The sequence below is a fragment of the Trichosurus vulpecula genome, chromosome 8 (assembly GCF_011100635.1).
Source record: "Trichosurus vulpecula isolate mTriVul1 chromosome 8, mTriVul1.pri, whole genome shotgun sequence".
In the NCBI taxonomy this organism is placed as follows: domain Eukaryota; kingdom Metazoa; phylum Chordata; class Mammalia; order Diprotodontia; family Phalangeridae; genus Trichosurus; species Trichosurus vulpecula.
In genome coordinates this window covers 215015888-215266005 of record NC_050580.1, presented here as the reverse complement: position 1 = coordinate 215266005, position 250118 = coordinate 215015888, and the positions used below count along the sequence as shown (strand labels likewise).

At 37.6% G+C, this 250118-nt stretch overlaps 2 protein-coding genes across 2 annotated transcripts in view; one reads left to right on the top strand and one right to left on the bottom strand.

Moving 5' to 3' along the window:
* Positions 1-43462: 43462 nt before the first annotated feature.
* LRRC9 (leucine rich repeat containing 9) lies at positions 43463-232256 on the bottom strand. The gene is made up of 33 exons (XM_036735971.1): positions 232217-232256; positions 231318-231398; positions 230782-231000; positions 221085-221225; positions 217398-217461; positions 216851-216921; positions 204875-205057; positions 195064-195219; positions 187104-187297; positions 185983-186114; positions 170994-171170; positions 170691-170808; positions 162308-162440; positions 160588-160710; positions 159832-159947; positions 158976-159188; positions 128755-128874; positions 122916-123107; positions 116547-116672; positions 115095-115229; positions 111613-111790; positions 107131-107351; positions 100432-100554; positions 92187-92317; positions 89364-89472; positions 87171-87310; positions 83075-83211; positions 71682-71899; positions 70538-70606; positions 62686-62826; positions 57573-57744; positions 44439-44607; positions 43463-43502 (listed from the first exon to the last, which is right to left on the bottom strand). Exons 2-33 carry the CDS (start codon positions 231363-231365, stop codon positions 43463-43465), a joined length of 4509 nt encoding a protein of 1502 aa, XP_036591866.1. The 5' UTR covers positions 231366-231398; positions 232217-232256.
* Positions 232257-248744: 16488 nt separating this feature from the next.
* The window catches only part of RTN1 (reticulon 1), a 358434-nt gene continuing 357060 nt past the window's right edge, over positions 248745-250118 (top strand). The window contains exon 1 of the mRNA XM_036736244.1: positions 248745-249258. Within this exon, the coding sequence (XP_036592139.1) occupies positions 248973-249258 (286 nt within the window). The 5' untranslated portion in view covers positions 248745-248972. The remainder of the gene's footprint in view (positions 249259-250118) is intronic.

Here is a 250118-nt window from a genome sequence, read left to right as displayed (position 1 = left end):
ACCTGGCACATAAGAGCTTGTTGAACTCAATTGAATGTGTGATTTTTGGGAGAGTCAGTATCCTCCTCTGTAAAATGAGAGGAAGGAACCATACCATTTCTAGGGTATCTTCCAGCTCTAACTCAGGAAAGAGGACAGACATAATAGAGTCTTTATGGTTCTAGTATGTTTTATAGAAAATAGATTGGGGAAAATAATTGATTCTTATTAAGAAAGAAATCATTAAAATATTATTGTTTTAAGAGGTTATAAAAATACAGTGTTTAATAGTCAGATGAGTAGGAGAATGGTTACAACCATCTAAGAATTAGTAGAGGAGCTAAGAATTAAAAATAGTAGTATGGCAGACTAGTGTGTTTGGAGAGAAAAAAATGCTCAAATACTGAATAATCAAATTCTATATTAGAACATCAGTACGAGCCCTCTGAAAGCCTGGAAATCATTCTTTTATAGAATATAATAACCTTTGCTAAATCATCTATGACAAATTCTGCAGAGAATTAGGGAATGAAATTTATAAGGAAATGTTTTTATTATATTATTTTAGATGTACTGACACACACACACATATAAATTATAATAAAAACTGCCAGATTCACTTTTTTTTTGTATTTTTTTTTAACTCCCTCTATCACAGAGAGAGGCATCTTTTTTTTTTTTTTGGCTTTTTTTGGCAGGGCAATTGGGATTAAGTGACTTGCCCAAGGTCACACAGCTAGTACATGTGTCAAGTGTCTGAAGCCGGATTTGAACTCAGGTCCTCCTGACTCCGGGGCTGGTGCTCTACTCACTGTGCCACCTAGCTGCCCCAAGATTCACTTTTTTAAGATTTATAAAATCAAAAACTGTTTGTGTTCTTATTAACAATGAATATTTTAAAAAAATTGTAATTGGAGAGATGTGATTTTTCCTTTAGCAATGTGTCTTTGGTAATATGTTACCATACGCATTTTAATATTACGTCCACACATTTTGATTTTTAGGACAATTGCATTTTACATTATTAATTCACCTGGAAAAATAGCATAGCAAAAATGGACTTTTGTGGCACAGCACATAGGGGAGGACTATATTTGCATGCATATGCATGCTGCATCATATTTTGAGAATATTTATGTTCCTTTATGTTTTTTTTTGGAAGGGGCAGGGCAATTGGGGTTAAGTGATCTGCCCAAGGTCACACAGCTAGGAAGTGTGTCAAGTGTCTGAGGTCGCATTTGAACTTGGGGCCTCCTGACTCTAGGGCTGGTCACTGCACCACCTAGCTGCCCCACCTTTATGTTTTTGAGAACAACCTGGCCTATGAAATTTTCCTCTTGTTATTATTTATCACTCTCAGGTTAGTCAGGAGGACAAGATTTACAAACAAGCTTGGTCTCAAAGCTGGGGGCATAATTTTCTTTTATCATTCGTTTAATGAAACTCTTTGAATGCTGAGGCTCACCTCTTCAAAAGCCAAACGAAAGTATTTGTATTAAGAATTATCCATGTTGGTTTAGAGATACAGACACCTTAATCTATTAGGACTCCCCAAACTTTTTTGTACAACATCAAGGTGTCTAAATGTCTTAGGGCTTTGCTAAGGAGACTCAAGGACTATACGTATTTTTCAAATGTTTTATGGAAACAAAGGTTTCTTTTAATTCTGCTTATTGTTATTTTCCTCCATGTCCTTTTCCCTATTACATTTAATGTACAGCATATTTTTAAAACTATTAACTTGTAATTTTTCTTCCACTCCCTGGCTCAAATACAGAAAAAACAAGTGTTGACTCAAGAAAATAAATGCTCTTAAAAACCCACAGAGAAGACTGCCCCTTAAAACCACAGATTTCTTCCTTCATTTGATTCTAGGCAATTCCACATCAGCATCCTACAACTCCTCTTCCCCACCCCCCAGCAAAAACATTCCACTTGTTTCAGATAGCAAAGCCATCTTTCTTTAAAAAACAAATCACTTCTAGTCTGAGATAGTTGGTCCTTTTTACATTATTTTCATTTATTATACCAGCTTTTTCCTCATGCCTTACCAGTGGGTAGTGGTCTCACTCCCCGGTACTCTTTATGAGGAAACACAATAATACTGGGTTTTTTTACCCAGTAGTATGGGCAGAGAATGAGACCCTACTCCAAATTTAAATAATGAAAGGTTAAGAAAACAGTGCTGTTAGTGTAAAAGAAGTTGATTTGTATGATATATAGTACAAAGTACAATGGGATAGAAGTCAGAATACCTAGATTACAGTTCTAGATCTCTTATTTACTCACCATTTCACCTCTGTAAACTATACTTACCTTACCTGTAAAATTAGAGAATTAGACAAAATGATCTCTAAATCTCTAAAATGCTATTATTTTTAGATTTTACGTCTTGCTCTGCATCCTAAGGGTTTAATAAAGGACATCTTATGGAACAGGATGAAGCTATTTTAAAAAGGATTATGCCTAATAATGCTAATAATTGTTGACATTTATATAAATGCTCTAAGTTTTACAAAGTACTTTAGAAATAGTATTTCATTTCATCCTTTCATAAGCTGGTGGTCACATTTTACAGAGAAAGAAAAGAAGTCTCAGAGAGATGTTTAATAGCTTGTCCAGGTTTATACAGCTAGTAAACAACAAAACTGGGAGTCCCAGCCTTGATCTTCTGACTCCAAGTTCAATGCATTTTCCATTACTTCACACACACATATAACCATAGATGTATTTTAGGTCTAATTATACTAACGATTCACATTTATATGGTACTTTTAGATTTACAAAGTACTTTGCTCAGAACAATCCTATGAGGTAGGTATTATTTTTTAGCCTTTTACAATTGAGAAAATCCAGGCTCATAAAGGATAAAAGCCTTGCCTAGGGTCACAGTGCATGGAAGGAGATGCTCGGCTGCGTAGAGTGTAGCATTTTATTTCCTCTATCCTAAGATAGCATTTTTTTAAGCACAAAAAATTGTATTTCCCTTCTTAAAAGAGCAAATCTAAAAATAAAGATAATTAATTGATCATAACTACCATAGCAGTTCTCCAAAAGTGAACATCTTTTCAATGACAATCATTCCTAACAAGGAATTAGCACACAATATTAACAATAGGTTAGTATGTCACCTTAGTCACTTTCATACTCTGAGGGGTCTTTTTTTAAGGTCAATTAAATAAACAACATTTTCAGACCTTGAAATGTGAAGACCCCTGCTGTTGTAAGTTACTGTTTTAGCCCATTTTGATTAAAAACAGAGCAAGAAAAAGTACTGGAACCCTCAAAGATGATTTTGAAGAAGTGCCCAGGCTACACAAACAGCAATCAGAGACCATTAAGAAAACTGTGACAAGTGCTTGCTTCATTCTTTCTTTCTTCAGACTGCAGGGTAAATGGCATTTTACATTTCAGTCTTGTTGCATTTAAAGTAAGGCCCCCAGCTAAGTCATTTTCAAGACCAACTCCAATCAAAAGATATTTCTTAAAATTTCCCTATTACTGCAGATGTGAAAGGAATGATTGTCTATGCTGATGAACCAAGAAGATTGCCTTGAAAAGAATTTGATAGTTTTATCTAGCATTCCCATTATAATGTGATTACAATCTGTGAAGTGGCTTAAAAAGAGAAAAAGATTGACTCATACTGAATATCAAGATGGTTTAAGACAGCTGTCTTTGATTGCCAATTTCACAGCATTGGTTATTTTGTTTTGCACAGAAGGGGAACTCAAAGCCTGGGATTGGTGTTTCTATATATTATTTATCTTTATCATAATTATTTTATTTATTGATTTATTTATAGTTTATTATGAAATTCACATACATGAACAAAGATGGAACATTGCTATATACAAGGAAGAGAAAAGGAGGATTATATATGAAATTGTGAATCTTATGTACAATTTTTAAGTATTAAATTTTATACAGTAGTATAAACACTGCCCTTTTTGCTTATGCCATCTTTTGAATTTTTTCTGCTTTTATGTATTTTTAAGTATTTCATTGATTTTTTTGTTTCCTTTTTTTCTTTACTTTGTCCCACTGTAACCCATCCACACCCCTCACCTGATAAATCACCTACCTCCCAAATAAAAAGCCTCCCTTGTAGTAAGTATAGTCAAGAACATAAATGTATACTTTTTTGTATATCAGAATGTATGTCTTAATCTTCATCTATTCATTACCTCTCTGCCAAGTGGTGGGAAATATACTTCAGTACTGGAATTATAAGATCATTGATCTAGAATGGAAAGGGACCCATAGATCATTGGGTCCCACCCTCTCATGTTAGAGATGTGAAAACTAAGGTCTATAGAGGACAAGTGACTTGCCTAGCTCAGGGCTGGGGAACCTGCAGCCTCAAGGCCACATGTGGCCCTCTAGGTCCTCAAGTTCAGCCCTTTGAATCCAAACTTCACAATTCAGTCAAAGGACCACACTTGAGGACTTAGAGGGCCATATGTAGCCTTGAGACCACAGGTTCTCCACCCCTGGAGCTTCTTGAGGAAGGACTGCTTTTTACCTTTCTTTGTATCTCCAGTGCTTAGTATACTACCTGGCACATAATAGGTACTTAGTAAACACTTGTTGATTTGACACAGCTTGAAAGTATTTGAACCCAGGTTATCTAGAATAAGTCCAGCTTCCTATCTACTATACCACATTGTTACGAGCAGCCATTGCATTAAGCTGAGTTGTTAAGTCTTTCAGTTTTGTTTTCTTTACAATATTATAAACATTATGTATATTTTTCCTGGTTTTGCTCACTGTACTCTCCATCGGTTCTTACTAATCTTTCCAGGTTTCAGGATTTTCCCTTTCATTATTTCTTATGGCCCCAAAATATTCCATTACATTCATTGTAATGAGATTTTAATTTTCACATTAATCAACATGATATATAATGATTATACTAGAGCTATTTAGATTTGTTGGAGCTTCCCTACTTTCCAGAGGACCCCGACTTGGAAGCTGAGATTGCAGCTGACATACCACTGCCGAAAGTGATCAATTAGATCCCCTGATATGCTAACAATCCCTGTGCTTGTAACCGTCAAGTGAACCAAACCAGGTGCCTCTCTTCTGTTCCTGGCCATGCCAATCCTGGTTCTGTGCTCCGCTGAACAATCACAAGACTCAGTGACCCTAATGACTTGGAAACTGTTCACATAAAACCGAAGAATTCCTGGGTCTTAGCCCAGCCATTTGTGGTTTTTACAAACCCTACCCCTGGCATAAGCGGGTGAGCCTTCTTTCTTACGAAGGTGGAATTTGCTTGCAAGCTGTTCCCCTCACTTAGAAATTAAACTTCTGTTTGATTCCTGATTCTCCTGTCTCTAGCCTGCTCTGTTTGGCTCTGGCCATCCATAGTTAGAGGCCAGTTCGGTACGGTTGACATTGAAATTACCAGTTGACACAGTCATATTCCATAATTGGTTCAACCATTCTCTAATTGATGCTATCTACTTTCTTTTCAGTCATTTGGTACAACACCAAGAGCTGTTGTAAATATTTCTGTACATATCATTCCTTCCCTCTCTTGGATCTCTTTGAGAGTATATCCTTAGTGGTAGTGCCACTGGGTAAAAAGGTATTTATAGTTTAGTGACATCTTTGCTATCATTGCAAATGGCTTTCCAGAATGGTTGAACCACTTCATAGTTTCCAACAGTATTTAGTTTTCCTGACCTCCTGTGGTATGTCTAACAATGGCCTGTTTCCTTTTTTGGTCATTTTTTGCCCATCTCATGGGTAGGAACTAGAAACTCACAGTTCTTTTAATCTGCTTTTCACTTATTATTAGCAATTTGTAACATTTTAAAATACGGCTACTGATAGCTTGCCTTTCTTCTTTTGACAACTGCCTGTTTATATCCTTCAATAATTTATCTGTTGTGGAATGACTTTTATTCTGCTATATTTGTATCAATTCCCTATATGTTTTGGTATCAGATCTTTATTAGAGAAACATGTGAAGACTTTCCCCACTCCACCCCCCCCCCCACTTCCCCCATCTGCTCCCATCCCCATCCTTGATCAGAGCTTTGTTCACTAAAGTTCACACTGACTTCTACCCCTTCTGGTCATTTCCATCTCCAAGCATCCACAGGCTTCTGGTGGTCTGGACTGTATAGAAGAATGTAATGCTGTTTTAATTTGGTGTTCTTGATCATTATTCTATCTGATGCCCTTTTAGATATTTGTTGGGAATGTTTGTGAGAAAACTCAATGCCTCTAGGACCTTTCATTTTGCCACCTTTGCTGTAAGTCCTATCAAGATTCTTTTAAAGTATGATTATTAATTATATCAAATGGTTGTTTATAAGCCAAATAGTTGCTAGGGAAATAAATCAAATTATACTCAATGTAGAGAAAATGATAAAATTTAAAAAGAAATTATATCACTGATACGTCAAATCCATTTCAATTTAACAGTAAAGCATATCAGGTAAAATTTAACATGTGTTTATGTCATATTATAAAAGGTGCCATGCATATGTTAGGTGCTTAACAAATAATTACTAAGTGAATAAATTAAATATTAGGTATATCCTAATTTACATGTTGTATCTAGTTGAATGCTAAAAATCCAAGTAGGGATTCAACCGAGATTGTAGAATTATAGATGGAAAAGACTTTATAAATAACCTAGTCCAAAACCTGTCATTTTACATTTGAGGAAACTGAGGCCTGAGAGATGAATCGACTTGCCCAAAGTCACATAATAGTAAGTAGTGAAGTTAGGATTCAAAGCCAGGTCCTCTAATTCCAGATCAAGTAATCTTTCCCTTGAATAACTCAGTCTTTCATACATGTTTCTTAAATTGAATTGAACCATGACAAAAGAAAACAGCTATTTGTAGAGTGAGGTTTTTGTTGTTGTTATTAACAAATTCAAATCCTTTAGCAACTGAGTGAGACAAGTTCCAAAAATATTAGCAGACTTTAAAAATTAAATACAGTACCTGAAGCAATATTGCCCTAAAGCCTATGCTCTTGAATAAATACCTGGAGTTAGTGTTGCAATAAGTGGACTATAATTGAGAGGTGGTGTGGTCTAACAGACAGAAACCTGGGCTCAGAATCAAAAGACTTGGGTTCAAGTCTGGCTTCTGACAGAATCTGGGCAAGTCATTCAACCTCAGTGTCCTTGGCAACCCTCTACAACTATAAGTTACAGAGCAGATGCTGATTTGCCTTGGTTAAAAGGGAATTCCCTGTATTAATGCATTCATAGGACTGGTTATTTATATGTGTGTGTTATATACATACAAACACATATATACATATATGTATTTATTACATTCTAGTGAGAGGATATAATATGTATACTGGTAAGTAAATACAAAGTACACATGGTTATATGAAGTAATTTCAAGATGAAGCGAGTACTAGCAATTATATATATTTACACATATATGTATGTATATATGTGTGTACATGTGTATACATGTATATATTCATAATTCTTATTGCTTTATCTCTGGGAGCAGCATAGTCTATGGCGAAACAAAAAACCCCAAAAAACAACAAACAAAAAACCCAAAATTTTTCCTACTGAGATTATTATTAAATTAATTGTTGGTATGACTTATCTGTGGTTTCTGATGCTGAAATCATTGTTAACTATTTGGCATACCTAGTCGAAATTTTCCTCTGAATAGGAAGATCTAAATTCTAACATTAGCTCTATAATTGACTATGCTGGATGCCAATAATCATTTAATGCTTTTTTCATTTATTAAAAAAAGAAAATTCCCTCTTACCAGTTCTTAAGATAATAGATATTATTTCTTCAAGTCAAGTCAACAAGTATTAAAGGTCTACTCTTTGCCAGGCACTGTGCTAAGATTTATTAAGATATTATAATAATGGACAATGAACTGGGCCCAGAATTGAATAAGAGGAAAAAAGTGATCTGTATTGTATTTAGAAAATTACAGAACACTTTAAAATATCTTAAACAGCTTCTTGTTGCAAAGACACAATCTTGTCAACTTCATGATATCTGGAGAACGAAAATTGTAGATGGGCCGTAAAGCAATATAAATATGCATAGTCACTAACTGGGACATGTGGGCAAGTGGCTATAGGTAAAATTGTCAGTGTCAGAACAAACCGGAGCCAGAACCGAACCCAAACCCAAAATTAAGTAACCAAGGAGCGTTTATTGAGTTCACCTGCAAGGGAACACTACTACTGCAGGAGGAGACTGCTTGAAAGAACAAAAGTACAGAGTTTATATAGGTCTGAACTTAGGCAGGAGGTAAATTGGGTATGGAGTACCTTAGGATTGGACAGCTTGTTGCTGGGGACTTGCAGGGTCAGAATAAAGGATGTGGTATCCTTTGACTGAACAGACCTATTGCTGGGGCCAGTAATAGGAAAGGTTCTTCTTCAGGTTATTTATCTCTTGCAACCCTACCCTAATAGATAGGACCATCCTTACTGTTTCAATAGCAAGGAAGTTTGCAGGAGGAATGGAGGTAGGGCTACAATATAAAAAGGGTTAAAGGCAAGACAGAGGAACTACAGACAAAATGGAGGTGTTGTAGCCTTTTTCTGATACCCACAATTCCTCCCCCCACTTTAAGATTATAGTTTCAGAATATTTTTTAACAATTCCTAAATCAGTATTAGTCCAAGCAGAAAAGATACACAGCCTATGGAATAGGTAATAGGTCCATAACACACAGAGAACTGATAAAGCAAGCAAAATTATAATAAAGTGAATAAAGAAATCCAATGTAGCTGTGGCTTTAGGGGTTTCAAGATCTTTGGTGGTGTCCATGATCTTTAGGTACCTTTGGATGAATCAGGGAAGGTTTGTGGGGATATTTCCTTGACCATCTCCAGGTTCTAGGTCACTTGTGGAGATTCTCTAGGTAAAACTGCTAAAGTCTACTAATGATAAGACTATTACAATCTAGCAAAACCTGACAAAATATAATCAGATTGGCCTTCCAGTAGTTAGTTCATGTGGTAAAAACCAGTTCAGGCCATATTGAGCTGACCTTATGTATTAGGAGGGCAGAGTTTATAATCTCAAAGAGGATCATAAACATGTCTGAAACGTTCGGAACCGCCGGATATAAGAAACTCTCAAAGTAGAAGGCAGAAGAATCAAAACATTTATTTAGGCTCCACAGTAACCAACCCATGAACCAGCAACCCCATTTTGATATATTGATCAAAAGCTTCCAGGCCCAATAAGTACGCCTTGAAAGAGTAACCAGGAGGCTACAGAGAAGCATGATTGCGTAAAGCAAAATCATGTTTCCCCCTCTATGGTAATAAGATTACCCACTGGCCTGAAGTCTTTGTTCAGCTTTCTCCCGTAGGTCAGCTCTGCTACTGGCAGCTCCTGCTTCAGCTGTGGCTGTGGCTGTAACTGTCGCTGTAACTGTCGCTGTAACTGTCGCTGTAACTGTCTCTGGCTCCAACCGGAAAAGGAAAAAAGAGGATCTTCAAGCTGTCCTCTCCCCTCTTATAGAGTTTTTGACATCATCAAGCACTGCCTGAACGACCAGGGCCGATTGGTTCTTGACTTGGCCCCTCCCCCTAGCGTAGCCGTTAACACCTCCCCTCAGCCAGCCCCATGACTCATCACACAGGAAGTTGTCTGCTTCCTGGAATGCTCCTTGGGCCTCCTGCCCCGGAAGAGCAAGCCACAGTGTCCAGAGGCTCAATGAGGTAAGCTGAGTCATTCAAAGAAAACAAAGGCCATTCTGGCTACACTCCACCCCTTGTTATAGGATACATAATCTAATCAGCCATGTATCCTAGAACATACATTGTGATCCAATTACAAAGGAAACTAAAACATATCATTCATTATAAAGCAAAACATATCATTTGGTGACATTCCTAAATATTGGTTTACGATTCAAATGTGATCCACCCCTAGGTCCCAGCAAGATAATCTCTTCAATCAATCATCCCCAAAATAATTATTAATAATTCAAATGTCCACCCCTAAATCCTTGTATCCATTACATAGGATCAATAATATCATAACAATAAAACAACACAGCAAGGATAACACAAAATAAGTAAACAGAACACTATCATCATTTCCACCCCCCTTGAACGATTGGGGCTCAAAATCTTGGGGTGAGGGGTGAAGGTCTCATTTTCCATAGCTTCTTCATGCTGAAATTGGATGTAGAGATGGCCCTGCCCCCAAAAAGTCCCATTCCAGAGGTCATTTCTTTAACAAGCTGGCAGGAATTCCAAGAATGCTACATGCTTAGGCAGTCACCGGAAAGTGCAGGGTGCTTAAGCCTGAAGGAAACAAAACTAGCAACAAGGTTAGCCAAAACAAAGGACAAAAAGAATAGACAAGTATGGACTATAATTCTTCAAATAAAATCATCTCAAGTTTGGTTGAGATTTCAGTTATGCAAAGATCCAACATCAGAGCCAAACTCAGGTGGGAAATGTTTCTTTTCAAAAGGAACATAATGAGGAAGCCAAGAGGATCCCACCCTAGATAGAAACTAAGATTGTCCTCCCAGCCTTTCCCCAAATGTACAAGTTTTCATCCGTTAATCACACAAAGTTACCTTTCCTCTGAGTGGCTTATGGCATTTACCAGCATCAGCCATACCTGTGGAGTCTGTGACTCTATTATTATAACCTATTCACGGTAAAATATATGGTTCAGGGGTACGATTTGGTAATTATTTTCCCCTGAATAGACAACTGTTACAGTGTTGTCCTTCCCATGGGCTATAACTTCTGCAGCCTTTGGAATATCATCTGGCTTCCGTTTTACCCATACCTTAACTCCTGACTTTATTCTATCAATGGAGCAAGACCCTTTTGCCCCTCTAGTAGTTATTTTGGGAGGAGGGTCAGTTTTCACAAAGGGTATTTTTTCACAGGGGATAATAATGACTTGAACCATCCTATCATTTCTACAAAATTGTACAGGTTTTTTACCCATATTCTGGAGTGTCACAACAATTTCTTTTTGATAATTAGAATCTATCACTCCAGCCAATACATGTATTCCTTGAGCCGCTAATCCTGGTTTAGATAATATCCGTCCAAGATGATTCTTGGGGATTCTCATACATACTCCAGTAGGGGTTTTTCTTATCTCTTTCCTATTTAACCTAAAATTCTCTATACAATGTAAATCATATCCTGCTGAACCAGGTGTTCCTGGACTTGGTAGTGGGACATCTTCCCTCACAGTCCAAAATTCAATGTTTTGGATCTCACATGTTTGCTGTTCTCTGATCTGCAGATTTGGGGTCATCATTCTGGCTAGAGGTGTACTCCCCCCTAAGGGCCTATTATTCAAATTACGTAAGGCAATAGACAAATTATCCTTCCAATGTCGATATGAATTATTTGAGCTTAATTTTCTCAGCTGTTCTTTCAACAATCCATTCATTCTTTCAATTAGCCCAGATGCTTGTGGGTAATATGGAATATGATATATCCATTCTATATTATTCAACACACAATATCTTTTCACTTCTTTGCCCTTGAAATGTGACCCATTGTCACTTTGAATCTGCATTGGGGTTCCATAATATAAACTTACAATATCTAGAGTTTTACAGGTGTTTTTCTGAGTTGCGTCTTTATAAGGACAAGCCACTAGTACACCTGAATAGGTGTCAACACACGTACATACATATTTACATCCTTTATCCTGGGGTAGTGGGCCAATATAATCTATCTGCCAAATTTGGGCTGGAACTTTTCCCCTTGCTATTTCTCCAGTAACTATCCTAGGAAGAGTTCGTTCTTTTTCTAATTGGCATATACAACACTCCTCTGTTATTTGTTTTAACAACGCATGAGAAATACTGATACCTCGATCCTGTGCCCATCGATGGGTGGCCTGGACCCCTAAATGGCCAGCAGTCTGGTGGACCCATCTTGCTAAGGCTGGGTCATCAGTTGGAGTCGGAGTAGGGACAATACATTCAGTAGCAATCTTTGCTAGTCGATCCGCATGTGCATTGTACTCACGTTCTGGTGTGGTCAGGGTTGCATGAGCATCAACATGAAAAACTGACAGATCTGTAACCAAAGACATGTCCCATATATTTTCCCATAACTCTTTACCCCAAACTTGTTTGCCATGAATCTCCCAATTCTGATTCCTCCATATAGGCATCCACGTAGCTAATCCATTAGCTACCGCCCACGAGTCAGTAAATATATGACACTGTCCTCCTTTCTCTGCTCTGATGGCCTGATGCACTGCCATCAGTTCAGCATATTGGCTACTTCCACCTATCCCAGAACTTTCCAGAGTTCTCCTTGTACAGGGGTTATAGGCTACTGCTTTCCAATGTCTCTTCTGTCCTAAATATTTTGCTGTCCCATCAGTAAACCAAGCATGTTTCTTCTGTTCTTCATTTAGTCCGTCATATCCATTATTCCATTTCACTAAGGATGGTACCATCTGTTGCTTAGATTCAAGGGGCTTTTCATTGCTCTCAGTATCAATGTTCGCCACAGATTCATGTAGAGCAGAAACTCCATTTTTGCCTGCTCTGGACCTATTCTGAATATACCACTTCCATTTGATTATGCTTGCCTCTTGTGCATGTCCAATTCTGTGAGAAGCTGGGGTACTCATTACCCAAGTCATAATTGGAATTCCAGGCCTTAATACCACTTCATGACCCAGAGTTAGTTGCTCAGTTTCTACTAAAGCCCAATATGCAGCTAACAGCTGCTTCTCAAAAGGTGTATATTGCACTCCAGATGAGGGCAGTTTCCTTGACCAAAAGCCTAAAGGTACACTTCGGCTTTGTTGTTTTTGCCACAGACTCCAATTTGCATAGTCATCTTGTACAGTCACTTGTAACTCCACTGGCCCATTTTGCATAGGCCATAAGTCTAGAGCTAATTGAATAGCAGCCTTTGCTTCCTCAAAAGCTCTACTTTGTTCAAGTCCCCAGTCAAATTCATATTTCTTTCTGGTGACTTTATACAAGGGTTTTAAAATCTGTCCCAAATGTGGGATGTGGTGTCTCCAATAACCAAACAGCCCTATGAACTTTTGGGCCTCTTTCTTATTGGTAGGGGTGGGAAAATCCTGGATTTTTTGTCGAGCTTGTGGGAGAATTTCTCGCAGTCCTCTATTCCACTGTATCCCCAAGAATTTTACAGTTTGAGCTGGCCCTTGAACCTTTGCGGGGTTGATTTCCCATCCTTTGCTTTTCATATGGTCAATTAATAATACTAAACTCTCCTCCACCTCCTTTATATTCTTTCCCTGTATCATGATGTCATCTATGTAATGTGTAAGCTGTACACCAGGTAACTTTAATTCATCCAAATGTTCAGCTACAATCCTGTGGCAAATAGTTGGGCTATGAATATATCCTTGCGGCAGGCGTGTAAATGTATACTGTCGGCCTTGCCAAGTAAAAGCAAACTGATTCCATTGCTTGGGGTCTATTGGGATTGTAAAGAAGGCATTGGCCAAATCAATAACTGCATACCAAGTCCCTTCACGTTTTTGTATTCTCTCTATTAAAGTAACCGTGTCTGGGACAGCAGCATACAAGGGAGGAGTCACTTTGTTCAGCTGTCTATAATCTACTGTCATCCTCCATGTTCCATCTGACTTTCGGACTGGCCAGACAGGGTTGTTCCATTGAGTAGTTGTAGGGACTAACACTCCTGCCTCAACACATTCTCTTATAGTGTTGGCAATTTCATCTTGCCCACCTGGCACACGATATTGCCTCAAAGTAATTATTTTAGAAGGTTCGGGCAAAGTGATTGGATCCATCTTGATTTTCCCCACTAAGACTGCATTAATGCCCATTTTCCTCACAGCAAATTGGTATTTCCCTTCGGGTAAATTTAAGGTCATACCCTTCAATATGTCTATTCCAATGATGTATTCGGGAATAGGCACAATAACCACACTATATTCTTTCTTGGGCAACTGTCCAATTTTCATCATTAATTTAACTTGCCTGGCTGATATTTCAGTCCCTCCTAGTCCTGTAATGGTAATAGGAGTTCCATGGCTGAACTTGTCTGGATTTCCATAAATAAGGGTGGCCTCGGCCCCAGTATCTATTAATGCCTCAGTTACCGTACTTGACCCATTTTTCCAATATATGGTCAAGTTAATGTGAGGTCTGCAATCCAGCCTGTGTATTTCCTTAATTTGGACTGGGGCTCGGCCTGTTCCCTAGTATTCCCTTTCATGTGATTCACTTGGGTTTGAAGGTTCAACATTTGTAGTATTTGCAGGAGCAGTTCTTATTTCCCTATTTCGCCTGTTATCAAGGCCTTTATCTCTGTACATTCTATATAATTCATTGGTTGGAATTCCATCTATCATTTCAAAACCTACCCCTGCTCTCAATAAAGCAGTAAACATTTCTTTCCTTGTTACTCTCCTTTGGCGCCAAGTTTGCTGGTTATTCACCCTTCTCTCTCGAGGAGATCTATCCCTTCCCCAGTCACCTAAGTCATGTAACTGTAAAATCTTATTTATCACTGTTGTAAGACGGCTCCCTACTTCTCCAAGTAATAAATTCAAAATTAGTTGTTTATAAGCAGGGGGAGCTGTCCTAATTATTAAGTTCCTATGAGGCAGTTCCATTGGATCATTGTAATATTTGTCTGCAGTTCCTATCATAATGGCAGTCTTCATTACCTCCTCCTTTAGTCTCATGATACAATCTCTAAGTGAATACCAGGGTCTGTGCTCAGTGGGCCACATAGAATCAGTAGCATATCTCTTATTGCATCCCACAGCGGCTAATGCCAACAGAGTAGTCCTGCTATCACCATCTCCTTGCTGATGATGTTCCCTAAAAGCTTGTTGAACTAGAGGATCATGGCTGATACCTATGAATCTCATGCAGTCTGTCCTATCCACTGATATTCCACTGGCCCCTTGATCACTGAGTCTTACCATCCAAGATATCAATGGTTCTCCTATTCTTTGGCTGAATCTACTCAAAATATCTGTGACCTCTTGCGGTGAGAAATCTTCCTGAATTTCCCTTGTAACTGAATCTTCACCTCGGGTTTCTGTCTTCCTCCTTTGTATGGGTCGAGCCCTTGTTTGATCATTTAACCATCTCCTATGCTCTGTGTGAGGCACATCCTGAACCCCAGTAGTGTTTTGTGCCTCAGCCCCTAACATTGTCTCATTCTCTCCCCACTCACTTCCTCTGCCACCATGGCTAGGACGAAGCAGGCAGTCAGGCTCTTTCTGGGCTGGGTTGAAATGCACTCTGGGCTTTTTTGGTCTCCTGTTGCTCTTAGCCACATTAATAGAAAAGTTCTCATTTGAGTCAGTTTGGTCTCCTGCTATCTGAGATTCCCCTTCTTCCTGTGGGGTAGGAGTGCCCCCATGTCTTTCACTTAATCTCAATCTTTCGTATACTAGCCGGTAGGCTGATAACACTATCCAGCTTTGCCTAGATAGTGATGCCCCTGACTGAATCCCAACTTCTCGTAAACACTTTTCCAAATCCCTAGGATCTCCTCTCCGTAGCCTTGGTTCCCAGTTTTCACAGGGTCCAGCTTTTTTAGCCAATTCTTTTGCTAGGGAGGAATAAAATGGATCCTCCCATCCTGGGATATTCATCTCTTCCTCTGGAATTGTTCTGCTTCTAAATAGAGATCTTATACCTAGCGATCCCATCCTGGTCGCCAAATGTATTAGGAGGGCAGAGTTTATAATCTCAAAGAGGATCATAAACATGTCTGAAACGTTCGGAACCGCCGGATATAAGAAACTCTCAAAGTAGAAGGCAGAAGAATCAAAACATTTATTTAGGCTCCACAGTAACCAACCCATGAACCAGCAACCCCATTTTGATATATTGATCAAAAGCTTCCAGGCCCAATAAGTACGCCTTGAAAGAGTAACCAGGAGGCTACAGAGAAGCATGATTGCGTAAAGCAAAATCATGTTTCCCCCTCTATGGTAATAAGATTACCCACTGGCCTGAAGTCTTTGTTCAGCTTTCTCCCGTAGGTCAGCTCTGCTACTGGCAGCTCCTGCTTCAGCTGTGGCTGTGGCTGTAACTGTCGCTGTAACTGTCTCTGGCTCCAACCGGAAAAGGAAAAAAGAGGATCTTCAAGCTGTCCTCTCCCCTCTTATAGAGTTTTTGACATCATCAAGCACCGCCTGAACGACCAGGGCCGATTGGTTCTTGACTTGGCCCCTCCCCCTAGCGTAGCCGTTAACACCTCCCCTCAGCCAGCCCCATGACTCATCACACAGGAAGTTGTCTGCTTCCTGGAATGCTCCTTGGGCCTCCTGCCCCGGAAGAGCAAGCCACAGTGTCCAGAGGCTCAATGAGGTAAGCTGAGTCATTCAAAGAAAACAAAGGCCATTCTGGCTACACCTTACAAACAAAAGAGCTATAGGAAGAACACCAAAGTAGGCTACCCAATGAGGTACCTTCATACTTGCATCCAATTATCACAATTATGAGGTGCTGGAGCATTGCAACAACAAGAGTCATATTTAAAAATTACAGTTTTACCTGCCATGGTTATAGAGATTTGCTATGAAAGGAAGAATGGACATGATTGTACCTACATCAAGACTGATCCTCCAGGCCTAAGGTTAAGGGCACAGAGTGACAACATAGGTATGATAGGATAAAGCATCCTTAGTTCTATTTGATTTCAGGTAAGAGTCATAGTTAACTTTTTGGAATAGCCAGTCATATAGCAAAGTTCCATGTTGTTCATAGGGTATCATAGCCAGGTTTAGGCTTAACCAGGTAATATTTATTGTTCAAAAAAGAAAAACACAATGAGGAATCTGAGTTAAGAGGCTCCCACCTTCTCCTATGCAAGGTCAGCCTCTCAACTTTCCTAGACATAGACATCTACCCACAGCAGTTCTTGGATCACACTCCCTTTAAACAGCTCATGGCACTTCTCTTGAATGGTGGATTACTAACCTAGTGATAATTCATACAATTATACAAGAATTCAAATCTCAAAACAATATCAAATTACAATCCCAAGAGATTTTATCTTAAATAGCAAGTTTCACTAATCATAGCTTAGGGCTAGATACAATTGTTATTATTTCTCTCATGTTGTTGCAATAACAACTAGTAAACAAAAAAGTTTATCAAGCCTTTAAAAAAATCACTCAAGAACTTTTTCTTTTTCTTCTTCTTGAGTTTAAAGTCATCCAGATATAAAAATCAATAATTAGACATTAAGAAAATAATCACACTCTGGAACTCTACATGGATATGTGGATATTCATATTTGATAGTTTACTCAAAACCCAGAAAAAGACTGGCTAATTACTCTAAGTCTCTAAACTAACAAATAGCCATCTCTTGAAGTATTGTATATTAACTCCTAAAGTAAAATAAATCTTTAAGACCAGAGTCTATTGCAACTAAGTTAGTTCAAGATGTTAACTTCAATATATACTACTCTGGGTAATAATTTTCATAATCACAAATCATCACATAAATCACTTCTATAGTATATACAAACATAAATCCTCCCCAACCCCCTTTAACAAGGAATGTTTGTGAAAGGAGAGGGGATTCCATTTTGTTAGTAAACCAATTCATTATTTCAGAATTTCACAACATTTAGCAAGTTCTTTCACAGGGCTAAGAAGATTTTATGACCTTGCCCAAAAGGATGGTCCCAAGGAACCAGGCAAGTTTACAGATAAAGGGATCTTACAAGGTTTTCTTTTCTTTCCTTTGTGTATTTTTAGTCAGTAAAATCACCTTCCTTATTTTCATTAAAGCAATCAATCTGTCTCTATCCAGGGGAAGAGTGATAAAAGGTCTAAGGGCTGTTTCCACATAACTGTCACAAAGTTTATTCTTATTTTTCCTTAAAACAATTTCTATGGAGTGGTAACCCAAAAACTCAGCAAAACATTTCTGCACTTATAAAAACATTCAAATCAAAATTTGGAAATTCACAGTAGAGATATTACATTTCAGTCACAAATTTAGTCTCTAATTAGTTTAGAATGCTACAAAGTTCTGCATACTGGGAAAAAAGATTCCTTTCTCTCTTATATGTGTTATCTCTTGTTTGCCTCCCCAACTTAGCTATAATTAGAAATGCTGAGATAGAAACTTTCTTTTTAAAGTTTTTGAAAATTCTGCAGAAAAGTTTCCCTTGGCTAATTAGACCACAAGAAAAAGTCAGTTGGATTTGCCAAGATACAAAACACAGACAATGCCAACAACATACTTGACAGTTACACAAATAAACCAAAAGATACACAGAAGTACTTGCTGGCAAAGTCTTCCCAATAATCCAAAGAAAATTATTTCTAATCCAGAACCAGACCAAACCAAAGCATAGCAGACTAAACCATTGGATTGATGCGAGTAGGGGGGATGGCAATTTGTGGATCATTGTGACTAATCCTTGTATGTTGGAGTACAAATACTCACCAGGTTCTCAGCGCTAACCTGTAAGACTTATCCGAAGTGGAAGAGCCTATGGCATTCCTAAGTTATGACTCTTGGAATTCCACAGATCTGTCTGTCTGGGAATCTTACCACCACTACAATTCACTGTGAATAAAACTGTCAGTTCTGAAACAAATCAGAACCAGAATTCAAACTAAACCCAAACCCAAACTAAGAATTTGGTAACCATCGAAAGTGTATTGAGTTCATCTGCAAGAGGGCCTCTCCCACATAGGCAGAGACTCCCCACAAGAACAAAAGTACAAATAATAGGTTTCAATTAAGATAGGAGGTGAATTGGATATGGGGCTTGCAAGTAGGAATAGGGGATGTGGTATCCTTTGACTGGACAGGGCCTATTTCTGGAGCTACTAACAGGAAAGGCTCTTCTTGAGGTTATTTATCCCTTGTAACCCCATCCTAAGAGATACAACAGTCCTTACTGTTTCAGCATTAAGGAAGGTTGAACATGGGAGATGTGGTTGGGAGTGGGTTAGAGACAAGGTAGAGGAACTACAAAATGGACAAAATGGGGTTGCTTTAGTCTTTCTTTGCTGCCCACATGGCTTAAAAGGGATTTTCTACAAAAAGTATGACTGGAAAGGGAGGTAGATTAATCACAATAAGAGTAAGGGATAATTGATGAACATGTTGTCTGATTCCTGAACTAGTACCTATGGAATGTTAAAAGATGTAGATGAAAGCCTCCTGTATATTGGGTATTTGTAGAACCTCTATGGGAGGTCATAGACAAGAATAGCTCAGATCAGTATAGTGGAAGAAGTGCCAATACTGATGACATCACAGAATGATTAAAATATAAAAGGATTACAATGAAAATACCTTCATCAACTGAATTTTTCAGTCTTCATTTGTATGTTCAATTCCAGAAACACTTATTAGGTACCTAGTATGTGTGAAGTAATGTATCATGGGTTGGGGAACAAACATGAACAAGAATCCATGCCAGCAAAGAGATATCATTCTAATGTAAAGATACAACGTGTACACAGGCAAATCCATAGAAAGTATAGACAAACTTATATGAATACTTACAGTTAATGGGATCAGAAAAGGCCTGATGTAGGAGGTGGCACTTGAACTATGTTTTGAAGGAAGCTAGAGATTCTAAGGTGAGAAAGGAATACTTTCCATACATGGTGGATCACTTGTATAAGAGTGTGGAATTGGTAGATATAATATTGTATATGAGGAATAGCTAACAGTCAAATTTGACTAGAAAGGAAAAATGTGAAGGGAAAAATATTAAATAAGACTAAAAAATAAGTGGGAACAAATTACACAATATTTCAAAAACCCAAGCTTAAGATTCTATATTTAATCCTAGGGACAAAAGAAGCTACTTCATGGAGCCAACGAAAATTTTCAAGACAGAATGGGATATGGTCAGATCTGTGTTCAAATACAAATCTGTGCATTTTTACAAGTGTTTGTAGGATGGAGAAACTTGAGGAAGGGAGAACAATTAGGGGACTATTTCATTGGTCCAGGTGAGAGGTCCTGAAGGCATGGACTAGAAGAGAAGGGTATTGATTTGAGCTATGTCTTAGAGGTAGAACTGACAGATCTTGGCAACTAAATTGACACGAAAGGTGAGTCAAGGATAACTCTAAGGTTGAGAACCTATGTGACAGGAAGGATGGTGATGTCATTAACAGAAAAGGGGCAGTTTGGAGGAGAGACAGATAACATGAATTCCATTTTGGAATTGTTGAGTTTGAGATGGCTATGGTAAGTCCAAGTGGCGGTATCCAGCAGGCAGCTGATAGTGTAGTACTGGAGCTCAGGAGAGAGATGAGGACTGGATATATGGGTCTGTAAACATCTTCACAGAAATGATCATTGAACCCATGGAAGCTGATAAGATCAAAGAGATGGAGAGAAAAGAGAGCAACCTTGAAGAGAGATTATACAATGTCCACCATTGTATAGCCTGCCTTTGATATCCTTCTGTTAAAAAGATTACATTTTCATGGTTCTTTTATACTGATGCAGATTTCCTCCTTCCTTCCTTTCTTTCTTTTCTTTTTTCTTCCTTTCTTCCTTTTTTCTTTCTTTTTTTCTCTTCCTTTTCTTTCTTCCTTTCTTTTCTTTCTTCTTCCTTCCTTCCTTCTTTTCCCTGTCTTTTTTTAAATATCATAATCTATAATCTGAAGAGCACTAGTTCTATTTGGTTTGAATTAGGAAAAATTGTATATGAATCAGGATCTGAGACAGAGTTTAGGAAATAAAGTAAATAAGAATAAATTGAATAAAACAAATTATCTAAAGCAGTGGAAAAGTTTCATTAAAAGATAAATAGTACTAGATTCCTTATTTTTGTTCATTTGTGTGAATTTATTTCTCTTCTGTTTCTCCTTTCTTTTTGGCTTTTTTGAGCCAAACAGATTCTAGCAAAAAATAGAACCTTAGCATTGTAAAGGATGAACTAATCAAAAAATTTTAGAATTTGGGGCAGCTAGGTGGCACAGTGAATAGAGTACCAGCCCTGGAGTCAGGAGGACCTGAGTTCAAATCCGGCCTCAGACACTTGACAGTCACTTAACCCCAATTGCCCTGCCTTCCCCCCTGCAAAAAAAAAATTTAGTATTCAAAGGTGTAATGGAGATTATCTAGTCCAACCTCTTCATTTTACAGGATTACATAACTTACTAAAAATTTCAGAGCTAGTTGACTATAAAGAAGAGAACAAAAATAATCCAGGTTGCCTTACTCCTCATCCATTGTTATATAATCTGCTTTCCTTGAAGGCAAGTTTATACTTTGTATCTGATAGGTCACATTTTAGTCTATTTTAAAATATTTTTAGAATGAGAGAATTTATAATTTTTTTTAAGTAATATCCCTCAACAGGAAATTATTTTTATGCCAACAATAAATGTTCACCGTTGTACACAATCCTGCTTTGAGATGAGATAAAGATCTAGTCTGTTTCTAGACTAGCTAAATCTTAATTAATGTGCCCTGTTACACTTGTCTGCCAGCCAGGTCTTGATCAGTACAGACTCATTGGACTCTGCAGTGTAATGTAGGGGAAAGGGTGCTAGATTTGGAGACCTTTGTTTAAATCCTAGCTCTTCCAGTTACAACCTTGTGACCCTGGGCAAGTAACCCAACCTTTCTGGGCCTAAGTTTCCTCTCATTTGTGAAATGAGGGAATTAGATTGAATAACCTCTATGACCTTCCAGATCTAAAACTATGATCCTATGAGCCAAATGTCTCCTTCAGGTTAAGTAACCCTAGGTTCCATTTTTCACTACTTTTTTGAACCTTGCTTAATTTCTCTGAATTTGTTTTAAATTATGAAATCTAAACTGGAAATGGTATTGTAATGAAGGTCTGTTAACTCCTAGTTCTTAAATGTTAGTTCCCTAAGCTAAGCTGCTTTCCATTTTCTCTTTATGCAGATTATGTTCTTTCCTCAGGTATATTAAGCTTGTCTTCCTGTTCAACATCATTGTCTCTCTGATTTATCAACATTTGGAATTATAATTCTGTTCTTCATGGTATTAGGCACTTCTCTCCTCTCTATCAGTTGTCATCTCTATATTTGTTGGGCATATTTTTTCCCTATCATTTGGACCTCAGTGATGTCATGTTAAAAAACAAATCCTAGGATTAATTCTTCACTTTCCACCCTCTTGATAATGACATTAAACTATTTTAGACAACCTTCTAACATGACTCACTATTCTTAGACTTTGCTCTTTGCTTATCCACTTCAGAACCAGTTGTTCCTCTCAGCAAAACCCTTAGGGGCAATGAAAACCTACCTGAATTCATTTCTCAGTGATTAACAAACTCTCCTCCCCCCAATACCTTCCTGAATCTAGTGATTCTGAACCTTGGGCTATTGTCATTCAAACCCTAGTTTCCATCCCCCACTCCCACCATCTGCTGCCTTTGCTCCTACATATATGTTGCTGAATGAAGCTGGAGAATATCACCAAACTATGATGACTGGGTCCACTACAAATTTGTTATTTAATCTAGATTGGGCTCTTACTACTACAAGGCAATCTTTTTATGTCTTCCTAATTAATTCACTATCCCACTCACCACAGCAACTGTTCTCAACCTTTTCATCCCTTCTCTAGCATCTCATTGCTCCCCCTCCCTCCATCTTCTGAGCTGAGAAACCTGCTTCATATTTTACTGAACTTCCCACTTCTCCTCCCTACCTTCTTATCTCACATCCCCCTGAAGCTTTCTGCCACTATCTTTTCCTTCACCCCTGACTGATGTAATAAGGTGGCCCTTCTCCTTGCCAAGGCAAACCCTGATACATGCATAAGTGACCCCATTTCATCCTGTCTTATCCTGCAGCTTGTACCCTCTGTCATCTACACTCTCTCACTTCTTTTCTTTTTAATTTTTTTATTTATTTAATATATTTAGTTTTCAGTATTGATTTTCACAAGAGTTTGAATTATGAATTTTCTCCCCATTTCTGCCCTCCCATCCACTCCAAGGTGGCATATATTCTGGTTGCCCCATTCCCCAGTCAGCCCTCCCTTCTGTCACCCCACTCCCCTCTCATCCCCCTTTCCCTTCTTCTCTTGTAGGGCAAGACAGATTTCTACGCCCTATTGCCTATGTATCTTATTTCCTAGTTGCATGCAAAAACTATTTTTTTTGAATGTCTGTTTTTAAAACTTTGAGTTCCAAAGTCTCTCCCCTCTTCCCTCCCTGCCCACCCTCCCTAAGAAGGCAAGCAATTCAACATAGGCCACATGCGTATCATTATGTAAAACCCTTCCACAATACTCATGTTGTGAAAGATTAACTATGTTTTGCTCCTTCCTAAGCTATCCCCCTTTATTGAATTTTCTCCCTTGACCCTGTCCCTTTTTGAAAGTGTTTGTTTTTGATTACCTCCTCCCTGTCTGCTCCCCCTTCTATCGTCCCCCCTTTTTTATCTTCCTCCTTTTTCCTGTGGGGTAAGATACCCGATTGAGTGTGTATGGTATTCCCTCCTCAGGTCAAATCTGATGAGAGCAAGATTTACTCATTCCTCCTCACCTGCCCCCTCTTTCCCTCCTACAGAACCGCTTTTTCTTGCCACTTTTATGTGAGATAATTTACCCCATTCTATCTCTCCCTTTCTCCCTCTCTCAATATATTCCTCTCTTATCCCTTAATTTGATTTTATTTTTTTAGATATCATTCCTTCATATTCAACTCACCCTGTGCTCTCTGTCTGTATATATACATATATATAATATATCTATAACCTACATATATACATACATAGACACACACATATGTATATATATACATACACATATATGCATATTCCTTTCAGCTACTATGATACTGAGGTCTCACGAATCATACATATCATCTTTCCATGTAGGAATGTAAACAAAACAGTTCAACTTTAGTAAGTCCCTTGGGATTTCTCTTTCTTGTTTACCTTTTCATGCTTCTCTTGATTCTTGTGTTTGAAAGTCAAATTTTCTATTCAGCTCTGGTCTTTTCACTGTGAAAGCTTGAAAGTCCTCTATTTTATTGAAAATCCATATTTTGCCTTGGAGCATGATACTCAGTTTTGCTGGGTAGGTTATTCTTGGTTTTAATCCTTGCTCCATTGACCTCCAGAATATCATATTCCAAGCCCTTCGATCCCTTAATGTAGAAGCTGCTAGATCTTGTTTTATCCTGATTGTGTTTCCACAATACTCAAATTGTTTCTTTCTGGCTGCTTGCAGTATTTTCTCCTTGATCTGGGAGCTCTGGAATTTGGTGACAATATTCCTAGAAGTTTTCTTTTGGGGATCTTTTTCAGGAGGCAATCATTGGATTCTTTCAATTTCTATTTTACCCTCTGGCTCTGGAATATCAGGAAAGCTCTCCTTGATAATTTCTTGAAAGATGATATCTAGGCTATTTTTTTTGATCATGGCTTTCAGGTAGTCCAATAATTTTTAAATTCTCTCTCCTGGATCTATTTTCCAGGTCAGTGGTTTTTCCAATGAGATATTTCACATTGTTTTCCACTTTTCAATTTCTTTGGTTCTGTTTTATAATATCTTGATTTCTCATGAAGTCACTAGCTTCCACTTGCTCCAATCTAATTTTTAAGGTAGTGTTTTCTTCAGTGGTCTTTTGGACCTCCTTTTCCATTTGGCTAATTCTGCCTTTCAAGGCATTCTTCTCCTCATTGGCTTTTTGGAGCTCTATTGCCATTTGAGTTAGTCTATTTTTTATGGTGTTGTTTTCTTCAATATTTTTTTTAGTATTTTTTTGGGTCTCCTTTAGCAAGTCATTGACTTCTTTTTCAGGGTTTTCTCACATCCTTCTCATTTCTCTTCCCAATTTTTCCTCTACTTCTCTAACTTGTTTTTCCAAATCCTTTTTGAGCTCTTCCATGGCCTGAGACCAGTTCATGTTTTTCTTCGAGGCTTCTGATGTAGGCTCTTTGACTTTGTTGACTTTTTCTGGCTGTATGTTTTGGTCTTCTTTGTCACCAAAGAAAGATTCCAAAGTCTGAGTCTGAATCTGAGACCATTTTCGCTGCCTGGCTATGTTCCCAGCCAACTACTTGACCCTTGAGTCAGGGTATGACTGCTTGTAGAGCAAAGACTACTTTGTTCCAAGCTTGAGGGGCTGCACTGTTGTTTTCATAACTACTTCTATATAGCTAGCTCTGCCACACTAGCAATCCTCCTTCCCCAAGAACTGCCAACCTGGACCTGACACAAATCTTAAGCAGGCTGTGCAGTCCTGCTCTGATCTGCCACTTAACTCCTCCCACAAGATGGGCCTGGGGCCTGAAGCAACTGCAGTAGTAGTTCTGTAGCTGCACCACTGCGCTGTCCCCAGGGTGGTGTCCAAACTGCGAACTCCTTTCACTCTGTCCCCTGCAGCTTTTCCCACTAACCTTCTCTGTTGTCTTTGGTGTTTGTGGGTTGAGAAGTCTGGTAACTGCCACAGCTCACTGATTCAGGGTGCTAGGGCCTGTTCCACCCAGCTCCTGGTCTGGTTGGTCCACATGGGCCACACTGGGCTCCACTCCCCTCTTCTCCAAGCTCCATGCACAATAGACTTTACCCAGCGACCATCCAGGCTGTCCTGGGCTGGATCCCTGCTTCCCTCTGCTATTTCATGGGTAATTCAGTTCAAGAATTTGTTCAGAGTTATTTTTTCTAGATGTTTGGAGGGTCCTGGGGGGAGCCCTAGGCAAGTCCCTGCTTTCCAGCCGCCATTTTGGCTCCGCCCCTGCTATCTACTTCTTAGTCCCTAAATCTAATCCCCCTTTCTCAATCCTCATCGTGCTTGACCTTTCTGCAGTCTGACACTGTCAATCCTTCCTTTTCTCCTTGATATTCTTTTCTCTCTAGGTTTTCGTGATACGACTCTGTCTTTGCTCTCCTCCTATACATCTGACTGCTCTCTCTTATTCTCCTTTGCTGATTCTTTATCCAGGTCATGCCCCCTAACTGTGGGTGTCCCCCGGGGCCCTCTTTTTTCTTCCTTCTATTATTTTACTTAGTGATCTCATTGGCTTCCAAAAATTCAATGATCATCTCTATGCTGATGATTGTCAAATCTATTTCTCTAGCCCCAACCTCTCTGCTGACCTCTAGTCTCTCATCTCTAGCTGCTTTTTAGATATCTTAAATTGAATGTCTTGTATTCATCTTAAACTCAACTTGCTTAAAACTGAACTTATTTTGCTACCCAAACGTTCTCGGTTTCTTCACTTCTCTATTACTATTGACGATATCATCATCCTCTCAGTCATCGGTACTCAGAACCTAAGCACTCTCCTTGATTCTTCATTCTCCCTCCCACCCTATATCCAATCTTTTGCCAAAGGCTTACTGATTTTTACCTTCATAGTATCTCTGGCACACACCCCCTTCTTTTCTCTGATCCTGCCACCACCCTCATGTAGGCCCTTATTACCTCATGCTTTGATTACTACAGTAGCCTGCTGATTGGTTTTCCAACCAATGGGATTTTGGGTGTTGTGGGTTTTTTTTAACCACAAATCTCTCTTAATTACAGTCCCTTCTTCACTCACCTTGTCACCTCCCAAATAAAAAATTTCCAGTGGCTCCCTATTGTTTCCAGGATCGAATATAAAGTCTTCTGTTTTGCATATAGAGCCTTCTATAACCTTCCCCTCCCACACATTTCCAGTCTTCTTATACCTCATACCCTTTCTCCTCCCCTATATCTCCATCAAAACTGTACTTCGTAATCTGGTGACACTGGCCTCCTTGCTGCTCCTTACAAATTATTCCATTTCCCAACTCCCGGGGTTTTCATGGGCTGTCTTCTGGTCAGAATAATAATTCTCTCCCTCTGCATCTCTGCTTCCTGGCTTTACTAGCTTCCTGCAAATCCTAGCTAAAATTCCACCTTCTACATGGAGCTTTTTCTCATCTCCCTTAATACCAGTGTCTTTCTACTATTGATTATCTACAATTTATCCTATATTGCTTGTTTGCACATAGTTGTTTGTGTGTTGTTTTCCCTACTAGACTATGAGCTTCTTGAGAGCAGGGATTGTCTTTTATCTATTTTGTATCTCCAGTGCCTGACACATAGTAGGAGCTTAATAAAAGTTTATTGGCTGACATGTGACCAAAGCAACTCGCAGTTTTGCAGCTATATTTTGGATCTCTTGAACTGACCCTGCTTCACTGTTGGGTGTCTGCTGCTAGGTTGGGCTCTTCTTCTGGATTGGGTCACTTTGCTGCTGGGTTGGGCTGGGCTAGGGCCTCATAGGATACTACATTTCAGCTGAATGTATCACTCTGATAGATTTGCTCAGCTGGGCTTCCCTGCTTCTAGTATGGGATGTTCTGTTCAGCTAGGCTTATTCTTTGATGGAAGCTCTATTTTCTATACTTCCTACTTCAGACTCATCTGTAGCCCTCAGCTGGTGTAGTAGTGTTCTTTCAGAAAGGGTAGGAATCCTTAACTTAGGATCATTAGAATCCTTTCTAGTTCTGTTCCTTCATCTGGGCTCTGAGGGTTTTTTTTTTAACCTCTTAGGCAGCAGGTGACAATGTAGAAAGATATAGCCTCTCCATTCTTCCTCTGACCACTTTTCCTTCTGTGAGAGACCTTATTCTAATTTTGGTGACCACCCAGTGCATTTCCCAAATTTTTGCAGGTATGGCCATCTGCCAAATGACAGACAAACAGCTCCTGGCTTCAGGGTTCCTCAGTTTTTTAACTCTGCATTTCCCTTAGTGGTATCATGAAAAAGGTGCGGAGGCAGTCTTTGTCCTGGAGTCTAGTCCATTGTCCCTGCTATTTTCCTGGCTTTGTAAATCAGCTTCTTAAAGCTTCATATTGTAACTATCCTTGCCCTTATGACTTACAGATTTACCAAGTCTAAAAGGGGCATACAAATTTGAGGTACTATTTATTATTGAACACATTTTGCATAACATGGTATTATTATTAATCAATAAACTTTTGTGGAGTTTCCAACAAGTACAGATTGTGCCAGATCCTGTTAAAAATAGAAAAAACAAAAGTAATCTTATTTTCTAGTAGTTAGTCAATACTACAGAATATATGACTTTTACTACAGATTTGGGAAGCTGTGGGAAAATTTAGATTATTAAAAGCCCAGAAGACTCTACAAATGACTTGGGATTAGATGATTCATTTAAATAAGCACTGTCTAATAATAGAAAATATGTACATAAGTGTTTAATATTTATAAAGTACTTTTGTACATGTTTTCATTTGAGCTTTGCAACAACCCTGTGAGGTAGGTGCTATCATTATCATTTCCATTTTATACACAGGAAACTGTTTATAAACAAGTTGCCCAGGGTCACACAGCTAAGTAAGTGTCTAAAGCAGGATTCGACGCCAGATCTTCCTGACACCAGGCTGAATACTTTATCCACCATGCCACACTTCTCTTCAAATTTTCTAGGCATTGGATGTAAAAAGATGGAAAAATTACAAAATCCTTGCCCTTGTGGAATTTACAGTTCAACAGGGCATGCAAGACATACATACAAATAGGTATAATGTATGACAGGAACAATAAGTAGAAAGCACAGTCCAGAGTGCAGTGAATGATCACATCTGATCTTACTCCCATTGCTTCATCCATAGAGAATGGGTACATCGTGATTGGTACTGGGCATGGGACACAGATGAAAGGAGATAAGGCTCTGACTCAGGGTGGAGGTAATATGTATAGAGAAGACGGAACAGATTTAAGGAAGAGGTAGAAATGCCAGAATTTACTACATAATTAATTGTATATGGGGCATGAGGGAGAAAGGAGGGCCAAAGGTTATGACTTTAAGTTTATGAGCTTGGGTAACTGAGAGAATGGTGAGTCTATTAATAGAAATAGCGAAATTAGGAGGAAGGAAAGGCTTTTGATTTTTGTTTATGAGGAGGTGATGGGTTAAATTTTGGATATATCAAGTTTGAAGTGCCAGTATGATATACAGGTGTAGATGTCTAGCAGTCAACTGAAAAAGACAATGACAGAGAATGGGGCTGGATATATTAGATATATAGATTTGGGAATTATCTGCATAGGATTGATAACTGAAGTAGAGAGAGTGTAAAAGAGGCCAGGGATGGGGCAATGATCTATTCCCACAGGCTAGGCAATGAGGTGAAGAAAAGGAACCGTTAAAAGAGATAGAAAATGAGCCATTGGAGAAATGCCACTTTCATAAATGCCCTTATAGTTTCCTATTTTTTAAAAAGTTTGTTAATTTATCCTGTTGCTCATTTCTCCTTTATTTAACATTTTAGTACCTAGAGGATTCACTGTTTAATGTTCTGCTCTGGATTCTGGCTCCTGTGGCTAGCTATAAATACACGTATCATTTGGGACACAAAGTATTGCTCTTCATCCTATCACTTGAAAGACTAGAGCAATTCTCCAAATGACCCAATTTTTTGTTTCAATTTGCAAAAGTCTATTGGTAAGAAATTAACCAACTCTATTCAGGCATGTGGAAGGTGGAGCGGGAGTGCCGAAGGGACATTGAATTATAGAAGCTTTAGTAGTAACATGAATTTAGAAAGGGTGCCTCATTTCACTCCTTGTACAAGATTCTATGCCAACCCCTTTACAACACTGTTGTTGGCAACAGTAAGTCCATTTCAGCTGTTAAATGAAATCTATTTTCAGAGTAGAACTGTTCACCCTTTACGTGATCCCAAATTAGAGGAGGTTATAGCCTTGTACCCTCTGATCTGTCCAGCCACAGGATATGGAATTTATTTTGTCTTTAACAGAAGGACTAAAGAAAGCAGATGGGAAACTGCTTTCATTTTGCACATTTATTTTAAAAATTCTACTAAACAAAAGAAATCACATTACCTTCTTTCCATTTCATCATTTTATTCAAATCCCTACCCTTCCCACTACAAACAAACCAAAAGTTTTCTGGCTAAGCTATCCCCCTTTTTTTCTTTTTCTATTTTAGCCCGAACAGCTGTTTGGACTTTCCCAGTTGGGAAATAATGCTTTCAGCCAACACACTGAAGGGATGCTCCTACCTTGGCTGCTTTCAGGTTTTGGCAATACGTTAGATGACTGGATGCCAGCTAACTGCTTGGTTAGAACTTTGTCCTACAGATGAGGTGCCAAACAAGCACAGGCTTGGATTAACAACCTGAGTAAGTACAAATGTCATTTATGTTCCTCTATGTGACACTAAATAGCTTGCTGGATTGGCTGCTCTGGTAATTGTCTTTTTGAGTTATCTGTGGTTTTCCTTCTAAACACAAGAATGTCCATGAGCACACCATTTTACTGCTTCTACAACTGATAATTGATATGAGCATCTCAACTTATAGACATGCTGAAAAAGATTAAAATGAAAGTAATATGTATATATCTTATATTCAAAATGTGGAAGAATAATTGTATGTCTTTATATAAATAGAGGTAAAAGACAGCTCCCTCTCAAATATTAATCCTTCAATGCCTCATGATGACATGGAGGTGACCCCTGGGTTCTTGAAAGCTATGCTAAACTCTGGTGTGTCCTACCAAGCTTCAGAAACTTCAAGTAGTCTTGCATAGCTCATCCAAAGACCAGCCTAGCTAAAGGCCAGGTTGGCCACAAGGAGATGAATGATTTTGTCTCAGCAACTTTCAAAGATAATCTAATAAGTTATAGACAGTTTTCTTCCTTCTTTCCTTCCTGCTTGCCTTCCTTCCTTTTCTTCTGATCCACTTCTCTGTTATTTTAACTAGTTGTTGTTGAGTCATTCAGTCATGTCCAACTCTTTGTGACTCCATGGGCCATGGTATGCCAGGCCCTTCTGTCCTCCACTACCTCCCAAAATCTATCTAAGCTCATGTTTGTTGCTTCTATGACACCATCTGTCCATCTTATTCTCTGCCATCCCCTTCTTCTTTTGCCTTCAATCTTTCCTAGTATCAGCATCTTTTCCAATGAATCCCATCTCCTCATTACATAGCCAAAGTATTTAAGTTTCAGCTTCAGAAGTTATTCTTCCAATAAATAGAATTAATTTCTTTAATTATTGACTAATTTGATCTCCTTGCTGTCCAAGGGACTTTCAAAAGTCTTCTCCAGCACTACAATTCAGAAGTGTCAATTCTGAGGCACTGAGCTTTCCTTATCATCGAACTCTCACAGCCATACATACTACTAGAAAAAAAATTTTAACTAGTACCAAATATTTAACTAGCATCAAATAATTCAGATTATTGGTTTATGATGTAATTTGAATTTTAACAATGTTATTTCATTTCTATCTTCCCAATTATTTCGCAGAAACTTTAAACCTTTTGTTCCTTTGAATTAATATTGCTATTATTTTGGCTTGTTCTATAAAGTAACCCCTTAGTATGTGATTAATATAGAAACAGATCTGTAAATTAATTTAGGTAGTACAGTACTATTTGAATTATATTGGTGCAGTCCAACCATGGACAATGAATATCAAATAACTGAATAATTTCTGTTCCTTTATTTTCATAATTAATTTTATAGTTGTATTTTTCTAAGTCCTAAGTGTACCTTCTTGGCATATGTAATAGCAATTTAGATTTGAAGATCTTTCCCACCCATTAATAGGCTATGTGATCTGCTTATGTCACAGGAAGCCTAAGTCACATGTGGTAGGAGGAGCTTGCTGAGAGGAAAAGGAAATTGTGTAACAGGAAATGCTGAGAGAATAGTTATAGCAGCTAGAGCTGAGGGAAAGAGAGCAGACATGTGGTGGCTGTGAGTGATTGTTTTGTGGGAAGGCCCCAGCAGGGGGCAGAAGGTTGGGAATTGAGTGGTTCTCTGCTGTGATGTTGAGGACTTACTGGTTACAGGATCTGGTTATTTGGTGTCTGAATAAACTTCTTCTACCTTCTATGTGGAAAGTCTCATGTACTTTGAGATACGGAACCATACAGGCATTTTGACAATTATCATCTATATTGTGATTATTGCCTTGCTGATACAGCATATTAACATCCAGTTTTTGTAGTTATTTCTGTTTTTTAAGGTGCTATTTTCTTCAGTATTTTTTGTGTCTCCTTTACCAAGCTGTTGACTTATTTTTCATGATGTTCTTGTATCACTCTCATTTCTCTTCCCAATTTTTCCTCTACTTCTCTATTTGACTTTCAAATCTTTTTGGAGCTCTTCCATGGCCTGAGATCAATTCACATTTTTCTTGGAGGCTTTGGATGTAGGAGTTTTTAGTTTGTTGTCTTCTTCTGAGTGTGTGTTTTGATTTTCCTTGTCACCATAGTAACTTTCAATAGTCAAGTTTTTTCCCTGTTGTTTGCTCATTTTCCCAGCTTATTAGTTGACTTTTAAGTCTCTGTTAAAGGAGGGCTCTGCTTCCAGGGAGGAGGGCGCACTGTCTCAAGTTTCAGGGGGTTTGTGCAGCTATTTTCAGAGATACTTCTAGGGACCTATAAGTTTTCGGTTCTTCCAAAGTGTCATGATCTAAGGAGAGGTGTTTACTACTCTCCTGGCCTGTGCTCTGGTCTGTGAGCAACCATAAGCACTCTTTTCTACCCTGGAACTGTGGGTCCCCACTCCACTGTGGCTGCAAGCTCTACTATGCTAGTGTTCTTCCTCACTCTGGGACTGCCACCCAGGACCTGGATCCAAGTATGGGCAAAGCAACAGAGCCCTGCCTCAGTGCTAGCAAAGAGACTCCTATAATCTCCTTCTGACCAGTTGTTTGGCCCCCTTACCTCCTGTGGGCTGAGAGCTCCAGAAGCAGCTGCTGCTGATTCTGTCACTCCTAAAGCCTGCTCCTGGTTTGCTGGGGCCAAGGCTATGAAGGTACAGCCTACACTGGACTTCACTCCACTGTCAGGTGCAATGGACCTTTCCTGCTGATCTTCTAAATTGTCTTCAGCATCTGTGGACTGAGAGGTCTGGAAAATGCCACTGCTGCAAGTGATTCAGTCACCCCAGGCCTGCTCCAACTTTATTGGGGTCTGGTCTGCACTGGTGCAGCCTGTGCTGGACTGTGTTCCTCTCAGCATGATGCAACAGACCTTTCCTGCCAACCTTCCAAATTGTCTTGGGCTGGAAATTTGTTTCACTCTGTCTTTTTGTGAGTTCTGCTGCTCTAGAATTTGTTTAGAGTCATTTTTTAAAGGTATTTGGAGGGGCTCAGGGGAGAGCTCATGCAAATCCTTGCCTTTACTCTACCATCTCGTCTCTGTCTCCCTTTTGTAGTTATTTCAAATGGAGTCTCTGTTCCTTCTGGTTTTTCTTAATAATATGAATACATATTGATGATTTGGTGGAATTTGTGTCACACCATTTTATTCAAACAAATCACCTTGATTTTTTTCATGATTTTTTGGGGTTTTCTAGGTAAACCATCATGACAACTGAATGATAATTCTGTCTCCCATTTGTTAAGGTTCATAACTTTTATCTTTCTTTTTTATTGTCATAGCTTGCATTTCTAGAGTTATGAGATGCAGCATGACATAGTGGATAGAGAGTTGTCCTTGGAGTGAGAAAGACATGAGTTCAAGTGTTGTCTCTGACACATACTGTTTGTACGATCCTGGATAAGCCACTTAACCTCTTAGTGCCCTAGACTATGCTTTAGGATGGTAAGTTGCAGAGAAAGTGCTTGTATGCATTGCTGAAGTTTTTCACTAACTACTCTGATGAAATTACAGATCTGCTTTTAAAAAAAGCCAAATAATAGTGCAGAAAGATAACATCTTTACTTTATCTCTGATCTTATAGAGACAGCTTCCCATGTGTGTCCACTGCAAATGAAGCTAATTTTTGGTTTTAGATATATACCTTGGATCACTGGAGTGGTTTGCCATTTCCTTCTCTATCTTATTATACAGATGAGGAACTGAGGCAAGCAGGGTTAAGTGACTTGCCCAGAGTCACTTGCCCAGGTTAGCTTTATTGCTCCTAGGATTAAGTAAAAACTCCTCTGTTTAGCTTTTAAAGTCCTTCTTAACCTGGCTCCAATATATCTCTTCAATATTGTTATAAATGACACTCCTTCCCAGACTCTAATGTTCAGCAAAGGGATCTTTTTTCTCTTTCTCACACATGGCACTCCACTTCCCATTTCCATACCTTTGCACTTGGTTTGAAATATACTTCCTTCTCACCTCACTTCCTTCAAGAGGCATGCAGCTCAAGCACCACTTTCTGCATAAGGCCTTTCTTCATCTTGTAATTGCTGGTGCCCTCTTATGTTTAACTATCCTTACTTTTAGGTTTAGCTGTCTTATTCTTATTTTGTATTTACTCTGTTTATAATGACATATGTACGCTATATCTCCCTCCTCTTTAGAGTAGGGATTGCTTCATTTTGTGTATCCCCAACAAGTAGCACAGCGCCTGGCACATAACAGGTGCTTAATAAATGCTCACTGATTGATCCAATTCCATTTTTTCTATCTTCATCTTAGTCACCTGCCAATTCCTCATATTCCTCAGTGGTGCCTGCATTTGGCTTATAGTCTCTCTACACCAAGGGTTCTTTAACTTGGAGTCTAAGGTTCATAGACAGATTTTAGAGGGTCTGTGAACTTGGATAGGAAAAATTACAGCTTTAGTTTTTTCACTAACCCTTAACATTTAGCATTTCCTGAAGTCGTGAATATATAGGCAATATAAGAAGGGGTCTACAGGCTTCACTACACTTCCAAAGAAGTGCATTACAGAAAATGGTTAAGAACCCTGCTCTACGTCAACCCTGGTTGCCATTTATGGCTCTTTCCATACCCCTTCTGATGATTCTTATAAACTCTTCATCGTATACTTTTGACACTCTCAACTCAAGCGATCTGCTGTGATTTGATTACGTCCAGACTTTGGATGTTATCGTCACATGAAAATTTTCTTTCCTAATTTTGATTTTGAAATTCCTCATTCAGATCACAAACTTCACCCTGACTGAACATGCTCCCTTTCCTTATCATGATATCTACTCCTCCTTCAACCCCTGCCTATTTTCTCAGTCCATTATCTCTATTTTTGTACCTTCCTCAGGATGGATAGGACTGTGGTACAGAGCAATTTTTCAAGTTTTATTTTAAAGCTTCTATTTTCTTTGTCATAGAGAATTATCTTTGTATTTGATGGAACCAAACTGACTGATAAAAAATCGGTGCCCAAGATATATAGAAAATAATAAAAATGTATCTATCCACTCTTGATGAATTTAAGACCCAGATAAACTACAACTCATGGCACTGAAAAGAATAAACAGATATGAGTACTAAGCCATAGAGAGCAGAAGAGGTGCTATGGGACTGAAGAATGGTGAATGTTGCCTAAATTTTCAAAAGGAGAGAGAAGATCATGTGCAAAAAAGCCAAAGTGTTTAATTTCAATTCCTCACAAATATTTTAGCCTAAAGGATTGGTTAATGATCATCTAGAAAAGGAAGGAGTGATCACAAAGAGGTGATATGACACTTGGTTAATCATTTTTTGGTCAGGACAATATTGAAAATATAGTTTAATTCCTCTCCAGGAAATAATCAACTCTTCCACCATCCCCACATGAAGTATATGTCCCAAAAACATTTTGTCAGTTGAGAACAGAAAAGAAGGATAGTTTACCTAGATGTTAACCAAGCATTTGCCAATATTTCTTGAAATAGTTTTGTGGAAATGATGGGGATGTGTGCGCTAGACTTCAGTAGAGTTAGGTAGATTCAGAACTTGAATGACCAGACCCAAAGAGCAGTTATTTAAATCTGTATTGCAAGTTGGAGGAAGAAATGCTTAACTCTCTTTCCCCCACATTTTTATTAGTTACTTGTATAAAGTTTAACGTGGTGATTATCAAATCTGATAGGAGGTAAAGCTAACATCATATCATAGATTTAGAGCTGGAAGAAGTATCAGAAATCATCTAATTCCAGGGTTTTAACCTGGGGACTGTTAGCATGTTTTGTTTTTTAGTATTTCAAGAACTGTATTTTCATTGATTTCCTTTGTAATCCTAAATATTTTGTGACTTTCAAAACATTATTTTGATTGTCAATTGGTTCCATGACACAAAAAAGAGTAAGAATCTCTGATCTAGTCTAACCTCTTCATTTAATAAATTAACCCATGCTATGCAACTTCAGCTGACTAACTACTACCTACTGATTGGCAGTCTCTTTATTCATATTATTTGGTGTCTGAGTAAATGGTTTACTTCTTCTACCTTCTATGTGGAAAGTCTTGTATACTTTGAGATATGGAACCACATAAGCATTTTGACAATTATCATCTATATTGTGATTATTGCCTTGCTGATACAGCATGTCAACCTCCAGTTTTTGTAGTTATTTCTGTTTTTTAAGGTGTTACTTTCCTCAGTATTTTTTGTGTCTCCTTTACTAAGCTGTTGACTTATTTTTCATGATGTTTTTATGTTCTCGACTATTTTCTCTCAGTAGCCCAAACTTTTTTCATTTTCAAATCAAGCTTTCTGTCCCTTCCCCTCACCTAACCCTCAACAAATGACAAAACATTTTCCCTTAAAGTGAGGAATTAAAAGCCACATTTTTATAAGTTGTTTGAACTTCTTATCCACAAACCTGCATATCTTCACCTTCCCTCTCCATTACGTCTTGCACTGAGGACTTAGTGCTCTTCCTTAAGCTCTTGACCTCATTTCTTTTTGACTTCTCTCCATCAATCATTCCTTTTGTCTTGTGCTTCCATTTTCTCCCTCAGTACTGATTGTTCCTCACTTAATATGCTTGACCCTGCTATCTTCTCAAACTGCTGCTCCATCTCTCTCATTCCCTCAACCTATATTTCCAGATATAACTTCTCTTGTTGCTCTCCGTCCCATACTCCCACTTGGCTAGTGGTCGGTAGTTTGCTAGTACCTCAAATTCAATGTGTCCCTAAATGAACTCATCTTTCCACCTCCTGTTCATCCCAACTTGCAGCTCATTTCTTGACTTTTATAACTTTCTGCCTGCAAAATAAAATCTAGAATCAAAAACATCAAAGCTCCCTGCAGTATGGCCCCAAACAAATTTTCCAGGCTATCTACCAATAATGCTCCTTTACATATGTCCTTCAAGACAAATAGGATTGCTTACTACATATCCTGAATAGAGCCACATCTTCCTGTCTCTGCATTTTTGCTCATGCTGTCCCCTCTGCTTGGAATGACCTTCCTCTTCATCTCTGCCTATTAATAATCTTATACATCCTTTGAGGCCTAGCTCAAATGACACTTCTTGAATGAAATCTTTCCTGATCCTGCCAACCTCATGCGACCTTTCCCTCTTTGAACCTCCGTAGCACTTTGTATCTCCCTTACAATATTTTGCCTTGTAATTTTGTTTTTCCTATTCTTTCTACTAGACTCCAAATTCATTGCTGAGATCTTTGTATTCTTTATAGGACTTAGTACAATATCATATGTAATAGATATATGATACATTTTTAATAAATTATTGGGTAACATTTTGGGGAGCCTTGTCATGTCAAAAATTCTGGTTGAGATAATACAAATAACATAAATGTGCATTAAGATTTAATTAATATGATCTTGTGGTTTCAATTTTTTCCATAGTTTATTCTATAGATGGGTAAGTAGGCAGATAAAATAGCAATGACATAGCAAAGTATTTCATAATATCACAATGTTTTTGCTATAGGGTTCATATTTAACTTTTAAATCTTCAGGGATTTAACTCTCTCTTGGTAGCTAAATTATTCTAAAATCATTTCAATTATTGTCTCAAGGGCACAAAGAGAAAATATCTTTGAATATGACTTCTTCAGATGTTGATTTAAAAGTAAAATGATTTTCTTTACATATTGCTTTTCTTATTGGTTTTGATGGTATTCCTATGCTCACTGTAGTACTACTATTTAACTATATTTTTACAATGAAACCTCATTAAGCCAATGAAAAAATTTACTCAAATACAAGGAAGATAATAAAAATAACTATCTTGAACAAGCATAAGAATATGAACTGTGCCATATGACAAATGACAATTATTGCCAGTACACTTAATTGCTATGCTGTAATCATTTGTTTAAAATAAGTGATTAATCTGAGAAATCTGAGAATATGTTATGTTGTCTTTAGTTAATTTTGTGTATTTAATACTTCTACCATCAAAACAATTTGATATTTACATTTTGACAGAGGAACTGACATTTTGAAAGGCACATTCATATTTACAGAGAAATATTAAATGCATAATATCCATATGTAAAAATAACATAAGAAATTTACTTGAAGTTAAGAAGAAAAAAATAGGACATTTGAACTCTATAGGGTTATTTTAGAACCCAAGTGGAGATAGCCTAAAGTAAACTGTAGCATAAAGTTTATTTTGTAATAATGCTTTAATACCCCCAAACAGAATAGTTCTTCACAGGCAAAATTAACCAGAGAAGTATGCCAATTCTGACTTCATTTCCATCCCACTGAATCATTGCATTCATTCTCTTTAGCCTTAAAGCTCTTCGTTCTACTGTTTTTCAACACCCGTTATAGAATTCAAGCTTGCTTTTCACCTGTCTCCTAACAGTTTATAACATAGATGGCTGGATCCAGCCCATTGTTCCAATTGTATATAGCTTAAAAAGCTCTGCAGTATTTTACTCTTTCCATTGTATCTGGCTTCCTTGAGTGCTCTGCTCACTGCATTTTACTTGTGCTCTGTTTTCTAAACCCATTTATGCCTATTCTTTCTGCAGAGACTTGTTCATCAGGGAGCTCAAATTGACTTCTCTCCATTCTGTTTCCCTAACTAAAAATGCACCATTAAGGCTGATTGAACTCTTTTGAAGCACTTCATAAAACTGAAAGGCCATAAGAAATTAGGCTACCAGTGTTTGCAAATACCTGTTTTCGGCTAAATTGATAGGAAGGAATTAGAAATAATTGGAAACTTTAAAATGCTACTGATACATGTTTATAGGTTACTTTTTTTTTAAACTGTTAAAACACTTGCAAAATATTTTTGGGAACAAAAACCCAAGAACTCCTGCCTTCCTCCCAGTTTAGAAAGTAAAGAATAAAAAAGATCAGTGAAAATACAAAGATGATTTTTAGAAATTCTTGGAAAAATATCAAGCTAATATGCTTTTTAGTAAACAAGACAATTATGGTGCCATAGTTGAGAGCAATTGTGTTTGACTTACATGGTCTTCAATGTTTTTCTTTGCTTGAGGACCAATCAAATTATTTTTTCAAAGTTTTAAAGCAGTAATTCATTGCATTTTTTTGATTTGTTATGTATCATCTCTAAGAACAAAAGGTTGTCTATTTTAAGTATTTACTAGGTGTTTTATATGAAAACTACTAAAACAAGCATTTAGCTGAAATGTAGAACAGATCTTTTTAGGAAGAAGGTTTCACAGCAATTTTCATTTTTAAATCATATACTAATACACAATTAAGTAAATTAATTTTATGAAATTATTTGTCACCAGGTGCTCTGTGGTTTTTTAGTCAAAATTTAAGAAAGGCAAATAAGGTTAAATACAGAAATGTCTTTTTAATAAACACTTCAAAACCTAACACAATCATACTTAAAATTAGTATTCTCTTTACCACTAAGAACTATAGTAGTGAAGAGAATTTACTTCAGATCATAGTAAAAAGAGAATTTCTCCCTCCAAACTTGACCAGAGATAAACTAATTAAATCATTTCTGATATGTTTTCAACCTAAAAGGGACACATGAAAAAGATATAATTATAATATGTAAGTATATGTGCACATATATATTTGGTTGTTTTAGATAACTAGTAAATTCTTGTGAAAAGATGTATGAATGCTTTTGGAGCTAGTTTTTGGTGGTTTGGGGAACAAAATAATTTCGTAATTATTTGATACAAGTAGATATAACATTAAGAAACATTTACTCATAATTTGAAAAGAAAAGGTCATTTTTGCCACATAGAAATTTCTAAGCTCTGAATATGTGGAAGCTGATTCTTAAAAATGTCTTCGCATGATTTTGCAAAATCTGATTTAGCAAAATGGAAATAAATGAAAATTATTATCAATGAGACAATACTTTAAATTCATTGTACTTCTTCTAAAAGAGAAACTTGGAGTAGTACAATATTGGTAATTATCTATGCTATACTGCTGTATTGCCTTAAAGACTACCACTAGCTAAAAACTGCACTCCCAATGCATATTTTCCTCCACAAATACTCTCATTATTGGAAGAAAGGAGAAACATAATCAACAAGAAAAGTAGTTAAGTACCTGCAGAAGCTATGTGTTTTACAGAAGAGTTATAAGAAAAAGCTGTCAGTTTTCATCTTATTACGTGTTAGACTCACTGGGATGCCCAAGAGGCCTTGTAATGTGTGCTTACTCCTGTACTTACTGACTTGATGAATAATTTATTTTCCGTTACGAAAACAGCATTTCACAGAATCCAAGAGAGCCTGTAATACAACTAAGGATTAGTCTCTTAAAAAAATGCTTGGTAAAATGTGTGGCACTTTATAAATGGAGTGATATTAATGAAATGAAATTAAAATGACAATGAAAAATGACACAGTGCCATTACCATGTAAGCATTCTTTTTCTGTTTTGAATAAAACAAATCTTTATTAGAAATTTATTGCCAAGAAATTGCAAATCACAATAAATGAGAGTAAATAAGCAAATGAAATACCTTTTTGACTAAGACAAATTAGCACAGTCTTTGAAGATCCCCAGTCTCCCATACAAATAGCTCTTTTTCCTTTGTTTATTTAACATCTGGGGCTAACCAGCTTTTAATACTCTATTCTGACAGCCTTCAGGGCCAGAAATCTCAAAGTCAGGTTCACTCTATTATTTCTAGGCCTACTTAAAACTTAGTCTCATTCCTGATGAGATCTTAATATCTCAAGGGTGTCAGATCTTCCACTTCTTTATTTTTTAAATAATATTTTATTGATGGCTTTCATTTTTATATCACCTATATTTATTAAGGGGCTCCTCTCTCACAGAAAGCCATCCCTTATAACAATGAATAAAAAAGTGGGAAAATAACAGTTCAGCAAAACTAGCTAATACATCAAAAAAGCCTAACATTGTCAGTTGTGTTCTACTCTCAGAATCTTCCATCTTTGTAAAAAAAAAAAAGGAGGGAAATGAATAAGCATTATTCTAAAGCTAGCCTTCTGTGTGTGTATATAGATATGCATATTATATACACAAATATATACGCAAATGTGCTTGGGCACACCCACATACCTAAGTCTTATAACTGAAAATAATTTCTCCATCTTAACTTAAACCTGTCATTTTGTATCTGTAGTCATATCACTTGAGAGACACAGAGACATATTAGCAAAAACCTATCTTCTTTACAAGATAATTATTTTAACATAATATGATAATGATGATAAAAATATACATTTATTATATGGCACTTTAGGGATTACAGAGTACTTTCCTAATTACAACCATGTGAAGTAGGTCTTTGTAGGTAGGAAAAAGATGATTTAAAAGGGCATTTTCTCCAATGTTCCTTCCCACAAAAATCATTATGAACCTGATTAATCTGATTTCATATTTCATATTCTACTCCATTCTTTTCAGGGCCTGGAAATACTCTGCTTCTAATTGGGTTGTAATGCCTTTGGCATTCTTGTAATCTCAAACCTTCTCTAGGCCCTTGGATATAACTACATAAAAAAATCTCCCATTCTTGCACTTTACAAGTCCTTTTGCTGGCTAGTTCTACGTTTTAAAAGCTACAGATTATGTAGATGTTGAAGATTAGCACAAAGATTAAGAGCATACACACTTCAAAATTCCTAAACTAATAATTCACTAGTTCATCTATGACACTATTTTAAACTTAATATAAAACTGTCTTATTTAGTATCTGACAATATGGAAAAAGGCAGCTATTAGGCTCTTTGTTCAAACAATTTAGAGTTTCTCTAGTGACCCTACCTTATCTCAGGGACATGGCGGTTGAGGCCAAGAGAGATGAAGTGATTTTCCCCAAGGCCTAAGACTTAGAACATAGCAGTGCTGGGTTCTGAACTCAGATATTCAACCTTCAAATCTAATGCTCCTATCAATATACTACAACAAAATTATTATATACTTAAAAATATCATTCTTTTCCATAGTAGCTATAAATATGTAATTAAAAATTCAACATGGCCTAAGATGAGAGCATTTAATTCAACAGTGAATAGTAATTCAAATTATTTACCACCAATATATGTAAAAAGAGAATGTGACCACCTAGCAACAAGAGGGTAAATTTCTGTTGTTGCAATTCTAGTGAGCATTAAGTACAGGAGTTGGCTTTGGCTTTGGACAATCCAAAGAGCAACATCGACATCTTCTGGATATCACTGGAATTGCATGGGTTTTTTTTAAGTCTTACTCCCACGTAAATAGCATTGAGATTTAAAAACACACAGAATAAACACACATTAAACATTGAATAACTGATCTCTTCATTAGTCTTGATACGTTGATAGTTAGATGAATTATATTACTAATAGTCAGTCCTTAGAAATTACATTACTCACATGTAATTTGAATTATATAACTTCTAGAATAGCTTCAATACCATTTATTTTAAAAATAGTAATATTTTAAGTGGCAAGTATTTAGTAAAAATAGTTTAGTCTGTGTAAACAGAGAATATTGTGAAAATAACATCCAGTACTGAACCAGGCCATTAAGCTTCTGTATTTCAGAATACAAAATAGAAATACCATAACCCATTTTAAGAATCACATTAGGTTCAAAAACTGTAGCTTTAATTTACTGTACTAATTCTATGCTATGTAATATAATTTAAAAACCATTGCAAGTGGAATTTAATCATTTAAAAATAATATTTAAAAAAGTGAACACCCAGATTAAACATGTCCTCTTAGAATTTGAAATTATTTGTTGTTTGCCAATTAAGCATAAACCAATGACTGATTTTTTAGCAAAAAAATAGGTTCTTATTGGTGTACACAATTCTGCATCTGAAAACAACTGAGAGATCGTCTTGCTTTAAGTGGTAGTTGTGTTTGACAAGGAATGTTCTCTTGAACTTTATGAAGCCCTAAATGAGTGTGTGTATCTCTGTACACATACATATACATGCACATACAGATATGTGTACACACACACTACAAAGTCAGTTATTTCCCATAGTTATCTTTTAGTAAGATGTATCTGGCCAGAAAATTATTTCTTTGCCTTAAGTGGTGTGGAGCTAAAGGCTTGGCTCTGCTTTGTGATTTCTTTTCAAGCTTACCTTTTGAAAATGATTTGAGATGTAAAACACACTGTGATTTTTCTTTAAAGTTCAAGTATATAGAGAACAATTTTTGACAACTGCATTGGAAGTATGAGATGTTAACAAATAAAATCCGCTATGGGTGAGATTTAGATTATTCTTATATGGAACTAGAGGAGATGAAGCTATCCATACATATGTTAATTTAAGCTGACTTTTTCCATTAACACCAGTACCATGATTAGCTTATTCACATTTTCAATCACCCACCACTATCTTCTAGCTTTTATTTACACTGTTACTGAACAGAAATAGATTTCTTGGTTCATGTTCATTTTTCTTATGCAAATTACATTTGATTTTGTCTGGAAAAGTTGTTGCTAAGTATCCTGTAAGAAATAAAATACTTCTTAGTCATGCTACTTTTGACTTGACTTATTTAAGAACAACTTAATTTGCAGAATAATAATGTAATTAATTCATATGGCACAGTCCATTTGATGAGGCATGTAAACAAAGTTCGAAGAGGCATAAAAATCATAAAATCCAAGTGTGGAGAAAAAAATCATAGTTTCCATTTTTAGTTCCACTGTATACTAATTTGAATTTGAGGTTAGGTGGTGGTTGTTGCTGTTGCTTTTGTTCTGTTTTTGCTGTTTTTCTATTTACAAATAAGGATATCCAAACATGGCAAGATTACTTTATATAATAACTGATCTCCTACTTTTATATCTTTGTACCAATTATGTAAATTGCATGACCCAGAAAATCAGGTTTATAGGACTGAATGGAATAAAGTTGTTATCAACTAGGGCTGGTATAGATTTGCAAAGATTTGCCAGACATTTGCCCCACGTAATCTCAGACTTGAATTTATGTACTCTTTTGTAAATGTAAGACAGTGACTCATTTTCTATACTCAATGAATATGCCAGAATAATTAGCTAAGTTTAAAGGGAAAGCTGGAAAAGTATATTATATACAAGACATTTTTTCTCCAATGGTCCCCTCAGCTAAGAACTCTATTGTATTCTACCTTGACAGAATTTAAATTCTTTGTGAATTATGTGAATTAAGTATTCTATGAACTGCTGCCTAATTTTTATTTTTAAAAATTTGGTAATCTGAGGAATTCTATATTTCATAGCTCTTTGCTCTTAGATGAAGCAAAATTCAAATGGAAAGTTGGGGGCTGCTGTCAGAGAAGAGTAATGATGAATGAATTAGGGAAATCATATTATTTCAGGGAACGGAGCCACAGAATTTATAGATAGAAGGGGACCTGAGAAATCATCTAATTCAAACTCTTTAATTTACAGCTTTACCTTCCATCATCTCGGTTGCCTTGGTACAGCTGTATAGAACGAGAAGCGACATTATGCTGTGACGTAAAAGTTGGAGAGATGTTTACTCCTCTGAGTTGCTGAAAAGTTATTTCTGCATGGATGCTACGAGGATTATTTGCCATATTTCCTGAATTCTTCATTTTTTTGTCTGAAATACAGAATTCATGCTGCTGAAATAAAAACAACTTTATTGCTTTTACATGAGAAGCTCTATATAATATTTGGTTAGCATTCTTCTATAAATTAACTCTAGGTTACATATTCTCAATGCATATTTTAATATATTATTACCACTTGTGCTATAAGAAATGATAAAAAGGACAGAGTCAGATAAACCTGGGATGACTTGTATGAATGGATGCAGAATAAATAAAGCAGAATTAAGAGAATAATTTAAACATGACTATAATATTGTAAAGGAAAGACTTAAGAATTTTAATTAGAATTAGAATGAAAAAACATAATTCCAGAAGACATCCCACCTCTTGATAAAAAAGGTTATGTATCATTATAGGCTGGGAATGAGACAGACATTATCTAACACAGCCAATGGGGGAATCTGTTTTTCATGTCTATTCATAGTTGTTTATAAGAGAAGGTATTTAGTTTTTGTTTGTCTAGAGGTATAGAGAGTTGTGGAAGAGAGTAGTAAATAGCAATGCCCTGCTGAAGAAGAAAAGAGCATTAACTAAACATTTATAAAATACACAGAAGAAAGCAGAGGGAAATTTAGAAAGAGATACGACAGGTCGCTCAGTATTGAAATTACTGTGTTAAATTTAATATGTATTTTTAAAAAACCCTCAAGCTATACATAATTGAGATTTCAAGTTTCATATGCAATCCTTTTTTCTGTTCTTTATATATGTAAATGACTGTGTTTTTTTATGATAGCCAAGTTCAAAATTAATGCTGACAAAATTATTTTCCACCTCAGATGACCACCCTCAGGGACAGGTTATTTTTGTAAATTGGTTTTAGTAATGTCTTATTGCCTAAGGCAACAAGAGGGCAATGCTACAAAACAAAAAGGCTGTCAGCTGCAACTAATTTTAAGGGACCTGAAAGATGGGGTTACTTTCCCCTCTACATATATCCTTGATTTCATTCCCTCCTCTGTCCTCCAGCAGATGCCCCATGATCATCCTCTCTTCTCCAATCTTCAAACTCTCCCGATCCATTGGCTCTGTCCCTGCTGTCTACAAATAGGTCTGGGCCTTCCCGTCCATAAAAAAACCTCCACCTGACCCTACCATCCTTTCAAGCTCTTGTCCTATTTCTCTCCTTCCTTGCATAGCCAAACACCCAGAAAAAGTAGTTTACTCTCATTACCTACACTTCCTCTTCTCTCCCTCGCTTCTGAAACTTAAACTGGCAATACGGCTTATGATTGTTATCATGCAACTGAAACCATTCCCTCCGAAGTTACTTACTAGGGCTGATGGCTGGTTCTCAGTCCTCCTCTTTGACACCTCTACCACATTTCACACAACAACTCTGTCCCAGATATTCTCATCAATTTGATTCTCCTCCTAACTTCTGGACCACTCTTTGGTTTCCTTTGCTAGATCATCTTCCATACCCTGATCCTTAACTATAGGTGCGTCTAAAAACTCTGTCCTGTGCCCTCTCATCTTCTCTTTCTTTCTTTTATTTTTAAAAATTATTTATTTTTAGTTTTCAACATTCACTTCCACGAGATTTTGAGTTTTGCCTTTTCTCCCTTTCCATCCCCTCATCCCTCCCCAAGACAGCATGCAATCTGACATAAGGCTTTCACATTAGTCATGTTGTAATAAAGAATTAGAACCAATGGGAGCAATCATGAGAAAGGTGAAACAAAACAAAAACAAAGAAAAGAGAATAGTATACTTTGATCTGCATTCAAGATCCATAGTTCTTTTTCTGGATGTGGATAGCATTTTCCATCATGAGTCTTTTGGAATTGTTTTGGATCCTTGCATTGCTGAGAAGACCTAAGTCTATCAAAGTTAGTCATCCAACAATGTTACTGTTATTATATACAAAGTTATCCTGGTTCTGCTTACTTTACTCAGCATCAGTTCATGTAAGTCTTTCCAGGTTATTCTGAAATCTGCCTGTTCATTATTTCTTATAGCACAATAGTATTCCATTATATTCATGTACCACAATTTGTTCAGGCATTCGCCTCAACTTCCGATTCTTGGCTACCACAAAAGAGCTGCTATAAGTATTTTTGTACATGTGGGTCCTTTTCCCATTTGTATGATCTCTTTAGGATACAGACCTAGAAGTGATACTGTTGGGTCAAAGGGTATATACAGTTTTATAGCCCTTTTGGCATGGTTCCAAATTGCTCTACAGAATGGTTGGATCAGTTCACAATTCCACAGACAATGCATTAGTGTTCCAATTTTCCCACATCTTCTCCAACATTTATCATTTTCCTGTTTTGTCATGTTTGCCAATCTGATAGGTATGATGTGGTACCTTAGAGTTGTTTTGATTCGCATTTCTCTAATCAAGAGTGATTTGGAGCATTTTTATATGACTATAGATAGCTTTAATTTCTTCATCTGAAAACTGTCTGTTCATATCCTTTGACTATTTATCAATTGGGGAATGACTTGTACTCTTATAAATTTGACTCAGTTCTCTATATATTTTAGAAATGAGGCCTTTATCAGCAACACTGGCTGTAAAAATTGTTTCCCAGCTTTCTGTTTCCCTTCTAATCCTGGTTGCATTGGTTTTGTTTGTGCAAAAACTTTTCAATTTAAAGTAATCAAAATTATCCATTTTACATTTCATAATATTCTCCATCTTGTTTGGTCATAAGTTCTTCTGTTCTCCATAAATCTGACAGGTAAACTATTCCATGCTCTCCTAAATTGCTTAAAGTATCAGCCTTTATATCCAAATTGTGTATTCATTTTGACTTTATTTTGGTATATGGTGTAAGGTATTGGTCTATGCCCAATTTCTGCCATACTATTTTCTAGTTTTTCCAGCAGTTTTTTGTCAGAAAGTGAGTTCTTATCCCAGAAGCTGAGGTCTTTGGGTTTACCAAACAGTAGATTACTATAGCCATTGACTGGTGTGTCTTATATACCTAATCTATTCCACTGATCCACCGCTCTATTTCTTAGCCAGTACTAAGCAGTTTTGCTGATTGCTGCTTTATAATACAATTTAAGATCTGGTATGGCTAGGCCACCTTCCCTAGCATTTTTTTCATTAATTCTCTTAATATTCTGGACCTTTTGTTCTTCCAGATGAATTTTATCATTTTTTCTAGCTCTATAAAATCATTTTTTGGTAATTTGATTGATATGGCACTGCATAACTAAATTAATTAAGGTAGACTTGTCATTTTTATTATATTAGCTTGGCCTACCCATGAGCAACTGATGTTTTTCCAATTATTTAGATCTGCTTTTATTTGTGTAAAAAATGTTTTGTAATTGTGTTCATAGAGTTCCTGGGTTTGCTTTGGCAGGCAGACTCCCAAATATTTTATGTCTATAGTAACTTTACTCTTTCTATCTCTTGATGCTGGGCTTTGTTAGTAATATATAGAAATGCCGGTGGTTTATGGGGGTTTATTTTATATCCTGTAACTTTTGCTAGTTGTTTATTATTTCAAGAAGTTTTTTACTTGATTCTCTAAATATACCATCATATTATTTGCAAAGAGTGATAGATTAGTTTCTTCTTTGCTTATTCTAATTCCTTCAATTTCTTTTTCTTCTCTTATTGCTAAAGTTAACATTTCTAGTATCATATTGAACAGCAGTGGTGATAATGGACATCCTCATTTCACCTCTGATCTTACTGGAAATGCTTCTAGCTTATCTCCATTACTTATAATTCCTGCTGATGGTTTTAGGTAGAAGCTATTTATCATTTGAAGGAAGGCTCCATTTATTCCTATGCTCTCTAGTGTTTTTAATAGGAATGGGTGTTGCATTTTATCAAAAGTTTTTTCTATTATAATTATCTATTAAGATAATTTTGATTTCTGTGAGTTTTGTTGTTGATATAGTCAATTATGTTTTCCTAATATTGAACCAGCCCTGCATTCCTGGTATAAATCCTACATGGTCATAGTGTGTTATTCTTGTGATAAGTTACTGTATTCTTTTTGCTAATATTTTTATTTAAAATTTTTGCATCTCTATTCATTAGGGAAATTGGTCTATAATTTTCTTTCTCTGTTTTGAGTCTTCCAAGTTTAGGTATAAGTGCTATATTTGTATCATAAAAAGAATTTGGTGGGACTCCTTTGCCTCTTTTCCTAAATAGTTTATATAGTATTCATATTAATTGTTCATTAAATGTTTGATAGAGATTTTTTTCTTGGAGAGTTCACTGATGGCTTGTTCAATTTCTTTTGCTGAAATGGGGTTATTTATTTTATTTCCTCTTCTGTTAATCTGGGAAATTTGTATTTTTGTAAATATTTATCCATTTCACTAAGATTGTCAAAAATATTGGCAAACAGTTGGGCAAAATAGCTTCTAATTATTGTTTTGATTTCCTTTTCACTGGTGGTGAATTTACCCTTTTCATTTTTGATACCGGTAATTTGGTTTTCTTCTTTTTTTAAAATTAAATTAATCAAAGGTTTATCTATTTCATTGTTTTTTTTTCATAAAACCAGCTCTTAGTTTTATTTATTAGTTCAATAGTTTTCTTTATTTCAATTTTATTAATCTCTCCTTTTGTTTACAGAATTTCTAATTTGGGATTTAATTGGGGGTTTTTAATTTGTTTTATTTTTCTAGCTTTTTAAGTTGCGTGCTCAATTCACTGATCTCTTCTTTCTTGATTTTATTCATTTAAGCATTTAGAGATATACAACTTCCCCTAAGAACCACTTTCACTGCATTCCAGAAGTTTTGATATGTTGTTTCATTATTGTTATTCTCTTGGATGAAGTTATTGATTGCTGCTCTGATTTGTTGTTTGACCCACTCATTCTTTAGGATTAGATTATTTTAATTTCCAATTAATTTTTATTCTATCTTTCCATGGCCCTTTATTACATGTAATTTTTATTGCATCATGATCTGAAAAGGATGCATTTAATATTTCTGCCTTTCTGCATTGGATTGTGAGGTTTTTAATGCCCTAATACATGGTCAACTGCCAAGAAAACTGTATATTCCTTTTCTATTCTTTTTCAATTTCTCCAGACGTCTACCATATTTAAGTTTTCTAAAATTCTATTCACCTCCTTAACTTCTTTCTTATTTTTTGGTTAGATTTATCTAGTTCTGAGAGGGGGAGGTTGAAATTCCCCATTAGTACAGTTTTGTTGTCTATTTCTTCCTGTAACAAACTTAACTTTTCCTTCAGCTGAAGCATATTCTACTCCAGTCTTTTACCTTTACTCTGTGTGGATCCCTCTGCTTCAAATGTATTTCTTGGAAACAACATATTATAAGATTATGTTATTTAATCCATTCTGTTATCCGCTTCCATTTTATGGGAGAGTTCATCCCATTCACATTCACATTTGTGATTACTGTGTCTTTCTCTCTATCCTATTCCCCCCCCCCCACCACCCTGCTGTTTATGCTTTTCTCTCTCCTTTCTCCCTTTCTCTCTTAACTAGAATTTTGCTTTTGACCACCACCTCTCCCAATCTGCCCTCCCTTCTATCGGCCCCTCCTTTTTCTTTCCCCTTTCCCTTCCTGCTTCCTATAGCATAAATTAGATTTCCATACATAACTGAGCATGTTATTCCCTCTGTGAGCCAAATCTGATGAAAGTAAAGTTTAAACAGTGCTCATCTCCCTCCCTTTTTTCCCTCTAATGTAATAGATCTTTGTGCCTCTTCATGTGCCTCTTCTTTTCTGCCTCCTCCTTTCCTCTTCTCCCAGCACAATCCCTTTTCACCACTTAATTAGATTTTTAAGTCAACTTATACCTACACTCTCTGTTTTTGTATGCCCCTTCTAAATGTCATAATAAAGATACAGTTCTCAAGAGTTACAAGTATCACTTTCCCATGAAGGGATGTAAACAGTTCGCCCTTATTGAATAACATGTTTTTTTCTTTCCTGTTTACCTTTTTATGCCTCTCTTGAGTCTCATATTTGAAGATCAAATTTTCCATCTTTTCATCAGGAAGGTTTGGAAGTCCCCTATTTCATTGAATATCCATCTCCCCCCCTGAAAGATTATGCTCAATTTTGCTGGGTAGTTGATCCTTGGTTGTAATCCAAGTCTTTTTGCCTTATTGAATATCATATTCCAAGCTGCAAGGTCCTATATAATCCCAACTGTGGTTCCATGATATTTAAATTGTTTCTTTCTGGCTGCTTGCAGCATTTTCTCTTTGACCTGATAATTCTGGAATTTGGATACCATATTCCTTGGCATTTTCAATTTAGGATTTCTTTCAGGAGTAACTGGTGGATTCTTTCAATGACTATTTTACCCTCTGATCCCAGGACCTCAGGGCAGTTTTGCTAGATAATTTCTTGAAAGGCACTGTCCAGGTTCTTTTATTGGTCATGGCTTTCAGGAAGACAAATAATTTTTAAATTCTCTCTCCCAGATCTATTTTCCAGATCTATCATTTTTCTAATGAGGTGTTTTATGTTTTCTTCTATTTTTTTCATTCTTTTGATTTTGTTTGACTGATTCTTGATGTGTCATAGTCATTAGCTTCTACTTGTCCAATTTTAATTTTTAATGGATTGCTTTCTTCAGTTAGATTTTGTAGCTCCTTTTCCATTTGGCCCATTTTACTTTTTAAGGAGTTCTTCTCTTCAGTGAGTTTTTATACTTCCTTTCCCATTTGGCCAATTCTGCTTTTTAAGGAGTTGTTTTCTTCAGAGTACTTTTTTCCATTTGGCCAACTGTATTTTTTAAGGACTTGTTTTCTATAATCAATTTTTGCCCTTCCTTTTCCAAGCTATTAACTCTCTCTTGCATACCTGTAATTTTTTCCCCAATTTGTTTTCTAACTCTCTTATTTGTCTTTTAAAATCATTCTTGAGTTCTTCTAAGAAGGCTTTTTGGGCTTGAGACCAGTTCATATTCCCCTTTAAGGTTTTGAATGTGGGTATATTGACAATGTTGTTCTCTTCTGAATTTGTGCTTTGATCTTCCCTGTCCCTGTAGAAAGAATTGTCTCTATCTGCTTTTTGCTCATGATATTTGCCTATTTCCTGGCTTTTAAAGTTGAGCTCTCCTGCTGGATCACAGGGGGCACTGACCCAAGCTTCTTGTGCTGGGGGCCAGGGAACTAGTCACTGGCTTTGTGTGCTGGGGCCTCAGGTGCTGGCAGCCAGAGGCTGTACAGATCTGGCAGCTTACGTGGTGCTGAGCTGGGGTCAGCAACATGGAAGCTCTTGGGGTGGGGTTGGGGGGGTCTGGCTCCTGGAGAATGCCTGCTCACCCAGGTTTCTCTGAAGCACTGGAAGGTTTGGCTGCTGGAGGAAGCCTATCTGCTTGGAGTTGTGCCGAAGCAAGGGTAGAGCTGGCTGCTAGAGGACGCCTGCTCACTGTCATACGTGGTGGTTTTCTGAGCTGGAGTCTACCAGTTCCCATGCCTGTGCCAAGGCACCCAGAGAGTCCTGATATCAGTGCTTGCCTGCTCTACCCTGGGGCTCAGGATCTCCTGCTGGTTTGCTGAGGTGGGGTTTGTCACTGGCTTGCTGGGACACCTCCTGTCCTGTACTAAGGGACCTTTCCTGTTAATCCCCAAGCTTCCCAGGCTAAAAGGCTGCAGTACCCTGTCTTTCTGCTGGCTCAGTTACTCCAGGGTTTTCTTCTCGGCAGTATTTTCTAGGTTTTTAGAGGTCGACAAGGGAGAGTGAGAGCAACTTACTGTCTGTTCCACTGTTCAGCTCCCAGAACTCATCTCTTACAACATTTTTCTCTCTTCATGATCTCATTGCTTTCCATGGGATCAGTTATGTTTATGTAGATAAGTCATAGGTTTACACAGTGCTACTCTCTCTCCTCAACTCCAGTGCTGCATCATCAGCTGCTTATTAGATATTTTGAAGTAGACGGCCTATGGGCATCTCAGATTTAAAATAAAACATTATTTTTCACTTAATATCGGGCAGCCCCTCTTCTGAACTTGCCTGTTTCTATTAAGGGTGCCACTGCACCATCCATATCTGTAATGTGTCTTTATTGTCTCATTCTCCTTCTTCCTACATATCTAACCAATTGCTAAATCTGGTTAATTATTCCTCCAAGGCACCTTTCAAATCAACTTCCTTCCCTCCACTTACATGGCCACCACCCTGTGGTGCCAATCCCACTGGGCTGCTGGAGGGGCCAAGGAAGCCAGCACAATGGAGAGCCCTTTCTCTTTCCTACCCCAGATCCCTCTTGGGGCTCTCCTCTGCCCAAGCCTTCCTAATGCCCAGATCCCACTGTCAGAAGGCCCAGCAGAGGTGCTATGGGGAGCATTTCCCTTCCCCTTCTTCAGCCCAGTAGATCTCACAGACACTAGAAAGGCACAGGTTCCCCAAGGAGCCCTTCCCTTTAACTTTCCTGTCAACTCCCTCTTCTCCTTTCCCCTTCTGGTTGGATGCTAAATCCCATTATTACCACCCCCTTGGAGAGGGAACCTGGAGCCCCTTTTCTAGTCTGAGTCTTGGGCTCCTCCCAATTTCCCATTAGTTATGGGCTGAGTTCCTCCAACTTTCTAGTTCTGGGAAAGGTATATCCTGCCAGATGAATTATAAGAAAAGCAGCAACCACAAACCTTTCAGTAATATGGAAGACCATTGAGCTTTACCATCTGCCCTGAAACTACACCCTATGGGCCACTAGGCTTTATTACCTAGCATAGGGCTACAACCTGTGATCTCCCAGGCATTGCTAACCACTTTGTCTGCTATATCCTAAGACTCCTTGGGACTTCTCATCCCCCTTGCAGCTGAGCCCCTCCTATATTTGTTGTCTTCCACAATTAAAATGTGAGCTTCTTGATAGCAGAGACTATCTCCCTATTCTGTTTGTATTGTGAGTACTTAGCAAAGGGCTTGGCACAGAAGTGCATAGTAAAAGCTTTTTCATTCACTCATTCATTCATTTACTCACTCATTCACCTTAGTTCAAGTTCTCCTCATCTGTTGCCTGGATTATTGTAACAGCCTACTAATTGGTCTCCCTGCCTCAAATCTCTCCCTCATCCAGTCCAAAATTCACATAGCTTCCAAAGTGATATTTTTAAAGCACATGTCACTCTCCTGCTCAATAAACTTTGGTGACTTGTTACCTCTAGGATCATATACAAACTATTCTGTTTGGCATTTAAAGCCCTTCACAACCTGGCCTCAATTTAGTATAAATGTTACTATCCCCCATTCCCTTCCCTCCCTTTACTTTTCAGTCATTCTAATTTTCTTGTTCTTTACACAAAACTATTTCTTATCTCTATGACCTCTGAATAGGCCTCATGTCTGAAATGCATCCGCTCCTCACTTCTAACTTTTATAACCCCTAGTTTCTTTCAAAAATCAATCCAAGTGCCATTTCCAAACTGTTCATATCCCTCCCAAATTACTCTGTTTTTATTTTTGCATAAAATGATGATGCCAGTCCTTATGAGCATTCACACCATGCTCGGCTAATGTAATCCTTCCGTGGAATTTGAAGCATGCCCGGATATTCTGTAACTGGCTATGGTTTACTAATCATGTGGTGAATTCTGAGCCTTTCTGCCTATTTCTGTCAAGGGTGTCACTACGCCAACCATGTCTGTAATCCATCCTTATCTTCTCACTATGGAGCCAGGGCCAGGGTGAATTCAAACAGGAGTAGTCAGCCAGGGCCTTGCCCTTAGTTGGCTTTTTTCTTGCCTGGCTGTGTCACAGTCAGACAACGATGTAATGGGAAAGGTCTCAGATCCTGCCTCTGAAGCTGACATGAGGCCTGTGAATATAGGCTTCTGAGGTCTGTTTTTTTCCTTCCTTTTTTTGCATCTTTGTATTTATCCTTTTCTGTTTTAGGTGAAAGGAATCAGAGTTGGTTGTGACATTGTGAGCTTCAGAAAAAGGTCAGGAAAGTCCAGGAACTGGAGTCCGTGCTGAGACATGCTGGAAGCTCAACAGTGAGGAGTGAAATCCTAAGTGACTTACCCAGCTGTATCATCTACCCATTGGCCATGCTGAATTTGGATGGGGGTGATGTGATAGGGGTGAATGCAATGCTGAAACTACACTGTTAGAACTCATTGTCTCTAGTGACTAAGGTGGTATGGGGGAGAGTGTATCCCCAGGTATTGGCAGAAAAAGACAGAAAATGTCTATACTTCTATTCTCGTCATATCCTTTTATAAAAGCTAATTGACAATAATTGGCTTAAGGGCATTGGAGCAGTAACTACTAGCAGTTATCAGCGAGACAACACATTAGACTGGGGTCTTGAGCCAAAAGCAATATGTAAAGGTACCCCATGATTACTTGGGGGAAACTGAGCATCTCAGAGGGGGTGTTGTAGCCAGCCTTACTCTGGGAGAGTGAGTCCAGAGTCACTACTACACTTATATATAGCATCACAGATAGAGCTAGAACAGACATCTAGTCCAATCCCCTCATTCTCTGGCTGAGGAAACTGAGGCCCAGAGAGTCATGCTGTCTCAAGATGGAGTGTAAGAGCCTTAAGGCAGGGACTATTTTATTTTTATCTTTGTATCTCCAGCACTTAGCCTAATGGCTAGCACATACCAGGTCCTTGGGCAGTGTTTATTGATAGATTAATGTGAGCGATCATGGAACCTTTGTGTGAAAATTGAACTCTTATGAGGAATTCAAGACCCTTTATGTCTATCTGATATTTAACCCTGCAGCTTGACACCTAGACTGGGTATCTTTGTTCACTCCTCAGACATCGTTTGGTTCTGGTACCAACTTGTGTTCCTAATCTCAGAAAAAATAAGGAAGTAATAGAATCTTAAGAGTTGGAAAGGTCTTCAGAGGCCACCTAATCTAAAATGTACCTGAACTGGAATCTCCTCTACAATTCACAAAGCAAAGGTCCATCCAGCCTTTGCATGAAGATCTCCAGGGAGGAGTAACCTCCTTAGGCAGCTCATTCCATTTTAAGGAGTCTTTCCTTTTATTGACCTGAAATATGCCTGCCCATCTCTCTTAGTTCTGTCCTCTGGAGCCAAGCAGAATAAATCTAAATCTTTTTCCATGGGACAGTACTTCAAATACTTGTAGACAGCTTTCATGGCCTGACCTGTTCAAGTGATCCTCACCTGGTGTTTCCTGTAATGGTGGCTTTCTTCTAGATGCTCTCCAGCTTATCCATAGCCTTCTAAAACAGGAGTGACCAGAACTGAACACAGTATTTCAGCTGTAGTCTGAATAGAGTAGGGTTTGATAGGATTATCACCTGGATACTATGCTTCTTTCATTGTATCCTCAGGTTGTACTGACATTTTTTGGTCATCATGTCATATGTTGTTGATTCCTGCTGAGATTGCAGTCTACTCAAACTTAGATTTTTTTTTCAGACCAACTTCCATCTATCCATGAAGATCCCATCTTGTGCTTGTGAAATTGAGTTTTGTGAACCCAGATGTAAGCCTTTGTATTTATCTGTATTAAATTTAATTTCGATAGATTTGGTCTAGATAGTAACTATTGCTTTTGACCCACTAGCCAGGACATCTCTATATCACTAACTTCACTAACTTAGCTTTTCGCAATAAATCACAAGCTTCTGGCCTCTAATAGGAAGCATTCAGTTGTCACCCTTTTTAACCTTTTCTTCCCAGTGAAGGAATCTTCAGCTTATACCATGGAAGGCATTACTCCCTATCCAAAATTGGATAATACAAAGCCATGAATCATGAAATTATTGTAGATATACCATAAAACTCAAATTGTGAGCAAATGTGCTGCTCTCACTTTCAAATGTTAGATTAGAACTCCAAGTATTCAAGTGGATCAGCTAGAAGGAACTGCAGAAGTGAGTGAATTTGATTCTCTCATTTTATAGATGAAGAAAATGAGACCCAGAGAGATGAAGGAAGGGACTTGCCCAAGGTCACACTGGTAGGAAGAACCAGAGTCAGGATCTGAATGCAGGTCTGTCACCTCAGAGATGTGAATATTCTCCCCAATGATGCAGATCAGAACTTGTCTATACCTCTTTATCCCGTGTAACTTTCATCCATTCCTTTCCATAAGTTTGCCACAGGGGATCGCCCCTCCTTTCCTCTTCCTGACATCATGAAAACATCAGTGGGGTGCATGGGCTGTCCACTTGTCATCTTTCACTCTTGCCACGTGGTCAGCCAATATTTTCCTCCCAGTCATGTGCTTCTTTGATGAGAACCTTTTTCTGGTTTTTCACTATAATTTCTTATTTACTAAGTTCTGTAGCCTGCTCACACCTACCATGAGTCTTTCCATTGTCTGTTTAGTGATTCTGATTTTTAATTCTTTGGAGACTACAGTATTAGACGACTCACATCCATATAATATCATCAGCAGACTATGAGTATTAAAAAGATGGACCCTTGCTTCTGGTGAAAGTCAGGGGTCATTAAAGGAGCTATAAACAATTTCCAGAGGCAATCCAGCCTATTCTCTTCCCCCTGCTTAATTCGAGGACCAACTCATCCATGTGCAGTGTCTGCCCAAGGTACACTTTCATTCAAGTGCACATCATAGTCTGGACAATAGGCATTCCTAACACTTGATTTTTCTTGCGTAGTGAGGCCAAACTCTTTTGAATGGCTGTGAATCCCATCCAGGATGCTCTGCAATGTTCCAAAGCTTGATGCAATCAGCACAATCTTATCAATAAACTGGAGCCTCTGAGGACTTTGTTATCTACAGGGAATCCTTCTTCAACCTGGATTCTGAACTGGATTTCCCCCATAACCATGGTGAACACTCTCAGAAATGTTTTTGTCATGTCTGATATCAGCAATAAGATGGTTCTTGAGCAAGGTTATTTCTCTCATTTCCATCTTTCATGGTATCTTGCACAAATACAACAAATCTCAGAATCTTCCAATTCAGATTGCTCATACAAAACTCGATCAAATAGAAAATATTCAGTAGTGGAAAGTACTAAGTATCTTTAAGAAATGGAAGTGAGATTTTAAAAAATGAAGTGTTTCATTAGACTCACCCTTATTAAACTCACTGGGTAAAATACCTTCATTTACAGGAGTAAATGTGAAGTCAGATCCGATGTAATGGTTAATTCCTTCACGCAGAATTACATTTGTTATCTTTATGGGAGGAGCTTTCACTTGGCCATATTGTCCACAGTCCACTGGAGAGCTGGCAACAGGAACAAACTACATAATAAAATGAAACAATTAAAAATGCCTCATCTCCCAAACTGTGGGAGTATTAGTCCTCCCTACAAACCTATATAACTGGTATTTCTGACCCCAAAACCTTTAGAGAGGTAGGCCTTTTGTATCTAGGCAGGCCGAGCTTAAGTGATAATTTCCAACTTCTTTCATGTCTCAACAAACTTTATTACAGATTCTGCGTTCTAACCAGTCCTATAAAAACACACATTTTCTGAGACTGACCATCCCTACTCTCCCAGCCACCTCTGGATAGATGTTTCTCTTCCATTTCCATGGTAAAATGGAAAACTGAAATAATATATAGGCTGGGAAATTTTCTTCTGAAATATAAAAGCATAAAATATATTTATGTAAAAATGTTTTAATTTCTTCCTTTATCATATGGCTTTAAAAACTACAATAGACTACAAATGACAAACTTGAAAAAAATTTCTGTTTGTCCACATGAACAATCAAAATAGATAAAAGTTCAATTATGTTATAAGGAACAAGATAAAAACAATATTCATCTTCTTTGCTTATGTTTTAAAGCCCTTTACGAATTGGCTCCAAACCACTTTTCTGATTATTAATCTCCCTTTCTCACTCTATAGGCCAGTCATACTGGCAAATCTTGATGTTCCTCACATATGACACACCATATCTCATTTCCTGGCCTTTGTATTGGCTGTCTCCCATACTTGGAATGAAGTCCCACATCACCTCTGTCTCTTAAAATTTCTTGTTTTTTTGAAAACCACTCAAATGACACCTATCTTTTTTTCATTATCTACATGTGCCTCCTTCCTGGATTTACCCTAAGATTTTGTTCTGGGGCTTTAGTATCTACTTAATTGACTTCTAGCCCCATGGGTTTAATTATTTCTACACAGAAGATTGCCAAATCTACATATCCAGCCTTGGTCTTTCTTCTGAATTCTAGTTGCATATTACCAATTGTTTATTGGATATTTCAAACTGGATGTCCTACAGGTACCTCAAATCTAACAAATCTAAAACTTAACTCACAAGCTGTCCTCCTCCCCCTAAAATCCCCACCACTTTTCTTTTCCAAAGTTCTCTATTACTTTGGGAGATAATACTATCCTTCTAGTCACCCAGATTCACAACCTTAGTATTTTGTTTGACTCTTCATTCTCCCTCACCCCACATGTCTAGTGGTCAAATCTGATTTTTACCTTCACAATGTCTTTCATATACATTCCCTTCTCTTGACTCACATAGCCACTTTCCTAATTGGTTATCCCTGTCTTGTCTTGCCTCTCCAATCCCTTCCCCTCTCCAACAGCTACAAAAGTAAGTTGGTGCATCTGACCATATCACTTCCCAAACTCAATCAATTCCAGTGGTTCCCTATTACCCTGTAGGATCAGTTTTCTCTGTTAAGCTTTTAATGCCCCAACCTATTTGCCCAACTTTGTGATATATTACTCCTCTTTCTGAACTCTTTGGTGTGGTCAAACTGGCATTTTTGCTGCTCCTCACACACTATCCCTCCTCTTTGTGCCCCCACCTGGAATGCACTACCACCTCACCTTTACTTCTTGGAGTCCCTTGTTTCCTTCAAACTCTGCTCCAGTCATGAAGCCTTTCCTGAGCCTCCCTTCAGTTCATCTGGTATTTTACATACACTTGTTTATCTCTCCCATTAGGATGTAAGCTCCTTGAGGGCAAGGACTGATTATTTCATTTTTGTCTTTTTATCTCCAGCATCTAGTGCAGTGTTTGGAACACAGTAGCTGTTTAATAAATGCTTTCTTTTTTAAGTTTTAGTAGAACATAATAGTTTCCATTAAAGATAAAACTTTATCTTGCCTTCCTTACTTCATTAAACTAACAAAAGGGTTGGACAGGACTGTAACAAATGAACAAATGTGTTGCAGATGCAAAACAAAACAAATATCTAGAAGAGACAAAGTAGAAGGAAATTTTGAGTTTTAACCATATTTGTAATGGCAAAAAAAGCATCCATGTGGACAATTTTCTAGAGAATTTTTATATAATTGGCAAGTTACCATGATTGCCTGCTGCTAATTCCCTGGGGCCTAACTGGTGATGTTGGCTTTGGACAATGATCCTGGCTCCAGGTCTCTTTGACTGCTTTTTAGCTGTTCTGCTAATATTTCTCATTCTAACTTTGACTTTGGACTTTCAGAAGTTACTCCACAGGTTCATTTCCACTTTTGTAGACCTCCTGGTGTATCTGGAGGGGCAAGTTATCTATGGTGATACTGCTATCTTTATATATACCCTAAGGTTTACAACAAAATACCCTGAGAACTAAGGAGTTTAGGTATTATCTCATTATCTCTAGTATACAAATAAGGCATCTGAGGCAGAAAGAAGTTAAATGGCTTGCCTAACATCATGTAGCTAGTAAGTGGTAATGCTGAGGTCTGGATGAAGGCTTTTTGACTCCAAATCCAGTGCCAAGCACTCCTTGGTAGACTAAGAAGCCTTTCTGCCCCAACTTAGCTGCACTTCTCAGCAGCGTCAAGTCATGCTTTCCCACCTGTAGTACAACAGATGTGATCAGGAATTTCTAATTGATTCTTGTTGTCTGTAATTTCTAAATCTATTAATAGATCACAACAGATCTTGAAAAATCACAGTAGTTTCCCCATAAAGGCAATCATTTTTAGAAGTTTCATGCCATACATGGGGTCATGATAAAGGGGATTGGAATTCATAAGCTGAAGTGATATTCTTAGTAGAACTTTCTGTGAATGATTCATCACTACATGGATAACAAAGTGGGATTATTTTAAAAAAAGAGGAAATGACTTTTTCCAACAAAATCTGTCTTAATCCAGGATGCCCCCACTGCTCCTTTCCCCCCAAACTTCATTCATTCATTTTACCAGTCTTAAATAGAGTCCTTTCTTGAGTCAAGCAAGTATGCTTGCTGTCTCTGCTATGTGACCTGTTTGTTCTTTTCTCCTGCCCCCTTCATAGAAGCTATTCCATCAACAGAGAATGTTCCAAAACCTCTATTTCAGGAGGGAACTCAGTTCAGAACATCTCATTTCCCACCTGGCTACACTACCTTGGAACTTCCTTAATTTTTACATTGTGCTGGTGCCAGGCACCTTCTCTTCCCACCCCTCCTGATTTTCAGTTTTCTCTTGTGTGTTGTCTTCCCCCATTAGACTGTAAGCTCCTTGAAGGCAGGGATTGTCTTTCTTTTTTTGTGTTTGTATCCCTAGTGCTCATAAGAGTGTCTAATACTTAGTATGTACTTAAATGTTTACTGATTGACTCCTCTGCTCAGTCCTTTCCTCAGTATATATGCAGTGATTCTGCACTGTTAATTTGTACTTATTTGTATATTGTTTTGTAAATGAGCTAAAGTTTTTTCATGACTTTAAGTTGTGTTAAGCGCATTAAGACCAGGGACTATGTCTTCTTGTGCGTGTGTGGCCATTCAAGAAAGACTACTATATGACTAGAAAGTTTAGATCTATCTCAGCATGAAAGCTCTTCAATTACTATATACATAAGCACATATGAATTAGTAAATTTATAAATAACATGATATTGAGTATAAGTAGATTGCAGTGGTGATTCAGAGTATTTGTGAATATAGACACATGCATATACATGTACCTGTGGATATGATATTTGAAAATTTGTTCAATAATGCATCTTTTAGGGTAGGTCTGGACTTATGAAATCATTCATGTAGACAGCTCTTGGTGGGTAAACTCCCACTACCACTGCACACTGGCAACTGTTCTGCACCTTGTAGAATTAAGTGTCTCCTAGATTATGGAGAGGGATCCAAATGCTAGAAAACATTAGAAGTATGACTTTGAACCCAGCTATTCCTGACTATAAGAACAGTTCTCTATCAACCACAACACTATGTCTATCATATATGTATCATAATATAGATCTTATTTCTTTTAAAAATTTACCAGTATCAGTCTATCAATAAATATGTGAGATCAAGTCCAAGTCCTTGGCAATAAAGACCTAATCATTTTCAGTTTAAAGTAATTTAGAAATATGAAGAAGAGACTACAGGTAAAATAAGTCATTAAAATTTAACTTCTTTTGAATGGTAACTTAAAACAACAAGAGTAAATGATTAGACTCTAGCCTGCTAAGCAAAATTCTGTAAATAAGTTTCTGTCAATTCATTAGCTCCAGGAATTATCTTGTTCCCTGGGGACTCCCATCCTTCAGTGGCCCCTGAAGAAGAAGGTTGTTTGGATGGCAACCATATAAAATATATATAAATCATACTAAGTGTAACCAAGTGGAATAATTTTGTTTTTATGAAAAATAATAGTGTTGTTATATTTAGGTATCCTTTTAAAGGTAGAAGACACGAATTCGTTATTAGCCCATACCTCCGTAAGTCTCTTCTTTGTATCTTGAACAGTGCTGAAAGTGCATCCTCCTTGGTGTGAAGGAAATCTTAACCACTCCCTCCCCCAACACACATTTATCCACATTCCTGCGATCAGCTGGAGATGGGTGGGGAAAGGATTCCTAAGGATGAGCTCTATGGCTTTCTTCCTGCCTAGTGCATGTCCCCTTTATTAGCTAGAGGGACACACAGCAAGAAAATAAAATTGTCATAGTCCTTTCTCCTGCCACAGAGTGAGAAGAGACAAGTCATTTATTATCTCTTACAATCACCTTTCACATTGGGAAGGTACCACACAAAAGCAAATGACTTGGCTAAAATGAAACCACATGTCACCAGAAATGATGGAGCTATCTCTGATAGTCAATGACTAAACAAATGCTAATAAAGAAACTACCAAGCTCTTCTTAAGCATAAGTAGAACACTTGTATAGAAGGTGAGTGTTAGTATTATAGTATCTATTTGATGAGCATTTTCCAAACTTTCATTTTATAAAGATTTATACTTTCAAAATTAAAAATGTAAAAATAGTAATAATCATTACTGAATTTTTCCTTGATTGGGGTTCTATGAAGTGAAATTCAGCTCTTGTTCTGTCATCATAATTTACAGTCAATCCATCTAACATCTGTAAGTTCGGCAATCGATATATCAGCATATGGCGATGTATAGTTTTACGAGAAATCTGAGGAAAGGTAAAATGACAAAATATCATTTAAACTCACTTTCACTTGAAAATTAATTATGTTAAGAGAAGCAAATTTATCACAAGCATCACAAATGAAATCTAGTTAACACATCTTCCACTAGTTAATGTTAGAAACTTATTAAAGGTTTATTGACTGAACAGAGTTCAATTCTCAAAATTCATTTATGGTATGAAAAAATTAATTTCTGAAAATGTTATCAAGGTTGTCATTCAGAGTCCTGGGCTCTCTTGGAAACATCTGTTTTTAGTAATACATCAATTTGCTGTAACCTGCCCTCCGCTCTCACTTTGCTTGATCTTCCTTTTTACCCTGCTTGGGGAGTCTCACGGTGGTGATGAGAAGTGAAGGGGAAATGAAAGAATCAGCAGTATTGAGGAGAATGGGGTACTATGCTCAAAGGCAAAAGGACAAGAGGACAATGGTGGTCCCTCACTGCTCTTTCCAACACTAATTGTACTTTCGTTCCATATAACTGGAAGTTGGAATATCTGAAATTTCCCTTTGCCTTCCAATACCAAACACTGCTCTTTGTCCCCACCATGACCTCCATTCTGTCAGGCCATCACCCTTATGCCAGCCATACTCTCCTTTCCTCATCTTGACCGCTTAGTGAACCAATTCAATTCTACACTTTCCTCTTGAGTCCTTTGACCTCTTTTCATATTGCTGATTATGCCCTGTCAACACTCAGCCTTGGATCACTCCTAGCACTCCTATGCAAGTGCTACTGAATGAAGGTGGAAAAAAAATCATACAATTATTCTGGGTCCATTATTGTTACACAATCTAAACTGCCCCCCGCCACTGCTGAGAGGCAATGCTTCTATGCCTCCTTAATTATCTCAGTATCCCACTCAATGCAGCATCTCTTCCAAACCTTTCTATCCCTCCTCAAGTCTCCCATGGTACTCTATTCCCACCCCCTTCTCAGCTGAGAATCTTGCCTCATATTCTACTGAAAAAAAGAAGCCATTCAGTGAGAGCTCCTACTTCTGTCCTCCTTCTCATCTTATATTATCCAGATGTTTTCTGCCAGTATTCTCTTTCGTCATCTATCTCACATGGAAGAGGTAGCTTTGCTCTTTGTTAAGGCAAACCCCTCTACCTGCACATCTATTCCATCCTGTGTTCTCTGGCAGATTGTCCCCTCTGTCATCCCCATTCTTTCATTTATTTTCAATTTCTCCCTATTTACTTGGGGCTTCCCTACTGCCTATAAACATGTCCATGTCTCTCCTTTCCTCGAAAAGCCCTCAACTGATCCTTCCATCACCACTAATTATTGTCTCATTTTTTCTTGTCTTTTTGTGGCTGTCTATAATAGTTGCTTCTACTTCCTCTTCTCTTACTCTCTTTTTAACTCTCTACAATCTGGCTTCTGGCCTCCTCATTCAACTGAAACTGCTCTCTCCAAAGTTACCAATAATCTCTCAATTGCAAAATCTAACGGTCTTTTTTCAACCTTCATCTTTCTTGACCTATCTGTAGCCTCTGACACTGTTGATTACCCTCTTCTCCCTATTCTCTTCTATTTTTTGAGGACACTCCTCTCTCCTGGTTCTCCTTCTACCTAATTGAGTAAAACTGACTCTTCAGTCTCCTTCACTGAATTTTCATCCACATCACCCCTTCTAACCATGAGTGTCCCATAAGAGCCCCTCCTGGGCTCTCTTCTTTTATTCCTCTCTACTATTTCACTTGGTGTTCTCATTAGTCCCCAAGGATTCAATTAGTATCCCTATGCAGATGACTCACAATTCTACTTATCCAGCCTTAACCTTTCTGGTATCCAGTATCTCATATCTCCAACTGCCTATTAGACATCTCAAACGGGATGTCCTATAGACATTTTTAAGCTCAACATGCCCCAAACTGAATTGATTATCTTTCCCTCAAACAAACTCCTTTCTAACTTCCATATTACTATTGAGGTAATCTTTCCAGTCCCCCAGTCTTGCAACATAGGTGTCATCCTTGACCCTTAATAGCTCTCACTCCCCTTCCCCATATCCAATCTATTGCCACAGCCTACAGATTTCACCTCTGCAACATCTCTCAAATAAGCATCCTTCTCTCCTCTGACACTGCCATAGCTGTTGGGCAGGCCCTCATCTCCTCATGCCAGGACCACTATAGTAGCTTATTGGTTGGTTTCCCTGTTACAAGTCTCCTCACTCCAAGTTCATATTCCATTTGGCCAACACGATCTCCCTAAAGTACAGATATGACCATGGCACACACTCCTGCCCCTTCACACACTCAATAAATAAACTCCAGTGGTTCCCTATTGCCTCCAGGATCAAATATGAAATCATTTGTGTGGCAATAAAAGCCCTTCAAACCTACTAATCTTAACTTTCTAGTCTTCTTATACCTTACTTTCCCCCATGTCCTCTCTGATTTGGTGACATCAACCTCCTTTCTGTTCCTCACACAAGACACTTTCACTAGTTACTGGGATTGTTTTTTCCTCTTCATTACTCCTTGATTCCCTGGCTTCCTTCAAGTCCCAGCTAAAATCTCACCTTCTACAGGAGGCCTTCACCAATCCTTCTTAGTTCTAGTGCCTTCCCTCTGTTGGTTACTTCCTGTTTATCCTCTATGTGGCTTGATTATACACAGTTGTTTGCATACTGTCTCTCCCATTAGACTGTGAGCTCCTCAAGAGCAGAGGCTATCTTTTGCCTTTCTGTGTATCCCTAGCACTTAGTTAGCACAGTGCCAGTGCCTGGCACACAGGATGACACTTGGTAAGTGCTTATTGACTAGACTAATAAGACTTGGCTCCCACACTTTCCAGTACTTGCTGTACTTTCACCCATAAATGCAATGGTCATGGTAGGGGAGTCTGAATACCCTTATTCCCCACTGCCACCTCTAGACCTTCTAGACTATTACTCACTAACCCTGCTGATGTATGTGTGTGTGTGTGTGTGTGTGTAGGAACCTTCTACCTTCCTTAATGAATTTAAGTACTGGGCTCATAATTTTTCTCTCCACTTCAAATCCTGCCTTAATACTAGGGAACTTCAACATGTACTCCAAAGCTCCTTCAAACCCCCTAACTTCCTATTTCCTCATTTCCCATCACTTATTCCTCTGTTCCACCTCAGCCACACATAGAGATGGTCATGCCCATTATCTTGCCACTACCCACAAGTCTTATAGTTCCGTGTTCATGAACTTTGAAATTATTTTTTCTGATCATATATTATTCCATCTTTCCCTCTGCCTTACAATCAGTTCTTAGTTTTCACTATGACCTCTAATCCCTCAGTTGTTTCCCAGGCCATTGGTCTTGTTCTCCTCAATGCTTTATCCTGACTCTTCGGTGAACCAGTTTAACTTGATACTATCCTTCTCACTCAAGCTCTTTAACCTTTCATCCAACTGCTAATCAGGCCTTGCCAAGTTTTCAGCCTTGAATTATTCCTATCATGCTACAGCCTTCCTTCTGTGATTGACTCTAGTTTTCCCTGTTTACATCATCTTTATGTAGTTGTTTCCATGTTTCCTCCCTGTTGAGAATAAGAATTTCTTGAGGGATGGGATATTTTTGCATCCCCAGAGCTCAGCACAATTCTTGGCACATCATAAGCACTTAAATGGTTGTTGACTTGTCTTAATTTGGTGAATTCCATCTGCTGATGGTTAAGCTGAAAGAAGGTTGTGTTTCAAAAGTTCATTTGAAAATAGATTTTTCAGAACTCAAAGTGTTTTCCCAATGGTGACTAGATGCCTCGCATAGCCCACAAATGCCAATTTAATCCATAGTATTCTATGTTTTCCTAGCTATAGGCCATGTGGTGAAGGAAGGAAGATGAGAAAGGGAGATGAGATATCTTACTCTTTCTTGCATTTGTGGTTTATAAGCATAGGAAATTTGTTTGGCACTCAAATGCAGTCCTTTCTGCACCCCTCTCCCATGATCAGTGCTTTCACAATGTCCTAAGTACTCCCACTGCACACTCTACTCAGACCTGCTCTTTATCCCTACAAGGGATTTCCTGTTTCAAAATTCACCTATATCTCCAATCCAATGAAAAGTCCTTTTCCTTCAGTGAAAAGGATTTTAATTAGTTGTTAGAAGCAATGTTGCTGAACTAATTCAAGTAATGGACTTTTCAGAACTTCTCAGAAATACTTGAAATTTTTTTGGAGGCAATCGAGGTTAAGTGACTTGCCTAGGGTCATCCAGCAGCTAATAGTGTCTCAGGCTAGATTTGAACTTGGGTCTTGCTGACTCCAGGGCTGGTGCTCTATCTATTTGCTACCTAGCTGCCCTGAAATTATTTTTTAAAACATAAATCACTATAATGGGTAGAATTACAGATGGTGTTAAAGGTAAAGTGAAAAAAAATCCGGCATTGTCAGGGAAGATATTTTTGGACAGTTTTTTTTTTCACGTAGGCAAGACAGCTTTGGATCTCACAGCCACTTCCCCCGAGTTATTATTGCTTTTCTTCTGTTCTTCTGAAATCCATAGGTCTTCATAAAGTCTGTTTCCCACCCTGTTTCTCACTTTCTCCCAACCCCTCCACACACACACACACACACACACACACACACACACACACACACACAATCACACACACACACACACAGAGATGGATGTCTCCCATAACACTAGTAGCACAGGCGCCAGTAATGGTGATGGAAGTAGTGGGAGAACCATTTGTATATTTGGTCATTTTAAATAGGATATTTGACAAAGTAACTTTTTCCTGAGAGAAAAAAAATTCATGGGGAAACAAATTATTGTACATGATTTTGTGAGGGTTTTTTGGCCTCTTGTTTTCCATCTTTACTGGCAGAAAGCAGGGCAGAAGAAAATTTCCAGAGAGCTACTCTAGAATTAATGAAAAGATGTAAGAAGGCAAATCAAATCTTCCCTTGATAAAGATAAGCAAATAACAGATTGCGTTTGCAGGCAATTTATCACAGTGCTGCCCCAAACCCTGAAGCATTGTGGGATGAAGTGTCACCAAAAGAGCGTGGAGACTCAGAGGACAGTCATATAGAGATGATGGAATCAGGATGCAAACTGAAACATAGATTTTTGGACAATGACGGAATTTGTTTTGTCTGACTACACATATTTATTACAAGGATTTTGTTTTTATTTTATATTGGGGAAAGACGAAGAGAAGAAAACAAAAAATGCTTGTTAATTGAAAACTGAAATAAAATTTAAAAAAATGAGAGTCATGTAAGTTCTGCTTAGCCTTGAAAGGTAAAAGATTAAAACAGAGATGAATAACAACTGAAAGTCTATTAAGAATACTCATTTAAAATGTATAAATTACTCCATATGCATTATATAAACATTAGTAATTACTGAGCAATCAATATTTACACTGTTATTTTTAATGAGCCTTTTCCTATTAAAAATATAAATTTTTGTTTCCTCTCACTTTTCTATACTTAAAAAGAACATTATCACTGAAATTAGATAGTCAAAATCACAATACATACCATCATTTATCTGGTGGCAACTATTAGAATTACAAATACAGTGCTTAGGAGGAAATAATCAGTATGGAGTGTGTCACCTATTCAAACCTAATAAATGATAGCAAAATATATAGTTTCTTCCACATCATTGATAATTACAGGTCTTGTGGAGGTTAGCCATTTAAATCTAATATATAAGCACATACATATGTGTTTGTCTATATATGATAAATATGTCTATATATGATAAATATATACATACACATACATATATACATATATATGTGTGTATATGTATATATGTATATGTGTGTATACACACACACACACACACACACACACACACACACACACATATATATATATATATACACATATAGTATTCTTACAGCAAAACTTCAAGTAGCACTGTGAATATCAACCTACCCATGGTAGTAAAGTATACAGTAGAAATTTCCTGGAGACAAGGACAAAATTCTCAAGTGGAATCACACCTGTCACTGAGAAAATTCTATCTTTTTAAAAAACAAAGATTGACGTGGAAGTGTTCCAATTTGGTTCTATTAATGGCAAGAGTACTACCTTACAATATTTAGATTTAAGTATTTCATATGTTCTAAAATCATTTCAGCAAAAATACATTGCCCTTGAGAATGGGTAAGATTTACTGTTCAATTGGATCACCTTCTGGGAGGGAGAGTGACAGGTAGAAGATTCTAGTTCCAAATAATTTATCAAAGTAGTTGGAGGGGAAAATCTGCATTTTTGTATGGTTCATATCATAGATTTAGAGCTGGAAGGTACCATGGCTGGGGGTGGGGAGAGGGTGGGCTCTATAAAGTTTAACCTCCTCCTTTTATGGATAAGGAAACTGAGGCAGAAAGAGATTAATGGCCTGATCAGAATTACAAAGTTAGTAAGAGAATGAGGTAGGACTTTAACTCCGCTCCTCTTGACTCCAAGTATCGACTATGCCAGGGTATTTCTCAATAACAGCAGCTAGGTGGTGTAGTAGAGTGCACCATTTTACAGATGAGGACACTGAGGCTGAGAGAGGTTAAATGACTTGGTCATAGTCACACAGCTAGTAAAGTGTCTGAAGCAGGATTCAAACTCACTTCTTTATGACACCAAGCCCAGTATTCTATCTACTTCAACAAATTAGAAAGGGAATAAATTGCCTAATGAACTGAAATGTAAATCCAGATTATTCTTAACAATAGGTTTGATCATTGACAAAATTATCTTTGGTGTGTCAGCCTCACCTGTCTATACCCTTCCTAATCTCTACAGTATCCCTTTCTCCCTTGCTTGTGTAACAAGAGCAGAACACACCCGATGAAATGTGTGGATTAGCGATGAGCTGAGTTCTTCCTGGCCCTTTCTGGAGACATATGTGTAACTGGTAAGGGGATTAGGATGGCACAACAATCTCTTGCTCCCGATGATGGCAGCAGGGAAAGGGACTCTGTCAAAGAGAACTGGCCACTGAGCCAGGAAGAGCCACCCAGTCAGCCTCTAAAAGGAGAGATAACTTTCTCCTTTACTGTTTTCTCCTATCTCCTGAACATTTGGCTTGGGATTCTGATAGCTGAACTCCCTGGGGGTGGGGCAGGTGGGATTTCTTCTATTCTCCAGCAGCTGTAGAGGATGCTGGCACATGGCACAGAACACAGATGCTGCTGCATATAAAGCTTCTAGCTGCCTCTTCTGTTTTGTGTTTCTTTCCTTGAGCATAGATGACTGAACAGAAGTCCTGGGGATGGATATTTCCAGGCTTGAAGGTTCTTTCCTAGGACTAAACTTGATTTGCATGTGAGGGTAACCATAAGGGTCCCCTTAGTGGGGGAGAGTGTCCTAGCCCTCGAATCCCAGAAAAATCTGTTTTATATTTGTTTCAGGTAGTTAATGCCTTTATTTCTCCTTCCATTCCTCTACTCCCCTATATAATTTTTCTGTTAGTTATACCTTCTTATGAATTTAAGTCCAAGAGGTTTTTGCATTTAAAAGTTATCTCTAATTATGGAATGAAAAGTTCTGTTAAAGTTCTTTCTGGCATCCTCCAGAAAAAAAACCTCAGAAGATTTCATCTTATGACTTAAAAAATACCTAGGGAGGTATTTTTGGAAATTCAAAGAGGCCCTTCCTGCTGCTCCTGAAAACTGTAGACTTTTAAACATGCTCTGGACTGGATCTAATTAAAATGTCAAAAAAGAAAAAGAATATACTCACTGGATTGCCATACACTGTAAGTTCTCTGATGGAAGGAATAACCTCAAGCTTTTCCAGTTCTGCCATATCCTATTTAAACAACAACAACAAATGATGGTCTATTTCCAACATTTTTGAATATAAGACAATAAAAAGTAACTAATTTTAGCCTTAGTTTAGAAAACTTGAAACACAGACAGCATCTGAAGGAGACTGACTCAGTAGCAATTAGAATTTTTCGTCATAGAGCTAGGTAACGTGGTTTTAGCAGGGCAGGATATATCTAGAAGTGAATTTTGAAATCACCTATTCTTAGATTCTAATTTACGATAGGGAAATTGAGGCACAGAATGGTTATGTGCCTTGTTTAAGGTTACACAGCTAGTTAGTAGCAGATCTAGGACTAAAATCTAGCTTTCTTGGCTCCTAGTTAAGTGTTCTTTTTACTACACAGATGTGTTCTCTTATACCTTGTTATTTCACTTTATGTTCACGGACCAGTTTGGGAGAGAAGAAAGCTTCCCATGCATCCTCCTTTTTGTTTTTGGACTGGATTTGTGCATTATCCAAGAATAAAACTACCTAAACTAAAGAGTTTAGTTTGCCAATAAAATACTTCTATGTAAGCTAGTTGGGACATGGACAGAAGTAGTGAATGTAAGGGAAGGTAGATATCAGTGCAGCCCTGGGATAATTCTTGGAACTAAGAAAAATTTATTTTCCCCTACATTTCTTAATTTTATCCTACAATTTGACTGAGTTTATTGCCAGAAACATACGACCAGAAACCAAAAAAGGATGGGTGGGTCATGTAGCAATAGTCCACATGCTTCACAGGCATCCACGCAACATCAAGGGAGAAAGTATGGGCCTCCAGACGAAGGTTTAAAGGAGGACGATACAGGAAGGTATGGACAGATTTCAGTATGTATAACTGGATAGAGTATACCCATGTAGATGAGATCACAGATTCATTATAGTACTGAAGCATATGCATCAAAGAGTATCTATATGGAATAAAACATATACATTCTATAGCTAAAAAATGAAACATGGGTAAAATTTTTGTTACAAAGTTCCTGTAGAAGATTCCTAAAAGGAAAGTTCCTCTAGAATGGGAAGTTTATGTCATGAGGTTAAGACTTAAGAGAAAATATCTGCTTACCTGAATTTTGTTATATCCCAGGAATAGTTTTTCTAATTTTACCAAAGGCTGTAAATTGGTCAGTTCTCGTAGTCTGTTTTCTTCTAAATGAAGAGCCACAAGAGCACTAGGCTTAACGAAGGCACTGTCACTAATTGCTCTGATGCGGTTATGGTCTAATACCAATTCTTGAAGTGCTGCCAAATTGTCAAGTCCTTCAATTTGACTGATTTCATTGCCTGAAATAAGACCAAATAGGAATAAAGTACCCGTGGAATTTCTCAAATTGCTCTTCTTTATTTGTTTAGATATTTTACTGCAGAGACATGTTTTTGAGAAATCAAAATTAGAGCCTAAGCCAATGGAGAAAGCAAACATAAATCATAAAGTGAGGACTGTCCACAGATCGGAGGAAAATGATCTAGAGTATTTCCCAGCAGTCATTATCATCATAAAATTACTAGTTTTAAAAACTTTTTTGCCAATAGTCTTACAGAGCAAATCTGTCACATGGTCACAGAGAGACAGAATGGAAGGTAATTTAATCATTTACTAACGATGAATGCTATCTGTCCAATGACACTTCAATGTATAATGAAACGAAACATAAACAAAATCAATATTATAAGTATAAACACAACATAATCCAATTTAAAAAGCATTACGTGCCTACTTTGTGCAATGTACTAAGGATAAAGACAAAATTTAAAGCAGTATCTGCCCTTAAGGAGATTACATTCTACTGAAGAAAAAAACCTCAGAAGATTTTATCTTGGGACTTAAAAAATAACAAGAACAATTATTTCATCACACTCTCTGTCATCTGGACTTATGATACTTACAATGAGGGGTTCTTAACCTGGGGTCCAGGAGCCTGTTTTGTAAAAACATTTTGGTAGCTGTGTATCTCTAAACTTGGTTTCTTTTGTAATTCTATGTGTTTTATTTTATGCATTTAAAAACATTATTTTTTTTGTGGTTGCCAAGAACTGGAAATTGAGGGGATGCCCATTAATTGGGGAATGGCTGAACAAGTTGTGTTATGTGAATGTAATGGAATACTACTGGGCTATAAGAAATGATGAACAAGCAGACTTCAGAAAAATCTGGAAAGACTTCTGTGAACTCATGCTGAGTGAAGGGAGCAGAACCAGAATATTGTACACAGTAACAGCCACAGTGTGTGATGATTGACTTTGATAGACTTAGTTCTTCTCAGCAATGCAAGTACCTAAAACAATTACAAAAGACTCATGAAGGAAAATACCATCCACATTCAGAAAAAGAAATATGGAGTCTGAATGCAGATTGAAGCAGACTATTTTCTTTTTTTGTTTTATGTTTTTCTTTCTCATGGTTACTCTCATTTCTTCTAATTCTTCTATACAACATGACTAACATGAAAACATGTTTAATAGGAATGCATATGTAGAACCTATATCATATTGCATGCTGTCTTGAGGGGGGGAAGGGAGAGAGAGAATATTTAAAACTTAGGGAAGTGAATGTTGAAAACTAAAAATAAATAAACTTAATAAAAAAGAAAAAAAGGGCCCACATGTGCAAAAATATTTATAGCAGTTCTTTTTGTGGTGGCTAAGAATTGGAAATTGAGGAGATACCCACCAATAAGGGAATAGCTAAACAAGTTGTGGTATATGAATATAATGGAATACTATTGTTCCATAAGAAATGGTGAGCAGGTGAACTTCAGAAAAACCTGGAAAGACTTGCATGAACTGATGCTGAGTGAAGTGAGCAGAACCAGGACAACACTGTACACAGTAACACCAACATTGTATGATGACTGACTTTGTTAGATTTAGCTCTTCTGAGCAATGCAAAGACCTAAGATAATTCCAAAAGATTTATGATGGAAAATGCTATCCACATCTAAAGAAAGAACTATGGAGTCTTGAATGCAGATTGAAGCTATTTTCTATTTTTTGGTTGTTTTTTGTTTTTTCTTTCTTCTTTTCCCTTTTGTTCTGATTCTTCTTGCAGAACATGACTAATGTGGAAATATGTTTAACATGATCATACATGTATAGCTTATATCAGATTGCATGCCACCTTGGGGTAGGGGAAGGAAAAATTTAAAACTCAAAATCTTATAAAAGCGAATGTTGAAGCTAAAAATAAATAAATAAATACATTATTTTGAGAAAGCGTTCATAGAATACACAAGACAGTCAAAAGGGGTCCATGACACATATAACAACAACAACAAAAAGGCTAAGACGCTCTGGCTAACACCAAATGAATGCTAGGAAGAAAACTAAACTTTACTAAGCAACGTATATTAGGAAGGATGAAGTGGGGAATTTACATGAATGGCTGAACAAGTTGTAGTATGTGATTGTGATGGAATACTATTGTGTTATAAGAAATGATGAACAGGATGGTTTCAGAAAAGGCCGGGAAGATTTATATGAACTCATGTGAAGTGAAGTGGGCAGACCCAGGAGAGCATTGTACAGTAACACCCATAATGTAAGGAAGATCAATTGTGAAAGACTTAACTACTCTGATCAAGACAATGATCCAAGATGGTTCCAAAGGACCCATGATGAAAAATGCTATTTACCTCCAGAGAGAGAACTGATGAACTCTGAGTGCAGATCGAAGCATGCTTTTTTTTCTTTATCTGTATTATTTTGTTTGTATCTGCTTTTGCAACACGGCTAATATGGAAATATATTTTACATGACTTCACATGTATAATAAATATTAAATTGCATGACTTTTTTCTTGATTTTTTTTCCTGAGGGGGGAAGGCAGGGCAATTGGGATTAAGTGACTTGCCCAAGGTCACACAGCTAGTAAGTGTGTCAAGTGTCTGAGGTCACATTTGAACTCAGGTCCATCCTGACTCCAGGGCTGGTGCTCTACTTGCTGCGCCACCTAGCTGCCCCGAATTGCATGACTTTTCAATGAGGGGGGAGTGGTGGGGAGGAAAGAGAGAGTTTGGAACTCAAAATTTTAAAATATAATGGCTAAAATTTTTTACATGTAATTGGGAAATATCTGATGAAATAGATAAAAATATTTTTAAAAAGATGGACATTTGCTATTATGCAAAGTGTGGGGTCAGCAAAAATTATCTGCATTTCCTGAAAGCAAACCAGCCTCCTCTACTCCTCTTTTCAATTCTGGGTCCAGCTCACTGTCCATCTGTATTGTCTGTTTACATATCCATTCTGTTGGGACTCCATTAAGATGCACATTGAAATCTAGACAATAGACATTCTTTGTCAATTTGATCTTTCCTGTGTGGATGAAAAGGATAAGCTATTTTGAGTAAGTAGAAATTTCTCCTAGGAATTTTTCCTGTGAGTTGGAGCTTGATGCAATCAACACACATCTACAAATGGAATATCTGTAGGATCTCACTAGTTGTAAGTAATACGTTTTCAATCTGGACTTGGCTTTGGATCTTTTCTATCATAGTGGCAAATACTTTTGGCAAGCACATATTCTCTGTGTTTTTATATTTCCCTTGATATCTATTATCAGAAGGGGCTGTGAAGAAGGTTACTTCTGGTGTTGCATCTTCCAAGGAATCTTGATCTTCATATTTGGATGACAGGGACTTCATTGCAAAAGAATTTACAGGGTAGCATTTTGTTCTACTGAGATGAATGCTTTTTTATGATCAACAAACAGTAAGTACAATGGGATCTTGTGTTTTCTATACCTGTCAGTCAAATATGTGTTTCTATCAACTATCACCTACTTGTTCCCTTATAATATTCTCATAAGGAGTCTTCTCAGTTCATGAATAGATGAATCTCATCAAGATTTTGTATAGATGCTAAAGTAGGAATATAATTGGTAGATGCTGATCTTTTCTTGGTCATCCTTTATGGGAATAAATATGTCTGAGATGTTTTCTATGCCTTGGTATTTTCTCCTCCTTTAGATATACCTTGTAAATCAGTCCCCCATGCCCTCACAATTATAGTAATCAATCAATTAACAAGTATTTATTAAGAGTGGTAGACACTGTGCTAGGGAATAGGGATACAAACACACATCCCAGGAAAGAATTTTTCTTGTGGTTTTTGGGCACACAATAAAACTTACTCTGCCAACTCCTTTCTCTGACTCATCAAGATGTTCCTATGAACCATCCTTCCACTTAGCTTCAACTTTTCTTTCTTTTATTATTTTAAATTATTATTTTTTAATGGCAAGAATGTTATGATTCAGTGCCTCCAACAATATACTTATTGATTGCTGGATGAAGATTCTCACATCAAGTACCATGTGAAATTAAAATTTGTGATTTAAGTAATGCTCTAAAAACTGTGATTCAAGCAATTCTGATGAAAAGATTAGAGCTACTAAATCACTATTGATTAGAGAAATGCAAATCAAAATAACTCTTAGGTACCATATCACACCTATCAGATTGGCTAACATGACAAAAAAGGAAAATTATAAATGCTGGAGAAGATGTGGGAAAATTGGAACACTAACACATTGTTGGTGGAGTTGTGAACTGATCCAACCATTCTGGAGAGCAATTTGGAACTATGCCCAAAGGGCTATAAAAATGTGCATACAGTTGGACCCGGCAATACCACTTTTAGGGCTGCATCCCAAAGAGATCACAAAATGGAAAAAGGACCCACATGTACAAAAATATTTATAGTAGCTCTTTTTGTGGTGGCTAAGAACTGGAAATTGAGAGGACACCCTCAATTGGGGAGTGGCTGAACAAATTGTGGTATATGAATGTAATGTTGTTCTATAAGAAATGATGAGCAGGTGGACTTCAGAAAAACCTGGAAAGACTTATATGAACTGATGCCGAGTGAAGTGAGCAGAACCAGGAGAACGTTATACACAGTAACAGCTACATTGTGTGATGACTGACTTTGGTGGACTTAAGAATGCAAGGATCTAAGACAACTCCAAAAGACTCATAATGGAAAATGCCATCCATATGCAGAGAAAGGACTATGGAGTTTGAATGCAGATCGAATTACTCTATTTGTTTTGTTTTGTTTTTTCTTTCTTGTGGTTCCTCTCATTCGTTCTAATTTTTCCATACAACATAACTAATGTGAAAATATGTTTAATAAGAATGTACATGTAGAGCCTATATCAGGTCACACACTGTCTTGGGGAGGAGGTTGGGATGGGAGGTGAAGAAAATTTAAAACTCAAAGTTTATGGAAGTGAATGTTGAAAACTAAATAAAAATTAATTAAATTTTAAAAAAAGGTTAGAGCTGAATAGAAAAATCTGCCATTCAAACACAAGAACAAGACAGAGAAGCAGAAAAAGGTAAATACAAAAGAGTAATCATAAGGGTCTCAATAAAGTTAAATTGTTCACATTCCTTTATGGGAAGATGATATGTGTAACTCCTAAGCACATTATTATTATTATTAGGGCAGTTAAAGAAAGTTTACATAGACAGAAAGCATGGATGGGGATAACAATCAATAATTGAATCTCATTCTCATCAGAACTGGTTCAAAGAGGGAAGAAGATATATATATATATACACACATATATATATAGACTCAGTTGTACACAGAAATGTAACTTACCCAGTAGAAAATAGGAAAGGAAGGGGATAAGACAAAGGGGAGACATAATAAAAGGGAGGGCAGAGTAAAGGATGCAGTGGATAGAAGCAAAATAGACTTTTGAGAGGGCACAAGATGGAGAAGAAGAAACAGAAGAAAATGGAATGGAGGAAAAAACACAGTTATCATAACTATTAATGGGAATGGGATGAGCTAACCCATAAAATGGAAGGAGACAGCGGAATGGATTAGAAACCCAAAACCAACAATATATTATTTACAAGAGACACACTTGAAACAGAAAGATTCACACAGAATTAAAATAAAGGGCTGGAGCAGAATCTAATATGCTTCAGCTAAACTAAAAAAAGGCAGTGGTAGCAATCATGATCTCAGCAAAGCAAAAGCAAAAATAGACCTAATTAAAAGGGATAATCAAGGAAACTACATTTTGCTAAAAACTACCATAGACAATGAAATAATATCAAAAGTTTTTGTAGTGACTTTCTCTCATGTAGACTTCATTTCTCAAATATAAACTTAGTATAGAACTGAGTCAAACTTATAAAAATAAAAGCCATTTCCCAATTGATAAATGGTCAAGAATATAAACAGGTAATTTTTAGAAGAAGAAATCAAAGCTATCTATAGTAATATGAAAAAATGCCAAAATCACTACTGATTAGAAAAAGGCAAATGAAAACAACTCTGAAATACCACCTCACACCTATGAGAAATGACAAATGCTGGAAGGAATGAAGGAAAAAATAGGCATACTAATGAACTGCTGGCAGAGTAGTGAACTGGTCCAGCTATTCTTGAGAACAATTTGGAACTATGCCCAAAGGGCTATAAACCTGTGCATACACTGTGGCCCAGAAATACCACTACTAGTTCCATACTCCATAAAGATTTAAAAAAAAAGGGAAAGGGACCTATATGTATGAAAATACTTACGGCAGCTCTTTTTGTAGTGGCAAAGAACTGGAAATCAAGGGGATGGGCATCAATTGGGGAATGACTGAACAAGTTATGGCATATGATTGTGATGGAAAACTATTGAGCTTGAAGAAAGGGAGGTATTATTAGGCCCCAGTGAGGAGGGAGTGCATCACAGGCACATGGGACAGCCAGTGCGAAGACACAGCAATGAGAGATGGAAGGCTGCTTGTTAGGAATATAGAGGAGAGTCTGGCTAGATTACAAAGTGTAGGAGGGAGTGTAATACCCGATTAGGTTGGGACAAGGTTGTGAAGACATCTAAAAATTAAACAGAGGGGTTTATATATTATCCCAGAGATAATAAGAAGGGATCTGAGTTTGGACTAGGAGAGTTACATAATCAGATCCGTATTTATGGAAAACTACTTTGGCAGCTGTGTAGAGGGTGGACTGATGTGGAGAAAGACTTAAGGCAGGTAGACCAATGAATAGTTGGACGTTGTGATAATCTAGGAGAAATAATATGATACTTGTATTAATGGAGAGGAGTTGGGTACAAGAGACGTTTGAGGTAGAAATGGCAAGATTTGGCAACTGACTGGATATGTAGGGAGAGAAAAAGAGTAAGCAGTCAAGGATAATGCTGAGATTATCAAACTTGGAGATTATATTTTTTTTAGAGTACTGGACCTAGTGTCAGGAAGATCAGATTTCAAATCCCACCTCAGACACTTACAAGTATCTAATCTGATCCTTACAAGAAACCTTGGAGGTAAGTACTATTATTATCCTCATTTTATAGATGAAGGAACTGAGGCAGACAAAGCTTAAATGACTTGCTCTGGGTCACAGTTAACTGTCTGAGGCTAGATTTGAACTCAGGTCTTCCTGTCTCCAGGATCACCTCTTTATCCATAGTTTTCACAGAAAACTAAAGCATTGTAGTGATCTTTCTAAATCTACCATGTGAAATAAGAGGCAACAGCATCTGGGTAGATGAAGTGATACTGACAGAATTCAATTCATTCCTTGGGCAAAGATCATGCTATTCTTGCCTAAAAAGACGTTTTGACACATCACGGTCCACAGCTGTCCAAGGGCAACGATTTCTGAAAATCATGCGTATCTAAGGGTAGATTATCAAAATCAGACTGTATGCTCTCAGTAAGCAGTTATGCTTGACAGTGAGAGTGATCATCCCTCATGGAATAGGAAGCAACATAACTGGACTTCATGTTTTGGTACTACAAGAAGGCAGGATACTGAGGAACAAATCATCAATATCCATTGCCATCCTTCCCAATTTTTTGCTTCCTTCTTCCTCTGTTCCCCTCTCCTCTCACTATAAATGCTGTGGTGCACATGATGCCGATCATGTGAGCAAGCAAACTGGGTTGCACATGAAATGGACCAAAGACATTTTGAAACAGTACTATATCATAACAAAAATGCAAACATTTCCCCAGTTACAAGCTAGGGCTTCATATAACTTTTTATCAACAGTACCCTCCGTTCAGATATCATGGTATGGTGGAAAAAGCAAGTATTGACTTTAGAGTCAAAGAGGACTTGGGTTCCAATCCTACCTTTGAAACTTACTACTTTAGAGGCAGTTGGTGGCTCAGTGGATAGAGAGCTGGGCCTAAAGTTAGGAAGACCAAACTTCAAACCTGGCCTCAGATACTTACCGTAGGCAAGTCACTTAACCTGTCTGCCTTAATTCTTGGAAGAAAAAAATGGCAAACTACTCCAGTATCTTTGCCAAGAAAACCCCATGGGTAGTACTGATGTGCTATGGTCCATAGGGTCATGAAACATCAGATATTACTGAATGACTGAACAACAATAACCCTTTGGCTCCAAGTCACGCAGCAATGCAGGGCAATCATAACAAAAAATTCATTCCTTAAATTAGAGGAACTAAGTGACAAAAATGAGAAGCCATTGAAATCTGATGAGGACAAATTAAAGAACTCAAAGGTCCTGAAAGATTCACTTAATGAAAATTTCAGAAATTGGATCTAATAATGAAAGAGACAACAAAACGAACAATGATATCTCAAATGATTTTGAGATGGGAACACTTGAATTGGAATTCTAAAAAAAATTGAATTTATTAGCTAACTGGCAAACTGATTTTACAAAAACAGAGAATTATTTATAAAAGTTGCCATTTGTTACCAATAGGAGTAAGAAACACATTCCTCACAGTTTTTGTCAGAAAAATGTAAGAACATCTCAAAACTTACACATGACAACATATTTAACTGGCTATCACCATGGGAAAAACCTTAAGAAGAAAGGGGGAACTATCAAAGGATACCTTCTAAGGACAGTCATCAAATATCAGCATAGAAGAAACACTTGAGAGAGCCATTGAACAGACATAAGAAAGGCACTGGAAGATTACATCGATATTGAGCTAGCATGAACAGTGGAAAATCTTACCATATTGCCCAATTAAAGGCAACAGCAATAAAAACAAAACATATGAAATAGAATCCAAAAAGAAATCAGAAATTCTAGATTTTTTTAATCAATAATTGAAATCAAAAGTCAAAAGGTCAGGGCAATGACAAAAGAAATCAAAGCAGTGCAAAGAACAAGATAAATAATTCAGCATCAATCAAAAACTTTACTATAGAGGTTTGAGAATCAAAGAAATCAGAGGTGAAAGAGATCCCCCAAAGAATGAAGATATGGAAAATCTTATCTCACAAGTTGAACACAATGAAAATACTAGTTGGATCAAGTGAGAAAGCAACAAAAACTTTTTGCTAATATAATAAACAACAGGAGAGTTACACTTTAATTGAGGAGTCTGAAACACTAGCTTTTCAGCGAGGATGGAAAGTGATGGGTCCAGATAAAATCCATAATTATTGGCTCAAATGTGTCAGGGTGGTACATGAACTACTAACAAAGTACTTTCTCAGCTTCCTCAGATGAAAGCCTGATACCATCTTTCTTAACAAAAGCCATTGCATATTTAATAACGAAGATGAGAAAACCTGCAATCCTTCAAAATACAGGCCAGTTAGGTGTTTATGTACTTTATACAAAGTGCTCAGTCTGTATCACTAAAAACTATAGGTAAAACTTACGAGAAAACAAAATATTAGCTGAGGAGCAGAGAGTGTTCCAAGAAATATCAAAGGTACAAAGACAAATGAGTCTTGTTTGGTTACCATTAAGCAAGCCACACGAAAGTGCTATAAGATTTATGCCATTTACATTTATTGATTATTTCAGAGTCTTTGATTCAGGTTCCACATTTGGTCCTGAAGATATATAAAATAGTGCTACAACATTTCATGCCAAAACAGAAAACTGTTCCCCATTTAAAATATGCCATCAACACAATCTTAGGAACAATTGATGTAAAATGTGGCATCTTCCAAGGAGATAGATTAAACCTATTATGGTTCTGTGTGGTCTTAGATTCATTATCACCTTTCTTAAAGAGAACTAATTATGGCTTCCGAATTAAAAAGAGAATCAAGCCAGAACATCTTATTAATTACTTGATGTGCATGGATGACATAAAAACAAACAACGTACCCAACATAACTCACTAAATAGCTTCTTTGTCTTTTGAAATATTTCTCTAATAAAATAAAAATGTCATTTAGACTGAATAAATGCAAAACTCAATATATGCCAGAAAACAGAGACTGAAGAAAACAGACTGAAGGCTCTGAGCTTGAATCTGGATGTTAAATTAAACCAACAGTCATGACAATACTTATAAATACCTTAGTCTCAAGGTCGAACACAAAACTTACAGCTGTGATACCTATGGTTGAATATGTTGAGATATATGTTAAGAGTCAACCTGAAATCAAAGCTAAATGGGAAGAACCCATATAAAGCAATTAATGTCTTCAAAACATTAGTTTTAATGTACACTTTGGGAACTCTAAAATTAACCATAACAGATTAGGAAAGCATCCTAACAAAAACTTGTATAATATTAATGAAATGTTGGAGCTATCTTCCTAAGGCAGCTCTGGAAAGATTAATTCTAATAACTAATAATACCAATAACAATAATTACTAAAAGGGAGAAGGAATACTGACAGATATTCTTAGGGCGCATAATAAACATGTCAAGAATCCACAAAAATATTGTTGGGACAAGCAGACATCACTAACAGCAGGATGGTAATAGGTATACACTATGGGATTTGTCAAATGTAACAAAAAATGGTTTACCTTTAAATGGAGCCTATGAAACTATTAAGACCCAAGAATGGAATCAAGGAACCCTCCATGGGTAACATATGCATGAACTCAGCCAACAACATAGTAACAAGGAAGTGTCCCTCAAGTAACTGAGTCATTCAGACTTTCTGGTGAAAAGACAAAGGTTTGTGATGGTAATACAGAAGGAGGCTACTGAAATCACAGAATGGTTATCCTTGAGGAGCCTGGACTTAAGTGATAAATATAAATATGAAAGAAAATAGTAGAAACTCTACATCACATCACTGAAGCCTGTAAAAATTCAGCACCTACTGCATATTCAGCAAGTCATGACTACCAGAAACTTGCTATCTTTCATGGACTGACAGATGACAAAAAGAGGTCTCAAAATATCCTTGAGAATTCAACTAATAAACTATTACTGGGGTACTGTATCATCATCATAGACAAAACTGTTGCCCACAATCACCCAGACATAACACTGATCCACAAATTTCAAGAACATGGTTTTTAATAGCTGCTGAAATATCAGCTACTCATATAATCTTCAAGCAATGGGGACAATTTTTTTTCAAAATTATAGAGACCTAGAAAAAGATATCAAAATAACATAGGAATAGGATTAAGATATATATCGTCTCCATGTTAGGAATATCCACTAAGAATACCAAGTCAGATTAATTTGCTAATAAAATGTTTCATATTATCAGTGCTCTTACTTACCCTGAAGAAAGAGAAATTTTAAATTTCTTAGTCTGTTAAGCTGCAATTGGATTAAATTACAAATTCCATTGTAGCCCAAATGAAGAACTTCTAAACTCTGCATTATTGGAGGCAAATTCTCAGGAAGACTTGAATCCCTGAAAAGTATATGTAAGTATGAGCCCTGGGCCATGATTTCAGACGTAATGTCTTATAAACAGACCAACTTCTTACATATGTGTAATGTAAAATGATTTTTTTATTCACTGAATTTTCTGAAAATTCAGAACTTACTCTCTTTTTTAATATGTAGATATGTATAACAGCACACAAGCTCCCAAGTCAGGAAGATCTGTGTTTGGATCCCACCTTGAATGCTCACTAAGCTTTGTGACTGCTAAGCTGCTTCAACTCTCAGTGCCTACTGCAATTCTCTAAGACTTTCATTTGCAAAGCAATTGCCCTTATTCTTTGTTACAGGGAGTTTCCTCACTGGAAGTTCCCCAAACCAAAGAAGTTAAAGATGCAAACCAAGGAAGACTATGTGTATGTATCCAGTACCATCATAGGATCATTTCTAATAGACATTCTCCAATACTCCTCTCTCCACACCACAAACCTTACCTACCCAGAGACCACCACAGGGCCCTGGTACCAGAATCACAGAAGGACTCTTTCCTCCAATGGCCTCTGTTCACTCATATCCCACCCAGGATCTCTCCTTCCCAACAGTACATGCTAAAGACTCTAGGCTTTGACTAATCTCTGCTGCTGTGAGTTAAGGACCACTGTTTTGTTTTGTTTTGTTTTGTTACAATTGCCTGGCAGTCAAACTCTTCTATATGTGTTTTCTGCCCCAATCAATATGTGAACTCTTTTAGAGTAGGGGCTGTATACCTTTTCTATTTGTATTCTGGGAGCTAACTATAGGTGGTGCTTGACATATAAAAATAATTTAATAAATGATGTTCCATTCTACTCCACACACACATACATATATTCATATCCATATGTACAATTTTTACAAAAACTTATTATATGCAAAAGATTGTTATAACAAAGATTATGTTGGTATTTAATAATTTCAAATGACTGAAAGTAGAATTTTTACTTTAGCATCATGAATAAATTTATCATCTTAAGAACCATATATCAAATATATATATATACTTATAGTATAACATACAACTCTTAATCAAGTATAGTCAAGTGTAACTTTTGACAACCAACACTCAAATTAGAACTATGTTTAATATAACACACAGAAACACAAACCTCCCTCAAGGATTTTGAATTCTAAAAGAGCATTATACAGAATAGATTATAATTTAAATGCATATACACACGTAGAATAAATCTATTAATGGTGCCAGAGTAAAAAAAAATCTACTTGTAGCTGGGTATGGTGACACATGTCTGAAATCCCAGCTAACAGAGGAGACTGAGGCTAGAGTCTTGAGTTTGAGAGTTCTAAGCCTCAGTGGACTATGCCAACTGAGTGTCTGTATAAGTTGGTCATCAATAAGTTGAGCCAGAGGCCAGCAGGTTGCCTAAGGAGGTATGAACTGTCCCATGTTGGAAAAGAACAGGTCAAAGGTTCCATGTCAATCAATATTGAGACTGGACCAGTGAGTAGCCCCTGAACTTCCAGTCTAGGTGAAACAGACCCAATCTTTGGGGAGGAAAAAAGTTCTACTTGCAGTCTTTCAAATTTACTATGTACCAGTAAAATATATTCTGGATCTTAAACTTATAAAATTATATGACAGTACTCAATCAAATCCATACTGTTCTACAGAAATACCAAATACACAAGGCAATTTCCCCTCAGAAAGCCTGGGCCAACTGCATGGAAATTTGATGTTTCTTTCTCAACTGAGTCATTCTGAATGGGAAAGAGGAGGGAAGCTTGCATAAAGTATTGTGTTCCTCCTATCCTGACAGATTAATACAATAAAGAACCAAAACAGAAGAAATTTTATAAAATTTAGTGAACCCCAAAGAATAGTTGAAACCAATAATCCCTGTATACCCAAGATCAAGACATTTTATCATATATTAATTTACTCCTTAAATTTTATAAATTTATGCTATATTACCAAAATTAATGAGGAAGGCAGATTCCATATATATATCACACCAGCAGAGTGTCTCTCATACAATAAATACTCAATAAATATTAGCTGATAGACTATAATTCTTAAATTATTAGCATAAAAACCATTTTCAAACTCAATATGAACAGGATACTAAGAAGTATAATAGTTTTAAAACTGTATTTCCAAAGTAAATGAACTATTAAGAACTATTAAGGAGATCTATTAAGAACAGCAATAACTAAAAAAAAATACAGGTAGTTGCCAACTTACAAACAGATTATATACCAAAAGATTGAGTCAAATGTTCAGAATTCAACTATTTTCCCATGGAAATCATGGGTAAATTATCAGGTCAATTCATAAAAGCCCGTTTAATCAAGAATGTAGGCACAATGATATTGCTAACAACTTTGGGCCCTTTAGTCTTGAACTTCAGTCTTATTGAACTTAAGCTCCTGAGTCCTAAGGAAAAGGATGATATGTGTACATGCATGTGCATGCACGTGTGCATGCGTGTGTGTGTGTGTGTGTGTGTGTGTGTGTGTGTGTGTGTACTAGAAGCTGGGAGCGGGGGTTGAAGCAGAGACTTTAGTATTTGGATAGATCCCTAACAATGAGAACAAGAAGGGGAAATGAGTGGGGCCCCAGTGGCTCTGGCAAGAAGATTGGAGAACAGTTCTGTCTGAAAATTGAGACTATAGGAAAAGTTCCTTTGCATGAATCATCAAGTTACTGGGGATAACCTTTAATCCAAATTGGTAAAAGAGAATTTCTGAGTGATATTATGAAAGAAGAACTGATGAAGTATATCTCTATTAAATAGAGGTGTTATTAATCATTTGCAAAATAAATACATGTTAGGTAACAAAGTTAAAATCTCAAAGATCTGCAGCAATGGGTTGAATCTAATGAGTTGAAATTTAAATAACAAACATGTATGGTAAAGTCTTATACTTGGGTTAGAAACATCAGGAGGAGGGAATATGTGTTTAGCCAAAGGTTTATGTGAGAAGGACCTGAGGTTTTAGCAACTTATAAGCTCAATATGAGTTTAATGAGGCACCCAAAAAAAAAGTTAATGAATTTTTGGTCTGCACTAAAAGAGGCTGCCTAGAATGAGACAGTCAATTGCCTTGCTGTATTCTTCCCTGGTTAGACTATATCTAGAATGATCAGTTCATTTCTGGGTGGCACAATTTTAGGAAGGACTAAATATTCTGTAACATTTATAGAGGGGGTTACTAAGGACGATCAAGAAATTTAAAACTGTGACATGCAAAGATTGGTTAAAGTAATAGGGTTACTTTAACTCCATTTAATCTGGAGAGAGAAAAAAAAGGCCTAGAGGGCACATGATCCTTGGTTTCAAATAAATGAGCTATTTTAAAGACAAGGGTTAGAACTGCTTTGCTTGTTTCCAGAGTGCAGTGGGTAGAAGTCAGTAAACAATGACTAAAAGTTATAGGGAAGCAGATTCCAGATGATATGAGGGAAAACTTCTTAACAAACAGACCTGTCTAAAAGTGTGATGAGTTGCTTCAAGAGTTAGTGGTACAACACTGGACATCTTCAAGTGGAGGCTGCATAACCACTTGTCAAGGATGTTATATAGGGGATTGATTGAGGTATGGCCTGCACTGGATGCCCTCTGAGATCCCTCCAACTCTGAGATTCTATAATTCTGTAATTTAGGTCTCACTATTGATGGGCTCATTTCTGTAGTCTTGCTTAAGAAGAATGAAAAGTTATGAATGAATGAAATGGCATAGAAAGATGCGATTCTAGATTAACAGGAATCTGAACCGCCAATGGGTATTTTATTATACTTCTTTGAATCCTCTCTACACAGAGACCACTCAATGTACTTTTTGACTGATATTAATTTGAAGCAATGACATTCCTTTAAAAACTTATGAATTTTCAATAACAGTATTACGTGTTATTGCTATTTTACTTTTTTTCTAATAATTCCTTTATCTAATAAACATTAATATTAAAAAAACAGGCTCATACAGCACCTGCTTCCTTTTGGTACTCCTTGCTGTCCATAGCCACTTGAGGTTACCTTCTGATAGAGAAGTTGCCTATTGCTTAAGTGAGTCTGTGGCTTTATTCTGGGTATTATTGATTCTATGTGATTATAGTTGAGACACAATACCTACACAAAGCATAGCATATAAGTAAAATATTACAAACATAACCACATGCTTTTTTAAAATCTGAAAATAGTTTGCTTACCAGCAAATGTGAAAAGTGGCAAGGGTTACCATTCTGAAATGTGACAATATTTTAAAATATTAGTGCTTGAGTTAATGCTAATTTTTACATGTAGACACATCATGAATTCTAACATACCAGTCACTCCATTTAATTCTGAATCATAGCTATAAGGTATAGATTAAATATTTTAACCTTTCATCTCTATGAGCATTCTGCTAATCTTAAATCATCAACATAAGCTGAAAAAAATTTGGAAGGTACAGATAGTCAACTTCATGAATCAAAGGTAGTTTAAACTTGTTATAAGAACCTTCAGCTTCAAAAGAAAGGATTTTATTTATAAATTATAGAAACAAAATATAAATATAGAAGGTCCTTTATTATATTTTGTGGCTTGCTAATACCAAAACCATGATACTCTGACCATGTTTATAATGACAACTATATTGCCCATTATTCAGTCAAATTAAGAGGGTTGTCTTTTTTTTTCTGTTGCTTTTGGTACTGGATGATTCCATTTACTAAAATTCTATATTTGTACTGCAACTATATAATTTTTTGTTTCTCTTAAATAACTTCTATTAATCTAATTAACATATTTATCTCAATTTATCTCAATAAAGATGTTATCTCAAATAAAGGGTTGCAGTGGTATACCTTGGAGAGCTCTAAGCAGCCTTGTGAAGAGCTGGTTTTAGACCTCTTTCCTCGAAATTTAAAATTGCAGATGATTCCCAAATCCTACATACTGTGTTCTGAGTGTAATTTTGTACTTATATTTGATTATAAGTATATCTGATGTTATTAAAATTCACAATATTTCCAACAAAATAATGAAGTAAACAACTTGTAAGATGCTGGGAAGCTACCTAACCTCCCTATCCTGTCCCCCAACTTTTAATGCCAGGAATAGATAGAATCATTTCTCTGATTAATGCAGAGAAGACTAAACTCCTAATTTTCCAGGTTTAAAAGACCTTTGGTCATAGGTAGGCCAGGGAGGGAACAAAGAAGACAGCTCTATGTTCTTGGAATCTTGACTTCATCTAACTTCAATGAAAATAATAATAGAAACAGCAATAGCTCACATCAACATGTGCTTTACAATTTATAAAGTGCTTGCCTTACAAAAATTCTGTGATACTGGTAATATAAATATTCCTCTTTTACAGATAAAACCGAGACTCACAGAGTTTATCTTGACCATGTCAAATAACTAGTAAATAGAAAGACTGGGAATTGCACCAAGGTCTTTTGACTCCAAGCTCAGTGTTCTTTCAGCCAAATCATGCTCCACGTATTAATGAAAACTTGCATTTACATAATGCTTTACACTTTTACAGTCACAAAAATGCTTTACATACATCACGTCTTTTGATCTTTGAAACAACTGGGAAGCAGGCAGCATAAATTCCACTTTATAGATTGAGGCTCAAAGAGGTTAGGGGACTTGCTTAATAAATGTGGAGTCTCTTGCTGTTTGGCACACACAGAAGTGTTCAACAGAAGATGTGTGAGAACAAATTAATACTGTCCACTATTCCACTAGGTGGCTATTCTACTAGGTGGAGCAGCAGAAAGAGTTCTAGGTCTGGAGTCAGGAAGACTCATCTTTCTGAGTTCAAATCTAGCCTCTGACACTCATTAGCTATGTGACCCTGGGCAAGTCACTTTACCCTGTTTGCCTCAGTACCTCATCTGCAAAATGAGCTGGAGAAGGAAATGGTAAACCACTACAGTGTCTTTGTCTGGAAAACCAAAATGAGGTCACAAAGAATTGGACGCAACTGAAATGGCTGAACAACAACTATTCCACTGCTGAAGGTTTAAAGCTTTGAAACAGATCATGCACTTGAAGAAAGCTGTATTTATTCATCATTACTGAGTTATACAAATAATTCTATGTCAAAAAACAAAAGTTTAAAGTTTTATATCAAAAGTAACATACTGCAAAAGTTGCAACAAAAATTAAAATGTTTTTATGAGCTCACCTTCACATTGGGTAGATAGATTAAGCCACTGAATGAGGTTAGATTGTTGTTCTGCAAATTCACACTGCATATATTTCTAAATTGATCAACTGGAACTAGATCCACAGTTCTGTATTTTGAAAAAGAATGGCAGTTAGTGTTTTATCAAGGCTAAAAAATATAGGAGGATTCATTTTTTATTTAAGCCTACAAAATAATCTTTCTCTCATCAAAGTCCTCACATACAATAATTTCTCTAGCACATATGTAGAATTTATAAGTCCAATTATTCTTATAGCTGTTACATTTTTGACATGAATGTGTATAAATAAAAGATGGACATACAAAGTTATGCTAGATAATTAACACACACTGGGCATGTGTGAGGCTCCACAAGACTAATGGGAATTGTAGTCAGCTTGATTTCTGCTAGTGAGAACTCTGTTACACAGTACAGGTATGTATCAGTAAGGCAAGATTCATAATATCGATGGTGACCATAAATATGCCTGTAATAGTTCAGAATCACAAAGTACAAGAGACTCTCTGTATAGAATGCAGAAGAAGTAAAACATTTATTCAGACACCAGATCCCAAAACCAATAATCCAATTCTACATAGTAGTAACTGTATTCCAAAACCAGTAAGTCTACCTGAATGTAACAGCAAGGAGATTAAAACACAGTATCACAGCGAAGAGCCAAGCCATGCTGTAACCTTCCCTTTTGCTAGGGCCTTCCCGTAAACATCCACTCACGAATCCTAACTGTCTGCTTGCCTTCGTCCTTTCCTCCCGCAGTTCTGAAAGCTCTTGCAGTTCTCAGAGCCCTTCCAGTTCTCTATCTCTCCATCTCTGTGTCTCTTCCAGTTCTTTTGCAGCTCTCTCTCTACTCTGTGTCTTCTTCTCTAAGCTCTCTCATCCACTCTCTGAAGCTCTCTGGCTTAGCTTAATGGCTTCCCACAGAGTATATATATACCTTGTTTAGGGCCCTGGTGCTTAGTATCTACTTAGCAAAAGGGTGTGGTCCTGGGGCTTTGCCCCTACTTAGCAAATGGGCCTTCCTACAAACAGGCCTCTCCTAATCAAGCTTCCCTTAACTAGCTCCACCTGAGGCCTATTAAATGGGTGGGAAAGATCTTTGATCACATTAGCACCACAAGGTATCAAGCTAACTTCATACTGATTGTGCTGGGACTCACTCTCTTTTCACAGGTTGACAGACTAATGCAGAATACAGTACAGGTAGAAAGTGACCTCCAGGGCCATTGTTTCTAAAGCTACTTTAAGCTTAAACCTGGAACCACTTCCATGGGTTTAGGACTTAGGTTATATCAGTCATATGGCTTTTCCGGTTCCATTTGTTCCACTCCTACAACGGGGCACTTGGTTTTGTTCTTATGAATATGTAAGACTTGTTATCTAGAGAAATTATTTTGCCCATATTTTAAAATTTACTTAATGAATATCATCTTTCCTCAGAATTCTTTTGTTTCATTTTATATTCATAATCATAAGCTCAGAGATTTAGAGATAGAAGGGCTAAGGGACCTTAGGAGTCATTTACTCCAATTCCCTCATTTTACAGATGAAGAAACTGAGTTTCATAGAGGTTAAGTGACTGCCCCAAATGGCAGAACTGGCATTTCAACTTCAGGTGCATGACTCTAAATCCAATATTCATGGTATCAGATCATACTGCCTCCTTCAATTTAGGACCAACATAGGGCTTTTTGTATTTTCGAATCTATTTTTCTTTAAGGAACTTTAAGACGATCATTTTACAATCTTTTTTCTATTTTATTTATATTATTTTATTTTAAAATTTTTTTGAGGGGGGAAGGTAGAGCAATTGGGGTTAAGTGATTTGCCCAAGGTCATACAGCTAGTAAGTGTGTCAAGTATCTGAGGATATTTCAATCTTAAAATACAAATAAACATCTTAAAAACCACCTACACATAAAATAATAGCATTCTATTTTCCATTTAAAAAGTATTATAATATGAAAAAAACACCTTTCAGTATTAAGATTAAATAACACATTACAAATTTGGAAGAATTGCCCTCAAGGCCTTGGTGTCTGTGAGGCTCAGGAGGTCTTGTTCAATTTCAAATATAATGTAATTGCCCCCTAGAGGTGGCCATTTCTATTATAAGAAAAACAGATGACTCATAAAATGCACATATAAAGTAATTCTCATAAAAGTACAGAAATAAAAGCTAAATGGTTGGTTTATTATTTACAAGAATATATTCATCTATGAAGGCTGGATATAAAGCAAACTACTAATGTGGAATACTGGTTGGAGAGGGGGAAACTGAAGGGAAGATTAGTCCTGTGGCAAGTATAAAGTTTGGCATTGCACCTGGTGAGGGCACTTCAGTTTGTAATGACCCTCGAGTGCCTGATTATTAGTACACTGCTCTACCTTACTTTCCCTCTTAAAAACCCACTTAAGCCAATAAAGAAAGGAATTTCTGAAAAAGATGCCCCCCATAGAGCTCAATCTCTTTTCCTCTTCCCATTCTTTGGACAAAAGATAAACTTTAAAATTTGAATGGCATTCTGAAGGATGACAGTTGTCAATGAAAAGTAATTCATGTATTTGGAAGAAGAAAGTTAGCAATGTTGCTAACAATCTCAGGTGCATCCCACATCACAGACAATTAGATTTTGAAACAGTATTAGGGAAAGTGAGTTACTTTTCTCTTGGCTATATTTGAATCAGCATATAAGAGTGGCAAAATCTAACCAAAGCATACATTTTTAATGAACATTTCACCATAATACTTTGTAATTCAGGATGTATACTACATACAAAAGAATATTTTAAAATGACCAAACCTGATACTAGATGTGGTCCAATTTAATTCCTGCATTTGGATGAAGCTTGAATGTCCTTGCCTTTCTGCGATCATGTCAGAGGTAAGTCTGCCACCAAACAAGTCTTTTGCGTTCTCTATCTCTAGAGATTGCTAGATGAATATATTTTTAAAATGATATCTTTTCTTCATGATGGTAAATTCAGATGAATTAAAACAGAACTGTCATTTTTTTATGATTTTATCATAATCAGTGAAAAAATTCAAGTGACCTTCTAAGTCATTAACTATTCAATTCCAAATAACCAAATGGATTTGTAACCTCATCAATGTAGATATTCTTTCAAATTATTTTTCATGTCAAATTAAACTTCATTAATTAATTCATCACATATTTATTGAGCATCAACTATCAACCAATCAATTAAGAAGCATTTATTAATTCCAGTCACTAAGTCAGATAAGGAGAAATACAAAGGTAAAAATAAGATTCCCTATCCTCCACAAGTTTATTTTCTTTCTGGGGGAAATGGGATGTTGTAATGGTAATCAGGGCAGGACTTTTTGCTGTTCTTCTCTTAGGTGCCTTTAATGAGTCTGGCCTTTGTTTCAACAGGGAAGGTAAAGTGGGATCTTTTTGTCTTGGAATGCTTCTCAGCACTGGGGTGGTGGAGAGGCACTGATTTGTGTATGATGTGGTGCTTTCCCACACTCTGGTTTCACACACCCTAAATGGTGAGCCTTAAGCCCTCAGGGTCCCGAACAGGGTATGCATACTGGAAGATTAATGGTTCACTTTTGGGGGTACACTCGTTGAAAGAGTGACAAGACTCTGGGCAAGCCATTGAAACAGCACCCTGCCTCCCATGCCACCCCCAGCTTTGATAGATAACCCAGATGTTGGTGCTTCTCTGGTAACTAAGTATTGCTATGGATAGACTGGTTTGTATTATTTGCTCTGTTTATAATGTGTGTGATTTGTAATTTCTGTTTGTGTTTGCCCTGAAGTTCAGGAGGCTGATCTTTTCCCCTTGAACTAAGTGAATGATGTATGTATGTTTAATTAAACTGAGATTGTTAACCCCTTAAAGTTGCTCCAAGTTCACAGAGCTGCAGAAGAGAGTGCTGAGGGGAGAGTGGAAACCAAACAGCTTCGGATAGGAGGACTGAGAGGGGAGAGGACACAGGCAAGCAGATAGTTAGGATTCATGAGTGATTTTTCATGAGAAAGCCCTAGCAGGGGGGAAGGTTACAGGATGACTTGGCTCTTTGCTGTAATACTGTGTTTTAATCTCCTTGTTGCTACATTGAGGTGGACTTACTGGTTTTAGGATACAATTACTGCTATATTGAACTGGAATTACTGGTTCTAGGATTTGACTCTTTGGTGCCTAAATAAATGTTATACTTCCTCTGCCTTCTACCTAAAGAGTTTTTCATACTTTGCAATTCTGAACTATACAGGCATGTTCATGGTCATACCGGACGTCATGAATCTTGCCTTACTGATACAGATGTACACATACAAGTACATGTGAAATATACACAAAGTGAATACAAGATAATTGAGTAAGGAGAAGAATCAGGAGAGGCCTTTTGTAGGAGATGGTGTTGGAGCTAAGCTTTGAAAGAAGCTATCATTTCTAAGAAGTGGTGATGAGGAGGGCATGCATTCTACAAAGGCAAAAAGTAGAAAATGAGTCATGAGGAACAGCAGCAAATAGGCCACTTTGGTGGGCAAAGAAAGAAGCTTAAGAGAATAGGATGGAGGGGAGTACACAATTCATTATCACAACTATGAATGTGAACTTACCCATAAAACAGAAGAGGATGGAAGAATGGATTGGAAAGCAAAATCCAACAATATGTTGTTTTCAGTAAATACACGTGAAGCATAAAGATTCACACAAAGTTAAAGTAAGTTTACAGCAAAATATACTATGTATCAGCTGAACTAAAAAAAAGCAAGGGTAGTGACCATGATCTCAGACCAGACGATAACAAAAACTAGAAAACAGACAAAGAGAAAAAACTCAAACTATAAATATCAAAATAGCAATTAAAGACAAGAACTACGAATGGAATGACTTAACAACAACTCCTGAGGCCTGAAGAAGCCTGCTACCATCACCTTCTGACACAGAAGTGACAGACTTATAATGCAAAATTTGGCGTATATTTTTGGACATGCCCAATGTAGGAATTTGATTTAACTATGGGGAGATAAGGGGAGATAAAGTTCTTCCTGCAAAAAAGGAGAAGAGAATCTGAAGGAAGGCCAGAGAGAATTACAGATAAGTAGCTTTGAAAGTTACATGGTGAATTTATTATACATTTAAAAAGAAAAGCAAAATCTATGTAATGGAAAATCACAGTTTCATGTACAATCCTCTCCTGTTCCACAATGAATAATGAAATATTTATTTTATTCAATGCATGTTAAATTCAGAATAATAATAAAAACATACTTTAAAAAGCAAATAAATAAATAATGCCCAGATCTATTAGGACTAGAGGGCAAAGTAAAAATTGAAAAAAATCCTTAGTCACTTCCTGAAGAAATTCCAAAATAAAAAATCCAAGGAATGCAACAAACAAAATCCAGAGCTTCCAGTTCAAGGAAAAAATATTGTAAGCAAATAGAAATAAAGAGTTCAAATACTAAGGAGCTAAAGTTAGAATCACATAAGACCTGGCTGCTACTACTATGAAGAAGAAAAGAACCTGGAATATGAAATTCCAAAAGGCGAAAGATAAAGACTTACAACCAAGAATAACTTATCCAGGAAAGACTACTATAATCTTTGGGGGTGGGAGTAGGCAATGGACCATTCACCAAATAGAGGACTTCCAAGTGTGCTTGATAAAGAGACCAGAGCTAAGTATATTGGTTGAAATGTAAACACAGGAGTCGAGAAACATAGAAAGGAAAATACACTTGATTAATATGAAGGGACTATATGATGAAACATTTATATACTAATAAGAGAAAAAGAAGCAAGTATTCTCTCAAATGTCTTTGATAGTAAGTAACGTCTTTAAGGTCATAGAAAGAGTAAATAAAGGAGATGGCCTGGGTGCAATTTTGTTACATTTTTATAACATTAAGAGAAAAAAGAAAAGGAAGGAAAAATGAACACATAAGGGAAAAAAGTGGAGAAGGCGGTGGAACTTACGATATCACATAATTAGGGTGCACAAGAATAATTATAGCCATGGAAGAAGGGATGGTGGTGGTGGAGGGAAACAGACTACATATGAACCTTACTTCATCTGAACCTAAAGAGAAGTTTAATTCTTCCCTCCCATGACAGGCCACCAAATACTTGAAGACAGCTAACGTTGTCCCTGAATCTTCTCTTCTAAACATTCCCATTTACTCCGATGACAAAGACTCAGAGCTCTTCCCTAACATCCCCAGAGGGCCCTGCCCTCTTTTGTACATTCTCAAGCTTGTCACATCCTCCTTAAATGTTTCTTAACTGGACACAGTATTTCAGATGAGGCCTGATGAGAGCAGAGTATGATGTAACTATCAATTCCCCATATCTAGATACTATGTCTCTCTTAATGCAGGCTGAAATTACATTAGGTTTTTTGGCTTCTGCACCAAACTGGTCACTCATAAATATTTCACTTCTTTTTCAGAACAACTAGTATCTATTCATGTCTCCAATGAATAAATGAATGAATGAAAAAATGTTTTTTAGCACTTACTATATGCAAAGCATTGTGCACTAGGGATACAAACAGAAAGTCAGGACAGTCCCTACTCTCAATAGTAAGGGAAGACAACACATACTAGAGTTTTTAGCTAAAAGTGATATGGAAGGGCCTCATGGTCCTTAGGGTGGAGCAGCAAAGCAGATGGTAATATGTATTCTTTAATGTTATTTCCACTGAAGAAGGCACATCCATTTATAAAGTTGAAGCATTCAATGGTACCAAGAACTCCAGCTAAGAGAACTTTCTTTTCTGGGACTTAAGTAACTGTAGCTATTAAGAGGCAGGGAGGTTGCCCCTATCAGGTTGTATATTCACAAGGGATGATTTTCTGGATAATGCCTGTGGGGACTCAGCTTATACTACAGATTCCTGGCGTACCTCAGTGCAAACCTCCTGTCACAATGACAATGAATATTAAACAACTAACTACTCTGAGTCCACTAACAACTATTCTCTCTATCAGAGGAATAGGCTAGTACAGGGTAAAGTTCTGCTCTGGTATATATACATGCCAACCTAAGAATATCATTCAGGCCCATTTTTCAGCTCCCCTGTTTTCTTCAATGTGGTACTAGCAAGAAAGAGTGGCAATAACTGATAAAAGAAAGATCTGTAGGAAGTAGAAAGAAATAAGACTGAGGACAGAAGTGAAAAGGATAATTCTAAATAGAACAAGTAAATTACATTTTCCCATATGTACTCATTCATTCTATGCCTAGTGAGAAATATCATGTGCTTTGACACTGGAGAAGATACAAATTAAGAAAATCTCAGGCCCTGTCATCCAGGAGCTTATAATCTACTAGAAATATGTAGGACAAGGATAGGGAATAGATGTGTAATTTGATTGGTATACGGAGCTCCTTGCATGAGAAAACTTCCTCTATTAAGGTAGGTCAGCAATTTCTCTGTATCTTAAGAGTACTAAGTGACTAAGTGATATGTGGAGGGTCACCTAGCCAGCATTTGTCAGAGGGAGACATAATCTCAGATTTTCCTAGTTCTGAGGCTGGCTTTTTATTCACTCCATCATATTGCCTCCAGCTTCATTTAGTAAGCTTCTGTGTTACAGCAAAAAAGGTAGATGTTGGGAATAACTCAGAGCTGAGGTTTTGCAAGAGACAGGTGACATAGGACAAGGGGGCAAAAAGATTCACAATCAAAGGGCAGTGGAGAACTAAATTGGCTAACTATAGGGTCTATATTGTAAAAGGAAAAAAAGCGAAGTCAGAAAAAAGCCTGAGAAAGTATTGAAGTGAGGGGGGATTGGAAGTCTTGAGGAGACCTAAAAGTAGGTTTAGGAAAGATCATACATAGGGAGGGATAAAGTGGGAGATTATGGTCAGACAGAATGTCAGAGTTTGTAATTCAATTTTCAAGAGAAATACTTGTGAATAATGATAAGATCTGGTGTTTAACCAACCCATCCTTATGTGTGGCTAAGGTGCAGTGAAGGTATAGAACGGTGGATATAAGGTGGCTGAGGAATTGTGAGTTTGGAGAATTTGAGGGGACAGCTAAGTGGTGCCGTGGATAGAGTGCTGAGTCTGGAGTCAGGAAAACCTGAATTCAAATCTGATTTCAGAAACTTGCTAGTTGCGTGACCGCAGGCAAGTCACATAACTCTATCCATTTCACTTTCTTCATCTGTAAAATGAACTGAGGTAGGAAATGGCAAATTACTCCAGTATCTTTGCTAAGAAAACCCAAAATGGTGTCATGAAGGGCCAGACATGACTGAAACGACTGAACAAGAGCAATATGAATGCTGAAATAGTCTCCTACTAAAAAGGGCAGGAGTTGAAAAGGAGAGGAAGATAATGACCTTGAATTGAATTCCTTGGGGAAAAATTGGGAGGGAGACCAGTAGAAAAGCCACCATGATCTAAACTGGATAAGAAAAATGTGATTGGGGACAGAGCCAAGATGGCAGAGTAAAAGCAGGGACCTGAGTGAGCTCTTGCCTAAATCCCTCCAAACACCTGTAAAAAATGACTCTAAACAAATCCTAAAACTATAGAACCCATGAAATGACAGAATGAAACAAGTCTCCTCCCCAAGACGGCCTGGATGCTCACTGGGAAGGGTCTATCGCACTGTGCTGGGAGCAGAGTGTGGCCCAGCATAGGCTGAGCCAGCACAGACCAGGCCAGAGCAGACAGTAAGGAGCAGGCCTCAGGGCACTTAATCACTGAGCTGTGGCCATTTCCAGACTTCTCAATCCCACAAACGCTAAAGACAACTTAGCAGGTCACTGGGAAAACTGATGGCCCTGGGTGAGAAGGGTAAGGTGAGGCCCCAGTCCTTGGGCTGCAGAGGTGGCTGTAGCGGCAGCGGCAGCAGCAGCAGCAGCAGCAGCAGCTGCTGCTTCCAGAGCTCCAGGCCCAAAGATGCTGGGTGGAATCAAGAGGCTGATCACAGTGGGAGTGCAGGGATCTCTTTGCTGGTGCTGAGGCAGGATTCTCTTGCTTAGGCCTATGTGGATCTGGGTCACAGTCCTGCTTGGCAGTCCTGGGGTGAGGGTGTGGCACAGCTTCTGGTGGCTGTGGAGAAGGAGTCCTCCTAGCAGTTCCAAGGCAGAAAAGAGTGCCTGAGATCACTCACAGACTAGAGCACAGGCCAGGAGAGGAGGAAACACCTCTCACTGGATCATACCACCTCAGAAGAACTGAAAATTTACAGGTGCATACAAGTAGCTCAGAAAATAGCAGTGCAAAACCCCTGAAGTTTGGGACAGAGCACTCTCCACTACGTAAGCAGAGTCATACCTTGACAAAGAGCTCAAAAGTCAAGTAATTGGCTGGAAAAATGAGCAGACAGTGTAAAAAAAAAACTCGAGACAATGGAATCTTACTTTGGTGACAAAGAAGATCAAAACATACAGCCAGAAGATGACAACAAGTCAAAGATCCTACATCAAAAGTCTCCAAGAAAAATATGAATTGGTCCATGGCCTAAGGGCCATGGAAGAGCTCAAAAAGTATTTGGAAAATCAAGTAAGAGAAGTAGAGGAAAAATTGGGAAAAGAAATGAGAGGGATGCAAGAAAATCATGAAAAATGAGTCAACAGCTTGCTCCTTTAGGAGACCCAAAAAATACAGAAAAAATAACACCCTAAAAAATAGACTAATCCAAATGGCGAAAGAGGTCCAAAAAGCCAATGGCGAGAAGAATGCCTTAAAAAACAGGATTGGCCAAATGGAAAAAGAGGTCCAAAAGTTCACTGAAGAAAATAATTCCTTAAAAATTAGAATGGAGCAAATGGAAGGTAATGACTTTATGAAAAATCAAGAAATTATAAAACAGAAACAAAAGAATGAAAAAAACAGAAGACAAGGTGAAATACCTCACTGGAAAAACCACTGACCTGGAAAACAGATCCAGAAGAGATAATTAAGAAATTATTGGACTACCTGAAAGCCATGATAAAAAAAACCTAGACGACATCTTTCAAGAAATTATCAAGGAAAACTGCCCTGATATTCTAGAACCAGAGGGTAAAATAGAAATGGAAAGAATCCACCAATTGCCTCATGAAAAAGATCCCAAAATGAAAACTGCTAGGAATATTGTAGCCAAATTCTAGAGTTTCCAGGTCAAGGAGACAATATTACAAGCAGCTAGAAAGAAACAATTCAAGTATTGTGGAAACACAATCAGGATAACACAAGATCTAGTAGCTTCTAAATTAAAGGATCAAAGGGCTTGGAATATGGTATTCTGGAGGTCAAAAGAGCTAGGATTAAAACCAAGAATTACCTACCCAGCAAAACTGAGTATAATACTTCAGGGGAAAAAATGGATTTTCAATGAAATAGAGGACTTTCAAGCATTCTTGATGAGAAGACCAGAGCTGAATAGAAAATTTGACTTTCTCTGCTACTGACAAAGAATTCCAGTAACGCAGACAGAACTTCACTTTTGAAGCTAGGAAGTTTCTAGGGCTAGAATTGAACTCAGGAAGATGAATCTTTTTGACTCCAGGCCCAGTATCCCACTGTCCCACCGAAGTAAAGATTACCCTTTGTAAAAACTAATTGATGCCAAATGTTTAAATGGAGTTGCAGTGCTAGGAACTGGCACCTAATAAGGGAGGGAACATATCCAGTGGGGCTTAAGCAGAGAACAGTATAGAAAAGGGATTCACCAACCCCTCAAGGTTATGCACTGGAACAGATATAGCAGTCTGGCCTTGGGAAAGTCAGTAAGTATACTTGTTAAATAAATATATACATACATACTTATATACTACACAGATATATACATGTTGCAGTACCTGGCACATAGCAAAGTGCTTAATAAATGCTCTATTTCTCTATATTATTATGCATGTACTTTATTATCTATAATATATATATATATATATTCACATATAAACACAATTTTAAACTACTTCTAAAATTTGTTTTATAGGCTTGCATTTTTCTAAACTTCATAAGGTTGGGTGTCACAGCACAAAGGTAGTCAAGCTCAAAATGATTATAGCTAATTAATTTGAAAATACACAACTTGGGCTAAATACTGTAGTAAAAACAACTCACTACTGAGACTCCATCCAACGCTTTGAGATCTGGAAGGTGGAAGATTACAAACAACCGGTAGTTTTCTTGATTCCATACAATAAGATTTCCACACATGTCTAAAATGACCAGATTGTGTAAACCCTAGTAAAATAAAAACATTTTGAATTCACATAAAGTTTCTATGTATGCTTTTATTTAATCCCATGAAAAATTTCATTAACACTGATTTTAAATCACTAATTGACTCTATACTTGAGTAACAATGGGTACTGTCATATGCATTTGCTTCACCTTCTTGGGTGACTAGGGTCCCTTCCTTTAATACTTCAGAACTGGAAACACCAAGATGAGAAGGATATAGCAAAATCATCACTGACAAGGATTAGCTGAAGGCAGTAGTGGTGATGTTTAATTGCAGAAGAGGGAGATTTAGGGAAAACATGATAGCTGTCTTTAAGTATTTGAAGGTCTGTCATGTGAAAGAGGGATTCTACTTCTTTCGATTGAGTCCAGAAGGCAGAATTAGGAGAAATGAGTGGAATTTACAGAGAGGAATGTTTTAGCTTCATAGAAGAGTAATAGTAGGGGGAAAAGGCCCTATTAGTCTTGGACCAATGAATTTATAGATGAAAGAGCCAAGAATTCTGGCTGAGTGGGTAGTAGACAATTATCTTACCTTCTGGGCACTCAGCCTACTTGTTTACATGGGTAATCAGGAGAGACTGGTTTTCAAAAACGTAGGAGCCCCAAACTTCTAGCTGATTGGAAACTATTACGCAAATTATGATTAACAAGTTTATAGCCTAGGCTTCAGAGATGAAAATTTGGAGATTATGTTGGAAATTCACTATAAACTAGGGGGAGGTCTCTGATCACATGGAACAATATCTGTATCAGGAAAGTAGCAAAATGATCAAAACTAAGGGTCTTAGCTAGGTGGGACAATCTTCCTCTTTACTCTAAAGAACTGGGTATCTGGGGCTGAGAATGTACTGTTAGGTGGATGGGCAGTCTCTGAGCTCAGACTTGGAGTGAACAAAGGAGTGAGGTTTTTTTGCTTTTTAGGTGTGTGTGTGTGTGTGTGTGTGTGTGTGTGTGTGTGTGTGTGTTTTCTAAAAGACCTATCTAAAAAAAGCCAAACCAAATGTACAAAACATGGCCACATTTCTGGCTGACCCAGAAGATGGAAGGCAATAGGGAGTATATTTAAGCAACAATCATAGAAAATACTTGCCCTGAATCCTATGGAAGCTAAAAGACCAGTATTCAACAGATACTATGGGTCCAGCAGGGCAGTATCTGGTGGAGCCTACAAGACAAACTGAGAGTAGGCTTGACTGGTAGAGTCTACAAGGCCAGTGTTGACAGGTATTGGTAGGAGCAGCATGATGACATCACCGGAAAACATTTGTGATTCTGCAGCGTCAGGGGCATGAGTTGCCCTTCCACACATATTCCTTGGCCACATATATTCTTTGTGTATGTCACTACGTTTTTCTATATGTGTGCCCACTATTCAGCTGATGCTATATATATCTGTGGGAGACAGTGCCCAGGTTTATCAGGGAAATATTTTGTTGCTACTTTTTTTACAATGCCATTTCATTACATGCCTTTGCTTTGAAATAATTGTATCCCCTGACCAACTATTACTGGAAAATATATTGGTAGGGTCTCACGAGTTATAGTTTTAGGGGATGCAGAACCAGAGAACCTTGAATTTTTCTACTTTGGGATCTAACCTATGATTTCGGGATTGCTTTTAGGAGCCATATAATAAACCCTAGGTGCCACATAAGGAAAAACTTCCTGACAATTGAAGCTACATAAAAGTAGAATTGGATCTCCCAGGAAGTAGCAAGTTCCCCATTACTAGAAGTCTTCGAGAAAAATTGGATGACCATTTGTTGGGGAAGTCACAAAGAGGATTCCTGTTTGGTTTATATTGGACTAGGTAACCTCCAAAGTCACTTCCAACTTGGTGATTCTTTAAGAATGTAGTTACAGGGGGCAGAGCCAAGATGGCCGCTGGAAAGCAGGAACTTGCGTGAGCTCCCCGCCAAGTCCCTCCAAAAACCTATAAAAATGGCTCTGAACAAATTCTAGAACTGTAGAACCCACAAAATAGCAGAGGGAAGCAGGGCTCCAGGCCAGGACAGCCTGGATGGTCGCTGGGTAAGGTCTATCATGCACGGAGCTGGGAGCAGAGGGGAGTAGAGCCCAGCGTGGGCGGCAGCAGGACCAACCAGAAAGGGGGCCAGGCAGAACAGGCCCTAGAACCCTGAATCACTGAGCTGTGGCAGTTACCAGACTTCTCAACCCACAAACACCAAAGACAAAAGAGAAGGTTAGTGGGAAAAGCTGATGGGACAGAGTGAAAGGAATCCATGGTTCAGCCACTGCCCCAGGGGCAGCAGAGGTGGTGCAGCTACAGAACTACAGCTGCAGTTGCTTCAGGCCCCAGGCCCACATTGGGGGAGGAATTAAGTGGCAGATCAGAGCTGGAGTGTAGAGCCTGCTTAAGATCTCAGTCAGGTCCAGGTTGGCAGTTCTTGGGGAAGGAGGAGTGCTGGTGTGGCAGAGCTGGCTGTATAGGAATAGCTCTGAAAACAACAGAGCATCCCCTCAAGCTTGGAACAAAGTACTCTGTACAAGCAGTCACACCCTGACAAAAAACTCAAGGGTCAAGTAAGTTGGCTGGGAACATGGCCAGGCAGCAAAAACGCTCTCAGATTCAGACTCAGACTTTGGAATCTTTCTTTGGTGACAAAGAAGACCAAAACATGCAGCCAAAAGAAGTCAACAAAGTCTAAGAGCCTACATCAAAAGCCTCCAAGAAAAACATGAACTGGTCTCAGGCCATGGAAGAGCTCAAAAAGGATTTGGAAAAGCAAGTTAGAGAAGTAGAGGAAAAATTGGGACGAGAAATGAGAAGGATGCAAGAAAACCATAAAAGAGAAGGCAATGACGGGCTAAATGAGACCCCCCAAAATACAGAAAAAATACTGAAGAAAACACCTTAAAAATAGACTAACTCAAATGGCAAAAGAGCTCCAAAAAGCCAATGAGGAGAAGAATGCCTTGAAAGGCAGAATTACCCAAATGGAAGAGGAGGTCCAAAAGACCACTGAAGAAAATACTACTTTAAAAATTAGATTGGAGCAAGTGGAAGCTAGTGACTTTATGAGAAATCAAGATATTATAAAACAGAACCAAAGAAATTGAAAAGTGGAAGACAATGTGAAATATCTCATTGGAAAAACCACTGACCTGGAAAATAGATTCAGGAGAGATAATTTAAAAATTATTGAACTACCTGAAAGCCATAATAAAAAAAAGAGCCTAGATATCTTCTTTCAAGAAATTATCAAGGAGAACTGCCCTGATATTCTAGAGCCACAGGGCAAAATAGACATTGAAAGAATCCACTGATCGCCTCCTCAAATAGATCCCAAAAAGAAATCTCCTAGGAATATTGTCGCCAAATTCCAGAGCTCCCAGATCAAGGAGAAAATACTGCAAGCAGCCAGAAAGAAACAATTTGAGTATTGTGGAAACACAATCAGAATAATACAAGATCTAGCAGCTTCTACATTAAGGGATCAAAGGGCTTGGAATATGATATTCTGGAGGTCAATGGAGCTAGGATTAAAACCAAGAATCACCCACCCAGCAAAACTGAGTATTATGCTCCAAGGCAAAATATAGACTTTCAACAAAATAGAGGACTTTCAAGGTTTCTCAGTGAAAAGACCAGAGTTGAATAGAAAATATGACTTTCAAACACAAGAATCAAGAGAAGCATGAAAAGGTAAACAAGAAAAAGAAATCACAAGGGACTTACCAAAGTTGAATTGTTTTGTTTACATTCCTACATGGAAAGATGATGTGTATGATTCATGAGACCTCAATATTAGGGTAGCTGAAGGGAATATGCATATATATGTATGTATATATATGTGTGTGTATGTATATATGTATGTGTGTATATATATGTATATATATGCACATATATAGACAGAGGGCACAGGGTGAGTTGAATATGAAGGGATGATATCTAAAAAAATAAAATCAAATTAAGGGATGAGAGAGGAAAATATTGAGAGAGGGAGAAAGGGAGAGACAGAACAGGTAAATTATCTCACATAAAAGTGGCAAGAAAAACAGTTCTGTAGGAAGGGAAGAGGGGGCAGGTGATGAGATTTGAATGAATCTTGCTCTCATCGGATTTGACCTGAGGAGGGAATACCGTACACACTCAATTGGGTATCTTACCCCACAGGAAAAAAGGAGGAAGAAGACAAAAAAGGGGGGATGATAGAAGGGAGGGCAGATAGGGGGAGGAGGTAATCAAAAACAAACACTTTCGAAAAGGGACAGGGTCAAGGGAGAAAATTCAATAAAGGGGGATAGGTTAGGAAGGAGCAAAATATGTTAGTGTTTCACAACATGAGTATTGTGGAATGGTTTTACATAATGATACACATGTGGCCTATGCTGAATTGCTTGCCTTCTTAGGGAGGGTGGGTGGGAAGGGAAGAGGGGAGAGAATTTAGAACTCAAAGTTTTAAAAACAAATATTCAAAAACAAAAAAAAAGTTTTTGTATGCAACTAGGAAATAAGATACACAGAAAATGGGGCGTAGGAATTTATCTGGCCCTACAAGAAAGGAAGGGAAAAGGGGATGGGAGGGAAGTGGGGTGACAGAAGGGAGGGCTGAGTGGGGAATGGGGCAACCAGAATATACGTCATCTTGGAGTGGGTGGGAGGGTAGAAATGGGAAGAAAATTCGTAATTCAAACTCTTGTGAAAATCAATGCTGAAAACTAAAAATATTAAATAAAAAAGATAAAAAAGAGTGTGATTACAATGAATTCATGACACAAGAGATAGAGAGCATTACAAAATACAAAATGGATAATTTTGATTATGTTAAATTGAAAAGTTTTTGTATAAAAAAAGCCAATGCATCGAAGATTGGGAGGGAAGCAGAAAATTGGGAGAAAATCTTTACAACTAGTATCTCTGATAAAAGGTGTCATCTCTAAAATATACAGGGAACTATGCCAAATTTATAGGAATACAAGTCATCCCCCAATTGAGAAATGGTCAAAGGATATGAACAGGCAGTTTTCAGAGGAAGAAATTAAAGATATCTATAGGCATATGAAAAAATGCTCTAAATCACCACTGATTAGAGAAATACAAATCAAAGACAAACCTTAGGTACCACATTTCTCCTGTCAGATTGGCTAAAATGACAAAACAGGAAAATGATAAATGCTGGAGAATATGTGGGAAAATTGGAACACTGTTACATTGCTGGTTGAGTTGTGAACTGATCCAGCTATTCTGGAGAGCAATTTGGAATTATGCCCAAAGGGCTATAAAAATGTTCATATCCTTTCACCCAGCAATACCACTTCTAGGGTTGTATCCCAAAGAGAATACACAAGTTGGAAAAGGACCCATATGTACAAAAATATTTATAGTGGCTCTTTTTGTAGTAGAGAAGAATTGGAAATCAAGGGGATGCCCACCAATTGGGGAGTGGCTGAACAAATTGTGGTATATGAATGTAATGGAATACTATTGTGCTATAAGAAAAGGGGAAGATATGGACTGCATAATAACCTGGAAAAACCTACACTATATAATGCTGAGAGAGCGGAGCAGGACTAGGAGAACATTATACACAACCACAGATATATGGATTCTGTAATGACTAACCTTGAGAGACCTTGCACTTCTGAAAAATACAAGGTTCAAAGACAACTCCAAAGGACTCATGAGGGAGAGAGCTATCTACATCCAGAGAAAGAACTATAGAGACTGAGTGCAGATTGAGGCAAACTGTTTGCTCTCCTTTTTTTTCTCTTTTGTTTTTGGTTTGTTTTTTTTTTTTTGGTTTTGTTTCTTCTTTATTATGATTCATTCCATTGGTCATAATTCTTCTTTACAACTTGACTATTGTGTAAATAAGTTCAATGCAAAGTTATATGTAGAAGATATATTGGATTCCATGCCGTCTTGGGAAGGGAGGGAGGAGTGGGGGGAAGAAAATCTGAAACTCAAAATCATGCAGAACTGAGTGTTGTAAACTAAAAATAAAAAAATCTTAATTCAATAAAAGGAAAAAAAGAATGTGGTTCTGTGATTGAGCAATCCATGAAATCTGATATAGAGTTACTCTCTCCATCCATGCGGACTACAATTAATACCTTAGTAAATTATCTTTATGAGTTTCTGTGACCAAAAACCTTTATCGCCTGGTCTTTTGGTGATGAATCTCTTCAAATTTATCTAGGTTATTCTTCAAACAATACATAACAAAAAACAAAAGAAGATTGGCTAAGGTTTTCATGAGTGTCTAAGGGGCTCCACTGCTTTTTCCTTAGTACCACTGAACAGAATGAAATATCATTTCAAAGTCCTCTCTAAACTGTTGACATTTATAAGACAGGGTGCCTATAGCCCACATTTTTCTCTAATCCCAATAGGGATTCTCACCATGTTACACAGGTCCTAGTCCTGAACAAAAGTCCTACTCTGCTATCTCACTGAGGCATGAGTATGCATGTATACGTTTATGTACGTAAATATATAGATATACTTATGTTCATATTATGCCTGCACATAAAAACATAAAGGGCAAATATGCATTATTAAATCATCATCACTCTAAAACTCCTAAACTCTAAAACATTAAAATTTACCTTTAAATTGTAGATCTCCTGGTTGGTAGCAATAAAATTATTGTTTATATATAATTCAATTATGGTGTAAGCTTTTTGTAAACCAACCAATGAAGTGATCTTGTTATTTTCGAGAGAAAGGTAATGAAGATGAAGCATGTTTTCAAAGACGCGTTTTTCCAATCCAGTAAGGAGATTATTATTTATGCTGAAACGAGTTAGTTTGGTCAGTTTTGAAATGCCTAAGAAAATAATCAAATATAAGAGAAATTCAGAACAAAAGAAAAAAATTAGGCTTCAAAAGTGAAGTTCTGGCTGCATTACTGGAATTCTTTGGCAGTAGCAGAGAACTTGAAGGACCCTATCACTTCATTTTCTTCTATGGAAGAAGCAAAGATTATGATATATAACCTTTTAGACCAATCATGTTTTGGTTTTCTCAATTGAATCATTCTCCTTTAAGTGATTAGAAAAGGAAGTCTATCTAGGAAATGTCATTTTGCTTTCAGTTCATCATGAAATAAACCCTGACCAGTTTTTATCATGAATGCACAGAATTCATACTTATTAGTAAAGACCTAACTTACCTCCTGAAGATTTCCAAATAATTCAAAGAACTAGAAAATGGCAAAGGGTGAACTGGCACTATTAATACTTCATTAGTATTATTTAGTATCATTTGTAATAATTCCACCCTGTTTATGAGTAGCCTATTTGGAAGATTTGAAAGAATACCTTTCCTGTTTTGCATGCCTTGTAGAATGATTGTAGAGAAATGCAACATGGCTCTGAGTTGAATAGAGCCAAGAAAACAAAGAAGGCAGTAATCTAGAATAGAACTTCCAGTAGAAAAAAATTCCCTAGTGTGGATATTAGGTTCATGTATGCTCCTTTAGAAAAATGGGATATCTATGTCCAAATCCAGGTTAGCCGTGTAGCAAAAATACAGGCTGACTGGCAGCAGGCTAGTCTGTCTACCTTCTACTAGGATTAAGGACAAGAAGATGACTGTAGAGAAAGGAGGTATAATAGGGTCCTCTGTCCACTCTATGTTCAGAAAGATTCATGATTAGCACTATACTACTTAGGAGTGGAAGACTTTTACCCATTTAAAATTATAAGACTATAATAACTATTAACAACAAAAACAATCACAACTGATGTTTATAACTGAATCCGATGCCAGAATTTCCCAAAATATCTTCCATGGAACTTTAGTGTTCTGTATAAAGCACATAGGGATTCTGTGAGAACATGTCAATGCAAAGACTATTTTATCCTCTAAAATATTAAATATGAAATTATGTATGTATCAAAATATGTGTGCATGGTATATTATGGAAGTAAACTTAATTTTAAAATTATGCTTAAAATTCACCTGTTCCTTTTTTTATGATAGGTATGTGGGTATATGTGGAAGGGAGGCAGGTGCCACATACCACCACAGTCACTTAGATTAGCATTTAGATCCTCTCAACATATTATAAGCCACAAAGTATTATTTGATCAAATTGGTTCAGGTATTGTAATTTAAAATTCTAATACTCATTTCTTTTTTTTGTATAAATGTAATGCGGGGTGCAGGAGAACATCTGATCAACTGGATGAGATTAAAGGCTATGAACCTTTGTCAGAAGGGTCGTAGTTCTTAAAGGTAGACATGTGCCTTAGCCCCTTACTGGGCAGGCACAGCAAACATTTCTGATTGGTTCCTCATGACAGGTGCTGCCTCTAAGATAATTGCCAACTGAGAGTCAAGAGGGGAGAGGATTATTATTAAAGGAGCTACCCTAGGAATGTAATGGGAGGGATTGGGGAGCCCTTGCTCAGCACTGGCAAGACTCACTTCTTCAGTACTGAAGCAAATGAAGAGGAAGCCATCGGAAATGCATGAAGGGATGGCTCTGGTAGCTCTCTAGTGGCACAATCGCCTCTGAGAAGCAGCAAGGATGGATATTGGACATAGAATGGGCAAGACAATTTACTTACTTAGTAGCCTATAGTATGTTTGCTGGTATTAAGTCTCTTAACTGAAATCTTAAATTTCCAACTGCCAATAATCTTAAACTTGGATAAAGAGAAGAATCCAGGAAAAAGGGATGAGGATTATTTCAACTTTCTCCGGAGCTTGACATTTAGATTCAAGCTGAATATTTTGCATTGCCTCTCATTGTTACTGTGGTGCTAATCCTGATTAAGGATCTCCCCGCCCCTACATTTAATAGGCATCAGGTGGAGCTAGTTAAGGGAAGCTTGATTAGGGGGAGGCTTGTTTGTAGGCAGGCCCTTACCTTTTTGCTGATTAGGTGCTAAGCTCCAGGTCCACACCTTTTTTGCTAAGTAGGTACTGAGCCCCAGGTCCACACCCTTTCACTGATTAGGTGTGAAGACCTCAGGCCCTAAACAGGGTATATATACCATGAGGGTAGCTATTAAACTCAGAGTAGAGAGAGCTAGAAGAAGATAGTACTGAGAGAAGAAGAGATAGAGACGGAGAACTGGAAGAGACAGAGAGAACTGGAAGGGCTCTGAGAACTGCAAGGGCTTTCAGAACTTTGGGAGGAGAGGACACAGGCAAGCAGACAGTTAAGATTTGTGAGTGTTTAAGGGAAGGCCCTAGCAGAGTGTTTGAGGGAAGGTTACAGGATGGCTTGTCTCTTTGCTGTGACATTGTGTTTTAATTTTCTTGCTGTTACATTGAAGTAGACTTACTGGTTTTGGGATGCAATTGTTGCTATGTCGAACTGGAGTTATTGGTTTTGGGATTGATCCTCTGGGGTCTGAATAAATGTTTTACTTCTGCCTTCTATATAGAGAGTCTCATATTTTGCCATTCTGAACTATACAGGCATATTCATGGTCACCATTGGTACTGTGAATCTTGCCTTACCGATACAGTTACTGAGGCTTTAATTACTGTGACTGTATCTGATGTGATCCTTATGAAAAGTTTCATTTGATTTCAAAATCTGTTGAATAATTTTCACTTTTGTTCAAGTCTAAAAAATGTCAAAACACAACTTTAAAAATGCAAATTTAATTAAGAGTGTTATGACTTTTTTTCCTTTGGTTTCCTGTTTTCACTCTTGGAATGACAACAGAAATTCAAGTTAGGACAGAGAAGTACAGGAGGAGGCTGAAGGACGTAGAAGAGGCCACCTGAGCTTGTTCATTTGCTGCAGTAGAAAGAATATTGAATTCAGGGCCAGAGTACCTCGGTTCAAATTCTGGCTCTGCTATTATTACCAGTATCACCTAGGGCAAACCACTTTACCCACTCTGTGCCTCAGTTTCTTCAGCTGTAAAGTCAGAGTTTTGGACTTGACTTCCAAGGTCCTTTCTAGCCCTAAATTTATGATCTAATGTACTTGTGTAAATAAACTGCAGTTTGTTACTGACATCCCCCTAAGAGAGTTGGAATCTTGTGATAATGATGGGGTGCTTGGGTGCCTGTGTCTGAACCTCAATTCCAAAACCACGTACAGTTCTAAAATCACATCTCTCCCTAGCCTCAAAATACTGTCTCTGTAGCTCAAGGACAGCATGCCCCAGCAACTTATCTCTACTCCTTTCATGGTAGGCAGGCCTGTGTACTGATAATTGTCTGTGTACTGGGTCATGACCATACTCACTACTTACTGACCTTACTGATATATATCCTAGATATGGTCAAATGTATATTCTCGTACTTTTATGTTGTCTAACAAGACATTTGATGAAAGCCACCTAGATATTCATAGTCAGTCCTGACCGACAGTGACGTTTCACAGTCAAAACCACACCTCCAGGTCGCCATCCCCCTTGGGCTATTTCCCAGTGAACTCTGGGTAATATGCCTGCACAGTAGATACAAAAAGTGCGTGTTCTTTAAGAACTGACCACACCTTAAACACTCCCTAATCCCACCCCAAAACACCTAATTAACCTGTTTCACCCCTAAATCTCTTATAAAAGCTCTTCCTGCACCCCTCTAAGGTTGCAGGTTCCCTAAGAACTCCTGCTCATTGTAAAGCGTAATAAATCTTTGCCATCTTGACTTAAAGAATGCTTGAGATCGTGAATTCATTCCGGACAGCCCCAACCTTCTCCAATACTTGGGTCCTTGAAGCGGTACTCCCCCTCAACCAGAAACTCCATTCCTGGGAACTTTAGTTTTGGGATCCCTGAATCCCTGGGTTTCTTCCCCTCAACAATTCTAATGTCAAGGAACTCTTTATAACTTTCTTATGACTTCTTGAGGAAGCATTGGTGATAGGCTCTTAGCTTTAGAGCTGTAAGGGACCTTAGATATCATCTAGAATCAACTCACTCATTTTATGGATGAGAAAGCTGAAGTTCAGAACAGTAAGTCATTTTTCCCATAGGTTCACAAAAGAAGTTGAGTAGCAGAACCAGGATTTAAATCCAAGTTTTGAAAAACACTGTATGTACTTATGTACTATTTTTTACTTGATGTATTAAGCATTAATATTGCTAAGATTTCTCATTTCTGAAACCCATTACCTTCTAGTTTTGAGATGCAGTTTCCATCTAAAGTGAGCTCTTCCAAATTAACACAAGATTCCAAACCTTCAATTTTTGTGAGATTATTATTGCTAAATGATGCCCATCGCAAATTCACCAATTTTTCCAAATTAGTGATTTCAAAGAGATTTTGTCCATCCAAATTTAAGGCAGTTATCTGTTGAAAAATTTACTCAAAATTAATTTAGTAAATCTTTAAAAGATCAAAATATTTTAAACAAAATTTTAAGGCAGAGTAGTGATAATTAGTTTCCTGTTTTATACTACATACAGACATTAAAGGAATTTTACTGTAAACTGAAGAGTAAAACTCTTAAAGACATAATTCTTTTAAAAATAAGATGCAGCACCCCAAAGGAGTATTTGCTTAGCAACAGTTCTGTCAAACTGTCCAACAAAAGTCTTTTAAAGGTTTCCATAATTTTTTGGCCTATTGTCAAGTAACTTGCCTATTGTTATATGATTAGTAAGCATCAAAGGTAGGCCGTCCTGATCAGTGCACTAGACTAGAAATGAATGAATGGATCCATCAAAAAGCATTTATTAAATTTTACTATGTTCCTGGCTCTGTGCAAAGAGCTGAAGATGCAAATACAAGTAAACCCGACTGTCCCTGCCCTCAAGTCGCTTCTACATACAACTGAAAGAGACAATACCTAAAGGGAAAGTAGAGACTGTGTAGGGGTTATGCATGTGGCAGCATGATTTAGAAATGGCAATGTGTTCTGCTTCTGGGCAGGAGGAGGTGGGTTGTGAAGAATCACCCAAGTGCAGGGGCCATGCCCAGGAGACCCATGTGCTGGGTATGGCTCTGTCACATCCCTCAAGCCTTTATATTTGTTTGCCTCATTAGATCACTCTTCTCCCTGGACGCTGTGGCCAAATTCTACTCACCTTCTGGATACTGCTCACACAAGGCTCATCTCTCATGTCTGTACCTTTGTATTCACTATAATCCTCATTTCTACCTTCTAGCATACCTTCTACCTCACTTATTTCAAAATTCAACTCAAGCACTACCTTCTAAATGAAACCTTTCCTGATTCCCCTCAATTGCTAGTGGCACTGGAGGGGTGGTGATGATCAGCAGAACAGAGCTATCACAGCTTTCCCTCTTGCTCTCACACTCATCCTTGTGTGGGGTACAGCAACTCTTTCCTTTGGACTTGACTTTTCCTCTCATCCTGTCCTTAGGCCCCACCCTTGGAGAAGGGGTTCTATTTTCAAACTGCATTGGGAAGGGAAAAAATAACGAACCTCCGCCTGCCCCAAGCCCCACAACTCCAACCTAGCTAGTCACAAGAGAACAGAAGAGCTGGGTTTATAGATGCAATACTTTGCTAGCTATAATTATTAAAAAAAACCCAAATAAACAATTATCCTTTCCTTCTCCTCCAAGCTGTCAGCCAGAGAACTGCTCTGGCAAAATACTCCAGTCGTAAATCGATGTCTCTCATTCTCCTGGGCACTCACTCCCCAATGACCCTTTTCTGCCGCATTGGAGCAAAGATACACATAGACCAGTAATGCAATGGTAACCTATGCTTATCACATTTTAAAAATAAAATCGTGATAAAAGCCAGCAAACTCTTAAGAAACAGTTAAGTTTTGGGAAATAGTCACACACCTAATTGGGAAGAGGGAGGGAAAGGAAAGAATGAAGGAAATGGAGGAATCATGGCCTTGTGGGTCTGCCAGAGGAGACAGGAGTGGTAGTTTTTTGGCAATGCTTCACCCACCCTTAAGCACCTCATGCCCCATCTCATGCCCATGCAGTTCCAGGATCTCAAGGCTACTTTTCTCCACAGATCCATGGCTTATAGAGGCAGCTCTCTCTTGTTCTTACTTCTGCATACTGCTCTGATGCCAGGGTTTTCCCTCATTCTTAATATATTTATAGCTGCTCACAACTCCTTATGCTGGGAGGATTTATCTACGAGCCTCCTTCCATCAGTCCCCAGGTTAGGGCAAATTCTCCAGGGAATTAAGGACAGAAACACTGGTATGATTCCTGCCTGAACTAGCAGCCATTTCCAGTGTATTGATCTCCTTGGCAAAACCAAGATGGGGCTAGATATTTATTCTATATATACTGGCATATATGTATGTTTTCTTCCCTGGTAGAATGTATGGTCTTTGAGAGCACGGACTATTTAATTTTTGTATCCGTTAGTGGTACACAGTTGGTGCTTAATACATGCTTATTGGTTGATTCATTTCCTCCTTTATTCATGTTTTCTAAGTTTCTTTCCAGCTCTAACATTATAATATTTAACTTGACAACAGGTTACAAAATGGAGAAAGGGAAAAATGGTTTTAAGAGCTCATTAACGTGGATGAATTTTAAATTTTTAATAACGTTCTATGGATTGTCAAGATTAAAATTGAACATGCTAGTCCTTCTTATAACTCTCAGCAAACCAGATTTTACTTTTTAATATTTTACTTTCTAAACAGATAGTGTTTGGTAGCTTTCTGGTTGGGCAAGAGCAATCCCCTCTGAGAGGAAGCAAGGAAAGATGTGTGACACAGAACAGGCAAACTGTTAACCTAATATTCTATAATATGTTTGCTGGTCTCTTAAGTCTTTAACTGCCAACAATCTTAAACTTGAATAAAGAGAAGAATCCAGGAGGGGATGTGAGGATTATTTCAACTTTCTTACACTGCTGTGTAGACAATGTAATGTGTAGACAAAACTCGATATGTACTCTGTCTAGGCACCCTTTGGATAATGTTTAATTTCATTGCTCTATTCTAAGTTGTCACAGTAATAAAAGTTCCTAATGAGCCCCACTGCAACACAGATTTATGTAAACATTGCAACCAAGAAAAATATAAAATCAGAAATTATCAGGAATTCCCTTGATCTCTACCCCTTATTCTCTATTATAACTAGATGTCTTTACCTGCTTCTACCCACTAGTTCTAGTCTGCTCACATTCCTAGACAGTTCCTACCCTTGTAGGAAGTATATAGAAACATCCTGGTGTCTTTCATACTGTTGATAACTGTGGCTCTTGCCCACATTCCTGGCCTGAATTCTGACCCCATCATCTAGTCCTGGTCTTGGGTCCTAATCAACATTTCACCTATCTCCTCTGACATTGTGTTATTTGACTATTAACACCCCTGCTCTAATACCTGGCTCTGATCTACAGTATCTATCTATCTATCTATCTATCTATCTATCTATCTATCTATCTATCTATCTATATCTCCATTTGAGATTATACCCTAATCCCAGATTCCCAGCTCTGTTGTGACCACTGGTTTCTAGCACACTACTTTACTTATCCTCTATCTAGGCTTCCTTGTTTCCTGGTTTAGAACTATGTTTATGTTTCTTGGTCTAGAACATTGAACTGACGTTGATGTCCCCTTTTTATCACTCATGATGACAGAAATCAAGTACAAAAACCTGATGAGAAACAAATTACTATAATAGCATCAAACTTTACCTTAGAATACCAGTTTCCACTAAGATGTGAAAGTGGTTCTGCCTTAGTCATCTGTGTTAGAATTTTGGCAGAAGGCCATATGCTAAGTATTCGTGGTCGAACTTCATCAGTTCTGGAATGGTGTGAGAGGGTTGTCTAAAAGAAAATACTTGATGAATAAAGGAAATGGCATTCATAGGTCTACTATCTATCATGAGGAGTTTTGTCTCATAATCATTAATAAATAGCATTTACAGAGTGCTGTAAGGTTTACACAATACAAATATCATCGTTTTGTCATCACATAACTCTAGCAGTTAAATGAGGAAACTGAGTCAGAGTATGGTTATGTGACTTGCCCAGGGTCACACAGCTAGCAAATATCTGAGGCCAGTTTTGAACTCAGGTCTTTCCTGACTCCAGACCCAGTGCTCTATTATGCCACCAGCTTTTCAATAAAACAAAATAAGATTAAAATATAAACTATTTTTTGTTTTCATAGTGGTCTATGTGTTATACTTTTATACCTTTATTATTTAAGCATGATTTTAGATGTCTAGATTTGTTTTTCCAACTTATTTTTCTGTGTAATAAAAATTATTTCTTTCATGAATTTTGAACAGGTTTAAAATTATATATGGCTATATCTATACACCACTGCCAAAATTTCTTCTGTTAGCATCCAATATTCCAGACACATTTTGACAAAAGTGTGGCATGTAAAAAAGAAGAGTAAAGTTATTCTTGAACCTTATTTAAGGGAAATTAAGATACTTCTACAAGTAAACGACTTGTTTTGATTCTTCCTGGCCATGAAGTATAATTTAATATAATGATGGAGAGGCACTTCACTAAATACCACCCCAACAGTCAAAAGTCTTTAAATATATGCCTCTAAGCTAACCTTAACAAGGAAGTAGCTTATTTGTTCAGAAGTTCTAAGAAGGAGTTTAGTGAGTTGAAGTGAGTACATAAACAGGTAGATGAGATATATGGAGAATGGCGGGCTTTCAACCATGCAACAGATTTATTTCTACAGCTGAGAGTCAAATGAAGCAGTCTTAGTAAGAGAAAACAACATTCAAGTAGTGTAATATCTTGGAAATTAATTAACTATGTTTGTCACTCTGATGAGCATGGTGGGTCACGGGCATGAATTTGGTACTTAACAAGGGTTTAGAGTTACTTATGGAGCATGTAAACACATTAAACATAGGGCCTAGGGCACTTCTAACTGAAGCCCCAGTTTCTCCATATAGCCCCAACATAGTTATGATTTTGATAATGAAATGATTAGCTGATGAGATCAAATTAAGGAAAAGATCTATATCTAGATCTAATTAGGGAAGAAACAAAAGAAAATAAAAAAACCTGACCATCAAGATGGTGAAAATATACTGTGTGTTTGTTCAGGATAATAATCATATTATTCTCATGTGAATACTCAAGAAATATTAAACTGATGCATCCAACCTGAGTAATCCTTGTTCCAGCAATAAAATTTACAGCTGCATTTTTTTCTTCTTCAGTAACCGGGAGTCCATTTAAATGGGTAAGAGTCTTTAATCTGCCAATAACACTTAGTCTCAATGTGGCTGGCTTAGGAAAAACAGAACAATAATTTAATTTTTAAAAATATTATGGATGATATTACATGGGGGAGTATTTCATTCTTTTTTACATGATTAATATATTTGATATTACATACCACATTAAATTTGGCTAAATCTTAAATAAGTGGCCACCCACAAAGTCACCTGTTATGATAGAAGAATGTTATTTTATCACACCCAGTAATAAGAGAAGACCAGAATGTTGAATCCAGGAAGATGGAACTAGGTATATATAGTCTGATACACAGGTAGAGGAGAGAAAAAAAAACTGAGAGGTAAGAAATGCTTGTGAATTGCCCTCAGGACTATGGCAGGAATCAGACTGAAGGCAGTGATAGATCAGTCTTATATTATGATCATGAGAAAAGGCAAGAGAGACAAGTATCGATACAGACTGCTTTGACACCACTAGAAAGAACTGGCCTGGCAATTAACCACATAAATGTAAAACAACAGAACTGAGCATTTTGTTTCTGTAACTCAGTTTTCTAGCCAAACTTGGGGTATTTTGCATAAGGCTCTCCAATGTGATAGAGAGAATGCTGATATTATGCTTCTAAAGAAATATCCTTTTATTTCCCTGAGAGAGGACACATGTATCTAGATCTATGTCTGCAGCTAATCCTAGAGAAAGCCCGACTGAAACCAAGCCTGTTCTCCCTCTCACAGAATGCCGTCCTTTCTAAAGTTCTCCCTACCATGGCTGGCTCAGACTGGGCAGAGACTCCAGAACCTGATCAAGAGGTCTTTAAATTAAAAATGAAGGGAGAGGGAGAAAATTTTAGATATTTATATCTACATCTACCTCAATATCTACATCTATATTTGTTGTTCAGTTGTTCAGCTGTGTTTGAGTCCTTGTGCCCCCATGAACTATATAGCATGTCAGACCCTTTGATCCTCCACTATTTCCCGATGTCTGTCTAAGCTCATGTTTGTTGCTTCTGTGACACTCTCCATCTATCTCATTCTCTGCCATCTCCTTTTCCTTTTGCCTTCAATCTTTCCCACCATTAGGGTCTTTTCAAATGAATCCTGTTTTCTCATTTATTGGAAATATTTAAACTTCAAAATATTTAAACTTCAGCTTTAGTATTTGACTTTCCAGTGAATATAGTCTGAATTAATTTCTTTAGGTATTGACTGATTTGATCTCCTTGCTGTCCAAGAGACTCTCAAAAGTCTTCTCTGACACCATAATTCGAAAGTGTCAATTTTATGGCTCTAAGATTTCATTATAGTCCAACTCTCACAGCCATACACTGCTACTGGAAAAATCATAGCTTTTAATATATGGAACTTTGTCAGTAAGGTGATTGATATCTCTGTTTTTTTTTAGTATGCTGTCCAGATTTGCCACAGCTTTCCTTCGAAGGAGTGTCTTTTAATTTCAGGGCTGCAGTTGCCATCTGCCGTGATCTTTGAGCCCATGAATATGAAATCTGACACTGTTCCTATTTCTTCTCCCTCTGTTTGCCAGGAAGTGATGGAGCCCATTGTCAAGTTGTTAGTTTTTTTGATTTTAAGCTTCAAGCTAGCTTATACACTCTCCTTTTTCACTCTCATTAAGAGGCTTCTTAATTCCTCTTCACTTTCTGCCATGAGAGTACTATCATCTGCATATCTGAGATTGTTGATATTTCTCTCGGCAACCTTAATTCTGGATTTTGATTCATCCAGCCTGGCATTTCCTATGATGTACTTTTCATATAAGTTAAATAAATAGAGTAACAATATACAGTCTTGGCATACTCCTTTTCCAATATTAAACCAAGTCATTCCACGTTTGGTTCTAACTGTTGCTTCTTGACTCACATACAGGTTCCTCAGGAAATAGGTAAGATGACCTCTTACTCCCATTTCCTTTGAGGACTTGCCACATTTTGCTGTAATCCACACAGTCAAAGGCTTTAGTATAATGAATGAAGCAGAAATAGACCTCTTCTGGAACTCCCTTGCTTTCTCTACAATCCAGTGAATGTTGGATTACATCTATATTTCTGTATTTATATTATTTCTGTGTCTATATCTACATATATGTCTATATTTACCTCTTTATATGTACAGCTATGCCAATATCTACATCTATGCCTATATTTATATCTATATCTGTATCTATACTTATACCTACATCTATATCCATACCTACACATACATCTGTATCTATATCTACATCTATGCTTACACCTACACCTCCATTTATACCTGTATCTAAACCTATATCTACCTTTATCTGACAGGCCAAATGAAGCAAGTAAAACATAGGCAGATGAGTATAGAGTGAGTCAGTAATTCACAACAGACCCTATCCAAAAAAGAGGAATATCAACAAAACACATGGCTTCAGATGTTTATACACAAACGCACAAAGTACAGATAACAAACAAGGAAAGCTATAAATTTTAATGTAAGTAGGTAAATTCAACCTCAAAGTTGTCACTGAGACTTGGTGGAATGGTACTTATGATACTTATAACTGGAATGGAAAAGCATATATTAAATGCTTACTATGTGCCAAGCACTGTGCTAAGTACTCAGGATACAAATACAAAAGCAAAATGGTTCTTGCTGTCAAGAAACTCACATTCTATTATAGCAGACAATACAAATAGGAAGGTTCATTTTATAGTTAGATGTAAGGGCTGGAGAGATGACAAAGTCTGATAGACCTTGGGAGCCTAGCAGACCAAGAAGGTCTTTCAGGAACAGTGGGAGGGACAGATTAACAAGAAAAACAATAAATGATATTTATGCTATAATTCCTCATATTTATTGTAGTTTATTTTTTTTTGGCTATATAGTGTTGTTGCTCTAAATTAAAATTCATGCACTGAACCACAATGCCAAAGGATGGTAAAAATAATGATGCATTGTCTTATTAAAAAGTACACCAATGAACTGCCTTGATCAGGTAGACCCACTGTTGATATTACTGGCATTGATGATCAATCAGGAGTACTTACTGGAAAAAATGTGTCAAGTGCATGGGAATTAAAGTGGACATCATTTGTATTTTTAAATATTTTTACTGCTAAGACACTAATGCCATGTAATAATTTTTTAAAAGGTCATCAAACAACAGGTAGAGTGCCTGGCATATGGCAGTTGATCAATTGATGGATGAAGGTTAGGATATGTGTAGTTGGCAGGAGGGTGGAGTGAGGCTCAGGATTACCTCAGAGGGGTGAGGATAAGGATTTGGGAGTATATTATAAATCATATGGGAAGAGCAGCACCTCTCAGTATTGACTGTGTTTATAACCTGGGCTCTGCAGCCATCACTGTGGAGAAGAGGCCCATCTTCCTAACTACCACCAATATCAAGCATTAATGATCTGCCACAGTATGCCACTTTAGCTCAAAAGCTCTGGGAGTGGCAGCAACCTACTCCTTCTCCTCCTGATCACCAATCCTGCTTCCAGCTTAGTCCTAAAAACTATCACTCCAGGAAACAGCCCTGTGGAGATGCAGCCTGACAATGTTTCTGTTGGCACAGTAGTCATAGCTATTTAAGACTTAGAAAAGAAAATTCTTACCACCCAATTCCTTGACATTGTCATATGGCTCAACATTAGACATGGATAAGATTTTATCAATAAGAACAACATCAAAGAAGACACATTATCATTTGCCTTGCTGCTGCACTCTAAGGACCATAGGATGTTTACATCTAACTGACGGCAGATGTGATGACTTATGTGTTGTGCTTCCCCATTAGAATGTGAGCTTTGCACATAGTGATAATTTAATAAATAATTTTTCATTTATGAAATAATATGTTCATGAGAAGGATCACAAATCTGGCACAGAAGCATGATATAGTAATTATAAGGGACTTCAATTATCCAGATATCTTATGGAACTCTTGGACAAAAGCAAATAAACTCCTAACTTGCCTTAATAATAAATTAATTCTCCAAAAGGTAGATGAAGCAATAGAATGAACTGATATGCAGGATCTGATTCTGACTAGCAAAGATGAACTAGTTGTTGAACTAGAAATAATGGGAATGTGAGGAAAATGCTCTTTCACCTCCCATAGGTAAGAGCCACGCCTTTGTTTTGGGGATAGTAGATTTCAAAGAGTTTAGAAAAGTCACAGGATCCCAGGAACCAAAATTCTACAAGGGCAAGTCATCTTAGGAGAGATGGAAAGCTCCCCAAAATGAAATTCTGAAGGCACAAAGAGAAATAATTCCATTGAAAAGAAAAGAGAAGAGTTGTCTAAAGAAACGAGTGGTAGATGCAGAAGGAATTCACTAGTTTACTTAGATTAAGAAAAAAACATATACAGAAAATGGAAGCAAGAAAAGAAGTCAGCGCAGTCCTATAAAACTAGTGGCAGGGGGTGCTAAGGCACAGAATGAGCTAAGGCTCTCATGCAATGAATGCTAAGGATAACCAAAAAGACTTGATTAGTTATGCTGGGGTTAAAAGAAAGATCAAAGAAGGAATAGATAGGAGTATATGGAACGATGATAACAGAAGTTCAGAATGGAGGAAAATCAAAAATGATTGGTAGGGAGATGACACTCAAAGTAAGTAAGGAGATGGTAATAGAACACTTAGCTTCCGTTAATGAGTTCAAGTTGCCAAAACTACTTGCAAGGGTATTTAAAGAGATGGCAGATGAGACTGCTGAGCATCTCTCAGTTACATTTGAAAAATCATGGCAAAAATTATAAAACTGTAACTAGAGCAGGGCAAATGCACTGATTTTTACAATTGGAAAAAAGCACACTCTTCCAACTATGGGACTTTATTCTCAACTTTGATTCTAAAATGAATCTTAAAGAGATGGTTTATGAGCAATTAGAAAGGGAAGTAAATGGTGACCACTAATTGCTATCATGGCTTCATCAAAAATAAGTCACCCAGACTAACATTATGACGTTTAATGATAAGGCTTAGGACTTGTAGATCAGGGGAATACCACAGTCATGGTAGGCCTGCATTTTAGACCAACATTTGTCAAAGTCAAACAAGATAGAAATGTAGATTAGGTGAGAAGTACAGGGAGATGAGATGGGGAGGCAGGGCAATTGGGGTTAAGTGACTTGCCCAAGCACACAACTAGTAAGTGTCTGAGGCCAGATTTGAACTCAGGTCCTCCTGACTCCAAGGCCATTGCTCTACTCACTGTGCCACCTAGCTGCCCCCTAAGGGGAATTATCAATAGGAGTGCTTCAACTCTATCAGTCCTTAGCCTTGGGTTATCTAACACTTTCATTAATGGATGAAGGCATAGATGGCATATTTATTATATTTTCAGATGACGCAAAATTAGGATGGATCACTAACCCAGGCATATGACAGTAAGAATTCAAAAGATCTATTAGCTAAAACATTGGGTCAAATCTAGTAAGATGAAATTTTCAAGGGATAAATATAAAGTTCTATGTTTAGATTTTTAACAATCAGCTTTACAGGCCTAGAAACAATGTATGTGAAAATAATGAGGGTTTTAGCACACAATAAGCTCAATCAATATAAGGCTACAGTGTGATATGATGCCAAAAAAGCTATAATATGTCAAGCATTTTGTAAATCAATATAAATGTGCACTATATAAACATGCTATTATTATTAGGCTTCATTCAGAAGGAATAATGATCTGAACGAGGAAAGTTACTCTAGTCAGACCACTTCTAGATATTCTATGCTCAGTCCCAAAAACTATATTATAGGAGGGATTCTGAGAAACTGGTTCTTATTCCCAAATGCTTGTTTCTTTCCTTGCTAGAAGACGGAGACCAGGCAGGGTGGTAAGAGGAACTAAAGATCATGATGTACAAGGATTGTTGAGGGAACTGGGGAAGAGAAAATTTAGGGGGAAAACAGATACTGTCTTCAAGTAGGTGAAGTGTTATTATGTGGAAGAGGATTTAGAATTCAAAAGGCTGAATTAGATCCGTGGGTGGAAACTGCAGAGAAGCAGATTTGGGTTTGATAGAAGGAAGAATTTCCGAAAAATAAGAGTAGTCCAAAAGTAGAATCACTTCCTCAGGAAGTAAGTGTGTTCCCTAGCACCGGAAGTCTCCCGGCAAACATTAGATGAGCACTTTGTCAGGAGGTTGTAGAGGGCATTTGGAATTGTGAATGTGTAGGGATTAAAAGAGTATAATAACATTTTAACAACAATATTATATTGCGCTGAAACATAAATGAGAGTTATTTTGCTTATCACAAGGGAATAGAACATTTTAAAATAAATATATCTGATGCCTACCTTCTGCCATGGATTATGTCGAATATCAAGATTCAGAAGGTTTGAAGTATGTTTGCATAAAATATTAATTTCATCTCCAGTTTTTTTCAGCTGATTCCAGCTTAAGTCTAAGTATTTCAATTTCACTAGACCTCTAAATCCTTCAAGAGTTATCACGTGGTTATGGCTTGCATCCAAATATTCAAGATTATACTGAAAAAAGATGTACAATAATGATATTGCTACTACTGCTAAAACATAAGTATTTACATTAATATAGTTCTTTTTTCCACACACACAGAGTCTTGTAACTGTTTGAAGGCTAATCTTCATAATGGTACCAATAAATGAATTCTTCCAAAGAACTTTCTGCATTTCATTATAGACACTTTATTACTGGTTCTTATTCTACTCTTGTGAGATAAAGAAGAAGCAAGTTGTTTTAATTCACTTTTTTAAGATGAGTGAAGGCACACTTCAAATCTAATCCATTTTATATTATAATTTATATTTATATTCTTTTGTCCTTGCAAAACATATTCTATGTTTCACAGAGGCTGAAACAGAGCTAGACAAGTTACACTTTGGACTATAATTAACTTCTAAATAACTACCTCTGTGGCCTTGGGCAAACCACCTAATTTCTCTGGGCCTCAGTTTCCTCATCTGTAAAAAGGGAGGTAAAATAGATGACCCCTGAGGCTTTTTCCAGATTGAAATCCTTTGATCCTATGAATACATCAATTCAGACCAAACTAGGAAGAGACTCCAAATCATTCATGTTTCATTCATTCATGTTTCTGTTCAGCAGACTGAACTACTAGAAAAATATTTTATATCTTTTAAAAATAGAAATATTAAAGTACCCTCAGACAAGGCAGATATAATTTCCTACAACCTCAGAATCATCCACAGCTCCTCACTATCTCTCACTGCCCATATTCAAACTGTTGCCAGAGCCTCTTAATTTCCCCTTGACAACATCTCTCAAATATGCCCCTTCTCTCCTCTGACACTGCCACCACTCCAGTGCAAGCCCTCCTCACCTCATGCCTGGATTATTGTAATGATCTGCTGGTGGATCTGCCTGCTTAAAGTCTTTCCCCACTCCAATCCACCCTCCATTCTGCCATGTGATTTTCCTAAAGCACAAGTCCCATCATGTCATTCCGATACTCAATAAACTCCAGTGGTTCCCTATCACCTCCAGGATAAAATCTTCCGTTTGGTGTACAAAGCCCTTCACAAATTGGCCCATTTCTATCTTTCCAGTCTTCTTATACCTTACCCCACATACTCTGCAATTCAGTAACACTGGCCTCCTTCTGTTCCTTTCACACAACATCCCATCTCTGAGCCTCTTCCCTGGCTGTCCTCCAGACCACAAATTCTCTCTCTTCTCATCTTTACTTTCTGATTTCTCTGGCTTCCTTCCACTCACAGCTACATCCCAACTTCTACAAGGAGCCTTTCCTAATACTCCTTAGTGCTAATTTCTTCCATATGATGGTTGATCCAGTTTTTCTTGTATATATTTTGCCTAGATGTGGTTGTTGGGGGTTTTTCTATTGGAATGTGAGTTCCTCGATAGCAGGGGCTGTGTTTTGCTTTTCTTTGAATTCCCAGTGCTCAGCATAGTACATGGCACATAATAGGTGTTAATAAATGCTTGCTGGATACGAAAAGACAGATTCGGTACATTTTGCCTATTTTAGGATTTCAGATTCTAATCAACCAACAAGTATTTATTAAGCACTTACTATGTGCTTAAGTCACAGTGCTAGGTGTTGGGGAAAGAACTACTAAGAATGGAATAATTCCCATTCACAAGGAATTTCTATTCTTACAGGGGAGACAGCAAGAACATATATAAATACAGATAGCATAAAAATAAAGTGAATAAATAAAAATATATGCAAAGCAATAAAACAGAAGGTAGTGTTGGAGGGAGAGCACCAGTAGTGAGGGAATCAGGAAAGGCTTTATCAAGAAGGTGCTTTACCAGCACCTTCCCCCTCTCCCTTTTTTGCCATGTGGGCAGGAGCATACATAGGGCATGTACTTCATCTCCCTTCCTGGGAGCCTTCCAGTGGTGAGACTTCTATTATACAAAGGGCTCAAGCCTAGTTGGGCATGTAGGGAATTTCAGGTAGGCTCCCAGATTTGATTTTTTGGACTGTATTCCTCCCAAACAATCAGAGAGTGAACAGTACTGCATCTTTAGCCAGAATCCTGGGTTGTCACAGTCCCAAATTTCTCTTGGTCATCTATCTTTGCTGCTGGGGTCAAGGGCCTGGTGAACATAGTTTCTAGGAATCTTTGGAATAAGAATTAGTATACTTTGTAGACCTTCAGTGATAGGTAGAGTTAATGAAAAGGTTTATAAGAATGGGCCTGAATGAATGGCTTCCAAAAACAAGCCCTGAGGCCAGGCTCATCTCTGCCCATCTCCCCATGAAAAGGCTTCTTGGGCATCACATGGAAATCTGTCACACATGTATAGGTGGCTTTGGCAATGCCCACAGTATGACTGAATGACCTCTATTGCTTTCAGTTCCTCCAGATAACTTTGGGTATAGTGGTGTGTAAGAGTGGGGATAAGCATGAGGATTTATGAAAGTAGAATCTGTAATTTCAAAACAAGTATATACTGAGTGACTATGTGCATGAAATTGTTGAAGTAAAACTCATCAGGGCAGTAAAGCTATCCAATTGTCCTACTGGCACAGGGGTACTTAACTTGGAGTCTATGAACTTATTTTAAAAAAGTATTTTTATAACTGTATTTCAGTATTGTTTTTTCCTTTGTAACCCTATGCATTTTCTGTCAACTGTCCATGACACAAAAAACGCTAAGAACCTCTGGGCTAGAGGAAGACAACATCTGAATTACAGCTTTAAAATTCACTGAGGACATTCTGCCTACCTGCCAGGTGAGGTACTGTGGGGTCCGTAGGGAGAGACAAAATGGAAGGCAAATGAGCCTGCTGTCTGAAAGGATCTAGTTTAATGAGACTTCCTGGAAGAGGAGGTGGGGAGCCCCTAGAGTTGAGACAGGGGATGGATGGTGGGGGCCTCAAACAAAGGGGTAAGGGAGAAAGCCCCCCATCTTCATAAGTATTCACCATCACAATGCAGCCCTGATCAGAGGTTCAGGGAAGGCTGGCAACATGATTCAAGGAAATCACTGATCAGGGTCACTGAGGTGAAAAGAAAAGCTGAAGGGTGTTAGGCCTTTACAGATTAAGGTTTTAGTTGGGTGAAATTTTTACAGGTCCAGATATTGGATAACATTATGATGAACCCACAACCATAAGAACTATCAAGTTACCAGCTGCAGGACATTCTGTATTCCTCAGGGTTTTTCTATTGGCCTGTTGTGGCAGGAATGAATCATTTTCAATTACCCTTTTGGGAAAGAGGAAAGAGAAGGGGGTGCTACACATTACAGTACATATTTAACCATGAAAATTTCCCCACAAGGCATTAGCGGAGTTCCTTTGTGGAAGAGCTCTGTGGTCCTGGGCAAAACAGATAATTCTGTTGCCATGTCTGATGCTTGGCACTACTTTCCTTAAGATCTTTCCTCCTCTGAACTCTGCTAATTCTTGGAAGGGCATCACCATCCTTTCAGTCATTGGGTTTGTGACTCTCCTTACTCTCCCCATATAGTTGATCAGTTGTCCAGTCTTGTTAAGTCTGCCCAAGGGTCTGTCCTTAGCTCTCTTCACTTCTCTACTTTCACTTCTCTTTTATCAGGATTTAACTATCATCTCTATGCTGATGGCTCAAAGATCAGGCCCCAGACTCTTTCGTAAGCATTAGTCTTACGATACATTTCAAACTAAATGATCTGGAGACAACTCAAGCTCAAAATGTCCGAAACAGAACCCATCTTTATTTCCAGATCACCTCTGTTTCAAAGGCAGCACTACCCTTCCAGCACCTCAGTCTCACAATCTTAGCATTATCCACGACCCCACATTCTCTTACTGCGCATCAGTGTTGAGTCTTGACATTCCTACCTCCTTAACATCCCTCACTATCTGACCTACTCCACTTATACAATCATGACCTTAGTTCAGACCTTCATTTCCTCTCATCTAAACAATGACAATGGCTTGCTGTTTTCCCTGTCTCAAGTCTCTCCCCCTCCAGTCCACGTTCCACACAGCAGTGAAATTTTCCTCAAGTGTAGATCTAACCATGTCACTCTCCTATTCAATCGAGTCTAGTGGCACCATATTGTCTGTAGGATACAATATAAGCCCCGATTAGTTTTTAAAGCTCTTTTCAACCTGGTCCGATCTACCCTTCCAGCTGTATAAGGTGCTATCCCACTTCCTGTACCCTCAGCCAAACTAGCCTTCTTTCCATTCCTCATACCTGGCAGCCAATGCACCCCCCCATGTGCTGGACTGGACTCCTTTTCACCTCTGCCTCACAGATGCCCTTTCTTCCTTCAAGATGTAGTTCAAGAACCAAATTCTATAGGGAGACCTTCCTGATCCTCCAACTGCTAGTGTTCTGCCTCCCCAGGTACGACATATTTATTCTGAATTTAATCTGTATGTACTTACATATGTACATGTTGTCTCTCTTGTTTGAGTGTCAAGATCCTTGAAAGGAGGGATCTTTTCACTTTTTGTATTGGTATCTTCAGCATTCAGCATAGTGCTGGGAACATGGTAGGTGCATGTTAGTTCACTGACTGCTTGACAACCTCTCTTGCATTCATCATTTTTCCCCCTCCTACCACAACTAGCCTGGCTCAGTCCCTCATCATCTCTTGCCTGGATTACTGCAATAGCCTTTATTTGGGCTCCTTTCCTTCAGCCTCTCTCCTCTCCAATCCATCCTCCATACAGCCACCAAAATGACACTCTTAAAGGAACTATTTGAACGTGGCATCCCCCTACCTCCACTTTTTGATGAACTCCAGTGTCTCTTTTGTATGTCTAGGACGACACTCAACCTCCTCTTCCAGTCAAAATTACTCCCCAGTCACATAATCTATAGTTCAGCCAAACTGTACTTCTTGCTGCTCCTCATACAAAACATTTAATCTTCTGCCCCTGTCCTTTGGCACAAACTATCCTCCATCCCTGAATGCAGTGACTCTTCATTTCTACCTCTTCTTTGTATTTGAATCCCTAGTGCCTATCGCAGTGCCTGGAATAAAGTTAAATGATAATAAATATTTGTTGACCCAATTCCTACTTTGTTTTATAACTCTGCTTAAGCACCATTTATTACATGAAGTTTTTCACGATCTGCCCAGCTGCGAGTACCTTCCCTCAATTTTGAACCAAGCCTATGATAAGGAATGAAAAAATGAGAAACTAGAAGAAATATGGTTAAAGTAGAATAATACACCAATAAACACATATGTACAATCTCCATTCACTTGCTACTTCAGACCTTCATGTAGTCACTTGTAGATGATATCTCTGACAATATGAAGGAAAGTTAAGATGACCATGGGAAATCTAGATAGAAAAGACAAGACAGAAAAGAGGAAAGAATAGCAAAGAAACAAAAATAACATTAAAAGTCATAACAGAGATAATGGATGGGATATGACAAAGGGGGAAGAATGGAATGAGGAAATAGAAGGGACTTTGGAAGCCATGGACTCTAATTTCTTCATTTTGCAAAAGAGGATATAGAGATTAAGAAGTTAAGTGACTTACCTGAAGTAAAAAAGGCAGGATTTGACCTCAGGTATTCCCTACTCCAAGCTCAGCACTCTATTACTCTATTACAACTAGTTGCCAGAATCTTATTCATAATCTGGCTATTACGAAGGGATGAATTTATTTCATTTTAAGAAAGTAATATCAGAAAAATGATTTCTTACCAAATAGTACACATCATCTAAGCATGTAAATTCATTAAAGCTGATGATAAGTTTTTGGAGCCCTGTTAACTTGGAAAGATCCCTCAACTTATTCAAGCTGTTTCCATGTAGATTCAGACTCTAGAACAATAGTAAAAAGAAAAGTAAAATTAAATATATAATAAATTTATTATAGAAAGTTAAATATTATAAGAAATTTAGTTCTATTGAGAGAAATTTCTATGGAGATAATTTCTCCTATATTAATAACCAATTATCAAATTAAGATTGAGGTTTTTTTCTATTTTCTCATTCAGGGACCAGCCCTTGCAGGTCATTTAGTCAGTCTCTGAGGGATGCTATTGCTGGATGGAATTGCTGAAATCCTCTGGGTACATGCACTGAAATCTTGGGCAGGATCCCACCCAACTAGAAGACTTTACAGAGTCTAATCTAGGTGAATTCTTGCCCTTAGGAAGTTAGTCTATGCCCTTGCTGCCTCCCTATTGTAGTCTAGGGTAATCCAATTTATGAAGGAGAAAATCAACCAGAGTGATCTGGGTAGAGATGGATACCTTTGTCCAGATTGCTGGGGGCAGCTCAGTCACATGATCAAGCCATGTTCTGAGAAGGAGGAGCTAAAGACTTTTAGCCCACCTCCTCATTAATATAGCTACCCCCTCATTACTTGTTCACCAATCAGGGTTGATTTTCACCTGTCATGGTACCTCCTTTACCAAAGGTGTTTAAGCATGTGGTGATCTCCATCACTTTTGTCTTTGGTTATCAGGAGAGACCAATGATCATCAGTTTACTAATTATTAGCTAGCCTAATTAATAAATTATTAATTACCCAGAAACTTTCTCTCAAGACTTTCATTTGTCACACTTATACTACTTTAATCTTTTTTTAAATTAAAGACAACTTCTATAATATTAGAAAAATGGTAAAAAAAATTTGTATTGTAAAAATTAAGTATTGTTAAGTATTCAAAAATATTTATAGCAGCTATTTTTGTGGTGGCAAAGAACTGGAAATTGAAGTGATGCCCATCAATTGGGGAATGGATGAACAAGTTGTAGTATATGATTGTGATGGAATACTATTGTGCTGTAAGAAATGACAAGCAGGATAGTTTCAGAAAAGCCTGGGAAGACAAATAAACAGGTGCAAAGTGAAGTGAGAAGAACCAGGGGAACATTGTACACAGTAACAGCAATACTGTATGATGATCCACAGTGAATGACTTAGCTATTCTGATCCCAACAATGATCCAAGACAGTTCTGTAGGACTTATGATGAAAAATGCTATCCACCGCCACAGAAAGAACTGATGGAGTCTGAATGCAAATTGAAGCATAATTTTTTCATTTTTAAAATTTTTCTTGCCTTTTTTTGTAACATGGCTGATATGGCAATATATTTTGCATGATTTCATATGTATAACTGATATCCATATTTCTTGCCTTCACAATGGATGGGGGAAAGATAGGAGGGAGATAATTCAAAATTTGAAAAAATGTTGAATTGTTAAAAATAAACACATTTCTAAAAATATTAAATATTTTAATTATCAAACATTAAGTACTGTCAAAATTAAGAAGCTAATCATTTGAGATATATAATGGTATCTTACTTATAAATACTTAATACAATAATTTAAAATGTGAAAATAATTCAATAGGAAAACATGAAAGGACTGAATTCTCTTCCTGACCTATTCAATCTTCATTGAGTCTTTGATTCTTTTTTAAAAATTACTTTTTATTGTGAAGTTAACAAACATGTTAAGATAAGAATTAAGAATTAAATATTTCAGTATGAGGGAGTTAATCTTACAATGACCTACTCACAGAAACGGAGACAGGAAAGGAGATATTAATTAAGCTAACTGTAAAATGCTACAATGTCAGCAAGGTGATCCCTTTATGAAATGGGAATTAGTTTTCTGAATGAATCAAAAAGGGAAAAATAGGATTAAGCTTCAGGGTGAAATTTAGGAAGTAGTTCACTGAATCCAAAAGGAATATAGCTCCTGATAGGAGGGGCAGAAACAGCATGGATCTTGAGGAAGAGAAAATATAAGAAGTCACATGCATCTGAGAAAGCAAAAGTATAGGCAGAAACAATTATCATGATGAAAGGGGCTAGGATTGGGTCGTGGGCACCAATCTTGCATGAGGTATGCTAGGGAAGAAGCTGTGTCACTAAAACCATGGACTATAGACTCCAAGGTGATCATGCTCTATTACTTTCACCCTTGAAACTATTTATGGAAGCCAGAAGTTTATTTTTCTTTGAGCATGGGGAGAAATTTGTTTGCCTTTCTTTGTTTTAAATGTTTACTTTTTATTTATAAATAGTGGCAATTGCTAGCAATTACTATAGGGGTTTATACTTCTTAAGAATACAAGTGGGAAGAAGAAGCTAGGTGTAAAACATTCCCAGAGAAGAGAGAGATAGTTCTAAACATTGGGCTGTCTTGAGAGAAGCCCTGTCTTTAGCTTGGAGCTCAGAGCTAATAAAAAGATAAAAAGAATTATATAACTTTTGATTCTACTTCCTAGAGTAGAGGAGAGTTTTATGCTGGGAAAATGCAGATGGCAAAATAGTAGTAAGGTAAAGGGGTACTATCCCTTTTAACGCTGCTACACACAGAACAGAAAAGAGGATTTTTATATGAAATTGAACTTTAATTATGAAGTCAAACATTTAACGTGATAGATAAAAATTTGCTTTGCTTGAGCATGCCCCCTTCTGAACTTGCATCTACTCTCTTCCATGTATTTTAAAGAAAATACTCCATTCAGTTTTTTTTTTCTTTTCTTGCATCACTGCTCACTAACTCCACTCTCAATTTTTCCGCTCACTCTCAAATAGAAACCCTGTCTTATAACAATTATAGTGAGGCTAGCTACATTAACAGATTGGACATGTATTATTTCACAATGGACCTTTAGTCTCACATCTTAAACAAGATATGGTAATCATGCTTCAAAATCAGTCTTTTGTAATCATGATTGATCACTGATCTTCAGTCTTAAATTCAGTGTTCTAAGGCTTTCAAAATTTTTTCCCCGCTTTTACATTATTGTAGTTATTGCATAAATTGTTCTGCTCTGGTTTTCTTTACTTCATGCTGAATCAGTTCATATCAGTCTTCCCAGGTTTCTTTGGATCTATCCCTTTAATTCTTATGGTAGAATAATATTTCATTATATTCTTATATCAAAATTGTTCAGTCATTTCCCAATGGACAAGGATCCATTATGTTTCTAGGCCTTTCTTGGAAGCAAAAAGTCCTGTTCTGGATCATTTTGCACACATGGGTTCTTTCTGCTGACTTGGACCTCTTTGAGGTATACGCCTAGTAAGGGTGTGACTAGGCCAAAGATATGTGCAATTTAGTGAATCTTTCCGTATAGTTCCAAATTGATTTTAAAAATTGCTAGACCAATTCACAGCTTCACCAGCATGCATTAATATGCATCTACACTCATAGCCCCTCCAACAATTGCAATTTTCCTTTTCTGTGATCTTTGTTCATCTGATGAGCATGAGGTGGGTTCTCAAAGTTATTTTAGTTTTTATTTCCTTCATTATTAGTGTTTTGGTGCATTTTTATATAGCTGATAGCTTGTATATCTTCTTGCGAAAACTCCTTCATATTCATTATCATTTTCTACTGTTCAATGTCTCCTATTCTTATAAATTTGTATTTATCTATCACGTATATTGAATGTCAGATCTTAATCTGATTTAAAAAATTTTTAAATGTGTGTTGCATTTTGTCAAAAGCCCTTTCTAAATTTATTATTATGATCATGTAACTTTTAGTATTTTTGTCATTAGTATGGTTTTATGTTTATAACTTTCCTAATGTGGAACAATCTCTACATTTCTGGTATAAATCCATAGTGCATAATTTTTAAAAATATGTCACTGTAACCTCTTTGCTAATACCATGTTCAACATTTTTTGCATTAATATTCATTAAATAATAATCTAAAGTTTTCTTTCTCTGCTATAGCTTTCCCTGGTAGGAATCAGAACCATATTTGATGCGCTAAATTTAGTAGGAGTATGATGTGGTAAATGGAATATCTATATAATATTTTTGCTTTTCTGTATTTCTTTTGAGGTGTTTATGTACTAGAACATGGTTGATGCACAGCCAAGAAATATATATAACCCCTTTCAGTTTCTATTCATTACTTATCAGAAATATATCCTATGTAACTCCTTACAATTCTGTTTAGGTCCTTTACTTCTTTCTTGTTTATCTTTAGCTTTATCTGGGTCTGGAAGGGATATACTGAGGTATCCAACTACTTTAGTTATACTGTGTATTTCTCTCAAGAATTTGATTAGCCTTTTCTTTATTTAAATGTTTTAACCATTTGTTATACCTGACACCAATAAAGAATTAGATTTATCCTCTGATAACCCTTTGTAGCGCTCTATCTACTATGTCACTTAGCTGGGTCCAGGCCCATCTCTATCTCTGCTTTGTCTCCTGCTGTGACTCTCTAAATAGTACCTTTCTGGAGCCTTATTCTCCTTGCTTAGTTATCTGTTGGGAATTGGCTTTGTTCCTTGCTATAGCTCCAAGGGGCTAGATCTGAGATCCCACTAAATTCAGGCCCCATTTACTAGATTATGCTGGTTTCATGTCCCCTTGAAAACCTCTGATGACATCACCAGGTAGCTTTTGGCTGTGATTTTGTGAAGTCTTGGATTAGAAGGAGCTTACTAAAGGTTTAATTTTCATTTCACGAAATAATTGCTTCATTCATTTGGTGCTTTTTAAAAAATCTTTGCTGGTTAGTTTCTCAGGAAAGCTAGGCTGGGCTGAAAGCTTTTGTGTTGCCATTGTGCCAGAAGTGCTGAGGTATTAATTATTCTGTGCCTGCTAGCTGTAGTGATGGGACCTTTTGCTTACTGAGCTAAAAATTATATTTGGATAGGTGGGAAGGAAATGAGAATTGATATGTGTCAGGAAGAGTGCTAGTGATTTGCAAATATGATCTCATTTGATCCTCACAACAAGCCTGGGAAGTAAGAGCTGTGAATACTAATATTCATTTTACATTTGAGGAAACTGAGGCAGACTAAGGTTCCGTGACTTGCTCAGTGTTGTACAGTAAGTGTCTGAGACAGGATTTGAGCTCGGGTCCACCTGATTCCAGATCCCACAGTTTGGGCACTGCATACCACCTTAGGGAATTTTTTCCCATAGTTTTGAATCATTATTCCCTGTGGCTCACAATAACCACGTTTCTAAAGTTATAGTTTTCTAGTCTTAGGTCCTATTGGAGTCTGACAGGTGCTAAATAGTTAAATTATTTACCTTACATAAAATAATATACAACTATAATAATAGTTACATATTTTCAAAGAGGGAGAAACCTTATATATGTATGTATAGCACTTTATGAACTTTAAAGAGCTGAAAAATGAGAGCTCTGATAGAAGACTTCTGGGAGCCAAGATGGTGGAGTAAGCAGTAAATTGCTCTCATTCTCCCTTTTTGACCTCTAAAAAAACCCAGAAAATAGTGCCCCAGGAAAAATCCTGGAACAATGGAGACAATTCTTAGACGAAATTTTATATCTCTAAATGATTACATTAATAAAATAGAGAAAGGGGAGATCAATAAATTGGGCATGTAACTAAAAAAGCTAGAAAAAGAACAAAGTAAAAATCCCCAATTAAATACCAAATTAGAAATTCCAAAAATCAAAGGAAAGACTAATAAAACTGAAATTAAGAACACTATCGAACTAATAAACAAAACTAATAGCTGGTATTATGAAAAATCAATAAAATAGATAAACTTTTGGTTAGTTTGATTAAAAGAAAAGAAAAAAGAAAACCAAAGTATCAGTATCAAAAATGAAAAGGGTGAATTCAACACCAATGAAGAGTAAATTAAAACAATAATTAGGAATTATTTTGCCCAACTGTATGCCCATAAATTTGAGAATCTTAATGAAATAGATGAATATTTAAAAAAATATAAGTTGCCCAGATTAACAGAAGAAGTAAAATACTTAAATAATGCCATCTCAGAAAAAGAAACTGAACAAACTCCCTAGTAAAAAATCTCCAGGGCCAGAGGGATTCACAAGTGAATTCTATCAAACATTTAAAGAAAAATTAATTCCAATAGTATATAGACTATTTGGGAAAATAAGCAAAGAAGGAGTCCTACCAAATTCTTTTCATGATACAAAAATGGTACTTATACCTAAACCAGGAAGAGTCAAAACAGAGAAAGAAAATTATAGACCAATTTCCCTAATGAATATAGATGCAAAGATTTTAAATAAAATATTAGCAAAAAGATTATAGCAACTTATCATGAGAATAATAGCTTATGACCAGGTAGGATTAATTCCAAGAATGCAGGGCTGGTTCAATATTAGGCAAACTATCGGTAAAACTGATCATATCAACAACAAAACTAACAGAAACCATACGATTATCTCAATAGATGCAAATAAAAGCTTTTAGCAAAATACAACACCCATTCCTATTAAAAACACTAGAGGGCATAGGAATAAATGGAGTTTTCCTTAAAATTATAAACAGCATCTACCTAAAACCATCAGCAAGTATTATATGTAATGAGGATAAGTTAGAAGCATTTACAGCAAGACTGGGGGGTGAAACAAGGATGTCTATTATCACCACTGTTATTCAATATGGTACTAGAAATATTAGTTTTAGCAATGAGAAGAAATAAAATAATAAATAATAAAAATGACAATCCTACCTAAATTAATTTACTTATTCAATGCCATACCAATCAAACTACTAAAAATATTTTATCGAGCTAGAAAAAGTAATAACAAAATTCACCTGGAAAAATAAAAGGTCCAGAATATTAAGGGAATTAATGAAAAGAAATGCTAGGGAAGGTAGCCTAGCCATACCAAATCTTAAACTGTATTATAAAGCAGCAATCATCAAAACTACTTGGTACTGGCTAAGAAACAGAGTGGTGGATCAGTGGAATAGATTAGGTATATAAGACACAGCAGTCAATGACTACAGTAATCTACTCTTTGATAAACCTAAAGACTCCAGCTTCTGGGATAAGAACTCACTACTTGACAAAAATGCTGGGAAAACTGGAAAATAGTATTGAAGAAAATGGGCACAGACCAATATCTTATACCATATACCAAAATAAAGCCAAAACTGGTACACAATTTAGATACAAAGGCTGTTACTACAAGCAAACTGGGAGAGCAAGGAATAGTTTACCTGTGAGATTTATGGAGAATGGAAGAACTTATGACCAAACAAAAGATGGAGAGCATTATAAAATGCAAAATGGATAATTTTGATTACATTAAATTGAAAAGATTTTGTACAAACAAAGCCAATGCAACCAAGATTAGGAGGGAAGCAGAAAACTGGGAAAGAATTTTACAACCAGTGTCTCTGATAAAGGTCTCATTTCTAAAATATATAGAGAACTGAGTCAAGTTTATAAGAATAAAAGTCATTCCCCAATTAATAAATAGTCAAAGGATATGAATAGGCAGTTTTCAGAGGAAGAAATAAAAGCTATCGATGGTCTTATGAAAAAATGCTCTAAATCACTATTGATTAGAGAAACACAAATTAAAACAACTCTGAGGTACCACATGACACCTACCAGATTGGCTAACATGACAAAACAGGAAAATTATAAATACTGGAGATGTGGGAAAACTGGAACACTAATGCATTGTTGGTTGAGTTGTGAACTAATCCAATCATTTTGGAGAGCAATTTGGAACTATACCCAAAGGGTTATAAAAATTTGCATACCCTTGGACCCAGCAACACCACTTCCAGGTCTATATCCCAAAGAGATCATACAAATGGGAAATGGATCCACATGTACAAAAATATTTATAGCAGCTCTTTTTGTGGTGGCCAAGACCTAAAAATTGAGGGGATGCCCATCAATTGCGGAATGGCTGAACAAGTTGTGGTATATGAATGTAATATGCTAAAAGAAATGGTGAGCAGGTAGACTTCAGAAAAACCTGGAAAGACTTACATGAACTAATGCTGAGTGAGGGGAGCAGAACCAGGACAACACTGTATATAGTTATAGAAAGATTGCATGGTGACTAACTTTGATAGACTTGGCTCTTCTCAGCAATGCAAGTTTCTAAGACAACTCTGTAGCCAGAATGGACTTTGTTTTCTTTGAATGACTCAGCTCGCCTCGTTGAGCTTCCCTGGATGCTGGGGCTTGCTCTTCCGGGGCAGGACCAGAGCTTCCTGTGTGATGAGTCGTGGCGCTGGCTGAGGGGAGGTGTGTTAACGTGGTCTACGCTGGGGGAGGGGCCAAGTCAAGAACCAATCGGCCCTGGTCGTTCAGGCGGCGCTTGATGATGTCAAAAACTCTATAAGAGGGGAGAGGACAGCTTGAAGATCCTCCTTTCCTTTTCCGGTTGGAGCCAGAGACACCTACAGCCGAAGCTGAGCTGCCGGTAGCAGAGCTGACTAGAGGCTAGTGGGTAATCTTCTTACCGTAGAGGGGAAGCATGTATACGATTTTGCCTTATACCATCTCGCTTCTCTGTGGCCTCCTAGTTACTCTTATAAGGCGGACTTATTGGGCCTGGAAGCTTTTGATGAAAATATCAAAATGGGGACGCTGGTTTGTGGGCTTGTTATTGTGGAGTGTAAATACATGCTTTAGTTCTCCTGCCTTCTGCCTAGAGAATTCCTTATATCCTGCGGTTCCGGACCTTTTAGGCACATATGAGATTCTCTTTGAAATCATAAATTCTGCCTTCCTAATATAAACTCCAAAAGCCTCATGATGGAAAATGCTATCGACGTCCTGAGAAAGAATTATGTAGACTGAATGCAGATTGAAGCATACTATTTTCTCTCTCTCTTTTTTATTTTGTTTTGTTTCTTCTTTCTTGTGGTTCATTCCATTGGTTATAATTCTTCTTTACAACATGACTAATGTGAAAATTTTTAATATGAATGTATATGTAGAAACTATTTCAGATTGCTTGTTGTCTTGGTGAGGGGCTAAGGAAGGGAGGGGGAGAAAATTTAAAATTCAGAAGCTTATGAAACTGAATGTCGTAAACTAAAAATAAACAAAGAAAGAAAGAAAAGAAAGAAGAGAGGCAAATTATCAGTATCAAAAATAGAGAGGGTTAATTTACACCAATGAAGAGGAAATTAAAACAATAATTAGGAGCTAGTTTGACCAACTGGATGCCAATAAATATGACAATCTTAGTGAAATGGATGAATATTTACAAAAATATAAATAGTCTAGATTAACAGAAGAGGAAATGAAATACTTAACCCCATTTCAGAAAAAGAAATTGAACAAGCCATCAATGAACTCTCTAAAAATCTCTGGGGCCACATGGATTTACAAGTAAATTCTACTAAACATTTAATGAACAATTAATTCCAAAACCACATGAACTATTTGGAAAAATAGGTGAAGAAGAAGTCCTACCAAATTCTAGGAAAACTATCAGCATAATTGACTATATCAACAACAAAAACAGCAAAAATAATATGATTATATCAATAGATATAGAAAAAGCTTTTGACAAAACATAACACCCATTACTATTAAAAACGTTAGAGGGCATAGGAATAAATGGAGTTTTCCTTAAAATGATAAGTAGCATCTATCTAAAATCATCAACAACCATTATATGTAATGGGGATAAGGTAGAAGCATTTCCAATAAGATCAGAGGTGAAACAAGGATGTCCATTATCACCACTGTTATTCAATATGGTGATAGAAATGTTAGCTTTGGCAATAAGGGAAGAAAAAGAAATCAAAGGAATTAGAATAGGCAAAGAAGAAACAAAGGTATCACTCTTTGCAGATACTATGATGGCATACTTAGAGAATCCTAGAGAATCAAGTAAAAAACTACCTGAAATAATAAACAACTTTAGCAAAGTTGCAGGAATAAAATAAACCCACATAAATCATCAGCATTTCTATATATTACTAACAAAGCCCAGCAGCCAGAGACAGAAAGAGAAATTCCATTTAAAGTAACTGTAGACAATATAAAATATTGGGGAATCTACCTGCCAAGAGAAACTCAGGAACTATATGAACACAATTACAAAACACTTTTCACACAAGTAAAATCAGATCTAAATAACTAGAAAAACATCAGTTGCTTATGGGTAGGCTGAGCTGATAATAAAAACGACAATGCTACCTAAATTAATTTACTTATTTAATGCCATACGAATCAAATTACCAAAAATTATTTTGTAGAACTAGAAAAAATAATAATAAAATTCATCTGGAAGAGCCAAAGGTCCAGAATATCAAGGGAATTAATGAAAAGAAATAAAAGGGAAGGTGGTCTAGCTGTTCCAGATCTAAAATTGTATTATAAAGCAGCAATCATCAAAACTGCTTGGTACTGGCTAAGAAATAGAGTGGTGAATTAGTGGAATAGGTTAGGTATACAAGACACAGTAGCCAATGACTATAGTAATCTACTTTTTGATAAACCCAAAGACTCCAGCTTCTGGGATAAGAACTCACTATTTGACAAAAACTGCTGGGAAAACTAGGTACATGATTTAAACATAAAGGGTGATACCATAAAAAATTAGGAGAATGTGGAATAGTTTACCTGTCTGATTTATGGAGAAGGGAAAAATTCATTACCAAACAAGAGAGAGAACATTATGAAACGCAAAATGGATAATTTTGATTACATTAAATTGAAAAGATTTTGCACAAACGAAGCCAATGCAACCAAGATTAGAAAGGAAGCAGAAAGCTGGGAAATGATAAAGGCCTCATTTCAAACATACATAGAGAACTGAGTCTAATTTATAAGAATACTAGTCATTCCCCAATTGATAAATGGTCAAAGGATATGAACAGGCAGTTTTCAGATGAAGAAATTAAATCTATAGTCATGTGAAAAACACTCTAAATCACTATTGATTAGAGAAACACAAATTAAAACAACTCTGAGGTACCACATGACACCTATCAGATTGGCTAACATGAAAAAATGGGAAAATTATAAAATGTTGAAGAACATGTGGGATAATTGGAACACTAATGCATTGTTGGTAGAGTTACGAATTGATCCAACCATTCTGGATAGCAATTTGGAATTATGCCCAAAGGGCTACAAAACTGTGCATACCCTTTGATCCAGCAACACCACTTCTAGGTCTATATCCCAAAGAGATCATACAAATGGGAAAAGGACCCACATGTACAAAAATATTTATAGCAGCTCTTTTTGTGGTAGCCAAGAATTGGAAATTGAGGGGACGCCCATCAACTGGGGAACGGCTGAACAAGCTGTAGTATATGAATGTAATGGAATACTAGTGTTCCATAAGAAATGGTGAGCAGGTAGACTTCAGAAAAACCTGGAAAAACTTGCATGAACTGATGTTAAGTGAAGTGAGCATAACCAAGAAAACATTGTACTCAGTAACAGCAACATTGTGTGATGACCAAATGTTTATAGACTTAGCTCTTCTCAGCAATGCAATGGAACTAAGACAATTCCAAAAGACTCATGATGGAAAATGCTATCTACATCCAGAGAAAGAATTATAGAGTCTGAATGCAGATCAAAGCATACTATTTTCTTTCTTTTTTAAAATTTTGTTTTTTTCTTTCTCATGATTTTTCCCTTTGGTTCTAATTCTTCTTTACATGACTAATGTGGAAATATATTTAACATGATTGTATATGTATAGCCTATATCAGATTGCATGCCATCTTGGGGAGAGGGAAGGGAAAGAGGGGGAGAAAATGTAAAACTCAAAATCTTATAAAAGTGAATGCTGAAAACTAAGAATCAATAAATAAATATATATAAAAAAGAAGAGAGTAGAAAGGTAATGGTAGAAATGGTAAGTGCAAAAGGGAATCACAAAACAATAAAACTCCTCTTTTCTTCACACACAACCAAAGGAGTTCTGAGGGTATTAAGAATCATGTTTTTAGACTGTCTAGAAACATTAATGTTGATACCCTAAATTTGAGATCTTTGCCCATTGACCTATATAAGCAGACATAGTATTGGAGGAATAAAACTCATTATTAATCTTGACCTTATTATATCTGAAACCATAAAAAAAGAAAGTTGAAGCTACATGGAAGGACAGTTCACAGGTTCTTCTTGTAGAAGAAAATAAAGGATTTGGTGAAGCTGGCTTTACTGTTATGCCTAATAGTATTTAGAAAAATAAAATTATTCATTGGGATGCCTGGTCATGTTGTATAGCAGTGCTTGTGATGAGCATCTGTAAAAGGACAATTGTAAGACAACTGAGGCTTATATGTATATTTTGCAGGAGACAAAGAAGCAGAGAAATTTTGTGAAAGAGAGAATAATAGGATTTTAGGATTTCGAGCCAGAAGGCACCTCAGAGATTATCCATCTAATCTCTTATTTTATTAGTCACTGGATCACAGATTTAGAGCTGAAAGTGACCTTTGCAGTAATTTTATCCACCTCTCTTTTTACAGAAGATGAAACAGAGGGCTAGAGATTTAGGTAACTGTCTGCCAAGATCACATGAGTATTACCTTGGGAGTCAGCATTTGAAAAAAGTCCTCAGGCTCCCTCCCTGTCAGTTTCTCCTTTCACTGTCTCCCAGTGTGCTCCAAATGAAATCAGCACGTAGTCTACCCACTACTGACTTGAGTGTGAAAATGAGCAGGGAAAGACGGCAAAAAATAAGCAGGAAAACATAGCTCTGGAGTGAGAGTTTCTAAGAAGGAATTAAGGTTGTACATATTAATAATCAAGGATTCAAGAAAAATAATTCAGCTTGCAATTTTTTAAATCAACAGAAAAAGGTCACAGGCACAGTACAAACTTAGGTGTGGAAAAGGGAAGATTTTAAGACTCATCTATCCCAACTCTAACTTACCTCCTTGAAAAGTTGGGAACACATGAAGAAAGAAGGCAAGGGTAGGAGGATGGATATACAGGGTGAAGGCACTGATGCTGTCAGGGGTTCGGCCAATAGAGTAACCAAGATCAGAGGGGCCAGTGCTGGGAAGCCAAGCCAGACAATAAATGGTGAAGTAAGCATCTTTGTTTCTCATACATTCCCACACAAGGAAACTCTCTTAAGTTTTTGCTATGACACAAAGATCTGGCTACTAGTCACTGTATTCCTGCAGTTATAACATAGTTCCCTCCTTAAACAGTTGAATTGTTTTCCTTTAAGAATGCAATTAAACCAATAATTTCATTGAGTATCAGGGTGCCAACAGCAAAAACCCCTACAATGAGATGGATGGATGTAACAACAATGTTCCTTGCTGCTACTGTGGCTGTGTAAGACCAATAAAACTAGTACACAGAAGGACTGCTAGCACAGGTTCTTTATCTGCTTTTCTAAGGAAAACAACTTTAAGGAGTTTACAATCTCACTTTAATTAAACATACATATATCATTCACTTAGTTCAGGGGAAAAAGTCAGCACCCTGACTTTCAGAGCAAATACAAACAGAAATCACAAGCAAAAATTATAAACAGAGCAAAATAACACAAATCAACAGACAGGCTTCTATCTATCTGACCATAGCAATACATACGGTTACCTGAGGGAGAAGCACCGACATTTGCTTTTTCGAAAGGGGGCTCCTGAATGGCTACCCAGAGTCTCTACACCAATACTCTTCCAATGAGTGAGCCCCCAAACAAAATGCTAACCTCAGCGTATAAACAGACTTATTCAGGGTCAGAGTGCTTCACACCTCTCGAGGGTTTCACACTTCTTGTGACCTAATTAGCAAAAGGGTGTGGGCCTTCCTACAAACAAAGGCAAGAATCAAAGGCACCTGATTGCCTTAAAAAACACTAAAAAGTCCCCCTTTGCTTGCCCTTACAATGGGTGGGAGAACTCACCAAAGATGAAGAGGAAACAAAGGGAAATTAATAGAAACTATTTTGCCCAATTACAAGCTAACAAAACTACTAACTAAAATAAAATGGATGGTTATCTGCAAAAGCATAAAATGTAGGGGTGGAGCCAAGATGGCTGCTGGAAAGCAGGGACTAGCGTAAGCTCCCCACCAAGTCCCTCCAAAAACCTATAAAAAATGTCTCTGAACCAATTCTAGAACTGTAGAACCCATAAAATAGCAGAGGGAAGCAGGGCTCCAGCACAGGATAGCCCGGATGGTTGCTGGGTGAGGTCGTTCATGGACGGAGCTGGGAGCAGAGCAGAGTCCAGCGTGGGCCACGGGAACCAACCATACCAGGAGCCAGGTGGAGGGTGCCCTAGCGCCCTGAATCAGTGAGCTGAGGCAGTGCCAGACTTCTCAACCCACAAACACCAAAGACAACAGAGAAGAACTGCAGAACCCACAAAATAGCAGAGGGAAGCAGGGCTCTAGCCCAGGACAGCCTGGATGGTCTGTGGGTAAGGTCTATCCTGCAAGGAGCTGGGAGCAGAGCAGAGCCCAGCGTGGGCAGCGCAGACCAACCAGACCAGGAGTTGGACGGAGTGGGCCCTAGCGCCCTGAATCAGTGAGCTGTGGCAGTTACCAGACTTCTCAACCCACAAACACCAAAGACAACAGGGAAGGTTAGTGGGAAAAGCTGAGGGGAGTGGAAGGAGTTCACAGTTCAGCCACTGCCCCAGGGGCAGCGGAGGTGGGGCAGCTACAGAACTACAGCTGCAGTTGCTTCTGGCCCCAGGCCCACCTGGTGGGAGAAATTAAGTGGTGGATCAGAGCAGGAGTGCAGAGCCTGCTGAAGAGCTAAGTCCAGTCTGGGTTGGGGGTTCTTGGGGAAAGAGGAGTGCTGGTGTGGCACAGCTGGCTGTAATAGCTCTGAAATCAACAGCGCATGCCCCCAAGCTTGGAACATAGTACTCTTCACTCTACAAGCAGTCATACCCCGCTGAAAAACTCAAGGGTCAAGTTAGTTGGCTGGGAATATGGCCAGGCAACAAAAACACACCCAGATTCAGTCTCAGACTTTGGAATCTTTCTTTGGTGACAAAGAAGACCAAAACATACAGCCAGAAGAAGTCAACAAAGTCAAAGAGCCTACAACAAAAGCCTCCAAGAAAAACATGAACTGGTCTCAGGCCATGGAAGAGCTCAAAAAGGATTTGGAAAAGCAAGTTAGGGAAGTAGAGGAAAAATTGGGAAGAGAAATGAGAAGGATGTGAGAAAACCATGAAAAACAAGTCAATGACTTGCTAAAGGAGACCCCCAAAAATACTGAAAAATATGCTGAAGAAAACAACACCTTAAAAATAGACTAACTCAAATGGCAAAAGAGCTCCAAAAAGCCAATGAGGAGAAGAATGCCTTGAAAGGCAGAATTAGCCAAATGGAAAAGGAGGTCCAAAAGACCAATGAAGAAAATACTAACTTAAAAATTAAATTGGAGCAAGTGGAAGCTAGTGACTTTATGAGAAATCAAGATATTATAAAACAGAACCAAAGGAATGAAAAAGTGGAAGACAATGTGAAATATCTCACTGGAAAAACCACTGACCTGGAAAATAGATCCAGGAGAGATAATTTAAAAATTATTGGATTACCTTAAAGCCATGATCAAAAAAAGAGCCTAGATATCATCTTTCAAAAAATTATCAAGGAGAACTTCCCTGATATTCTAGAGCCAGAGGGTAAAATAGAAATTGAAAGAATCCACACATCGCCTCCTCAAATAGATCCCAAAAAGAAATCTCCTAGGAATATTGTCGCCAAATTCCTCTGGAAACACAATCAGAATAACCCAAGATCTAGCAGCTTCTACATTAAGAGATCGAAGGGCTTGGAATACGATATTCTGGAGGTCAATGGAGCTAGGATTAAAACCAAGAATCACCTACCCAGCAAAACTGAGCATCATGCTCCGAGGCAAAATATGGATTTTCAATAAAATAGAGGAATTTCAAGCTTTCTCAGTGAAAAGACCAGAGCTGAATAGAAAATTTGACTTTCAAACACAAGAATCAAGAGAAGCATGAAAAGGCAATCAAGAAAAAGAACAAGAAAAAGAAATCACAAGGGACTTACTAAAGTTGAACTGTTTTGTTTACATTCCTACATGGAACGATGATGTGTATGATTCATGAGACCTCAGTATTAGGGTAGCTGAAGGGAATATGCATATATATATATATATATATATGTATACACACACATGTGTGTGTATGTATATATATGTATATGTGTGTGCGTATGTATGTGTGTATATACATATAGAGAGAGAGGGCACAGGGTGAGTTGAAGATGAAGGGATGACATCTAAAAGAAATAAAATCAAATTAAGGGATGAGAGAGGAATATATTGAGAGAGGGAGAAAGGGTAGATAGAATGGGGTTAATTATCTTGCATAAAAGTGGCAAGAAAAAGCAGTTCTGTAGGAAGAAAAGAGAAGGCAGGTGAGGGGGAATGAGTGAATCTTGCTCTCATCAGATTTGACCTGAGGAGGGAATACCATACATACTCAATTGGGTATCTTACCCCACAGGAAAGAAGGAGGAAGAAGATAAAAAAGGGGGGATGCTAGAAGGGATGGCAGATGGGGGAGCAGGTAATCAAAAACAAACATTTTCGAAAAGGGACAGGGTCAAGGGAGAAAATTGGATAAAGGGGGGATAGGTTAGGAAGGAGCAAAATATAGTCTTTCACAACATGAGTATTGTGGAAGGGTTATACATAATGTGGCCTATGTTGAATTGCTTGCCTTCTTAGGGAGGGTGGGTGGGAAGGGAAGAGGGGAGAGAATTTGGAACTCAAAGTTTTAAAAACAGATGTTCAAAAACAAAAAAAAAGTTTTTGCATGAAACTAGAAAATAAGATACACAGGCAATGGGGCGTAGAAATTTATCTGGCCCTACAAGAAAAGAAGGGAAAAGGGAATGGGAGGGGAGTGGGGTGACAGAAGCGGGGCTGACTGGGGAACAGGGCAACCAGAATATACGCCATCTTGGAGTGGGGGAGGGTAGAAATGGGGAGGAAATTTGTAATTCAAACTCTTGTGAAAATCAATGCTGAAAACTAAATATATTAAATAAATTTAAAAAAAAAAATTTAAAAAAATAAAAAAAAGAGAAAGAAAAAAAGAAAAAAAACATAAAATATAAACAGAAAAACAAACAGAAGAATTTAAGTAACAATCTCATAAAAAGAAACTTAACAAGTGATAAATGAAATTGAAAAGTAAAAACAAACAAAAACAAAAAAAAAAACCCCAAACCCTCCAGGACCAGGATTTACAAGGGAATATTGTGAAAGTTTCCAACAACAAGTAATTCCAACATTACATAAATTTTTGCAAAAATAGGGAAAGGAGGCATTGTAGCAAACTCCACAAGTCAAATATGATCTTAATATCTAAACCAGGGTGAGATAAAGCAGAGAAAAGAAATCTATAGGCCAATTATCTCTAACAAATGTCAATGCAAAAGTAGTACAGATAGGGATGAGATTTCATTGGTATAAGGAACTCATGGGTGAGGAACCTCCCTCTACAAATACATGTTGGCACCTTCTTTGCAACTTATGGTCTTAAGAGAGTTACCTAAACCATTAGGAGGTTAAGTCAGTTAGTCAATAAGCATTATACTAGGTGTTAAGCACTGTGTTAAGCACTGAGGATACAAAGAAAAAAAAACAGTCCCTTGTCCTCAAGGACTCTTAAAATGGGGGAGACAATATGCAAACAACTATGTACAAACAATATGTACAGGGTGTTCCAAAAATCTTAGTGTAGTTTTAACCTTAATAACCTTGAGCTACACTGGGGACACACTATGCAGGCTAAATCAGAAGTAATTTCAGAAGGAATGCATTAGTATTAAAGAGGGATTGGCAAAGGCTTCTCGTAGAAGGTGGGATTTTAGCTGAGACTTAAAGGAAGCCAGGGGAGTCAGTAGGCAGGTGTGAGTACCGAAAACATTCCAGGGATGGGGGACAGTTAGGGGCATAGAAAGAGTATGGAGATGGAATGTCTTCTGTGACAAACAGCAAGAAGGCCAGTGTCTCTGGACTGTAGAGTATGTGAAAGTGTGTAGTGAAGTGAAGTGTGAGAAGAACAGAAATGTAGGAAGGGGTAATTATAAAGTGCTTTAAAAGCAAAACAGAGGATTTAATATTTAATCTTTTAAGTATTGAGAAGACATTAGTTTATTAAATAGAGGAGTAACATAGTCAGACTTATGCTTTAGGAAGATCACTTAGGTAGCTGAGTGGAGGATGGATTAGACTGGGGAAAGACTTGAGGCAAGGAGACCAACAAGGAAAATATTAAAATAATCTACATATAAGGCGATAAGGGTATCAGAGGAGAGAAAAGGGAAATACATGAGACATTATGAAAGTGGAATCAACAGGACAATTGCTAACAGATTGTAGGTAGGGAGTGAGAGGGAGTAGAGGATGACACCAATTGTGAGTCTGAGTGACTGGAAGGCTGGTGGTACCTGAGACAATAATAGGAAAATTAGGAAGAAGGGATGGTTTGGGGAAAAAGATAATGAGTTAAATTCTGGATGTGGTGAGTTAAAGATGTCTCTGGGATCTCTAGTTTGAAATGTCCAACAGTTGGACATGTGACACTGGTGGCCAGGACAGCAGTTAGGGCTAGATAAATAGATCTGAGTGACTTTTTTACGGTCCCACAGAGGTATGTGTCCTAGGCAAGGCTTCAGCACAGGCCTTCCTGTCTCTAAGCTGGCTTTCTATCTACTATGTCATATTGTTTCTTAGTGCAAAAATATTGAATGATACTAGCAAAAAGTTTAAAGCAAAATATTAAAGTATTATACGTTATTACCAGGTTATATTTGTACCAGAAATGCAGGGCTGGTTCAATATTAGCAAAAATATAAACATAACAGACCAAAATCACATGATTATCAATAGATACAGATGAAGCTTTTAACAAAATATACCACCCTATTATGATAAAACATTACAAAACATATAGGAATATTTGGATGATTCCTCAATATGCTAAAGAGTGTCTATCTAAAACCAAAAGCTAGCTTCACTATAATGGAAAAAGATCTTTTTAATAAAATCAAGGGTAAAGCAAGTATTGCTTCTCCAAGAATGAATGAGATAATTCCCCCCAAAGAAGGGACTTCATGATGCTCAGGATTTTGACTATGGAGGATTCGGGATGAGAGAATAGATTTTGCCATGTGAAATTTGGGGCCACTGAGAAATCGGTAGAGTAGAGAAGGCAGAGACTGTTCAAGGAAGATCAGATATCCAAATTAGGCAGGTGAGGCATCATCAACCTGAAATTGGCTCTGGAACAGGAGAGATTGATAATGGACTTTTCTCCCTTGGCTGCAAAGGCTGGTATCTAATCTTCTCCACTTTTCTCCCCACTGTTCATCTTCTTCCTTTGTCTCCCAGGATTTTCTATTTCCTTTACACATATCGTTTGCCTTACAATGGTATTGTTTTTTAAACTTGGTTCATTAAGATAAAAAGGTTCATTCTCTATTGTTTTGATGAGTATGACTATAAGTGCTATCCAAGTATATTGTACACCCCTACCTTCCTGTGTCTCTGAAGAGGTCAGTATATTTCACAGAATATATGCCCTAAGACTCCCTTAATGATTTAGTAGTCAAGGAGAAAACCTGGGGGCATATTTTATGAACTGTTTATTCTGTATATTTCATAGATACACTACTAAATGAAGGATTGGTTGGACCCTGGAGCTTTCTTTAGATCTGGTCTTCCAGACTACAATCCTGTTTGCATTTGTATTGTTTGTAATCAGCATATGTGGTGGGTGGAAGAGAAAAAGGTTAGAGAAGGGAGGGGGGCAGGGAGGGAGTAAGAGAGAGGGGAGGGGAGGGAGAGGGAGAGAGAGAGGGAGGGAGAGAGAAGAAGAGAACAGAAGAGAAGAGAAGAGAAAAGATATGAAGGAAACATTGACCAGAAAAGAGATATCAGGATACAAGGGAACAAAGTTGAAAGAATGAAAAAATAGAAGAAAATATAAAATGTAAACAATCTCATTAAAAAAAAAAACTGACCTGGAAAACAGATCAAGGAGAGATAATTTAAGAATTATTGGACTACCTGAAAGCCACGATCAAGGAAAGAACCTAAACATATTTCAAGAAATTATCAAGGAAAACTGCCCCAATATCTTTGATCCAGAGGATAAAAGAGAAATAGTCCACCAATCATCTCCTGAAAGAGATCCCAATATGAAAACTCTCAGGAACATTATAGCCATATTTCAGAGCTCCCAAGTCAAAAGAAAATGCTTCGAGTAGCCAGAAAGAAACAATTCAAATATTCTGAATCCACAGTCAAGATACACAAGATTTAGCAGCTTCAAAATTAAAGCAGAGGAGGGCTTGGAATATGATATTCTAGAAGCAAAAGAAGCTAGAATTACAATCAAGAATAACCTACTGAGCAAAAATGAGCATAATCTTTTAGGGAAAAAATGGATACTTAATTAAAGTCAAGCCTTCCTAATGAAAATACCAGAGCTGAATAAACAATCTAAAATTCAAACACAAGACTCAAGAGAAGCATAAAAAGGCACACATGAAATAGTAATCATAAGGGACTCAATAAATTTAAACTGTTTACATTTTTATATGAGAAGATGATATGTTTAACTCTTAAGAATTTTATCATTATTAGGGCAGTTGAAAGGAGTTTACATAGATAGAGAGCATGGATGTGAATCAAGTATGTTGCAATGCTCTCCAAAAAAAGGGGGGGGGTGAGAAAGAGGGATGCACTGGGAGAAGGGGAAAGGGAGAGGTAGAATGGGAAAAATTTTCTCATGTAAAAGAGGTACACAAGGAAAAACTTTTATAGAAGAGGGGAAAATGGAGGGTGGGATAGCTGGCAATGCTTGAGCCTCATTCTCATCAGAATTGGTTTAAAGAGGGAAGATTATATGTACGGACTTGGTTTTGTATAGAAATGTAACTTACCCAACAGGAAATAGGAGGGGAAGAGGATAAGAGAAAGGGGAGGGGATGGAAAATAAAAAGGAGGGCAGATTAAAGGAGGTAGTGGTTAGAAGCAAAAATAGACTTTTGAGAAGGGACAAAATAGAGAAGCAGAAAGAAGAAAATGGGACAGAGGAAAAAAACACAAGGAGATAGCAGAATGGATTAGAAACCAGAATCAAACAACGTGTTGTTAATAAAGGACACATTTGAAACAGAAAGACACACACAAAATTAAAATAAAGGGCTGGAGCTCAATCTACTATGCTTCAGCTGAACTAAAAAAAAGGCAATCATGATCTCAGACAGTGCAAAAATAGATCTAATTTAAAGGGATAATCAGGGAAGCTACATTTTGACAAAAACTACCATGGACAATGAAATAATATAAAATAAATTACAGCAAGTTTCTCTGATAAGTATAGAACTGAGTCAAATTTATAAGAATAAGAGCCATTTCCCAACTGATAAATGGTCAAAGGATATAAACAGACAGTTTTCAGAAGAAGAAATCAAATATAGCTATTGTCTTATGAAAAAAAAATGTCTAAATCACTATTTATTAGAGAAAGACAAATGAAAACAACTCTGAGGTACCACCTCATACCTATCAGAAATGACAATGAGAATGAAGGAAAAATAGGCATAATAACGAACTGCTGGTGGAGTAGTGAACTGGTCTAACCACTTGAGAGAACAATTTGGAAGTAGGCCCAAAGGGCTATAAACCTGTGCTGGGCTATAAACCCTTTGACCCAGCAGTATCACTATTAGGTCTGGATCCCACAAAGATCAAAGGAAAAGGAAAAGGACCTATATATACAAACATATTTATAGCAGCTCTTTCTGTGGTAGCAATGAGTTGGGAATTGAGGGGATGCTTATCAACTGGAGAATGGCTGAGTAAGTTGTGGCATATGATTGTGATGGAATACTATTGTGTTATAAGAAATGATAAAAGGGTGGGTTCAGAAAAACATGACAAGCCCTATATGAACTGATGCAAGGTGAAGTGAGAACTGCATAGTAACAGCAATGATGTAATGATAATCAACTGTGAAAGACTTAGCTACTCTGATCAATATCAGGAACTAAGAAAATTCCAAAAGACTCATAATGAAAAAAAATGCTATCCACCTCCAAAGAGAGAACTGATGAACTCTTGAGTGCAAAACGAAATACAATTTTCTCACTTTATTTTCTTTTGTTGAAATATGGCTAATATGGAAATATGTTTTGCATGATTTCACCTATATAATTGATATCATATTGCTCGTCTTCTCAGTGGATGGGTAGAAGGTGGGAAGGAGGGAGAGAATTTGGGAATCAGAATTAAAAAAGAAAAGAATGTTAAAAATAAATAATAAATCTTAAAAGAGATTAGAAAAAGAACTTAGTGGAAGCAATAATAACTTTAGCAAAGTAGCAGGATATAAAATCAATCATTTAGCAAACTTTCATTAAGCACCTTATATACACTAGGCAAAGTACAAAGGATGAAACAATCTGTTCTTGAGAAGAAGTTTATTCTAACAGGGGAGATTAATACATATAAACAGAAACAAACACAAAGTATTTAAATACCAGGCAGTTTGAGCAGGAGGATACTAGAAATTGGGGAAATCAGGAAACGCTTCATTCTGAAGGAAGAAAGGGATTCTATTAGACAGAGGTAAAGAGATAAAGGTACAATCAAGACATTTGGTAGAGCCTGTGAAGACACATGAAGGTGAGAGCTAAAGTGTCATGTGTGAGAACTGGAAAGAAGGTCAGCTTGAGTGGACAGGAAGTACAGGAAGAGGAATAGTGTCTGTTATATCTAGAAGTACAGGCTGAAACCAGGTTGTGAAGCCTTTTAGAAGCCCAAAAAAAGAGTTTATAATTTAACTTAAAGACAAGAGGGAGCTACTAGAATTGATTGAGCAGGAAAGTGACATAGTCAGATCTGAAGTTACGAAAAATCACTTTGGCATTAGCATAAAGGATGGATTGTTGTGGCGAGAGACGTGAGAGAAGGAGCCAATTAATAATGTGGGACAAAAGCTCAGGGGAGAGATTGGAGCTGGATATAAAGATATTTAAATCATCTGCATAGTGATTGTAGTTTAATCCATGGAAGCTAGTTTATGAGGTCACCACAGAGAGTATTGAAAGAGAAGAGAAATTCTAGGACAGAACCTTGAGGAACACCCTCATTTAGGAGCAGCAAAGGAGACAAAAGAGTACAGACAGGAGAAGAACCAGAAGAGGGTAATGTCATGAAAACTCAAAGATAAAAGAGTATTCAGGGTGATCAACAGCAAGTGTCAAATGCAATAGATAGGTCAAGAAGGATGAGGACTGAGAAAAGACCGTCATCTGGCCAAGAGATTGATGGTCACTTTGCTGTGAGCAGTTTCACTTAAGCGATAAGGTCTGAAGCCAGAGTGTCAAGGAATGATCCTGTAGAAAGAGAAATTACACTCAGAATAACTACAGAATGAATAAAATATCCAGGAGTCAACCTATCAAGAACCACTCAGGACTTTTAAGAATATAACCACAAAACATTCTTTACAGAAGTAAAGGCATACTTAAATAATGGGAGACCTATTAATTGCTCATGGTTAGATGGTGCTGGTAAAATAAAAAAAGGCAATATTACTTTCATTAATTTATGGATTCAGTCAGTCAATCAATTAGCATTAAGTGCTTATTATGTGACAGGAACTGTGCTAAGTGCTGGAGATACAAAGAATGGCAACATAACAACACAAACAAACGAAAAACAAATCAGAGATATGTGAATCCAACTTCAAAAGCTTACTTTATATTATTTGGCAAAATAATAATAACAATTCATCTAGATGAATAAAAGTTCAAGAATCTCAAGAGAAAAATTAAAAAAGAGATATGAGAAAGAATGGAACCTAGTATTGTTATATCTCAAATTATAATACAAAGCTATTATTATCCAAATTATTTCATATCAGCTAAAATTAGAAAAATTAATCAATAAAACAGATTAGGTACAGAAGATCCAGAGATAATCATAAACAGTGGCAAGTGTTCAATGAAACAAAGGATACAAAATACTTGGGTAAATATTTGCTATTTGAAAAAAACCTACTGGAAAGTAATCTAGAAGCAAATTAGGTTTAGACCAAAAATTACCATAGTCCCACAATAAGTTTCAAATGGGTATATGACTGAAAGAAAGGAGATACATTTTACAATTGTTATGGAAAGAGTTTTTAACCAAGCAAGAGATAGAGAAGATCACAGGTCATGAAATGGAGAATTTTTATTACATACAACTGAATTTTTTTTTTACAAAAACAAAATCAATATAGTTAGAATTAGGAGGCAAACAGTTAACTGAGGGGGAAAAACTTTGTAGGAAACCTCTTAAAGGTCTGATATTCAAGATATATAGGGAATGTATACAATTATATTAAAACAAAAAATCATTCTCCAATAGATAAATGATCAAAGGATATGAAAAGGAAGTTTTCAAAAGAAGAAATTCAAGCTTTTAACAACCATAGGAAAAAATTATCCATATCCCTAGCAATAATGGAAACATAAATAAACCAAATCTGGGATTCCAGATTACACTCATCATACTGGCAAAGAAGACAAGAGGAGGGACTATGGCACACTAATTGTTGAAGAAGTAGGCACATGTAATGCACTGTTTAAGGAGCTATGAAGTGGGCCAGCCATTCTGGAAAGCAATTTAAAACAATATACAAAGAGTCATGAAATTGTGTAAACTCTATGACAGAGAAATAACACTACTAGGTATATATCCAAAAGAAGTAAAAAACAGAAAGAAAGGACCCAAAAGTACAAAAATATTCATAATAGCATTTTTTAAGGTAACAAGGAAATGAAAACAAGGTGGGCAAGGTGGATGAACACATTATGGTATTTTCATGTACTGGAATATTACTGGGTCATATGAAAGGAAGGAATTCTAGGAAGACTTGTACGAATGGATTCAAAGTGAAGTGAACTGATGCAATACAATTAATGCAATGATGAAAAAATGTAGTAAGAAAAAACAACTTTGTTAGAATTAAACACACTAATCAACGTAATGACCAATCATGATTCCAGAAGGCTGATGATGAAGCATGTTCCCTATCTCTTGACAAAGAAGTGATGAACCTGAGGTACAGAATGTGGGGCATACATTTTCCCATGTGGCCAATATGTGAACTTTTTTTGATTAACTATTTGTTATAAGGGGTAGTTTTTATTTTGTTCAATAGTCATAGTAATTTGAAAAATAAAAAGAAACAGAAGAGCTTAAATGAAATATTTTTAAAAATACATAGAAGAGAGAAAAAAGTGCAGAAAGGGACACATAAATAAAGACAATTTTTATTACCTTGTTAAGACTATATATATATATATATACACACACATATATGTGTGTGTGTTTGTATGTATGTATGTATGTATCTACACTTTTAAAAACCAAAAAAGAGAAAATCACAGTTTCATATGCAATTCTCTTTTCTGTATACACTGAAAGGTCTATTATCTGTTGGTGTTTGTTAAGTTTACAAAGAAAAGAAAAAATGTTAAGATACACACACGCATAATTTTAAAAAGAGTAACTGGACTAAATTAAGTACACACAAAGGCAATCCTGGTAGGGGAAAAACAATTTTGGGGGGAATTAAGGGATCAATTCTCAAAATATATTATAGAGAGGAAGATATCAAACTCATGGAAAAATCATAGATGTTATTATAGAAATAGAGAAAATATAAATAATTACTAACATACGTCAATTTTCCTATTCCTGTAAAATTTTTATGAGAATCATTTACACACACATATCAAAGGACCTCCTTGATGAAGTTTTGAGGGGGGAATAGAAAGGATCTTATAAAAAATGTTTTGCAGCTGACAAGATATAATCACACAGTTCTCTAAATGGTTCGCCAGATATTAAGTTCCATTATATTGATTGTTTGTTGACTATTAAAAACCTGATTTGGCAAAGTGAATGATAGCTTAAAGGCTTTCTTCCAAGAAGATGTCTACCATGCATGTATCAAAATCATACAAAACTCTGAAAGATGTAACGATGGAGACAATTTTTTTCTAAAATGATTATAATATTTTGTGAGGCATAGAACACGGAAATGAATGCTCACCAAAGATGTTTTCCACAGTCAGAGGATGTATAACACAAAGTTCAAATGGGAGAAGAATTACCTGTAAACTGTGCAGTTTTTCAGATGCTCCTGTTCACAGACGTTATTGTGTTAATTGCCTTGTGGAGTCATAAGGCTATATGAAATACTGACAAATGAGATGCAGAATCATTCAAGAGTTAGGCCTTAGATCCATAAGGAGAATCAAGCTGATGAAGAATGCCTATTGTCCAGACTGTGACAGGCAGTCAGATGGATAAAGTCCTTCTGGTCCATTAGCGTATTATCTAATCTATGCATCTATCTATCTTTTTAATATTTTGTACAAAAATTGAAATTGGATGATGGAATAAACCCAGAACTGAACAGTTCCGGAAAGTACAGTATTTTAAAAGGCCTGCAGCTTCTTCCTCAAACAAAAGTCCATCTTTTTTACATAAATAGTCTTTGGATAATAATTTTTGGCTGCAAGAAATGTAATGCCACAATCACTGAAGAACATAAGGTTCTGATCACTAAAAAGGTCAGTGAAAATAGTTTTCAATATATTACCAATGAAGGGTTAAGCACAGAAAGCAATAAGAAAGATATAATCAGAGAAGTATGACTTGAAAAAGTGGTAGGTAGGTCACAAAATGAGATCGAGGAATAATCAATGAGCAGTGAGATCTAAAGGACCACTCCTGCTATATTCTGGATTAGAACTCTGTGGAAGACTTATGGGAAGAAGTAGATAAGACTCAGGTATGGACAAGATAAGAAAATGTATATAGTTTGTGATCTGTACTAGTGGAAAGAACATCCACATGAATGGAATCAGAGGTCCATTACAGAACTAAAGCCATCAACTATAGTGTGGTGTGCTTATAATCTCTGATTTGGTAGAGGCAAGTCCCATTGAAATGAAGTTATAGGTTATTATATGTATATACTGAAGTATCATTTTGTAAACTTATGAACAATACAAATTTACTTAAGCTATTCTTATTATTAATAAATTCTTATTCATATTAAAAAAAGTAATCCTGACATATGTGGTCCTTTTCATTTGTTTTGAATGTCTGTTTCTAAGATATCTTGAAAATCAACATAAGTGCCAACAAAACTGTCACCTCCAGCACTTTCCAACTTCATCTCCTAAAGTATCAAGTATCAACATTCATTAAGTGTAATTAATTATTATTAAGTACCATTGAAGAAAACATTGATATAAAGAATTCTTAAGTAAGGCTACTAAATAGTAACCTATAAGGCAGCAACTTTAGGGGCTCTCAGCACAGATTGTTTGGGGGGGGGTCAGAAGGAGATTACAGGGGACCACTTTCTGGCACTGGGTGCAGATCCCTGTTGCACTGCTGTAATGGTAATCAGGGCAGGATTTTTTGCTGTTCTTCTCTTTTGGAATGCTAAGGAAACCAAGTGACTTTAATGAGTCTGGCCTTTGAATGGGGCAGGTAGAATGGGATCTTTTATCTTAGAATGCTTCTCAGCACTGGAGCAGTTGAGAGTCATTGATTTGTATATGATGGGGTGCTGATGGTTGAGGAGCTTTCCTATACCATGGTTTCCCACACCCTGGATGGTGAGCCTTGAGCCCCCAGGGCCCTGAACAGCTGTATATGTATTGGAAGGTTAGCGTTTGATTTTTGGGGGTACACTCATTGAAAGAGTGTGGGTGACAAGACTCTGGGCAAGCTGTTGAAATGGCTCCCTGGGCTTTGATAACCCAGATGTTGATGCTTCTCTAGTAACTACGTATTGCTATGGATAGACTGGTTTGTGTCGTTTGCTCTGCTTATAATGTATGCTTGTAATTTCTGTTTGTATTTGCCCTTAAGTTCAGGGGGCTGATCTTTTCCTCCTGAACTAAGTGAATGATATATGTATGTTTAATTAAACTGAGATTGTTAATCCCTTAAAGTAGCTTTCCTTAGAAAATCAGATCAAAGAACCTGTGTTGGCAGCCCTTCTGTATGCTCATGTTATTGGTCCTACACAGCCACAGTAGCTGCTAGCAACATTGTTGTTACAATTGCCTACGTTCAGTTTCCAGTTGCAGTCCCAGGGTGAAAGCATACTAGTGCTTGCCACCCCAGGGGAGCAGGAGCCCTCACCATAGATCAGGGTGGAAAGGAGTGCTTGTGGCAGGTCACTGGAGAGTGGGGGCCCTTGTCTTAGGGACAAGGCAGAGAGGCTCTGTTGCTTGCCCAAGCTGCATTTGCAGGGCCAGAAGGAACAAAACAGACTTTTGAAGAGAGACAGAGTAAAAAGAGAAGGATACATGAGGGGAAAATAGAATGGAGAGAAATACTGTTAGTTATCATAACTGTGAATGTGGATGGGATGAACCCACTCATGAAACAGAAGTGGATAATAGAATAGATGAAAAAGCAGAACTCAACAACATGTTGTTTAAAAGAAACACATACATCCAAATTCTTAAAGGAATAGTTAAAAGAATTACAGAAGGAAATAGACAGTAAAACTATACTAGAGGGGTCCTCAACTTTCCCCTCTCAGAGTTAAATAAATCTAACCAAAAAATAACCAAGAAAGCAGTTAAGGAGAAGAACAGAAGGAGAAGATTCATCTTCCTGAGTTCAAATCTGGGCTCAGACACTTACTAGCTGTGTTACCCTGCACAGGTCACTTAACTGTTTGCCTCACTTTCCTAATCTGCAAAATGAGCTGGAGAAGGAAATGGCAAAGCTCTCCAGTATCTCTGCCAAGAAAACCCCAAATGGGGTCATGAAGAATTGGACATGACTGAAAAACACCTGAACAACTGAAAGAATTAAAGGTGCAGACACTACATTTTTATTAGCACAGATCAGTTTATCAGATTAGCACTAAGGGGAATAGATACAGTTTAGCAGAAGAGAAAATGATAAGGCTGTCCTTTGGGTAGCAAAAAGTAGCATTAAGGCATTGGATGAGAAAGAGGAACCTGGCCAATATGGTTATTAGCAGGGTGCCTGGGAGAGGGAAAAAGGGATGTCAAAGAGGGAGGGAGCCGCCTAAGACAAACTTGGTCTACATCAAAATTGGCCTGAAATTCCCCCTGAAATTTTTATTGTTTTCTAAGCAGTAAAGTATTTTATTTGTATGTCACATAAAAAATACACAACACACGAAAACTGAATAGATCAATTTGCCATACTCAAGCTATAATTTTTAGTTTTTAATTGTGTTTTGATAACATAAAATTAACTATTTTGACTGACCTATTTATTCCATCCCTCTCACTACATCTCATCTAAAACCAGAAGGCTAAACTGCTCTGGTTGAATTTACAGTAGTGAATATTCAATACTTGTTTGCAGAAGCTATGGTTTTGAAAAATTATTTCTGAAATTCTTGTGAAAAATTCTAAGTGTCATTATTTCTTAGGAGCATATATGCATTTAATTTTGAAAGAAACTTGGAGGGGTGTCCCCCTCCATCTTGAGTTGTTGTTTAGTTGTTTTTCAATTGTCACTTGTCACTAACACCTCTCTGGGCCTCAGTTTCCACATCTTTAAATGTAGGGAATGAATTAGATGACATCTATGGTCAATTCTAGCTTTGAATCGATGAACCTATGGTCTTTCCCTGAAGCCAAAACCATTAACTGAAGAACACAGTTGTCTTTCCTTTTACAGTTCTCTTTCATACGCATGCACGCACGCACGCGTGCGCACGCACACACACACATACACACACAGAGCTCTCTTCCAGAAAGAATTTAGAACAATTTTGTTCATAACAGAGTCAAAGTAAAACAGAATTGCCTGCTATTCAGATACTGATAGCTTGGTCTGTAAAGTTGAAACTTTTCCATAATATATTTATTAATTATTAAGAAGAGCATGTATCTTTTCTGGATCTATGTATTAATAAATTTAATTTACTTGGTAATTCAGGGATGGAATCCATTTTGTCCTCCAAAACCCTTCATCTCATCTAGAAGCCAGAAGGTTAAACTGCTCTGATATATATCAAATAAAACTTAGTTCCACCACTTCTGATTCAAGTATATTATGAACAACATCTAGATCTCAAATGTCAGATACTGATTCCAAGTTCTTGGTTCTGGACCTCACTAAAAGTTTTAAACAATACTCACCACTATTTGGCTGTACACATTGGTCTTGGTAAATGAAAGTATTGCTTTTTCATTCAAATTATTAAGTTTTGTTCTAGGCTTTACCCTGGGCTCCATTTCTATAACTTCCTCATCAATTTTCAAGTCATGAGACAATATTGATCCATCTAGATTTTTTTTTGCTCCTTCTGCAATAACATTGTTGAGTGTAGAAAATAAAGAATGAGTCTTGACCTAAGCAAAGAATATTTATGAAAATGTATTTAAACATTAATTTATGTGAAATAGTATGATTTTTGAATAGATGAAATAGAAATTTTGAAAGACAGTTAAATTTTTATTAGTGGCATAGTAGGTTAAGTCATTTAAAACAATGAGCTTTAGGTTTCTTCATCTATGAAATTAGGATAAAACTTGTAGTATACCTCACAGGGTTGTTCAGAGGTTTAAACAGTATAACAGATTAAAAGTGTTTTGTAAATCTTAAAATGCTACATACATTTTAGTTATTATTAACAACAGTAATATAAGAGAGGAGAATGTTTACTTCTGGGTAACAGTATTTCTGATTATGAGAATCATGGAAGTCATCAACAAAAATCAATGTCATCAAAAATCAAAATAAATTTTAAAAATCATAAAAAAATCAACAAATGATGCTGAATTTTAGTTATAAGTTCCCATATTTTCTACCCATTGCTTACTTATAAAAACTGCTAATTATTATGCTGAATCTGGTACAATAAACAGATAAAATCAGATCCTTGAAAAACAACTAGGTATGTTGTACTAACAGGTGAATAATTTAGTTAGCTCAGTCCTGTATCCCAAAGGAGTTCTACTGCATTTGAAAAAACAAAAACAAAAACACACATACCAATGTTACATACTCAAATTCAATGACGTACTCTGGCAAGACAAGGTCATGATCAAACACAAACCACTTGCTCTGCCGAAGGTTGCAGTTACAGTTTTTATGTGATATCAAGGAGCCTAAGGTAAAAAGATCACAGTTTCAAAACAGAATAGAACAGAATGCTCCATTTCTATTTCACAAATAGCAAAAAGTCTTAAATACAAACATATAGCCTCCTAAAATAATGTATTTTTCTTTTCTCTTCATCAACTCTCCCAGCACCCATAGATAGAACTTAATTTTGAACTGTTTTCTAATTCTCTACATCCCTAAAGTTGTCTTCCTCACCACCGTGATGAATGCTGTTTATTCACCAATTTTAAAAATTGTTTTACTTTTTTCTTCTATCTTTTTACTCTCCTATCCAATTCTTCACATCTTTTTGACAAATGTACAGCACTTTGTACAGCGCTACATCAAACCCTTTATAACAAACAAGTGTTTTTGCATTCCTTGATGATGTGATTACTTTCTCCTTAAAACTCGACACTCCTATGTTGGGTACATGTAATGTTGTATACATGTAATAATTAGGAAGAAGAGAGATAAGAAAAGAGGAGGGGAAAAGAACTGAAATTCATACACAGTCAGCCATTTTTTATGGAAAAATTTAAGTTCTGCAAAAAGTGGGAATTAAAGATTTTAAAACATCACACTAAACACAAATATTCAGCACTAATAAAGAAGAAATCACAATACCCATGATGGCAGACATACTTAGTAAACATTTCCGAGGCATGAATACTGAATTAAACATTGGATAGTTGACTTTACAGATGGAATCCTGCTCACGAGCCTGAATGCTATGTCCAAGAAAAACTTTTGCCATTATGAGTATGCCTAAATGTGGAAAAATATGAATACTTTTACTCAATATATAATAATAATTTCACCATATAGTTTTGTTGCTCATGCACATGGAATAACACTTTTTTTGCAAAATTTCCCATGACTGAGTAATTCCAAGGCTTTAAAAAATAGTCAACAAGAACAAAAAGATTTAGAAATACTTCATCTTAAAAAATGTAATCAAAATAAGTAAAACTTTTTGTTAACTGGATTAATTTTTCCTTCAAAAGAGGGTTACTTTGAGTCATTACACAAATTATGGATCCAGGCATATCTATCACTGTGCATATTACTTTCTGGGACCAAGTTGGGAGTTTGTATAATATAATATAATATAATATAATATAATATAATATAATATAATATAATAATATAATATAATATAATATATGATATGATATGATATGATATGATGTAATATAACATAACATAACATAACATAATATAATATAATATAATATATATAATATACATATACATAATATAATATAATATAACATAACAACATAGCATAACATAATATAATACAATATGTACTCCAGGTATCTGGATTAAGCACTATTGGTTCTTTCTTATTGTGAGATCAGTGGGGAAATATGGGAGAAAAGAAATAGCTGTTAATAATGTTATCTCAAGAGAAAATAATTCTATGAGTTCAAAAAAAGTATGGAACACTTGATTTTTGGCTATGCAGTGATAGGATAAAGAATGTAAAATACACGTGGTCCAGTTTAGTTCAGATCACCTGGGCAGAACAAAGAGAATAAATGAGTGAATGAAGAATAAAGAAGACTGTTTTTCCCACTCTTACAACACGAAGATAAAAAGAGCCAGAGTGAATAATCAGAACCTTATAGAATGTGAGATAGAACAAGATGGAATGATATGGGAAGAGCCTGCCCACCACATCTCTTAATTAGCCCCTAGACTCAGGCTGAGGTTATGGGTGTTAGAGAATGGTGGCCCCAAAGTGTCCTCTCAGACTCCTGAAGAATGGTTTATAGACTGCTCTTCTCAGATTCCAGGCTGTAAACAAAAGGCTAGTGAATTACCTCATGGTGTATGTAGCACGTCAAAAGGTCAGATATGTCAAAATATGCCAATTCATAAAACAACTGATCTTACTTCAAGTTTGTCAATGGCTATATCTGGGACTATGAGGAAAGAAACAGAACTTTTATAAACTATTTTCCAGATGATTTCTACATAAATCATCAAAATTTAGGTCATTTGGCCATCTAAGCATAATCTTTTACTGTGTACTTTGTTAGACCACCATAACATAGTCTAAGGTACCCGTTTTTCCTAAAAATTTGACATGTGTTCATTTTGTTCTTCTGTTGTCCATTTATATTTTATTTTAAAAATGAATTAAAGTAAAATATTGAATTTCATTTAAATTAGATGAAATATTGAAATGAAGCTCATTCCATTTAAATCATACACTGAAACAGAAAAGAAGTTGAATAGGTGAAAAGATATAAGAACAAAATATAATGGCTTTTAAGATTTTTTTTGGAATTTATAAATAAGCGTAACTCAAAATGTTAACATCATAAGGTTCTAAAATACTGTTCATTTACATTACCGTGCCTGTACATTTCCGGATCAAGAGAGTTTTTCTTTTCATCTTTGATTTGTTTCTGTATAAATTCGATTCTGGGACATTCACATAGACTGAAACTGTTAGCAAGGATTACAGCTTCTTTTTTGTGAGATGACTGTAAAGATTAAAACAAGGTCTGAGTATGTTCATTTTACTGACATTTCTTCAATTTCAGTATCTTCTAGATAATAATGCTTCTTACTTCATGTGAATGGTATCTATGATGAGAAGCACATTTGTAGTACAGACTTATTTGAATGGGATGGAAATCATACAAATGCAATTTTATTCTGCAAATATATAATATACAGTGCAAATCATGTGAAATGTTCTAATTGAATATAAAAATATGTTTCTTAAAAATTAGCTAAAGCAGATAGATTCCTAGAAAAATAGCCAAAACAAAGACTGATATTACTCTATATAACAGGTACAATAGCAATATAATTTTTCAAAAATCATTCCAATAAGCCCGCACATGATATTATTTTTTTAAGAATGTAGGTGTTATGAGGATATATTATTGGATTGATATGCCAATGAAATCTCTTACTTATGTAACTATATGCAGTGTATACTTCAAATTTATATATACTATTCCCCAAGCCCATAAAATTTACTATATTAACAACATCTTATTCTACTAGACTGTAATACTTTTGAGGAAATGGTATTGCTTTTCATCTTTATATATCTAGCATCTAGCATAATGTCTTATAAATAGCAGATACTTAGTAAATACACAATTAAATGCATTAAATTTCCACAATTTGAAAAGCATTTTAAAAAATGTACATTCCATAAAATTCAGTTGAACAGTTATTAAATACTATACAAAGCAAGACAATTAACTAGGTCCTAGGGAGACAAAGATTAAATAATACGTTTGAGGAGCTTATGGTCTTTTCATGTTTTTTTTAAAAGGAAATGAAAAAAGTATACTTCAATCTGCACTTAGAGTTCATCAGTTTTCTCTCTACAGATGGATAGAATTTTTCATCATGGGGCTCTCTGGAATTGTCTTAGTTCATTGTCTTGATCAGAGTAGCTACGTTTTTCAGAGTTGATCATAGTTACGATATTGCTGTCACTATACTGAATGTTCTCCTGGGTCTGCTCACTTCAATTTGTATCAGTTAATATAAGACTTCCTAGGTTTTTCTGAAATCCACCTGCTCATCATTTCTTATAGCACAATAGTATTCCATTATATTCATATACCACAACTTATTCAGCCATTCCCCAATTGATGGGCATCCCCTTAATTTCCAATTCTTTGCCACCACAAAACAAGCTGCTACAAATTTCTTATGCAGTTAGGTCCTTTCCCCTTTGATCTCTTTGGGATACAGATCTAGTAGTGGTATTGCTGAGTCAAATGGTATACATGGTTTTATAGCCCTTTGGGCACAGTTCCAAATTGTTCTCCAGCAATGGTTGGACCATCTCAATAAATATCATCTTCATTTGTTGAGGAGACAAAGTCTGCTTAATACCTTTTTGAGACACTTCCTGGGTTGTTTCTAAGTGAACATTTTTAAAAAGTGCGATAACATGTTCTTTGACAAGGTTATTCTGTTTATGTAGAATAGAGAAAATCTATACTGACCTTTTTATTCATGTTTGTGTGTTCAAAATTACTTGTCTTTCTCTCCCTTGCACACAAATGTCTCGAGTTGTAGTTGGCTCCTTTTGTAAGTACTCTGGGAAATAGCCCCTGGGCAATCTGAATTACCCTGTCCAGTGGTTCAAGATGCAGGCAGAATATGAAATGAAGAGAATTTTGGGTGCCTAGCCTCAGTAAAAGTTCTGACATGAAAAGGAGATACTAAAAGTGGAAAGAACACAGTCTCTGGAGTCAGAAGAATTGGGTTTAAAACTTACCTTTGTGATGTTTGGAAAAATCACTTAACCTATTTGAGCCTTGGTTTCCTCATCTTTCAAATAAGGGGTTTGGACTAGGTGGCCTTTGACGTCCCTTCCAGCTATAGATTCCTGATCCTACCTTGGCACTGCGAATAAGATTCCAATCAAATCGGCAAGCATTTGCCAACATAAGCCACCATAAGCCTACATGGAGCTGAGGAGAGGGATTTGCTTGTAGGGCACAAGAAGGCATGGTTCCTATTGTCCCTGAGATCCCTCTTCAGTGTGAGGGTTAGGTTTCTGGGGGCCAGTGCACCATAGAAGACTTTACAGGAGTGGAGGCACACTGGTTTAAAGGAGAACTTTTGAGTAGTAAACATACTGGAGTAGTTTCCTGCCTCCCCCAGATTTGTTAGCAAGCTTGTCCACTGGGAAAGATAATGCGTACCATCTGCTACAGGCTGAGAACAAAAGAACTGCAAAAGGAAAGAGAGCGAGAGAGATCTGTGATAACTACCACCACCTGGCTAATATTTAAGGAAAGCTGTAGAACTGTGGCTAACAAACAGGGAAAATGGCTAGAAGTAAGAGTTATGGGAATTAATAATGCTGTGCAGACAGAGGGCTGAGAAGGTGAGCACCAACATAGAGGAGGCAATCACGACTATTGCGTGACGAAGCCCAACCCAGGGGTAACACTGGAAAGTCTTTTTGTATCCCACAGGACTTTTGGAGGACAGTTGTACACTGCAGTGAGCAATACTTTCTACAGGCTTAGATGTGAGTCCTTTTAGTTTCGGTTAATTTTAAGTAAATGGTTTTATGTTTGTAAGGGGGATTGTTAACTACTTTTTTTTGGCAGGAGGGTAGGGAAGGGATGGAAGAGGAACAGAGTTCTCAGATATTGACAATCTCAAATCATCTGGGTGGGAAAAATGAATCAAATAAGTTAGAAGTCTCACTAAAATATTCTCAGGCTTTTTGTGTCATGAGAGTCTATGATAAAATGTTTATACTTGTAGTTCACTTTCTTATAACTTGCCATTTAATATAAGAAAGGGAATTTTGTGGGGGTTCACATTTGATATTTACTAGGTTAAAGGGAAGCCCCTGTCTAGAAATGCCCTCCACTAATGCCTTCTACTTTGCCAGTTAAAGTCCTCAGCTGAGTTGCTCTCAGCCGATGCTTATGAAGCTCTCTTCTACTCTTCTTGGGCATCTAAATTGATAGCTAAATTCTTCCCTTCAGTCCTGTGGCACCAGAAATTCACGGAAGCCCAGGAAAACATCAGGCCCATTCTTTGAAGTTTGCTGTTTTCGTTATTTTCTTCTCTATTGTCTCATGAGTCTCTTTATTCAGCAACTATCTAATTTATGGTCAGAAACCCATTTTAATTCTTAGGTTTTAACATATCCTTCTGCATAGGCAAATGTTCCCAGGACTCTAACTTACTCAAAAAAAAGAGTGGAGAAATACTGTGGTGAAAAAAGTGTTTTAATATTCATATATCATATTCCTTTTTTATACAAAATCAATGCCTGAGCTTACTAGAGAAGGTTCAAATGAGTTGTGACTTTAGTACCACTTCTTTCCAGCAGTACTTGACTTCTCTCTTTCATGTCTTCTGTACTGATGTTTACTTTTTTATCCATTTTCCCTTTTGAGGCATCAATAGTTTACTTAAGTAGAGCTGGCTGGCATTGCCTCCATTTCTGGATACTTTTATTCCTCATCTAATTTGGTATTATTTTTTATGTCTGCTCTAACAGTGTTGTTGTCTTGTTACATGAAAAGTTCCTTTGGGAAACGATTCCTAAATTGGTAAATTTTAGTTTTCTGTCAGTTAAAACAGAATCAATTTCTTTTGTGTAATGTTATTTGTCATGTCCAGTGCCTCATAATTCTCTTCTTGAAGAAAATATTCATGATATATAGGTATGAGGCTTTTTTACCATCTGCAATGTTTGGTCTCCCCCATTTTTAAATTCTGGACTATGTTTTCCAACATGTTATTTGTCTTTTCCTATGTCCATCTTTGTATTAGCATCAACAAATACTGAAGTATATGTTGATTTAATTGGGAAAATCTTAAAGGGTTCTTTAGAGAATTTCTCTACCTCTTCATCCTCTTCAACAGATGTTAGTGCATAAACAGCAATTATCCTCATAATGATATTTTTGGAACTGCTTTATCTTGAGTGCTGCAATAGGAAATGAACAACCATGCCATAAAAATCATGTTTCTTGCTTCCCTGGATTCATGATAAAACCAACTCTGCCCACTCTTTTATTTGTCTCTTCAAGGACGATCAGCAAACTATCCTTTCATTTGGCAGCAGCTCTTTTTTTTGTCTTTTGGTTTCATTTCTAGAAAGACTGGTAAGATTAGTATACTTCATTTGTCATAGGAACATATATATATCCAGAGCAAAAGGAAGCTCAGAAGTCCAACCCCCTAATTTTACAGATAAGGAAACAGAGGTCTATAGAGGTTGAATCACTTGCCCAAGGTCACCAGAAAAGAAATCAAATTTAGAGAATACATAAATTAATGTTTATAATCAAAGAACTGTGTAATTCTTAACATCCTCTAAACTCTTTTCTACTATTCTGCTATTGTTACTGTAATACAAGGAAAATTAGGAACCCCTGAGTAACCCCTAGCTACTGACAAGCACCCCCAGAAAGAATGGACTCAGATATCTTTGGCATTTAGCAAACCCCCTGGGACTCCATGACTCCGCCAAGGAATGTCAGTAGATAGGACCATCCCACTGAAGGATAACCTGACAGACCCTGTCTAGCAGATATCCCTGGGGCTCCGTGACTCCACTCCAAGGAATGTAAATGAGATTATCCCACTAGTACGATAACCTGACTGAATCTTTTGATCAGCCAGGATCTTTGTTCCTGTTTTCCCCCCAACTCTGTACCCCCATATCCTATATAAGCCAAGCCATCACCCCAACACATTTGCCATTGATTTGTGGTGCCGTACCCCGATGGCCGCCGGCTAATAAATTCTCCACTTAAAACTTATACTCCGTGGTGTGTCTCGCTCGCTTCTGGTACAACATTACCATCAATCAGTCAATAAGTATTTACTAAGCACCTACTATATGCTAGGCACTGTGCTAAGCCCTGGGGATACAAAAAAAAGACAAAAGACAGACCCTATTCTTAAGGAGCACAAAATCTAAAGGGTAGGGGAGAAACACGTAAGCAACTATCTACAAACAAGCTACAGGCAGAATAAATAGGAAATAATAAACAGAGGGAAGACACTCAAATTAAGAAGGATTAGGAAAGGCTTCCCATAGAAGTTGGGATTTTCCTTGGGATTTAAAGAAAGCCAAGGAAGGCAGCAGGTGGAGAATAGAAGAGACAGCATTCCATGTATGGGAGATAGCCAGAAAAAATGCCTAGCACCAAGGATTAGTGTGTTTTATACATGGAATAGCCAAGAGTCAGTGTCACTGGATCACATAGTATGTGATAAGAGTGTAAAGTGTAAGAAGACTGGAAAGGCTGTGTGTGTGTATGTGTGTGTGTGTGTATGTGTGTGTGTATGTGTGTGTGTGGTGATGGTAATGATGGTTATGAAGAGCTTTGAATGCCAAATTGCTGTTTTTTTGTATTTGATCCTGGAGATGGTGGGGGACGAAAAGTTTATTGAGCATGGGGAGTGGGGAGTGACATGGTCTGACTTTTGTGTTTTAGGAAAATCACTTTAAAGGCTAAAAGGAGGATGGATTGGAGTGGGGAAAGACCTGTGGCAAGCAGACCCACCAGCAGGTTACTGCAATAATCCAGGCAAGAGGAAATTATGGCCTGCTCCAGAATGGTGGCAGTGTCAGAGAAGAGAATATGTGAGTGCAAGCAAGGTGGGATTTTTGTTGGGTTTTTCTTTTGAGTTCAGTTTCCCAGGCTCATGCTAAATTGTAAAAATCTGAAGCATCAATCCTTTGAACCCTGGTAATTCACAGCTGTGGCACATCTTGTGCTGAGTCACCTAGAGCCTGGTGCAGAGCCAATTAGGTGCCAAGGCAACTGGGTTCCCATGCCTTTTGGCACTAAACTGATTAGGTGCCGAGGCACCTAGACTTTCATGCTTTTGAGCACTAAGCCAATCAGGTGCCGAGCAGAGCTGTATAAATAGAGAGCCTTGAGTGAGGAGACTGGTGTTAGTGGCAGCAGCAGCAGCAGGGACTTTAAGCAGTGGAAACTTACTTAGCTGAGAGAATATCTCTGGAAGACTATTATTTTCTTGTAGGCCTGCTCACAGGAAGGAGAGGGAAGGCAGGGGAGGGGGGGGTGAAGAGAGAGAGAATGAATAAATATACCTCTGATAGTGGGAGAGAAGAACTCTCATAGATCAAGAATGAGACTGTACTAGCAGCCCTCTTGCCGGCAGGATCTGCACAGACTAAAGCAAAGTATGGGGTTTAGTGAGACTGGGATAGTTGTTGCTTCCCAGTTATTGTATTATTTTGCTGTGCCCAGAGCCCAAACCAGAATGGCTCCTCCTCATGTGAGGCTGGGGGAAGACCAGCTGCCCTGGAGTTGGAGTTGTACAGGCCAGGGACAGACGCTGGGGGCAGGGGCCCCTGGAGCCTGCTGTGCCTGGGCCCAGGCAGGAGCAGAAAGAGCCTGGAGTGAAGCAGCTACTCCGCAAGTGAAGCAGCTACTCCGCCTGTAAAGTGATAGAGACAGCAGAAGCAGAGAGCTGCAGGGAACCATCAGCCCACGGAGGAACCACAAGGTTTAAGACAAAGCCCTGGGTTAGGATGGAGACTGCAGTGGCTCAAGAGCACTGAGCATGCTTTCCTGCTGCATCCCCATGGGATGGTTTGGAACCTAGGGGTGGAATTGTCTATGGTGGGATGGGGGAAGTGCCGTAACTCCCAGATACCCACTTCGTTGCCCAGCCACCTCCAGACCTTGAAGCAGGGGCTGGAGCAGTGTTAGGACTTGGACTTTTTTGGCTCATTTGAGCATGTATGCACCTGAGAGTGCCAGGTGGGAGCCCACAACAGCAACATGGGGATAAGGGCATACTCCCAAGAGGACTTTACTTGGACACTCTGTTTGGATTGAGGGGACTGTAACCTACTATGACCTAGGGGTGGAATATATTGTGTTTTCTGCTGTCCCTGGGAATGTGCTGTGTTAAGGGAAGACCCTGGCCAGGGATCCCCTGATTGTATGAACAAGTATTTTGGAACAATATTTTAAATGCTGAATGATATGTTTTATTTAAGGCCATGTGGCCACCCTGGTAATAAGCTGTTATGTTGTTATGAATTGTGAATGCTTCAGTTTCTTGAATAAGGTTTAGAGTGCTGTGTGATTCGACCCTAAATTCATACATACATATATGTATATATATCTATATATATCCACAGCAGCTGTTCTTCTATCTCACTGGTGTTACAGTATATTTGAGAGATGTTGCAAAGGTGAAATCAATAGGCTTTGGCAACAGATAAGAGGTAAGAGATAACTGAACTGAAGATGACACTTAGGTTAGGAGCCTGGGGGAATGGAAGGATAGTGTTGCCCTTTATAGTTACAGGGAAGGTAGAGGGAGGAGACAGTTTAAGGGAAAGACAAAGGTTCAATTTTGGACATGTTGAGTTAAGATCTACTGGACATCCAGTCTGAGACATGTGATAGGCAGTTGGAGAGTCAAGAGAGGTCAATAGGGAGGTTAGGGATGGATAAGTAAACTTGAGAATCTTAAGCAGAGAGATAATAATTACATCCATGGGACTTGATGAGATCACCAAGTGAAGTGGTATAGAGGAAGAAGGGAAGAGGACCCAGGACAACGTGTCCAGCCTACTAGTGATTAGCCTTTCTAGGAATCAAAGATTTTGAGTTGGAAAGATCCTTAGAAATAATCTAGGGAACAATTTCCATTTTCAAGAAGAGGAAACTGAGGCCTAGAAGTGTTTTCTGAATTGCCTATGGTCACCTATGTAGTAAATGAAGAGCTGGGATCTGAACCTAGGTCCTCTGACTTTACATCCAGTGACATTTCTACTATACTCCACTCTGCCCTCTGTATTTAAGAAGGCTAATACTGGGAAAGCAAAAGTGCTGTTGCCAGGGTTGTATTCAAAATCTTTTTAGCTGGGTAGAAACTACTAGAACTTATCCTCCATTGTCACAACTTTCTAGAACCCAGGTTACTTCCATGCCACAGTGAGAATTTAGTGTAGTGCTCTTTAGACATTCAACAGTGAGTTATTAAAACAGCCCTTTCCAAGTAAAAAATAAAATGAGAGAGCAGAGGAGGTCATATAAGCAGCTTGGTTGATACCCTCTTATCATGATCACCTAAGGAAGTATGATCTTCATGAACTAACAATTACCTTTTCGTAGAGCAGAAATTAATAAGATGATAAGTAGAGAGAAGGAAGAAAGAGAATATGAGTTATGCTAAATCTGTGATTAATAAGCCAAAAGAACTATTCTATTGACATTTTCAGTTACCCTGTTTGTTTCAGTGTCTTTGAATCCTTTCTCAAGTATTTGCAGCAGGTGTTTTTTCTTTAGGGGAACTTCTGGATCAAAAATATAAAAAAGGTATTCCATCATCTTTCGGTAGTTCCTTAAGAAAAATTTGAAAAAAGACGGTTTAGAACTGATATCATAAAAACTCAAAAGGAACAAAAGTAAAGTATTGACTAATAAATGCTATGTGTTCATCTACCATCTGTTAAACAAAGATGGCAGCTTCTTTAAAACAAGATCAAAATATGACAAAAATATGCTTTGGCAGGTTAAACTTCTTACTCTGAATCATTTGTATCTTCGTTGTCCAAAAACTTTTGGAATTTCTCTTCAAATTTCAGTCTCAGGATACGATTGTTCATTTTAAAAATGCGATTTATTTTTACTCCTGTAATACCATATGCTCTGAAGTCCCAGGTACAAAACCGTGACAGAATTAACTCGTGGCAGCAATTAAACCTATATGGAAATACAAGATACGCACAATTAAAGAAAATACCACATTTTCCCTCAACAATATATTAAGGGACAAAATCACATGAAATACTTATTTTACATTCCCCCCACCACTGGAGAATTGTTCTGTCAAACAATATAGCATTTATTTAAAATCTTACACCTTTATGTTGAATTGGTTGATCCTCTCATTCTGCTCCTGAGATTCCTCCCTCTATCATTCTTAAAAAATGGTTTTACTCCATCGCAGACAGGAAGCCATTAAGACAAGCCAGATCATAGACCACAGGCCACAGATCATCCCCCAGCTGCTTAGGAGCACCAACATTTGACAACATACATAATAATAACTAGCATTTATACTGTGCTTACTATGTGCTAGGCATTGTGCTAAGCACCTTACGATTATTATCTTATTTGATCCTCACAGCCACCCCGGGAAGTAAGTGCTATCATCATCCCAATTTTAGAGTTGTGGAAGCAGAGGCAAACAGAAGAGAAGTGACTTGTCCAGGGTCATAAAGTCAGTAAGTGTCTGAGGTGGGATTTGAACTCAGGTCTTTCTGACTCCAGATCCAGCACTGTTTCTACTGTGTCACCTAACTGTAAACCAGTGAGATCCTACAAAGAGGAAAATGTCATCTTGTCCTGAGACAATGACTATAGCCCTTAACCCCAAGTTAGACACATAAAAGTGACACAACAATCCGTTTTCTCTGACACCAGCCCTAGTTCAGTATTACTTATTGTGGTATAATGCCTTATTTGCAATTTATAAAATAAACTTGGCCTATTAGGGTTAGTTACCTAGAACAGGGCTGTCCAAAGCGCGGCCTGTGGTGTGATTTTATGCAGCCCGCCTGTGTTTATTACGGGTGTGGAAATTGACATAGATGCTTTAACTAAAGCATTTATATCGATTTTTGTGCTTGTGGAGGACACAGGCAGACTGCACGGTGGTGCATGGCCCGTGTTTTGGACAGCCCTGACCTAGAAAATAATGAATATATACATGAAGTTTTTGTAAAAAATGAGGATTGTAAGTGCTGGGACTGTGTTATCTCACCTTTTAATCAGCAGTGCCTCGTCTACTGCATTGCACTGAATATCTGTTCATCCAACCTGGATAGTCAGTCAACTAGTATTTGCTAATGCCTACTATATGTCAGGTACTGTGCTAAATGCTGAATTAAAAGTTATAGTTAAAATAAACTGGATGAAATTTGTGAAAAATGCTTAGTGCAGTACAAAAGGCTTTTAATGTGTATCCCGAATAGGAAGAACAAGATAGGGATGTGCCTACAGCGCTGGACGGACAACAGGAAGAAAGCTGGTCTACTTGGCAAATCTTTTGCTTCCATTTTAATATGTCAAGGAGACTTTTCAAAGTGGAAAGGACAGAATAAACATGATTACATACAAATTTAAAGTATTAAATAGATGAAGAGATAATAGAACATTTAGCTGTTGTAAATAAATTAGTATACTGGTTCAGATGAACTGTCTCTCAGGACACTAAAAGAACTTGCAGAAGTGATTGACCAAATAAAGTCAGCAATCGTGGAAGAAACGTGGAGAATGGGGAAGGGCCCAGAAGACTGAACATGTGCAAAAACATGTAGTAAAGTTTCAAGAAGACAGAAGAGGAGGATTCTGAAAACTAAGGACATCATTCCACTGAAACTGATCTCTCCAAAGTTACTAACTAGTGATCTCCTAGGTGCCAAATCCAATGGCCTTTTCTCTGTCCTCCAACTCCTTGACATCCCCGCAGCCTTTGGTATTGTTGCTCACTTTCTCCTCAACATTCTCTTCTGTCTATGTTTTCAGGACACCAGTGTCTCTTGATTTTCCTTCTACCTATCTGACCACTTCTTTTTTTTTTTAAATTAGTAAAATTATATTAAAATGATTAAGCCATGGAATCAGTTCTCATGTGTTTCTAAGCTACTGTAAAGCTAAGAAATTTTTCCTCTCTGCTCCCATAACCCCCTTCTTCTAGTTCTTTTATTTATTTAATATATTTAGTTTTCAGCATTGATTTTCACAAGAGTTTGAATTACAAATTTTCTCCCCATGTCTACCCTCCCCCCACTCCAAGATGGTATATATTCTGGTTGCCCTTTTCCCCAATCAGCCCTCCCTTCCATCACCCCACTCCCCTCCCATCCCCTTTTCCCTTCCTTTCTTGTAGGGCAAGATAAATTTCTATGCCCCATTGCCTGTGTATCTTATTTTCTAGTTGCATGCAAAAACTTTTTTTTTTTTGTTTTTGAACATCTGTTTTTAAAACTTTGAGTTCCAAATCCTCTCCCCTCTTCCCTTCCCATCCACCCTCCCTAAGAAGTCAAGCAATTCAACATAGGCCACATGTGTATCATTATGGATAACCTTTCCACAATACTCATGTTGTGAAAGACTAACTATATTCTGCTCCTTCCCAACCCATTCCCTTTTATTGAATTTTCTTCCTTGACCCTGTCCCCTTCCAAAGTGTTTGTTTTTGATTACCTCCACCCCCATCTGTCCTCCCCTCCATCATCCCCTTTTTTTTTTATCTTTTTCCCTCTTCTTTCCTGTGGGGTAAGATACCCAATTGAAAATGTATGGTATTCCCTCCTCAGGCCAAATCTGATGAGAGCAAGATTCACTCATTCCCCCCTCACCTGCCCTCTCCCCATCCTCCCACAGAACTGCTTCCTCTTGCCACCTTTATGCAAGATAATCCACCCCATTCTATCTCTCCCTATCTCCCTCTCTCAATATATTCCTCTCTCATCCCTTAATTTGATTTTATTTCTTTTAGATATCTTCCCTTCATCTTCAACTCATCCTGTGTCCACTCTCTCTCTCTCTCTATACACATACATATATATATATATATACACACACATACCCATTCACTTATATATATATATAAAAAGATATATATATATATACACATACACTTATATATATATAAACATATATATATATGCATATTCCCTTCAGCTACCCTAATACTGAGGTCTCATGAATCATACACATCATCTTTCCATGTAGGAATGTAAACAAAACAGTTCAACTTTAGTAAGTCCCTTGCAATTTCTTTTTCTTGTTCTTTTTCTTGATTACCTTTTCATGCTTCTCTTGATTCTTGTGTTTGAAAGTCAAATTTTCTATTCAGCTCTGGTCTTTTCACTGAGAAAGCTTGAAAGTCCTCTTTTTTATTGAAAATCCATATTTTGCCTTGGAGCATGATACTCAGTTTTGCTGGGTAGGTGATTCTAGGTTTTAATCCTAGCTCCATTGACCTCTGGAATATCATATTCCAAGCCCTTCAATCTCTTAATGTAGAAGCTGACAGATCTTGGATTATTCTGATTGTGTTTCCACAGTACTCAAATTGTTTGTTTCTGGATGCTTGCAGAATTTTCTCCTTGATCTGGGAGCTCTGGAATTTGGCGACAATATTCCTAGGAGATTTCTTTTTGGGATCTATTTAAGGAGGTGATTGATGGATTCTTTCAATTTCTATTTCGCCCTGTGGCTCTAGAATATCAGGGCAATTCTCCTTGATAATTTCTTGAAAGATGATATCTAGGCTCTTTTTATGATCATGGCTTTCAGGTAGTTCAATAATTTTTAAATTATCTCTCCTGGATCTATTTTCCAGGTCAGTGGTTTTTCCAATGAGATATTTCACATTGTCTTCCATTTTTTCATTCCTTTGGTTCTGTTTTATAATATCTTGATTTCTCATAAAGTAGTGCACTAGCTTCCACTTGCTCCAATCTAATTTTTAAGGTAGTATTTTCTTCAGTGGTCTTTTGGACCTCCTTTTCCATTTGGGTAATTCTGCCTTTCAAGGCATTCTTCTCCTCATTGGCTTTTTGGAGCTCTTTTACCATTTGAGTTAGTCTATTTTTTACGGTGTTGTTTTCTTCAGTATATTTTTCAGTATTTTTTTGGGTCTCCTTTAGCAAGTCACTGACTTGTTTTTCATGATTTTCTCACATCCTTCTCATTTCTCTTCCCAATTTTTCCTCTACTTCTCTAACTTGCTTTTCCAAATCCTTTTTGAGCTCTTCCATGGCCTCAGCCCAGTTCATGTTTTTCTTGGAGGCTTTTGTTGTAGGCTCTTTGACTTTGTTAACGTCTTCCGTCTGTATGTTTTGGTCTTCTTTGTCACCAAAGAAAGATTCCAAAGTCTGAGACTGAATCTGGGTGTGTTTTTGCTGCCTGGCCATATTCCCAGCCAACTAACTTGACCCTTGAGTTTTTCAGCGGGGTATGACTGCTTGTGGAGTTAAGAGAACTATGTTCCAAGCTTGGGGGGATGTGCCAGCTCTGCCACACCAGCACCCCTCCTTCCCCAAGAACCCTCAACCCGGACTGGACTTAGATCTTCAGCAGGCTCTTCACTCCTGCTCTGATCCACCACTTAATTCCTCCCACCAGGTGGGCCTGGGGCAAGAAGCAACTGCAGCTGTACTTCTGTAGCTGCCCCACCTCCACTGCCCCCAAGGCGGTAGCTGAACTGAGAACTCCTTCTACTCCCACAGCTTTTCCCACTAACCTTCTCTGTTGTCTTTGGTGTTTGTGGGTTGAGAAGTCTGGTAACTGCTGCAGCTCACTGATTCAGGGCGCTAGGGCACACTCTGCCCGGCTCCTGGTCTGGTTGGTTTGTGCCGCTCATGCTGGGCTCTGCTCCACTCCGCTCCACTCTGCTCTGCTCTCAGCTCCGTGCGGGATAGACCTCACCCAGACACCATCCAGGCTGTCCTGGGCTGGAGCCCTGCTTCCCTCTGCTGTTTTGTGGGTTCTGCAGTTCTAGAATTGGTTCGGAGCCATTATTTATAGGTGTTTGGAGGGACTTGGTGGGGAGCTCACACTAGTCCCTGCTTTCCAGCCGCCATCTTGGCTCCACCCCTATCTGACCACTTCTTAATCTCTTCTGTTGGATCCTGCTCCAGATCATGCCCTCAAACCATAGGTGTCTGTAAGGGCAAACAAAGTGGGACTTTTTTTACTGCTTTTTCTTTTGGAGTGCTTCTCAGCACTAAGGCAATCAAGGCCCCTTGACTGAGTCTTGCCTCTGTTTGTAGGACTGCCCACACCCTTTTGCTAATTAGATCAGGAGAGGTGTGAAGCTCTCTGACCCTGAAAAAGTATATATATATATACTCTGAGGTTAGCATTTTGTTTGGGACTCACTCGCTGGAAGTGTCATGTGATTTGACCAGATGAGATTCTGGGTAGCCATTGGAGTCCCCCAGCTTTGAAAACCCAGATGTTGGTGCTTCACTCTCTGGTAACTATGTATATAATGTCTTAGACAGACAGCTAAAAGCCTGTCTTCTGCTTTGTGTTATTTTACTGTGTTTATGTAATTTCTGCTTGTAATTTCTGTTTTCTCTGAAGTTCAGGGTGCTGACTTTTTCCCCTGAGCTAAGTGAATGATATATGTATGTTTAATTAAAGTGAGATTGTAAACCCTTAAAGATACTTTCCTTAGAAAAGCAGATCAAAGAACTTGTGCTAGCAGCCCTCCTGTGTGCTGATGCTATTAGCCTTATACAGCCACAGTAGCTGCAAATAACACTGTTGTTACAGTGTCTCATAGGGTTCTTTCCTGGGTCCTCCTCTCTTCCTTCTTTACTACTTCACTTGGTAATCTCCTCAGCTCCCATGGTTTTAATTACTATCTCCATGTTGATGATTCTCAAATCTACCTAACCCATTATCTTCCTTTAAAATAAACAAGCATTTACTAAGTGCTTACTAAACACCAGAAACTAGGCTAAGTATGTTGAACCCCATTTCTCTTCCCGTTTTATCGAGGGCATCATCCAGTCACCCAAAACTTGAAAACACTGTCTACTCATCCCTATCACTCATCTCCAATCAAGTAATTAGTTGTTAAATCTCGTTGACTCTATTTCTATAATCCACTCACCTCCAAACCCTTTCTTTCTACTCATGGGGCATCAACCTAATTAAGACTTTCATTAGTTCTTGCCTGGAATATTGTAATAGTCTCATTTGTTTCCTTCCTTCTAGTTTTTCCCCTTTCCAATCTGTTTTCTATATATCTGCCAAAATAACCTTCTTAAACCAAAGGTCTCATTCCATACTGCCTCTAGGAGCAAATAAAAATTCTTCAGCTTGTCATTCAAATATCTCCACACTCTAACTTCAACCTACTCTTCCAGATGGTTCCTATCACTCCCTTCATATTCAAATCTTATTGTTCTATGATCTTAGTGTTCCATGTCTTGTCTCAGGGCCTTTGCATAGTCTATGCCTCTTGGCTGGGATTCACTCCCTTGTTCTCATCTTTGTCTATTAGAATCCATAGCTTCCTTCAAGGCTTGGCTTAGATGCCACCTACTTTGGAAGGCTTTTCTTGATTCCTCTGGTTAATAGCTTTCCTCAAAATATCTTATATTTACTTATTTAATTAATTCTTATATCTCACAGTAGAATGTAAGTTTCTTGATGGAAAGAATCATAAAAAAACCACAACTTTGAATCCCCAGAAATGAAAAGTGCATTGTACATAACAAGTGCTTAACTATACTGGTTGAATTGAATTTAGGCAAAATGGGTTGCTGTGGTTGAAAAGAAAATCATCAACTAGTGGCCAGCTTCATGGGGATGAGACTCTGAAATGAGACTGGTCTTCAGATAACAGATATCTATATCTACCCACCTATTTATAAGTGAATATATACATATGATTCAAATGGATTCAAATGGGAGTGGTCAGTGAGAAGCCCATTATCTCAAATACCACTTAAACCCACTTTAGTAGACCATGAGATTCAAGTAGGCTGGTCCACCTTGGGCTGAACAATGGAATAATGTTGTGCCTAGATGCGATCAAAATTCTGGACTATTGTCCCTGGTTACCTCATCTCCCTGCCCAGGGAAGGTTTTCCTCTACATGAATCCCTGGCCTCTCCTGGCAAGTGGGTGTCTCCCTTTAGCAGAAGGCCTCTCCCTGAAGTGGCCTTCTCCTTTAGGGGGCTGCCACTTCCCTCTCCTTAAGCTGCTGTCTCCCTTAAGCTGCGTCTCCCTTTTAAGGGGTGGAGGAGCCTGCTTGATGTGTTGTGTTATCCACAGTAAATGCCTTTACTTGATTTGGAGACAGCCTAAGTGAATTCTTTCAAGACAACCTTTGTACCCCAACATTTTGGGGTGCCCCTGAACTTCAACACACACACACACACACACACACACACACACACACATATATAGGTGCTATTATTATATATCATATACATACACATACGCACACACACACTCTGTCTATTCTGTTGCCAAGCCCATACTCCAAGATCTTCCTAATTGACAGGACCTGCTCTAGCTTGTGCTCTGACATAATCTTGAAGAAGCTTTTGCATCTGCATAGGTGCTTAGTAGGCTTTCACAACAATCACAAGGAAGTACCAGCACCATTGTACTTTCAGTCAGTCAGCCTGCATCTTGAATCTTACCCTTTATTTTGTTCTGGACACCAAAGTCTGAGGGATACTGGAAAACTGAGCACTCAAAGGACTGCAGCTAAGATAATGAAGAAGCACAAAACCATGCCCTATGAGGGATGGTTAAAGAAACTGAAGGTATTTAGCCTGAAAAAAAATGTTGAGGTAATTTCTGCATGGGAAGTTGGGCTGGAAGAGACCTTGAAGGTCTCTTCAAATTTTAAGATCCTCTGTTAACAGATCTCTACTTCAACACAGTCTGAGATTGACTTAGCTTGTCAAGGTCCCTTTAGGGCCTAGAGGGCGTCTCTAAGGAGCAGAATTAATAATAATATTGATGGTACTTCATCTTTATATTGTAGCAGTACTAATAATAATGATAATAGCACACATTTATATAGTGCCTTAAAGTTTGTAAAACACATTACATACATTATATAATCCTCAAAACTTTATGAGGAAGGTACTATAGGTATTATTATGCTCTTCTGCAGATGAGGAAATTGGGGCTTGGAGAGATTTAATAACTTGTCTAGTAAGCACCACGAGCAGGTCTTCTTTTTTATATAATTAATCTTTTCTTTATAAAAAATAAAGTTTATTTATTTTTAGTTTTCAACATTCACTTCCATAAGATTTTGAGTTTTGAATTTTCTCCCCTACCTTCTTTTCCCCCCTCCCCAAGATGGTGTGTAATCTGATATAGACTCTACTTATACATTCATATTAAACATATTTTCATACTTGTCATGATGTAAAGAAGAATTACAACTAATGGGAGGAACTACAAGAAAGAAGAAACAAAACAACAAAAGAAAAGGACAGCAAATAGCATGCTTCCACTGCATTCAGACTCCAGAGTTCTTTTTCTGGGTGTGGATAGCATTTTCCATCGTGAGTCTTTTAGAGTTGTCTTAGATCCTTGCACTGCTGAGAAGAGCCAAGTCTATCAAGGTCAGTCATCGAACAATGTGGCTGTTACCGTGTACAATGTTCTCTTGGTTCAAGCAGGTCTTCCTATATGCTGCTTCTGGGCTCACTGACTAGCCTTATGTGTCCTAGAGTTATAAGAGCTCAGCAACACAAGAGGCAACTCAGAAAGAGCAATGGACTTGGAGTCAAGTTCAAGACCCGAGATCATATATTGGCTGTCACGTATGAACATGTCATTCTCTCTTCCTGAGCCTATTTTCTCATTCATACAATGGTGATAATAATTAAGAGGAAATATTTAAAGGGCTATATAAATGGAGTTATCTTCACTATCAAACAACAGAGACCCAGAGCTGTCCTTGGTACATTAACTGCTCTTGCTGTAACTTTGCTTAAATGATTCCAATTCCAGTATTCCCCTTTCCTCTTGCAATGATACTAGCTAAAATTGTGTCCACTGTAGTACAGTTGATTTTGCTTCTTGTTCTGTCTAATGCTAGTGTTTGGAACTTTGTTGATTTAGGATTTCTTGCTCTTTCTCCCTGCTGACTCAAGTAGATATGCTTCCATATTTGTTTTTGTTCTCCCCACCTCTGTCACTGAGGTCCCTGCTTAGCCTGTTCAGCATAGGGCATCTGATAAATGGGGTCTCATTTGGGTTCACTGTTACTCATTCTGATGCAAGAAAAATGACCTAACCATAGTTATTTTTTCATGAAAGATCCTCCTTTCGAAGTGCAATTCAACCAAGTGACATGCATTTATTATTTTTTCTCTTCTCTTCAAAATCCATTGACATCATCCTATATTGTTTCCTCCTTTCCTCAATGAGATTACCCCTCTCTTTGCTGAGGCAACCCCTGTACATATACCTTGGATCCCATCCCCTACATCTTCTCCTGCAGTCTGCAATCTCTCTCTAATTTTCAACCTTTGCCTATCTACTGTTTTCTTTTCTACTACCTTCAAATATACCTGAATCTCTCCCACCCTTAAGAAACTTTCACTAGATCCTATCATCCCCTCAAACTATTACCTTGTATCTTTTTCAGCCAAACTTGGAAAAAGCTATCTACACCTGTCACCTTCATTTCCTTTCTTATCACACACTTTTTAATTCTTTGAAATCTGCCTTCTAACATCATCATTCAACTGCTCTCCTTGAAATTAAAAATGATTTCTTCATTGCCAAATCTGAGCATTTTTTCCTCAGTTCTCCTCCTTCTTGACTTCTCTGCTCCTTTTTAGTGTACTGATCATCCTCTTTTTCTGGGTTTTCTACTCTCTCCTGGTTTCTCCCGCATTTCTGACCACTCCTCAGTCTTATTTGCTGGGTCACCATTCATATCAGACCCCCTAACCATAGATTTTCTCTCAGGCTCTGTCCTTGGCTCTCTTTTCTTCTCTCTATACTCTTTTTCTCTTGGTAACATTATCAATTTCCATGAGTTTCATTATGTCTATGTCTATCATGGCTCACAGATATGTGTGTGTGTGTGTGTGTGTGTGTGTGTGTGTGTGTGTGTGTGTGTATGCACATCAACATCTAGAACTAAACAGAATTCATTATCTTTTCCCAAAAGTCACTCCTCTCCAAACTTGCCTTTTTTTGTTGAGGCCACTGCCATCCTTCCAATCACTCAGGTTATTGGACCTTCATATCACCTTTGATTCTTCAATCCCCCAACAGATGCCAAATCTTGCTGTTTCTACCTCTACAATATCCCTTGTGTTTAGCCCCCTCTTTCTTATCACAAAGCTGCCACCTTACTTCAGGTCCTAATTACCACCCACCTTGATGACTTCAATAGCCTCCTAATTGGTATCCCTGCCTCAAGTGTCCCTCCATTCCAGTATCTCTCCTACTCCTTCAATTTCATTGGCTCCATATTACCTTTAGGATAAAATTTAAATTCACATTTAGCTTTTAAAGTCCTTTACTACCTGGCCTTAACTCTAGTCTTTTCCTCTTCCTGCACTGTATAGCCTAGTCAAACTGGCCTCCATTCTTTATGTCTGACATTCCATTTCCCATCTCTGTGCTTTTGTATTAGTCTCCCCCTGTGCCTATAATGCACTCCTTCTTCACCCCTGTCTCATAGAAACCCTTTCTTTCTTCAAGACACAGGTCAAGTACCACTTTCTACATGAAGTCTTCCCTGATGTCCCCCTAATGCCAAGTGCCCTGTTTCTCCAAACCACCTTGCATTTAACTACTTCAAGTTACTCTCCATGTATCTATTCCACATATGTTATTTATCTCCCCTATTTCAATGGAAACTCCTTCAGAGCAGGGATTTTTCTCATTCTTTTAATTTTTATCTTTAGTGTTAATCACAGTGTTCAGTAGATAGGTAGTGCTTAGTAAATGTCTGTTGACTGGTTCTCATAATTTCTTAGAGAAGTTTAATTGATATAAAATAGCATGACACAAAGGCCAAAAGAGCCCCCAAACTGATGGAGCCTGCAAATGATCAATCTTGTTGTCAAGTGGAAACATGGTAGCTAAGGACAGCATTGGTTAAGAGTATAAACTCATTTGCAAACCAGTACGTGGCAGAAGGGTCTGTTTCTTGGTACACCTAACGTCATTCAAGGTTCAGCTAAAGAGTTATCTCCTTTTCCCGATTCTTCCAATAATTAGCTCCCTGTCTTATAATCATTGTGTATTTTTTGAGGGGGGGAGGAAGGGTTCCATATCCTCTATTTACTTATCTGTTGTATCCCTCTAGAAAAAAGCAAACTCCTTGAGGACAAGGACCATCTCACTTTTAAAATTTGTATCCTTTGTACCTAGGACAGGGTTTAATGCATAATATTTTAATACAAGCCTATTAAGTTGAATTATGAGGAGCATCATCTCACAAAACAGTGAAAAGTAATTAGGAAAATGATACCGAAGGATATTTAGCATCAGATGATCCAACTAAGCAGATTCCAAAAGCAGTTATGGATGAAATTGGAAGGGCAAAAAATAGACATGGAATAGAACAGATTTATCAGTATTTCTATGATGGTCTATTATTATCCTTGATGACAGTGGAATCACAAAACCTCATTCTACAATGTGCTATAGGAGAATTCTAAAATATTCCTTAAGAAACTGAAGTCTGGAAAAATGACCATAACTTACAAAATACAGATAGAAGAAATATGCATAGGAGGTGGCAATTTAAAAGGTTGCTGATAATCGATTTTCAAAATACCTTAAAGAGGGGAAGATTACAAAAGAATGAAAAGGACCACATTCTATATTATCAAAATCCTGACCAAAACATTCATAATTCCTAACCCATATGTCTATTTTCTCTTTTTTATAAAAATTTTTAAGAGTAGTTTATGTATGTGTTAAAATGATCTTAATGAAAACGACAAAAGTAGACTTCTGCATATGATTTTCTACATCAAACTACACTGATTGAGAAGTGAAAACTATCTATACAGGATCCTGCTACGTCTATTGTTCACCGGTAACAACACACCATCTTATTTGATAGAAATAGTCTTTAAAGGGTAGAGATGCTTCCAATAGCACATGTCTTGTCACATGTCGGTTAAAATTTCTTGAGGTACACAACCATGGAGATAACTTTAACAATTCTTTAATTATAGATATTGAATCATAAAAGAAGAAGGCATTCTCATCAAAGGCATCTGTCAATGTCAAAGAGACCATATTTCACAGTGTCCAAATGAATAAAGGATTTCCTATAAGGTTCTCCAGATGTTCCTGTTGACACATGATATTCCACTGACTGCTTTGTCGATAATAATCATGGCCAAAAGAAATCAGCACAGGAATCCATACAGGAAAAATTAGGAGGAGAAAGAAGGTATATTACTCAGAGTATGGCATAAGTTTAAGTGGGCAGCCCAATGAACTACTCCGACAGTACATTATCTTGGATAGATGCTGCAGAAAGATAAGCTGGGTCCAGAACTGAACAGGAAGAAAAGAGTAGGCTAGATAGCTTCTGAGAAGTTGTGTAATAACTTCAATTATCCCAAGTGGCTCTTTGACAAAAAAGACCTATCTTTTTGGAACTAACATTCTTTCGGTGACTGTTATATGGCTATATATATGAGTGAAGGAGCATCATGACTGAAAAAGAATAAAAACTGCAGGTGATCCAAAGAATAAGGGAAAGTCACATGATGATTTAAATAGGCTATTGTACACTGCCAAAAATGATCTGCCTATAAGAAGTACAGGTAACCATGACATGGATCATCAAGGAAATACATGAACAAAAAAAGGGGGTAGGTAGGCCACATGTAAAATATCACAGAGAGCTTAAGTTTTATACTGATAGTTAAAAAATATTAGAGACCTAAAGGAAAGTCATCGGCATGTTGGAAACATTCTTGATGAAGCTCTTATGGAATGAAATGAACAAAAATAGAATACAATGAGAAGGCTTGTCTGAGTTGCAATTTGCCACAGTAAAGAGACAGATCCATAGATCTATTGAGACATTATCATAGCAAAATTCGGGGGCTCAGTTTAAAATAAAAATTATGGATAAGAATTCTGATATTCTATCTTGATCAAAACATAATTTATGTAGATATTATTCTCCATACAGTCCTGTATGAAAAAGTTAAATGAATACTCAGTCCACATGACCTGTGTATACTGTTAAAAGCCTACCAATATTAACATAAACTGGACTTTCTTCTGAGTACTAACAGATACGCAAATGAGATCAAAGGCCCAATTTACAAGGTACAATAATGAAACCATACTAAGTTAGAATGTACAAATTGAGGCTAACCACATGTGGCTATTTCATGAGTGTGTATAAAGTACTGTGCTAAGTGCTATATAGTAAAATAAAATATATGCTATTCTCTGCCATAAAGATATTGTTATTTTGCAGTTATATGTATGTTTGTTTTGTAAGTGGCCTAAATTATTTTCATGTATGCTACATGAAGTATTATACATTTTCATCTATTTATGAATTGCATATTATATTTTTTCATCTATTCATATTCTTTATAAATAGACTATTAAGTTTCTTGAGAGCTAAACTCTATATCCTATTTTGTGGTATTGACTCTACATCCAACACAATAAAATGTTGGTGACTGATATCATCAGAATCAATTTCACTTATTAGGGTTTATTGTTAGAATCAAGAAAAAGAGATCTTAGAGAAAATGCTGCATCAACAGATTACTTATGAAATAAAAACTAAAAAGCTGCCCATAATATAAAATAAGGACTTTTATAAAATTGGAAAAAATAAATTTTTTAGTAATACTACTTTACAAAAGAAAACAAGTTAAGGAATACTAAAGAAGGTAAAATTAGGAAACCACATTGCTTTTTTTCTTAAAGGAATTACAGAAAAGGTAACTTGGTAGAAAGAACATTTTTTTTAAAAAAAACTGATGGTTCAACTGCTCCATGTTCAAATCTACATCCTTGACTTGAAAAATAAATTAGTATATAAATGAAACTACAACTACAAACGATGCACACATAGTAATCTAAAGCATTTTTAAAATGACCTCTTAACATAAGTTAAAGAAATTGTAGAAGTGGCCACATTGAGACTACAGTATTGAAGTTGAAAATAGTACTTGAAACTCTGTCAATATACATTTGATTTTCTCCCTAGTAAATTGCTAAGATTATTCATATTTTTTTTAAAAAACATATATTTGTTAATACCAAAATCAATTAAAGCTATTCAGAAACTTATAATTGGGCTGTCACAATTATCTAAATGCATCTTAGTCATTTTACTTTTTACATAATTTTCTTTCAGTTTTTTTAAGAGCTAATTTTGTATCAGGTAAAAGAAACAAATAGTTGGTACTAATTATATTTAGGTACACACACTGAACAGAGATAAAAATTTAAACAAAATTATTCAGATCATTCCAGGGTATTTTTCAAGGGCCTTTCATCACTCATATGGGAGTTAGTATGAATTTTATTTATGCTATAAATACCCAGCAGATTCTAACACTTTTGTGCATACATTTTTATGAGCACATATGCTCTGAGCCCTATTCATTATGCATTGATTATCTCAATTTTTGTTCTGTTTTACCCTTCATTACTGGTACTCTTCCTCCTAGTTCTTGATTGCCTGCCAGCCTAATTTCAATGCATACTTTTCTGTTACCTGCAATATATATGTGCATCCTGACTGTCCACTTAATTCTTTTTTGATTGTGGACTCCCAAATATTTCTGCGTATTGGTCTATTCTAATACCAGCTTTCTACTCTTCACTCCCAGCTTTTCCTGGGCAATTTAATTTTTGACCTATGACTCACCAATGCCTCTAGTACTGACACTTAGAAACATCAGATCTTTTCAACTCAAATTATAGTCTGTTCATGTTTATTTGAGTATTTAAGTAGTGAGAAAAATTATCAAATTGTAAACATTTTTACCAGTCATGTGATGGTGTGCCCTCTTCAAAATGGATATTCCCCACTGTTTCCAATTCAATGAACAAAAATGGCACTAGTAAACCGTGTTTTTTCTTCTTTCGTTTGACTTCATTCTGATAAAGCATTTCAATTCTATTGGGGAAAAATATATATAAAGGTATTGTAATGAATGAACTACTTTACCATAGTATTTTTGTAAGTTTTCGAAAAATCTTAAATGTGTCTTTCATGATTCACATAGCTTAAAAGGTAAGCCTTTTTAATGAGTAAAGAAGCTACAAATAAAAATAAAGTTTGGTTCTAAAATTTGGCATATGCTAATTTTTAAAAAAATGTTCTATCCTTAGTAATTAAAATGACCACTGTGAACTTTGCTAATTTTATAACATAGCAGTATTGAAAACTCTTTGTAGACTTAAATAGCTAACATTTTCACAGTGTCCTACCTAAGAAATAAACAAGCATATTCTTAGTCACAGTTTCGATACCTTATATTTCAGCTGCAGTTTATGTCTAAACAGCTAAATTAGAACTAAAAACTTGGTATATGTAATATGCTGCTTGTCCAGAAATATATACATATACATACACACACATATATATATGTACACACACACATATATGTTTCTCTATTAAGCTCTATTAAGACAAATAAATCTGAGTATCTTGAATTAGACTAACTAAATGATTCTAGACCATGATTTAATTGCAACTGAACTGATCTGTCAGTTCAAAAATTAAAGGCAGCTTTAGCACCAATGACATCTCTAATGCTTCTTAGTCACCTTACTTACATTAGAACCCGAAGGCCTGGCAGGGTACCCTTTCCCCTCTTTCCTGGGGTTCTGTTCTGGCTCCCCCAAAGAGCAGTGGGAAAAGGGAAGGTACAACCAGTGAGGGTAGACTCTACTATCCTCAAGGTAAGTACTAACCACACATATCTATGAACTGGACTAAGAATATATTTCATAATTTGTTTAATGACACTATACTGGAAATACTTTCTATTCCTAAAGATGTGGACCTGGTCTTAATTTCTGATCTACATGTTATAATAATTGATGTATTTAGCCTAATGTAATGTTTTAAAAGGCAGCATCTATATAATTCAACAAACATACTCATCGAATTTTTTGTTCCAGAATGCTATCCTTTCATTGAGGGCATTTTGTTTTTCGAAGTATTTCTTTTCCAAATTTGATTCTTCAATGGAAATTTCATTGTTGGATTTGTCATGGTGAGACTTTTTACCATGATGAGATTTTTCACTGTGAGTTTTCACATTTAGTCGTAGTTCTTCTAATTCCCATTCCAGCTGTTAAAAAACATGACATACAAGGTATCAAGTTAAAAGTAAAATATAACAAAGTCAATATTTGCATGATAGTACATTTTTAACAGAATAAGATTTTTCAATTCATTAAAATATACACTAAAATCCTAATCATGGCTCATCATGGTATGTGGATGTCCTACAGTTCTCAAGTATGTCACTGAAACATAAACAACCTGTGTGTTTGTTGTGTGAGGACCAACCTACACTTGAAGAGGTTCATCACCAGAAGAATGGCTACCAGATGATAATTTTTGTTAGCCATAAGAACTCTTAAAGATTGTACACAGTAAGGCAGAGGTTCCCAAACTTATTTGGCGTACCACACCCTTTTAAAAAAATTACTCAGCACTCCATTCAAAATCTACTTTCTTTAACCCTTTAATGTCTTTTTGAAATTTGTGTCACCTGAGGCTACTATGACCCCACTGGGTCTTTCCATTGCCCCCCAGGGGGTCGTATCGCTGACTTTGAGAACCTTTGTGTACAAAGGCAGATCTGCACAACCTGGCAATAGGTAGGAGCCAGAATTAAAATAGGCTAAACTCTTTGGGCTGCAGATAGATTTTTAGTGGCTCACTTTCCAAGTGAAGGTATAATTAATGATTAAACTATTTTGCAAATAAACCATATTAAAAATGGGAAATTTCAATTAATATCAATCAATTACACTTATTATTTAAGATTTTTATTTATCATGAAATCACATTAATGCTTTAAAAATTACTTGGCTAAGTGGCACAAATTGTAATACATTTTCCAGGTTTTCTTAATGGGACACATCACACTTCTTGCCAGCAATCAATTTGTTGTACTCCGTAATTATGTTTGAAAATGATTTCTTTAGAAATCTGAAAACTAACCTTAGTAGCCACCTCATTTTCTGAGTTTACTTTCTTGAAAAACACTGAGATTTTTCAACAATTTGGGTGCTTTAATTTGTTTTTCGTTGGTGTCCAATTTGCTGAAGTCAGGATGTTTCGATTGAAAATGGCAATGAAGATCGTATTCCTTCAGAACAGCTATTACTTCTCAGTAAAAAAGGCACAATATTTTGTCTCTTGTGTAAGTTGTTTCAACAATTCGGCTAGCAGTTGCTGTGTAAGGTGTAAAACCAACAACAACCAGCTCACGGAACACTGCCAGCACAGGTTCTTTGATCTGCTTTACTGAGGAAAGTAACTTTAAGGGGTTAACAATCTTACTTTAATCCAACATACAAATATCATTCACTCAGCTCAGGGGGAAAAGCCAGCACCCTGAGCTTCAGAGCGAATACAAACAAATTACAAACATCAACAGACAGATCTTGTCTGATTCAAATCTCAATTCATAGTTACCAGAGTTTAACAAAGTCCAAACATCCAGGTTTACAAGCTGGAGGGTTCTTAACTACAGCTGCCCAGAGTCTCTACATCAGCACACCACCAAGAGTGAGAGCCCTAAGCAAGTAGCTCTGTCTTCTCTTTTTATGTACTCTTTAGTCATCATCAAAGTCATCTGAGCGACCAGAACTTAAGCTCTTACTATTGGCTCTGGTCTTAGCAACTCCCCTTAGGACCCACGTGACCTAAAATCATCACAAAAATGTTACTTAAACCCATGTGGTCTAAAAGCTTCTGATGTCACAAACATGTCACTCAAATCCATGTAAATTATGCTTTCCCTTGAGGCAAGGAGGTCATCAAGGACTCCTAATTTAATCAAGGAAACAAAGGCCAAACTCTTCAAGGGCACTTGGTTGAATAAGTGCTAAGAGCCCATCTTGATTCCCAATACATAAGTAAATAAGTATCTATTTGTCCCATTCTGGATTAAACACTTTATATTCTGATTCAATCTTCCATTTCTTTTTATCACTCATTTTACAAAGTCACCCCCAAAACTTTAATATTAGAACCAAAAAAATCTCCACAGTAACTGCTGACATACAAAGAAATACTAAACTGAGTGTCTCACCTTGGAGAGAGTGCCAGACACTCATGTAACTTGGAGGGTGACTGTGCAATGAAGGAGGGGAAAAAGCCCTCACCTTGTTGCCGCTCATCACACAGCAGGTGTCGCTGGCACTGGGCTTCACTCACTTTGTGTCTATTCAACACCAAAAACACAATAAAAAGATACCACTGGGTCCTCTCAGGCTAGAGACAGATTGACATTGGTTGGTTGCTGCTCATCATGCAACAAACAGGAGAGCGTGTGCAGTGGCAACCCACCGACCAAGTTACGAGATGGGTATCATGGTGCATAGTGGAAGGTAGGTTAAGCAGGGGATAGACAAAGCACTCGTTACAGCTTTGCTTTCTTTCACATCCTCTATATTTTTCTTGGGCCACCTCAAATCCTTTGGCGGGCTGCAAGCAACCCATGGGCCACATGTTGTGTGGGTCTATACTAAGGCAAGAAAGACTTGAACTCAGTTTCAATAGAAGGATCATCCACAATGATACATCTTAGATGATATTTGGAAGTTTTGAATTAAAATATACAGTTTAACTATCTATTTTGATTTAATCCAGCAGAAATCTAGCACATTATCTAGGTTCCTAATTTTCAATGGTGTGGAGAATGTTCTCAAAGGCTAGATCATCAAAGAAAAGCTACTGGTCCTGATTAAACCATGGGTGTCTTGAAAGACTTCAAGTCGATGAATTCTAGTTAAATATGAACCTTGACATGGATTTTTTTCAAAAGTTTGATTTTGGCTTTATAACAGTTAAAAGCATTTTAATGTTTACTATGTGGACAAAAAAGAGGCAGCATACATTGTAAATACCCCCAATTTATTTGGCAAAAGATATAAAATAAAATAACAATATCATGAAGGAAAAATTAATATAAACTGAGTATAATGAGTGTGGAAGTAATGCATTGTCAGGGGCCTCTTGCTGCTAACAGTTGCCTTGGAAATAGGAATGCCTCAGTTTGGGAATGTTTTCTCAAACAGAAAAAAACTTAACATATAGGTCCTCTTTTATGTTATAGGCAAATTTCTCAGTTAAAACTCATAGTCCTAGTCACCTGAGTTGACCACTTCCACAACATCTGCATTCAATTAAATTCAACAAATATTAATATGACAAGAACTAAAAAAGTTCCTCAAGGTAGAATGAATATTTTTATTTCAAAGTAAAAATCTTTGTATCAACTGAAACACCTGATCTTTCTAAGGTAAGTTTCTACTATGGGCAAGGCGCCATAAATGCCAGAGTTGCAAAGAAAGAAATGAAAATAGTCTTTATCCTTAGGTCAAATGAATTCTACTAGGGGCTACCCCCTGCAAAACAGATGAAGTTAATGTAATGGAAAGACCCTAACAACTTAGGAATCAGGAAAGACATCCTATAGAGTGTGGTCCCTAAGTCGTGACTTGGAAGAAGTATTCTGAGATGAAACAGTAAGGAGGGAGTGCCCTTGGGGCATAGGAGATAATCTATACAAAGGCAGAGAGGCTGCAGATGGGATGCCAAGCCTGGAGAATAGCCAGTGGGCCAATTTGTTTGAAACATAGAATGTATATGAGGGAATAAGGTAAGATAAATCTGGAAGGTAGCTTACAGGCATAATTTTGAAGGGTGTTAGAGAGATATTGAATATTTCTGGCTGGTGGAATAAGCTAGATTTGTGCTTTGGGAGGATTATTTTGGCATCAACATTGAGGATAGACTAGAAAGAGGCAGACCAGTTAGGAGATGGTTCAATAGTCCAAGAGCAAGCTGAACTAGAGTGGTGATTGTATGTGGAAAGAAGAGGTTGGATGTAAAAGACAGAGAATCCATAAGACCTGACAATTGACGAATGGGATTTAGGAAATAGAGGAGAGGCTAATTCCAAGGTTCTGAAACTGTGTGATTAGAAGAATGGTGGTGCCATCAACAGAAACACGAAAGTTTGGAGGAGGACTGATTTAGAAGGGATGATAAGGAAATCTATTTGGAAAATAGTGATTTCCAGGTATTAATGGGATAGCCAGGTGTAGACATCGAATAGTCAGTTGGTAACACAGAACTTAAGTTCAGGAGTGAAAGGAGGCCTGGGTGTATAATCTGGGGAGTCATCAGTCTATTGCTGTTAAATAATAACAATAGTAATAACGGCTAGCATTTAGAGAGCTCTTTAAGGTTTGCAAAGTATTTTACAAATTTGATGATCATGCGATCCTCACAAAACTCTGGGAGGTAGGTGCTGTTATTGTCTACATTTTTACAGATGAGATAGCTGAGGGAGAAGCTAAATGATTTGCTGGAGATCACACAGCTAGTAAGCGTCTGAGGCTGGATTTGAACTTGACTCCAAGTCTATCATTCCATCCATTGTGTCACCTGGACTCATGAGAATGAATCAGGTCACCAAAAGGGAAAGTACAGGGAGAGAAGGCAGCCCAGGATAGAACCACAGCAAGACATTTAGGTAAGGCACGCCTACATTTAGGGTTGTAGATAATGAACCAGCAAAGGACACAGAGAAAGAGCGGTCAGGCAAGAAGAGATCCAGCAAAGACTAATGCTATGGAAACAAAGGAAAGACAGAGACGTCAAGCTGATGAGACGGAGGGTCTAAGGTATTTGGAAGGGTCAGAAGTAAAGGAGGTAAAAGGAGGAGCCTTTGGAAGGAGCTTGCGTTGGAATTTTAATTGACAGATGACATTATCAAAATGTTTCCAACTATGACATTTTAATTCCAAAAATAATGGTACGTGCAAAAGAAAATGCATTGGGTCTGAAGCAAGAACATTTCTGGGGTCACATCACTTACCAACTGGTTAAATTCTCTTAGCTTCAGTTTCCTCTTCTGCAAATGATGATGATAAAACCTGTCTCGCTCACCTCAAAGGGCTCTTACAGGGTTGAAAACAGAAAATGTGAAAGGGCTTTTAAACTGCAAAATACTGCATACTATATGTACACACATACATGTACATACACATACATGTACACACATACATGTGTGTGTGTGGGGGGGGGGCTGCGGCTGCTGCTATCATTATTGTCCTTATTTCAAGACAGCCCCTAACCATTTAGAAAATGAAAAGATGAATGAATTATTTAAGTGCTGACTGTGTGCAAAACCATGGAGAAACAAACAGTAAAGTATGACAGTCTGCGCTCTTGAGGAGCCCATATTATAACGGGCACACGATACCTATGGAGGGGGCCTTTCAGCTGCGAGTGAGATTGGAAAGGTTCCACGGCCCTTAGCAATAAAGCAGGTGATCGTGCCTTTTCTTTAATGTCCTCGCCACTGACATCACATCAGCTTCTGATGTGGAGCCATTTGACAATGTTCAAGGGCTTTGGTGGCAAGAACTTACTTTTTTGAGATGTTTAAAATATGTGGCTGTAGCAGCTGCAGGAGCAGTTGCCAGAGGCATCAGTTTGGATTATGGGAGGTTTTCTGTCACTTCCTCGACAAACGTCTCAAGATGATAACAGACTCTGTCGTTTTCAGGTTATCAAATTGCTGCCTCAATTCGCTGCAATCACTATTCCCCATGCTTCTTTATTTGACCTCACCGGATGACATCACACCTGATGGCCCCTGTGAATCTCTCAGTAGCTACTTCTTCCTCAGAGGATTTGGTTCCTGCTCCTTCAGGAAGGGCAGAAGATGTGTGCGTGTGCATAACTACTTACAGAGAATTGATTTAGCACGGGAGTCAGTCTTACACAGCATACAGACCTTTGGCTGAGTCAAGATGACCTGTTTTTGCAACCTGCCGCAGATACTAGCTCCATGAGGGAAGAATGGGAGGAAGGGAATGAGTATTTATCTAGTACATACAGTAGGTGCTATAGTAGACACATACAGTAAGTGCTATGTGCCAGTCACTACGTCAAGCGCTTTTTACAATTTGGCCCTCACAAAACATTTAAGGAAACTGAGGCTCAGAGAGGGTGACTGACTTGCTCAGAGTCCCACATCTACTAAGTGTCTGAGGCTGGATTTGATCTCAGGTCTTCCTGATCCAGGTCCAGTGCTCTATCCACTGTGCCACCAGATGCCCCCAAGTATGCCCTTGTATGATGCTGGGTAAATCAATTAACCTCTCTGAGTCTCAGTTCCCTCATCTGTAAAATGGAAATAACAGCAGCACCTACTTCAAAAGGTTGTTGTGGAGATCAACTGTGATAAGGTATGTAAAGAGCTTTACAAACCTTCAAGTGCTGTATGTGCCACTATTATGCGAGCCACTATTATACTGTTGTCCTTCATACTGATAATAGCATATGTGAGTGTCTGTACATACCAATGAGTGACCAGAAATATATTTGCTGAGTTCGTAACTACTAACATATGAAAATTAGCATATACATACATACATATACACATACTATTTTATATATCTAGAGCTTTGACTTCAAATGTTTAATTAGATCATATAAATGATAAAAAATACTTCAGAAATTCTGATCCTATGGTCAAGTATAAATGTCTGATTTCCTGATTCATATTTAAAACTTAAGTTGTTAAACTTCAAATGATAAGATTCTACCATTTAGAAATCTTAAAGTAAGCCAATCCAATATATTCTAATAGATACTCCATAGAACACAATGAAAAAGTTGTGGTTTGGTTTAAAATTCTTACCTTATTTTATATTCTAATAGCAACAATAAGGAGGTATTTTAGCACTGAAACTAGGAAATATATTATTCATATAGCCTGCTTAGTTTCCAATAAAAATGCAGCAGAGATCCAACTTAACCAAAGTTACTGAGATGTAATAGATTCAGATAATTCATATACTCATACTCATGTTTAGTTATGACTTTTTTCTTTTATCTGTTCTGTAAATAAACCTGATTTTTTTTTGTTAACCATAAATTATTAGACACAGAATGTAACTTAAGGCCCATAACCTAGAACTAGAACATTGTTTTCTGACGAAATTCAAATAGATTCAAATCTTTAAAATGCCCACCTACAAATGATGCCCTGGGTGTAAAAAAATAAAAACAAAAAAGCAGTCATGCCTTCAAGGAACTTACATTCTTCTAGTGGACACAAAATGTAAACAAATTAGGAAAACCTTATTCATTTGAGGAGCACAAGAATACTAATCAGGGATATTAAGAAAAGATTCCCATAGGAGTTTGCATCTGAAGCGAGTTAAAGATTCTAAAGAACATAAGTGAGAAGAATTATCTTGCATTTACATTCCTGTCATGGGAGACCAATGAGGCAAAAACACAGGGTCTGGAGATTAAATGCTAAATTCTGGGAATAATAAGTAGTCCAATTTGGCTAGAACATAAAATACCTGATGAAGAATGGGGAATGATGGGAAATAAACATGGAAAGGTAGATTAAGCCATATTGTAAAGTGCTTTAAATGACAATATTATGTTTTATCCTAGAGGGACTGAAGATTCTTGAATGTCATTGAAATAGTGGTAGAAAAATTCAAATACATACAAATCCCTGCACTGACTTAGAAAAACACAAATTATCTGTATTTATTTGTGTTTTTATTCATTTTGACAAACATTTCCCAGTTACATTTTAATATGGTTCGACTGCACTCAGGAGTTTTGAAGGCCACAAGAATATGAGTTTGATATTTCTGCTTCAAAATGACTATTTTGGCAGTGGTGCCTTACAAACCTAGATGACAGTCTAGGTATAGATAGCCTAAAATAAAATTTTGCATGTTGTTCAATAAAAAAGAAGATAAAAATTTTCAGCATTAGTGTTTTTGACATTTTCCCAAATAAATCTATTCAGAATTTTAAAATATTAAAACTCACACTTTTTATAATGAAGCTAAGTAATTTTATACGTTCTTCTGGCAATTTCTGCAATTTGCATTTTCTTTCATTCAACTTCTCAAGTTCCTCATTAAGGTTCCTATGAACTGTTTTTATACACATAGTATAATACATTATTTTTTTCATTGCTGTTATCTGGAAATGAGAAGAAAAGCAAATGAAATTTAGAATAAGACAATGAACAACACTATAATTTTAAAAAATATATAGTTATGTTAAGCTAAACTCTTGTGGTCAGGGGCAGTTTCTGTAACATGTTCTACCAATTATGCTAAAGTATCGTAAATAGTAAAAAAAAAAAAACAAACTTAGCCCATGTTATTTTGTGAAAATGGCAATGGTTATACATGATGGCTGTTAAGGGAGATGATAGCCTTGGTCCAACCACATTTCCAATACTACGTTCAGTTTCATATGCTACATTTTAGAAAGAAAATTTGTATTGCTAAAACTGAAACTAAAAGACATGAAGTTGTAGAGAAATAGAAAGGTGGCTCAAAAATTTTCCTTGAAATGGAAATAAAGGAGTTGATGGAGTTCCTAGTGCCTACAACAACAGGCAATTCATAAATTCTTGTTCATTGAGTTTATTTCATTGAACCCCCGAGAGCAACAAGAAACTTCATTTCATGGGACTGATTATCTTTCTTTGCAATCTTCATGATGGGCACAAGCAAAAGAATATCGAGACAACTATGGCTTATGCAATATTTGTTGCACTGAGTTAAGAAGTAGAGAAATTCTATAAAGAAATTGCTAAGATTCTCCAAACCAATTCAAGATATACTTTAAAACTTTAATGACTTCAATTTGAAGAATGGCATTAGACAGAGCAGTGAAAAGCATGCTGGGATACATGACTCAGAATTATAAAATGAAACAGTACTTTTATATTCCTCAGAAACCTCATATTTGTATAACATGAATATTTTCTTTAAGAAGAGAGCTAGGAAGCATTGGACATAGTGAGCACAGGACATCATTAAAAAATACACACATATATGTATATACATATATACATATATATATATATATAATTTCCTACCTTCATATGAAAGGATTGGTTAGTGATGTAAATATATCAATCAATAAACAAACATTTATTGAACACCTGCCATGTGCCAGGAACTGTGCTAAGTGCTGGTGATACGGAGGCAAAAGACAGTCCTTGCCCTTAAGGAACTTACACTCTAATGAGGGAGACAACATGCAGACAAATATATATAGGATAAATAGGAGATAATGAACAGAGGGAAAGCACTAGAATTAGGAGGGGTTGGGGAAGGCTACCTGTAGAAGGTGGGATCTTAGCTGGGACTTAAAAGGAAGCCAGGGAGGTCAATAATCAGAGCAGAGGAGGGAGAGTGTGTTAAGCATGTGGGACAACCAAAGAAACTGCCCAGAGCCAAGAGATGAATTATCTTGTTTATGGAACAGCCAGGAGGCCAGTGTCACTGGATTGAAGCATATATGTCAAGGAGTAGGGTATAAGAAGACCAGAGAGGCAGGAGGGGCTAGGTTATAAGGGGTCTGAATGCAAAACAGAGCATTTTGTATTTGCTCCTGGAGGCAACAGGACTCATAGACAATAAACTCAATAGTTTATTGAGTACAGGGATAATATGTTCAACCTTTCTCTTCAGGAAAATTGCTTTAGTGCCTGAATGGAGGATGGATTGAAGTGGGGAGGATCTTGAAGTGGGCAGACCCACTAGCAGGCTATTGAAATAATCAGGGTGTGAGGTGATAACAGCCTGCACATGGGTGGTACAGTGTCGGAGGAGAAAAAGGGGCTTATTTGAGAGATGCTGCAAAGGTGAAATCATCAGGCCTTGGCAACAGCTTGGATATGGGGGATAGCAAGGATGACTCCAAGATTACTCCTAGGTTGTGAGCCTCAGGGATTGGGAGTATGGAAGATGTGTATTGGGGGAGTGGTTTAGGGAGAAAGATAATGAGTTCAGTTTTGGACATGTTGAGTTTAAGATGTCTATTCCACATATAGTTTAAGATGTCTGAAAGGCAGTTGGAGAGGCAAGACTGGAGGTCAGCAGGAAGGTTAGGACAAGATAAACAGATTTCAGAATCATCAGCATAGAGATGGTAATTAAATCCATGGGAGCTGATGAGATCATTAAGTGAAGTAATATAGAGGGAGAAGAGAAGAGGGCCCAGCATAGAACACTGAGGGACACATACAGTCAAGAGATCACAATCTGGAGGAGGATGCAGCAAAAGAAACAGAGAAGGAATACTCAGATAGGTAGGAGAAGAACCAGGAAAGAGTAATGTCCTGAAAACCTGGAGAGATGAGAGTATCAAAGAGGAAATAATGATCAACAGTGTCAAAGGCTACAGAAAGGTCAAGGATATTGAGGACTGAGGAAAGATCATTGGATTTGTCAATTAAGAGATCATTAGTAACTTTGGAGAGATCAGTGGAATGACAAGTTTGGAAGCTAGACTGGAAGGGGTTAAAAAAAGAGGGAGAAGAAAGAAAGCAGAGGCACCTATTGTAGATGACCTTTTAGAGGAGTGTAGTTACAAAGGGCAGAAGAGATATAGGACAACAGTTAGTGGAGATGAGAGGATCAAGTGAAGGTCTCTTCAGGATGGAGGAGACATAGGAGGCATGTTAGTAGTCAGAAGGGAATGAACCAGTACACAAGAAGACACTGAAAATATGTAAAAGAATGGGATGTCAGAGGGGGTAATCTGTTGGCAGAGACGGATGAAATGGGATTGACTGAACAAATAGAAGGTAAGGAGTAAGGCTACTTCATCATGTGAGACAAGGGTGAAGGTGGTGAGTAAGACAGGAGGAGAGGAAGTTTATGACAAATGGTTCTAATATTTTCTATAAAATGTGAGGCAAGGTTTTCATTTGAGAGAATGGGAGGAAGGGGAACCATGGAAGGTCTGAGGAGAGATGAAAAGGTTTGTTAGAGCCACTATGGAGAGTAGGATAGGGATTTAATAAAGGAGGTATAGTAGGACTGCTTAGTAGCAGTAAAGGCCCGGTTGAGATTATGTAACATTAACTTGCAGTGGATCCAGTCAGAACATGGCCTATCAATGAGTGGGAAAGATCTTCAAATCTAAATTTCTATTACAAAAGGGCGACCAGGGAAGTTGTGTGATTAGAGGACATCCAGGTTTCAGTAAGAGCTAGTAGATGGAGGGAGTGGGAGAGGAAAAGATTTAGAATGAAGGGAAGTTTCTTGCCTATGGAACAGACATTCCAGAGGGCACAGTGGAAGGGCTGTATGGAATTCAGATGAAACTTTGGGGTAAGATGGTTGAGAGGGATCTGAATGAATAATCAGGTGGCAGGAGGTGTGAAATGGGGTTTGGAAAATAATCTACAGGTGTTCAGAGTCATTAGGATGTGAAGGTATGATCAGGTTTAAGAATGTTTATCAATGAGTGGAGGAGTGCCACTCCTTTACATTCAAAGGATAGTGAAGCTGATGTCAGAGGGAAGACTGTTCTTTGAACCAGAAGTTCTCCACATCCCAGTTAAGAGATAGGGCTGACAGCAAGAGGTGGACGTTGCTTTTTGTTGGCATAGATGGAAACAGTTGCTTCGGGACAAATGGAAGATGCCCAGGCTCAAACACTAGTAGCTTTTCTTCAGGAAATATATTGTATCCATTAGGAGATAGAAAGACAAAGCACTAGCATGTAGCCTGGCATAATCAGCTATCTCAAAACTCAGATCATCAACCAGTTAGAGCAAAAAAAACATACATATGTATGTATATATGTGTGTGTGTGTGTGTGTGTGTGTATACACACACACAATCAATATCAAGCTAAAAGCTAAAGAAGACAATGTGTACAATTATAAATGTTTCAACTTGACCTATTCAAACAAGTTATTAATTCTGAGAAATGGGAAATGGACGAGGGAAAAGACATTGAATCTGATGTTCACTATTTCCTAAAGAAGTTTAAGATTATGAGAAATGTAATCCTTTTGCACCATGTCTATTTCTACCCAAGAGGCTTGGTTTTGTTTGGGCCTTCCATTCTGAGCCTACTCTTTATTTTTTTTTATTAAATATTTAATATATTTAGTTTTCAGCATTGATTTTCACAAGTTTGAATTATGAATTTTCTCACCATTTCTACCCTCCCGCCCACTCCACGATGCCGTATATTCTGGTTGCCCCGTTCCCCACTCAGCTCTCCCTTCTGTCACCCCACTCCCCTCCCATCCCCCTTTCCCTTCTTCTCTTGTAGGGCAAGATAAATTTCTATGCCTTATTGCCTGTGTATCTTATTTCCTAGTTGCATGCAAAAACTTTTTTTTTGTTTTTGAACATCTGTTTTTAAAACTTTGAGTTCCAAATTCTCTCCCCTCTTCCCTCCCTCCCTAAGAAGGCAAGTAATTCAACATAGGCCACATGTGTATCATTATGTAAAACCCTTCCACAATACTCATGTTGTGAAAGATTAACTATGTTTTGCTCCTTCCTAAGCTATCCCCCTTTATTAAATTTTCTCCCTTGACCCTGTCCCTTTTTGAAAGTGTTTGTTTTTGATTACCTCCTCTCCCAATCTGCCCTCCCTTCTATCATCCCCCCCTTTTATCTTCTTCCTCCTTCTTTCCTGTGGGTAAGATACCAAATTGAGTGTGTATGGTATTCACTCCTCAGGTCAAATCTGATGAGAGCAAGATTTACTCATTCTTCCTCACCTGCCCCCTCTTCCCTTCCTACAGAACTGCTTTTTCTTGCCACTTTTATACAAGATAATTTACCCCATTCTATCTCTCCCTTTTTCCCTCTCTCAATATGTTCCTCTCTTATCCCTTAATTTGATTTTTTTTTAGATATCATCCCTTCATATTCAACTCACCCTGTGCCCTCTGTCTACATACATATGTATATATATGTATATATATATATATATATATACACACATACACTTACATACATACATTGACACACACATATGTGTGTATATATATATATATACATAAACATACACACACACACATATATATATATATGCATATTCTTTTCAGCTACTGTGATACTGAGGTCTCATGAATCATACACATCATCTTTCCATGTAGGAATGTAAATAAAACAGTTCAACTTTAGTAAGTCCCTTATGATTTCTCTTTCTTGTTTACCTTTTCATGCTTCTCTTGATTCTTGTGTTGGAAAGTCAAATTTTCTATTCAGCTCTGGTCTTTTCACTGAGAAAGCTGGAAAGTCCTCTATTTTGTGGAAAATCCATATTTTGCCTTGGAGCATAATACTCAGTTTTGCTGGGTAGGTGATTCTTGGTTTTAATCCTAGCTCCATTGACCTCCGGAATATCGTATTCCAAGCCCTTCGATCTCTTAATGTAGGAAGCTGCCTAGATCATTGGATTATTCTGATTGTGTTTCCACAATACTCAAATTGTTTCTTTCTGGCTGCTTGCAGTATTTTCTCCTTGACCTGGGAGCTCTGGAATTTGGCAACAATATTCCTAGGAGTTTTCTTTTTGGGATCTTTTTGAGGAGGCAATTGGTGGATTCTTTCACTGTCTATTTTGCCGTGTGGCTCTAGAATATCAGGGCAGTTCTCCTTGATAATTTCTTGAAAGATGATATCTAGGCTCTTTTCTTGGCCATGGCTTTCAGGCAGTCCAATAATTTTTAAATTATCTCTCCTGGAAATAATTTTCCAGGTCAGTGGTTTTTCCAATGAGATATTTCACATTGTCTTCCATTTTTTCATTCCTTTGGTTCTGTTTTATAATATCTTGATTTCTCATCAAGTCACTAGCTTCCACTTGCTCCAATCTAATTTTTAAGGTAGTATTTTCTTCAGTGGTCTTTTGGACCCCCTTTTCCATTTGGCTAATTCTGCCTTTCAAGGTATTCTTCTCCTCGCTGGCTTTTTGGAGCTCTTTTGCCATTTGAGTTAGTCTATTTTTTAAGGTGTTGTTTTCTTCAATATTTTTTTCAGCATTTTTTTGGGGTCTCCTTTAGCAAGTCATTGACTTGTTTTTCATGGTTTTCTCACATCATTCTCATTTCTCCTCCCAATTTTTCCTCTACTTCTCTAACTTGCTTTTCCAAATCCTTTTTGAGCTCTTCCATGGCCTGAGACCAGTTCATATTTTTCTTGGAGGCTTTTGAAGTAGGCTGTTTGACTTTGTTGACTTCTTCTGGCAGTATGTTTTGGTCTTCTTTGTCACCAAAGAAAGATTCCAAAGTCTGAGACTGAATCTGAGTCCGTTTTCGCTGCCTGGCCGTGTTCCCAGCCAACTTACTTGAACCCTGAGTTTTTCAGCAGGGTATGACTGCTTGTAGAGTAAAGAGTACTTTGGCCCAAGCTTGAGGGGATGCACTGTTGATTTCGGAGCTATTTCTATACAGCCAGCTCTGCCACACCAGAACTCCTCCTTCTCCAAGAATCGCCAACCTGGACCTGACTGAGATCTTAAGCAGGCTTTGCACTCCTGCTCTGATCTGCCACTTAATTCCTCCCACCAGGTGGGCCTGGGGCTGGAAGCAACTGCAGCTATAGTTCTGTAGCTGCACCACCCCCACTGCCCCAGGCAATGGCCAAACTTCAAACTCTTTTCACTCTGTCTCAGCAGCTTTTCCCACTAACCTTCTTTGTTGTCTTTGGTGTTTGTGGGTTGAGAAGTCTGGTGACTGCCACAGCGCACTGATTCAGGGAGCTAGGGCCTGTTCCACCTGGCTCCTGGTCTGGTTCGTCCTGCCACCGCCCACACTGACCTCTGCTCCCCTCCAGGCTCTGCTCCCCTCCACTCCGTGGGTGATAGACCTCATCCAGTGACCATCCAGGCTGTCCTGGGATGGATCCCTGCTTCCCTCTGCTATTTTGTGGGTTCTGCAGTTCTAGAATTTGTTTAGAGCCATTGTTTATAGGTTTTTGGAGGGACGTGGTGGGGAACTCACGCAAGTCCCTGCTTTCCAGAAGCCATCTTGGCTTCGCTCCCCTGAGCCTACTCTTTATATCCCTTCATCAGGGGGTAGTGTTTTTGTCTGAGGGACTTTGTGGTGAATCTTATCTCTCTCCTCCTCTTTCTCTTTTGACTCTCTCTGACACTTCTGCCATGCCAGTACCTTTCTCCCACTGGGAAGTTCCAGATGGTTCTTGGATGGTTGTTCTTCATTCCACTTCTATCCTTCAGCTTCTACTCTAATCTTACTTGTTCAAAACAATCATGATATTTTACTTTACCCTCAAATTGCAAAGATGACAAAAAAGGACAGGGCTTGTGGGAGTATAAGCACACTAATACATTGCTGTGAATCAGTATAATTATTTTGGAAATCAATTTGAGATTATGCCTATAAAGTGACTAAGATGTCCACATCTTTTGATCTAGAGGTTCTATTGAAAAGAAGAAAGGCTCCATATGTACCAAAATATTTATAGCTGCATTGTTTTTATGGAGAAAGTAACTGAAAACAAAACATATGCTCATGAATTGGGAAATGATTGAACAAACTGTAGTACAAGAATGTAATGAAATGTTATTGGGCAGTAAGAAATGACAACTACTATAAATATGACACAACCTGATGCATAGTGAAGAAAAGAAAATAATATACACAATCATTACAAGCACGTAAATGGAAAGAACTGCCACAAAACAATCAAAAGCAAATGTTGAAAAATTACAAAGAAACATGACAAGACATCCTACCTCTCTTGTCTGAAGAGGTGGGAGGAGGATTAATTAATTAATGCATTATACACTGCATTAAAATTAGAAAGAAAATTAATAAACAAACCTAAATTAAGCACAAAAGAAGAGATATGAAAAATTAGTGGAGAAATAAATTTGAACTCTCCACAACACCCCCCAAAATCAACAACCTATACAAATGGAGGTGGGGAAAATGAAAAGATGGTTCTTTGAAAAGACTAACCAAATTGATTTTCTAAATAAACCATTATGACATAAGTAAACTGAGATGTTTAATCTCCTCTTTATCTATCTTTATGCCTTTAATTTCTTTCTCTTGTCTTATTACTAGTATTTCTAGAACTATAGTAAGTAATATCAGAGAAAATAGTTATCCTTGCTTTATTCCTATATTTACTATATTAACTGGAAATTTACTTTCCAGCTTCTAATATATCCTCAATGCATTTGATGGTTACTTTTGGTTTTTCAATAGATACTGTTTGTGATATATTTTTTTAAAAAAGGTCTTTCTATACCTATACTTCGTAGGGTTTTTGGCATAAATAAGCATTGCATTTTGACAAAGGATTTTTCTACATCTATCGAGATAAGCATGTGGTTTGGGATGTTTTTGTTTTTAATATGATTATGTTGACTGTTTTCCTAAGGTTGAACCACTATTCCATCATGATCTAAATCCAACTTGGTTATGATGAATTATTTCTTGGGTGAACTGCTGTAATCGACTTGACAGAATTTTATTTGAAGTTTTTGAATCAATATTGGCTAATAATACTGGTCTCTAGGTCTCCTGTGCTTTATACTACCCTGGCTTAATTATTAGGATATTTATCTCACTTTTTAAATTTCATTTCTTCTTTCTCATGATTGTTTATAATTGGTTATTGGTTATAATTCTTCATTACAACTCGACTATTATGTAAATAAGTTCAAGTTGAAGGTATATGTAGAACCTACGTTGGATTACATGCTGTTTTGGGGGGTTGGAGGGAGAGAAAATTTGGAACCCTAAAACTTGTGAAACTGAGTGTTGTAAACTAAAAATAAAAAATAAATAAAAAAGGATATTTGTCTTATAAAAGGAATTTAGTAGAATCCTTTCTCAGTTTTTGAGATTTGTGGTATTTGTACTTATTGTACTTTAGAAGTCTGACAGGATTCACCTGTAAATCTGCCAGGACCAGGAGTTTTTTCTTTGATAGTTCTTTGGTGGTTCTTTTAGAGTTAGTTTTATTTCTGTTTCTGAGATTGGACAATTTAAGATTTCTATTTAATCTTGTTAGTGGGCATATTATAAAAGTGTTCTATTTCTTTTGTGTTGACAAATCTTTAGTCATCTGATGAAAAAGAAGAGGATAGAAAATCAAATCAATAAAATAGCAAACAAGGTATAATCACTACAAAACCAGAAGAAATCAAAAGAATGATCAAAACTTAGTTTATACAGTTATATGCTAAAAAAACTGAGAACACAAAAGAAATTCCACCAGTTGGAACCCTGAATTACATGGACTCTCAAGGCACTAGGCAATTGTCCAAGACTCTAAGTTGCAGAAAAGGTGTTGCATCAGTAGAAGGAAGTTCCTTATACCAATGAAGTTATAGGTCTAGACGCTATCTTTATCCCTTCGTTAATCAAGTAATAACTAAAGAAACTGTAATTTAATTTGACAAAATAAATGCCATGAAATTTGGGGTTCCAAGTGATGGAACACACTGTGAACATCAGATAAGGTGATTGCCAATGAGTGTAAGACCTCACTATATTGCATTATGTAGAAGATACAGACAGGGAAATTCAATTCTTTGTCAACTGAAGAACATAATGTTGAATACAGTAGGTGCTTCATCAGAAATAGGTTGATCTGGAGGCACTAAAATGAAATAGAGAATTAAACGACTATTCAAAATATTCAGGCAAAAAAGCCAAACCCTTTTAGCAGAAGTCTTTAGAAAATCACAAAAATTCCAATCCCACAGAAATGGGTCTAAATTAGCCATAAATTGATAATATTCTTCAATGCATACTGTGGGCACATAACCATGAGAAGGAGATTAATTAACCAAACATCTTAGTTATGTCTATGGGTATACTTACATCAGCCAGTTCTTTGATTTGCTTTGATGATACGTCAAACGTGTCAAGTCTTTGAAGACGCGGCAGATGATATAGCACATGTGTAGAATAATGACACAGCAGACAAACTGGATTAGGCTTATACTGAGGATCACTCAGACTCAGATCCTTTAAACGGGGTAACCTGACTAAGTTAGTGAGTTCCTAAAATAGTGACAATAATATATCAATAGTTATTTTCTCTTCCTAAAGAAGGCATTTGAAAATATAAAAGGCTACATATTCTAGAGTAATGCAGCATAATCATATGTACACCTAAAATGTAAAGTGTATAAAATACATACTGAAAAACCAAACAATAGTTTATGTCCAGCTAAAGAACATGGAAAACAATAACATCTATTACAACATTCAAATAACTATATTATAACACAGTTTGGAACTACTTATTTCTACATACAGACAAATTTGATGGATCTATGATCTCAAAAAAAAGGCCATGTTGGATAGGGAGAATAACTGAATTGGGAGACAGGCCACTTGGGTTGAAATCTGGCCTCTATTCCTTATCACTTGCATTATCTTAGGCAAGTGACTCTTTGGGCCTCAGTTTCTTTTTCTGTAAAATGGGGGGGGGTGTAGGGGTAGAGGAAGGATTTAACTAGATAATCTTTCAGGTCTCTTCCACCTTTAATTCTATGATCCAATAATCATAAATAAGGATTTTTGAAATGATTTCCTGAAATATAGTGCTCAGATTTTTTTGTAGCATCAGGTTCTTCTTGGAGACCAGGGAGTGCTAGATTATCTCTCTGTGCTTTGTTTGGAATGGTCATCATTTGGAATGTTGTGTTGGAGGAAAAGCAAGAAGGCCAGAGTGGTAGGACTGTAGAGTGGGAGGAGAGTAACACATAATAAGCTCAGGAAGGAGGACTGGGGATAAGTTGTGAAGGGTTTTAAATGTCAAAAAGTTTGTATTTCATTTTAGGGAGCCACTAGAGTTCAGAGATCAATGGTCTAGAGAGAATCATAGATTTCAAGCTGGAGGAAAGATGTAGTCCAACCCCTTCATTTCATACATGAGGAAACTGAGGCTTGGAGAGGTTACATGAATTGAGATCTGAGAGTCAATTCTATGCCCCACCCCTACTCTCCCTCCCCTCCCCCTTTTACAAACCCACGGGAGCTTATGAGTTGATCAAGAAACAGTGTAAAGAGAAAAGAGAAGAAGGCCTAGGACAGAGTCTTGGGAGTAGAGATCTAGTATGATCTTGCCTTTTTAGGATGATCATGCATGGACAATCCCTTCTGAGGCAGAGCACTGTCTTCTGCCATCTTTTCTTTCTCTCTATTTTCTCTTTATGGATTCAATAGCTCCTTGGGATTCAAATATTGTCCCTATGTAGATGGTATCTACATATCTCCAGTCCTCTAAACTCTTTAAGCTTCAATCCTTCACCTCCATCTGCCCATTGGACTCTTCCACCTGGAGGTCCCATAGGCCTCTCATGCTTAACATGTATAAAACTAAATTCATTATCTTTCACCTTCCTTATTTCTGTTAAGGAAACCACCATTTATTCAGTCACTGAAGCGTGCAATACCACTTTCAATCAGTTGCCAAATTTTATCAATTATGTTTTATCAGCACCTCTCCCATCCATCTCTTTTTTCCACTTACATGAAAATCACACTAGCTTAGGCCCTTGTTACCACTCACCTAGAGTGGAGGAGTAGCATAAGTCTCCTAATTGTTTCCCAGCCTCTAATCTCTCTCCTTTCCAATTCATTCATTCTACACCCAGCCATCACATTATTATTCTTACAGTACAAATTTAATCATGACATTTCCCTACTCAAGAAGCTCTAGTGGCTCCCTATTGTCTGTAGGAAAGTATTATCTGGCATTCAAAGCCCTTCCTGGACCTAGACTGCTCCTCTAATCATGAAAGAAATACACCTGGCAACTCTTTAGCCTTTGCCTAGAATCTATAGATAATTCACTTTCTTTGCTGTTTCTCTAATAGAGATTGCAGGTCAGGGCATTAGCTCCCTGATGTCATGGTCTTCTTTGAGAACAAAGGACAAACAACTACCTCTGTGAGTAGCAGTAGGAACTACCCCACTAGTGACCCAACTGGAACTGGCCAGTTGGGCAACACAGCTGCTTCCTTCTTTTCTCCCTTCCTTCCTTTCTTCCCCTTCCCTTCCCTTTGTCCACATAGGGTATCATAACCTTACCTGTGGTGGTCTGCCTAAAGGAATATAAATTTTGGTCTCTGAAACTTGGAAGATATCTTGGGGTTTATTGGCTAGATTTCTTTCCTAAGGACCAGGTCTTAAATCCAAATGACTCTGGCTCTCATTGATTGGCCAGCAATAGATCCCAGATTCTACCCAAATTAATTTACTTATTTAGTGCCACACCAATCAAAGCACCCAAAATTATTTTACAGATCTAGAAAAAACAGTAACAGAATTCATCTGGAAGAATGAAAAATCCAGAATATAAAGGGAGTTAATGAAAAGAAATGCTAGGGAAGGTGGCTTAGCCATACCAGATATTAAATTGTATTATAAAGCAGCAATCATTAAACTACTTGGTACTGGCTAAGAAATAGAGTGGTGGATCAGTGGAATAGGTTAGGTACACAAAACACAGTAGTCAATGACTATAGAAATCTGCTTTTTGATAAACCCAAAGACTCTAGCTTCTGGGATAAGAACTCGCTATTTGACAAAAACAGTGGAGAAAACTGGAAAACAGCATGGAAGAAACTGGGCATAGATCAATATCTCACACTGTATACCAAAAGAAAGTCAAAATGGGTTCATGACTTAGATATAAAGGCTGATATTAAAAGCAATCTGGGAGAGCAAGGAATAGTTTACCTGTCAGATTTGTGGAAAATGGAAGAATTTATGACCAAACAAGAGATAAAGAACATTATGAAATGCAAAATGGATAATTTTGATTACATTAAATTGAAAAGTTTTTGTACAAACAAAGCCAATGCAACCAAGATTAGAAGGAAAACAGAAAACTGGGATAGAATTTCTATAACTAGGGTCTCTGATAAAGGCCTCATTTCTAAAATATGTAGAGAATGAGTTAAATTTACAAGAATACAAGTCATTCCCTAATTGAGAAATGGTCAAAGAATATGAACGGGCAGTTTTCAAAGAAAGAAATTAAAGATATCTATAGTCATATGAAAAAATGCTCTAAATCACTATTGATTAGAGAACTGCAAATCAAAACACCTCTTAGGTACCACATTTCTCCTGTCAGATTGGCTAACATGACAAAACAGAAAAATTATAAATGCTGAAGAAGATATGGGAAAATTGGAACACTAATGCATTGTTGGTGGAGTTGTGAACTGATCCAACCATTTTAGAGAGCAATTTGGAACTATGCCTAAAGGGCTATAAAAATGCGCATACCCTTGGACCCAGCAACACTACTTCTAGGTCTGTATCCCCAAGAGATCACACAAGTGGGAGATGGACAAGTATGTACAACAATATTTGCAGCAGCTCTTTTTGTGATGGCCAAGAACTGGAAATTGGGGGGATGCCCATACACTGTGGAATGCCTGAACAAGTTGTGGTATATGAATATAATGGGATATTATTGTCCTATAAAAATGATGAGCAGGCAGACTTCAGAAAAATCTGGAAAGACTTATATGAACTGAGGCTGAGTGAAGTGAGCAGAACCAGGAGAACACTGTACACAGTAACAGTCACATTGTGTGATGACTAACATTGATAGACTGGCTCTTCTTAGCAATGCAAGTTTCTAAGAAACTCGAAAAGACTCATGATGGAAACTGCTATCCATATCTATAGAAAGGTTTATGGAGTCTGATTGCGGATCAAAGCAGGCTATTTGCTTTCTTTTTGTTTTGTTTCTTCTTTCTCCTAGTTCATTACATTGGTTATAATTCTTCTTTGCTACTCTTTGATAAACCCAAAGGATCCAGCTTCTGGGCTAAGAATTCACTATTTCACAAAAACTACTGGGAAAATTGGAAAATGGGAGGGCAGAAACTGGGTACAGACCAATATCTTACACCATATACCAAAATAAAGTCAAAATGGGTTCATGATTTAGGAGTAAAGGCTGATACTATAAGCAATTTGGGAGAGCAAGGAAAGCAATTTGGGAGAGCAAGGAATAGTTTACGTATCAAATTAATGGAAACAAAGAATTCATGACACAACAAGAGACAGAGAGCATTACAAAATGCAAAATGGATAATTTGATTACATTAAATTGAAATGTTTTTGTATAAAAAAGCCAATGCAACAAAGATTAGAAGGGAAGCAGAAAATTGGGAGAAAATCTTTACAATTAGTGTCTCTGATAAAAGCCTCGCTTCTAAAAAAACAGGGAACTGAGCCAAATATATAGGAATACAAGTTATTCCCCAATTGAGACATGGTCAAAGGATATGAACAAGCACTTTTCAGAGAAAGACATTAAAGATATCTATAGGGATATGAAAAAATGCTCTTAATCACTATTGATTAGAGAAACACAAATCAAAACAACTCTTAGGTACCACATCTTTCCTGTCAGATTGGCTAAAATGACAAAACAGGAAAATGATAAATGCTGGAGAGGATGTGGGAAAATTGGAACATTGTTACATTGCTGGTGGAGTTGTGAACTGATCCAGCCATTCTGGAGCACAATTTGAAACTATGCCCAAAGGGCTATAAAAATGTTCATACCCTTTGACCCAGCAATACCACTTCTAGGGTTGTATCCGAAAGAGATCACACAAGTGGGAAAAGGACCCATATGTAAAAAATATTTATAACAGCTCTTTTTTGTAGTAGCAAAGAATTGGAAATCAAGGGGACACCCATCAATTGGGGAATGGCTGAACAAGTTGTGGTATATGAAGGTAATGGAATACTATTGTGCTATAAGAAATGGGGATGATATGGACTTCATAACAACCTGGAAAAACCTACACGATATAATGCTGAGTGAGCAGAGCAGAACCAGGGGAACATTATACACAACCACAGATATATGGATTCTGTGAGGACTAACCCTGATAGACTTTGCTCTTCTCAGCAACACAAAGTGCAAAGACAATTCCAAAGGAGTCATGATGGAGAATGCTATCTACATCCAGAGAAAGAACAATGAAGTATGAATGCAGATTGAGGCACACATTATATTTGCCTTTTTTCCCTTTTTTTCCTCTCTTTTGTTTTTGTTTTTGGGTTTTGTTTTTGGTTGTGTTTCTTCTTTCTCATGATTCATTCCATTGGTCATAATTCTTCTTCACAACTTGACTAGTGTGTAAATACGTTCAATGCGAACTTATAAGTAGAAGATATATCAGATACCATGCCATCTTGGGGACGGAGGGGGGCAGGGAGGGAAGAAAATCTGGAACTCAAAATTATGTAGAACTGAGCGTTGTAAGCTAAAGATTAAAAATAATTTAAAAATTTTTAAAAAAAGAAAAAACAAAAATAATAGAAAAAATTTAAAAAATTCTTCTTTGCATCATGACTAATGTGAAAATGTTTAATGTGAACGTATATGTAGAGCCTATATAGAATTGCATGCCTTCTTGGGAAGGGGGACAAGGGGGAGGAGAGGGAGGGGGACAAATTTGGAACCCAAAAGCTTGTGGAACTGAATGTTATAAACTAAAAATAAATTAATTGATTAAAAAAAATAATAGATCCCAGGCCAAGCCACACTTGGTCCTTGTATGGGCCTTGATTGGCTCTGAGTGAATGTAAATAGCAATTTTTTTTTTGCCAGAAACCTTTAGGGTCTTCCCCTCCCAGATTGATTTTTTTGGGACTAAGTAAAAGAGGCCATTCTCTGCCTCATTTCTTACCTGGCCTTAGTCACTGAATAATGAGGGTTACCTCAGTCAAACTGAGAATTGTTAAAGAAAGACCTTAGCTAAAAAAGGCCAAGGTCCCCAACTATATCCAGGCCCACCTCCAGTAGTCCTGATCTATATCGTACCACTGGACTCAGATGGCTCCTGTGGAGAAACTGAGGCTAGGTGACTTTTCACAGCCCTCCCTCAGTTAAAACCAATTCACTTGCCCTCAAGGAGCTTACAATCTAAAGGAGGAGACAAAATGCAAACAAATTTACACAAAACAAGCTATATACAAGACAAACAAGAGATAAGAGAAAGAAGGCACTGGGATTAAGAATGGTTGGAGGGGGGGCAGAGCCAAGCTGGTGGCTGGAAAGCAGGGACTTGCCTAAAGCTCTCCCCCAGGACCCTCCAAACACCTATAAAAATGGCTCTGAACAAATTCTAGAACTGCAGAACCCATGAAATAGCAGAGGGAAGCAGGGCTCCAGCACAGGACAGCCTGGATGGACACTGGGTAAAGTCTATCGCATAGAGCTGGGAGTTGAGCGGAGCAGAGCCCAGCATGAGCTGCGCCCGGACCAACCAGACTGGGAGCTGAGCAGAACACGCCCTAGCGCCCTGAATCAGTGAGCTGTGGCAGTTACCAGACTTCTCAACCCCACAAACACCAAAGGCAACAGAGAAGGTTAGTGGGAAAAACTTCAGGGACAGAGTGAAAGGAGTTCCCGGTTGGTCACTGCTCCGGGGGCGGCAGAGGTGGTGCAGCTTTGAGGACAAAACTAGAGCCACAGTTGCTTCTTGCCCCAGGCCCACCTGGTGGGAGGAAGTAAGTGGCAGATCAGAGTGGGAGTGCAGAGCCTGCTTAGATCTGAGTCATGGTCCAGGTTGGTGATTCTTGGGGTAAGAGGAGTGCTGGTGTGGCAAAGTTTGCTGTGTGGAAATAGCTCTGAAAACAACAGTTCAGCCCCTCAAGCTTGTGACAAAGTACTCTCTACTCTACACGCTGTCAAACCCCAACGAAAAACTTAAGGGTCAAGTAGTTGGCTGGGAACATGGCCAGAACGGACTCAGTTTCAGACTCAGACTTTGAAATCTTTCTTTGGTGAAAAAGAAGACCAAAACATACAAACAGAAGAAGGCAACAAAGTCAAAGAGCCTACATCAAAAGCCTCCAAGAAAAACATGAACTAGTCTCAGACCATGGAAGAGCTCAAAAAGGATTTGGAAAAGCAAGTTAGAGAAGTAGAGGAAAAATTGGGAAGAGAAATGAGAGTGATGCAACAAAACCATGAAAAACAAGTCAATGACTTGCTAAAGGAGACCCCAAAAAAACATACTGAACAAAATAACACCTTAAAAAATAGACATTCAAATGGCAAAAGAGCTCCAAAAAGCCAATGGGGAGAAGAATGCCTTGAAAGGCAGAATTAGCCAAATGGAAAAGGAGGTCCAAAAGACCACTGAAGAAAATACTACCTTAAAAATTAGATTGGAGCAAGTGGAAGCTAGTGACTTTATGAGAAATTAAGATATTATAAAACACAACCAAAGGAATGAAAAAGTGGAAGATAATGTGAAATATCTCATTGGAAAAAAACACTGACCTGGAAAATAGATCCAGGAGAGATAATTTAAAAATTATTGGACTACCTGAAAGCCATGATCATAAAAAGAGCCTAGATATCATCTTTCAAAAAATTATCAAGGAGAACTGCCCTCCTATTCTAGAGCCAGAGGGTAAAATAGAAATTGAAAAAATCCACCAATCACCTCCTCAAAAAGATCCCAAAAAGAAAACAACTAGGAATATTGTCGCCAAATTCCAGAGCTCCCAGATCAAGGAGAAAATACTGCAAGCAGCCAGAAAGAAACAATTTGAGTATTGTAGAAACACAATCAGGATAACACAAGATCTAGCAGCTTCTACATTAAGGGATCGAAGGGTTGGTATACGATATTCCAGAGGTCAATGGAGGTAGGATTAAAACCAAGAATCACCTACCCAGCAAAACTAAGTATCATGCTCCAAGGCAAAATATGGATTTTCCACAAAATAGAGGACTTTCAAGCTTTCTCAGTGAAAAGACCAGAGGTGAATAGAAAATCTGACTTTCAAACACAAGAATCAAGAGAAGCATGAAAAGGTAAACAAGAAAGAGAAATCATAAGGGACTTGCTAAAGTTAAACTGTTTTGTTTACATTCCTACATGGAAAGATAATGTGTATAATTCATGAGACCTTAGTATTAGGGTAGCTGAAGGGAATATACATACATACATACATATATTTATATATACATATATATGCATATATATATATATATATATATATATATATATAGAGAGAGAGAGAGAGAGAGAGAGAGAGAGAGGGAGAGAGAGAGAGAGAGGGGAGAGAGAGAGAGAGAGAGGGAGAGGAGAGAGAGAGAGAGAGAGAGAGGGCACAGGGTGAGTTGAATAGGATGATACCTAAAAAAAATCAAATTAAGGGATGAGAGAGGAATATATTGAGAGAGGGAAAACAGCGAGAGATAGAATGGGGTAAATTATTTCCCATAAGAGAGGCAAGAAAAAGCAGTTCTGTAGGAAGGGAAGAGGTGGCATGTGAGGGGGAATGCATGAATCTTGCTCTCATCAGATTTGACCTGAGGAGGGAATAACATACACACTCAATTGGGTATCTTACCCCACAGGAAAGGAGGAAGGAGATAAAAAAGGGGGGACGATAGAAGGGAGGGCAGATGGGGGAAGAGGTAATCAAAAGCAAACACTTTTGAAAAGGGACAGGGTCAAGGGAGAAAAGTGAATAATGGGGGACAGGATAGGTAGGAGCAAAATACAGTTAGTCTTTCACAACATGAGTATTGTGGAAGGGTTTTGCATAATGATACACATGTGGCCTATGTTGAACTGCTTGCCTCCTTAGGGAGGGTGGGTGGGGAGGGGAATACTCAAAGTTTTAAAAGCAGATGTTCAAAAAAAAAGTTTTTGCATGCAACTAGGAAACAAGATATACAGGCAATGGGGCACAGAAATCTATTTTGCCCTACCAGAAAGTAAGGGAAAAGGGGATGGGAGGGGAGTGGGGTGACCGAAGGAAGGGCTGATGGGGGAACAGGGCAATCAGAATATATGACATCTTGGAGTGGGGGCAGGGTAGAAATGGGGAGAAAAATTGTAATTCAAACTCTTGTCAAAATCAGGCTGAAAACGACAAGTATTAAATAAATAAATAATAACATAATGAAAAAAAAAAAGAATGGTTGGGGAAGGCTTCCTGTGGAAGATGGAATTTTAGTTGGGACTTAAAGGAACCCGTAGAAGGCAATAGGTAGAGAGGAGGGACTTGCTTTTCTCATACTTTAGTAATATGGAGCAATCTTCATATGGTTGTTAATAGCTTGCAGTTCTTTTGCTAACTGTTCAAAATCCTTTGATCACTTATCCAATATTTCTTTTGATTCTTTTCTGACTGCGGATCCATATAATCATTCCTTAGATGACAAGCAGCTGTTTACTTTTTGTTTTGGGAGACTCCTTTCTGTTACTAAGTTCAAAGAGTACAGTAGTCCTTTCTCTTCTTTCTTCTAGGTGTCATATTTGTCTACCATCTAATGTCTTGACACAGGTCATGCTACCCTCCTGTCATTTCACATCATTTTCTCTTTTGTTTGCATACTGAAGTCCTTCTTCCATTTTTAAAAGAACATTTCCTTCTTGATAAACTGGAGAGTGGAGTGACATCTTTTGAGGATGTGAACTAGAGGGCATTTCCCAAAGAAATCTCCCTAAGAATCTTTCATGTTGGTGATGATGATCATCATCTAAAGATCACAGTTAATTGCTTCCCATGGCTTATGAAGTGCTGTCCTCACAACAGCCCTGTAGTATATTATCATCCCATTACAGATGAAGAAACCAAGGCTTATCAACATAGAAGAGAGCAGAGAGTGGTCTCTGCTTTGAACTTGGGCAGTCTATCAACCTTTTAAGGGAGAAGCTATGTTATTTTTTATTATGATCATAGAACATAATTTTCTAAAGAGCAACATGTGATTTTTTTAAAGCACATGTCTGACCATGTTATCACCTCTCTCTCACCAACCCCATTCAGAAAACTCCACGAGCTCTCTATTATTTCCAAGATTAAATATAAAGTCCTCTAGCATTTAAAGCCCTTCATAACCTGGACCCTTCCTACCTTCCTGCTCTCCTTACATTGGACTCCCTTCCACACACACTATAATCCAGCTACATTGGTGTCCTTGTTGTTCCTGAGACCCTCTATCCCTTGTCTCCATGCCTTTTGGCTGTCCTCCATGCCTGGAATGCTCTTCTTCCTTACCTCTACCTCTTAGTTTCCATGGCACCCTTAAGACTCAGCTCTTGGAATGGGGTCATTTGTGCACGTGGAGGGGTTTGCCTTGGCAAGGAGAAGGCCCACCTCCTCTTGTGACACACAAATGAAGGAAGAAATACTGGCAGAAGGCATCTGAGTGATACGAAATGAAAAGAAGGGGAGAAGAGGAGCTCTTAGCGAGTGGCCTCAATTTTTTCAGTAATTTATAAGGCGAGGTTCTCTGCTTAGAGAGTGAGAGAAGGGGAGCAATGGGATATTTGAGGAGCAATGAAAAGGTTTAGAAAATCCACTGTAGTGAGTAGGAGAGAAAGTCAATTTGGGGAGTGTAAAAGGATTGCTTCACAACAGTGAGGGCCCAGTTGAGATTATGTGGAGTATCCAGTCAGCATGGTCTCATGATTTCCTCCAACTTATTTTAACAACACATAAATAGAAGTAAAGGCAGTGAATAAAGAGAGTAATCCAAGGCTAAGATCTGGTAGAACAACAATGACAACAGGATGAAGACGCAAGGGACTTGAGAGAAAAGGACATAGAATTGACCCATATATTTAGACCCATATATTATGGATCTATGTCAATTCTATGTCCTTTTACAGAATTGAATTATGACCACATAGTAAGACTATATATTTAGACCCATATATTATGATCCATATATAGAATCGAAATGATTCACCAAGGGGTCAAGATGGAGAAAAAGAAGAGTGTGGTCAGTGTAGAGGTGATGGACTGGGAAAGAACTGAATGGTTGGAGGTCATAGTGAGGATGAAAAACAGGGTTTGAGATTGCAAGGCAGAGGAGAAGTGGAATGACAATAGACTATGATCAGATAAGGGAATCTCGGAGTTCATAATTTGTTGAATGAATCAATGAATTGTAGAATTATACCCTAAAAATACTGCAAAAAGGAAAGAAAAAGGCCTATTTGTGCAAAAATATTAATAGCTATTTTGCTTGTAATAGTCCAAACATAGATATAACTTATATATCTAATGAATGAATAATGGTATATTAATATGATGCAATATTGTTATGCCATGAAATGGCAAATATGAAAAAACCCCAAAGATCTACATAAAGTGCATGACCTTGGACATGTCCCTTGATTTCTCTGAATATCAATTTCCTCAACTGTAAAAAAAGGAGCTTTGACCAGAGGACCTTTAAGTCTCAACAAGCCTCAAATCTATGATCATTTTCTCTTTAATGACAAAAAGCAATGTCAGCAAAATAATAACAAAAATATTGGCTATAATTTTAAAAACAAGAAGAAGAAAGGAAATGGATCTTTGGAAGGGAATACAGAACAAATATACTGTTCATTTTTTCGTTTAAAACATATAGCATAAAAAACATATAGAATAATTTTAATCAAATTGTTAATAATTTGTATTTTAGGGTTTTATTTGAAGATGTATTCCATATTTAAGTTTGTCAGTACTTTATTTTTATTTGCTGAAATTATTGGTATTTATAATAAAAATTTTAAAACAAAATGCCATTAATCACTGTTAAAATTTCTCTTACAAAACTTCAGTTTAAAAGATCAAGATTTTTTGTAATTACACATTAAGACTTTGTAGTTGTCTTAATTGTTGAAGGCCCCTAAGACCCATAGATTAAATTGCCTAGAGTAGCTTTAGAGGGAAACAGTTAATGTACCTTCCAAAAATGCACAGTATACTCCATTTCCATCACAGGATTTCTTCTTATCTAGTTTTTTTCCCAAATAAAAGGAAATGTTTACTTAAACATACCTTGAAAGAACATATTTGGTTACCAGACAGGTTTAATCTTTCTATTCTTTCATTGAGGTCCAAGCACTGTCCTTTATCCAAAAAAAAATGTAAAACAGGAATTGTCATTTTACACATTGTCATAATTTTATGAAACACACAGAAACACAACATGTTTGATGGTACCACCGTGCAATTAAAAACTGATCAATCTGCAATCTTTTACCATCATAGAAATGGGTTAACATGCCTCTTACAAAATAGTAAATTATAAGTCTAAAAAACAGATATAACAGTCTAGGGATAGGAAAAGGACTGATGATTTCATTAGTGTAGAGAACACCCTGGTGAGGATATTTTCTTTACTAATGCAGCTTGGTACCTTCTCTGCAATTTTAGAGTCTGAGAGTTGCCTGGGGCACTTAGAGGTTAAATGACTTGATCAGAGTCACAGAGAGAGGATGGGTCAAATATAAGACTTGAACCCAGGTCTTCTTGGTGCCATTAGGCCATGTTGCTTCTTTCAAATAACTTAATTATCTCAAATGAAAAAGTAAACATTACCTACCAATGCTATTTATATAATTTCCAGCAAGATTGAGGTCTTTCAAATTCTTCAAATGTTGCAAACCCTATAAAATTTAGGAAAATTATAATTTGGATGAAATCATAAAAATCTACATTTATGGAGATAATCAGCAACTTTCCAATTTCTTTTTTTTTACATTGACCAAAAACCTTTATTTTCATTAAGAGAAACAAATGTTTGTTTTTTTAGAACAATTCCTACCTCCTAATAACACTAAACTATGCAGCAGGAAAAAAAGTTTCCACATCCAATATACTTTCCACTTCAGGCTTAGAAAAATATATTGTATATTTATAGTCTAGTACTCAAAATGAATTTTTGATCTTATCTCCTTGGGTAATAACCTTTGATTATGCAGACAGAATATAACCTGTCCATGCCTACTCAAAAGATCTGACTCTTGTTCACTTCTTTTTTTTCCATATGACTCCGTTAATTTATTTTGGTTTTCAACCTTCATTTCCACAAGATTTTGAGTTACAAATTTTCTCATCTCTACCCTCCCCCCCACCTCAAGATGGCATGTATTCTGATTGCCCCTTTACCCAGTCTGCTCTCCCTTCTATCACCCCATCCCCACCCCCCCCATTCCCTTCCTTCTTATTTTCTTGTATGGCCAGATAGATTTCTATACCCCATTGCCTGTATATCTTTTTTCCCAGTTGCATATAAAACATTGTTTAACACTTGTTTTCAGGACTTTGAGTTTCAAATTCTCTCCTTTCTTCCCTCCACACCCACCCTCCTTGAGAAGGCAAGCAATTCAATATAGGTTATACATTTATCGTTGTGCAAAACACTTCCATAATAGTCATGTTGTGAAAGACTAACGATATTTCCCTCCATCCTATCCTATCCCCCATTCAATTTTCTCCTTGGACCCTGTCTCTTTTCAAAAGTGTTTGCTTTTAACTACCCCTTCCCCTAGTGTGCCCTCCTTTCTATCATCCCCCACCTTCTCCCCTTCCCCCATACTTTCCTGTAGGGTAAGATATTCCCTCCTTAAGCCAAATCTGATGAGAGTAAGGTTCACTCATTCCCTTTCACCTCTCCCCTCTTCTGTTCCATTCTGACAGCTTTTTTGCCTCTTTTATGTAATTTACCCCATTCTATCTCTCCCTTTCTCCTCCCAAAACCTTCATCTCTCATCCTTTAATTTTATTTTTTTTAGATATCATCCCTTCATATTCAATTCACTCTGTACCCTGTCTATATACAAATGTATATTCCCTTCAACAACCCTAATACTGAAGGTCTCATCATCTTTCCATATAGGAATGTAAACAGTTCCACTTCACTAAGTCCCTTATGATTTCTCTTTCCTATTTACCTTTTCATGCTTCTCTTGATTTTTGTATTTGAAAGTCAAATTTTCTATTCAGTTCTGGTCTTTTCATCAATAATGCTTGAAAGTCCTCTACTTCATTGAAAAGCCATATTTTGCCCTGAAGTATTATACTCAGTTTTGCTGTATAGGTTATTCTTGGTTTTAATCCTAGCTCCTTTGACCTCTGGAATATCATATTCCAAGCCCCCCGGTGCCTTAATGTAGAAGCCGCTAGATCTTGTGTTATCCTGATTGTGTTTCCACAATACTCAAGTTGTTTCTTTCTAGCAGCTTACAATATTTTCTCGTTGATCTGGAATTTAGTGACAATATTCCTAGCAGTTTTCCTTTTGGGGTTTTTTTCAAGAGGCAATTGGTGGATTCTTTCAATTTCTATTTTACCCTGTACTTCTAGCATATCAGGAAAGCTTTCCTTGATAATTTCTTGAAAAATGATATCTAAGCTCTTTTTGTGATCATGGCTTTCAGGTAGTCCAATAATTTTTAAATTATCTCTCCTGGATCTGTTTTCCAGGTTGGTGGTTTTTCCAAAGAGATCTTTCATACTATCTTCTATTTTTTTTTCATTCTTTTGGTTCTGTTTTATAATTTCTTGATTTCTCATAAAGTCACTAGCTTCCACTTGCTCCATTCTAATTTTTAAGGAATTATTTTCTTCAGTGAGTTTTTGGACCTCCCTTTCCATTTGGCCAATTCTGCTTTTTAAGGCATTCTTCTCCTCATTGGCTTTTTGGACCTCTTTCGCCATTTGAGTTAGTCTATTTTTTAAGGTGTTATTTTATTCAGTATTTTTTGGGGACTCCTTTAGCAAGCTGTTGACTCTTTTTTCATGGTTTTCTTGCATCCCTCTCATTTCTTTTCCCAATTCTTCCTCTACTTCTCTTACTTGATTTTCAAAATCCTTTTTGAGCTCTTCCATGACCTGTGACCAATTCATATTTTTCTTGGAGGCTTTTGATGTAGAATCTTTGACTTTGTTGTCTTCTTCTGGCTGTATGTTTTGATCTTGTCACCAAAGTAAGATTCTATAGTCTGAGGTTTTTTATGCTATCTGCTCATTTTCCCAGTATTTGACTTTTTAGCTCTTTGCCAAGGTAGAACTCTGTTTCCAGAGTGGAGACTGCTCTGTCCCTGGCTTCAAGGGTTTTGCACTGCTGTTTTCAGAGCTACTTGTAGGCATCTGTAACTTTTCAGTTCTTCTGAGGTGGTATGATCCAATGAGATGTGTTTCTTCCTCTCCTGGCCTGTGCTCTGGTCTGTGAGTGATCTCAAGCACTCTTTTCTGCCATGTAACTACCAGGAGGGCTCCCTCTCCACAACCACCACAAGCTCTGCCACACCAGTGCTCCTCCTCACTCCAGGACCACCAACCAGGACTGCAACCCAGATCCAAGCAGGGCAAAGCAAGAGAATCCTGCTTTAGTGCCAACAAAGAGATCCCTGCACTCCTGCTCTGATCAGCCACTAGATTTACCCCACCATCTGTGGGCCTGGAGCTCCAGAAGCAGCCACTGCTGCCATTACCACTGCTGCTGCCACCACCACTGCCACCACTGCTGTAGTCACCACTGCTGCCCTGGGCACCATGCCCTTTTCTCACCCAGGTCCAACAGAGTTTTCCCACCGACCTGCTAAGTTGTCTTTGGCGTTTGTGGGTTGAGAAGTCTGGAAACAGCCTCAGCTCAGTGACTCAGGCCCCTGAGGCCCTCTTCTCCTCCTCCCCAACCCCTCTCACCGCCTGGTCTGTCCTGGCGTGGCCCACACTGGACTGTGCTCCACTCTCAACAAGGTGTGATAGACCTTTCCCAGAGACCATCCAGGCCATCTTGGGCTGGAGCCTTGTTTCACTCTGTTATTTTGTGGGTTCTGTAGCTCTAGAATTTGTTTAGAGTCATTTTTTACAGGTGTTTGGAGGGATTTGGGGCACAGCTCAAGTGAGTCCATTTTCAGGTTGCCATCTTGGCTCCACCTCCAACTTTCCCATTTCTTTCCTGAGTTCTGAGGAGATTCTTGCTTGGCAGCTCCTTTAGGGAGCTCTTGTAGAATGGCAGAGTGGAAATAAAATTTTATTACATTCTACTCTTCCCTCAGAATTTTTTTACTTTCTTGAGTAAAAATGTTTATATATTTATTAAATTATAAGTATTATTATTAATCTTGATCTAAATTATGGTAAACTTTTATATTTTTGGCTAAACTATGGTCTAGGGCATTTCTCGAATATACATAACATTGCTTAAATTTAAGCTCTATAGAAATTGGTCTAGTTTACAAAAAAAAAAAAAGAAATCAAACTACCTCACAATACTCATCCTTACCTCAATAGCTCTGATTCCATTATGGTTCAACCAAATGACCTCCAGCTTTGTTAGTAGCTCCAAATTTTCTATTTTGGTAATCTTATTATAATATAAGAACAGTTTTTCCAAATTTTTACATTCTTGTAGACCTTCAATTTTCTGTAGCAAAGGAAATAGATTATTAGCTGTAGAAGCCATTTCATATTCTAATTTTCTCTTAAGATAAAAAGTGATAAAGTCTAGTTTTCATGGAAAAAAATTGGACTCATGGTGTGAAGTCGCTACTGACTAAAACTTAGAGGGAGTGATAGTGAAATAACCCATAGGTATTGCTGGAAAGGCTTTTTAAAAAAATCTTCCCCCTCTTAACTTCCTGGAAATTTCAGGTATGACTAACAGCACAAAAGAGATTCAATTACCCTTATTTGCAGATGGTATGCTTAGAAAACCTCAGAGAATCAACAAAGAAATTGATACAATATACTCAGTGAGGTAGCAGGATACAAAATAATCCACAAAAATCATCGTTCCTATACATAACTTGTACAAATCTGAAATGATGGTAAAATAAACTTCATTTACAAAACTACAAAATGTGTAAACTATTTAGACATTAAGAAATAAGATATAAATAATTGGAGACCTAGATGCTGCCAATCATTAGACTACATCAACATAATGAAAATGAGCATTAATTTACAGATTTGGTGTTATGCCAATCAAATAACCAAGGGGCATACTTCATAGAACTAGCCAAAAAGATGGTAAAATTCATTTATAGGAGTAAAACATACAAACTTTCTCAAGGCAAATTAAAAAACAAAACAAAACAGTAAAGCAAGAATTAAGGAAGGACAGCACTGCCAGATTTCAAAGTACATTATAAAACAAGAATTATCAAAACTACTTGGCATTGATTAAAAAACAGAAAAGTAGATCAGTGGAACAGATTTAATAAGAAAGAAATTGAAGCAATTAAAAAAGGAGTAGTCTTCCAGTAGTTTTCAGTGTATGATAAACTTAAGAATGTCAATTACAGGAGGAAGAACTATCTATTTGAAAAGAACTTCTGAGAAAACTGGAAAACATTTTAGGAAATTTTTCATGTAGAGCAACATCTTATGCTAGATATGCAAATAAGGTCAAAATGGTCACATTATTTAAAAATTCGATACCAAATAAAAGAGGAGCTTTCACAATTTTATTATTCTTGACCAAAAGGTTGGGAATGATAAAGATAAAGCAGACAATTTTGACTGCATTAAAAAAACAGTTTTGTAGAAGGAAAATAAACAAAACAGAGAATGAAAAAAAAAGAAACTATTATGTGTGTATAACATTTTCATCAAATATTGTTGTAAAAGCTTGATAGAGAAGAAATATAATCAATTAACCAGTTCAGCCATATAGTCTCCTCTACAGTCATACTCTTTGCTCTCTTATCCTATTGCCATTCCTGCCTTGCCAAACCCCTATCCTGGATTACCCTCATCATGTCTATTTTCTCTTTCAAAAGTCATATGATCTGAACTCAACTGATCCCTCATTATAACAAGGCAATCTTTTTCCTCTTCTGTTTTTGAAAATCACTGTCCACAGAAGGTATTCTAAAGCTTCTATTCTTTCCTCAAGTCTGCATGCCACTTCTTCTTCCTCCAGCAGAGGTTCTCACTTCTGATATAAGGCATTATTGTTCTACAAAGTATGGCTTTATATTTTATTTGGTTCAATAAGAATGAGAAAGTGTCTCATTCAAAATGAGTTCCCACTTCCTTACTATTTTACAATTCAAAATCACATGGTATCATCTCCCATCCTTTCCTCTAGTCTCTGATGAAGAGGTAGCTCTTCCATTCAAGGACTCAATCTCCTCTCCTTGTGCCCTTGATCCTATCCCCTCCAGGCTCCTCCAGCATATCACCTAACCTTATATTTTTTCTCTCACTCTTAATTTCCTGGCTTCTTCCTTGCTACCTAAAAACATACCTACCTTCCTCATCTTTAAAGAACTTTCACTTGACCTTGCCTTCTACCCAAACTATTGTTTCTATCTCTGTTCCATATCATAGTCAAACTCCTAGAAAAGCCATGTACTTTGACTAAATCCACTTTCTCTCCTCTAACTCCTCAGTCCTATGCTTTTAAGGATTCTGACCTCATCACTCTTTCCAAGATTACCAAATCTCTTAATTACCCAATACGGAAGCTAGGTGGCGCAGTGGACATAAGAGTGTCAGACCTGGAGTCAGGAAAATGAGTTCACATCTCGTCTTAGACAATTACTAGTTTGACTTTGGGCAAGTAACTTTGCCTTCATTTGCTTCCTATTTCCTCATCTATTAAGTAGGGATAATAACAGCACCTACCTCCCAGGGTTGTTGTAAGGATCAAATGAGATAATGCCTGGAACATAATAGGTATAATATAAATGCTATCATCATCATTAAATGTAGTGACCTCTTTTTATTATGTATCCTTCGTAACTTCTTTGCAGCATTTGACACTGACCATTTATCCTTTTGTGTTCCTTTTGTCTAGCTGCTTCTTTGTTTTGTTTGCTAGATCATCCTTCATGTCCAACTCTCCCACCTATGAGCATACCACAGAGCTTGTCATCAACCTTCTCCTTTCTCTCTACCATATTTCTCTTGTTGACGTCATTAGCTGCCATAAGTTCAACTATTATCTCTGTGTAGAGGACTTCCACATCTATGGATTCAGTCTTTCTGAACTCCAGTCTCACATCACCAACTACATAGCAGAAGTCCATAAACATCTTAAATTTAATGTGTTCAAAATATAAACTCATTATCTCTTCCACCAAACTCTCATCTTTCCCCAACTTTACTATTTTTGCTGAGAGCACCACCACCCTTCTAGTCACCATGGTTTTCAATTTCAGAGTCATTCTCAACTCTTAACTTTCCTTCGAGATAATCATTTGTCATTTCTTCAATTCTATCTCCACAACTGTCTCATCTGTCTCCTTCTCTCCATACACATTATAACCCAACCTTGTTCAGGACCTCATCATTTTTCACTTGGACTTACTTCAATAACTTCTTAACAAATCTCACTATATCCAGTCTCTTCCTACCTTTATCCATCCGCCACAGATGGAATATTGAGATTCCAAAAGTATAGGTTTGACCGTATTACTCTCTTATTACTGAATAAGCTCAAATAGGTATCTATGATTCAATATAAACTCCTCTGCTTGGCATTAAAAACCAGGCTTACTAAACATTAGTCTCCCTCTGGTCTACTTGCTACTTTCCAAACATGCCATTTGTGATCCTGCCTTGGTGCCTTTATCTCCCATTCCTATAATTCATTAGCTCCTCATTTTCACCTGTGTTGGTAACCAAAAATGGGCTCCTTAGCACTTAGTCAACAAGTGCCTTTGAATAGTTTGGCTTTTTCCCCTGAACTGAATGCTGTTTGTATGTTGGATTGGAGTAAGCTTGTTGGCCCCTTCACCTTGCTTCCCTTGCTTAAGTAGATCGAAAGAACCTGTGCTTTCCTAGTCAACCCCTTCACCTTGCTTAAGCAGATCGAAAGAACCTGTGCTTTCCCCGTGTACCTTACACCCCCGCAGAAGCTGGATGGTTAAAAACAGCTTCCGTTGGAGCCAGAGGCTGCTTCAGCTACAGCTGAAGCTGAAGCAAGAGCTGCCAGTAGCAGAGCTGACATACGTGAGGATTGAGGAGTGCTGAACAAGGACTTGAGGCCAGTGGGTAATCTTTTTTTTTTAAATTTATTTATTTAACATATTTGGTTTTCAGCATTTTTACAACAGTTTGAATTACAAATTTTCTCCCCATTTCTACCCTCCCCCCCACTCCAAGATGGCATATATTCTGGTTGCCCTGTTCCCCAGTCAGCCCTCCCCTCTATCACCCCCCTCCCCTCTCATCCCCTTTTCCCTTCCTTTCTTGTAGGGCAAGATAAATTTCTACGCCCTATTGCCTGTGTATCTTATTTTTTAGTTGCATGCAAAAACTTTTTTTTTTTTGTTTTGGAACATCTGTTTTTAAAACTTTGAGTTCCAAATTCTCTCCCCTCTTCCCTTCCCACCCACCCTCCCTAAGAAGTCGAGCAATTCAACATAGGCCACACGTATATCATTATGTATAACCCTTCCACAATACTCATGTTGTGAAAGGCTAACTACATTTTGCTCCTTCCCAACCCATCCCACTTTATTGAATTTTCTCCCTTGACCCTGTCCCCTTTCCAAAGTGTTTGTTTTGAATCCCTCCACCCCCATCTGCCCTCCCCTCCATCATCCCCCCACCTTTTATTTTTTTTTATCTTCCTCCCTCTTCTTTCCTGTGGGGTAAGATACCCAATTGAGTATGTATGGTATTCCCTCCTCAGGCCAAATCTGATGAGAGCAAGGTTCACTCATTCCCCCCTCACCTGCCCTCTCCCTTCCTCCCACAGAACTGCTTCCTCTTGCCACCTTTATGTGAGATAATCCACCCCATTCTATCTCTCCCTATCTCCCTCTCTCAGTATGTTGCTCTCTCATCCCTTAATTTCATTTTATTTCCTTTAGATATCTTCCCTTCATCTTCAACTCACCCTGTGTCTGCTCTCTTTTACATATGTATATAAACACATATATATATATACATACATACACATACATACATATACACATAAACATATACATACATACACATTCACTTATATATGTACATAAACACGTATATATGCATATTCCCTTCAACTACCCTAATACTGAGGTCTCATGAATCATACACATCATCTTTCCATGTAGGAATGTAAACAAAACAGTTCAACTTGCAATTTCTGTTTCTTGATTACCTTTTCATGCTTCTCTTGATTCTTGTGTTTGAAAGTCATATTTTCTATTAAGTTCTGGTCTTTTCACTGAGAAAGCTGGAAAGTCCTCTATTTTACTGAAAATCCATATTTTGCCTTGCAGCATGATACTCAGTTTTGCTGGGTAGGTGATTCTAGGTTTTAATCCTAGCTCCATTGACCTCCAGAATATCGCATTCCAAGCCCTTCGATCTCTTAATGTAGAAGCTGCCAGATCTTGAGTTATTCTGATTGGGTTTCCACAATACTCAAATTGTTTCTTTCTGGCTGCTTGCAGTATTTTCTCCTTGATTTGGGAGCTCTGGAATTTGGCGACAATATTCCTGGGAGATTTCTTTTTGGGATCTATTTGAGGAGGCGATTGATGGATTCTTTCAATTTCTATTTTGCCCTCTGGCTCTAGAATATCAGGGCAGTTCTCCTTGATAATTTCTTGAAAGATGGTATCTAGGCTCTTTTTTTGATCATGGCTTTCAGGTAGTCCAATAATTTTTAAATTATCTCTCCTGGATCTATTTTCCAGGTCAGTGGTTTTTCCAATGAGATATTTCACACTGTCTTCCATTCTTTCATTCCTTTGGTTCTGTTTTATAATATCCTGATTTCTCATAAAGTCACTAGCTTCCACTTGCTCCAATCTAATTTTTAAGGTAGTATTTTCTTCAGTGGTCTTTTGGACATCCTTTTCCATTTGGCTAATTCTGCCTTTCAAGGCATTCTTCTCCTCATTGGCTTTTTGGAGCTCTTTTGCCATTTGAGTTAGTCTGTTTTTTAAGGTGTTGTTTTCTTCAGTGTATTTTTCAGTATTTTTTTGGGTCTCCTTTAGCAAGTCATTGACTTGTTTTTCATGGTTTTCTCACATCCTTCTCATTTCTCTTCCCAATTTTTCCTCTACTTCTCTAACTTGCTTTTCCAAATCCTTTTTGAGCTCTTCTATGGCCCGGGGCTAGCTCATGTTTTTCTTGGAGGTTTTTGTTGTAGGCTCTATGACTTTGTTGTCTTCTTTAGGCTGTATGTTTTGGTCTTCTTTGTCACCAAAGAAAGAATCCAAAGTCTGAGACTGAATCTGGGTGTGCTTTCGCTGCCTGGCCATATTCCCAACCAACTAACTTGACCCTTGAGTTTTCAGTGGGGTATGACTGCTTGTAGACTACAGAGTTCTATGTTCCACGTTTGGGGGGGAGGTGCCAGCTCTGTCACACCAGCACTACTCCTTCCCCAAGAACCCCCAGCCCGGGCTGGGCTTAGATCTTCAACAGGCTGTGAACTCCTGCTCTGATCTGCCACTTAATTCCTCCCACCAGGTGGGTCTGGTGCCAGAAGCAGCAGCAACTGTAGCTGCCCCACCTCCGCTGCCCCCGGGGCTGGAAGCTGAACCATGAACTCCTTCCACTCCCGCAGCTTTTCCCACTAACCTTCTCCGCAGTCTTTGGTGTTTGTGGGTCGAGGGGTCTGGTAACTGCCGCAGCTCATGTATTCAGGGCTCTAGGGGCCCCATCCGCCTGACTCCAAGTTTGGTTGTTCCATGCCGCTCAGGCTGGGCTCTGCTCCACTCCGTTCCCAGCTCCCAGCTCCGTGTGGAATAGACCTCACCCAGAGACCATCCAGGCTGTCCTGGGCTGGAGCCCTGCTTCCCTCTGCTGTTCTGTGGGTTCTGCCGTTCTAGAATTGGTTCAGAGCCATTTTTATAGGTTTTTGGAGGGACTCGGTAAGGAGCTCACTCTAGTCCCTGCTTACCAGCCGCCATATTGGCTCCGCCCCCTTTTGGATCAGGTAATCTTTTTACCATAGTGGGGAAGCATGTATATGATTTTGCTTTATACCATCATGCTTCTCTGTGGCCCTGGTTACTCTTGTGAGGCGGACTTATTGGGCCTGGAAGCTTTTGATCAAAATATCAAAATGGGGATGCTGGTTTGTGGGTTGATTACTGTGGAGCCTAAATATATGCTTTGATTCTTCTGCCTCCTACTTTGAAGATTCCTTATATCTCGTAGTTCCGAACCTTTCAGACATATATATGATCCTCTTTGAAATTATAAATTCTGCCCTCCTATTAAATTACCTTGTAGAATTCCTAGCTTCTTTTGAGGCTGAAGAGGCAGTGAGGCAGGGCAGTACACATGTGCTGGACCTGGAGTCAAGCCTTGGCCTCACACCTGTATAAGCTGTGTGACCCTGGGCAAGCGATTTGAGCATAAGCACTGTCTGCCTTACCTGTAAAAGGGGATAATAACAGCATCTCCCTCCTAGGGCTGGCATTAGGATAAAGTGAGAAAATGTTTGTAAAGTGCTTTGCAAACCTTAAAGTGCTACAGAAATGCCAGCTATTATCTCCAAAGTTATTTTCTATGAGTCCTATCCTGAGCCCTCCAGAAGCTAGTACCCTCCCCATAAAAATTAGTTTGTATCGATCAACAATTCAATTAATATGCATTATCAAGGGTCTGCTATGCCTGGGATCGTGTTAACTACTGAAGATAAAAATACAAAAATGAAATAGTCTTTGACCTCAAGGAATTTATATCCCGTCAGGGCAGACAACTTGTATATATACATAATGCATGTATATGTGTATATAAACATATAATACATAAATACATTAAATGTGTATATATACATGCATATATATATTTATGTGTACATTTTTATATGTATATGTTTGTCTTTGTATATATATGTTTATATATAAATTATGCATCCCAATATTATTATAATATGTATAGCTGTATTTGTGTATGTACGAATATGTATGTATATCTACAAACATATATACAGACTTGAATATATGTATATATGTACAAATATATATCATGTATAGATTTTTTTTCTTTCCATGAAGAAGCAGATCTGAGCTGAATACTGAAGGAAGCTAGCCTCCTTCCAAGAAAAGATTCCAAGACAGTACATCCATGGGCATGCCAGTGCAAAGGCAGATAAAGAGGAGACAGAGTGGTGTATATACAACAGCAAGAAAGCCAATTTGGCTAGACTACATAGGATGGCAGTGAAACAGAATAACATGTAATAAATCTGGAAAGGTGTAGAGGGCCAGCTCTGAGAAAGTCCATTATGAAATAAAGATACAGGCCAGGTTTTCCCTGGGGTCTGTTTTTGCCCTTGGGCTGATAACTCAGCACGTGGGCTCTCCTAACCCCACCGCGGCACACATGGGCTCTCTCCAAGGCTTCCTTGGCAAACATGTGCTCTCTCCAAGACCCCCATGGCACACACGTGCTAAATATCACCTGTGGGCTATTAACACAATACTGTTTACAGCAAAAGGGAACAAAGCAGGAGGAAGTCCTGCAATGCAAATGTTTTCACACGTGAACCTGTTGATTCTGCTTGCCTAAAAAGTATATAAGCCCTGTCCCTCAGTTTAATAAACAGAGCTGTTCTTTACTCTTCTACCTGGCCCGTGTTTTCTTTTTACTCTCCGCAGCATTCGGCCATCTCTGGCCATTTCAGCACCACAGCCGCTGGCAGCAGAAAGGTAGTTTGGGCCAGGCTGCGAAGGGCTTTAAATGCCCAGGACAGATTCCATTTGAGACTCGAGGTAACAGGAAACCATTGGAGTTTATCAAGTAGAGGAGTGACCCGCAGCAATCAGCCCTGTGCTTTTGAAAAATCACTTTAGCAGCTGTGTGGAGGATGGATTAGAATAAGCAAAGAGACCAATTAGAAGGCTGCTGTAATAGTCCAGGCAAGAGGTGAGGAAGACCAGGGTGGACTGTGTGTGAGAAAACAGAAGAGAATGCATGTAGGAGACTATGTTTACTTTCTTACAAATGACCTCCAAATACACAAATCTAATAGATTCTTTTCAGTTCTCTGGCTCTGAACTTCAAACATGGTTTTACATTTGATCCTGGAGGTAACAGGAAGCCACTAGAGTTTACAGCATGGGGAGAAAGGGAAGTCTCAGGGTCAGACCTGCACTTTAGGAAGATCAACTTGACAGGAATGGATAATGATGCATTGTAGTGAGGAGAGACTTTAGGCAAGGAAGTCATTTAAAGGCTATTATAATAGTCCACTCTTCCATCAAGAAGAGACTTAACTTCATATGTAGATGACAAAGCTAAGCTTTAACATGATGGTGACTGCCAGAACCTCTCCTTATAAATCTCTGTAGCAAAAGGTAGAGAACACATTTGTAAGAATGGGAAATTAGTACTATATTGAGAACTCTTGATGTTAGGCCAAGGAACGGATCAAGAGATCAGAAAGAGAATCATTCAGAATGGGTTAAGAAATCAAATAATGTTGTCCAAATGGGATTGTATTTTGGAGTCCATAACATTTCTACTGCAAAGAATAACATTTTAAAAAAATAAAAATTCAACAAAGTCAAACTATTTAAGCAAAAGCTGATTCGCACAAAAGAAACAGAGAAGGTGGTAAAGTTGGATGAAAATTAGTAACCTCAATTTTCTATATAAAGAGAAAAGAAGGAGAAGATTATACTAATTTAGGAGAAATTGAGGCTGCTGTTTTTATACTCCATCTCTCCTGCCTGCCATCTCTACCTCCAACAAATTCTAAGGAAAGGAACAGGTACTTTGTTTTTCTGTCCCCATACACACTGAACATAGGTTCAGATATAACTTGTCCTCTAAAGATACACTTTGGGAGGCACAAAAAAAGTAACAAATCCATAAAGTAGTGCATTTTCTACCTTAGGAAAAAACATTCTTGTAAGCTGTAATACTACCATGAAAAATTTATGTTTTCCGTTAATCTTGAGGGTTTAAAAATTCAATATTACTTTTGTAGAATTTATAAAAGGTTCAACATCTATTTTTCAAGTGATTTTTTCTCAAAATAAAAAAGAAACATATGTAAGAACATTTAGACTTACCGTTATATGGCATTCAGTGATCCAAAGTTCTTTAAGCAATAAACACGACTCCAGTCCTGAGATTTTGGAAATATTTTGAGCAACTACCGTGAGACTTGTTAAATTAGGAAAAGATGGTAACCCTACAATACATGGATACCCTGAAAAAAACATCTCCAGTTTGAAAGTTTCTGGTCCTTCTTGATCAATTGACTCAAAACACAAACCATTGCATGTACACTGTTACAGAAGAAAAGATTCAATTATTATATACTTATATTATTTGACAATTATTCTACCATTAGAAATTATAGCTTCATCCTTTATGTAGCTTTTTTTCTCTCAACCAACAAAACTGCAAACCATACTACTTACACATTTTATTTCTTAGCTCATAGGCTAGACCCACGGTTAGAGCTCTGGTTTATCCCTCTGTCTCCAGAAAACAAAACAATCCCTTTTAATATCTATCATTCAGCCCCCTTCTCCTTTCTGCTTTCCTCCAACCCCTACGTTCTTCTATGCATGTTATATGATGAAATTTGGATTGAACTTACCAGTTCTTTAATGATTTCTTCCTGGTTCAGTTTCTCACTTTCAATCATCTTCCATTAAAAATAATAGATATAATAAAGTATCTGGGAAAATGAAAATCTATGCTAGACACAAAAGTTTCCTAAAACTTAACCGTTTCTTTAATTTTTCAGTTTTCACTTTTTAGTATTTTGTTTCCAAACATATGCCATTTGAAAATTACAGAGAGCATAGCTTTTTAAAATGAGAAGACATAATTAGTCCACCAACAAGTGTCCTCTCTGTATCCACTACTATGCTGTACATAAAGAAAAATAAAACAAGAAACTGGAAATACCATGAAGTACGGACCCTTGAATCAGTTACCTAGAAATGTTTTTTTGTTGTTTTCCTCAGGGCACTTTAAAAATTTCTGCAGATACTTCTTATAAACTACTATAACTATTTTTGCACCATCAGAAAATATCCTTACAAATTTCCACTTTCTTCCATGGTCCTTGTGAAGCATAGAAAAATGTTACATATAACTGAAGGAGTTATAAAATAATCTTATAAAATAATAGTACAGTGATTTGCACATAGTAAGTGCTTAATAACTGCTCTTTAATTTATTCATATTATCTGAATTATCTCATTTTTTCACATAAACAGTATTCCATTCTGGACTAATAAACACCTAAATCTGTTCAATGATAATTTTAGCAATAAGGGGTATTTTGTAGAAACCAAGGTCTACTCTGCAAAAATGGAGGCTTTAATTGTTAGAGCTACAACCTCTCTTCCTCCTTCACCATAAAGTGGAAACAGTATGATGGATCACTGCAAATCCATCTTCACTAATGCTCCAATTGCTTAAAATACATGCCCTACTGTTACACTACTGCCTTTCTTCTACAAAGAAGAGCAAAATTAGTACACTTACTTATCTCAATCCAACGCTGGGAATGTAGCAAGAGAGGGAACTCTTTTATCAGCTTGATGGTACGGTGGATTTGAACTCTAGAGGACTTGAGGGCAAATCTTTCCTCGGACACTCTGTCTGTGATTCTAGTCATGTCACTCAACATCAATTAGTTTCACATTCTCCATCTGTAAAAATGTGGCTCACAATGGCACCTACCTCAGAGTTGTGACAATCATATGGCAAGTAAAGTAAGTACTTTGCAAACTTTAAAGCCCTCCATAAGTGCTAGCTATTATGATTATCTTCCTCTAAAGAGAGGCTACTTGCTTGTCACTATTTAATGAACAGATCACTGGGCCTGAGGTCAGGAAAACCTGAGTTCAAATACAGACTCAAACATTCACTAGCTGTGTAACCTTTCACCTCTGCTTTAGTTTCCTCAACTATGAAATAGAGATAAAAGCACCTACCTCCCAGGCTTGTTGTGAGGATCAAATGAGATAATATTTGTAAAAAGCACTTTGCACAGTGCCTGGCACATAGTAGGTACTATATAAATGCTTATTCTCTTCCCTATCTGTCCCCACTCTAGAGATGACTCAAGTCCTCAGAGTAGACTCTATGTAATTGCTTATTCCTGGGACCCCATAATAGGTGCTATAAACATGCTTATTCCTCTTCCTTCTAAAGATGACCTGGGTCCACATAGTAGGCATTATATAAATGCTTATTTTGGAGGCAGAGCCAAGAGGGGAATAGCAGAGAAGCACTCAGCCAACCTCTCCCAACATTCCCCTCCAAACAACTTTAAAATAGTGCCTCAAATCAAATTCTGGAGTCGCAAAGTCCACAAAAGGTCAGAGTGAGAGATTGTTCCAGCCTGAGGCTGGAACAGGAAAGTCTGAAAAAGAGATCTGTGACATGGGGGGAGGAGTCTGGCCCAGAGCACACATGGCTTAAATACCAGAGCAGGAACTAAGTGGTAATAGTAGAAGCAGTAGTAGCTTCGGAAGCTCTCAAGCTGGAGATGGTAATGGCGCCTGACAACAGGTCAGAAAGAGATCACGGGGAGCTCTGTATTAGCACTGTATACAGGACAATACGTTGTTTGGCAATTCCATTTCTTATGTCCACTTCTGGATCACTGTTCAAGGGCAGAAAGGAGCATTAAAGTGAGCACTAGTAGTCTAGAGAGAATGGGAGCCCTGAGAGGCAACTGTTTGGCATCTCCATTGCTTATATCTGGTTCTAGGCAGCCTCATTTCCAGCCCCAAGGGATCAGGGGATGCTGGGGGGCAGTGTCAATTGTAATCCCAAGGGATCAAGGGCCCTTCCTGGGGTAAGGACCAGACAAAGAGAGACAAAGAGAGCACCTCTCCCCAAATTATACCACCTAAGAAGCATTGAAAACTTCTAAAACCCCAGAAATATCTCTGAAAACAGTTGTATAAAAAAGCCTGAGGCTTGAGACAGTGCCCCCCTCTTCACTCATGTCAGGGACAGAGGCCAACATTAACGTAAAAGTTTCAAATCAAGAAATTGGGTGGGAAAATGAGCAAATAACAAAAAAAGAAGCATACCATAAAAAAGATATTATATGGAAAGGGGAGAACAAGATATAAACTCAGAAAAAGACAATGAAGTCAAAACAGCTATGAGCAAAGCCTCAAAGAAAAATATGAATTGGACACAAGCCCAACAAAAATTCCTAGAAGAGCTACAAAATGATTTTCAAAATAAAATAAGAGTGGTAGAGGAAAAATCAGGTAAAGAAATGAAATCAAAGAAAGAAAATCATGAAAAGACAATTAACAGATTAGTAAAAGAGGCACAAAAATAGCAAAGAAAATAACACTCAACAAAATTAGCTAAATGGAAAAGTACAAAAGCTCACTGAAGAAAATAATTCTTTAAAAAGTAGAATTGGGCAAGTAGAGACTACCAAGGAATTATTTTATAAAACTAGAAAAAATAGTAACAAAATTTATCTGGAAGGTCAAGAATATCAAGGGAATCAATAAAAAAGTTGTTAAGGAAGGTGGCCCAGCAGTTCCAGATTTCAAACTATATAACAAAGCAGCAATCATCAAAAAAAAATTTCATAGTGCATAAGAAACAGAGTGGTGGATCAGTGGAATAGACTAGATACACAATACACAGTAGTAAATGACCATAGTAATCTAGTGTTTGATAAACCCCAACACTCAAGTTTCAGGGTAATCAATATCTGACAAAAATTTCTGGGAAAACTAGAAAGCCCAGTTTGGCAGGAACTAGGCAAGGATCAACATTTCATACCATATACCAAGATAACGTCAAAGAGGATAAATGATATAGATGTAAAGCATGATATAAATAAATTAGGAGAGCATGAAAACTCTACCTATCAGCTCTATGTCTAAGGGGAAAATCTATGGTCAAATAGAGATAGAAGAGATTACAGGAAGCACACACAAAACTATTGTAGCCAAAATTAGAAGGAAAATAGGAAGAAAAAATTTCCAACAAGTTTCTCTGGTAAAGCCCTCATTTCTCAAATATAAAGGGATCTAAGACAAATTTATAAAAAATAAGAACCATTTCCCAGTTGCTAAATGGTCTAAGGATATAAACAGGCAGTTTTCAGAAGAAATCAAGGCTATTAATGGTCACATGAAAAAAAATATTCTAAATTACTGATTATAGAAAGGCAAATTAAAACAACTAAGATACTACCTCACATGTATCAGGCTGACTAACATAACAGAAAAGGAAAATGACAAATGCTGGAGGGGATGTGGAAAAAAAAGCATTGTTGGTGGAGTTGACAACTAGTGGAGACCAATGTGGAACTAGGCCCACAGGGTGATGAAACTGTATATTCTTTGACACAGCAATACCACTACTAGGTCTGTATCCCAAAGAAATCAAAGAAAAGGGAAGAGGACCTATTTGTACAAAAATATTTACAGCAGCTCTTTTTGTGGTGGCAGAGAACTGGAAATCAAGGTGATGCCCATCAGCTGAGAAATGGCTCGACAAACTGTTGTATGTGATTGCGATGGAATATTATTGCACTATAAGAAATGATGAGCATGATGATTTAAGAGAAATTTGGGAAACTCATATGCAAAGTGAAGCGAGCAGAACCAGAAGAACAATGTACACAATAATAGCAATATTGTGATGATTGACTGTGAAAGACTTCGCTACTCTGATCAAGACAATGATCCAAGACAGTTCCAAAGGACTCTGAGATGAAAAATGCTATCTACCTCCAGAGAGAGAACTGATGAACTGTAAATGCAGATTGATGCATCATTTTTTATTCTTTATTTTTATTGTTTTATTTGTGTTTTCTTTTGCAACATGGCTAATATGGAAATATGTTTTGCAGGACCTTACATGTATAGTCGAAATGATAATGCCTGCCTTCTCAAGGGGGCAGAAGCAGGAGGGAGGGAAGGAAGGAGAGAATTTGGAACTTAAAAACTTTCAAAAATGATTGTTAAAATTTTTGTTACATGTAATTGGGAAATATTTAAAGAAATTAAAAGAGAAAAAAAATGCTTATTCCTCTCCCTTGCCCTTCTCATTCTAAAGATGATCTAGGTCCCACAGTAGGGGGGGAATAAATACTTATTCCCCTCCCACTCTAAAGATGACCAGAGTCCTCTTAATAGGTGCTATACAAACGCTTATTCCCCTTCCTCCCTCCAACCCCATCCCCTCACTCTAAAGATGACTCGGTGTCCCCCTTCACTTCCCCGAAAAACTGACCCTTTGCCTCAATGACCCAGGCTGCCCAGAAAGGAAAGTATCATTAGCTCCACTGCAGGACCCTGAGAGGGCTGCAAAGGGGTCCCCGCCCCCCGGGGTTTCCCACCCCCTTACCTCCTCCCCACCTCCCCCAGCCGTGTGCCTTCCTCTGGGCTTCACGCTACTTTTCCGGGGGCGGTAAAGTCTCCTGGTGCCACCGTGCATGGAACAGTGGGAGTAGACGGCCGAGGGGCACACTCACCTTGTTCCAACGTGGGAAGGGGGCTTCCAGAGTAGTCCCAGACCAAACCTGACCCCTTTCCTCCACCCCGAAACTTTCCCGCAAAGGACCTTACTCTAACACCCGGGCCTGCCGTGTACTAGGAGCCCTCCCCCGTTGCCGAGGAAACCGGGAAACCTCTCTCTAGTGTGAACCCAGGTCCTCCGAGGGGCGGGAGAAATTGAACTAGCAGCCAACCCAAAGGCAAAGGTGTCACGTGACGAAGCGTCCAGCCAATCAATTGCGGGCACCGGGCAGCGATCTGCTCCGAGTTAGGCGGCGTGGGGGGGGCGGAATCTAAGAAAAAGGGTATCTTACGGCTCTGTTCTTCCTTCCGGACCTGGTTTTCTCTTAGGCTGTATGAACGCTTCAGGGCAGAGACGAGGATGCGCCCTAGTTGTGGCCACAGGAGCAACGAAATCTTCCGGAGTTTCTCAGGCACCCTCGCGGTCTTCAATTCTTGCCCTACTGATAGGAAAAATTCCTTCACCTACGGTGGCCCAGAAGGACACGCACGGGAGAGAATGGTGCTATGAGATCACAAGGCAGCGCCGAAGGCTGAGCATCCTTCTGGAGAGGAGTAGGGAGGGAGGGGTTCGTAGCAATCTGACATGTAGCCTTGGAGGAGACGTTAGAAATCAGCTATCCCAAACCCAGCATTTTGCAGAAAGGGAAACTGAGGTGCGGAGAGATGAAATTATCTAACCAGGGTCACCCAGATGGAGCAGAATTAAGACTCAAACAATTAGGTTTGTTTGTTTTTTTTTTTTTTAACGTATTCCAGGTCGAGGACTCAAGAACATCACATTCGTTATTTTAGAACAGGGTTTTGTGTCATGGACCCCTCTGGCAGTCTCATGTCTATGAACTCCTGGTCAGAATAATGCTTTATACATTATATACATAAGAATACAAATACATAGGATTGCGAAGGGAACCATATTGAAAAAGTAATCAAAATACTAAAAAAAAAAAGTTTGTGTGTCTTAGATTTCTTAATCCCTGCTCTAAGTAGTTCCGCAATGTAAAGAAATAAATAGAACTGATACTGATTTTCTTTTTTCCCCCACTTCTAAGGACTTTTAGGGCTGATGTGTCATGCAGTCATCTCTAAATTAAGACAATGAGGAAAATGCGTTCAAGAACAAAATGGGGGTGGGAAATAGGTTTTAAAAGTGGTCAGAGAGGCTAAGGTTCATATCTATAAGGATGAGACAAAAAGAAGCGATTTCATATAGATTTTATAATGTGTGTTGTGATTGTGGTATCAACATAGAAACTTTTAGGATGTTCCATTTACAGAGAGACAGTAACACTGAAGTACCCTGTTGGGTCGCCAGGTGTACTCCTTATTCTAGTTAACAATGATATTACACACAAGGATACTCTACTGCTGCTACCTACTAGGTGTGAATGCACGATTTGAAATGTCTCAGTTTCTCAGTTAACAGTGTACCTTTATTACTCTTGTAAATTTAAAAATAATAACCAACATAATACAAATTATAAATATGTATGTATGCATATATACATACACACATATATATCCTGTTGTTATTATTGATTATAGTACATGTTTATTCTCTTGTTAAATAAAATTTAAAGTGTAGAGATGAAGCAAGTCACCTCCGGTTAATAAGGTGAGTTTTGAATTTTTTTTAGTACCTGAACAAAAAGATGCAATTTTCAAATGAAAAATAGTGGCCTTTTCCACAAAGTTGCTGTGATTGGATTTATATTTGGGGATGATAAGTAAGTATAAGGAATAAACTCCTGAAGTTCCTATTACCTCTAGGCTTAATACAGGTTATATATTTAGAGGTAGAAGGAAACCTAGACTCCATTTAGTCTAATCCCTTCATTTTACAAATGTAGAACTGAGGCCCAGAAGAGTTAAATGACTTGCATGAGGACTCACACTGGTAGTAATTAGTAAAATTAGAAACAGTCTCTAACCTCAAGGAGCTTTCCTTGTATCTGGGTGAGATAATAAGTATATGTATAAGTATATTCAGTATAGGCACAGGGTGATTTGGATATACTAGCAGTTAGTGGAACTGGGAAATGCTTGATAGCCAGGAATTAGATAGTGCCTCACTGTTTGAAAAATGCTTTACACACACACACACACACACACACACACACACACACACACACATATCCTTTTAGATCCTTACAACAGCCCTTCTCATCTAAATCCTTTTTAGAAGGGACAATTGTTGCCTCTACTTTCTCTTATTCTCTTCCAAATCCTTTCCAACCTGATTATTCAACTAGAATTGCTCTCTCTAAAGTTACCAGTGATCTTTTGATTGCTAAATCTAACGACCTCTTCTTGATCTTCATCCTTTGGGACATCTCTACTGCATTAGACGACCTTTTCCTTCTGGTTGACACTCTCTCTTTTCTATGTTTTTGTAACTTTCTTCTTAATGAGCTTTCTCATCTGTTCAAACGCTCCTACTGAGTCTCTTTTGCTCTGTATCCATCCACATTACACCCACTTGCCACAGGTCTGCCCCAAGGCTTTGTCTCTTGTCCTCTTTTCTACTTGGTGATTTTAACAACTCCCATGGGTTTAGTTACATCATCTTTAAGTAGATGATGCCCAGGTATATTTAGTTGTAATCTCTCTTCTGAACTTCTCCCATCTATCACCAACTACTTTATGGACATCTCAAATTGGATGTCACACAGGCATCTCAAACTCAATACATCCAAAACCGAAGTCATTATCATTTCCCCTACCCTAATATGCCCCTTGTCTGAACTTTCTTATTACAGTTGACGGCACTACTTACTTACCCAGGTACACTACCACTGTCATTCTCAGCTCCTCTATCTCTCTTAGGTATCTCACATACACAATCTGCTGCCATGTCTTTTCTTTTTTTCCCCTCTATTAACGTCTATCATAGGCATCCCTTTCTCTTTATTTACATAGTCACGACCCTAGTTTAGGCCCTTGTTGTCTCTTCCCTGAGCTATTGCAGTAGTCTGTTAACTGGTCTCTGCGTTAAGTTTCTCCCCACTTCCATCCATCCTCCACTCTGCTGCCAAGGGAATTTTTCTAGCCTTTTAGCTCAGGCAGTATCTTTCACTCTACCTTGAGTCCCTCCTCCTCCCCTTTAGAATACTTGAGTGGTATTTACTATCATACTCAACAACAACAACAAGAAATTGGAGAATAAACTATGAAAAGGAATCAAGATTAGCAACAAGAATAAAGGAACAAAAACCATTAGGACACAGTGAAAGATCCATATAACAAGAGTAGGAAACTCTAGGGGAAGAAATCTCCATTAGCAGAGAAAGAGGTGAGAGAAGATTCTATCAGCCTCTTGCCTGCTCAGCCAATGGAGAAACTACTGTTTGCCTGTGCTGTTCACTCCTGTGGCTAGAGCCTCGTCTGCCTACAATGTACAAATGATCTTGCTCAAACAGTTTCTTCGCTCTTTGCTCTAGGTTTCCCATCACTTCTTGTGATTGCTGGATCTCATCCCCTCTAGACCCAAACCCTTCATCCCTAAAATAGATAACCTCTCCTGGGGAGATATCTTAAGCTGCAGATAAATAGTCTGACTGCACCAGTGAAAGGAGTCTTTACTCTAATTAAATCACAGATCTGGATTCACTGTGCCACCACTAATGAAACTTGGATTACCTACCTCAAGAAATGTGATTTATAAATCTTAAAGTACTAGAGAGATATAGATAGAGATGTATACACACATATATGTATTAGAACTATTTAACAAAATGAAAATACAATAGAGCACAAATAATGTTAATATATGATATATGTTCAACTATACATTGGCCAGCATATATTGCCTAGCCCTACTTGATGTGATATAGGCAACATTCAAGGCCTTCTTTTCTTTTTTCTTTCTCTGTCTTCCTCCCTCCCTCCCTCCCTTCCTCCCTCTCTCCCTCCCTTCCTTCCTTCCTCCCTCTCTCCCTCCCTCCTTTCCTTTCTCCCTCCCTCCCTTCTTTCTTTCTTCCTTCCTTCCTTCCTCCCTCCTTTCCTTTCTTCCTCTCTCCCTCCCTTCTTCCTTCCTTCCTTCCTTCCTTCCTTCCTTCCTTCCTTCCTTCCTCCCTTCCTTCCTTCCTCCCTTTCTCTACTTTCTACTGTGGGATGAGCACTATTTTAAAGAGCCACACAAACAGAAAGTGCTTCAGTACTCTGTTTTTAGGTAACCGTCGTAAGTATATATGTGTATGTATATGTGCATATATATGGATAGATAGATAGATAGATATAACATATGGGTTAAATTATCTACCCAAAGTAGGATAACAGAATTTGGAAACAAATTTCAGTCCTGCCTGGCTGAATACAAATGATATGTGGACTTTCCCTGATATACAAACATGTCTTCTGAGTTACAATTTGCAAAATAGTCTATGCATGTCTTTATGGGCATGTTTATAGAAGAATCATTTACTTCTAGAAGCATTTAAATGACTATTCAAGGACTATGCTATTAGTCTCTTGAACTGAAAGCATTTCTTGGAAAATTTAAAACATAGTTTATTTATAATACAACTTCAAGGTTGGGCTCTGCTCCCCTCTGCTCCCAGCTCTGTGCAGATAGACCTCACCCAGTGACCATCCAGGCTGTCCTGGGCTGGAGCCCTGCTTTCCTCTGCTATTTTGTGGGTTCTACAGTTCTAGAATTTGTTCAGAGCCATTTTTTCATAGGTTTTTGGAGAGACCTGGCAGGGAGCTCACACAAGTCCCTGCTTTCTAGCCACCATCTTGGTCTTTAACTTTCCATTGGTCTTTAGTCAGCAATAACTGATGGATAGTTGCTAGACTCTGAATCCACTGATGCTTTTTATCATAAGTATTAAATTTAATATTTCTTGCACTTCTTTTTCCCTTCCACATCAAAGACAATGTAAACATTTCGAGTTTTAGCCTAAAGCTGTATTGCAAATCTGGGAGTATATGGTGGACTATGTTTGCCAATATTGTGTTCTACAGTAGTGGTGTCAAATAGAAATGGGGACCACTACACTGTATGTTAGGATCCCTGCAGCAGCATGTTGACTTAGAAGACCATATATTAATATTATCCAATTTCTGTCGTATTTTTATTTTGTTAAATAGTTCCAAATTACATTTTAATCTGGTTCTAGCCAAATTTGAGAGTATTGCTGCTGTGAAGGGACCTCGAGTTTGACACCTTTGTTCTACAGGATTTCAAAAATTATAATATTGCCAGTGATAGAAGTTTCCATGATGTCTGTTCTCACACCTTTTCTCTTGAAGATGAGGATAAATGGTAACATTCTGCTTTTTTTGTTTAATTTTTATTTAAAAAATTTTTATTCTGAAGTTAAAAAGAGAATATCTTCCTATGCATTTCAGAACACAAAAAAGGTTGTACATGAAGTTGTGAATTTCACTAAATATTACTTGCTTTTAAAAAATAAAATAAACTCTATACTTAACTTTGAAAGTTGTCATTGTCATTGCTTTCCTCCTGTTCTGTTCATTTTTAAAAAATGTTGCAATGGCTTTCTTCTTTTTGGCATTGCAGTTGCTAATCCAACTCTCCATCCACATCCCCAATTAAAAAAAAAACAAGAAAAAGACAAAAGAAACAAAAAAATCCTTTTGTAACAAATAGGTATAGACAAATCCACACGGGAAAATAGTAGGGAAAAAAAGATCCCGAATGTTACCTGTCTCATACCAAGTAGGTCTAGACAGTTACTACATTGAGCAAACATTACTTTTGTGAATTTAAAGCAACTGGAATTTTACCTCACATTTAGCAAACAATCAGTGTGTATGGTCTGTCATGATACTCCAAAACAGCAGCCTTATCCAAAAGAAGAGTGGACTTGTTCAAAAAAGTATGTCTCTATGCATATTAAATGGATCACCTCTCCCTGAAGAGGTGGAGTACATATAGGTCATCTAAAACATAGTAGGTCAGGCTTGATCAAATTTTTAAAAGTTTTAATGGTGGCATTTCCTCAATGATCCAAATATTAGGCCAATGCTTTAGTGATAACTAAGGAACTGTTCCCTTTTCTATTTAAAGATCTCAGTATGCACAGCCAGACAAGGATGGTTTGTCCTATCCTATCTATCATTCTCTCTATAATTTTCAGCTGAAATTCCTTGTTCTGAAATGGCTATTGTGATTTCATGATGTCCACAAGGCCTCTCTCAGGCAAAATTGTGAGTTAGGAAAAGTTTATATTTGTCCTATATCATCCTTCCCTTCCATACATTTACCTTGTCCTTAGTAACCCAAATCACAACCTCCCCACACACTCACAAACCTGCCTATCTTGCTGTCAGGTTATCTTTCAGTTATCTGATGACCCTTCCCAGGAGTATTTATATTTTTCATAGGAGTTGGCTTGAAGATGGAAAAGCTATCAAGACTCAGAGGAACAAATACTTAATTTCAATCACTATAATAGGTGATAGAGGAATACTATTGTTCAGGACAATGTTGCCCAGTGCTCATTATCATACCACTTAGCTGCCAAGACAGTGTATTTATAAGTCTAGTCTTGTTTGTGCATGTTTATTTTGTATTTTGTGATCTCATACTGAATTATCTTGGTAATAGTGTCAATTATAAAGCCCTAGGGCTGCATTATGGCCTGCAAAGCTCCCAATTGGAATCTGATTTAAGTATAACTGGAAAACTTTTAACAAAATAAATAAAAATAAATAGAATAAATAGAATATAGATAATATGGGGTTTTCTAAGTCAATATGTGACCCACAGGCACCCTTATATATGATTTAGTAGCCCCCATTTCTATTTGAGTTTGGTACCACTGATCTAGCTAGTTTGAATATTACTGTTGAATTTCTTGATAAATGAGACAAGAAAGTAGAAGCAACAAATTTATAAGTCATCCTTTATTAGAAAATCTGGTTTCACTCGACGCTATAACATGAGTTTCATCAACAATTCCCATAATTGGTGCCACTCCTTTTTTGGGAGGCGGGGATGACTGTTATCATCTTGTACTATGGAGCCAGCCCTAAGAAAAGCTGAGGTAAATGAGATTTTTCTTGGTTGTTTTCCCACCTCCTTACCGTGTCCTTCTTCCCCTTCTTTGTAGCCTTCTTCTTTAGGCCATCGAACGCTCTCATGTTGTCTTCTAGCTGCCCGATCCTGTCCCCTAGACTGAATTTCTCAATATCTTGTTCTTTGGACCCATCCCTCTATTAAAACCTGCTCTCAACTAGCTGTCACGCACCTTACAAGAAAATTAGTTGATAAAATAGTTAAGAAATGTGAATGTATTTAAGAACATACCTATCCACCAAGTGAGTCAAACCTTGAATACATTGCTCAGGGTCCTCCTGTCCCCATTAAGAAAATCATAATCGAGAGTTTAGCTCAACTCTTAAAGTTTGAAGGAAAATGTCCCTTAGATTAAAAATAATTAAGGGTGCTAATAGATCTACTTCTAACCTTGTACTCCCTTTCTCTGAGGAGAGCTAGCTTCTGATCCCAACCTCCTGTTTCCCCTCCTGGCAGGAATTAAATTTCCCCTTGGAAAAGAATTGGTGTGTTTAAGAGGAGAAGATGCTAGAAATATGTAATCTTGCCTCCCCGTGAACCACATCAAACCAGTCTACTTTACCTAAGGAGTATACATTTGTCCAATAATCACAAAAAGTTCTGAGTTTCAGGGTTTTCCAGTTATTAACTCTAAAGTTCTCTAGTTAGCAATATGGAAATAAGCATATCAGAAACAAGGCACTGAGGCAGACTTTACCCTGGTTGAGTACATTGTCTCAGTGTAGCTTCCTTATTGTTTCTTTTTTTATATTGAAATGGAGATGACCCAGTATGCAATGGGACACCCTGGACCTTTTAAGCTAAGGCACTCCTTCACTCAAATCAAAGTCACTGCAAGTTATGTCATCATTTCCCTGATGCCATGGTCCTCTTTGAAAACAAAGGACAAAAACAACCTTTATATTGAAATATTAAATTTGTCCTTGTCTCTGTCCCTTTCAGTCAACAAAAATCACCAAAATCTAAAAAGGGCACTGAGTTATATATAAGATGACTTCAGAGGGGAAGATGCAAGAAGCTAGAAAAGGAGTGAAAAAGGCTTCCTGCAGAAGGCGATGACTGAAATGAGTCTTTCAAGAAGCCAGGGAAGGGCAGAAACAAGATGAGAGTGTTAGGAAGCAATGCAATGAAGTCTTCTCCACAAATTCTTCCTAACAGATCCAAAAATGCACCAGACTGAATCCTGATAGAGGAAATCTAATGAAAGTCACAGTGAGTCCATATGAACCAGCTTGTCATAGGGAGAAAGACAGGGAGGCCTTCAGACACTGGAGACAGATCAGGCCAGGAGCTCTGAGCAGAGCACTCCATGTGAGAGGGTGTGTACCAAGGAAAGAAGTTTCAGACTCATACTGGGGTTCTTCCAGAACTACACTGGGGTACTGTTAACAGGTGCCAGCTTCCCAGTCCCAAGTTGAAGATGCAAGGTAGAGTAAGAAGGGGACCTATGCTCATCCCAGGTAAAGACCTCTGAGCAATATAAAGAGAAAGGAAGAAGTTTAAAAGCCAGCAGCAGCAATAGCAGCAGTAATGGAGCTCAGACCTTAGGTACAAAACAGGATCTTACTTGCAGAGGAATACCCAGGGCAAGACTTGACAAAGAGGCGCCTATAATTCTGCCACTGTGAGTCAACAGAACTTTCCAGTTGGCTGATGAGGGTGGAATCTAGCAGAAATCTATTATTGCTTAGACCCAAACTCAAGTCAGGAACTTGCAAAGCTCAGACCAGGGGGTGCAATAATCTACTTTGCCTTGGATCAGATCACTTTGGACCAGAGCCAGAACCACTGTAAGTTTACAGATCTCTATCCTCAGTTATTCCTGAGCTTCTAGAATAACACGATGCCCAATATAACCCCCCCGAAGCAATAGGATCAGCCCAAACCTTTCCTCCAAAAGTGTGGCAGAACCCAGCCCTAACATCAAGTCCAAAGTCAGGAAGTTAACTGGAAGAGTGGGATAAAGAACCCAACTATAACGCTCTATTATGATGACAGGGATGGCCAAGACACGAATGAAAAAGATATCGAATATACATTATGTGATTATATATATGTGTACATATATATATTTAATAACTTTGTACCTATGAAAATAATCTGAAGACTAGTCACTATCTTCCTATTAGTCAATCAACTAGCATTTTTTTGTCTACTATGAACAAGCACTATGCTAAGTGCTAGAGATACAATGAAGGGCAAAAACGCAAACTCTGTACCCAAAGAACTCAATGTCAGATGGGGAAGACAACAAGTAATCAACTAGGTACAAATAAAACACAAAAAAGATAAATTGGGGGTAATCTCAGAGAGAAGGTACTAAGATTAAGGAGGAATCAGAAAAGGTTTCGTGTAGAAAGTAGGACTTTAGTTGAGACTTGAAGAAAACCAGGGAAACAGAAGATAAGAAGGAAGAGTATTCTAGGCATGGAGAGAGCCAGTGAAAATGCTTTGAGTTGGGAGGTAGAGTGTCATGTGCTAGGAGTAGCAAGGAAGCCAGTATCACTGGATCACAGATTACACGGTAGTTGGGGAGAGCAAGGTGTAAGAAGACTAGAAATATAGGGAGGTGCCAGGTAACAAAGGGCTTTGTAAGTCAAGCAGAGGATTCTTTCATTCTTTCCTATTTAATGTTTTGTGGACTCTTGTACAGGTGCATAAAATGGTTGCCTTTTGTAATTGAATACAAATGTTAGCTTATCCTCAATAGCTTCATTTCTGAAAACATCTTTGGAACAACTCATGACATGTACATCAGCCTGTTCCTATGTGCTTTTAATTTCTTCTAAGTATCTATATTCAGAGAGACTTTTATTGCATGTAGTTTGGAATATTTAGTATGAGGATATCAATTTGAAATGTTCTTTAATTTTTTAGATCAATGTTGTTTACTTGTTGTGGGTTTCTGCGTGTAATGCATTCTGTGTGGCAATGTGTGGCAATATCTGCCACCACTGGGGGTATCCTTTGCCTCTTGCCTTTTCCCTTAACCATTAAGTTACACTAGGCTGGATGTCCCAGAAACCATCCAGGCTGCAGGAAGACCTGCCACCACTAGAGGTGCCCAACACCTTTGCTTCTCCTTTTGTCTCCTCCCCTATTCTGAGGCTAACCACAATTCAACTGAATTCCTTGACCTGAGGTTCTTCAACTTTTCCCCTTCAGGTTTTGATAACCCCTCAATTTAATCTATTTCATTTACTTTAGGATGAATGAAAATAATTTTCGTGATTATCTGGCACTGGTTGGCAGGTTGTTGTCTTGTGCTGTTATCTTGTTCTCATCTTTTTCAATAGAGTACAGCTTGAAATGGTCCAGGAAAAGTCTCTCTCCTGCTCTTACACAGGTGGACAAAATAACTTTTGTTATTGTTGAATAAAGTATTAAGGTATAATTGTATATTTTGTCGGCTCACTGAAAGTATACCCTATACAATTCCAGTAGTAGACAGGACAACAGGGATGGCTTGCACCTTATTCTGTTCTCACAGGATGTTATTCTCCTCTGCTAGCTCTCCATAGTGTGAAAGCTTTTTGTTTCATGTGGTTTCAAGATCATAGTATTCGGTATAGTGACAGGTATTTAAAATGTCCTGAAGTTTTTATGGATCTGTGTTATATCTGGGTGATTGTGGGCAACAGTTTGGTCTATGGTAACAGTGACTACTCCACTGTCATAAATAAGTCCACATGACTCAGCCTATTTTTCTTTTATCTGCATTTTGTTGGCTGAGTTCATGAAAATGTCTTCAATGGAAGGCTTTTTCATCCCACTCTTGGATCATAGTTGTTTCATAGATTTCCTCTGAAGACAAATCATTGTTCTTCACGCTCAAATAATCTTAATGGTGTGTACCTATTACCAACCATCGCTATTGCTCAGTGATGTGATATCCACTCTAAAAATATTTCAGTAGGTCTTTGATCTGTTTATCACATGCTCCGACTCCATGAATGTCTATTAGTCCTTCTTCCTTTTTGACAAGGAAGGGTGCATCTTTCCATAGCTGTGTCAGTATGATAGGCCTTGTGTTTCATTAATATTGTACAGGCTTTTGATAAGATACTTTTTAAAACAGTTATGGTCCACTTTACAGTTCAAAAAGTATGCATTAAAACTGCCTTACTGTAGTTGTTAATTGCTTTAAGTGTCCTTCTCATTCAACTTGGATTTCAAGATGCCAGTAACTCTCTTAATTTATTTATCCACACCCTACTCTTTGATATCTTTATGCTCAATGTGTCTTGCCTGGAAGAGATCAAATTATTTGTATGTATTGCCTTCTTTATTTGGTTCAGTTTGACCTTTGGATTCAATAGAATTTTATACCCATTGAGTTTAAATAATACTTCAATATCACTTAAGAAACATTCCATAAGATGGAGTACTTTTAGTTGGGAGAGTGGGGGATGGATGGAGCCAATATAACTTGATGTCATCTATCTATCTATCTATCTATCTATCTATCTATCTATCTATCATCTATTTGTCTATCTATTCCATTTCTCTAATTTATGAGATGTCTTGTTTCGAGTTACTTTTTAATCTGGAAGTCATACTGAGTTCTGTTTAGAAGAGATGATCACAGATTTAAAGCTAGGTAACCATGGGTTTTAAGGGAAAAAAAGTACTATGCTTTATATCAATTGTTCTTGATATTTTTGTGTTGCTGGTATGTCTTAAATAAAGAAAAGTTTTCCAAGTTGTCATCAAATGCTTTCTTGCTTCTCACTATACCTGAATCTATATTATGTATTTCCAGTATATGAACAAGCTATAAGTTCAGAATTGTTATATAATAACAATAAAGATGAGACTAACTCTCCCCTAGAGAATATAAGTTCTTTTAAGAAAGGGGCTATGGGACTATTTCTTTTTTTAGTACCCATAGTACCTAGCAAGAAGTCCAGAAGCAGTTGAAAAATACTTGTTGAAGGCCTTAGAGTATGGAACATTCTTTATTCACCTGACTGCTTCACTTAGTCAGATCTGAACTGTAAACAATAGGGCACATTCATAAAGTAATATTGGAATATACTGGTTCCTCTATCTGCAATCTGAAAGCTAAGTAACCAGTATTCCACTTTTACCCTGTCTTTAAGGTTTTTAAGCAACTGATACAGGCTGGACTCAGGGTCCATGGCCTTGGCATCTGCATTTCTCCCATTTGTACTTTTGGTCCTAAGACATCACTCAAGCTTCAGTTTTTAGTTAAGAGGTCAGTAGCCCGAAGGTACTTCAGGAGTGGTGTGGGGCTCTTGGGATTTTCTTCTTCATTGTCACATTTCATCCTTTCCTCAAATGAAAAAGATTTAAGTAGACCAGTCAGGCTTTTCCTAATCTGGCCTGCTTGAGCCAAAGGCTGACGTGGGCTTTGGAGCACTCTAAGCAAGCAAGCCATTTTCACCTGCGTAATAATAGGTTCTGTAGTAGCGAGTCAGCAACCGCGGCAGGAGGAGGAGCAGTAGCGGTAACAGCAGCAGGACTAGGAGGAAAAAGAGAAGGGGGAGGAGGGGGAGGAGGAGGAGCAGCGTGGCAGCAGCAGAAGAGGCTGTGTGATACTGCAGCCTCCCAAAGTCCCTTATACAAGCAGCATCAGAGAATAATCCAGCCCGCCACTGCCTCTTAGCCAGAGTAGCCTCTTCTACCTATAAGAGATAAGTGAGTCACTGAGTCCAGCAGAGCCATGTCTGTGCCGCCGGATCAAAAAGACGAGCTGCTGCTTCTGTCTGGCTCTGGGTCACAGTGGTTCGGGGATGGGAGGGAGGAGGAGGAGAAGGAGGAGGAGGAAACGGTGACGATGAAAGGGTTTCACCGGCCACCGTCGCTGCCTCAACAGCAATACCCGGCAGGGGAGACTAGCCGGAGCGGGGGAGAAAGCGTTGGAGAAGGGGCGCAGCAGGAATTGGGCTCAGGCAAAGATCGCCAAGAGGAGAAACACCCTCCCGTTGCCATGGAGACTGCATCCACAGGTAAAGGCGAGGTGCCTAGATGCTCTACAAATCTGCGTAGATTCTTATTGCTACCTCTCCAACCCCACTATCCCACCTCTGCCATCCTCCATCGCAAACTCCTTGTCCTCCACTTCTTTTATTGCGACGATCATTTGGAAATATTACTAGACTAAAAAGAAAAATAATTGTATAAATGTGAATAAATGCAAGAAATAAAAATATTTTGATTCTCTTTAGGGGAAAAAAATGTGTATATAATTGGCCTCCTAGGCTGAGAGCCTCGGAAATAGCTTTAGCTTGCGCTTCCGGCTCAAGTTTCTTCTCTCCTTAGGGGTAGGGGGCTTCTAGTTTAGCTCCCTGAGACAATTTTTTTAGGGCGTGTTTCCACGCAGCGTGGGCGCTAGCAACAAGGGACTAGCACAACAAAGCGGCGCGGACGGAGGCCCTCAGCTCCTTTATAGTTGTTCTTGGTGTTGATTCAGTAGAGGGATGCGATCATTACTCTTCTTCACCACTTGCTGTTTCTTCTTTCTACTCCCCTCTTACGACCCCATCTAATTCCTAAAGCTTTTTTTTTCTTTCTGATCTATTAGAAAGGGAGGATTTCCAAAGGTCTTGGGAGCTAGGAGTCCCCGCCCTGAACTTATTTTCTTTCCCCTCCGGGGCACTGTGCCTTCATTCTGCCGAGATGTTTATTAAAACTTCAGATGCACAAGTGGAGTGCACACCTTGGTAAGGGATTTTTGTTATTTCAGTAAGAGATGAGCGAAGCTTGGTTCCAGACCCGCTAGGACCAGACCCAGCATATTTGGCTCACTACCTTGAGACGGGCTTCTCTTTGCTCTGGCAGACAACTGCCCCGAGCATTGATCTTTTTG

Coding starts and splice junctions, on each gene's coding strand:
- LRRC9 (XM_036735971.1), bottom strand. CDS start 231,365: ATGATTGAAAGTGAGAAACTGAACCAGGAAGAAATCATTAAAGAACTG. Junction 111,791..115,094: donor GTGGAAACTGGTATTCTAAG/GTAAAGTTTGAT, acceptor ATTTTTCAACAG/ATAACTGCCTTAAATTTGGA. Junction 44,608..57,572: donor ACCCAGTGAGTTTAATAAGG/GTGAGTCTAATG, acceptor TCTGTATTTCAG/ACAAAAAAATGAAGAATTCA.